The sequence below is a fragment of the Schistocerca cancellata genome, chromosome 7, assembly GCF_023864275.1.
Source record: "Schistocerca cancellata isolate TAMUIC-IGC-003103 chromosome 7, iqSchCanc2.1, whole genome shotgun sequence".
NCBI classification, from domain to species: Eukaryota; Metazoa; Arthropoda; class Insecta; order Orthoptera; family Acrididae; genus Schistocerca; species Schistocerca cancellata.
Window position 1 is genome coordinate 411,541,299 of NC_064632.1, and position 288,358 is coordinate 411,829,656.

Below are 288,358 nucleotides of genomic sequence, written 5' to 3' on the forward strand. Positions count from 1 at the left end.
ACATTAGCTTATAAATTTCAAGAACTACTCTCTGAAGTAGAAAAAGCACACATCATAAATATACTATAAAATCTTAAATAGTGTCCTTAAGGTAACTACAATACATCACTGTCAACACAGTCTTCTTTTTTTATATTAACCAATGCCCATTCTTTCAAATACAATTTTTAACATATTACCGAACTTTTTCTTGTGATTCGAATAGCTTCTAATTTTCTGGAACTCACACAGCATGTGTATCTTGAACTCTATGATGCTATCGGATCCTAATTTGTTATGGACGTAGTTAACAAAATTTCCCAGCAACCAGTACACAGCATTATTTTTTGCGTCTGGGAAATAGCGTGCTTCAGGCCTGTGTATCAATGACAGCGATATATACTCAGGGAATGTTCTTGTAATCAGAGCTATTTGTTCCCGGATCCACTTCCAACTATTCATGTGATCACTGCAAGTATATCTATGAATGACTGTGTCAACTAGATGGCATTGTTGACATAAATTTGTTTCACAGAGTCCGACTGCGTGCAGTCTTTCATTGGTGCTAACTATGTTGTTAACTATCTTGTACCATGACGTTTTTATATTAGACGTGAGCACATTAGAACTAATGTTTTTCCAAATCTCAGTCCACTCAATGTTTGGAAACTGTCGCTCTATTTTGTTTCTTCCTTCGCTTTTCTTTCGTTCCCGCATTATGGCTCTCGATGCTAAGTGTCGGGACTGCCTGAGTTCGACACTGACATAACTAAACTCAACATAGAAAATCCTCACGTGCTGTAAGCGACTGTTGATATTCTGCACGTCAATCGGGGGAAGCAGGCTTGGAGGTTTAATGATCTCAAAAAGTTGACTGGTTATGCTTTCTCGCGAGTCTCTTATTAAATTAACTTGCCTTTTGATAAAAAGAGCAGAGGCTTTATCCGTTATATCAGTTAATCCTAGTCCACCATTTTTAGGATCTAAAGTGGCTACTTTAGCAGGTACTCTGAACACTTCACCTCTCCACAAAAAGTTGGTGATTTTGGACATTATTCTCCTCGCTATCATTCTCGGTATTGGAAACAGCTGGGCAGTATAATAAGCCTTAGCAAGGATGCATGAGTTGATATACTACGTTCTTTGAACTTGGTTCATATATCGAGTTAAATTCTCTACAATGGCTCCTTGCACTTTATCTGCTGCAACTTTCCAATGTAAAGCCGTCATTTTCATAGGACATGCTGTCGGGGTGATCCCAAGTGTTTTATGTTGTCGGACTAATTTCGCCCACTCGACGTTGATATTATCAAAACCTCTGAGATTTAATATCTTACTTTTTTCCGTTTGCATTGGCTCCAGATGCTCTACAGTACGAATCAATCACTGTTGCTAGCGTGGTTACCTCGTCATTATTCCTTATAATGACCCCTATATCATCCGCATAGGCTCTTATAACTGTTTTATTTCCTGATAATGTTAAACCTTTTAATCTAGCATGGACATGTCGGAGGAAAGGTTCCAGCGAAATGGCGAAGAGCGACATGGACAGAGGACTTCCTTGAGGAGCACCTCGTTGTATTTCCATCGGCCTGGATTGTTGACAATTCACCGCTATTTTAGCGTTTATTCCAGTTGCTATGTTCTTAATCAACTGTATGACCCTATCGTTGAAACCTATTTTCTTCAATGTCTGTAGAAGATATTCATGATTTACTACATCGAACGCTTTATAAAATCTAAAAACAATAAAGCACACATTATGTTTGTTACAGAAGTTATTGCAATGATATCCCTGAATTCCGCTAGTTTTTGAAAAATGGTTCTGCCTTGAGCACAGTTCTGATGTTGACTAATAATTTTATCTGTAAGACATGAAATTCTCTTGTTTATTATTCTAGCTATTAATTTATAATCAGAATTCAGCAGTGAAATACGACGAAAATTATTTAAATCTTTGTTTCCATTATTTTTTGGCACCAGAACAATTTTACTCTCCTTAAACTCAGCCGGAATCATTTTACCCTGAATAACCTCATTTACAATGTCCGTGATTTTCGCACCTACTATTGGCCAGTAACGGATGTAAAACTCTGCTGGCAGACCATCCGGTCCTGGGGATTTTTTTTGGTGGTGAGGCGCACAGAGTCTCATACACGTCTTCCTCACTGACAACCTCGAGAGAATTTTCGTTGTCATCTTCTGTCAGCTGTGGGGCTAGGATGTCCATCCGAGTTTTGTGACCGCTTCCATAGTTTTTTGACTGACATGTGGCCGTGGATTGTCGGGCAACAGCAAAACATCCTGCTTTTGCCAATGTGGTCGAACACTACTCAGTCGAGCTTGAAGTTTCTTCAGTGTCATCACATATGCATCAGAATTTATGGTGGTTCCACTTGGCTTGATGTCCACAAGCAAGAGTCCTTCGGAATCGACAAAAACCGTAGCCATAACTTTTCCAGCAGAAGGTGAGGTATTGATTTTTTTTTTTTTTTTTTCTTGGGTGAATTTGCATGATACCACTCCATTGATTGCCTCTTCGTCTCTGGTGAAAAATGATGGAGCCATGTTTCATCACCTCTCACCATTCTCCCAAGAAATTCATCTCCACCATTCTCGCACTGTTCCAAAAGTTCGCTGCATACCGTTTTTCTTGTTTCTTTGTGAGCCACTGTCAGCATCCTGGGAACCCACCTGGCACAAACTTTTCTTAACGCCAACACTTTCAGTATTCTGCAAACATTTCCTTCCCCTATCCCAACGTAACGTGACAGTTCGTTCACTGTGATGCGTCTGTCAGCAGTCACCAATTCGTTAACTCTCTGCACATTGTCTGGAGTGTGTGCAGTACGAGGCCTGCCGCTGCGAGGACAATCCTCAATATTGCCGTGCCCGCTTTCATCACGTAACCTGCTTGCCCACCGACTAACTGTACTGCGATCGACAGCAGCATCTCCATACACCTTTTTTCAACCTCTTGTGATTGTTTCCCACTGTCTCGTTTTCACAGCACAGGAATTCTATGACAGCACGTTGCTTCTGACGAACGTCAAGTGTAGCAGCCATCTTGAAGACAAGCTGTGACATCGCCACTGACGGGAACAGGTTGAACTAAGTTTGAAAACAAGCGGGAACGACGTATCTACACACTGTAAAACTTTCACACATGCAGAATGAAAACTGTATTTTTACAAAAATAGTGTGCATTTCTTTTGGAGTGACCCTCGTAATTCCGTCCGGACGAGACTAGCAGAAGCGGCACTTATATTCTATTCGGCTAGAGGGCGTTCCTGTCGTGGTGTGGTCCTTGTCGGCGGGTTACTGGCTGACGTCTCACCGCCTTCTTTGCTCTTGCGATCTTCTTCTTCGTGCCGGCGCTTTTCGATACGCCGGAACCCTCGCCACACTCTTGACTCTGTGGATCGCGGAACGTTCAATTCCCTAACGCTTTCCGAAATGCAATGTCACATGCGTCTAGTTCAAACTACCATTCCATGTTCAAAGTCTGTGAACTCCCGTCGTTCGGCCATAATCAGGTCGGAAACTTCTCCTCATGACTCACCTGAATAAATGACGACTCCGCCAATGCACTGCACTTTTATACCTTGTCTACGCGGTACTAGCGCCTTCAGTATGCGTGCAAATCGCTATAAAAAATGGTTCAAATGGCTCTTAGCACTATGGGACTTCTATGGCCATCAGTCCCCTAGAACTTAGAACTACTTAAACCTAACTAACCTAAGGACATCACACACATCCATGCCCGAGGCAGGATTCGAACCTGCGACCGTAGCAGTCGCGCGGCTCCGGACTGAGCGCCTAGAACCGCTAGACCACGCGGCCGGCTTAAATCGCTGTCCCATGGCCTCTTGTCACCCCACTTTATTGCTGTATTTTGAACAATTACGTTGAGGAATGCACTCGAAGTGTAAATAGTTGCAAAAACATACTTGACCTCTTAGCAACAAACAGCCCTGAGGAAACACCGAGCATCGTGACGGATACAGGAATTAGTTACCACAAGGTCGTTGTGACGGACTGAATATTGTAACATCCAAATCCACCAAAATTAAACGCAAAATATATCTACTTAAGAAAAAAGCAGATAAAAATTCGTTTGACGCCTTCCTCAGGAACAGCCTCCATTATTTCCGAACTATGTAAGCATCGACCAGATGTGACTTAAATTCAAAGAAATAGTAGTAACAGCAATTGAGAAACGAAACAGACCCTCTATAGTAAACAAAAGAGGTCAAGCCACTGTTGCAGAAGCAACGAAAAAAGCGTGCCAGATATACAGAAACCAAAATCTCCAGGATTGTAAATGTTTACACAAATCGAAATTTAGCGGGGAATTCAGTGTCAGATGGATCTAATAATTCTCACAATGAGGCTCCGCCTCGAAATCTTGCAGAAAATCCAAAACGAATCTGGTCGTATGTAAAGTATACCAGCGGCAAAACGCAATCAATACCTTGACTGTGAGATAGCAGAGATAATGTTACCGATGACAAAGCCACTAAAGCTGAATTACTAAACACGGTTTCCCGAAATTCCTTCATCAAAGAAGACACAATAAACATTCCACAATTCGAATCAAGAACTGCTGTCAACAAGACTAATTTACGTTAGAAGTAGATATCCTCAGCATAGTGATACAACTACCAGCTCTTAATAACATTAGGTTCCTTTAGGAATATGCAGATGTAACAGCCCCGTATTAAGCAATCATATACAACCGTTCGCTCAACTGAAGACCCAAACCCAACGGCCCGTGTTCTAATATTATGAATGTTTAGAGGTTTGATTTTCTTTTCCTTTCGCTACCGCATATTGTCCACCAAAGTTAGTTCCCACTACTGATTACGATACACTCTATATATTATTTCACTAGGCGAACTGCATTACACAGATTCATTCACCCACAAATGCACAACGTATTGTATGAACTACACTGGTGTCGAAAATTAAAGCTACTACCGAAAATTTTGCAAGGTTCCGTTTATCGTGCCACGAAACAGCGTAAAGGTGATAGTAGAAACAATGTAAAGAATACAGAACGTAATCAACTGCAACATGCATAACAGTAGACAACAATTTTTTTCGGTTTTGTCCGCAGCTCGTAGTCGTGCGGTAGCGTTCTCGCTTCCCACGCACAGGTTCCCGGGTTCGATTCCCGGCGGGGTCAGGGATTTTCTCTGCCTCGTGATGACTGGGTGTTGTGTGCTGACCTTAGGTTAGTTAGGTTTAAGTAGTTCTAAGTTCTAGGGCACTGATGACCATTGATGGTAAGTCCCATAGGGCACAGAGCCATTTTTTTCGGTTTTTTTCCCAACTTAATTGATTTGCACACACATTCTGACAACTGTTAAATGTGCTCAGTATGGGGTGTGACCACCTCTGGCACCAATACAGGAAGGACAACGACGGTACATGCTGTGAATGATGTCATCAATCTCCCGTTGAGACAATAACGCCCAGTTTTCCTGCAGTGCTGCTCGGAAGTGGTTGGTGAATGCTGCCGTGATGCAGCCTAATGCATCCACAGATGCTCTATGGATTCAAATCGGGAGAGCGATCAGGCCACGCCATGCGTGCAATATCTTACGTTTCCACAGCATCTCGCAACAACTGCACATGAGATCCCAAAGAGATCCTCAGTGTACCTGACAGCAATTAAATCTTGCTGATTTATCCGTACAATTTCACGATGACGTGTTCCAGTAGTTAGCATAATCCCTGGCCACGCCATTAGGGATCCTCTTTTCACAATGTTTTGGGTCTCTAAATCGTATTCCACGTGCCCTCCAGATGTGAATCCATCGAGAACGACTCTCCAGACCAAATCGGGACTCATCTGTGAAAAAAACAGTGGCACACCGTTCGACCGTCCAGGTGGCATGTTGACGGCTCCTCTCTTGAAGTTCTCTTCTTTGAAGAGCCGCCAGAGGTAAGCAGACAACAGGTCTCCAACAATACTGGCCACTCTGCTGAAGCCTTCTGTACACCGTTTGCCTGGATACAACACGACCAGGTGATGCTGCGAGGTCAGATGCCAGATACAGTGCAGTACAAAGGCGGTACCGTCGTGCCGTTACGTCCAAATAACGGTCTACGCTTTCTGATGTCACACTTGGTCGGCCTTGTCCTTGTCTCCGGTATACAGTTTCGGTCTCTATAAACCGTCTCCGTAATCGAGAAACGACATAACCATTCACATTACGGGAGGTAGAACGTGAAACGGGCCGACTTGGAGCAGGAGAGGCACCACAGGACATTTTAATTTACACTGTCTATACTTTTACAAATAAATTCATAAAACTTTGTTAGCATGACCAGGAAGGATTCAGGATTCACACTCATAGCAGAGGAAGTTCAAAAACATAACAAAACAACTTTTTTTTTACATGTGAAATTTCATCATTTTTTCACTTGGTATTAGCTGCATTTGTTGCTGTAGGTGCACTTTTGTTCATAAGTAAGAGAGATTCTTCGATGAATTTTGCACAGCATACAAACCATACATAAGGTGTATTAAACTCTAGAATTTCCCAAATCTGTTAAAAACTGTGCTAAAAATTGAGATAATTAACTATAAAATTCGAGTTTTCTCTAAACACGAAGTTTAAAACGTAAAGGCCCATTCATTTTTCCATAGTTTAAATAAATTCTAGAGTTCCATACACCTGTAAGTATGGTTTGTAAGCTGTGCAAAATTAATCGAAGAATCTCTGTTACTTATAAAGAAAAGTGTACCTGCAGTAACAAATGCAGCCAACAGTAAATGAAAAAAAAATCATGAAATTTTACATTTAAAAAATATTATTTTTTCGTGTGTAAGAACTTCCACTGCTATGAGTGTGAATCCTGAATTCCTCCTGGTCATGCTGACAAAGTTTTATGAATTTATTTCTAAAAGTATAGAAAGTGGAAATTAAAATGTCCGTGGTGCCTCTCCTCCTCGAAGTCGGCCCGTTTGACGTCCTACTTCCCTTAAGCCATCGGGCCACATCAGTTAGTGACTCTCCTGGTTCCACTCTACCGATGGCCCTCCAAAGCAGAGAGTCTGTAGGCGTCTTCTCTGTGCCATACTGCACCGTCTGTAATTGAGTACACAGCTATTGTGGATGTGGGACTACCCTGCAAAGACCACCCCGGGTGATAGGTGCCCTACGGTGGTTGTCCTTTGGTCGGAATGCCATCTTCCGTAGTAACGACATCTGTTGGCAGTTTGTATGATTATATCGTGAATTACACACAGGACGAGGGAACAACAGCTGTTGTTTTAATTCTGGACACCAGTGAACATTTCGGTTCAAAATGGCTCTGAGCACTATGGGACTTAACATCTGAGGTCATCAGTCCCCTAGAACTTAGAACTACTTAAACCTAACTAACCTAAGGACATCACACACATCCATGCCCGAGGCAGGATTCGAACCTGCGACCGTAGCGGTCGCGCGGTTGCAGACTGAAGCGCCTAGAACCGCTCGGCGAACATTTCGGAACAAAGCTTGAGCGTATATGTGGAGGTATCAGTATATAAGAGGGCGTACGGAAAAGTAATGCATGTAAATTGTTTATTCCGAATATCGGTTGAGATACTACATGTGGTATTACTCGGTCGACTTCCCCGCTTCGCAAGCCTCTGCCACCAGAGGACACCGAATTGTGGCGTGTAATATAGCGGTGTGTGAGTAATTATGTCATATCGTAAGAAACAGCTGGCTGAAATTGAGTTTCGTAGTGTTCGTTCACACGTTGAGCACCGCCAGACCACTCACGGACACTGCAACTTCTGCAACAATCCGACGCCTTGGTATTCATTGTCATCGTTCACCCTCCATACAGTCCCGACTTGGCCCCACTGTAATTTCATCTGTTTCCAAAACTTAAAGAACACTTCGAGGACTGCCGGCCGGTGTGGCCGAGCGGTTCTAGGCGCTTCAGTCTGGAATCGCGCGACCGGTACGGTCGCAGGTTCGAATCCTGCCTCGAGCATGGATATGTGTGATGTCCTTAGATTAGTTAGGTTTAAGTAGTTCTAGGGGACTGATGACCTCATATGTTACGTCCCATATTGCTCAGAGCCATTTGGACCATTTTTTGAACTTCGAGGACTTCACTTTGATAGTGATGAAGCATTGTAAACAGAATGAGGCTCTGCCTCCGTCAATAAACATTCTGTAGTGATAATATCAACAAACTGGTCTCTAGTTGGGATTATTTTGAGAAATAAATATGTAGACACGAAGAATAGAGACGTAGAATGTTAATAACTATTTTTTTATTTAAAAAGGTTAAGGAATTTTCACAGAAGAAAAATTCAGAGGCATTACTTTTCGCGGCGAGTGTGCGCGCACACAGACATTACGGTAGTTTACGGCAGGCTTCAAAAGGAATCAAGGCGCAACGGGGCGAGGAGTCAAGAAGTGGAAAAGAAGACAAAAATCTGTGCGCGAGATGTGTTATTTTGGTGGAGCGGTTCGTTAAGACTCGCAGGTCGCGAGTTTTGAATTCCCCCCCTCACCCCGGGGCGCAGCCAGGCATTAATGGGGAAGTCTGCAATCACTGCGCCCCCTGAGTCCCAGGTTTCTCGCGGTGCACCTACTGAGGTCCCGGCGGGTCCCGATTTAACAAAGGCGGCTATGATCAAAGGGGCCGCGCCGTGCCGCTGCAGCGACAATAAGATGCTGCCTGCAGATAGCAGCCTGGCGATGGCCGAGATACGCGCCGGTGGCCCTGAAGGGCTGACTCAGCCCAAGGACACGCCGGTAGTCAGGAGGTTGAAGAAGCATCTGAGTTTTGAGAAGGGAACTGTGGACCCAATGTGGGGAGAGGTGGGCGACGGGGGAGGGGGGGGGGAGGAGTGCGGAGGATGTATTGTAGTTCCTGGCACCCCCTCCCAAGAAAAAGAAAAGAAGCAGAAGCGGTCATATTCTCGTACTCCTATCAAATTCCAAATATCACAGCTGACATTCGGCAAATATACACTGGCGGAAAAAAATTCTCAGCACTAAGGAGGAGTAATGCGACATAAACGAAAGTTGGTAGACGTGTTTCTACATCTGAAAGACGATGTCTATTCAACTAGTCGCGTATGAGTGGCGCTAGTAGCTTCATTATGAGGATGCAAATCAGGTTTGCTTTAAATACATGCAGTAATGGGCGTGAGCGGTAGTTACCTTCGATATTGGGCCTCGTAAATTGATGTTAGTCACGAATACACTACTGGCCATTAAAATTACTACACCACGAAGATGACGTGCTACAGACTTGAATTTTAACCTACAGGAAGATGACGCTATGATATGCGAATGATTAGCTTTTCAGAGCACTCACACAAGGTTGGCGCCGGTGACGACATCTACAATGTGCTGACATGAGGAAAGTTTCCAAACGATTTCTCATACACAAACAGCAGTTGAACGGCGTTGCCTGGTGAAACGTTGTTGTGATGCCTAGTATAAGGAGGACAAATGCGTACCATCACGTTTTCGAATTTGATAAAGGTCGCATTGTAGTCTATCGCGATTGCGGTTTACGAATCGCGACATTGCTGCTCGCGTTGCCCGATATCCAATGACTGTTAGCAGAATATGGAATCGGTGGGTTCAGAAGGGTAATACAGAACGCCGTGCTGGATCCCAACGGCCTCGTATCACTAGCAGTCGAGATGACAGGCATCTTATCCGCATGGCTGTAATGGATCGTACGGCCACGTCTCGATCCCTGGGTCAAGACATGGGGACGTTTGCAAGACAACAACCATCTGCACGAACAGTTCGACGACGTTTGCAGCAGCATGGACTATCAGCTCGGAGACCATGGCTGCGGTTACCCTTGACGATGCATCACAGACAGGAGTGGCTTCGATGATGTACTCAACGACGAACCTGGGTGCACGAATGACAAAACGTCATTTTTTTCGGATGAATCCAGGTTCTGTATACAGCATCATGATGGTCGCATCCGTGTTTGGCGACATTGCGGTGAACGCACATTGGAAGCGTGTATTCCTCATCGCCATACTGGCGTCTCACCCGGCGTGGTGGTATGGGGTGTCATTGGTTACACGTCTCGGTCACCTCTTTTTCGCACTGACGGAACTTTGAACAATGGACGTTACATTTCAGATGTGTTACGACCCGTGGCTCTACCCTTCATTCGATCCCTGCGAAACCCTACAAAAATGGTTCAAATGTCTCTGAGCACTATGCGACTTAACTTCTGAGGTCATCAGTCGCCTAGAACTTAGAACTAATTAAACCTAACTAACCGAAGGACATCACACACATCCATGCCCGAGGCAGGATTCGAACCTGCGACCGTAGCGGTCCCTCGGTTCCAGACTGTAGCGCCTAGAACCGCACGGCCACTCTGGCCGGCTGAAACCCTACATTTCAGCAGGATAGTGCACGACCGCAACTTGGAGGTCTTGTATGGGCCTTCCTGGATACAGAAAATGTTCGACTGCTGCCCTGGCCAGCACATTCTCCTGATCTCTCACCAACTGAAAACGTCTGGTCAATGGTGGCCGAGCAACTGGTTCGTCACAATACGCAAGTCACTACTCTTGATGAACTGCAGTATCGTGTTGAAGCTGCATGGGCAGCTGTACCTGTACACGCCATCCAAGCTCTGTTTGACTCAATGCCCAGGCGTATCAAGGCCGCTATTACGGCCAGAGGTGGTTGTTCTGGGTACTGATTTCTTAGGATCTATGCACCCAAATTGCGTGAAAATGTAATCACATGTCAGTTCTAGTATAATGTATTTGTCCAATAAATACCCGTTTATCATCTGCATTTCTACTTGGTGGAGCAATTTTAATGGCCAGAAGTATACCTTTAAGGCTACAAACATGCCATTATCAGCACCTCACTGAGTTTGAACGAAGGAGTGTAACAGGGCTACAAGCAGCTCGATGTTCGTTGTGCGATATTGCGGGAAGACTTGCCAGGAATGTAGTCACTGTACATGACTGCCGGCAGCAGTGGCCACGAGAACGCACGATCTGAAGAAGGTGGGGCTCCGGACGGCTACGTGGCACTGCTGAGAGGGAGGACCATCGTGTTCGGAGTATGCTGTGGCGCATCTTCCTGCATCTGCAGCAGCAATCTGAGCAGCAGTTGGCACCACTGTCACAAAACGAATTGTTACGAACGGGTTAATTCAAGAACAGCTCCGAGCCACCCTGTGGCGTGCATTTCAATGACCCCAAACACTGCCATTTGCAACTTCGAAGGTGTCAATCGAAATCTCATTGGAGGGCAGGACGGGGGAGGGGGGGGGGGTGGAGATGTGTTTTCATATGAAAGCTGGTTCTGCTTCGGAGCCAGGGATTGCCCTGTCTTATTTATACGAAGGCTAGTTGAGGGCCTGCAACCAACCCGTCTGCGTACTACAAATAATGGACATACATCTGGAGTTATGGTACGGAGTGCGGTTTTGCATGACAGCAGGAGCACACTCGTGATTGTCCCACGCACATTGACTGCAAATCTGTTCATCACTATGGTGATTCGAGCAGCATTCCAAGTGGTGTTTTCCAACAGGATAACGCTCTTCTACATACCGCTGTTGTAACTCACCATTCTCTTCAGGTTGTCGACGTCTTACCTTGACGTGCTCAATCACCAGATCTACCTTCAATCGAGCACATATGGGACGTCATCGGAAAACTCCAGGGTCATCCAAAAACACCATTAACAGTTCCTGTGTTGACCGATCAAATGTAACAGACATGCAGCTCCATCCCACAAAGTGGAGTGCAACAGGCATGGAACTCCATCCCACAAACTGACATCCGCCACCTTTTTAACACAACGCACGCACGTTTGCATGTTTGCATTCAACATTCTGGCGGTGACACAGTTATTAATGTACCAGCTTTTTACATATGCAATGGCTTATCTCGCGCTTACATCAACACGTGAACCTGCAATGTTTATCACTTAAATATGTTATCTAGACAAATGCATTACCGAAATTTCTATACACTGCATTTTTTAATGTGTTTTTCCCCTCAGTGTAGAAGCATGAAAACTAGGAGTCACGGAAATGGCAAGGAACAAGGAATTGTAGAAATTACAAGTCACTTTTTACACAGGATACTTTTCAACTACTAGTGTGATGGTCTGCTCTGCTATTGTCCTGACCGGTACATTTCAGCCAGGTGAAGGCGCATATTCACACAGTAAAAGTACCTGCTGTCAACAATCTACCTCCTGACGTATGACTTCCTGGCCGCCTACAGAAACTAAGCAGTCTGGGCTAACATTTTTTCTCTCTATTTTCATCGTTCCATTAATTTTAAGCTCCGATTTTAGTTTTTGCCGCTCGTGGATTACTTTTTCTAAGGCACAGTTCAAAAGTAGAGAGACTCTACAATCTTATCTCACTTCTGTTTTAATATCAAAATACTAACGAATTTCTCCCTCTGAATGTTACCTTAGATTTTGTACCATTTAGTGTAACAGCTGCGATGCTTTTGAGATCCAGCCCTCGTTCACCAGCCGTCAGACAACCTAAAATTCACTACCTGACAAAAAAAGAAAAGCGCCCAGAAGACATGGTCGGTTATTAATATAACTTAGTATACGTACGCAACATTGGCTGGTATGTAGATGATTAGAATTGCAATTCTCTGTGACATGTTCAACGGCCACCAAAGTGCATTAGTGTTGTTAGTGTCTAGTGTTGTCGCCAGGCCTGGTAGATTATACAAGTGGCGAGAACAGCGTCATCGCCCTATATATAAGAAAGGTGATAAATCGCCCTCTTGGAAGTCTGTTATAAGACCTTTTCCAACAGTATACTGGACAGAATACGGCCACTTGGAGAAGAAGCGATTGGTGAATATCAGGGGTGCTTCAGAAAGGGCCATTCGGCTGTGGACATCTAAGAGTGCATGCTGCGACAGCTAACTAAGAAGACGTAGGAATACGGCAAATAGGTGTTCTCCATAGATTTTAAAAAGGTATATGACTGCATCCACTGGAAGAGGCTGATGAATGGCCTAATCGAGTTTGGAATTCCCAAGAAACTCGTCAGTCTAGTACGAGTTTAACTCACTGTTCAAAAGGCAAAGTGAGTTTCGGGAAGCAGGTTACAGACAGCTTTTACATAAACATAAGGTTGAGACAAGGAGATGGCGTGTCATCGATATTCTTCAACCTGACGAAACAATAATGAGGGAAGCTTTCCATAAGAACTTCGGCAGGATCGAGGTAGAGAGAAGGAAAAATCAATCTCGTATTTTCCGATATGGTCCTATTGCCTAGATTTAAGGAAAATCTGATGCAGAAGAGCGAAAGCTTGGAAGCGGCAGCGAAAAGGATCTGCCTCCTTATAAATGAATCGCAGACCAAATATCATGTGATGAGCAGAACTGATGCCTGTCATTGGAGAATGGAGGATCTCGCCTAAGTGTGAGCTGCATGAAGTCTACTACAGACCAAACACTGTAGGCCTGACCACAACCAAATAGCCTGTATGGGCAGGATGTGTCGCTCGGATGAATAAATATTAGTGGCTGTTGAAATCAATGAATTTTATGCTTGCGAAATAAGGCCTCTAGGAAGACCAAAGAAAAGGTAAAGAGATGGAAACCAAGAGGACTTGCTACAGATTGGCGAAGACAGCGATTGGCGACGAAGGTATGAAACAGAATCCAGTTGAAGAGCAGCCTTGTAGCTCTGCATGTCCTCTGCGCCTGATCGCGTAAAGGTAAAGGAACAGCGTCAGGTGTTGAGTGACCGCTGTCCCACGTGACAAAGTTTCCGAAGGGGGTCTTTGGTCGGCTAGTCGAATTGTGCAACCTGACTTGTGGGGCATTTGCATGTGACATTGTCCAGATGGCATGGGAACGCGAGGGCAGGTGCATTCATTGTCAAAATAAGAAGGAAGAATAAGGTTTAACGTTCCATCGACAATGAGGTCATGAGATACGGAGATCAAGATCGGAACCTGTGAAGGATGGGGAAGGAAATCCCCCGTGCCCTTTCAAAGAAAACTTCTCGGCATTTGCATGGAGCGATTTAGGAAAATCGTGGAAAACCAGATGGTGAGAGGCGGATTTGAGCCCTCCCAAATGCAAGTCCAGTCTACTGACCCATGCACCACCTCGCTCAGTACCTGTCATCAATGTCCCAGTCGACCACCACAAGGGAGGATCGCCGTATTGTGCACCGAGCATATCGAACCCCTTCACATTTGCGCTTACCACCAGAAAACAAGTAATGGATCCCCTACACTATTCTTTGTCATCCGGCACCATTGGCCAGAGACTAGCAGCAGTCGAACTGGCGAATTATCGTAATAAAACGAAACAACCGTAGCCGTAGTTTTGATGTCAGTTTAATAAATTGCAATCAGTTTCTGTGACTAAGTACAGCGAATATGGTTGCAATACAATAAAATAACGTCAAAAACGACAGATGCAGGTGTTTCTTTTTATTACGCAAGTGAACGACCGACGTCCCGCAGACCATCAATCACGAGGATGAACATAGAAAAACTAGAGAATTGTCGTCCCATAGGTTGCCTCTTGACCCGACACAAAAGGCTGCGTTTGGAGTGGTGTTGTGATGGGGAAGCATGTGCTGCTGACGAATGACGTCGCACTGTATTTGGCGATGAATCGCTGTGCTGCACTCCCATGGACGACCATCGTCCGCCAGTGTGGGGCCGACCTCGGGGATCCCATTCTTGCAATGTTTCCGGAGGCTAAACGACGTTACTCCCAACATCACTGTGTGGGGAACCAACGGGTATGACTTTAAGTCGCAGCTGGTAGTGATTGAGGGAACTAAGATTGTGCAAGCGCATGCCACTGACGTGCGACATCCTCATATGCCAAGTCTCATGCGGCAGTATCGTGATGCTATATTTGGACAGGACAATGCTCGCCCCCACACGGCACGTCTCTCTAAGAACTGTCTGCATGATGTTGAGGTATTCCCATGTCCAGAAAGATATCAAGATCTGTTCTCGATAGAACAGAAGTGGGACCAGATTGGACTTCAACTCCATCGCAGTGCCAGTATCCTGGATATCAGAGATCAGTCACAACAGTTGTGGGTCAGCTTGCATGAGGGGAGGCTACAAGGACTTTACGATACACTTACGAACAAAACGAATGCATGCACGCAGCCAGTCCAGGGGTGGGTGGGTGGGGGGGGGGGGGAAGGTCGGGTTGCAACGTCACACTGATCAGTGGGCTCATAATAGCTCTTTGTATATCTGACTTGATATTGTAACCACACAAATAACGTCACGTTATCCCTCGACCCATAAGGTTTCATTTCCTTTCCTCAGTCCTTCTTGGAGCTCCACTTTTTTTCCAGGCTTTGTTCTTTCCATTGTCTTTCCATGGAGTTTACCCTAGTACACGTTCGCGGCCGATTTTTCGTCTATACGTTGACTTGCCCTATATGTTTGGGTAACTCATTCACTTGGAGCTAAAGGTAGATAAATTCGAACTCACTTAAAGCTGATAGTAAAAGAAAATAATTTTCGATTTGTTCTGTAGCGATTCACTTCTCAGTTTTTACTCTGTGATACATACGACATAAATTCAATTCGTCAAGAAACTGATGAAAAATATCAGATGCGCTATGACCATGCTGCCCCCGCTGTTATCGGCCGACCTCTGGCGATGGCGTCTGGCGACCGTTGTGGGTGCCCTCGTGACTAGAAGTCTGCCTGTACTGCGTTCGGATCTCGTCATTTTTTTCCCTGTAATAGTCCACTATACATTTGTACCACTGCAAAAAATCATGTTTCTTCGCAAAGGGACATTCTTCGCAGGGTACAATCGAAGTATAACGAAACTTGATTACAAGAACGTCTGTTTATGGATACAGTCACCAGACTATTTTCCGCCCCCGGTAGCTGAGTGGTCAGCGCGACAAAATGTCCAGGTTCGATTCCCGGCTACGTCGGAGATTTTCTCCCCTCAGGGACTGGGTGTTGTGTTGTCCTAATCATCATCATTTCTTCCCATCGACGCGCAAGTCGCCGAAGTGGCGTCAAATCGAAAGACTTGCACACGGCGAACGGTCTACCCTACGGGAGGCCCTAGTCACACGACGTTTATGGAACCGACATAATCCTTCGTCGTTACCGGGTTGGCCGACAGCATTTCGCGTGTCTACCATAAATTATTTTTAATACTGATAACATTTAAATAGTTTGCCCATTAAGAAATCTCTTTTGCCACAAGCCGTGCGTCTTTCCACATACCTACGAATACCGAAGCTGTTAAGTGATGCGGTACCAAGGAGTGAAGAATAACATCATCTATCCCAGATGATATACTTTCCTCCCTTTCCTATATTCTAGAAGCATTTTGCAGTCGTTTCTAGATATTTTTGATATGGCGACAAAACTATACATCGCAAGGCTAAACAAAAAAGTGAGCATTTCCATGGAATGATAAACGCACATGTTGTTTCGAAAGATTTCATAGTGGATTTATCTTCACATGAATCGAAAATGAGAAGAAATTGTTTTAAACATTTTTGGAACGTTACTACACTACTGGCCATTAAAATTGCTACACCACGAAGATGACGTGCTACAGACGCGAAATTTAATCGACAGGAAGAAGATGCTGTCATATGGAAATGATTAGCTTTTCAGAGCATTCACACAAGGTAGGCGCCGGTGGCGAAACCTACAACGTGCTGACATGAGGAAAGTTTCCAACAGATTCCCCATACACAAACAGCAGTTGACCAGCGTTGCCTGGTGAAACGTTGTTGTGATGCATAGTGTAAGGAGGAGAAGTGCATACCATAATGTTTCCGACTTTGATAAAGGTCGGGTTGTAGCCTATCGCGACTGCGGTTTATCGTATCGCGACATTGCTGCTCGCGTTGGTCGAGATCCAATGACTGTTAGCAGAATATGGAATTGGTGGGTTCAGGAGGGTAATACGGACGCCGTGTTGGATCCCAACGGCCTTGTATCACTAGCAGTCGGGATGACAGGCATCTTATCCGCATGGCTGTAACGGATCGTGCAGCCACGTCTCGATCCCTGAGTCAACAGATGGGCACGTTTGCAAGACAACAACCATCTGCACGAACAGTTCGACGACGTTTGCAGCAGCATGGACTATCAGCTCAGAGACCATGGCAGCGGTTACCCTTGACGCTGCATCACAGCGCCTGCGATGGTGTAGTAAACGACGAACCTGGGTGCACGAATGGCAAAACGTCATTTTCTGGGATTAATCCAGGTTCTGTTTACAGCATCATGATGGTCGCATCCGTGTTTGGCGACATCGCGGTGAACGCACATTGGAAGTGTGTATTCGTCATCGCCATAGTGGCGTATCACCCGGCGTGATGGTATGGGGTGCCATTGGTTACACGTCTCGGTCACCTCTTGTTCGCATTGACGGCACTTTGAACAGTGGACGTTACATTTCAGATGTGTTACGACCCGTGGCTCTACCCTTCACTCGATCCCTGCGAAACCCTACATTTCAGCAGGATAATGCGCGACCGCATGTTGCAGGTCTTGTACGAGCCTTTAGGGATACAGAAAATGTTCGACTGCTGCCCTGGCCAGTACATTCTCCAGATCTCTCACCAATTGAAAACGTCTGGCCGATGGTGGCCGAGCAACTGGCTCGTCACAATACGCCAGTCACTACTCTTGATGAACTGTGGTATCGTGTTGAAGCTGCATGGGCAGCTGTACCTCTACACGCCATCCAAGCTCTGTTTGACTCAATGCCCAGCGCTTATCAAGACCGTTATTATGGCCAGAGGTGGTTGTTCTGGGTACTGATTTCTCAGAATCTATGCATCCAAATTGCGTGAAAATGTAATCACATGTCAGTTTTAGTAGAATATATTTGTCCAATGAATACCCGTTTATCATCTGCATTTCTTCTTGGTGAAGCAATTTTAATGGGCAGTGGTGTATTATCAGCCGCCAAGTAATGTGTAAGATGCATGTTTGCTCTACAAAAAAAAAATCCAAATATTCATTACTATGCTTGCCTTTAAAAGTCTTGTGTGTTATACTGCAATTCAAGGCATGCTCTACATACGAGACGTGGCTATTATTTAAGTAATGACAGATATAATGCTGTTGCTTAAACTGTTTTAACGATAATCCGTGAAGATGGTCTGGGACGGAAACCGGTCGATTTTCGGGTTTTAAATAAAAAAGCAGCTGATGGTCACACATGCACTTTATACAGGAATTTGTTGTTCACAGTGTATGGCATCAAGGGAGACTGCAGAAATACGGAATAAATCTGTTGCTAGCTTACCAGATTTTGAGCAGGTGCCGGAAACGTTCTTGTATTCACTGACCCTCTGCTAATAAACATGATTCGTTGTAGTGATTCAAGTGTTCTGTGGAATACCACAGAAAAATGCGGTGCGGGCAGAAATCGTCAGACGCCTTAGCCTGTGCCGGCCGCTGGTGGCCGAGCGGTTCTAGGCGCTTCAGTCTGGAACCGCGCTACCGCTACGGTCGCAGGTTCGAATCCTGCCTCGGGCATGGATGTGTGTGATGTCCTTAGATTAGTTAGGTTTAAGTAGTTCTAAGTTCTAGGGGACTGATGACCTCAGATGTTAAGTCCCAAAGTGCTCAGAGCCATTTGAACCATCGCCTTAGCCTGTTGCGCTAATGCCGCAGCTCGACGGATTTCGCTTTTATCCAGTATTCACCAGACTCTTTAATCACTGAACTTCGATTTCTAGAAAAATTTTGAGAAGTGCGTTATATTAGAACAACATTTGTTACATCTACACTCCTGGAAATTGAAATAAGAACACCGTGAATTCATTGTCCCAGGAAGGGGAAACTTTATTGACACTTTCCTGGGGTCAGATACATCACATGATCACACTGACAGAACCACAGGCACATAGACACAGGCAACAGAGCATGCACAATGTCGGCACTAGTACAGTGTATATCCACCTTTCGCAGCAATGCAGGCTGCTATTCTCCCATGGAGACGATCGTAGAGATGCTGGATGTAGTCATGTGGAACGGCTTGCCATGCCATTTACACCTGGCGCCTCAGTTGGACCAGCGTTCGTGCTGGACGTGCAGACCGCGTGAGACGACGCTTCATCCAGTCCCAAACATGCTCAATGGAGGACAGATCCGGAGATCTTGTTGGCCAGGGTAGTTGACTTACACCTTCTAGAGCACCTTGGGTGGCACGGGATACATGTGGACGTGCATTGTCCTGTTGGAACAGCAAGTTCCCTTGCCGGTCTAGGAATGGTAGAACGATGGGTTCGATGACGGTTTGGATGTACCGTGCACTATTCAGTGTCCCCTCGACGATCACCAGTGGTGTACGGCCAGTGTAGGAGATCGCTCCCCACACCATGATGCCGGGTGTTGGCCCTGTGTGCCTCGGTCGTATGCAGTCCTGATTGTGGCGCTCACCTGCACGACGCCAAACACGCATACGACCATCATTGGCACCAAGGCAGAAGCGACTCTCATCGCTGAAGACGACACGTCTCCATTCGTCCCTCCATTCACGCCTGTCGCGACACCACTGGAGGCGGGCTGCACGATGTTGGGGCGTGAGCGGAAGACGGCCTAACGGTGTGCGGGACCGTAGCCCAGCTTCATGGAGACGGTTGCGAATGGTCCTCGCCGATACCCCAGGAGCAACAGTGTCCCTAATTTGCTGGGAAGTGGCGGTGCGGTCCCCTACGGCACTGCGTAGGATCCTACGGTCTTGGCGTGCATCCGTGCGTCGCTGCGGTCCGCTCCCAGGTCGACGGGCACGTGCACCTTCCGCCGACCACTGGCGACAACATCGATGTACTGTGGAGACCTCACGCCCCACGTGTTGAGCAATTCGGCGGTACGTCCACCCGGCCTCCCGCATGCCCACTATACGCCCTCGCTCAAAGTCCGTCAACTGCACATACGGTTCACGTCCACGCTGTCGCGGCATGCTACCAGTGTTAAAGACTGCGATGGAGCTCCGTATGCCACGGCAAACTGGCTGACACTGACGGCGGCGGTGCACAAATGCTGCGCAGCTAGCGCCATTCGACGGCCAACACCGCGGTTCCTGGTGTGTCCGCTGTGCCGTGCGTGTGATCATTGCTTGTACAGCCCTCTCGCAGTGTCCGGAGCAAGTATGGTGAGTCTGACACACCGGTGTCAATGTGTTCTTTTTTCCATTTCCAGGAGTGTATGTATACACCACACTCACGCCAAAGATGTGCAAAAATCGGTGAGTGTCTAGATGTGTGTTTGACGCGTCAGTGAAATGAAATTACGCACATGCCACACTCTCACACTCACGAGTTAAGTGCCTGAACTGGATCAAACTTCGTCGAACCCAATAAACCGTCCAACTATGTCTATTCCTACCGCCCCATCAGCCTTGCCTCAGTCTTCAACTACAGGGGACAGGCAAAATATTGTGAATAACTGTACGTACTTGGGAATGCTTTATTACTAAGGGGCTGGAGCCCCATTTGCCCGTAATACAGCTGCGATTCTTCTTGGTAGACCAGCATATAATGATTGTAGTCTCCAGGGGAATTTTATGCCACTCTTCGATCAGAACCTCTTCTAGCCCGCATCTCGTGGTCGTGCGGTAGCGTTCTCGCTTCCCACGCCCGGGTTCCCGGGTTCGATTCCCGGCGGGGTCAGGGATTTTCTCTGCCTCGTGATGGCTGGGTGTTGTGTGCTGTCCTTAGGTTAGTTAGGTTTAAGTAGTTCTAAGTTCTAGGGGACTGATGACCTCAGCAGTTAAGTCCCATAGTGCTCAGAGCCATTTCAACCATTTTTGTTTCCCATAATACCTTCTGAATGCACGTTGCACTGGTGGTAAGGTCTTATGGTACCAAACTGCAGAGGTCATCGGTCCCTAAGCCTACACACTACTTAATCTAACTTAAACTAACTTAAGCTATGGACAACACATACACCATTTCCCGGGGGAGGACGCGAACCCCCGATGAGGGGTGCCACACGGACCGTGAGAAGGCGCCTCAGACCGCGCGGCTACCCCGCGCGGTGCACGTTGCACTGTTGAAAAAGATAGACATCCCACATAATCCAACACACAATAATTCCTTTCTTATTTTGTCGCCATTTTGTCAAGGCACTGCACTCGTAACGCCAACTGCTGGGCACAAGGCAGAGTCTGTGAGTTTACGGTTATATTCGTGCATCCATGACATGTGTACACGTAATACTTTGGAAAATTAGAAATCTAAGAACAAATGAATATTTTATAGCGGCCCCGTATTACAACTAGAAAGAGGCTGAGAAAGCGAGGGGATGTGGGAGGCGGAAAATTTAATTTACTCATCATTAAAAAGTGCCCTCATACAGTCTCCGAGAGACGGGCACTTCCGACAGTCCAGGTGGCTGGTGTGCGCAGACAGCGGTCTCGCGTTTAGCACGGCGACACGGTCCGGACGGTTTCACTCTCGACAACTCCACACGTGCGCCGGCGCAGCTGCGCCCACACTGAATTTGTCAGTCGGTCGTTTTAGATCCGCCGCAGCGCCGCCCTCGTGTGCTGAGATAGCGTTAATCTATTTTAGGCCCCAGCGCACACACGCAGCCCAAACAAACTCCCCGCAGCGGTGCTTTTCTTTTTTTCTTTTTTTTTTTTTTATCACACGACAGCGCGCCTCCCTTCTCATTGAAATACTGTTGTTGGGCTCGATGACAATAGCTGCGCCCTACCTGGCCGGCCACACTACCCATCACCTCCAACCCCATTCTTTTTCCCTGCGCCCAGCGCGCGTGCTTCTTTTTTCTCTTCTTTTTTTTTTCGCTCGTGCCCGCCGCGGCAGCAGATATCTAATAACGCCACAAAATGTGGCCCGCTAAGCACAATACACCGCGGTCTCCGAATGGGTGGGAGGGGTTAGCGCGTGTGACGAGCCACTGAGGACCTACCGTAGAATGCTCGCTGCACTGAAGCACTTGGTTCAGTTCTTTTTAATGTAGAGGATTTCGCGCGATGCTGGAAATAACAAATCGTGAAAGAGTACCTCTGTCGTAAACTAAATATCGTGATTGCTGGACTAAACAATTTATAAGACTTATACAAAAAATTTGTAGGTTCACTTGCCGCGTCAAATTCGGAAATTCGAGACATTTTTATGCACGGACTCCGGCGCGAGAAACTACGTAGCCAAACTTATAAGACTTTTTTGTATTTCCTCTTTTTCTCCTTCTCCTGCAGTTACGAGAGGCTCTTAGGCTTCGCCTTTTACGCTGGGTACAAGACTAAATCCATCCATCTGTTTTTGTGTCTTTCTTCGCTTCTTCATCCTGTTGATTTATATTTCTATATAACGCAAAAAACGACGCATCACATACACTATGTGATCAAAAGTATCTGGACACCCCCAAAAACATATGTCTCTCAAATTAGGTGCATTTTGCTGCCACCTACTGCCAGGTACTCCATATCGCCGACCTAGGTAGTTATTAGACAATGGGAGAGAGCAGAATGGGGCGCTCCGCGAATCTCACGGACTTCGAACGTGGTCAGCTGATTGGGTGTCACTTGCTCCACAAGTCTGTACGCGAGTTTTCCACACTCCTAAACATACCTAGGTCTACTGTTTCAGATGTGATAGTGACGTGGAAACGTGAAGGGACACGTACAGCACAAAAGCATACAGCACAAAAAACATACAACTCTTCTGTTGACTGACACAGACCGCCGAGAGTTGAAGAGGGTCTTAATGTGTAATAGGCAGACAGCTATCCAGTCAATCACACAGGAATTCCAAACTGCATCAGGATCCACTGCAAGTACTATGGCAGTTAGGCGGGAGGTAAGAAAACTTGGATTTCATATTCGAGCGGCTGCTCATAAGCCACACATCACGCAGGTAAATGTCAAACGACGCCTCGCTTGATGTAAGGAGCGTAAACATTGGACGATTGAACAGTAGAAAAACGTTGTGTGTAGTGACGAATCACGGTACACAGCGTGGCGATTCGATGGCAGGCTGTGGATATGGCGAATCCCCGGTGAACATCATCTGCCAGCGTGTGTAGTGCCAACAGTAAAATTTGGAGGCAGTGGTGTTATGGTGTGGTCGTGTTTTTCAAGGAGGTGGCTTGCACCCCTTGTTGTTTTGCGTGGCACTATCACAGCAGGCGTACACTGATGTTTGAAGCACCGTCTTGCTTCCCACTGTTGAAGACAAATTCGGGGATGGCGATTGCATCTTTCAAAACGATCGGGGACCTGTTCATAACGCACGGCCTGAGGCGGAGTGGTTACATGACAACAACATCTCTGTCATGGACTGGCCTGCACAAAGCCCTGACCTGAATCCTACAGAACACCTTTGGGATATTTTGGAACGCAGACTTCGTGCCAGGCCTCACCGACCGACATCGATACCTCTCCTCACTGCAGCACTCCGTGAAGAATGGGCTGCCATTCCCCAAGAAACCTTCCAGCACCTGATTGAACGTATGCCTGCGAGAGTGGAATCTCTCATCATGGCTAAGGGTGGGCCAACGCCATACTGAATTCCAGCATTACCGATGGAGGGCGCCACGAACTTGAAAGTCATTTTCAGTTAGGTGTCCGGATACTTTTGATCACGTAATGTAGCAACTACCCAAACTGGCCGGAAATCAGTAGATGTGGTGTACATACACACAAAAACTAATTACAATTTCATAAATACTGGATGAATTATCCAAGAGAAAGAGCTTCACTAACTGAGCAAGTCAATAACGCGTTGGTCCACCTTTAGCTCCTGTGCAATCAGTTATTCGAGTTGGCATTGATTAACGGAGTTACTGGATGTTCTCTTGAGGGATATCGTGCCAAACTCAGTACAGTCAGTGCGCCAGATCGTCGAAGTACGGAGACAGATGCAGGGTCCTGCTCATACAGCTCCACACGTTCTCAATTGAGAAGAGACCCGTCGACCTAGAAGGCCAAGGTAGGGTTTGACAAGCACGAAGGAAAGCGGTAGAAACTCTCACAAGAGTGCAGGCGGGCATTATCTTGCTGAAATTTAGGCCCAGGATGGCTCGCCATGAAGGGCAGCAAAACGGGGCGTGGAACATCGCAGACGCTCCGCTGTGCTTTAGGAGTGGCGCCGATGACAACCAAAGGTGTCCTGATATGAGAAGAAAAGGTACCTCAAATTTAAATTTAATTTAATTAATTTATATCGTACTGTTACTAACATTGTTTATTTAATACATGAAATCGAATTTTGACCTTTGTGAGCACTATGGAAGGTCGTGTAACATCTGTAGAATTGGAGATAAATCCACGTACCCCCTAGTACCGAATGCTAATTTAAGAATTTTTAGCATATTGCAGCCCCGTCAGCAACTGTGATTAATATTTTGAAGAATCAGCCTCAGTTGCACGAATTTTCTGGTCTTTACCAGGTTTCAGCTAAATTAATCTAGCCTTCTTCAGAAGCATAAAATTACTATAACAACATGCCTGAGTAAGGCACAGTCAACATTAAAATTAAAACCTATAGTACCGTGGTACCATGTCGAGTGAAAACTACATAACTGAAGTCCAGCCCCGGCATTTCTTCACCACGCGGTCGGTTGGCAGTGGCAAGGCCAGAAAATTTGTGCAACTGAGGCTGATTCTTCAAAATATTAATACTGGAATGCTAATTGATTTGATTTGTTTTAGGACAAGAATTAATTTACGTATACAGCACACGAAATGTATTCGCACTTGCGAATATGGACAACCATCAGCAGTATAATGGAATGACATCAATGCAAATTTGTTCCGGACCAGGGCACGAACCCAGATTTCCCGCTCACCGCGAGCGGTTGCCTTATCATTAGGCTATCCAAGCACGTCTCATGGCCACATACAAACTTCCATATGACGTCAATCTAGTGTTTCCATCCTGTACTTATGGTATGGCAGCGAAACTCTGTAGGTATGCCAAAAGCCAGCCGATTCACGCTGGATAGCAAATTAGCTCCACTTCTGTACATCCGTTGTGTATATTGCCGTACAGGGGGGACATTTTACTTGAAAGTCGCTTGCATCGTAAATTAGAATAACACAATGAAACTTCCTGGCAGATTAAAACTGGGTACCGGACCGAGACTCGAACTCGGGACCTTTGCCTTTCGCGAAAAGTGCCCGCTTAAGGCAAAGGACCCGAGTTCGAGTCTCGGTCCGGCACACAGTTTTAATCTGCCAGGAAGTTTCATATCAGCGCACACTCCGCTGTAGAGTGAAAATTTCATTCTAGAATAACAGTCAGTGCAATATCATTTTATCCGCCGACACCGAGTAAGCGATTTTCAAGTAAAATGTCCCTGCTGGACGGGAATATACTTAATGCATGTGCGAGTGGAGGTTGTGGATACATGGTTGACGATATATGGAAGATTGGGTGTAGCCGTGAGTCGTGCTCAGATGGCTTAATGGCAAGGCGACCTTTCGCGATAAGCGAGAAACCCGGGTTCGAGTCCCGATCCGGCAAAAATATTCATCCATATCCGAAGGAACGTTGCATCGTAATTTACAATAACAGAGGCAGGGAAGTATCGTAGCTACTTAGTAAGTATCCAATACATCAGTATGTTTCCCATCATCCTATAAGCACATTTCCTCATGCTTCCATGTTCTTCTTGACATGTTTTGAGCATGTCGGTGTTATAGTGTGAAATCCTTCCTCAACTGCATTGAGCAGTTCTTCGTTGGTAGCATAACGGCTTGCAGATACATGCGCCTTAATGACTCTCTATAACGGGTTGGTATGTGTGGTGAGGTCAGCACTTCTCGGTGACCATTTCAAAGAAACTGTTGTTGCTGATGACTCACGACCTATTTACCGTCCTGGAAAATGTTCATTTAGAATCTCGCGCACTTCAAGAGCACGCTGAGGAGGCGCTCCGTCCTAATCTTATGCGTTCAGTGAGGCTATCTCCCCCCCCCCCCCCCACCACAAGCTGAGGATAACATGTGTAAATAATTTGACCCACTCACAGTCCATTCAAAAAAAGTACAGTCAAAGCGGCTGTTGTGATGTCATCGCTGCCCATATCATCATGTGAGGCACTTTCCTTTCTAACTCGATTGTGCCGTGAGGATTTCCTGAAACGATCGCTGTGGCCGAGCGGTTCTAGGCTTCAGTCCGGAACTGCGCTGCTCGGCATGGATGTGTGTGATGTCCTTAGGTTACTTAGGTTTATGTAGTTCAAAGTCTAGAGGACTGATGACCTCAGATGTTAAGTCCCATAGAGATTAGAGCCACTTGCACCTTTTTGAGGATTTTCTCTGCCCCAAACGACAATTTTTCTAGCGCCAGAGTTCAAAAATGGTTCAAATGGCTCTGAGCACTATGGGACTCAACATCTTAGGTCATAAGTCCCCTAGAACTTAAAACTACTTAAACCTAACTAACCTAAGGACAGCACACACACCCATGCCCGAGGCAGGATTCGAACCTGCGACCGTAGCAGTCCCGCGGTTCCGGACTGCAGCACCAGAACCGCTAGACCACCGCGACCGGCTAGCGCCAGAGTTCCAGTAAATAACATATTCATCTGAAGACATTATCTTGATACTGTTCACTGCATTTGGAAACTGAGATAATAAAGCGAGGCATGCTAAAACGCGGTCATTACGTTTACACTGTCGGTTGGAAAGGTCTGGCGTTTTTTTTCATAAAATCGCGTTGTTGTTGTTGGTGGTGGTGGTACACTGAGATCGGAAGCACGTTTACATGTTGACGTCATAGAAGACTGTTCAATCGAAACACAGACTCCTGGATATGTTTCTTCTCGTGTCTTCTTCCTTCCACTTCGTGGCCTGTCTTCAACACTAGCAAAAGCAGAAGCGCGTCTTTCCCAACCCAGAAGTACTGCCTTACGCTCTGGAGCCTTATTAAATCTTTCCTGGAATGCTCCCATAATCTGTCTCATTGTCTGCCCTGTGTGTTGTCCTTCGGCTACGCAGACACTACTAAGCGCTCCTCAATAGTGTAACCGAGAGAGATACCGCAGTCGTGAGGCCACTGCACTCTGGAGGACGACGGTTCAAACCCGCATCCGGCCACCCAGAGTTGCGTTTTCCGTCATTTCCCTAAATCGCTTCAGGCAAACGCCGGGATCCTTTTTCTGAAATGGCATGGCCAATTCCCGTCCACAGCCTTGCCTAATCCGAGTTTGTGATCCATCTCTAATGACCTCGATGTCGGCGGAACGTATCTTCTTCTTCTTCTTCTTCTTCTTCTCCTCCTCCTCCTCCTCCTCCTCCTCCTCTCAACAGTGAAACTATGAGCGCTCACAACACGGCTACAAATTAAAAATCGACTCGGTCTGCAAAACATGTAAATATGAATTCTAACAATTGATACATTGATACTGTACAGGCGTTAGAGGGGTATGGGAGCTTCCTACCCACCCTTCATTATTATTACCGAATTTTTAACTGATTGCATACGTATTCTGCTAAACAAAATAAAGATATTATCCAGCTATGGTAGTGTTTATTATGGTATTATGTTGATATATTAGTACAGTACATATGCCTAAATTAAAAATACACTGTAAGATAAACCTATGTTAATACGTTAAATACTCTGATCAGCTACATATCTTATTGATATTAAAAAAAAATTATTCACCATTTATTTACCAGCATTATCATACCACATTTTTATGTTTATGGTTCAAATGGCTCTGAGCACTATGGGACTTAACATCTGAGGTCATCAGTCCCCTAGAACTTAGAACTACTTAAACCTAACTAACCTAAGGACATCACACACATCCATGCCCGAGGCAGGATTCGAACCTACGACCGTAGCAGTCCCGCGGTTCTGCACTGAGCGCCTAGAACCGCTAGACCACCGCGGCCGGCTTTTATGTTTATGTCGTAATGCTACATTCACTCGAGAGGCCTAGAGAAGTATACATATGTTACTACACCTCTTTCTCAGTTTAAGACCTTAGCGTAGAGACGTGGTCTCAGCCTCTATCCATTGAGGCCAGTACACTTTGTGAGTTGCACTGAACCGTGAAGCGATCAGATGACAACTTGTACATCTGGCACAGAATCACGAATCTCCAACCACACCGTCTGTCACGCAACGTTCCGCTTCATTACTGTTAGTACCTTAAACATAAAGTAAAAGAGACAAAACAGATGAAAACATGATATTTAAGAGGACTGTTCAAAAAGTATCTAACCTGATTTTTTACTGTTGAAACCAACAACGGTATCTGGGTTCGGGCGCCCTCTCTATTTTTGTAGGCATACGCAATGTGCATGCCCGATTTTTTTTTTCCACGTAAGTTTGGCGAGTAGTAGCCAGAGTAGCGTTCTGGCAATCGGCAATTAAATTTGGCTGCTAAGAGAATTATTTAGCGACTTAATGGCTATTTTCTTTTACTTGAACGCAAATGAAACGAATGTAAAGCAGTCCTTCTTGTGATATAGGATATCATTTTTTATGATACCGGCTAAACATATGATAACTGTCCTGTTGCTCATGGCTGATGTTGCATTACCTCATGGCGCAACAAAACCTGACAATGCTACACCCTTCTTACTTGCACCAAAAGTGCATTTTCATGGTACACAAAGAAAACTGATTTGTGTTAAGGACACTAAATCAGATTTTGCAACATGACATCAACTATGTATATTTAACAGTTTTGAAACGCATTCTTACTGAGACAAATGAAACCAATCTAACTTTTCAGCATACAAATGTCGAAATTAGGCTTATCTATGATGATGTCAAAATGCTGATCATGTTGCTAGCAACATTAGAATGGTTTTCAAACATGTGCGAAATGGTTTGTAAGGAATAACAGCTTCTTTCCACAACGATCTAGGATACCTAGATAATAATGATATTGACCTAAGGTCAGTACGTTATCGTGTGTTGTCAAACATTACGCTCCACAAGTAAGTTGCTTCATCTGCAAATCAGAGCTAAGCGATATGTTACGATATTTATTTACCAACTTCTACAAAGATTGTCCACAATCTCGAATCATTTTAAGAAACTCCAGTATTTCAGTCATAAGAAAGGCCTGTGACAAGCCTCAAAGGCGAATTTTAAAGATTTACCATTCATATATATTCACGTAACATATGGATTCGGGAAATCTTTCTTTGAAGAAGGACGTTTCTCGACATGTGCAGTCCGGCATATGTGAATGCGAACGTGCTGGAACAACCAGCCAGCTCACTGAACGTGTTTCAGAACTGTCGCTGTCGAGTTATAGGAAAATTTGATCTATAACCAGCAAAATTAGTTAACTGATTTAAAATAGCGATATTTATTGATAGAAATATGGCGATATTTTGGCTATTTTTTGTTCAGAAACTTGCTACATAGAAATGGAAAAATATAGCAACCCTGGACTGCAGAAACAACCAGTTGCTGACTGGAAGTTGACAAGTGAACACGTGTAAGTGGTAGTTGTCGGATTTTGTGTTATGTGTGAAATGGCAGAAAAAGTAGAAGAACGTTATTGGATCAAATTTTGTTTTAAGCTTGGTGCTTCTCAAGCTGAAACACTCTGCAAGACTAAACTAGTGTTTAGGGACGAATCAATGGGTATTAGGCAGATAAGAGAATGGTACACCACTTTCAAGATGCCTGCTCATTAGTGAGGACTGAAGTACGTTGAGATTGGCCCTCAACATCAGCAAATGAAGTTGTTGTTGATCACTTAACGATCCTGGTGTCGCAGGATCACGAAAATGGTTCAAATGGCTCTGAGCACTATGGGACTTAACATCTGAGATCAGTCCCCTAGACTTAGAAATACTTAAACCTAACTATCGTAAGGACATCACACACATACATGCCTGAGGCAGGATTCGAACTCGCGACCGTTGCAGCAGCGCGGTTCCGGACTGAAGCGCCTAGAACCGTTCGGCAACAACAGCTGGCGACTAATCACGACCAGAGAACTTGCAGACTGGGTTAAAATTAGAATTGGATCCACTCATTCTATTTTAGCGGAATATTTGGAGCCCATGTGGGTCTTGGCAAAATTTGTACTCAGTTGATAACAACTGAGAAGAGGCAACTTCGTTTGGAAATGGCACAGGACAAGCTGGTTACTGTGAATAGAAATCCCAGCTTGTTTAACACAGTGATCACTGGTGATGAGTCCTGGGTTCAATTGCAGGCCCAGAAACAAAGTTACAGTCACTGCAATGGAAGCTTCCATCATCCCCAAAACGCAAACAAGTGAGGCAGGTCTGCAGGACTGTGAAAATCATGTTGACCGTCGTTTTTATTCCAAAAGCGTGGTCCACCACGAATACGCTACACAAGATATTAATGTAAATGAGGAGTACTACCAAGAATGTTCTGCGTCGCCTTGATGAAGCAGTGAGACGCTAACAGCCGGACTTGTGATAAGCGAGCAGTTGGCATCTTCACCACGATAACGCACCCGCTTATCGTTCTCAATTAATTCAGAAAAATGGCTCTGAGCGCTATGGGACTCAACTGCTGTGGTCATATGTCCCCTAGAACTTAGAACTACTTAAACCTAACTAACCTAAGGACAGCACACAACACCCAGCCATCACGAGGCAGAGAAAATCCCTGACCCCGCCGGGAATCGAACCCGGGAACTCGGGCGTGGGAAGCGAGAACGCTACCGCACGACCACGAGATGCGGGCAATTAATTCAGAAGATTTTGTCAAACACAACACGGCTATGGTTTGTCAGCCTCCCAATTCCCAGGGGCTACCTCCGAGTAACTTCTCGCTTCTCCCTAAACTGAAAACCAGTCTGAAAGGGACCAGATATCAAACAGGGAAGAAGTTATGCAAAATTCGACGGAGCAGCTGCGGACCATACCAAAAGTGGCAGCAGCACTGGGAGAGATGTGTAGAACCGTTAATGGCCACTAGACGCACAGGTCACAAGGAATGCTGCGTTGTCAAGTCGGCTGAAAGTGCATAGACAGCAACTACGTAACTTTCCTGCACCTTGGCGATATCGCAGGCCGATTTGCCTGAATCTGCCTGTTTGAAGAAAGAGAGAACTTTAAAAATAAGGTCCTTTGACTGTTTGTGAAACACTTGGCACATTCTAGGTGTAGAAAGCTCACAGAATCCACAGAAATAAGTTCACGCAGCGCAGAACGCGGTAACAGACTGAGCGCTGACTGGCTAGCTCCGCAGCTCTCCACTGCGCATCCCCGGCCCAGACGCCATACACGCCGTCGGGACTAAAATGTCAAACAATTCAGTGTGAATATTGATTGACTTTATAAATAAATGTCGGGTGCTTTTTGAACAGCCCTCGTACACAGCGGTACGGCGGCCAGGCGCACTGGCGCCAGTGTACCCCGCGGCGGGGCGCTGACGCCGCCGCGGCGCCGGACGGAGGCTGCGGGGGCGAGCGACGCGACGCTCGCTTCCGGCGACGCCGGCGCCGCCGCCGCCACCGTCAGTGGCGCTGACGCAATTACTGGCCAGTAATTGGCTGGCATCAGGGCCGGCCGGGAACGTGTCCGCGCCACCGCCGAGCCCCGAGCGCGCTGCTGGCGCCAGCGGAATTAGGCCGCCCCCCCACCGGCGTCTCGCTATTATGACGAGTGCCAGCGGTGGTGTCAGGTGCTGACGGGTCTCCACGTGCACTTGGCTTGGCTTCCTCCACTACGTCGACAACCGCGTTATAACTACGACACCATATGGTAGTGCGTGATGAAGGGAACATCGTGAACCAGACACGGATGACATGCAAATTTCTCACCAATAAATACAGATACGTGGGAAGGAGGAAAGAGGCGAATAAATAAATATTTATCCCATTCAAAGTGTAACAAAATGATTGTATACGCGGCAATCGAATGAAAACGAGACAGATGGGGAAAAAATTGGCTAGATATGAGTAGGACCCTGCACTCAGGGTTCGTACAATCTTAATTATGTGTATAAACAGTATATTCATTCCCGGAATCGAAATGTCGATCATTTTTCCCTGTTATCGCCATTGATACTGGCAAGATATCCGTCCCAGGGATTCCAGGACTTTCGAGAACGTTTTAATTTCAAATCTGACGTTGGATAATAAATGACATAAGAAATAAACACAAAGTCAAATAGGGGTAATGCCGGAGTAGCTTTAATAATGAATAGGAAAATAGGAATGCGGGTAAGCTACTACAAACAGCATAAAGTAGATTAAAACTGAAGAAACTGCAAAAAGGTGGGAATTTAAGGAGATGGGATCTGGATAAACTGAAAGAACCAGAGGTCGTACAGTTTCAGGGAGAGCATAAGGGAACAATTGACAGGAATGGGGGAAAGAAATACAGTAGAAGAAGAATGGGTAGCTCTGAGGGATGAAGTAGTGAAGGCAGCAGAGGATCAAGTAGGTAAAAAGACGAGGGCTAGTAGAAATCCTTGGGTAACAGAAGAAATATTGAATTTAATTGATGAAAGGAGAAAATATAAAAATGCAGTAAATGAAGCAGGCAAAAAGGAATACAAACGTCTCAAAAATGACATCGACAGGAAGTGCAAAATGGCTAAGCAGGGATGGCTAGAGGACAAATGTAAGGATGTAGGGGCGTATCTCACTAGGGGTAAGATAGATACTGCCTACAGGAAAATTAAAGAGACCTTTGGAGATAAGAGAACCACTTGTATGAACATCAAGAGCTCAGATGGAAACCCAGTTCTAAGCAAAGAAGGGAAAGCAGAAAGGTGGAAGGAGTATATAGAGGGTCTATACAAGGGCGATGTACTTGAGGACAATATTCCCAAAGAAAGCAGGTGTTGACAGATGTGAAAATTACCGAACAGTCAGTTTAGTAAGCCACAGCTGCAAAATACTAACACGAATTCTTTGCAGACGAATGGAAATACTAGTAGAAGCCGACCTCGGGGAAGATCAGTTTGGATTCAGTAGAAATACTGGAACACGTGAGGCAATACTGACCTTACGACTTATCTTAGAATAAAGATTAAGGAAAGGCAAACCTACGTCTCTAGCATTTGTAGACTTAGAGAAAGCTTTTGACAATGTTGACTGGAATACTCTCTTTCAAATTCTAAAGCTGGCAGGGGTAAAACACAGGAAGCGAAAGGCTATTTACAATTTGTACAGAAACCAGATGGCAGTTATAAGAGTCGAGGGACATGAAACGGAAGCAGTGGTTGGGAAGGGAGTAAGACAGGGTTGTAGCCTCTCCCCGATGTTATTCAATCTGTATATTGAGCAAGCAGTAAAGGAAACAAAAGAAAAATTCGGAGTAGGTATTAAAATCCATGAAGAAGAAATAAAAACTTTGAGGTTCGCTGATGACATTGTAATTCTGTCAGAGACAGCAAAGGACTTGGAAGAGCAGTTGAACGGAATGGATGGTGTCTTGAAGGGAGGATATAAGATGAACATCAACAAAAGCAAAACGAGGATAATGGAATGTAGTCGAATTAAGTCGGGTGATGTTGAGGGTATTAGCACATAACTAATGAGGAAGTATTGAATAGGATTGGGGAGAAGAGAAGTTTGTGGCACAACTTGACCAGAAGAAGGGATCGGTTGATTGGACATGTTCTGAGGCATCAAGGGATCACCAATTTAGTATTGGAGGGCAGCGTGGAGGGTAAAAATCGTAGGGGGAGACCAAGAGATGAATACACTAAGCAGATTCAGAAGGATGTAGGTTGCATTAGGTACTGGGAGATGAAGAAGCTTGCACAGGATAGAGTAGCATGGAGAGCTGCATCAAACCAGTCTCAGGACTGAAGACCACAACAACAAAAGCTACAAATTCGCAGTTTTCCGAGTTTTTCCCTTTACTTGTATTGCAAAACCCTGCTTATCGCAAAATTTCGTAATTCTAGACCAACGGAAAGTACCCTACAAGTTTTAATGAGTGAGTTTGCAAACATCCAAATATGTGTCTTTCGACTGCAATCGCTTCAAAGCTAACTTTTAGTGTACTGCGAAGAGACCATAGTCGTAGTATGTGACATGAATTTAAGCTTGATACGCAAACCCATTCCTGAGAAAAAGGGGTCTCTACAGACGGACGAACACACAATCAATCGGATAACAAATGACAAAAACATTTTTGTCCTGTGATATAGTAACAAATTTACAGTTTTCGTATTTTATCCTTTGGTAGTACTGTGAAACTTTTCCACTTGCAAAATTTCGTGATTTTATGTCAACGGGCTCCTCCCTAAAAATATTTCGTGTGATACAATTGCAAATTTAACAATTTCTGTTTTTTTTCCATTATTTGTACTCTGAAACCATGGTTCTTGCCAAATTTCATGATTCCAGGTCATCGGGAAAACCAAAGGTCCCCAGTTCGAGTCTCGGTCTGGCACACAGTTTTAATTTGCCAGGAAGTTTCATATCAGCGCACACTCCGCTGCAGAGTGAAAATCTCATTCTGGAAACATCCCCCAGGCTGTGGCTAAGCCATGTCTCCGCAATATCCTTTCTTTCAGGAGTGCTAGTTCTGTAGTTCTGCAAGGTTCGCAGGAGAGCTTCTGTAAAGTTTGGAAGGTAGGAGACGAGGTACTGACAGAAGTAAAGCTGCGAGGAGGGGGCGTGAGTCGTGCTTGGGTAGCTCAGGTGGTAGAGCAACTTGCCCGCGAAATGCAAAGGTCCCGAGTTCGAGTCTCGGTCCGGCACACAGTTTTAATTTGCCAGGAAGTTTCATATCAGCGCACAATGCGCTGCAGAGTGAATATCTCATTCTGGAAACATCCCCCAGGCTGTGGCTAAGCCATGTCTCCGCAATATCCTTTCTTTCAGGAGTGCTAGTTCTGCAAGGTGCGCAGGAGAGCTTCTGTAAAGTTTGGAAGGTAGAAGACGAGGTACTGGCAGAAGTAAAGCTGTGAGGAAGGGGCGTGAGTCGTGCTTGGGTAGCTCAGGTGGTAGAGCACTTGCCCGCGAAAGGCAAAGGTCCCGAGTTCGAGTCTCGGTCCGGCACACAGTTTTAATTTGCCAGGAAGTTTCAAAGGGAATATATATTTGGAGAAGTGAAAATATGAAACTTTACTCTTTTTGTGGACTTATGAACATAAATTATTTAGTTCAAATGGTTCAAATGGCTCTGAGCACTATGGGACTCAACATCTTAGGTCATAAGTCCCCTAGAACTTAGAACTACTTAAACCTAACTAACCTAAGGACATCACACACACCCATGCCCGAGGCAGGATTCGAACCTGCGACCGTAGCAGTCCCGCGGTTCCGGACTGCAACGCCAGAACCGCTAGACCACCGCGGCCGGCAATTATTTAGTTATTTTACAGTGTGTTAAAACAAGAAGCTATAACTTTTTAAATTGAATATTATTTTCTCCTATCATGTAGACGACGTATTTAAACAAGCTGTGCACAATTTGTCTCTATGTCCAGACTGTTTAATGCCGTCGTTGTTGGTAGATATTGCTGCTCTGTGTACTAAATTTTGCACGCTGTATCTGTATAAATTAGCAACAAACGTAATGAGTCATTCTTCTTACTATACTGTACACAGTAATTCTAATGGACAGCAGTTTACTAATAACATATTTTATTTTCTCCGTTACGACGCTACACAAAGACTTTAAGTTTGCGTAGTGTTGAGTGCTCCAGCGGAGAACAATCAACAAGCAGCGACACACAGCCCCTGCTGTGTACAGGGCTGCCGAGTGGAGGCACGCGAACATGCAAATGTATGTTGATACCACGCGCACGTACGAGCTCCAGGGATCCTTTGGATATTTATGAGACACCCGTTGGATAACTGCTTCAAGTACATCATCTTCCGCACTTCTTGCACGGGGAGAGAGGATAAAAAGAAAGGCGAAGAGCCATAAAAAGAAAAGCAAAATGAGAGGTGGAGGGGAGCGGAGGTAGCCGGGTAAGGCGGGCACGCACTTGCATATTTATGCTTCGCGACTCGTTGGAAAGCGAGCGGTGACTGAGAGCCGCGCTGTGTTTGGAATAGCTCTGCCAAGTACCTCTCACCCAGTCAGCCGCCCCTTTAGCCCGTGATTCACTGTGCGGAATGGCTCGTAATAGCGACACGTTCCCCGCAGAATATCTGAAACCTTCACCGCTTACTCGGGGGAGCTTTTCTCGAAAGGTGCCCGTCGATTGTAAAGAGTATTCCCGCAAATACATCAGGCCGCCAAATGCCATATCGTGAAGTAATCCGAAAATCATATTGCAGCTTCAAAAAATGGTTCAAATGGTTCTGAGCACTATGGAACTCAACTTCTGAGGTCATTAGTCCCCTAGAACTCAGAACTAGTTAAACCTAACTAACCTAAGTACATCACAAACATCCATGCCCGAGGCAGGATTCGAACCTGCGACCGTAGCGGTCTTGCGGTTCCAGACTGCAGCGCCTTTAACCACACGGCCACTTCGGCCGGCATAATGCAGCTTCCTGTGCTGTTCTCGAACAACCAATCCGCTGCACACTGGACAAAGCTGCCCGACCCCCTCTCATTCACGATTGCTGATTGCTCTAACATCCCCGTCAGTCAAGAGCTAGAGGTCTGCGTGTGTGCGGCATATCCGCAGAACGCTGTGTGCAAGAGCTACTATGACGAGGATAACAAGGGACAAGTGCCGTATTTTGATTTTGCAGAAACTTGGCTCAGTGTCTCGGTTTACCCGTAGATACACGACCGTTTCTGAGAAAACGACGGTCAAAATTTTCGAGCTAATTTGTGTGCCTTTTAGCGAGCAAATGATTCAACCAAGGCTGTGGCACAGTGGCTTGGGTCGCGGTTTCAGACTCTCGTGCCCACTGTTCGAAACCCGATTATTACTTTTATGTTTTCCCATTAGTCTACTATGTCCGTGGAAGATCACGACACGAATATTTTCCAACGAATATTCAAATAATTCTCTCTTTATTCGTTAACTAACTATATACCTCGTGAATGAATTTAAAAAAAGAGAAAAAGCAAAAAAAGACCACAAATGAACGGAAAAATTACTTGAAATTGTTTACGGTGAAATTCCTATAGTGTAACTTGACTCACAATCAACTGGAAGCGCCATTTTTCGCGAAAGTGATCTGTTACGCATGATTTGCCGTGAAAGTATTGCCAACGCGTGAAACCCACAGCAGTTTTAGCGAGGTTTATTTCCCGAGCGACATTCATACGAAGAAGCGTCGCTGAGGCAAAACTGCCTCCGCGTGATGCTCTTAGTGTTCGGAATTTGTATGTTTCCTACGTGTCTATGATTGTATCATCCAAGGGAATGAACCCTGTCTCCATGAAGAATAATCATAAATATAAAATATAAAAATTAAGAACTGATCTAACAATAAAATATAAGGATATGAGAATTTAAAAAATGTAACTCCTAAAAATACTACAACACATATATTTTAAATAAATGTGTGATACTTATTGCGAAACACAATTGTAAATATACAATTTATATAACGCCCTTGTATCCCCTAACTTGATAAGAAACATTCTTGTACTAACATTCTACAGACATGGGTAGAAAATTGAAAAAAATTATTGAAATAAAATAGATAAGAACAATAATCAGGTTTCGAACGCGGGACGCAAAAGTAAGCGGCGGTCTATACTACCAACTCAACTCAGAAAGTTTGGTGCTGGGATGCCATTTTGCACGCGCGCGCGCGCTCCGTGTGTGTGTGTGTGTGTGTGTGTGTGTGTGTAAAGGGATACTTTAACACTGTGTGAGTGGATATTCTGTATAATAAATTACACTGTATAGTGTGTATAGTGTTTACACAGCATGTGTGTGTGTAGCGTAGTTCATTCCTTATTGCTGACCTTGCAAAATCAGGATTATTTATTTTATTTACATTATGCCTCGCAGGCGAATTGTAAATATTCAGTTTCTTATGTTGAACATAGAAAACTGTAGTTCTGGAGAATTCCGAAGTGTAGAACTTGTTGAAAATATGTAACTGCTCTTGGAAATATTAAATGCGTCAATCTATGAGACCTATTTTGTATATATTCTCTGTACTCAGGTAAATTGTTCTGTAAATATTGTACACAGCTTCTGCAACTTCTTTTTCTGTCAAAACATATTGACTGAAGTAATTCAACTTGTGGGCGATATATTCTTGTAATAAAATGTATTATTAGCTGAACTGTTAAAATGTGAAATTTGTTTTAAACACGATAAAACAAATAAATCTATTTCGTTTATCTCTAGTCATTCGTTTCTTTCTTTTTACCTCAACCTTGTCAAATAATCGTTTACAACATGAGTGTGCTACAGCATACAATACGCAGTTACATCTGCGTTACTCATTTCTTTTCAACAAGAAGGCATGTACTTATTCTCCATTAACAGTGATCAATTTTACTGCGTGCAAAGGGCAGGTACACCTACAATGCATGCATCTCTCTACAAGAATATATGCACTCATACGACAGTTTGCGATCATCTGGTGTAACATAAATAGCAGGGGCAGTATGTCAGATGGTGCCGTCTTTCGGATGTACACCATCACCGCATGCGTCCCAGTAGATGCGACGACCTAGTCTGCTCAGATCAGTGCCTCTCTCCGGCATGCAAGGTACACGAGCGCCAAATATCTAATGTGGCATGGCACAGAGACCACTGAAGCCAGATCTATGTTTTAATAAAGACACCAGTGTTCCTATCCTATCTTAGCAGCAATGTTGGCTGATTCAACAGTACACAGTTTTAAATTTAGGGCAATTCAGCTTTTGGGGTCTAAACTCAGATGGCAAATGTTTAAACAGCACAAACGAGCAAGCTTTGGGAACAGAGGGGTGGGGGAAATTGTTTATTAAACATGAAAGGTATGTGAGATTCCCACCACTGCATATTAAGGACAGATTCTAAACTTAGAACACATACGAGGTCTCACAACCATACAGGTTGGTCCTGTATCCCCAGGTTCGCCATTTGGGATTCCATACTTAGCACACGTGACTTGGTAAACATGCTCCCTGGGCCGCATCCCTGTACCCGTCATTTTGGGTTCTATAATCAAACCAAGCGACCTACATCTGCCATCTTGGATTTCCCATCAATATGACAATAGTTTATCTAGGACCTTTTTTTTTACTTCCTACCAATTTACACATAGGACAACTTGAATCCGAAATGTGATGTCATAGGGGTTGGGGAAGACCCTCTATCACAATTGGACGATTTTGAAATTCCCACCAACTTTCGATTTTCCCACAACTTTACATAGACAGTAATTGGTCTATAACAGCAGAGGGGTGGGAGAGGGGGTAGATCTGACAACAATGCATGGTGACACCATCGATGACATCAGAAATTTGGCAACAACGCACTATGGGCTCAGACCAGCCTCGCCCATTACTTTTAATATCTGCAGATACAGACAAAAGATTTGTTGTGTGTGAATAAGGCACTTTGGTGTACTGCTCATTTCTCCACATACCTGTATCAAGAAAACATCCTATGTCATGTCAGTAATTTTACTTTACAATGACTGATATGTTGATAGAAATGTTCTTCTTTGTGCACGCCATTTGTCTAAATTTTTCGCTTAAATATAGCAGCTTCAAGGTACATCAACATCGGTTTCACCACCAGCTGTCTCTCTACGACGAACACATACCAATGTCTTATTATGACTGCACATTACACCTCACTACACGTAACTCTACATAGCTCTTAACTATCCATGTGTAAACACGAAAATGACATCTAAGTTGTTTTTCCGATTCGTAAACTAACTGCGTGACATCCTGACCGCAATTAGGCAAAATACGAAACGACAGCGTCTCTACTGTTCACGTGTTGGATTTCAGGAGAATCTGAAGCCCGTATTACACGACCTACAAATTAGTATAATGTATATCAAATGTGATTAAGACACATGGCTTTCAAATTGAGCGAATGTCATGGAGAGTCTTAGAAGGCATCTGTACACCTGCTACCTTAATGCTCCGATGTGGTCTCTACTACGGTTCAGTCGCCCGTTCGTCGCGCAACTTGGCCTGATGACAAACTCAAGTGAAGCAGCTTAAGCAGAGGCTTAACAAAGCCGTTACCGGTGAGCAAGTGTCCTGGAAACGCCACAGCCTCTCAGACGGGACACTTTACTCTCAAGTTTATTTTACGGCTCTCTACCCTGGCTGTAAAGGAGAAAGCACACACGCTATGGCGTTCGCAGGATGCTCGGTGTTTGGGATAATGGTTTACAGGCCATGCTCCATGTCCCCTTCCTCGCCTCTCTCTCTCTCTCTCTCTCTCTCTCTCTCTCTCTCTCTCTCTCTCTCCCTCCCCCTCTCCCTCTCTCTCTCTCCACACACACACACACACACACACACACATACATACATACATACAGAGAGAGAGAGGTGATTTCATTTTGAATACAACTTTACACGCCCTTTCCAATCACTCATGGCCTGTTACAATGTCCATCCACATTAACGCGACCACATATCAAAAGCATCACTGCGAGACGTGTAGCAAGAGAGTCAATGCGGTTCTGCACGATTACTGACAGGGATGTGGAGCTATGCCGACTCCAGTGCCGTGGAAAGCTGTGCAAGGTTTCTCAGTTGACGATGCGTTGCGCTAAATGCCCGATCGAGGTGATAGTACAGATTCTCGATTTGGTGGCGTCCAGGGAGTTTGATGGCCAGGGGAGTGCAGTAAACTCACCGTGGAGCTCTGCTGGAAATGTCAACTTGCCAAGGAAAAACAACTCCATGTAGCGGTAGACGTGGTCCCCAAGTGTAGACGCACACGTGTTGAATCATTGTTACTTCCAGAATGACGAGATCACCCAGGGAATATGATGAAAACATCACCAGATCATAGGGCATCCTCCTCCAGCCTAGATCCTTCCGACAATTGTTGCAGTGTGTTAGGATTCAGACGTGTCACGCCATGGAGCATAAAACGTGATTCTGGTGAGGAGACCACCTGCCGCCACTCAAAGTACGTCCATTTGCATTCGTCGCTGATGAACAGCAGTCAGTGTGGGTGCCTGTTGTGGTGGTTTATACGCACCAACTTTCGCTGAACTGTCGTTGAGGAGACACTGTTGGTAGCCCCTTGGTTCGTATGGACGATCAGTTGCTCAACAGTTGCGCGTCTATTCTCCCATACACATCACCACAACCATCGTTCATCCCTGAAAGCTACAGCAAGTGATGCATCACAGGTGACTTGGAGCCGGATTCGCATAGCACGCGAACATTTACAAACTGAGCTGTTTCGGAAATGCTTCCATCCTTGGCCCGAAAGCCAATGAATGATCATGCCTTATTTTCTACATCCCTCCGACATTCTTTAATAACCTCCACTGCTAGAGCTGCCACGTGACGTCTGTGAGTGGTTCTTGCACATCGATGTCCAACACAGGCTTTGGTCACATTAATGTGACTGGATCGTTAAAACATTCAGCAGCGGTAGAACTGGAACTACTGGAACTGCAACAGGACGAATGACTGAATAGACGGAGACGAAGTGGTTGTTCAATGATTGCGCTTTGGAAGAAAGTTCGCTATTATAGCTCATGTGGCACGAGCAATCTTGCAATCATTAAGCTACATCTCATACAGAGTACACTATATTTCTAGTAACCTTTCTAATTGCAATGTCTTGCAGTAATTACAGTTAATTTAGAGAATTTATTCTTATTTTCAATAGACTCTGCTTAGCTGGGTGGTAAGGTGCTCGCCTCCCATGCAAGCGGGCCCGGGTTCGATTCCCGGCCGGGTTGGAGATTTTCTCCGCTCTGGGACTGGGTGCTGTGTTGCCCTCCTCATCATTTCATCTCCATCACTGGCGAGCAAGTCGCCCAATGTGGCGTCGACTGAAATAAGACTTGCACTTGGTGGCCAAACTTAGCCTCACGGCTAACGATGCCATACGCTCATTTCATTTAATTTTCATTTGACATCGATCACGATCTTTCGCATCCTCAAGTTTCTTCTTTGTTGTTGGCAAAATGTTTCTCACACTGACCGCCTGTGACTGAAATGTCAAACCTCGGTCACTTAAAAATTATGTTAAATTAAGGCACCTCCCTAGCCAAGTTCGCTAACGCACGCCAGTGATTTGGTGATCGACTCGAAGGTAAGCCAGTTCGAATGCTGGTGGGGGATGAAATTGGTCGTACTGGTTATATTTAGCCGACAAGGGGAGGAGAGGTGGTGGCATATCCTAATCATCAGTCTTTGCACCAATACCGTGGATTAAATTCCTAACCTCCCCTCAGCGTTACGTGAACTGAGCCCATGTGACGCTGTTGATGGCGATCCGTCTGTGGGACGGGGACATTAAGCTTCGCGGTCCCGTTGGTGCCACGCGAAATGAGTGCGCTATGTACTGCATTGGATTTCACCGTTTCCCTTTCTCAGTCTTCATCTTCATACACTGAGGTGTCAAAAGTCATGGGATACCTCCTAAACCGTGCGGATTTCCTTTTGCCCGGCATCGTGACAATTCGACGTGCCGTAGACTAAACGAATCGTTGGAAGTTCCCCGTAGAAACACTCAGGCATGCTGCCTCTACAGCCGTTCGTAATTGCAAAAATTTTGCCGGTGCAAGATTTTGTGCACGGACTGATGTCCCGATTAAGTCCCATAAATGTTCTATGCGACTCATGTCGGGCAGTCTGGGTGACCACACCATTCGCTTTAATTGTCCAGAATGTTCTTCAAATCAACAAATTAATCTCAAAGAACTGTGGCCCTGTGACATGCCGCATTGTTGTTGGGGGACATTAAGTCCATGAATGGCTCAAACTGGTCTCCAGCTAGCCGAACATAAACATTGCCAATCAATGATCGCTACAGTCGCAGGTTCGAATCCTGCCTCGGGCATGGATGTGTGTGATGTCCTTAGGTTAGTTAGGTTTAAGTAGTTCTAAGTCTAGGGGACTGATGACCTCAGATGTTAAGTCCCATAGCGCTCAGAGCCATTTGAACCATTTAGTTCTGACTGATGACCTCAGATGTTAAGTCCCATAGTGCTCAGAGCCATTTGAACTGTTTGAATGAATGATCGGTTTAGTTGGACCAGAGGACCTAGTCCATTCCATGTAAACACAGAGCACACCATTATGAAGCCACCAACAGCTTGCACAGTGCCTTGTTGACAACTTGGGCCCATGGCTGCGCCACACTCGAACCAACTGAAACAGAACTCTTCTGACCAGGCGACGATTTCCAGTCGTCTAGAGTCCGCCCGATATCGTCATGAGCTTAGGAGAGACGCTGCAGGCGATGTCGTGCTGTTAACAAAGGCGCTCGCACCAGTCGTTTGCTGACACAGACTAATTAACGCCAAATTTCGCCGCACTGTCCTAATGGATACATTCAGCAGACGTGCTACATTGATTTCTGTTGTTATTTCCCACAGTGTTGCTTTTCTGTTAGCACTGACAACTGTACGCAAACGCCGCTGCTCTCGATCGTTAAGTGAAGGCCGCCGGTCACTGCGTAGTCCGCGGTGAGAGGTATTCTCGGCACACTCTTGACACTGTGGATTTCGCAATTATGAATTCCTTAACGATTTCCAAAATGGAACGTCCCATTTGTCCAGCTCCAATTACCATTCCGCGTTCGAAGTCTTTTAATTCCCATTGTGCGATCATATGAACGTCGGAAAACATCTCACATGGATCACCTGAATACAAATGACCGCTCCGCCAATGCAATGACCTCTTATACCTTGTGTACGCGATACTATCACCATATGTGCATATCGCTATCCCATTACTTTTGTCAGCTCAGTGGACTACGAGCGTAACAGCACTCTCTATACACATCAGTACACTCACCTACACCCTACAAATACACAGTGGACATATATCTCACTTAGCAGCAAGGAACAAGACCGCCGGAAGGAGAAAATCCTTTACAAGCAGACGGCTGAACCTATCCCTTAGGGTGCCACAGCCACAATGCCATAAGATTTTAGTTACACTCCTGGAAATGGAAAAAAGAACACATTGACACCGGTGTGTCAGACCCACCATACTTGCTCCGGACACTGCGAGAGGGCTGTACAAGCAATGATCACACGCACGGCACAGCGGACACACCAGGAACCGCGGTGTTGGCCGTCGAATGGCGCTAGCTGCGTAGCATTTGTGCACCGCCGCCGTCAGTGTCAGCCAGTTTGCCGTGGCATACGGAGCTCCATCGCAGTCTTTAACACTGGTAGCATGCCGCGACAGCGTGGACGTGAACCGTATGTGCAGTTGACGGACTTTGAGCGAGGGCGTATAGTGGGCATGCGGGAGGCCGGGTGGACGTACCGCCGAATTGCTCAACACGTGGGGCGTGAGGTCTCCACAGTACATCGATGTTGTCGCCAGTGGTCGGCGGAAGGTGCACGTGCCCGTCGACCTGGGACCGGACCGCAGCGACGCACGGATGCACGCCAAGACCGTAGGATCCTACGCAGTGCCGTAGGGGACCGCACCGCCACTTCCCAGCAAATTAGGGACACTGTTGCTCCTGGGGTATCGGCGAGGACCATTCGCAACCGTCTCCATGAAGCTGGGCTACGGTCCCGCACACCGTTAGGCCGTCTTCCGCTCACACCCCAACATCGTGCAGCCCGCCTCCAGTGGTGTCGCTACAGGCGTGAATGGAGGGACGAATGGAGACGTGTCGTCTTCAGCGATGAGAGTCGCTTCTGCCTTGGTGCCAATGATGGTCGTATGCGTGTTTGGCGCCGTGCAGGTGAGCGCCACAATCAGGACTGCATACGACCGAGGCACACAGGGCCAACACCCGGCATCATGGTGTGGGGAGCGATCTCCTACACTGGCCGTACACCACTGGTGATCGTCGAGGGGACACTGAATAGTGCACGGTACATCCAAACCGTCATCGAACCCATCGTTCTACCATTGCTAGACCGGCAAGGGAACTTGCTGTTCCAACAGGACAATGCACGTCCGCATGTATCCCGTGCCACCCAACGTGCTCTAGAAGGTGTAAGTCAACTACCCTGGCCAGCAAGATCTCCGGGTCTGTCCCCCATTGAGCATGTTTGGGACTGGATGAAGCGTCGTCTCACGCGGTCTGCACGTCTAGCACGAACGCTGGTCCAACTGAGGCGCCAGGTGTAAATGGCATGGCAAGCCGTTCCACAGGACTACATCCAGCATATCTACGATCGTCTCCATGGGAGAATAGCAGCCTGCATTGCTGCGAAAGGTGGATATACACTGTACTAGTGCCGACATTGTGCATGCTCTGTTGCCTGTGTCTATGTGCCTGTGGTTCTGTCAGTGTGATCATGTGATGTATCTGACCCCAGGAATGTGTCAATAAAGTTTCCCCTTCCTGGGACAATGAATTCCCGGTGTTCTTATTTCAATTTCCAGGAGTGTATATTAAATTTTCAAAACGCTTCGTGTTTATACCCCAATCAGAAACAAACTACACTGAGTGATGGTTGTTTACAATAGAGCTACCACAGCAAAAATCGACCAGGGAACGTGCTCGGCCGCGCCTTGTGTATCGTTCGCCTTTGCCTTATCGCTCTGCGGACGACACTTACGTCGCTAACGTCACTACTGCCATTCGTTTTCGTCTTGTCCTTTCTTTCTTATGCTGGTTCTGTTTTACTGTTTTGCTGTTTACGCCTAAGAATGTACGTAGCTACTAATGAATGCGAGCAGCAGGGTGATAAGGCAATTACGATCCCGCAACGCGAACTGCAGATTAATGGAAAACGTACGACACAGTACGGAACTAACTGCTGTTTCTAATGCAGCCACATTGGGCGTGTGTGTAACAGTTAACCGACAGAAACGACATTTTCCGTGTCTGACTATGAATCACTTCGTTATTCTGATCCAGCCATGGAGTACTACATCAGTAATACAAAAAGACTCGCACCAAAAACTGATCATACGACTTGACTTTATTTCATACTAAAAAACCCGGCAATAGTTCACAATAGCTAAGTATGTATGGCAACTGGATATGCGTCTTAATCTGGGGTATACATGGGAATTACGTCAGGACGCAAATTGCGGCTCCTCGTTGAGAGTTTGCAAATGAGAAAGGTCTCGAAAAGTTCTTGACGTTCATTTCAGTTTTTAACGTGATTCGGACGGACATAAGCTATACCAGAATCAAAAATGCTCCTCTCGTAGCACAAAAAAGGCGAATATGCCCTGGGAAGGTTTAGGGATGTAAAAGCAGAGAACTAGCTTTTCGTCTAATGTGGCGGCTTCAGAGACATTAAAATCAAAACAATTTGACATATTCGCGGTTTTTTGCTTATTAGTATTAGACTCATGCCATTTAATATAAAACATCGTCTCGTGTAAATCAACATGATACATGATGTAATATAGAACATGACATTATGTCAACCAACATGGCATTTGTCTGTCGTGCAGAATGAAAGGAGCTGTCATTAAAGTTTAGGATGCAGCATCCCCACTCTACAATACTTCCGATTACAAATGCATCCACACTCTCGGATACTTCCTATTGCAGATGCATCCCACTCTCCGGAAGCACATAAATTTGTATCTATTTATTATTACACCCCTCACCATAGATGTAACAATACGTTGGAAGGGTAGAACTGACCCTTAAGAAACCGGGAATACGTCAAAATGTTTTGATTTAAATGTCTTTGAAGCTGCCACATAAGTCGAAAAGCTTCTTTCACATCCCCAACTCTGCCTACGGCATATTCGCCCTTTTCTGTGTTACGAAGACCACTTTTCGCTTTTAGGTTCCCAACTTTTATTCTATCATAATTTTTACATTAGACCGCCATAGCTTGGTGATCGATGTAAATTCTTGATGGCTCGGGCAACGCCTGATCCGGTATAGATATTTTTATTGTCTTTTGAAACATGTTATTATATCGTGGCAACGGATACAGCTTTCACAAGAAGACATGATCACCACTAATTACATGGATTTGTCTACCTTCTTACAAAATTTGAACCTATTCGCACAAGTTTAAAACATAGAAGTGGCGTGCATAAAACAACTCACACAAAACGTGTTTTTTGCACTTAAAGACCGAATGAAGCCGGATTTTTAAAGCGAGTTCTCAATTTTATCGTAAGAATGCATTTTTTATTTATCTGATTCACTGTAAACCGTTTCCATACGTTCAATTCATGTAAGAACGAATTTTATGTGCTGCGTTTGCCTCGATTTTAAATTATCGTGTCTCGACAGGGGGTAAATATTACTGGATAAAAGAATTTCGTTTTGACTTTATCCATTTATCTACCTTCGAGGAACGATTTGTACAAGTTCAAAGTAAAAATCTGGCGCGCTTCAAAAACATCACAGAAAACGTGTTTTTTGCATGTAAAACCCAAACGACGCAAGATTTTTTCAAACAGCTAAAAATGATCTTAGACTAATATCCGATACACTGGTGGACCAATTTTAAACCATCCATCTCGCTCCAGTCCGGACATATTGAAGGGTGGCTGTTTTTGCGTGTAAAATTCGAAGTGTACACATACAAATTGTACATTCGGTGAGCGCTGATTTCAGCTCAGTTAAGATCTTCTGCAAAAGGAATTAATCGATTCATACAATCTGCCTGGGCGTCAGCTCCGGTTCGCCGCTCAAACCTTCCTCATATTCTGTAACATAACTACGGTACGACAGATGTTCAAGTGGCTAAGCAAATGGGGCCGGCCGGAGTGGCCGTGCGGTTCTAGACGCTACAGTCTGGAACCGAGCGACCGCTACGGTCGCAGGTTCGAATCCTGCCTCTGGCATGGATGTGTGTGATGTCCTTAGGTTAGTTAGGTTTAATTAGTTCTAAGTTCTAGGCGACTGATGACCTCAGTAGTTAAGTCGCATAGTGCTCAGAGCCATTTGAGCCATTTAAGCAAATGGCCACTGGTGCGGGCTACACCAAAAACTTTTTACCCCATACCTCTAGCTGAAATAGGAACCGAGTACAAAGGATTTCCCCCCCCCTCCACCACCACCACCACCACCACCCCAAAAAACTCCGATCCTGCGCGCGGCCTTTTCAGACATATCTGTTACAGCGCGAATAAGCAACAATGTACAGGTTTTCTTTTAAAATCGACTGCTGTGAAAATTGGCGGTCTCGGTTTTCTTTCTCGCGCTCAGTTATAACTACGATAGAAGAGTATTTAAACTTTTAGACAAATTGTTACTCCCATATAAACTGTTCTACGTATACATAACTTTAAACGAAAATTGTATTCACAACAGCCTCATCGGCAAATGATCAGAATACTACTACATTTGCAAAACTTCTTCCACAAAATTGCTCTACGCTTAATTTTTACTTATTGCGCATGGTTTCCTTCGAAATACTCTCCTCCATTATTGACACACTGCTCTCAGTGCCGATTCCACTCGCGGAAACAGTCTCGTTACGCCGCCTGCTGGATCGCGCCAAGCGCCGACTCCGAATTTTCCCTTATCTCGTCTACCGTTGCAAATCGTGCATTCAACTTCTCAACATCATAACCGTAGATCCACGTCTCATCAACATTTACGATTCTCTTAAGGAACATCTCGTTCTCGTTTGCGCGATCCAAAAGCTCTTCACAGATTTCGAGGCGTAGGTCTTTCTGGTCTTGACTCATCATGATCCGTGGGACGAACTTGGTGGCAACACGATGCATTCCAAGATGCTGTGTCAGGATTTCATGACATGATGGAACTGAAATGCTGCATTCTTCTGCAATATCTCGGGCAGTTTTCGATTGGCACGCACAATTTCGTTGACGTTCCTGACATGGGTGTCGTCGGTATACGTCGAAGGTCGTTCTGAACGATGGTCGTCTTTAACTTCCGTCCGGCCATTTTTAAACTGTGTGAACCATTCGTAACACCGAATGCGGCTTAAGCACTCATCACCGTAGGCTTTCTGCATGATTTGGTGTGTGTCTGTAAAGATTTTCTTGAGTTGTACGTAAAATTTAATGCAGACGCGTTTCTCCTCTAACTGTGCCACCTCGAAATTCGCAAACTGCGCAACACAAGATTCTACTCTATCCGGCACTGAACAATAACTAACAGACATACAAAAATGAAACTTCCGGCACTTACACATTACACACAGATGTGTGCAGGGATGCCAGCAGCATTTTGTTCCATTGGCACGAAATTACGAATGTTCCGGAATTTTTTGAACAGACCACGTACAATATTTTGTTTTTAATTTTTGGACACAACCTTGATATATTATTCCGAGAATCGTCACAAACTGTTTCGGGATTATTGGAAAAACCTTTCCCCTCGTTTTCCGTCTGTATATTAGTATTTCTTTATAAGGAGATTCGAGTGAACATCTTTCGAGATTCATCCATACGCTCTGTAAGTCTCTGAAAAGTTTCCTAGTTACAGTACTCTCAGGTACTATTTTCTTTAGTTCTGTTCCATTAAAAATACCAAGAGCTTCTATAATAGAAAATGTTTTCTTTGTTTTAGAAACCTTCTTCATAAGGTTAAAAAATGATCTTGAAAATACTACTAAACATCAGATACAATTAGCTCTCTCATATTAACAGTAGTTCCAGGAGTGCTGGTTCTGCAAGGTTAGCTGGACAGCTCCTGTGAAGTTTGGAAGTTAGGTGACGAGGTACTGGTAGAATTAAAGCTGTGAGGACGGGACGTGATTCGTGCTTGGGTAGCTCAGACGGTATTGCACTTGCCCGCGAAAGGCAAAGGTCTCGAGTTCGAGTCTCGGTGCGGCATACAGTTTTAATCTGCCAGGAAGTTTAATAGTAGTTCCAGTAGACCAAAACTGTCACACTCCCCTGACGAAATTTTGTAGCATTGCGTGTACGGTTAGGTGACGTCGCAACGTGGAGTCGCTTATCAGGTATAACAAATTCAAATGCCTCTTAACGTCTGAGGTCATCAGTCGCCTAGACTTAGAACTACTTAAACCTAACTAACGAAAGGAAGATCAGTTTGCATTCCGTAGAAACACTGGAACACGTGAGGCAATACTGACCTTACGACTTATCTTAGAAGAAAGATTAAGGGAAGGCAAACCTACGTTTCTAGCATTTGTAGACTTGGAGAAAGCTTTTGACAATGTTGACTGGAATACTCTCTTTCAAATTCTAAAGGTGGCAGGGGTAAAATACAGGGAGCGAAAGGCTATTTACAATTTGTACAGAAACCAGATGGTAGTTATAAGAGTCGAGGGACATGAAAGGGAAGCAGTGGTTGGGAAGGGAGTAAGACAGGGTTCTAGCCTCTCCCCGATTTTATTCAATCTGTATTTGAACAAGAAGTAAAGGAAACAAAAGAAAAATTCGGAGTAGGTATTAAAATCCATGGAGAAGAAATAAAAACTTTGAGGTTCGCCGATGACATTGTAATTCTGTCAGAGACAACAAAGGACTTGGGAGAGCAGTTGAACGGAATGGATGGTGTCTTGAAGGAAGGATATAAGATGAACATCAACAAAAGCAAAACGGGGATAATGGAATGTAGTCGAATTAAGTCGGGGGATGTTGAGGGTATTAGATTAGGAAATGAGACACTTAAAGTAGTAAAGGAGTTTTGCTATTTGGGAAGCAAAATAACTGATGATGGTCGAAGTAGAGAGGATATAAAATGTAGACTGGCAATGGCAAAGAAAGCGTTTCTGAAGAAGAGAAATTTGTTAACATTGAGTATAGATTTAAGTGTCAGGAAGTCATTTCTGAAAGTATTTGTATGGAGTGTAGCCATGTATGGAAGTGAAACATGGACGGTAAATAGTTTGGACAAGAAGAGAATAGAAGCTTTCGAAATGTGGTGCTACAGAAGAATGCTGAAGATTAGATGGGTAGATCACATAACTAATGAGGAAGTATTGAATAGGATTGGGGAGAAGAGAAGTTTGTGGCACAACTTGACCATAAGAAGGGATCGGTTTGTAGGACATATTCTGAGGCATCAAGGGATCACCAATTTAGTATTGGAGGGCAGCGTGGAGGGTAAAAATCGTAGGGGGAGATGAATACACTAAGCAGATTCAGAAGGATGTAGGTTGCAGTAGGTACTGGGAGATGAAGAAGCTTGCACAGGATAGAGTAGCATGGAGAGCTGCATCAAACCAGTCTCAGGACTGAAGACCACAACAACAACGTAAGGACATCACAAACATCCATTACCGAGGCAGGATTCGAACGTGCGACCGTAGCAGCAGCGCGGTTTCGGACTGAAGCGCCTAGAACCGCTCAGTCACAGCGGCTGGCAGGTATAAAAAGACATCGATTTAAGGAGTGAAACCAAAGGAGCATTTCTAGCTTGCTATTCGGTATGTGGCTAAAGCAAATACTATTGCTTCGTGGCTATACATAGAATGTGTAGTTATACTGGTCTGGTGTGAAGTAGCGTATACCTCGTAAGAACTCCAAGAACAGCAAAATATTAACCATTTATAACAGTTTTACTTACCTTTTTGACGCAATGGGAACAGACTATAAAATGTTGTCTTTTGTTTTGTTTCAAAGATTCCGAAGCCATAACAGTTTTTCCTGCTGGGCTATTTGTGGCCTCTAAGCTTTGAATATTTGTGTGTGTGTGTGTGTGTGTGTGTGTGTGTGTGTGTGTGCCGGGAAGAGAACTACATACAGTACATCAAAACATTTTTGACGTTAGCCGGGTGGCTCCTTGCGGCGCATGCGAGCTGCGGCGTGGCCGTGCTGAAGCGATATCGCTGGCGAGGTGTCCAGTGATGCAGTTGGCTGTCTCTGTACCTGTCGCCAGTCCTGGCTGACACGGCAATTATCTCGCAAATGCCGGCCCTCAAATTAGTGGCGCGCTTAATGGCCGCAGCCCGGCATACCGTGGCAGGGGCGGAGAGAGGCGCCAAGCCAGGGCGGCCGGTCTACCGCTGTCACGACACACGGTGTCATTATTCACTTGTGTCCACTTTGTTCACTCAACTGCCGTACCTGCCCAGTCCAAAAGAGTTACAAAAACCGGGAAAATTAATCAGTCCACCCGTACTGCATGCAATACTAACCGGTTTTCACATAAATTCACAGAAGATATACACGATATCTTCTAATAACAACAGTCTACATGATATGACATGATTGAAAATAAATATGTGTTCCTAAACGGCTTTTGTAAGCTGCTTTCAAAACTGTTCTTAAATTTTTTATTGTGTACAATTTCTTGGTAATGGAATAAAGACTATCTTTATTTTTGGTTACAGGAATTTTATCAGGAAAGCAAGCCGGCCGCGGTGGTCTAGCGGTTCCGGCGCTGCAGTCCGGAACCACGGGACTGCTACGGTCGCAGGTTCGAATCCTGCCTCGGGCATGGGTGTGTGTGATGTCCTTAGGTTAGTTAGGTTTAAGTAGTTCTAAGTTCTAGGGGACTTATGACCTAAGATGTTGAGTCCCATAGTGCTCAGAGCCATTTTATCAGGAAAGCAAGATCGGTACACTAAAATCTCTGTTCTGTATGAGTGGGTAGCGGCGATAAAGCGAAGTATTGCAGTGTAAATGTTTGGCCAAATCGCAGAGTAAATAAACACCGTCTGGACCATAACTTATTATATACTATCGACCGGTTTCAACCTGCGTTGCAAATCATCTTCAGGTCATGCGCCACGAAGTGCAGCACTAACAATCGAAGGCGGCATGTAACAAGTCCCAAATCGGCATGAAGAGTACTACATAATCTCTTTAAAAAAAAATAAAAAATAAAAAAGATGTCCCATGATGAAATTATCGGACTGGGACAGAAATTGGTAGATGTGACGTACATGTACAGACAAACAAAGGCTACAAATTTTAGACAAATTCGATAATTATTCAAGATAAAGAGCTTCAGAAATTGAGCAAGTCATTAAAAGCTGGTCCATGTCTGGCTCTTAGCACTGGCTTGGCACTGACCGATAAAGAGTTGGTGGATGTCCTCCTGAGGGGTACTGTACCAAATGATGTCCAATTGGCGCGTTAGATCGTCAAAATCTCGAGTTGGCTGGAGGGCTCTGCCATAATGGGCAACGGCCTTGCCGTAGTGGAATACACCGGTTCCCATCACATCACTGAAGTTCAGCGCTGTCGGGCGTGGCCAGGACTTGGATAGGTCGCCATGTGCTGTTGCCGTTTTTCGGGGTGCACTCAGCCTCGTGGTGCCAACTGAGGAGCTACTCGACCGAATAGTAGCGGTTCCGGTCAAAGGAAACCATCGTAACGACCGGGAGGGCGGTGTGCTGACTATACGCCCCTCCTATCCTCATCCTTAACTGAGGATGACACGGCGGTCGGATGGTCACGATGGGCCACTCGTGGTTTGATGACGGAGTGTTCTGCCAATAATGCTCCAAAAGTTCTCGATTTGAGGGAGATCCAGCGAACTTGGTAGCTAAGGAAGGTAGATTTTGACAAGCACGAATACAAGCAGAAGAAACTCTGCTGGTGGGCTTGCTACAATGTATGCCCAATATGGCTTGTCATGAAGGGAACAAAACGGGACGTAGAATACCGTAGTCATACCGCTGCGGCGTAAGGGTGTCGCTACAGACAGCCAAAGGGTCCCAGACCATCACTCCTGGTTGTCGAGCCGTATGGCAGGCGACAGTCAGGCTGGTATCCCACCACTGTCCAGGGCGTCTCCAGACATGTCTTCGCTGGTCATCAGGGCGTATTTCGAAGCGGGAATTTTCACTGAAGACGATTCTACTCCAGTCAATGAGATTCCAGGTTGAAGACATATCTGGAGACGACCCGGACAGTGGTTGGACGGCCCGACTTGCAGGACTGAAGGTCTGGGTTGCCATTTCTTTTCATAGCAGGACCCTTCTGGTTGTCATCCGCGGCATCTATAGAACACAGCGGTACGTCGACGATATTCTACGCTCCATTTTGTTGCCCTTCATGGCAAGCCGCGCTCGGCTTACATTTCTGCAGGATAATTCCCGCACTTACACGGCGAGAGTTTCGTCCTTACTAAACCCTGTCGCCGGATCTCTCTCCAATTGAGAACGTCTGAATCATTTGCGCAGGGCCCTCCAGTCAGCTCGGGATTTTGGCGATGTAACGAACGCGTTACTGAGTTGCTCAATTAGTGAATCTCTTTCCCTTGAATAAATCACCTAATTTCTCTGAAATCTTAATCATTTGTTTCTCTCTACATGTACATCACCTCTATCGATTGTCGTCCCATTCGGATAATTCCTTCGTGATGCGTCTTTCTTTCTTTTTTTCTTTCTTGAGTGGACTTTCATATGGAAAAGAGAAGTATTTCTGCGCAACAGAAGGTAGGGGTAAAGCCATCTACATTTTGCATAAACGGAAAAACTACGCGGTGAATTTTGATGTAGAAATCTCATTTGAATGTTGGTTGTTTGTGATAAGATCGAAGGAGGAGAAATGTCTATCGACACCTGGCGGAATTCGCAGCACGGTCGTTGCGTATCAAGACGGCCTCACACGTTTATCAAATGGTTGAAATGGCTCTGAGCACTATGGGACTGAACATCTATGGTCATCAGTCCCCTAGAACTTAGAACTACTTAAACCTAACTAACCTAAGGACAGCACACAACACCCAGTCACCACGAGGCAGAGAAACACGTTTATCGATCGTGACGAACGACAAGACTTTGTTTGTTCGGCAGTGCATGATGGTACAGCCACGACACGCACCTGGAGTCACGAAATGAGCTTGGCTGCAGCAAGACAGGTATCCACAGAGACAGAGCGACGACGCCTGGGGCATCACAGAGTGTCTGCACGGCTACCATTGAAGCGTCAGTACACAGAGGCACGCCTACAGTGACGCAATCAGATAACATGTATCTATAACTGCATAAGCTTCTGCAATACCACTCGAAGGCTACTATCTGCGTACAATATAGCTTCGCAATGATGTGGAGATTCCAATGTGGCATCTGGATGACGTGGCCTGGCATCGCCCACGTCAGGAACTTGCGATTGGCTGACCTACGCCCCAAAATGCACGGTGTCCCATAAATAAGGATTGAGAACTGCATCGCAAATAATGGCCGCAAACGTCGTCGTACGAAGCTAGGTGATGTTGCTGCACACGAGAGTACTTGAGGGGTCCGCAGCTCGTGGTCGTGCGGTAGCGTTCTCGCTTCCCGCGCCCGGGTTCGATTCCCGGCGGGGTCAGGGATTTTCTCTGCCTCGTGATGACTGGGTGTTGTGTGCTGTCCTTAGTTTAGTTAGGTTTAAGTAGTTCTAAGTTCTAGGGGACTGATGACCATAGATGTTAAGTCCCATAGTGCTCAGAGCCATTTGAACCATTTTTGAGTACTTGAGGGGAAAGTGAGGATTTCCTCATTCGAGCGTTAGCCAGCATACGAGGAGCATGGTACGGTATACGAACACTGCGGACAGGCGATTAATGTATGGAATAGCTGAGTGCAATGCACAAGTCGTTGGATGTATTTATCGAGAACGCTTCCCGGACAGATATAAATCGCGCCACAGTTTGTTTTCACGCTTGTATCGAAAGTTGTGCGAGTATGTGTCGTTAAGAAGAAGCACGTCTAGTGTGTGCAGGCCACGTGCGGTCGTTAGGAAAGAAAGGGAATTAGATGTCATGCAAACAAATCCAAACACCACCGTGTGTGCCGTTGCCCTAGACTTAAGAATGTCTCGTAGCAGTATCCAGCATGTTTTGACCGGCGAGTCCTTACACGCCATTCATTTCCAAAGGTTGCAGTTACTGTACCCCGATGACCATCCTGCACGAGTGCGTTTCGACCATTGGTTTCTGCAATAAACTGGCCGAGAGATGAATTTCCTAGTTTGTGTGTTGTTCAATGATAAGGCCACGTTTACTACGGATGGCGTATTCAACTGCTACAATGAGGCCACGGTGTGAGGCACCACGCGGCACACTACGGTCGCAGGTTCGAATCCTGCCTCGGGCATGGATGTGTGTGCTGTCCTTAAGTTAGTTAGGTTTAAGTAGTTCTAAGTTCTAGGGGACTGATGACCTTAGAAGTTAAGTCCCATAGTGCTCAGAGCCATTTGAACCACGCGGCACAACAGCGCTTCACAGTTAGTTGGGCGGGCTCTGTCGGTGACTGCTTTGTCGGGCAATACCTTGATCACTGCGAATTATCAGACCTTTCTGTAACAGGTTCTCCGTGGCTTGCTGGAAGATGTTCCAGCAGATGTGAGGCGGAGCATGTTGTTGCTTTGTGATGGAACGCCTATTCATTTAGGACTGGTTGTTCGCATGCATTTGAATGGGTCATTCCCGCATCGATGGACAGGGCATAGAGGACCGGTTTCCTGTGCCCCACATTCACCGGATTTATCGAGGCTTGATTTCTTTCTGTGAGGAGAAATGAAATATCTGACGAATCACGATGGTGTGGAGTCTGAAACGGATCTTGTAGCAAGAAGCGTCTGCACAGCTGCTAGAGCCAAAGAAACTACCAGTGTGTTCGAGCGTATCCGGCAGCCAAAGCTCTGAGGGTGTCGGGGACGTGTCGCATCTGATGTTGAAGACTTCGAGAACCGTTGTATCATTACAGCTGTGATCACATCGTGCACCACGTGTACTCATTACCTATAGGTCCAATAAATGTCTCCAATGAATCACACTCTTGTTTCCATTCCTATCTTCGATCTCTGTTACCACTTACCCACGGCGCTTGCAGCCACGGGTTGCTATGCAATTCTCAATCCTTATTATGTGCCCCACCTCCCCTACGAGTTCGTTGCAACATTTGTGGGACATGCTCTATCTCGTAAAACGGAAGTTCAGTGGTCGGCATTGGCTGAAACGAGTGACACAGAGACTCCCTTGTTTCAGCAAGCCTGAAGGTTGTGCTGGTAGTAGCAGACTGAGAGCGGGGCCTTAGTAAACGGTGGCTCTCACCAACTGTTAAACCCTTAAAAATAATGTTCATAATTGCACAGTCGCGGAGCGATCAGTAGTGCGGTCACATAAAGAGTGTCGGAGGCGCTTCAAGTGTAATCTGGCTACAACTGCAAACTGGAAGTGTACCGTAAACCGTGATGCGAAAAGCCACACGAATCATTAAATGCTATCCCTTAATAAGTCAAATTTCGTACTGTTTATTAAAATGCAAGTAGTTAATGCTTTCCTCCAAGTATCACCTATGCAGCACTATATCGGCCACTTCTGTTCGAGTGCACGATCAGCGTTTACACTGCAGCGGAGGAATATCTCTGAAGACACAAGGTTAGTGACTTTCAGAAAAACTGCGAAACGTGACGGACTTGCACATCTGCAACGACAGCCAGGCATGAGCGGTCACTCTATTACAACTATAGGCCGGGGCACGTCTTGCCTACACAAGAAAAGAGATGAGCCAGTTCGGCGTACAGAATCACAGTGGCCTCTCTGTGTATGCAGACTTAGAGCAGAGATATATGAATACATGGTGTCTGTCCTTTCGTGTCCTTTTTTTGTGTCATTAACAACACTCTAGCACAATAGCCAGCGTTGTCTGGTATATATTTATTCCAGTCTTCTATTAGTCCACCACCTCCTTCCCCCCTCCCCCCCTCTCTCTCTACCCATCTCCTCCACCCCCTCTCTCTGTCCGCCCCCCCCCCACTCTCTGTCCCTCATTCGCTTTCCTTCATCTACCCATCTCCTCCTCATCCCTTTCTCTGTCCGTCTCCTCTTTTCTCCTCTAGCCGTTAATTTCCCCCTCCGCTCTCTCTCTGTCCATCTGCTCCTCCCCCTCCCTATCTGTGCCCATATCCTCTTCCTCCTCTCTGATTGTCCACCTTCTCCTTCCCTTTCCCTCCACCCTAACCAAATAGCAGGCTGGTATTTCTTATCCCCACAGTATTTCTTTCCAGATTGTAACTTATGTGTACATCAAATTTGTTTAAAATCGTTCCAGAGGTGTAGTATGAACTTTTTACCCGTGGCTTTGCCTGCGGACGCACATGACAAATATATTTCACAGATATTTAACATATTTTACACGTATTTATACACATTTTTCACCTGTATATATAGCGAACTTAACCGTGCTACTTCATTACTAGTTTAATATTTATGACGTATCTCCAGAACTACGTGTCGTCTAACTACATAATATTGCAGGTACGTCCAGTGTTGTACGTGAGCACTGTCTGCGAAATGTTTTATGAACAAAGTTAGTAGTAAAGAAGGAATAAATTAAAACGTCATAGATGATGCGATAGTTTTCACGCATCTCAGTATTTATGAAGTCGTATCTTCTGAACTATGTGTCGTACATTGGTATAGTTTTGGTAGTAAATTCAGCGAAACGTTTGAATACTGTCTGTACAATACGTCGCGAATACAGTAAGTCCGAAAGCAGTAATAAATTAAATTTGATGCTTCACACGGCCATTTCTTCTGCATGAACAGCAAGAATTTAGTACGCTATAAACTTCTTCCCTTCGGTCCTTTAGTTGGGGTTGTCGACGATAAAAGATTTCGTTAGGGTTTGAAATTATGTATAAATTACGTTGCAAGCCGCTAAGTGGCTTCATTCTCAAATAACGGCCAAATAAATTAAGAGTATTCACAGGTCGTGGGCTACGTTGCTTTTTAACCCCACACCGCCCCTTTCACAAGGGGCTGGTTATTATCCCCACAGCGATTCTCCCCAGACAGTAAATGACACGTGTACCAAGTTCGGTTGAAATACACTCCTGGAAATGGAAAAAAGAACACATTGACACCGGTGTGTCAGATCCACCATACTTGCTCCGGACACTGCGAGAGGGCTGTACAAGCAATGATCACACGCACTGCACAGCGGACACACCAGGAACCGCGGTGTTGGCCGTCGAATGGCGCTAGCTGCGCAACATTTGTGCACCGCCGCCGTCAGTGTCAGCCAGTTTGCCGTGGCATACGGAGCTCCATCGCAGTCTTTAACACTGGTAGCATGCCGCGACAGCGTGGACGTGAACCGTATGTGCAGTTGACGGACTTTGAGCGAGGGCGTATAGTGGGCATGCGGGAGGCCGGGTGGACGTACCGCCGAATTGCTCAACACGTGGGGCGTGAGGTCTCCACAGTACATCGATGTTGTCGCCAGTGGTCGGCGGAAGGTGCACGTGCCCGTCGATCTGGAACCGGACCGCAGCGACGCACGGATGCACGCCAAGACCGTAGGATCCTACGCAGTGCCGTAGGGGACCGCACCGCCACTTCCCAGCAAATTAGGGACACTGTTGCTCCTGGGGTATCGGCGAGGACCATTCGCAACCGTCTCCATGAAGCTGGGCTACGGTCCCGCACACCGTTAGGCCGTCTTCCGCTCACGCCCCAACATCGTGCAGCCCGCCTCCAGTGGTGTCGCGACAGGCTTGAATGGAGGGACGAATGGAGACGTGTCGTCTTCAGCGATGAGAGTCGCTTCTGCCTTGGTGCCAATGATGGTCGTATGCGTGTTTGGCGCCGTGCAGGTGAGCGCCACAATCAGGGCTGCATACGATCGAGGCACACAGGGCCAACACCCGGCATCATGGTGCGGGGAGCGATCTCCTACACAGGCCGTACACCACTGGTGATCGTCGAGGGGACACTGAATAGTGCACGGTACATCCAAACCGTCATCGAACCCATCGTTCTACCATTCCTAGACCGGCAAGGGAACTTGCTGTTCCAACAGGACAATGCACGTCCGCATGTATCCCGTGCCACCCAACGTGCTCTAGAAGGCGTAAGTCAACTACCCTGGCCAGCAAGATCTCCGGATCTGTCCCCCATTGAGCATGTTTGGGACTGGATGAAGCGTCGTCTCACGCGGTCTGCACGTCCAGCACGAACGCTGGTCCAACTGAGGCGCCAGGTGGAAATGGCATGGCAAGCCGTTCCACAGGACTACATCCAGCATCTCTACGATCGTCTCCATGGGAGGTTAGCAGCCTGCATTGCTGCGAAAGGTGGATATACACTGTACTAGTGCCGACATTGTGCATGCTCTGTTGCCTGTGTCTATGTGCCTGTGGTTCTGTCAGTGTGATCATGTGATGTATCTGACCCCAGGAATGTGTCAAGAAAGTTTCCCCTTCCTGGGACAATGAATTCACGGTGTTCTTATTTCAATTTCCAGGAGTGTATGTCTTCTGGTTTAGGAGGAGACGTGGAACATACATATTATAAAAATGGATGTACATACATACACATATACAGTGTGAAAATTATTGCGCTATATGAAAAAAAGTAAATTAGTTACAAACTACGGCGTGCACACACTTTATTCAACACGTAAATGACACTACAGATATTCGGATTTAGGTTATGACAAGTTCGATATGCCTGTCATCATCGGCGATGATGTGGTGCACGCGATTAGCGAAATTATGTATGAACCGCTGAAGTGCCGGAACATCGAGGCTGTCGATCACCTTCCGCATGGCTGTTTTCAGATCAGCAATGGCTGTTGTACTCCTTTTCTTTAATATAGCCCCACAAAAATGAGTCGTATGTGTTTAGATACGGAGAATATGGCCGCCAATTGAAGCCCAAGCCTCTTTTGCTTCGATGGGGTCGAGCCCCGTCTTGCATGAACCACATATTGTCTAAATCAGTGTCACTTGGGAAAATGGGGATGAAATCATCTTCCAAAATCTTTACTTGCCGTTAGGTAGTCATTGTGCCCTGAAAGAATATCGCACCGATTATTCCGTGACGCGACATTACACACCACAGTCACCCGTTTAGGGTGAAGAGACTCCTCGATCGCGAAATGCGGATTCTCAGTCCTTCAAATTCTCCAATTTTGCTTGTTGACGAACCCACCCAAATGAAAGTGGGCTTCGTCGCTAAACAAAACCATACTAATTCCCATCGTACCCCGCGCCAAGTGTGCAGTTTGAATTTCCTAACGCAAACCGTTCAGAAGTTATGACGGTTTTATTTCATATAGTTCAATTAGTGTCGTCCGATATGTACACACATTTTTTATGTATGGGTGTATGGATATGGATTTGGCTGATTACTCGATATGAATTGGAACATCTGAATACAATACAAAGCCATTTACTGCAAGGGCCGTTTCAGCTTGTTCAAAAGTTGTTGAAAGAAAATATCCTAAATTTGCAAGCCGCCTGCGAAAAATCCTGCGCCAGCAAACGACACCTTACGCGAGCACGGACGTCAGCACATGCGGTCAGTACTGCACCAACGGCTGGCTCTGTTGCCCACGATGCCTGCCGCTGCTAGTCCTCGTAGTGGAAATTTTCCTGTTGCCCGCTGGTAGCTCAGTTATCGCCATATCTGGCATGCCACTGCCTGGCGCCGATATTAAAAGTCCTTTCCACGCAATTAGATTCTTCTAATAAAGGGCGGTGGCTCCACTTTCCTCTTAAACAGAACATTGCCTGCTTAGTGACTGCCCCACAACTCCCATGCGTTAGAATATCGAGTTCATTCAATTGTCCACAGGAGACTCATTCCCTTCAAAAGTAAATTTTATATAACTGATTACACATAATTTAGATTTCGTATACATCATTACCGAAGCTGCAATGAATAAATACTACAAACACTGTATCCGGCTTGTATTGATCTTGATACTAAGCACATCAGAAAAAAATTATTCGTCCCCAACAGACATCATGCAAATACCCTAAACACCGCCTCGACCCTTGATATCAGCGAGAAGAAAAGTCCACGAATCACTTCGCATATGCTATTTTCAATTGTTGCCTCTCATTGACGATTAGATCACAAATTGCTACGGTGTTGGTTGAACGCAAGGGTGTTGGTTGGTACGTTTCATCCGCAGTCCAAATAACCTCGTAGAAGAACAACTGGCCAAGAGCGAGTAGCACTCGCGCACTTAGGGTTCCGTGCAAACTTAATTATGTGTATATACACTACTCATCCATCCTGAAATACGAGAATCTCAACGATTTTTACAGGTTTTCCGTATAGATCCTAGTAAGATATCATGCTTACTGGAACATCACTACAACTAACATTTTTATGTTTGCGTGCAGTAATATTCTTCATTATGCTTTTGATGTTCTCAAGACAAATAAGCATGTGTTTGGTGGGTGGGTTTGAGAGTTTCAAGTTTCAAAATATGTGACATAAATGGCCCAATATTTTGAATGAGCTGACATAGGAGCTTAAATGATTTACACCGCCAAGTGATCAAAGACTTTAGTACGTGACCTAAATCAGAACTTGATACGGCAACAAGTTCAGCACAAAAAGGGCTCTTAACAGATGGACACAAAGACAGATGGATAAAAACAAAAAAATTATTCTTTCGTATGACATAATTACACATTAACAATTTTCGGATTTTTTCCTTTACTTGTAGTGTGAAACTATGTGTCTTTGCAAATTGCATGATCTGGGTCAGCGGGAAACACTATAGCTCTGATGATTGATCTTACAGATCTTATAATTAAATTTTTCTCGAGAGATTTGAGTCTCACCTTTAGCTACGATAATGATGATATGATCTCATTTTGTTCTATATTGTTCGTTGAATTTGTTCGTGGCGGACGTCCGGTGACACCCGTTCAGGTTGTTCGTTGATCCGTTCACTCAGTAATATATATATATATATATATATATATATATATATATATATATATATATATATTTGCAGAGGGTACCTAACCCTCTGACCGAACACGCTGAGCTACCGTGCCGGCGGCTATTAGACCACTGCAGCACCATGGCTAACATTGCTGCTCGGACTACTTAAGTCCAATGCCCTCCTCAACCCATATTTTCAGCTTATATTCCCCCTCTTAGTTTTTCACTATTACCGAGGCTTTACGGCATTGGAATACCACCTCAGCATTGGACGTAATGTGGAAATCCTCTACCTCGGTGCAGGTCATCTTGTAATAAAATTTTCCTCAAGACGAGTCTCACCAGGTTCAAGTCCCAGCCGTGACACAAATTTTAATTCATTTCTTCAGCTTCCATCATTATTTGGTGAGCGAGTATCAAAATATGCGACATAAATCGCCGTATCTTTTGACTGAATTGACTTAGAAGCTTAAAATTTTTTCACTGCCAAGCGACCACAGACTTCCATGTTTGACATAAATTTGAGCTTGATCCTTCCACTTGTTGCTGAAAAATGATTCAAATGGCTCTGATCACTATGGGACTTAACATCTGAGGTCATCAGTCCCCTAGACTTAGAACTACTTAAACCTAACTAACCTAAGGACACCACACACATCCATGCCCGAGGCAGGATTCGAACCTGCGACCGTAGCGGTCACGCAGTTCCAGACTGTAGCGCCTAGAACCGCTCGGCCACCCCGGCCGGCTATTGTCAGTCTGCGCATGCTTAGTATCCATATTCTCGATGCTGCATTGCCTAACTCGTGTTTGCTGTCTGACATGGACTGGCAGTTGCGTTGTGATTTCTGGCTTATGGGGAAACATTTCAGTCGCTGGTCTTAGCAACAAGAATTGCACCAATACATTATTTATAATAAATATCATCGACTACTGCAGGTAATACTTTTGTTAAACTAATAAAAAAAGAGCCACAAGCTTGTAGAAAACAAAAAGTGAAGAGAATTTTTTTGATGGAGTTGAATGAACCTGTTACCTCTCGCTACACAACTCCGATACTATCAACTTAGCTACAACTTCTACATTGAATTTGGGCCTGCGTATATGACAAATATTGTGTGAAGACTGTACCTACAAATGTCATTATTCCATATTTAACTATGATAAATTGTATCAAAACGACGCTCTTTTGATAGATGATCATTGTGCCGTAGCACTGAAACGGTATACTTACATAGCACGCGTCGAATACATGAATCCGATATGTAGTTTCCTGTCATTTTATTGTAACAAATTGTAACTAACATGAAGCGATTTCGAGAGATCCTCAATTTTCCGATGCTTTGAAGCAGCTTATTTTCATACCACGTACTCTATGATAAAGAAAACCCACTACATACATAATTTAACTCAATACAATATGGAGGCTCGGAAACCTGCTTGCAAGTTTACGACGTCGCATCTCATTGACCAAGATACTCCCCGCAAGGCAAAAATCTGACTTCCCAAAATTCATCATTTCACGCTCCGCAATGTAGTGGAATGTGTCATTCCACGCTATGACGTAACCAAGTCTTCGTCCAAGTACGTTTTCATATAACGTGAAAGGACGACTTTAATGTGTTTAATCCATACGACAGACAGGCGCATATACAGCACGTCCTGCGGTGACTTACGTCACAGTGGAGGGTCAAATGAACGACTGGTATGCTCCAAAACGACCTGTGTGCTCTTCTAAAGGCTGTCTAATGTTTTGTCTGGTGTTTGTATGTACAATTTTAAATATTCGTGGCATGTGATGCTCAACCAGGACACGTCATTAAATTTTTAGAACTTCATAGCTGGGGGGGGGGGGGGGGGGGGACAAAAGGGCACTGCTGTAATTGATTGTAAACAAACAGGTCACAAACCAAACACGAACTGCTGCACAATTGACAACCCTTCAATTGAAATATAGATACAGTGGACACAGTCAAGAGCATTCCATCGATCGCTGAATCGTGAAGTAGTTAGCCATTTACATGCAACGGAAAGAGACAGTGGAATACAGCACCGCCTGGCTGTACTGTTTCTATCGTAGCAGTATTGTGACGAAACTAATAGCTGCATCTCAGGTACTTCATAAAAATACCGTCCTCCCAAACTGGCAGTGTATCCCGACATCTCGTCGCTATCTCTCTGCAGGCACTGGTGTACGTAACATACTTAATTTGAGAACAGCACGTTAGCTCATTTCAATATAGAGGGATAGTGGACGGTTCTAAAAATCAATCTGGAATTTATCTGAAGTAAATTATGGAAACGAAGTAAAGGAAAAATATGCATGTCTAACAAAGGTCTGACCCATCTCTCCTACCGAATAGGAGTCCAGTGTCTTAGACGCTAAGTCACCTAGCTGTTGTAAACGTCGAAGTGGTGTGGGTTCTCTAAGGAAATTACTGGCCATTTGTATGACGCCACTAGCTGAAGAGGACCCGCTCCGCTTGGTCTTTTCCTTTTCATCTGTTTTCTGAATTATAAACAAATATTAAATTAAACATCTCATTTTATGGCATCTAACGAATTCAAAACCCACGAACCAGTCACATTAATGAAACCACCGCTTTGTTCAACGTCAACGTGCAACAACCACTCACAGACGGCAGATGGCAGCACTAGCAGTGCAGGGTATATATAACGCATGTCTGGCGGACGCGGAAAACGGGGCATGATCATTGGCTTTCAGGCCAAGGGTGAAAGCACTTCCGAAACGACTAAAATTTTTAACAGTTTGCGTGCCGCCGTGGTTAAAGGGTACTGTGTATGGCAAAATGGTGCCATCCAAAACCGGCGCCGAGTACACTGCGGTGCATCACGGTCCTTAGATGATGGGGGTGAATACATGTTAAAAGAACAAACTGACTTCAACTGTAACTCCCCCCTTCGTTTTTCCTCTCCTTCCCCCCCGCCCCTTCTTTCCCGTCATCTGTCCAGGTTTCCCCCCGTCCGCCGTCTGCCCTAGGCTATGGGGCTATGGTATGTCATATTTGTGCCAACCTTTTCGTGCAGTGTTCAAGTGAATGTTCAGTGTTGTTCGTCTTTCCAAAGCGTTGCGAACAGAAATCATGCTGTCGCTGGGTGTGAATTTTATATCTCTTGCGAACGGAAACCAGACTGTCGCCCTGTTTTTTAATTGTCTGTCTATTACTTTACCTGTCTGCTTCATATGTATATTATTAGCATCATCAACCCTTTTTTCTATGTTTTAAGTTCCACGATTTTCCGCCATGTTACCATTTAAGCCTCCGATTTTATCGCCTGTTTTTATTAGTTACTATCTTAATCTTTTACAAACAACTTCTGTAGGCTCAAGAGCGGCACACTAAGCTGCTGCCAGCCCGCCCCCTTCGAAGGGAATAGAAACTCAATAAAGAAAAAAATCAACTGTCACAATTTTCTTCAGAAAATGCAAAACTTATTTTTCTTAAAGGAACCGGAATTAAACATTTACAACCATTTTACAACCTACAGTTACATCTGGTATGTACACAGAAACAAATCGTTTTGCGAATAACATCGATATATTGATAAAACAATTACATATTAGCATTATCTTAGACATAATAACGTCTGTGTACAGATACAAATGTAACAGCTTTCTTTCATACAATGTTAGACTTGTTTAGATTTTGTGAAAATGAGCTGTTAATATAAAAGTGTTTGCATGAATGTAAATACGTTTACACATTCTGTACCTGAGGACTATGGAAATAATACTTGAAACTGCAAGCAGTTCTCATTTTTATCTTAGGTTTGTAAGAAATTAGAGCTCCATTACAGGACACTAGGTCACCTTGTAGCATGCCCAATTAAACGCAACAGGACCAGTTGTAAGCTCTTTCAACCAATGATGTAAAACTGATGGGAAACACCCTAACATGAACTCTCCCTGGGCTCGAAATGCACCGTGAACTGCAATAAGACAACGATTAGTGGCTGAAGTAGTTTGTGTTGTTAGCATTTTTACCGAAGTAATGCGTCCATGAAAACAATACTTTCTCAAAGATGAAAAAATTAAAAAAACAGTGAAAACATTTTAAAGGCGAATACTTAGAGAATGACAACATTTTTTTCATTCATTGGCGTTAAAAATTTTAAAGATGGTCACGGTACACGATAAAGCGGTGGCACACCCACAATAACTTTACTGCAGCCTACCAGTTACGCGAAAGCATACGCACGTACGAGAGTAGTCCGGTTTGGCAGACTGTGGGCTGCGACCCTCAGGACACGAAAGCAGGGAGGGGCCCGGAAGATGCACGCTAAGGGTGTGTGTACGGAGTCCGCTTCGTTACTCGTGTATTTCTGAGCGCGCATTTCAGTGGGAAGCAGAGAAGGGTGTGTGTGTGTGGGGGGGGGGGAGGGGGGGAGGGCACGCCTGTAGACAGAAGGGGGAATACCCCGCCATCTCTTTCTGCCTTGCCAAAGCCGATACTACGTCCGCGCGCATCTTCGCTAACGACGTCACCGGACGTCCCTTTTCCACACGTCGAGAAGAAGAATTTCGAGGAAGCATCGATCGGCAACGGGGAGAGTCGGGACTGGAGTGTCCTACAGTCGGGCAAAGCATTTTGAATCAAAGAAGACGACAAATACGCCGACTACACTAGCTAACACAGAGTCGGACAAGATACCAAGGCATAACATATCAACAACAGAAGCATTTCAAATATGCCGCTACAGATGGATGCTGAAGGTCAGATGGGTAGATCGAACAAGTAATAAGGTGGCAGTGGATCTAACTGAAGAAAAAAATTAAATGAATGGCTCCACTTGATTAAGAGAAGGGATCGGTTGATAGAACACATCCTGAGACAACCTCCAATCATCACATTGTTAATGCGGCTTTCGAATTGCTCCGTGACCGGAGAACGGATATCTGTCTTCAGGAAACAATTGGCAGATGGTTGCAACAGTCCTTTACAGAGACTTTGTGACAATGCTGAAAAATATTGTTACGTACCTGTGTCACTTTGACGTGTAGTGCAGCATCCAATAAAGGTTAATTTTCCTACTACACTAAAATATAACTGGTATTTGTAACGATGCAGTTAGTATCATGGATGCACGTAGCGGTCTTAGGAATTCCTTGTTTGCTACAGGTGAGGCGGCGCTTTGTATCTTGCGTTTAAAACATAAGAGGCGATCAAAATTTCCGTTCGAAGGCCATGCAGTCCATAATCGGTGTGCCAGTCACTCAAAATTGCAGTGAGCATTGAGGCAATCATACCATCAGATCAATGACATCTCACTGTATTTATATTGCTTGTAATTAGCCCGTAAGTCTATTTATACCATACACACTGAGCTACAATTAAACCCGTTCAATAGTAATAATAATCTCAACGCACAAAAAGTTAATCAGCTCTAAAGAAATCATTACACGCATCATATAATACCATGTAATTTCACACTTGGATTGGACGACCGCCTAGAGTCGGTTATCAAAAATGTTCAAATGTGTGTGAAGTCTTATGGGACTTAACAGCTAAGGTCATCAGTCCCTAAGCTTACACACTACTAAACCTAAATTATCCTAAGGACAAACACACACACTCATGCCCGAGGGAGGACTCGAACCTCCGCCGATACCAGCCGCATAGCCCATGACTGCAGCGCCGTAGACCGCTCGGCTAATCCCTCACGGCTAGATTCGGTTAGAAAATAAGTCCACGCGCATGAGCAGGTACATCGCATCTAGGTTATGCCATTCGCAGAGGGTCTGATGCCGAAATTCCACCAAATTGCGAGGTTGTTGATGTCGACATTTTACCTGTTATTTCAACATGTCGCACAGATATGCTACAGGGTTCAAGTCAGATAATTCTGCAGGCCAGTCGAGATGTAATAGGGTGCGGAAGTGTTAAGAATACCAGTTACATATTCTTCGAGCCGGATCAACTTTGCTGTAGTCGTTTAGAAAAACAGGGGTATCAACAGCATACTCATTTCGCAGATGATGACTGTAAGGCATCAGATGATCATTCAGAACGTTTGAATAAACATTCTGGTTAATGTTAGTGCTCATCTCAGCGAACGAGTCCCATTCATAAATAAGAAAAACACCCCCAAAACACAACAGACCCACCTCCTGCTTGACCTGACCTTGTACACATTCATGTGCTTCATTTGGCCTTTGGTGTATTCGAGGACGTGTGCCATCTGAATACAGACAACATCAAACTCCGCCAGTCAGTTACTGTCCACGTTAGATAGTTTCTAGCGCACTGAAGACGCGCAACGTTACGTGCCTATGCGAGCAATGGCCTCTTGCGAGGTGGACCACTACAAACGTTCACTGCATGCAGTTTCCGTCGGAAAGGAATGGAACGGCTCTTTGCCCACCGCTTGCAGCAATTCCTGTCATTCCTGTTTAGAAGTGATTCTGATCCACATGACGCGCGACCTGTCTTCGGTCCTTCTCCGTCAGGATTTTTTTTCGACCACAGTGTTTCGTGGCCACGTGTGTGACACCACTACCCGTGGACACGTTGAACATTCCGCCGCAAAACACCAACAAATCCAGCAACTTCACTCACCATAGGGCCATGGACATGACGACTCCATCACGTCCCTACATTTACCCACGTTTACATACAATGTCCGCTTGAAACATAAATGTCTCGCGACCGCTGTTGCCTTATGCTCAGGGTGAAGCAGTGCACGCATTTGAGCATGTCACTCGATTGCTGGCGCCATCTGTAAAGGTTGCGTGTGCGCACAGGGGTGACTAATTATTTTGATAAAGAGGAAACAACGTAGATACAGCACCGTTTCACTCCAGACCATAAAAAAATGAAAAACATGCATTTACGTACATTTAAAACACTACTGCCGTTTACAACCTATCATTTTGCTAATAATGCAGTATTTCGCTTAGCTAACTTATGAAAGTGCAGTAATGCAATTACCACTATTATCACAACTGTTGAAGTATTTACTGGCTGTCAAGAGTATTACACTGAAGGACTCTCAGTTCAATTAAGGTCTAGGCAAGGAACCTCACACAGGCAATATCACGCATGTTAAGAACAGATTTGCACAATTCCAGTTCATTGGTATACTGACGTAATTTACGATTCACTGGTCCTGTGCTTTTACAAAACTAAAGGACTTCACAGTACTGTTAGTTGCGATGAAGTGCACCAGGTGGTCGTAAGCTTTCTCCACCGCTGATATATGGTTGCTGCATTTAGCATTCTTTCACACATAGATACAGTTGGCGATGAGATAGAAGTTTTACACTGCCAATATTCCTGCAACTAGAGCGCATCTATGGACTAATATATTGAGTTATTCTATTTCAGTTCCATTATTAATATTTGGACTCGCACGGCTACGATATACACGTTCGATCGGTTAAAGTGCCACCGTCCGACTCTTGACTTTTTCATTCTACTTGTTTACCGCGTCTTGTCAACTTCCCTGAGGTACGTATTTACCCCGAGCTCTGTTCCATCTCTCAGACATTACTACGGAACACCTGAACAAGGCACCATTGACGTCACATTCATAATCAAGTTTGTCAAAGTACAGAATAACCAATAACACGAATGAGCCAAAATGCTGTACTATGACCACTGATCACCGTGATACTGAATGCCGCCCAGTTAAATTGCGGGAACGTGACGCGGCGCGGAAAGTATGTAAGTGGAACAGAAACAGTTGACAAATCACTTGCGCTGATACAGGCCAGGCCGCCTGTAGAGAAATCCAGTGACATATGCGGCTTTGTGAAAGGGAAAGCTGTTGTGATGTGGAAGATGTGAATGAGCATATTAAAAACGGTGAAGCCGGTTGCTATTCTCATACTACTGTTATGAACGTAGATAACAGTAAGAAAGTGAATCATTTATGCTTCAGTTGTGTACTGTATGCGCCCTGCACTTTTCATTTTCAGCCGGCCTGTGTGGCCGTGCGGTTCTAGGCGCCTCAGTCTGGAACCGTGTGACCGCTACGGTCGCAGGTTCGAATCATGCCTCGGGCATGGATGTGTGTGATGTCCTTAGGTTAGTTAGGTTTAAGTAGTTCTAAATTCTAAGGGACTGATGACCACAGATGCTTAGTCCCGTAGTGCTCAGAGCCACTTGAACCATTTTTTTTTTTTCATTTTCAATTCAACAAGTATTTTCATAGCTATTAAAATTCACAAACACAAATTTTCAAAACTATCGTAGGGTTTGGGATCTATATGGGGCATGGAGAAATTATTTTATAGTTTTTAGCCTATTTAAAAATGTGTTACATTAAAAAGATTTTTATTTAAATATTTATTTTCTGCAGTTTAGTCTTGTATGTTTCAAGTTTTTCAATCGATTTCAAACATTTTGAGGGCATTAAAATAGAGACAAGTGGTAAATTTCAGGATTAATTCAGTTTCTCTTTACCTGAGTCAACTAACATGTGCTTTCACCCCATGTATATCTCGCGAAAAGAGAGTGAAGGTAAAAATCAGAGAGACTTACCATCTACCGTTTTCACCGCGAAATATTCGCGACATAAACAGGAAAAGGGGGAAACAGTAGTGGTATACAAAGCTATGTATCAGGTAAGAAAGCAGTTAATATTGGATTGCCGTCCACCTCTGAGCTACGTTGAAAGTTTTCATATCATCAGGAAATAGTGTTAAAGAAAGTACCCTCCGCCACTCACTAGACACTAAAGAGGGGTAATATTGCACTGTCATCCAGTTCTGAGCCATGTCGAAAGTTTCAAGTCTCGAGAAATTAGTTTAAAATCAACTACAAAATTTGTACCGAACAAACAGACAAGAAAGCGACTGCATAAAAAAGCGTTAAAAATGAAATAATTACTTTCAGTGTAACAAGTGTTTAGGGTTTGGCTTTTTGTGTAACCAAAGCATTTCGTCGGCTTCGAAGCAGTGTTACCAGTAAATCAACTATTCACTTTCTCAACTGTAGGCCTGCAAAGTCGAGGGGGATACGCCGAATTCTCGGCCAGCCTGTATCTGCAAGGCCAAAAAAAAAAAAAAAACACCACGCCACGAAAGTACTCGCTTTCGCTAGGACAGTTTTTGAGGGTGGTTACGTCCCGGTGACAGAAACATTTGTCATTTATTTCGTCACGAATATTCACGTGCGAGACACCAGTACCCCTACGACTAGGCAACTTCTATCATAAAGCGTCGCGCGAGGTCCCAGAAAATAAACTGCGCCTTCCGGAGCCGTCGGCTGCAAACGCGTTAATGGTGACGACTGAAAGGAAAGCGACAAACGGCGGCAGAAAGGGTGCGGCTCGGCCGTATGAATAATTCAGCAGCGCTGCGGCGCCACCCCGCCCCGTCACAGATTCCGCGGCTCTTCATCCCGCCCGCCTCGACTCCGAAAAGACCCTTCCAGGGATGTCTCCAGGAGCGCTTACTAGCTGTGCAGGTAAACACGTCACGTCGCCAAATCATAGCTGCAGACAAATACCACCAAGGTCCGTCTGTTGCTGGATTCCAGAGCACGGGAGATGGGAGTTCCTTCAAAGAATGAGGATGTGGTAAGGAAACACTACACGGGTAAGAAGCACCTAGCTCTATCCACACACAAAAGATGCAGGCTAACAAGTGAAAATAACACATGAAGTAATTGTTATGGAAAAGAGATTCATATTAAAAATTGTAATTTTTTTATCTGTTATAGACGTAAAGCAGAGTAAATGTGTGTATATCTGGGATCTATTCCCAAATCCCTGCAGTGATTTAAACCTCATTTGGCACAGAAAAAGCATGCCTCATGAGTCTCAGCACGTGGGATTTACTAACTCCTCGCTCCAATAGTTGGCATACAGGCAAGATGGTGTTTTTTCTAGCCCCTGGCGAATAAGCTGCCCAGCATGACAGCATGTTGTGTGAGTACAATATTGGCCTGCCGCGTCAACCTGCTTAATGGGATAGCCTACTTGTCAGGAAAAAAAAAAGTTTTCCAAGCCCCGAAATAAAGGCTTCCCTGCACAAAAGGTGCGTTTTGTTGTAGTACAGCCTGCTTTATCGACCTGCCCTGTATGATTTTCATGCACCTGACGGGTATCCTGTCCTGCATGACATGCTTGTTGTGGAAGTAGTATTGGCCTGTTTCACTGAACTGTATTGCAGGAGTACACATCCTTATGAGCATGGCTGGGACAGATTGTTGGAGGATGGGGTAGACAGAGTGAGGGGAGAAGCGGTAGGTGCATGAGGCAAGTGGAAGATGTAGAGGGGCAGTGAGCAGATGGGAACGGAAGAGTGCGAGGCAGAGATAAAAGAGAGATAGGGAGGAGGATATGGTCAGAGGGAGAGGGAGGAAGGTATAGGCATAGAGAGGGGGGGAAGAAATGGACAAAGACAAGGGAGGAGGAGTAGAGGAGAGAGAGATGAAGAGAGTGGGGTGGCAAGGAGAGAGAGTTGGGACGATGAGGAGGACAGCCAGAGGGAAGAAGATGCGGACACAGATAGGGGCACGAGGAGGTGTTCAATATACATGTCGAACACATACGCAGGCGAAGCCGTTGGGAAAAGGCTAATTGATTCCTAAAGTACACAGTATAGTGTTATGTAATGAATAGCATATATGGTAAATGGCCTTCACGACATTGCTACATACTCTTCTCCTGAAAGTTTTCACGACTGTTTTGCATAAATGTGGCAGAATTTCGTTTATACCGCAATCAGTTTCCTCCTAGGTGTGGGTGGTCGTGGAATTCCTTGCATAAAACTTAGACTTCAAGAAAAACATAAGAAAGATGTCCAACAGTGTTAATACATGTGAACTGGGCGGCCACTTCTGATTACCATACCGGGAAATTCGACAGCCAGGGAATGACTCATGCAGTAATTGATATGTTTCTCCAGTTGCACGACATGTGGCGCCATCTTGTTGAAATCACATGTCCTCCATATCCATGTTTTGCAATTTAGGTACAAAATACTGAATTCTCATGTCGCAATAGCCAGCACCATTAATTCTTATAGCCTGACCAGCGGCATTTTCGTAGAAGAATGGTCCGATGACGTCTCCTGCCAAAAATCCGTGCCCAACAGTGACATGTCGTGGACGAATTTCTTTCTTAACTATCACTTGTGGATTTTGTGAACTCTACAAACGACAATTTTATCAATTAACCAAGCCATCCGGATGAAAATGAGCCTCATCCCTAATGATAAGTTTGTTTGGAAAATTAGCATCCACTTGTTGTTGCTCCACAATGGATTCAACGAACTCTGTTCACTGTGCGTGGTCAGTAAGATTTGGTCCTTCAGACGACTGAAATTCGTAAGTATGATAATGCAAATCTTTCGTGAGAATACTCTGTACAGAGTTTCTTGAAATGTCCAATTCTTGGTCGTATTGTCGAATTTATGTTCCCGGACACTCAGAAACACACGAATTGTTTCGACTGTTTGCGTTGAAGATTTGTTGAAGTACGGCCAGAGTGATGCAGATCACAAACTGATCCGATGTCCCTAAATTTTTTAATTAATCTATTCACACTTGATGAAGTTAAACCACTATTCTGGCAATATTTTCTAAGAAAATTGCGAACTGTTGTTGCCAAATCTTCATTATGTTTAAAATGTTCCTCAACAGTTCTTGAGCGTTGTTTTTTCAAATGGCTCTGAGCACTATGGGACCCAACAGCTATGGCCATCAGTCTCCTAGAACTTAGAACTACTTAAACCTAACTAACCTAAGGACAGCACACAACACCCAGCCATCGTTGTTTTTTCGTGTAGCGCTGTCTTTTAGCTTTTTCTTTGGCCCAAGTTTAGAACACGAAAGGTGTAAAATTCGAATCTTGTGTGAATTTTGGGACAGCCTTTACATTTCCGATGCTGTTCTACACTGTGTCACATTAAAGCTCTCCGTCTTCAGGCCACGAGTGGCCTACCGGGACCATCCGACCGCCGTGTCATCCTCAGTTGGGGATGCAGATAGGAGGGGCGTGGGGTTAGCACACCGCTCTCGCGGTCGGTACAATGGTATTCTGGACCGAAGCCGCTACTATTCGGTCGAGTAGCTCCTCAGTTGGCATCACGAGGATGAGTGCACCCCAAAAAATGGCAACAGCGCATGGCGCCCTGGATGGTCACCCATCCAAGTGCCAACCACGCCCGACAGCGCTTAACTTCGGTGATCTCACGGGAACGGTGTATCCAATGCGGCAAGGCCGTTGCCCACACTGTGTCACATTGGTGACTGAAAACCAAGGTACGTTGTCCTTGTTTTCTCCAGTCCGAACTGTCTCTAATGACCTCGATGACGATGGGACGTTAAAACCTAATCTTCCTTTCTTGGATCCTTCTAAAAGTCCGGACACTGGTTTGATGCTACTCTCCACGCTAGGCTATATTTTACTGTCCTCTTCCACTCTGCGTAACTAGTGTAATCCTCCACTTCAAATCACTTACTGCATTCGAGGGTTGGTCTGCCTTTACAATTTTTACACACTATACTTCGCTACTTTACCGAATTAACAATTCCTTGAAGCCTTAGAATGTCTCCTACTAACCGATCCTTTCCTTAGTCAAGCTACATCATGAATTTTCTTTTGACATTAGTTCAGTCCCGTATCTCCCTTTACTATTTACGCCACTTAGCCATCTACTCTTCAGTATCGTTCTGTGACAAAATATTTCGACGGCTTCTATTCTCTTACTGTCTGAGCTATACAAGCACGACTCACCCCCAACCCGTGCATTGTGTTGCTGCAGGCACAATGTGCTTGTGGGGACTTTTGGTGAACGAACTGATGCGCACTATTTCACAGTAGATTGCCATTGCACCAGCCGGCCGTGGTGGTCGAGCGGTTCTAGGTGCTACAGTCTGGAACCGCGCCACCCCTACGGTCGGAGGTTCGAATCCTGCCTCGGGCATGGATGTGTGTGATGTTCTTAGGTTAGTTAGGTTTAAGTAGTTCTAAGTTCTAGGGGACTAATGACCTCAGATGTTAAGTCCCATAGCGCTCAGAGCCATTTGAACCATTTTGAACCCATTGCGCCACCAAGTCTCCTGCAGAACCCGGTCCTCCAAATCTGGTGTACGCACAGTCCACCACGTCCCTGGATGTTCGTCTGTCTGGATGTGATTTGTGTCTGTAAGGGTACTTGTTCTGGTAGAGCCGTGCTGCCTCTCGGCCGTTTCCATCTGCTTGGCCATCCATAAACACTATCTCGGCTTGTTCGCGACATGAATACCAGATTCATTCTGCCGCTTACAGTACGCTGCGTCAATCACATTGCCTGCAACACACAAGCCACACATGGCAAGCTGTCAGAGGAACTTTCCTTCGTCAGCTCCAACTACCGCGGTGTCGATGCATTTCCGGACGCATGTTCATAGGTCCTTTTTTCCTCAGTTTCCAATCAGAAATCAGTCCCTATAGTTATCGGTTTTACTGATTTTCGCCCTGTACAGATAGTTCATCCATCGAGGGAATCGAAAACTTCGATGATTTTTGTGTGTTATCGATATAGAAACCAGCAAGACATAACAATACGTGACATAAATGGCAGTAACTCTTGATTGCATTGATGCAGAAGATTAAATTTTTTACATCGCCAAAGGGAGATGATACGTAGTGTTATAGTTGGCGCACGGCCGATGGGACGGACACAGCACCTCCCAGGTAGCGATGATGTGGGGATTTTCTCGTACGACTATTTCACGACTGTACCGTGAATATCAGGAATCCGGTAAAACATCAAATCTCGGACATCGCTGCGGCCGGCAAAAGATCCTGTAAGAACGGGACCAACGACGACTGAAGAGAATCGTTCAGTGTGAGTGAAGTGCAACCCTTCCGCAAATTGCTGCAGATTTCAATGCTGGGCCATCAGCAAGTATCAGGGTGCGAAACATTCAACGAAACGTCATCGGTATGGGCTTTCGGAGCCGAAGGCCCACACGTGTATCCTTGATGACTGCACGACACAATGATTTACAATTCACCTGGGCCCGTCAACACGTTGCCTGGTCTCGTTTAAAATTGTATCGAGAGGATGGATGTGTATGGATATGGAAACAACCTGCATGAAAGCAGCGGACTGTTTAAGCTGGTGGAGGCTCTGTATTGGCGTGGGGCGTATGCAGTTGAAGTATACGTCTGTATACGACTGACGGGTAACACGTAAGTAAGCATCCTGTCTGATCACCTGCATCCATTCATATCCATTGTGCATTCCGACGGACTTGGGCAATTCCACAGAACAATGCGCCACCCCACACATCTAGAATTGCTACACAGTGGCTTCAGGAACACTCTTCTCATTCTAAACACTTTCGCTGGCCGTCAAACCCCCCAGACATGAAAATTATTGAGCACGTCTGTGATGCCTTGCAATGTGCTGTTCAGAAGAGATATTCAACCCCTCGTACTCTTACGGATATATGATCTGTCCTGCAGGAGTCATGGTGTCAGTTCCCTCCAGCACTACTTCAGACACTAGACGAGTCCATGCCACGTCGTGCTGCGGCACTTCTGCGTGCTCGCGGGGGCCCTACACAATGTTAGGCACGTGTGCCAGTTTCTTTGGCCTTTGTTTGGTACATAGAAGATGTGGGATTGTGGTTCGTAACTGTGGCTTCAGTACATGCACATTAAACGTAGAGAACCAATCCGGCAACCACCACCTGCGCTTGAGTTCAACCCACCTAGCTGCTATGTCTCTGCCCGGTTGACCAATATAAAACTTATCACAACCAGGACAAGCAATTTTGCATACTCTGTTGTTCACTGGTAATTGAGTATTATCTCTTCCGTTGAGAATACACTGGATTGCAGTGTTGCTCACACTGTAGGAAATAATATAGCTGCAGAATTTCCGCGTTTAGGCCTCATTCGGTGATACCTCTCCTAAAATGTGATGTCCACCCTTCCTGCAAACAATAGAAGGAATAGCATAGTGAGCATATTTGTACAATAACTCAACTTATATCAACAGCTAGACCAATCAGCTGGTCACCCAGTCTCAGAAGCACATCGCCTATCTAACGTAAATGAAAACAAAACAATTGATTTTCAGTTTTTCATCTAATTCCTGATCGAATATAAAATGCTGTCAAAATCTGGACATTTAGAGGACTAGTCTTAAGTTAAATGTTTACTTTAGTAAGACTAGCATTAAAGTTAGAAGACCAAGTTTGAAAATGAGGGCATTTAGCGACTCGCAACGAACTTAGACATAATTTAAAAATATTTCGAAACATTTTCTCGCTGAACGATCGCCACCGACACACACACACACACACACACACACACACACACACACACACAGGTATGAAAAGGAAACCGTTTATCGCGCATTGCATTTATGCTACTCAAGTTGTAAAACTTCAGCTTTGTTACTAAAAACTTAATTCGCAACACTTTTTGAAGATAGTGTCCACATTTACCACTCAATCCACCTGAAAAATTATACAGGATGAGTCAGGAGCAAGGATACATGCTTTGCGGGGGTGATAGTACTGGTGAATGTGAACAAAAAACTTCATATGAAATATGCCTTTTTCTTAACAGTATCCGACATATAGCTGTTCGAAAACCACGGAGGACATCCGTATGTCCTTCCTCACCACCACTAACGTACGAAAACAACCAAAGCGAATGTCTGCCTCGGTAGCTGTGCGGTCAGGACTGCTAGCTGAAGGGGCCCGGGTTCGATTTTCGGTCCGGTCGGAGATTTTTGCGCTCGGGGACTTGGTGTTTTGTTGTTCACACGTCCGTATCGTCATAATTGACATTCCACTACCAAGATGGCTGTATGGGCACGTCCCAGAGAGAGAGAGAGAGAATGTTTGAGTGTGTGTGTGTGGGGGGGGGGGGGGGGGCTGTGTGTGCAGAAAAATTTCTTGCAGCCACAATAGTTCTCGTGTGCAAACCATAGTTGATATAGAGTTTGTCCGGGGCTCATTGATACGTCTCTTAGAAAAATTTAAGATATTTCTCATTATTATAGCCCAGTTATTAGGAATTAAATTTTGGATTTGGTATCTTTTGTCACAAAAATTATTTTACACTTGTACCAATTATACTTCATGAACAACAAACACTCTAAACTGATATATTTTGTGGCATTTGTTGCAAATGACTTTAAAGGACATATTAAGCAATCCAAAATTTAGTACATAACTTATCTTGGTCTTATTAAAGTATAACTTACTTATCAATTTTTAATTTTCTACTGTATTTTCTAGATTCAAATTGGTTCAAAACTTACAGAATTAAACTGCTTTAGTTGGTAAGAGGTGTTATATTAATAATGATTAAGCACATAGGAACTAATTTTTCCTCGTGTTACTGATATCTGATTCAAAATATCAGTCATCATAATGAACATCGCTGTTATCATAGTCTTCATTCTCATTAACTGATCGTACATCATTATCCTCTACCAGACTTCTGTAGAAAGGGATTTTGTTAAATTCATAGCCCACAGCAGAAGTAGTGATACCAAGTGATTTTGCTTTGCCTGTTGTGCATGACTACTGTTTAGCAAATATTTTACTTGAGGCAAAATACGATCATACGTTACCCCACTTTTGATCATTTTGTGTTTGCACCCTGATCACTGCATTTATGCAGCATGGAGACCAACCAGTGATGATGTCTAATGAACAGTGTGACGTTTAGCTTCACTAATTTTGAAGCTTTTTTCATTTTGGAATTGATATTTGACTGAGTTATTTGCAACTGATGCAGGAAAAATCAGAATTCTCGGAGTGAAGTGTTCCTAACGTCTCAAAAACACTTTCATATTCGTCTGGGAGCACTACAGTTTCACGTTTTCAGAGTTTCTTTCCTACAATATCAGAAGCCCTATCTCTGGGCATGTACAAATGACCATGCACAGTACAGGGAAGTATCACCGAATTTGAAATCCATATTGTCATACAGTCACAGAGAACAGAAACAAAATATAATAATTTTTGTTTATAGACGCACAGCTGTCACAAAACAACCGAATACACTTAGTATTATTTACATCACATTATGGTTTAAAAACTGGCTAAAAAATGTCACAGACATTACCTAACTTTCTTTGGACCCCCGAGCCTGTTTACTCTCAAGCTCCCTATAAAGATGTGTTTGATGAAATAATTCTGCTCACCTCACGAATAACTATTCTCAACACATGATACCGTAACTGACGTGAATAACACGCTCTATTAATTTGAGTCTTTGGTAAAGAGTGATCCTGCAAGACAGAGTGGACACAAAGGAGGAACTTCTCGCTTGTACTTTATACACATGTGCTCAAATAAAGGACAATACGAATGAGCTCAGATCAGTAACACAGCAGCTGTCTACAAGAGCTGCAAAATGCATTGCAGTGGTAGTAGACTTTTTGAACATCTTTTGTGAGAAAATGCACACAATTAATCAAAATATTAGGGCACAATTTTTCATTTACTAACACCTGCACTAGTCCTGTTTCTACTGTTCTCATTAGTTTGCTCGGAAACTGCTAAGAATAGGGCATATATAACTCGGCTGGCTTCCGCGACTAGAGTCAGCTGACATAAAAGTTTTCTGAGTATCGTACCGCTTCATAATGTAAAAAAAAAACTATGCTGGGGAATTAAACTTTTCGGCAGTGGCTACTGTGGCCTTCTTGTGGCTGACTCAACACCCAGGACAAGGTCACTGCAACCACGGCTCAAGCGTTGGTTTTTCCAGTACAGTTATTTACGTTAAGATGCGGTGCGATACTCAGAAAGCTTTTATGTCAACAGGACAAATGTTCACATGAGGTTTTTTGTTCAGAATCACTAATACTATCACTCCTCAAAGCACGTTCCTTCGTCCTGTCCCACTATGTATCATTGTACCTGACCCAACCTGTATCACTGCACGAGAAATAGTTCAGGTGATATGACACTGAGATACGTGAAAAACTAGCTGTTTTGTATCGTGCAACTTGGCTTCTCGAAAGAATCTGACTGGTTCAAATGGCTCTGAGCACTATGGGGCCTAACATCTGAGGTCATCAGTCCCCTAGACTTAGAACTAATTAAACCTAACTAACCTAAAGACATCACACACATCCATGCCCGAGGCAGGATTCGAACCTGCGACCGTAGCGGTCGCGCGGTTCCACACTGTAGCGCCTAGAACAGCATGGCCACTCCGACCGGCTGAAAGAATCTGAGTGTGTGGTGGTGGCGTGAGGGGTAGGTTTCTGGTCATGTAGAGAACACATCCTGCGTATCTGAGACGTCTCAAAACAGTTCCCACTTCCTTCAGATGTGCAGCCCTTCTTTGTTTTTTTTCCTGTACATTTCCGAATGCAAGCAGCAGACTGAAACGTCCGCTCGGCGCATTCCAGTTGCGTAGCGGCAAAAGGCGGCGACACGTGGTGTGTTAAACCGGCGTTACGGACACGGGCGCGGCCGTGGGTGAATGGCAGAAAGGACCCTTTTCTGCGACGAGCACAAAGAGGAGAACCCTCCAGGGATAACGCGCCTTTCACTGCACTCGACTCCCCCTGTCGCGCGCTGTCCCGTCCCGCTGCGCCAGGTGCCAGCCCGGGCCTAAGTACAGCGTGCCGCCCTATTTGCACACCTCCCCCGGAGCTGCGCCTACAAAGGGAATCCGCGGCCGCCGCTCGCGCCTTTTAATATTTCACCGGCGGCGAACGAGGCCGGCCACTCCCAGGGAGCGTGCTCCGCGTCGCTCACTCCGAGAAACGGCAAGTGCCTGTCCCCTTCTGAGGATAGCGATAAATGGCCGAATCTGCGCTTTCAAAAACGGAAGAACAGCGGCCCGGTCCCAGTTGTGAGAGCTTAAGGCGCGACGACATTTTATCGTCTTTGCTCTTTCGAAGCCAGGGTTGAGTTGTTGTCCTCTATGGCTCACAGACGGGGGCAGCAGCGGAGTCAGAACTGAAGAGGGCTACAGGCTGTTGAAGCACTTACAGCAACTATTTAAAACCACTCACTCGAAGAAAGATCCGTAGTTGAAGACTGAAAAGTTGCTCAGGACATACCAGTACACAATAAAAACGCTGAATTATACTAGGTGGAACTACACTGTCCACCACATTAATGTAACCATCTGTTGAAAGCCTGCATAACCACCTTTTGCAGCGCGCCCCACTGCGAGGCATGCAAGAAGTGTGTCAATGAGGTTCTGGTAGGTACCGACAGGGATGTGAAGCCATACCGTGGCCAGCTGCGCCAAGTTTCTCGGCTGAGGATCTATGGCACGAACAGTGCAATGGATATGGTTAGACAGATTCTCTATTGGGTTTAAAACCAGGCAGTACGGTGGCCGGGGGGGGGGGGGGGGTAAAGTGATCCCATCCAGATGCTCTTCAGATTATGCATGTACACTGTGTGCTCTGTGAAACGTTGCAAAATGTTCAAATGTGTATGAAATCTTATGTCACTTAACTGCTAAGGTCATCAGTCCCTAAGCTTACACACTGATTAACCTAAATTATCCTAAGGACAAACACACATTCCCATGCTCGAGGGAGGACTCGAACCTCCGCCGGGACCAGCCGCACAGTGCATGACTGCAGCGCCTTAGACAGCTCGGCTAATCCCGCGCGGCGATACGTTGCATGACCTGCTGCAGTCATGGACTGTGCGGCTGGTCCCGGCAGAGGTTCGAGTCCCTCCTCGGGCATGGGTGTGTGTGTTTGTCCTTAGGATGATTTAGGTTAAGTAGTGTGTAAGCTTGGGGACTGATGACCTTAGCAGTTAAGTCCCATAAGATTTCACACACATTTGAACACACATATACCTGCCTTGAATTGTTGTCCCTTCCGGGACCCTGAGGTCTGGACCCTTCCGACGATTGTTGCGGAGGATTTGCTTTCAGACGTTTCACGCTGTAGTCACCGACGACTACCTGTCCGATGGAGCATAATACGTGATTCATCTGAAAAGGCCACCTGTCACCAACCAGTGGACGTACAGGTGCGGTACTGGCGTGTAAATTCCAAACTTCGTCACCATTGAACAGCAGTCAGCATGGGTGCATGAACCAGTCGCCTACTGCGAAGTTCTATACGCAGAAACGTTCACTGAACGGTCATTGAGGACATACCCTTGGTAGCCTCTGGGTTCACATGGGCAGTCAGTTGCTCAACAGTTGCACGTCCATTGACTCGTACATATCTTCGCAGTCGTCATTAACCCCTGTCTTCTGCGGCCGGTGGTGCACCACAGTTGCCTCAGTACCCGTTTAGAATAGCGCCAGTAACTACAGTGACACACGAACTTAGCCGTTTAGAAAATGCTTCCACCCTTTCCCCGAAAGCAATGACCATGCCTTTTCGGACACCAGATAAATCAGAATGAAAATAGAATTATATTAATACCTTCAGCTGCTGACGGGCGTTGATACAAGTTACAAATATTTACTATTAAAAACAGTCTTGATCACATTTTATTTAGTACGGTGACCGGTTTCGACCACTACTGTGGTCATCTTCGAACCAATGAGTAAGAACGTCACTGAACCGAATCACGGACCAAGTTTCTCGACCTCCATAGAGTGCTGTGGCTTCGCAAATACACTCCTGGAAATTGAAATAAGAACACCGTGAATTCATTGTCCCAGGAAGGGGAAACTTTATTGACACATTACTGGGGTCAGATACATCACATGATCACACTGACAGAACCACAGGCACATAGACACAGGCAACAGAGCATGCACAATGTCGGCACTAGTACAGTGTGTATCCACCTTTCGCAGCAATGCAGGCTGCTATTCTCCCATGGAGACGATCGTAGAGATGCTGGATGTAGTCCTGTGGAACGGCTTGCCATGCCATTTCCACCTGGCGTCTCAGTTGGACCAGCGTTCGTGCTGGACATGCAGACCGCGTGAGACGACGCTTCATCCAGTCCCAAACATGCTCAATGGGGGACAGATCCGGAGATCTTGCTGGCCAGGGTAGTTGACTTACACCTTCTAGAGCACGTTGGGTGGCACGGGATACATGCGGACGTGCATTGTCCTGTTGGAACAGCAAGTTCCCTTGCCGGTCTACGAATGGTAGAACGATGGGTTCGATGACGGTTTGGATGTACCGTGCACTATTCAGTGTCCCCTCGACGATCACCAGTGGTGTACGGCCAGTGTAGGAGATCGCTCCCCACACCATGATGCCGGGTGTTGGCCCTGTGTGCCTCGGTCGTATGCAGTCCTGATTGTGGCGCTCACCTGCACGGCGCCAAACACGCATACGACCATCATTGGCACCAAGGCAGAAGCGACTCTCATCGCTGAAGACGACACGTCTCCATTCGTCCCTCCATTCACGCCTGTCGCGACACCACTGGAGGCGGGCTGCACGATGTTGGGGCGTGAGCGGAAGACGGCCTAACGGTGTGCGGGACCGTAGCCCAGCATCATGGAGACGGTTGCGAATGGTCCTCGCCGATACCCCAGGAGCAACAGTGTCCCTAATTTGCTGGGAAGTGGCGGTGCGGTCCCCTACGGCACTGCGTAGGATCCTACGGTCTTGGCGTGCATCCGTGCGTCGCTGCGGTCCGGTCCCAGGTCGACGGGCACGTGCACCTTCCGCCGACCACTGGTGACAACTTCGATGTACTGTGGAGACCTCACGCCCCACGTGTTGAGCAATTCGGTGGTACGTCCACCCGGCCTCCCGCATGCCCCCTATACGCCCTCGCTCAAAGTCCGTCAACTGCACATACGGTTCACGTCCACGCTGTCGCGGCATGCTACCAGTGTTAAAGACTGCGATGGAGCTCCGTATGCCACGGCAAACTGGCTGACACTGACGGCGGCGGTGCACAAATGCTGCGCAGCTAGCGCCATTCGACGGCCAACACCGCGGTTCCTGGTGTGTCCGCTGTGCCGTGCGTGTGATCATTGCTCGTACAGCCCTCTCGCAGTGTCCGGAGCAAGTATGGTGGGTCTGACACACCGGTGTCAATGTGTTCTTTTTTCCATTTCCAGGAGTGTACATTCCGAATTAATGAAAGCCCACGCCAGTTGCTGATATTCTAAGCCAGCAATTAGTTACGGTCTTCGGAACTTTTTCCAATAAAATGGTTGAAATGGCTCTAAGCACTATGGGACTTAACATCTGAGGTCATCAGTCCCCTGCGACCGTAGCAGCAAAGCGGATACGGACTGTAGCGCCTTTTTCCAATAAATCTGGAAACTACGATGAGGTGAAGCAACGTCAAATGACCAAGGCTTAACTACAACAAGCAAGTTCCAGTGGCTGTAGGTTGCAGTTGTTATGCAGAGCTGAACGTCTGGAGATAGAATACGGTTTGTTACTCTCATCGCACGCATCCCCTGCCCCTGCTTCAGCCACTCATATATAAAACACACAAATAAAAAGGAGACAGAAGGAAAAACATTACGGAAGTGTTTTCTATTTCAAAAGCAATCGTCATAACTGTCAATACACTTACACCGCAGTGAGACACGATGGTCAATGTCTCGGTGGAAAAATGTTTGCAGTTGTCTACTGAACTATGGTTGTATCCAGGAAGGCAGCTCTTCGCCTAAAGATCGTCGAAGGCCGCGAATGTGGTACCCCACCGCTGTCTGGGACGACTGCAAACACGTCTTCGCCGGTCATTGGGGCACAATTCGAAGCGGGAATCATCACTGAAGACAATTCTACTCCTGTCAATGAGATTCCAGGCTGATGCTGTGTCTGCGGACGCCCCAAACAGCGGTTGGATACCGACCTGACTATTGCCCGCCATATGGCCCGACAACCAAGACTTACGGGTTGGGGTCCCAATTCATTTCATGCCAGGACCCCATTGGTTGTCATCCGCGGGACCCTTACAGCGCAGCGAGACGTAGACGATGTTCTATATCCCGTTTTGTTGCCCTTCATTGCAAGCAACATAATGCCCGCCACCAACCAGAGAGTGTTTCTACTGCTTGTCTTCGTGCTCGCGAAACCCTGCTTTGGTCAGCAAAGTGACTGGACCTCTCTCCAAATGAGAATGTTTCGAGCATTATGGTCAGAGTCCTCCAACCAGCTCGGGATTGTAACGGCCTAACGCGCCAATTGGACAGAATGTGGCACGACATCCCTCAGGAAGAGATCCAACAACTCTATCAATCACAGCAAAGCTGAATAACTGCTTGCTTACGGGCCACAGGTGGACCAAGGCATTATTAACTTGTCCACTTTGTGGAGCACTTTCTCTTTAATAAATCACACAATTTTCCTGAAAATGTAATCGTCTGTTAGTCTCTCCAAGTGCATCACAACTACCGATTTGCGTCTTATTCGGATAATTCCTTCGTGGTCCGTTGTCTATCTTTTTTCCTTAGAGTTTATGTACGAGGGTGAGTCAAATGAAAACCTTAAATTTGAAATAACAAATCGAAATTTCGCACCGTTATCCTGTTAAGTTGGTAAGCGTGCTACAAACAGAGTGCAGAATGGCCTGTAGGTGGCAGCATACTGCAGATGCACACACACCGTCGCAGTATCAGTATAAAGATGGCCGCCCCACTTGCGACTTGCACCAGGGAAGGACTGAGTTCTGTTACTGGGTTTTTGCGGTGAAACATATTGAAATTAATCGACGAATGAAGGTTCAGTACGGTGATGCATGTTTGTGAAGGAAAACAGCCGAGTGACACTGAATGACATTTCAGCATGTTTACTAAAACCAAAGAAGTTTCGAACAGATGAGCAGGGAAGGTCATGCTGTCACTCTTTTGGGACGAAAAAGGTATCATTTTGGAGCATTACATGCCAAGAGGGACCACTGTCACCAGTGCATCATACACAGATTTAAAAAATAATCTCGGCCTGCAATCAAATCAAATCGACGTGGATTGCTGTTAGCCGGTGTCCTTTTACAACATGACAATTCGAGGCCCCACACTGTACGTACAAGAGCTGTAACAATCACAGATCTGCATTTTGAGTGTCTTCCTCATCCACCATACTCACCAGACCTTGCCCCATGTGCCAGCCGGGGTGGCCAAGCGGTTCTAGGCGCTACAGTCTGGAACCAGGCGACCGCTACGGTCGCAGGTTCGAATCCTGCCTCGGGCATGGATGTGTGTGATGTCCTTAGGTTAGTTAGGTTTAAGTAGTTCTAAGTTCTAGGGGACTGATGACCTCAGACTTTAAGTCCCATAGTGCTCAGAGCCATTTGAACCAATCTTCATCCTCCCCCCCATGCGATTTCCATATGTTCGGACCACTCAAAGACGCAATGGGAGGAAAGCAGTTCCGTTCTGATGAAGAGGTACGCCACGCGGTGCATGAGTGGTTGCGCGGACTATCAAAAGAATTTTTTTCTAAAGAAATTTATGCAGTTTGTAAGCGATGGGGGAGTTGCATTGAGCGTGGGGGAGATTTTGTTGAAAACTGATAAGGCTTTGTATCACTTCTGCCCAATAAATAATATTTAAAAAAATATTTAACGTTTTCATTTGACTCACCCTCGTAGAAACGTCGAGGCCTTTACTAAAATTGGATCCGCGTGTGGCAGAACGCACAGGAAAGACTAGCGTTCAGAGCTTTTATCAACGCAGCTTTAGTACTGAAAACGACACAACAACAAAAAGCACGACTGTCACATCAGAATGGTCACTGTACTGAGGTGGGAAGGCTCCGAAATATCGGAGAGTGGCACAGGCGTGATGTGTACCATAGGTAGGGGTCCGCTGTACCGGCAAGTGGCCACGTGCCAATATAGCTGGAGGTGTGGGTCAGCACCGAGGACGCCGGAAGTCCGACGGCGGCAGCGGCGGCGGCGGGTTGAGTCGGCAGCCGACAAAGGGCCGACAGGGCCGGCTGCAGATCAATACGCCAGCGCCGGCCGCTCCACGCACCACCGACTACACCGGCCGCGCGCCTCTGCCTGCGTCTGTCTACCTACCTTCCGCGCCTGCTGGTGCGCCGCCGGCGTCCGCGCGGCCGCAGAATGGGACGCAGCGGCCGGGGCACAGCCCAGGCGTCCCCTCGCCACTTACTAGAGGGCCACACACGAGCCGATTTCGGCGACGGACCGCGGATATTTCCGTCGGGTTTTAGAAAATACGCAGACCCCGAATGTGTGTAGGCTGAGACACCCTTTCAGGTCGCTACCGCAGTTCTCGGAACCAGCGATCACTTGTCCCAAACTGTACACACACGGGCTGATATCCGCGACTGTTTTATTTTTACTTCGCGATATCTCTGTCTATATTTTTTATGCCATTTTTCAATTATCTTGGTTGGTTGGTTTGGGGAAGGAGACCAGACAGCGTGGTCATCGGTCTCATCGGATTAGGGAAGGATGGGGAAGGAAGTCGGCCGTGCCCTTTCAGAGGAACCATCCCGGCATTTGCCTGGAGTGATTTAGGGAAATCACGGAAAACCTAAATCAGGATGGCCGGACGCGGGATTGAACCGTCGTCCTCCCGAATGCGAGTCCAGTGTTCAATTATCTCTATGCTTTCGTGCCCTCTTTTGTATCCTTTTTAATAATTAATGGGTCTGAAGACGACATAAAAGGGTCGAAACCGGTGATCCAGTAATATAAAGAAGTGACCTACAAAGCGTTTGTCTTTCTGTTCATTGAAAATGGTCAAGGTGTCCTGTCGACATATGTCTTATGGCGTACAGTGTGCTGATCCCATTCTCTACTTGCTGCCTCTGGATCACGGGGTCCCGGGTTCGATTCTCGGCCGGGTTGGGGAATTTTCTCTGCCCGGGGACTGGTGTTTGTGTCCTCATCATTTCATCATCGACATCATTCGTGATAGTGATTAGACTGAACAGTGTACAAAAATTGGACTGTGTAAAAATTGGGACTTTGTACGAGCGCTCGACACACAGTTACAAACCAATCAGATTTATAAGGTAAAAACTGTATATACTAATAGCGCTATATGACTGCGGATCTCTTGAAAATGTCAATGCAGTCGAAATATGATTGTAGCCTAATTGTACAAAACTTGAAAGAAACCTCATACAACTGCAGCATCCTGATATAATAAATGACCGTAGAGACCAATGAACGTATGCTGTCTGTCACCATTTTATAAAGTTTCTCATCACCAGATGCCGAGCCAATGGCTAGATTACATTCGAAACCTCTCTGCAGTGCCTCATGAAGTTAGGGCATGTGACACTTGGTTGGTTTCGATCCGTCCTTCCGATAGGGACGTTAAGCCTGCAACTTCCTCGGAGCTGTTGGAGGAGGCGGATATTAATCTTGCAATCCAGAAGGGGTCAGGAAAGACGCCTAGCCAGATTCTGCAACTTGCCCTTCACGCAGCAGATCGAGTACTTACATCTGGACAGGCGATTCGTCTGCGCTTTGGAGAATGACGAATGCATGCAAGGGATTTCTTTCTCGTTACTTTGTTTGGATCACGTCACCTTAACATTTACATATTTGTGAGTAGCTTGACAAGTGTACAAACAGATTCCAACATTCGGCTAAATAATGTTGGCTCTAGTTCCGTACCAAAAGTTGACAAGCCCAAAGAAAGATAAGCATTCACCCAGAACAAAGTCGTGCAATGCAAAAAGGTGAAATGGGCAAATTGAACACCTGCAAGTTTTCTACGAAGCTTAAATATTATCTTCAACTTAAAAGAGCTTCCGAATAAAAATACTTGCGACTGAAGCTTATTATTATTTTTTCTTTGAACACTTTTATCGTCATCCTCCTTTCTGTTAGAGTATTTATTACCTTTTATCAAATTTTGTAATACATATGTTAAAATACTACACAGCTTAACGTAGCAACACTTCTACAATGCCGGCCGGTGTGGCTGAGCGGTTCTAGGCGCTTCAGTCTGGAACCGCTCGACCGCAACGGTCGTAGGTTCGAATCCTGCCTCGGGCATGGATGGTGTGATATCCTTAGGTTAGTTAGGTTTAAGTAGTTCTGAGTTCTATGGGACTGATGACCTCAGATGTTGAGTACCATAGTGCTCAGAGCCATTTGAACCATTTGAACTTCTACAATATCGCTTACTGACGCGTTGCGGGGAGCGAAAACAAAAATACTCGGGTTTCCTCCTAGTTGCGGAAGTTCGGTATGGCGGTAACTGCAGTTCGAGCAAGTTGCGGACTTCGGGTGTTGAGCAGACAAAAATTGCTGAGTTCATGTGAGCCGGTTCGAGAGGTGTAAGCTACGGATATATGAAAACTGCATCCAGTGAAATTTGCGCCCATACAGAAATCTTTGAAATTTGCGTCCAGTATTCCTGGAAAACTACCTGCTCACTAGCTTACGGCCTGCCTACACCCTGGGAGTCCTCGTATAATTATACCGGAAATGCTCGCACGCCTGCAGTGAGGTGCTGTGCGGACCCGTCCGAACCGCGTCGACGCCGCCATGCAAATGAGGAGCAACGTAAACATCTTGATGCCGGGAATAGGGCGCCATCAAACGTCGACAAAGTGTTCTAAGGTATGCCCTCTTACGTAAGGATATTGTACTACTTCTAAGTTTAAAACTTGCTTTTTTCCCCTCTTTTGCGGTGTATAATTTTTTTCCTAATACGAAAAATTTGTATGCATTATCACCTTAAGAATTTGTTACTTTATGATAGCTACTCTGCCCTTTCCAAGTATGTCTTACCTAACACACAATTTTATAATACTTTTCATCTTTTGTAGTCACATGCAAACGACGCGCACAGCGCTAGAAGTGGGAGGAAAAGATATGTACAGTTTATGTCATCTATATACGTGCATAATCCTGGCTTTTAAGTTAGTATGACAACGTACTTATGTGAAATCCATAATTATGCTAATCCATGGCTACGGATCATATTTTATTTTAAATTATGCTCTGCATTTTCCATTTTAGTTTCTGAAGATCTAATAGTAAGAAAAAAGTTTGTGATTGAGGTCGATCGAAAATATAAACTACGATCACTTGCGACGTATAAATTTTGGCATTCAGTTCTCATTTGAGCATCTCCTGTCGTCGTTCTATCTGCAGGAGCAAGTTCCGGAGTTCGGACACGAGGATTAGTACACCTTCTTCGACCTTTTATGGGCGCGAATTTAACTGGGCATAACCGCACGCAATATGCCGCCACCGGACGTCATCTACCCCCTTCTCCCAGCATCCTCTACACAAAAATGACACCACACAATACGCCCACCTACTATTACAGCAATCTACACTCAACAGATGTACTTACGACACAACTCTCTTAAATCGCGTGCGAAGGGGCCATTGCGTGCGGAGGAAGAAAACCCTTTCCAATTACGCGGCTCACCAAATCCTGCGGACCTCACAGTCACAATGCTACGCCGACTCTTTCTTTTCTTTGTTGCATCATATACACTGGACTCGCAACTGGGAGGATACTGCGGTATATTCCCCTGCCCATCCAGGTGTGTGTTGTACCATCATTAATAGCTAAAGCTTTGCGACATAATTGTGAATGTTTGGTTACGAGAGGCCACCGATTCCTGTATGAAATATTGACCTAGTTAGTAAAAATGTACTTGAAATGTGCACTTTTCAATCAACACCGCTTCAAATTTGGCTGAAACTTCACCTACTTTAACAAGAAACACACGGTCCAGTCACATTAATGTGACTACAGCCTATGTTCCCCGTCAACGTGCAATAACAACTTACAGACGACAGATGGCGTGTAGGGGGGAGGGGGGGGGGGAGATACTCTCGGAAAAACGTTGCAGTCGTTGTCGTATTGCGGAAACGGAGCGATTCATCTGATGCTTAAGAGGGCGTGATTATTTGCTTTCGGGAGAAGGGTGTAAGCATTTCTGAAACTGCTACGTGGCTTTCGGGTCAAGGGTGTAAGCATTTCTGAAATTGCTACGTTTGTAAACTATTTGCACGCCGCCTTAGTTAAGTACATCACGCATGGTGAAAAGACGCTATCCAAATCGGCATCGACAACTCGTCGCCAAGATGAATCAAGAAGATACCAACAGTGTCTTCTCAACGACCGTTCAGCGAACACTGCTGTGTAAGGGTCTCATCAGCTGGCACCTGGTTCATCCCCTCTTGCTGACTGCTGTTCACTAGGGTCGAACGCTGAAATCTGCACCTCAGGTGGACGTCCAGTGAGAAGCGAAAGGTGGCCTTTTCAGACGAATCATGTTTTATGCTCCATCGGACAGATGGCCGTTGTCGTGCACGGCGTGTCACGTCTGAAATCCAATACCCTGCAACAATCGTCGGAAGCATTCAGGCCAGAGGGCATTCCTTGGGTGATCTCCTCACTGTGGAAGGCATAATTCATCAGGAAAAGTATGCACCTATGTTCATTCTTCCTTGCAGTGCGTTTTTCCTCTGCATGATAGCATCTACCAGCAGGACAATGCAACGTGCCACACAGCTCGTAGTGTACGTGCGCGGTTCGAAGACCACCAGGATGAGTTTATTGTAGTCCCATTGCCACCAAACTCCCCAGATTTAAACCCAATGGAAAATCTGGAACCAACTTGGTCGGGCTGTATGTGCCATCGATCCTCAACCGAAAAACGGAACGCAGTTGCCTACGGCACATGTGTCGTTATGGCTCGACATACACGTTGGTACCTTCCAGCGCTTTAATAACCCTCTTCCTGCTCGTCCCGCAACAGTCTGCACTGTTAAATGTGGTTTTGAGGCTTCTGATAGGAGGCCACTTTCATGTGACTAGGCAGTGTACAACTGCATGCGGAGCACGTACGACGGCATGCTGAAATGTAATGCCTCGAAATGTTTTATGTGAAAACTCTTAAAGGTTTTCAAATAAAACAAATGTTACTGACAGCCCATGTCTACATATTTATTTCTCAACATATTCACCCTGGCGACGACACACTTCTCCAATGAGAGAACAGTTCGTTGATACCATCCCTGTAGAATGTTTGACCTTGTTGACAAAATGACAATCTCGCCTATGCTTGCAACACTTCATCACTATCAAAGTAAAGTTCAAATGGTTCAAATGGCTCTGAGCACTATGGGACTTAACTTCTGCGGTCATCAGTCCCCTAGAACTTAGAACTACTTAAACCTAACTAACCTAATGACATCACACACATCCATGCCCGAGGCAGGATTCGAACCCGCGACCGTAGCAGTCCCGCCGTTCCGGACTGAAGCGCCTAGAACCGCACGGCCACGCGGTCGGCATCAAAGTAAAGTTCTCGAAGTTGTTATTTAAGGCTTGAAAAAAGATGAAAATCGGATGAAGCCAAGTTAGGACTGTATGGAGAATGATCGACAGAAGAGTAATCAAGGCGTCGGATTGTTGCAGATGTCGTACTTGGTCTGGTACTGACATGCTTAAGGAGAGAGTGCTCCATGTGTCGACGAACTCTTCGCATTCAGAACTCGATTACAGCACTCTGTCTCTCACACACCGACAAATAACGTTACACATGACCTTGTTACACGTTAAAATTCGAAGAGGGCTGTAACTGTGTCAGCGAAGCGTGAAAATCGACCGACTGATAGGCATGACATATAACACCTCAGAATAAAAAAAAAAAAACAGGAAAAAAATTCGGGGGCATAATTTTTCAGCTTGCACTCATAAAACTAAATGCGCATCGATGGTGTTTGAGACGTAAGAGTATTATGTGACATCCGAACAGAACTGCTGACAAGAAACGATGAAGAAACTGATAGAAGAACGAAAGCGAAAAGAAAAAAAGTTATTGTCGCTGTCTTCGCTACCTACCTCAGGACTTTCCTCACCACTGAGTATGAAATCGTACACAACAAATCCGTTACGGGTGTTTAAGTTTGAAATACATTGGTACTAACAAGGACAACATTTCGTATTGAAGTCAGTGGCAGCTCGTAACCAAACACTCACAGTTCTCTCGCATACGACCCATTTGTGGACCCATGTAGACAAACTGTTTTGTTCCTATTGCCGTACACATTCACCCGTGCCAGCATCCGCAATCAATTACGATATGTCATCCATCGACTCCATTTCTCCAGCGCTGCTATTGAAACATAGCTCATGGTGATCCTCTGGAAGTAGTGTTCAGAATGTTTCAGTCTGGCCTACTCAGATAAGAAGACTTCTCGCGATAAACAGGAAATCCAAAATCGAGTTCCAGTTTTGGTACAGCTTTTCAACTGTCACTACACATTCATATACATGTAACACTATGTTTCTGAACTAACTATCGATCTTAGTTAATCATAATGAAAGCTAATTATAAGAGGGTGAATCAAATACAAACCGGAATTTTTGTTTTACGTTCCTTTTTGCAAACAGAAAGCGGAGCGATCTCTGCTCCTTGTTGCCTTCGTTTGCAGCGATTGTTCTCCGCAGCGAGAACGTACCGTTTCTATAATCAGAACCGCAATGTCAGAGCAACGGGTAACGTCACCTCCTGCGTAACGCCTCAGAATCAAGTTTCTCACAACAGTGGGCGTAAAACAATCCGAAATTCTGAAAAGACTGGCGGCACAATGGCGTGACAACAGCTTGAGAAACACTCAAGTGAACGCATGGCACACGTAGTTTTTACGTGGGCGAGAAACATTGAGAATGCAGCTCACCGAGTTCAGCCAGGGGCCAGCGGGAATGAGGAGAATATTCGCATTTTTATCCAGTTTGTGTGTGCATTTTGTATTGAACTGGGGACATAGAAATGACGGAGATGCTTCGTCCGCCGCAGCCCACAGTGGTCCACAACCCCACAACAGGCCACAGCAGTCCATCCACCTCCCGCCGCCCCACACCGAACCCAGGGTTATTGTACGGTGGTAGAGTAATGATGGTGTACCCGTACGTGGAGAACTTGTTTGCGTAGCAGTCACCGACATAATGTGAGGCTGAATAAGGACAACCAGCCCGCATTCGCTGAGGCAGATGGAAAACCGCCTTAAAAACCATCCACAGGCTGACCGTCACATCGGACCTCGACACAAATATGCCTGGCGGATTCGTGCCGGGAACCGCTCGGGAAGCAACGCATTAGACCGCGCGGCTAGCCAAGCGGGCTTTTATCCAGTGTACTGAAGACTGTTGCCGAATGAAGTTGCTGAAATTGTTAGTGAGATTGGCAGAAGATACGCTAGTGCTCAGACGATCATTACTTGGATTTCGGAAAGTTTTCGGAAGGTGGGTGTCACGCAGAACACAAATTTCGTCGTCTCGAGACGTGCAAATCTAACAAAAAATTCATGAATTTTCTGGTCCATACAACATCTCTCCCACTGTCCAGGCTTATCGCCCTCCGATTTTCATTAGCCTGTACGGCTAATGGAAGCTGTCGAAGGACACCGACTTGACGCCGATGGGGCTGCCGAAGTGTTCATGCACAACTGGCTGCTGTCACAGCAACGTTCACTTTACCAAAACGGGATCAAAAAACAGTTCATCCGCTGGGAAAAATGTGTTTCCCGTTACGAGACTATATCTAACAATAAGTTCGTGTGTATGAATTCTTTTGAAACTTAAATAAACTTATAAAAAAATCCGATTTCTATTTGATTCAACCTCGTACATGGAGCAAATGCTGGCAACGACGAATGAGTCCGAAAATAAAACTGGCAGAACCAATGACAAAGTAGAGTGCCCATGTTGCCATAACGAATCGAAAATTGTAAACGAGAAAAACATATTAAACTGCTACTTTACATATCAATCGGTTTCCCAGTATACACCTGATATTTTACTTCTTTAGGAAAATCGTTCTCTTTTTACCACGTACGCATTGTATTTATATGCAGATAAATCACGTATTGTAGCCGTCTGCATGTAGTCATTTGTGCAGCGCTACTAAGTAATTAGAATCTTTAGGAAAGTATCACAGTTGATGATCTCAGTACAGTACACACAACCAGATATGCCGCTTCCCTCACTGGTGAGCACACGATTGTTGTGTACACGCCACAAGAAAATTACGAAAATGCAGCTGCTCGTGCTGTTGTTCCGAAAAAGTACTTCCTGCCTTTAACAGTCAGTACCGACAACCCACAATGCATGAAGGCGTTGCAGGTTGCCGGCAAGCAGACGTGCACGGCGCCAGCTAAACACTTCGAAAATAGCATTGGTTGCTACCACTCTGTCGTTCATTGTCTGCCACAGCGTACGACACATACTCTGCAATTTACGTTTTCGACGTTCTAGTCTAAACTATGCAAGTGCAAGTGCAAGTGCAACCTTCTAGGTACATATTTCTTATTGTTATTGCTGTGTAGATCGTATATCACAACGTAAGTGTAACCTTTATGCTTTGAGTTTTTATTTGTGTAATGTTACAGTGTAACACTCTAATTACGTAATACTTCATCATAGTATACGGAATGTATAATGGAAGGTTGTAATTGTGACTGATGTGTAGTCTAACATGAATATTATATGGCGGTGTGACTTTATGGACATGAAATCGTGTCCATGCAACACTACGAATTTAGAGTGGAGCGGAATTGTCTGAAAGGAGTATACTGATTTGAAAAGGAAGTTTGATCAATCATCTGTGACTAACAAGTTTTCAACAGTCAATATTTTGACACTGACTGACATACAGAACAACCAAATGCAGTTACTGATAATAATTTGAATCGATATAGACATGTGTAACTTATTGTTCACTGTTCTCTGAATATTCCTAAAGATGTTTTTCCTCGATCCTGAAGTTCTTACTTGCGCAACATAGATAGCAAATGGTTCAAATGGCTCTGAGCACTATGGAACTTAACTGCTGAGGTCATCAGTCCCCTTAACTTAGAACTACTTAAACCCAACTAACCTAAGGACATCGCATACATCCATGCCCAAGGCAGGATTCGAACTTGCGACCGTAGTGGTCACGCGGTTCCAAACTGTAGCGCCTAGAATCGCTCGGACACTCCAGCCGGTACCAAGATAACACACCGCAGCTTTTGTTCCCCGATCTGTAACAACACACTTTACTGTAGGCTAAACTGAAATAAAACTTGCGGCGTTTGCTTTAAGTGCTGTTAAGCAATCGTTATTAAATAAAGCATGCTGCAATACGTGTTAGCATGTTTGAAATTACGGAACTGTGCAATGCATGTGAGCATGCTAGTACTCCATAGTTTCTCAACCATCAAACAAAAATAAGTTCATGTACACTGAAAAGCCAAAGAAAGTGGTACACCTGTCATGGATTCACGATGTTTCGTGAATGGTTTGCATGCTGACACGGTTGATGGTCCAGCATTCAAATCTGCAGCAATTTGCGGAAGAGCTGCACTTCCGTCACGTAGAACGATTCACTTCAGCCGTCGTTGGTCCCGTTCTTGCAGTATCTTTTCTCCGGCCGCAACGACGCCGGAGGCTTCATTTTTTACCGGATTCCCGAGATTCACGGTACACTCGTGAAATGGTCGTACGGGAAAATCCCCACTTCATCGCTAACTCGGAAATGCTGTGTCCCATCGCTCGTGCGCCGACTATAATACCACGTTCAAACTCACTTAAATCTTGATAACCTGCCATTGTAGCAGCAGTAGCCGATCTAACAACTGGTCCAGCAGACACCGACCGCAGCGCCGTATTCTGCCTGTTTGTATATATCTGTATTTGAATAGGCATGCCTATAGCAGTTTCTTTGGCGCTTCAATTTATTTTAACCAAGAAAGGTTGGGTGGCTAAAAGTCTTAGAAAGTATGGAAATGTCTTTGTTGCACTCGGTTGATCTACCCATCACTTGCGCACAAACAAGTGAAATAAAACTGTGTTAGCAAATTGCACAATTTTAAATAGATACCGGGATAGTTTTTCCATTAAGCGCATTTAAAAGGGTAACGAGTGATGTCATGTTTTCCTGAGTACACACATGATGATCATGAAACAGTGCCCAGACAGTGCGGTAGTTTGAGACGGAGCACACGATCGAATTACGAAAGGACGAGGAAGGAAATCGGCCGTGCCCTTTTCGAGAGAACCATCGTGGCGTTTGCATGGAGCTATTTTGGGAAATCACGGAAAACCTAAATTTGAATGGCCGGACTGGGATTTGAAGCGTAAAGAGAGCAATAAAAGAAGCGTTCATTGAATCTGAAAGTAAAACTTTGTCAACCGATCTGAGAAAAAACCTCAAGGTGTTATGGCCTTATGTAAAGTAAGCGGTTCGAAATGCTCTTCACTCACTCTGTGACCAAACTGGCACCGAAACGGAAGAAAACAGAAGAGAAGGCTGAAATACTGAATTCGATCGTCCGAAATTGTTTCTACGTGGAAGATCGTGCCACAGTCCCTCCTTTCAATGTCGAAACAGCAAGTATTGAGATAACCGATCACGGAATAGAAAAGCAGCTACAATTTCTTATTAGTGGAAAGACTTCAAGACCAGATGAAATGCCTATAACATTCTACAAAGATAATGAGAAAGAACTCGCTCCCCTACTAACAGCAGTTTATTGTAAATCGCTGGAGAAACGAAAGGTACCTACAGACTGAAAGAAAGCTCAGGACACGCAATTACAGATCTGTGTGGTTGACGACAATCTGTTGTAGAATTATGGGACATGTTTTGGAGAACGAAAATCTCCTCTGTAAAAATCAACATGGATTCTGAAAGCAGAGAACTTGCGAAACTCAGCTCGTTCTATTCTTCCATGAGATCCATAGCGGTATCGACAACGGCGCTCAGGTTGATGCCGTGTTCCTTGACTTAAGGATGTCATTTGATACCATCCCGTATTGTCGGTTAGTGAAAAAAGCAGAGCTCGGCGAGTATCGAAACAGATTTGCGACTGGATTCAAGACTTTACTGCAAGTAGAACTAAACACGACGCCCTTAATGGACAAAATCGGCGGGTGTAAAGGTAGTTTCCGGAGTACCCCTAGGAAGTGTGATAGGACCGTTGCTGTTTACAATCTACCTAGTAGAAAACGACGGAATCTCTTTAAGACTGTCCGCGGATGAAGCAGTTGTCTATAAAAAAAGTACCAACGCCATAAGACAGTATCGACTTGGGGAATCACCTGCAGAGGATTGATGAATGGTGCAAGCTCTGGCAATTAACCCTGAAGGCGAATACTTGTAACGAATTGCGCGAACATAGGAAAACAAATGCACAACTCTAGAACAACACTATTGACGACAGACTGCTGGCAACAATTATCACCGTAAAATTTCTAGGAATACGAGATAAAAATACAGTCTTGGTTGCGAATGTTTTTATGCTTTTTTTTTCAAATTTCAATGACTCTTTTCAGATTATTTACAATAGAAAAAATTATAAAACTTCGTATAAGAATACGTCGTGATCTCACCTTGTGCAATGACGTATTCTGCGGGAAAAGTTTTTATGAAAATTTACAGAAACTGGGCACGGCGCACGCCGTCCATAAAAATGATTACACGATGCGAATAAATCGACAAAATGCGATTATGATAGGAAAGAGTTGAAAACCCACAGTGTCTGTCAAGTGGACTCCTGAAAAGAGTAACTTTTTTCCATTGCAGATAATCTGAAAATGCCTACCACTGGCGAGACACGACACTGAAATTTGAAAACAGGAACCTTCGCAACCAAGACTGTATTTTTATCTCAAATCTTACACTGGTTGCTGTATTAGCAGGAACAATGGAACGGAAGAAATTTTATCTAGGAATATCTATCCGCACCGAAGAAACTGACTCTAGGAATATCTACCCGGACCGAATATTTATCTGGATTTGTGATCACATAAAGCAAATAGCAAGAAAAGCAGGTGCCAGGCTCAGATTCATATGAGAGATCTTAAGGAAACGTAACTCATCCATGAAAGGCGCTTGTTCGACCGATTCTTGAATATTGTTCATCAGTGTGAGTCCCTTACCACGTAGGATTGATAGAAGAGATAGAGAAGATCAAACGAAAAGCAGCGTTGTTTGTCACGAGATCGTTTAGTCGGTGCGACATCATTACAGACATGCTCAACAAACTCCTGTAACAAGAGAGGCGTTGTCCATCACAGAAACGTTTACTATTGAAACTTCGAGAAAGTGCTTTACGTGAAGTGTTGGACAGCATATTACTTCCTGCCACACACATTTTGCGAAATGACCACGAGTAGAAAATTAGAGAAATTAGAGCTAATACAAAGACGTATTGATAATCATTCTTCCCGAACCTTCGCAAGTGTAATGAGGTACGGTGCGCCAGTCAATGGTACCATCCCGTTACGTGGCTTGCAGAATATCGCGCGGATGTAGATATACAGGGTGGTCCATTGATTGTGACCGGGCCAAATATCTGACGAAATAAGCGTCAAACGAAAAACCTACAAAGAACGAAACTTGTCTAGATTGAAGGGAAAGACCAGATGGCGCTGTGGTTGGCTCGCTAGATAGCGCTCCCATATGTCAAACGGATATCAACTGCGTTTTTTAAATAGGAACCCCCATTTTTATTACATATTCGTGTAGTACGTAAAGAAATATGAATGTTTTAGTTGGACCACTTTTTTCGCTTTGTGATAGATGGCGCTGTAATAGTCACAAACGTATAAGTACGTGGTATCACTAACATTCCGCCAGTGCGGACGGTATTTGCTTCGTAATACATTACCCGTGTTAAAATTGATCGTTTACCAATTGCGGAAAAGGTCGATATCGTGTTGATGTATGGCTATTGTGATCAAGATGCCAAATGGGCGTGTGCTATGTATGCTGCTCGGTATCCTGGACGACATCATCCAAGTATCCGGACCGTTCGCCGGATAGTTACGTTATTTAAGGAAACAGGAAGTGTTCAGCCACATGTGAAACGTCAACAACGACCTGCAACAAATGATGATGCCCAAGTAGGTGTTTTAGCTGTTGTCGCGACTAATACGCACATCAGTAACAGACAAATTGCGTGAGAAATGGGAATCTCAAAAATGTCGGTGTTGAGAGTGGAGAGTGCTACATCAACATCGATTGCACCCGTACCATATTTCTATGCACCAGGAATTGCATGGCGATGACTTTGAACGTCGTGTACAGTACTGCCACTGGGCACAACTGAAATTACGGGACGATGACAGATTTTTTGCACGCGTTCTATTTAGCGACGAAGCGTCATTCACCAACAGCGGTAACGTAAACCGGCATAATATGCACTACTGGCAACGGAAAATCCACGATGGCTGCGACAAATGGAACATCACCTACCTTGGCGGGTTAATGTATGGTGCGTCATTATGGGAGGAAGGATAATTGGCCCCCATTTTATCGATGGCAATCTAAATGGTGCAATGTATGCTGACTTCCTACATAATGTTCTACCGATGTTACTACGAAGATGTTTCACTGCGTGACAGAATGGCCATGTACTTCCAACATGATGGATGTCCGGCACATAGCTTGCTTGCGGTAGAAACGGTATTGAATAGCATATTTCATGACAGGTGGATTGGTCGTCGAAGCACCATACTATGGCCCGCACGTTCATCGGATCTGACGTTCCCAGATTTCTTTCTGTGGGAAAGCTGAAGGATATTTGCTATCGTGATGCACCGACAATGCATGACAACATGCGTCAGCGCATTGTCAATGCTTGTGCGAACATTATGGAAGGCGAACTACTCGCTGTTGAGAGGAATGTCGTTACACGTATTGCCAAATGCACTGAGATTGACGGACATCATTTTGAGCATTTGTTGCATTAATGTGGTGTTTACAGGTAACCACGATGTAACAACATGCCTTCTCAGAAATGATAGGTTCACAAAGGTACATGTATCACATTGGAACAACCGAAATAAAATGTTCAAACGCACCTACGTTCGGTATTTTAATTTAAAAAACGTACCTGTTACCAACTGTTTGTCTAAAATTGTGAGCCATATGTTTGTGACTATTACAGCGCCATCTACCACAAAGCGAAAAAAGTAGTCCAACTAAAACATTCATATTTCTTTACGTACTACACGAATATGTAATAAAAATGGGGGTTCCTATTTTTAAAAAAACGCAGTTGATATCCTTTTGACCTATGGCAGCGCCATCTAGCGGGCCAACCACAGCGCCATCTGGTTTCCCCTTCAAGCTAGACAAGTTCCGTTCTTTGTAGTTTTTTCGTTTGACGCATATTTCGTCAGATATTTGGCCCGGTCATGATCAATGGACCACCCTGTATATGTATTATAGATGAAGCGTCGTCGTCCCGAAAACAAATCCAGTGTAGTAAACACTGCGCCACATCGCTCGGTCTATTCAGAAGAGCCTTACATGAGGTACTATTACGTAAAAAAGTTAAATATCTACGGAAAATCATTTTCTATGGCCGCGGGGAGTGCTTGACTGCTGATAGTGCTTCTCGCAACAACATCGTAACTTTGTAGCTCAACTCATCAGGTACCAAGGAAGTCACACTGCTGAGAGGAGCGGAGAGTTGTGTATTTGGGAAGCGCTGTGTAACGCTCCGCATAGCTCATCGCGGGTTTCCGCGTGGATAAATCGGCGGCCCGCTGCGCCACGTCACAGTCGGCGGCGCGGCGAGCGTCGCTGCGGCAGTGGCTAGTGGCCGGCGCGTCACAGTTCATTAGCGCCCGCCAGAGAGCACTGCGCGCAGCGTAACGTGTGCGGCCGAGCGCGACCCGCGGCTGCCCGCACCGCTTCCCCCCGGGTCCCGCCAGCGCTGGCTGGTCCGGCGCGCCGGAGCACCACGTTATTGCGTCGCTTTTCCGGCACGCGTACAGCCGCCTTTCGTACGTGCTGTTGACGTGCATGACATGTAATAAGAGGATGGGCTTCATACACTGCTGGCCATTGAAACTGCACCAACATGAAGGCGGCACGCACCAAACATACACTACTGGCCATTAAAATAGCTACACTACGAAGAAATGCAGAAAATAAACAGATATTCATTTGACAAATATATTATGCTAGACCTGACATGTGATTACATTTTCACGCAGTTTGGGTGCATAGATCCTGAGAAATCAGCACCCAGAACAACCACCTCTGGCCGAAATAACGGCATTGATACGCCTGGGCATTGAGTCAAACAGAGCTTGGATGGCGTGTACAGCTACAGCTGCCCATGCACCTTCAACACGATACCACAGTTCATCAAGAGTAGTGACTGGCGTATTGTGACAAGCCAGTTGCTCGGCCACCATTGACCAGACGTTTTCAATTGGTGAGAGATCTGGAGAATGTGTGGCCAGGGAAGCAGTCGAACATTTACTGTATCCAGACCAAGGCCCGTACAGGGCCTGCAACATGCGGTCGTCCATTATCCTGCTGAAATGTAGGGTTTCGCAGGGATCGAATGAAGGGTAGAGCCACGGGTCGTAACACATCTGAAATGTAACGTCCACTGTTCAAATGGCCGTCAATGCGAACAAGAGGTGACCGAGACGTGTAACAAATGGCACCCCATACCATCACGCCGGGTGATACGCCAGTATGGCAATGACGAATACACGCTTCCTACTGCGTTCACCGCGATGTCGACAAACACGGATGCGACCATCATGATGCTGTAAACAGAACCTGGATTCATCCGAAAAAATGACGTTGTGCCATTCGTGCACCCAGGTTCGTCGTTGAGTACACCATCGCAGGCGCTCCTGTATGTGATGCAGCGTCAAGGGTAACTTCAGCCACGGTCTCCGAGCTGGTAGTCCATGCTGCTGTTCGTGCAGATGGTTGTTGTCTTGCAAACGTCCCCATCTGTTGACTCAGGGATCGAGACGTGGCTGCACGATCCGTTATATCCATTCGGATAAGGTGCCTGTCATCTCGACTGCTAGTGATACGAGGCCGTTGGGATCCAGCACGGCGTTCCGTATTACCCTCCTGAACCCACCATTCCATATTCTGCTAACAGTCGTTGGATCTCGACCAACGTGAGCAGCAATGTCGCGATACGATAAACCGCAATCGCGATAGGCTACAATCCGACCTTTATCAAAGTCGGAAACGTCATGGTACGCATTTATCCTCCTTACTCGAGGCATCACTACAACGTTTCACCAGGCAACGCAGGTCAACTGCTGTTTATGTATGAGAAATCGGTTGGAAACTTTCCTCATGTCAGCACGTTGTAGGTGTCGCCACCGGCGCCAACCTTGTGAGAATGCTCTGAAAAGCTAATCAGTTGCATATCACAGCATCTTCTTCTTGTCGGTTAAATTCGCGTCTGTAGCGCGTCATCTTCGTGGTGTAGCAATTTTAATGGCCAGCAGTGTAGAATGGGGAAGAAATGTAGTTACATGCTAGGATATGCAAATAAGCAATTCAATGCAACCGCACAACCAGACAATACTAATTCCATCTATATGTATGCACATTACAAACTATAGCCCCCACTGCATTTTTCTGTCTACATGGGAAGGCTATTCTCAGGAGCTACTGTAGGTAATCCGGTACAGTTTTTACTAAAACAGTGCGCGGTAGACCATTTTTTGAAAACCCCGTAATTGTCTCCCATTGTGGCACATACGTTTGCATTCTGGGTGAAAGTTGCATTCAACCTTCCTGTGTAATACATGAAATGTACTAGCAGTTGCCAATATGGACAAACATCAGATGTATAATGGAATATCGACTATGAAAATTTGTGCTAGACCGGGATTCGAACCCAGATTTCCCGGTTATCGCGAGAGATCGCCTTACCATTAGTGCTATCCGAGTACACTCCACGGCCAGATCCAAATTTCCAAATGTCGTCAACCACTTGCTTACAACCTGAATTCGTAAATCCACGATGTATAGTACCTGGGAGGCTTTTACTTGAAAGTCACTTGCTCGGTGTTGGCGAATAAATACGCTATCCCAGTGCCTGTGTTGTTCAGATATACGATACAATGTTCCTTCGGACATGCATGCATGTGCGAAGAAAAAGGTACTGCAATATTGTATACGCGAATTCCATGTATTTCCTAACGACTGTCGTCGCCGCAGTGGCTGTTGCTTCGGTTATGTATGCAAGGAACATTGCATCGTACTTCTGAACAACAAAGGCGTTGCAATATCTTATTCCTTGGTAATAGTGACAAAGCGTGGCGCCCTGTGACTTCACCTTAGGGCTCGCCGACGCTTCAAATAAAGTGTCGATACATGCGACAAAAAAGGCCAGGGATCAGAATCTCATGCGAGCTGTATGGTAGGTTAATAATGTCACATTGGCATCAAATCTGACCACAGTTCCGTCCAACACCATCTTAGAGGTATCACGTGAACATCTGAGGTGTGGCCTTTTTTTCCACGTGTCGACACTTCGCCGGCCGGTGTGGCCGAGCGGTTCTAGTTGCTTCAGTCTGGAACCGTGCGACCGCTACGGTCGCAGGTTCAAATCCTGCCTCGGGCATGGGTGTGTGAGATGTCCTTAGGTTAGTTAGGTTTGAGTAGTTCTAAGTTCTAGGGGACTGATGACCACAGCAGTTGAGTCCCATAGTGCTCAGAGCCATTTTTTTTGTCGACACTTCATTGTTTGAAGCCTCGCCGCCTAGCCAGACGGTGAAGGCTGCCACGCTTTTGCACCAACAAGATTTTAGGCACCTCTGGGCCAAATTTCGAACTTATGCATTGCAATGGAGACAGTTACGGATTTCGAGAAAATGATCACTCAAATTTGTTGCGCAGTGTACGAGTAGATGCAGGTGATTTTCACAGCATAGAGTAGCGTGGAACGCTGGACCAAATCGGACGCAAGTCGATAACAAGAACACTCAATTAACTGGCGGTGGGGTGCAGAACTACATGGAAAATGCTGTACGTGAGCCAGGTCGTGAAATGTAGCGCCACGACGGTAGGCAACCCGCACAGCGCTCATGGGACGCGGGTAGCTTGCCGCAGGCGGGTCGCCTTCAGGGTCGCTCCAATGCTCTACTCCAGGAACGCCGCCAAATGTCAAGGCGCGCTGATGCTGTCACCCTTCCCGGAAAACGCTACGTTTTCTATTCATGACGGGTCTCCATCGATACAGCTCCTCCTGTACAGCTCCTCCTGACACTGAGAACATGCAAAGGATGCACCAAGACCTATCCATAGAGCGAGGATTACACTCACTTTTATTTTATAATTCACATACGAGGGGTAGTGTCACCCCAAAAGAATAAAGCTGCGTAATTAATTCTTTGTTTGTTTGCAGATACTTGTCAGCAGTCCTGGTACAAACCAAAATCCGGGAAAGGAGGTGTTAATGAAGAAATTTTCGCCATCGTCTCAGTGCACGGACGGCAGTCACAGCACACGCTTCGATAACACACAGGACGCTCGTAGCTTATGTTGTTAGCTGCTGTGTTGGAGGCAAAAACGCATGAGCTTGTCGGTATCTGTCGTTACAGGGCCCAGCACTTCCCTGAATATTATCTACATAGGCCAACAACAGCATATTTCAATCAGAAATTGTATCGTCCCCAACTTAACACAGGCATGACGTTTATCACTGGCGATGGTCTTTTCATCGATTGACGATGGGTTTTTCTCAGTTGAGGAGGGCTACAACGTAACCTAGCCACGTCCATTCTTATTCTGCTGTATTCCGTAACCTATGACAGCATTTATATTTGCAGCTGAAGATGCAACTTAAAAGTTGCGGAACCGGTTGTGTGGGTTTATACGAAGTCTGTTCAAAAAAACTCCGGAACATTCGTAATTTCGCGCCAATAGTGTGTTGGAGCGAAATGGGGATGGCATCCCTGCACACACCTCTGCTTAATGTGTAACTGCCGAAAGATTCATAGCTGTTTTGTTAGTTATTACTGTTCAGTACTGTAGATGGCGCAGGCTGCTCGTAGCTCCATGAGATGGCAGAGTTACAGGCAAAACGCGTTTGCATTAAATTATGCGTGAAACTCAAGAAAACCTTTGCAGAGAAACACCAAATGATGCAGGAAGCCTACACTGATGAATGCTTAAGCCGTACTCCGTGTTATGAATGGCTCATATGGTTTATAAACGGCCAGACGGAAGTCAAAGATGACCCTCGTTGAGGACGCTCTCAACGAAACTGTAACGTGCCAATCGAAGACTGACTGTCCGAGAGACCGCAGAAGAACGTGACATTTTAGTTGTGTCAGGTTATGGAATCCTCACAAAGCATGTTGGAATGCATCGTGTTGCCGCCAAGAGCGTCCCACGGCTCATGAGTCAAGACCAGAAAGACCTTCGCCTCACAACCTGTGAAGAGCTTTTGGATCACGCAAATGAGAACGAAAATTTCCTTAAGAGAATCATAACCGGTGATGAGATGTGGGTCTACCGTTACGATGTTCAGACCAAGGCTCAATGTTTACAATGGGACAATGGGTCGGGAGAGGTTCTCCAAGACCAACAAAAGCTCGTCAGGTCAGGTCAAATGTCAAAGCCATGTTGATAGTTTTCTTTGCCCTTGAAGGATTAGTTCATCAGTAATTCGTGTCACAAGGACAAATTGAAGGGCTTATTTCAACAGGGGTACAAGTCCATTACCTCCACTTTTCTGCCTATAATGCTTCTGAAATTAATGAGCCAAACAAACAGAAAAAAATGTTCATCTCTAGCAAGAAGCCATATGCTTGAATATTTCTGGTATCTCAACTGCAGATTTTCCAGCGCTCATTTAACTTTAGGACTCTATATCTCAAGATGAACAAAATTGGACTTGTACCACTGTTGAAATAATTACTACTCGATGGTGCTGTCGCGACGTGTTGCGACGCCTTCGAGAAATTATGAGAAGGGGATGGCCTGAAACGTGGCGAGACAATTCATGGCTCTTGCATCACAATAACTCACCCACACATTTATCCATGTTGATGCGTGACTGTTGCACAATAAACGAAATCACTGTGCTTTCCTCCATACTCTCCACACACTTCTCTCCAAAGTTGAAAACCCCGTTGAAAGGACGAAGATTTGCTACGACAGACGAATAAAAGAAAATTCGCAGAGGGTGCTCCGCGTGATCCAACAAGAGGAGCACCAAGACCGCTTTCGGAAGTGGAAGCGGGAGCGGTGTGTCAATTGAGGAGGAGCGCATATCGAAGGAGACCATGCACAATAAGTAAGATAAGCGTAGAAAATATTTTCTGGACAAAGTTTCGGAATTTTATGAACAGACCTCGTAAGTGACGAACAAATACAGCAACAGCGGACCACTGGACATTTTATTCAGTTCCATTTTAATACTTTTAAAACGTGTTTTTTTTAATGTTCTCTCTATAAATTGTCAAGCAGTCATGCATAACGATTTAAATGTAGTTTCAAAAATGGTTCAAATGGCTCTGAGCACTATGGGACTCAACTGCTGTGGTCATAAGTCCCCTAGAACTTAGAACTACTTAAACCTAACTAACCTAAGGACTGGACACACATCCATGCCCGAGGCACGATTCGAACCTGCGACCGTAGCGGTCGTGCGGTTCCAGACTGTAGCGCCTTTAACCGCTCGGCCACTCCGGCAGGCAAATGTAGTTTCTCCAGTTTTAAAATTACGTCTTGTTGGGTCTGAGAAAACCAAACTAAGCACACGTTTGGCGACACCGTCTCTGACGGGCCGCTTGAATTTGTACGCGCAACAGCCTGACTGGCTAACTTCAGTGCTGATTAACTCTTAAATGGTATAACGCATCGTACAGATAATTATATGAAATAATTAAAACAAGGTTCATTTCAAAGGACAGTGATTTCAAATAATTTCAATTGTATGTAAGTATTTTTTTTTAACTAAGGAAGAATGTGTATGTCCTCTGATAGTTTAAAGCCGATCAGAATTTAACAAAATGTTCGAGAAATAAAAATTTATTACAGAAATCTTTCTAAAAGAAAATGTCTTGATGACACTATAATTAGTCTTACACAGGAAGAAGATGGAATAAGGTTCGAGAACATATATATTAGTCTCTTACTCAAATTCCACTTTATATTGTGATTAGAACAATAAGTAATAAAAATGAAAATGAAAAGGAAAAGGTCGTAAAGCAACAGAAAAGAAGTAAATTACAAGAACACTCCAATGAAATAAATGAGAGGCAGTGAAATGCAGCGGTTGCCGCTAGATGATGCAGGACGCAGGCTGCCCGTGCTTCCATCTTATTTTACCTTGACTACAGTTCGTTTTGTGCTATTCGAGATAGCAGACGCTCTTGTAGGGAGCAACGCACTGACCCGTGTGCTGTGTGCACACAAAGATCTGCAGAAGGCGGCTGCCCCGTCGACCTCTGCAAACATTCGACAGCGCACGGTAACACTCCATACCAAGAACTCAAGCGTCAGAAAATAAGCTCTTCAAAGATTTCGAAATAAAAGTTTTGACTGAAATCACTTTGCTAGTTACGAACCCTACTAAGAGGCTGTATTTTACTGCCACAAATTTCAAGTTCCTCCAAAATGGTAAGGCATTTACTTTGGGAAAGAAGTAACTGGTAGCTAGTAATGTATTTTCTTTTAAATCTATTGTAGAATATGAAGATGGCTACTGATTAGCCGAAACCAGTAATACTGTTCAAAAAAACATTGGGATCAAGACAGTTGAATAAAAATTTATGTACATCGTATGATCGCTTTCCACATAGTCAAAATGGCTCTGAGCACTATGGGACTCAACTGCTGTGGTCATAAGTCCCCTAGAACTTAGAACTACTTAAACCTAACCAACCTAAGGACAGCACACAACACCCAGCCATCACGAGGCAGAGAAAATCCCTGACCCCACCGGGAATCAAGCCCGGGAACCCGGGCGTGGGAAGCGAGAACGCTACCGCACGACCACGAGATACGGGCGACTTTCCACATAGTCATTTTATGTCAAATTTTTTATCTATTCAAAGAAATATCAACTTTCGTAAAGTAGGCAGAAATGACTAAAACAAACAGCTTTACCCTTCACAGTCAAGCTCTGCAGATCTGTGTTCATAATCGTACTGCTAAGTGAAATACCGGTTATAGTGAAATATCGTTTACATTTTGATGTTATCGTAATTATGAAAGTTTGTTGCTATTACGGTTTCTAAATCGATTGCGTGTACTTGTCAAATTTTTGCGAATACTTTTCAGAGGGAGATTAGTGTTTCACCCCCCGTCGAAATCGAAGTCATCAGAGATGGAGCACAAGCTCAGATGAAAGAAGAATGGGGAAGGAATCTGTCCGCGCCAAGGAACCATCCCAGCATTGGCCTTAAGTGATTTAGGGAAACTACAGGGAACTTAAATCTGAATGGCCGGACGGGGATATGAACCGTCGTCCTCCCGAATAATGCTTTTCAAATCCTATTGATATATTTTTCTTACTTTTCCTGGAGTTATCACGTATATGCACGGGGTCGGCAATTTAATCTGGGTTCAGCAATTTTAATGGTAGAGGGTGGCCAGGTGCCCTTCCTATCGCTATGTCCCCCTCCCTTTGAACGGAACTAGTGTACGCAAGCGAAAGTGTGAGAGCGTTTACGAAATGTGTGCAAATTGTGTAACCAAGGTGGCACATGGGTACCAGTGCGTTATCACCGTGTGGAATGTGCGTAACCAACTAAAAACCACATTCAAGGTGGCCGGATGGATTGCATCCGGGGTCGGTGCATCTCCCCCTGTCCCGGAAGCTGCGCCCTAACGCGCGTGCCTATCCTGGCGAGTAGTCTTCAAATGCTGTATCTTTGTGAATTGGGATTTCTTTAAATTCATCGAAAAATTATGTACTAACTGATGTAACCAAATTATTGCTAGCTATATTAAAATACTTTATATGTTTTGTTATTACTGCAGTCTGTGGGATTTTAAAAATGGTCGTGACGGCAAGAGAGGATAAGGGTGTGTGTGTGTGTGTGAGGGGGGGGGGTTAGGAAGATAGACTAAGAAACCACGACCTCCCTCGACTTCTCCCCTCCCAAGAACCAAACCCTGCATCTGTGCCAATAAGCAGAGTAACAGAGAACCCAAAACAAATTGGCGCATCCTGCCTCTACTTTATCCCTCGGCTGGGGCATTTGGTTCGAATGGCTCTGAGCACTATGGGACTTAACATCTGAGGTCATCAGTCCCTTAGAACTTAGAACTACTTAAACCTAACTAACCTAAGGACATCACACACATCCATGCCCGAGGCGGGATTCGAACCTGCGTCCGTAGCGGTCGCGCGGTTCCAGACTGAAGCGCCTATAATCGCTCGGCCACATCAGCCGGCTGGGGCATTTGGTTCCGGCTCGTCTGACACCCTGCTATGACGTGTAATTTAGCATGTGTACCACGACTGCAGATATATACCTGCAAAACAACAAATAATTAGTTACGTAACAGCTTTTTAACGGTGATAATTACTCGCATATCGGGACCTCTCCCACTTGACCGCATTGTGGTGAAACTGCACGATCTCTCCAAGGCCTTCAGCTTTGCCAACACACGAACAGAGCCCGCAGTACAGGAACAGAGCTTCCTACCTCATGCTCTCGTTGCTAGAAGGTTCAGAGCTACCAGAAGTAACAGAAGTCAGCCTAGAGAAGAAAGTCACCGTCTACACGATTTCGAGGGTGTGGTGCATGGCTGTGAACATATAATCTACAGAGGCTTAAGTCACTGAGAAGCAGGACGGTCAGCATAATACCGGACACTGCCCGATACACACTAAGCCGGCCAGGATGGTCGAGCGGTTCTCGGCGCTACTGTCTGGAACCGCGTGACCGCTACGGTCCCAGGTTCGAATCCTGCTTCTGGCATGGATGTGTGTGATGTCCTTAGGTTGGATACGTTTAAGTAGTTCTAAGTTCTATGGGACTGATGACCTCAGAAGTTAAGTCCTATAGTGCTCTCAGAGCCATTTTTCGATACACACTAAACATTGGCATTACGGATCTTTTAAGCGAACCTTACTATTTTTTCCTCTCCTGTGTATACATACCACTTCATCTCAGGGCAGAACTTACCCAATGCGCTCAATTATTTGTTCGACATGTTCCAATCCCTGTTTTAACCTACACTACGCACCCATTACAGTAGTTATTCCTTGACGTCTGAACACATGTCCTGTCATTCTACCCCTTCTTCTTGTCAGTGTTTTCCAAATGCTTCTCTTCTCACCGATTTTACGGAGAATCTTCTTTATAATCCACCACATCTTTCATATCTTTCAAGAACATCACATCTTAAACGCTTTGTTTTTTTTTTGTTTTTTTTTGTTTTTTTTTTTCGTCCGGTTTTCTCAGAGCTCATCATTCATTCAGTTCCATGCAATTCTGTGCTCCATATGTACATTCTCAGAAATTTCTTTCTGAAATCAGGAGCGACTTGTATACTTCTTTTGACCAGAAATGCTCTCTTTGCCTGTGCTAGTCTGCTTTTCATGTCCTCCTCACTTCTTCCATTACGTGTTATTTTGCTTTATTTTGCTTTCAAAGTAGCAGCACTTATTTACTTCGTCTACTTCGTGGTCCAAAATGTTGAAGTTAAGTTTATTCCCGATCCCATTCCTGCTATTCCTAATTAGTTTCGTTTCTCTTCGGTTTACTGTCAATATATAGTGTGTGTACGTTACAATGTTCATTCAGTTCAACATGTAGTGCAATTCTCATCCACTTTTTACTGAGGATATCAATGTCATCAGCGAATATTTTCACTGACATCCCATCACCCTGATTGATGATTCCTCTTGTAATCTTACCCTCCCACACATCACCATTAAATTTCTCTTAGTCTCTTCATTATTTTCAAAATTTTCAAGAGGCGTAAGATATACAAAAGAAAAACTTTTCACTTATCTTGATTTTCTCTTGTTATTGGCTCCAAGTCTTACGTCTAGGGGTACATTCTTGCGGCTGAAATTTTGGTTTAACGTTGAGGGTTCCTGATGACTAAATAACTGATGAAGATTTGCCTGTATATTTCTTGAATTTTATTCTTTGCCACATTATTAAATATCACACCGATTTCACACTTTTCACATAACATTCCAAATTACATTGTTAGTGTCGATCATATAAATACGTCGAACCCCATCAGAGGCCTGCCCCTACTACTTACATTCTGCCGTACTCTCAATATTCCACAGAGTTTACAGAGCATAAGAATTTACACACTTTTTTGACAAAAGAAGAGTCATCACGAAGTTACAACATTATTTTATAAATGAATCCAGAAATAAATTTAATAATTAGCGTTAGACTGTGCAACTAATAATACGAATTTTAAGTACGCCAGGTATTTCTACGAGAAAAATAATTTTAACCGTACATACAGAGTGTAACAAATTAATTTCTTTCTATATATTTTACTCTGAAATTTAGTGCATCGTATACAAAATCAAATGAAATTCTTTCAGTGAAACAGCAGAGAATGTTAACCTATAACAGATTCAGAATTAATCCTGGTATCGGCTACTTCTACAAAAGAAAAGGTTATGTTATAAAAGGATGCCCATTACACACTCCTGAACATTTATTTCCGTCACTGCTTTTTCGTTGTACAGCTGGAACAGTAGGGCCGAAATGCCTTATACCTTTTCTAGTCCGAGCACTCGATAGTCTGTTCCTATTTCCACCTATTGGTTCTTGTAAATATTGCACATTACCCATCTTTCCCTACACTGTCCGTCCACAGGTCCAGGAGCGCCCATCGGTTCCCACTGCCCGCAGTGTCATCCTCCGACAATGGTGTGACTGAATGCAGTATGGAGGGGCACGGGGTAAGTGCACCGCGATCCCTGCCGCTGTCAGTTTTCGTTACGAGGAGCCAGTACTAATCGGTCAACTAGCTCGTCATTGGCATCACGAGGCTCAGTGTGGTACCAGTCTTCCCACCAAGGATAAACCCCTGGCAATTTCGTGAATCAAACCACATGGCAGTCAGCCGCGTTGACCACTCAGCTACGGAGGTGGACTATCTTACCACATATTTTCTTCAGAATGTCCATAATCAAGTACCGCTATACACTGACGAACGCTTGTCTTTAAAAAAAAACTGCCGGCCGGTGTGGCCGTGCGGTCCTAGGCGCTTCAGTCTGAAACCGCATGACCGCTACGGTCGCAGGTTCGAATCCAGCCTCGGGCATGGATGTGTGTGATGTCTTTAGGTTAGTTAGGTTTAAGTAGTTCTAAGTTCTAGGGGACTGATGACCACAGATGTTAAGTTCCATAGTGCTCAGAGCCATTTGAACCATTTTTATTTTAAAAAACTTAAAGGCGCAAGTTGGGGAGCAAGCCCACATGTACTTCGGCTCTAGCCTTGTGCTAGTCGGCAGGAGAACATGGTACCAATTCTGCCACACGAAACAGGCTGATAATGCTCCTCATCAAACTTGCCCCCAGGTGAGACGATGCCTGACACCAACCCCAGTCCAGAGGATCCAGTCGAAAAGCTCCAGGTTCTGGCTGGAATAGCTCCACCCGATATCAAGCGGATAGTAAGAGCGAAATCCGAAAGGAGCAAAACCAACACTGATGACAAACGACCACATCATGCTCGATGTCTTCACAGCAGGAAAAGCTTCATCTCACGCATCTCGCCCTTACTGAAGGCGGAAGAAGGTTTCAACGCTGGCAGGAAAGAGCTAAAAGTGACTGGATACCACCAAAAGAGAAGCTACCCACAGGAAACAGCCGTCATGAAGATCACTTCATAATCGCATCGGGTGCACATTGGCCGGAACAAAACTACCACGTTAAAATGGGAATATACGACAACCGAGATGTACGCGTGGTGTTGAGCAGACGACGATCCACTGTCCATACCATCTCCTCACGCATCGTGACGCAAAACGACCTGTAGTGAGTAAATCCAAAAGCAGTGCACCTTGCTGAGGCGCTACACTTCATTTAAATGGCTGTCATCGACACGTTACGAAGAAAAAAAACGGCGACAAGTCCCTTTCAACGGAGCAAATAGATAATTTCTGGAGTACTCGAAGGGAGAGAATTGTAGGCCTGTCACTGTTTACAATTTGTATTAATGGCTTAGTGGATGACGCTGGCGTTCCGTGAGGCTGTGGACGATTCCATTGTCTACAGCAAGGTTGCAACTCCAGAGGACTGTTGTGAAATGCAAGAAGGCCTGTAGCAAATCGATGAATATCAGTTGAGCCTAAACGTACAGAAATTCAGCGCATTGTGCGTAAACAGACGAAGAGATTCACTACTGCTCCAGCACACTAGTGGCAACAAATCACTGGAATACTAACAACAGTAAAATACCTAGGAGTAACTATCCGAAGAGACTTTAAGTGGAATGCCCACGTAAAACCAGTCACAGGAAAAACAGACGCCAAGGTGAGATTCATTGCGAGTAACTGAAGGAAATGTAACTTATCTATGAAAGAAGTGGCTTAAAAAACACTTGGTCAACCGACTCTTTTGAGTTCTGCACATTAGTGTGGTCGGATTAATAGGGGGGATGCTATAAGAGAGGTGTGCTGAATCATGGAGAAGTTTACTATTGAGTTGTTGGATGGGGTCCGCCTCGAGCAAAACACAATTCCGTCTCTTCCATTACCTAGGCATGTTTCGCTGAAGTTTCAGAATTATCAGTGGAGTTTTATAATCTCTCTATTGCAGAAAAACGCTACCTACTACTTGTATACATATAAATTTGAGTTTTTAAGAAAGAATTTACGATAACAGACAGAGTTTTGTATGTATACCTTATTACCACATCCATGTTTTGCTCTACACTTGTGTTCCAGTCACAGCTTGTCACAACAACTTAATGTAGAAAAAGTTATTTACAACGATATTTTACGACCGGGAATGTTGTATGCGTAGCGCAGTTTTTCACAGTGAAAATAATGAGGAAACCAGAAAAAGGAAGTGAAATAAGCTGCAAATATACACCTACGCACAAACACACACACACACACACACATAATTAATTAGTGTTAAGCATAACCATGACATTTTCGGTCGTAAAATTTCGAAGTAAATAACATTTCTACATTAATTTCTATATAGTCGCAAATGAAAAATTATAGAAGGAAAAAAAGTGTGACTCAAAACATTAAAAAAATGGGGGAAACCACAGCATGTATAAACGAGTTATACTCGTATATACAAAATATTGTTTTTCAGATCTATAAATACTCCCTTAAAAACACAAATTTATAAATGTATAAGTAATTAAAAATGTTTTTCCCGTTTAACAGAAAGAAAATAAAAACTTACTGATGATGCTGAAACTCCAGCGTACCATGTCTGGGTAACAGAAGAAAAGAAAAAGAACTGTGTTTTGCTGAAGACGGACAGAAGAGTTTCAAATTTAAAGATGTTTACTGTTGAGATTTCAAGCGTATTCGTTGTAAGAAGACTCGATCAATATATTACTTCCTCCCACATCTCGTGAAATGATGACGAAGAGAAAATCAGATAGTGTAAATAATAGATTTCAGCTATCAGCCGTCCTTTTGAATTTTTTTTTTCAATGAACTGTGGATGCAGCCCGACCAACATGCATTACATGCATTGATCAAAAATGATAATGCATTGAGAATGGCTAGTTTCTAGTTGAAATCTAGATCTGCCAATAAAATTTCAAAAGGACGACTGATAGCTGAAATCTATTATTTAAGAGTCAATATAACAGTCGCTACGTGCAACAGCATTCTGAATGGAAGTTAACCTGATGAAAATCAGATATGTAGCTGTCATATGGAGCTTTACCAACAGCCAGCATTCCCTAGCGACACTCGTGACTATGACAGGTGGATTAGACAGAGAGGAAATGGCTCTGAGCACTATGGGACTTAACATCTGTGGTCATCAGTCCCCTAGAACTTAGAACTACTTAAACCTAACTAACCTAAGGACATCACACACATCCATGCCCGAGGCAGGATTCTAACCTAGCGGTCACGCGTTTCCAGACTGAAGCGCCCAGAACCGCACGGCCACACCGGCCGGCAGGACGGAGAGCCTAGAAAAATGCTGTATTCAGCAACAGGTATCAAACGGTTGGCGATAATGGCGATGATGATTTAATAAATGTTACTCTAACAAAAAAGTGATACAGAGATTTTTTTCAAATTCAGACTCACAACTAAATCATAAATCATAACCTCAGAAAAGAACAGTACAAGATGCATCACCTTCAACCATGACGGTTACAGGAAGCATCTGCATCGAGCTGGTCTGATTGCACCCCCACTGAGCAGAAGTGGATATCAACCATTTTTTTTCTGCTGCCCGAAGAGATACGAAGCTCTAAGTCACCTACTACAACATCTGGCCATCATCGATTGCTGTTAGCCGTCATGCGCTACCGCACTGGTATGCTTGAAACATCTGAGAATATGTCTCCTTTAATATGAATTTCAGTATGATTCTACTGTGATTTTGAGATGACGTACGATGCATTAAGTCCTATGTGTACGTTGGTCTACCGTGCATTAAACCTTTACTGTGTATTAAATCATTTACGTATGACTTGTAAGGTCTTACGTAGAAATTCTACCTGAAGTATCAAGTACTTAATGCTTAGCGATCGGACCTCTAACAGAGACAACTCACAGCACACCACGTCCGACAGAGAAAATAAACTGTGTACCCACTTACGCGCGACGTGTCTGTTAACTGTCACACAAAATCATCATCACCACCATCTTCTCCATCCAAGGGTTAGGTGTTGTAATCACAAGTTCCGGTCTCTATCATATATCTCTTACGAGGTCTACCTAGTTTTCTCTTTCTAGTCAGGCGATAATTCATTACCTTTTTTTAACAGTGTACTTTCTGTCGTTCTAGTAACATGATCCTATCATCTCATTCTATTCTCTTCTACCTTATCATTAACTGAGTAGATTTTAAAAGCACTCCTACCTCAGGCCACAAGTGGCCCATCGGGACCATCCGACCGTCGTGTCATCCTCAGATGAGGATGCGGTCAGGAGGGTCGTGTGGTCAGCACACCGCTCTCCCGGTCGTTATGTTGGTTTTCTTTAACCGGAGCCGCTATTATTCGGTCGAGTAGCTCCTCAATTGACATCACGCGGCTGAGTGCACACCGAAAAATGGCAACAGCGCATGGTGGCCCGGAAGGCCACCCATCCAAATGCAGGCCACGCCCGACAGCGCTTAACTTCGGTGATCTGACGGGAATCGGTGTATCCACTGTGACAAGGCCGTTGCTCGAAAAAAATTTTAAACCTGGTCTTATTGTTTCACTCCTTATTTTATCCATTTTATTACTGCCTCTCATATAACTCATGATCATCATCTCTGCTGCTTGGACCTTTTTTTTTTTTTTTTGTCACTGTCCATGATTCGGAACCATATACAAGAGTAGGTAAAACCATAACTTTGTATTATTTCATTTGTGCTTTTTTCCTTGTTTTTCTTCCCTAAAGTTCTTGCAACTGATTCTCAGACTGCTTGATATTTATTAACGTTCTTCTCAATGTCTCTGTCATAACTAATATCACATCCTGGATAACTGAAACGAGATACCTGTTCTACATTTTTTTTAACCTGATTGGATTCTTTCTTTTGAAAGGCTTTATCTTTGTCTTATCTGCAGATATAGTTAAGTTGCAATATATTTTGTTTTGCCTCAATCTATATACTGCTCTTTGCAAATTATTTTCTGTTTCCTATATAACTATCTGGTCATCAGTATATAACAGAGTATTTAACGGTTTAAAGGTATTCTAGATGCAGTTTTAATACCCATGTGTATTTCATCTTTCCACTTCATAACTAGGTAGCCAAATTTCCTGAATCATGTGTCGTACAATGGTACAATTTTGAACGTTTCAGTGCTATGTGGACACTGCCTGCAAAAGTATTGGCGAATATATTTAGTAGTAAAGAAGAAATAAATTAAAACATTTTGCCTGGTGCGGCAGTTTTACTTCATGAACAGCGGAAACGTAGAAACGTTTCATTCGTTTCATTATCCTGTGTGTGTGTGTGTGTGTGTGTGTGTGTGTGTGTGTGTGTGTGTGTGTGTGCGTATGGGGGGGGGGCAGGGAAATTATGCGTGAAGGTTGTTGGAAGTTGTCAAGTACTGGATGAAGATAGTCTAGGTATTTGTTCGCAGTGTCTTACGCTGTCTCAAAAGAAATACATAGTTTGCAAGTGTAATGCTTGCCTCAGTATGTTGAACCTTTCTCAAACGATTATATCTCTTAATGAGTAGATTATCAGCATTATAAATTTTTAAATTCTATCACTATTTACATGAAATATTGAAAATCAAAATTTTGATGCCCCTGGGCGTCGTTATATAGGCAGCCTGCACCTGGGTTCCGGTTCCGTGCTCCGGGGATTAGCTTCATAACATACTGTAGACATCAATTACACATACCCCTCAGTACAACTGCTAAATACTTCTTATTTTAACATCTTGTGTTAATTTCCCGTGACGCTTTCCGCAGATGTTCACCCAGTCGACTTGAAACCACTACTGAATCTGTGCCACCGTTTCCAGATTAAGTTTTCGTATTTCTCCCGTAACAGACATAAAAATTCGTTAATTTCGGCAACGTTTCGCCAGATATCTTAACTTACATACTCCTCTAAACTATTATGTACGGGAAGCTTATGCATAACGTTGAAAACTTGAAGAGGTGAAATTGTGTGTTCGCGGTCGTAAAATTATCGTATATATCACAAAATTATAGCAAATGAACTAAAAATTTTAATCTGTAGACAAAAACAGTAGCCTGTCCATAAAAATGAAAAATCTACTCTAGGAGCGCTTCATTTATTTTCTTCATGCTATTGTCATTTGGTGGTCGTAAGTACCTATGGGACCAAACTGCTGAAATCACTTAATCTAACTGAAATAATTTACGTTAAGGACAACACACACAAACACACACACACACACACACATGCGCGCACGCGCGCGCGCGCGTTGGAGGACTCCAACCTCCAACGCTGGGAGGTGCGCGAATCGGCAAGGCGCTTTAGACCACGCGTCTTATTGCAATTGTTATATTGATTAACCTTTAGCGCATCACCTATATTTCACTTCGCAACTCGATACATCTGTCCGCTACGGCTAGAAAATGATCAAATATGTGTGAATTCTTAAGGGACGAAAGTGCTGAGGTCATGGTCCCTAGACTTACAGCCGGCCGGGGTGGCCGAGCGATTCTAGGCGCTTCAGTCTGGAACCGCGCGACCGCTACGGTCGCAGGTTCGAATCCTGCCTCGGGCATGGATGTGTGTGACGTCCTTAGGTTAGTTAGGTTTAAGTAGTTCTAAGTTCTAGGGGACTGATGACCTCAGAAGTTAAGTCCCATAGTGCTCAGAGCCATTTTTTTTGTCCGCTACGCTACTACACACAAAATCCGTGCCTTTGTTTTTTGCTCACATCTCCTAATGTTTATATTGAATTTATTTACAGTATATATCATACCGATACCGACGCGTTTCGAGAGATTCCCCAGTAGCTGAAATAGCATATATTCATATGACACGAATCGGGGAAAGAAACAGAGTAGAAGAAGAATGGGTATCTTTGAGTGATGAAATAGTGAAGGCAACAGAGGGCTATACAAGGGCGACGTTCTTGAGGACAATATTATGGAAATGGATGAGGATGAAGATGAAATGGGAGATATGATACTGCGTGAACACTTTGACAGAGCACTGAGAGACCTGAGTGGAAACAAGGCCCCGGGAGTAGACAACATTCCGTTAGAAGTACTGATAGCCTTGGGAGAGCCAGCGCTGACAAAATTCTACCTTCTGGTGAGCAAGATGTATGAGACAGGCAAAATACCCTCAGACTTCAAGAAGAATATAATAATTCCAATCCCAAAGAAAGCAGGTGTTGACAGATGTGAAAATTACCGAACTATCAGTTTAATAAGCCATGGCTGCAAAATACTAACACGAATTCTTTACAGACGAATGGAAAAACTGGTAGAAGCCGACCTCGGGGAAGATCAGTTTGGATTCCGTAGAAATGTAGGAACTCGTGAGGTAATACTGACCCTACGACTTAATTTAGAAAATAGATTAAGGAAAGGCAAACCTACGTTTCTAGCATTTGTAGATTTAGCGAAAGCTTTTGACAATGTTGACTGGAATACTCTCTTTCAAAGTCTGAAGGTGGCAGGGGTAAAATACAGGGAGCAAAAGGCTATTTACAATTTGTGGTGTTCAGTCCAGAGACTGGTTTGATGCAGCTCTCCATGCTACTCTACCCTGTGCAAGCTTCTTCATCTCCCAGTACTTACTGCAACCTACATCGTTCTGAATCTGCTTAGTGTATTCATCTCTTGGTCTCCCTCTACGATTTTTACTCTCCACGCTGCCCTCCAATGGTAAATTTGTGATCCCTTGATGCCTCAGAACATTCCCTACCAACCGGTCATTTCTTCTTGTCAAGTTGTGCCACAAACTCGTCTTCTCCCCAATTCTATTCAATACCTCCTCATTAGTTACGTGATCTACCCATCTAATCTTCAGCATTCTTCTGTAGCACCACATTTCGAAAGCTTCTATTCTCTTCTTGTCCAAACTGTTTATCGTCCATGTTTCACCTCCATACATGACGCCAAACAAAAGCTAAAAATAACTCTCAGAAGATTAAGTTATATCAGTGGTTTATCATCCACAGGTTGGAAGCCATTGGTTTAGAAAGTGGAAGTCCGTAAAGTGACATCAGTGATGGTAGGTTTGTTTCGTGAGTAGGCCGCGTACATTTGAGACGTACAGTTTTCGGTGTTTAGCTGTTAAGTAGAGCTCCTTCCGCAATGGAGCATAAGCTGACAGACAGACAGGCGATTAGGTGCGTTCGCACGAAATGCGCAGCAGTTGGGAAAGCGTTACACGAACAGTGCGTTTGCGAGATGGGCAGGAACAAGCGCGGGTGGGCTTAGCTTATCGGCGCAGTGCGGACTCACGGGAGGCGGGGTTCGCTCTGCGTTGCGCCGCGCAGCCGCCACTGCCGCCAGCTCTGCCAATCCGCTTACCTGCAACAGACAAACAAACAATTTACTGGCGCGGCGCGGTGCCGGCGGTAGCAAAACGATGGCGTTCGTCCGCCGTGAAAGCGGATGAATAAACGATGCGCGCGCGCGAGTAAATATCCCGCTAAGAGGCGGGCGAACGCTTTAGAGGGCGGGAGGAAGGGAGCCGGGCGAGGGGCCCGCGCCAAGAAGGCTGTCCTGGATAAGGGGCAGGGGCAGGAGAGGCGCAGAGGAAGAGGAGCACAACAGCTGCAGTAAGAAACGGCGCTACGTCTCTCTTTGTTTGCACAACTGGCCGCTGCCGCTGCCGCTCGGGGCGAAGGGGCTTGCGAAATTAAAGCTACGCCACCGGGGCAAGTTGAGGGGGAAGGAGGAAATTAGGAATTCATAGGCGGAGGCGGCGAAGGCCGGAGAAGAGTGAGTAAGGAGGGAGGCTCTTCCAGCGCCTAGGGTATTGTTTCGCCGCTGTGCCCCGAGGGCAGTCGGCAGTTTGGCTGCGAGCCATCAAAAGGACGGAACAAATACCGGGCATGCTCGTCAAAGGCGTTCTTTCAAAAGCGTCATGGCTCTGTGACACGCGACTGTGAAACAGAATCAAGCGACCAATTCGTAGTCCCAGCACCTCGAGTGATACGGCAGAACGGGCATTCTGTCGCAAGTTTGACGTCCGCTGACGTAGCTATTAGTTCTGAGCAAGCCTGCTATGCCAAGAGGCAGTAGAGCGAATTAACGAAGTGTGGCATGACACATTAATGCGCTACTGCAACATGCCGCTACTTAGCACCAAGGATGTGAATCAATCATCTGTATTCGTTATTGTCTTTTATATAATAGCCGATGTTTGGTACTTACATAATGTTGTACACAAGATGTTCGGAAATTGCCGTTACAAACTTCACGGACTTGTAGAGGGCAGTGAGTATAGAATATCTTCAGTAGGAGCCCACATCCGGAAACGTACCGTTTCCCTTCTACGACGGTTTCAATTGAGATATATAACTCATACACTTCTGCTTGATGAACTGAATTAGGACCGAGCAAGGTGGCGCAGTGGTTAGCACACTGGACTCGCATTCGGGAGGACGACGGTTCAATCCCGCGTCCGGCCATGCTGATTTAGGTTTTCCGTGATTTCCCTAAATCGCTCCAGGTAAATGCCGGGATGGTTCCTTTGAAAAGGGCACCGCCGACTTCCTTCCCCGTCCTTCCCTAATCCGGTGAGACCGATGACCTCGCAGTCTGGTCTCTTCCCCCAAACAACCCAACTGATTTAGGGGTGATGCAGTACAGTTACTAGACAACAATTCGAAAGGAAACATCCATTTATGACTCAAGTACATTTGTTTGTATCAACACTTAAACGTTACGTATTTACACTTGTGGTATCGATAGCAACGATGCCACGCCTCAGGTGCCAGTCAAGTTGGCACTACGACACCGACACCGACGACAGCGCCATCTAGCCGGCGCTGGAGAGCTCTACGAGCATCGCTCCAGGGTCAGTCCAATTCATCAGGTGCAGCCAGCCAGGATACTTCGCTTCAGTATCACACCTACGTACAAAGTTATGTAATCGTTTATCACCTTGTTTTTGCACCAGTAAACCATTTTCTTGCAGTACCGACTTGTCTTACCTTTTCCCGTTCCTACCCTCGCGCCGCGTCCCAGGCGGGTTACAAAAACATTATTCCAAAACAAAAAAACAACCCAGCATACTATACGTTCAGAACAGAGCTGATGCTTTACGACAGCGGTTCGATATTGCGACCACGACGTTGTTACAGACACTGTATTTACGAAGCATGTTCTGCTACACACTCAACATCAAACACGGTATCTTCAGTTTAGTGCAGCAGCCAGAACTCTTGCCTGCAGATCTTCCTCGGTCTGTACAGGAGTGGAGTCTCGCAAATCAAACTTAGCATACATTAAGTGAAATCACGTGACCGTTTGACGTAGTACACGTCGTCCTGCATATCAGGACGAGCGACTTTTCTCTTTCCCTTGGCAGACATAGATACGTTACACATCTGAACTGAAACCGTCTTAAAACGTATATGGGGTTCCTATTCAAAATATTACGTACTCAGTCCCCTCTACAAGGCCTAGAAATTAACGGGAATTTCTGAACGCCGTATACAAAACACACAATAAAATGTTTAAGTCAAAATCTTTATGTAATTAACGAGATAGGAATGACGATAAACAAAGATCAATTACATCAGGTTACCTTCCATTCGGAAAGCGGGTGCACTCGGAGACTTATGTGGCTTATAAATTATAGAGTACAGCAATCAGTCGTCCATTTTTAGATTTTATTACGCAAATCCAGATTTCGGCTAGTGGCTAGCCATTCTCAATGGGATGGCACAGTCCCACTGCTTCAGCTTTTATCAAATAACACACACCCCGCCATGAAACTTATACTCAACTAGGGGATTTACTGCTGGACAAAGAAAGGAATATTATCCCTCCTTTTTACTAATCTTTCTTTAGGGATAGTTATATAACTATCTTGGTGAAAAGTTGCTCATCTCAGCATTTCGAGATCACACAGGCTAAGCCTCGGTAAACCGTATAAAAATGCTAATTACAGAATCGACATTTACGCAGTGGTGAAAACTAATTAAAGATAACTGCTTTAGCTCTGGCGTAACAATAAAGCGGTCAGTCCAGGACGAATACAATCCAACGACTGACTGATCAAATTGTTTCTTCAGAGACAACGGCAGGTTGTGGACGCTGCGCCTCTGACACCATTGTTCCTAGTGTTCACCGCATTCCACGATACTACACTCCCTGGATGCAAAGCGGGGTGAAGGCTTAGAAGTTCTTTGCCGATATTTTACAAAATTATCAGTGCAATTATTTCAGCTGTTGTTCTTATTCCGTCACTCAACAAAAGTTTCGAAAATTCGTCTGCAGGGAGGTCATAATTAAACTTTCGGTACCTGAGAGGGCCCCCAAGACAAACGAGTGATCGCAGGACAATGAAAGTTTGGAAACATTTGTTAAGAAATGTGGAAGACAAATGCGGAAGTGAAACGACGGATAAATAATTGAAAGAACCAATTTTAATTTCCACGTGAGAGGTTAATACTTGTTAATAGCGTACCATATCTACGTTCCAGGTTACAAACATTACTCAGTGTAACGACCAACTGCATCCACGATACCTGGAACCGGTCAGGTTACAAACATTACTCAGTGTGACGACCAACTGCATCCACGATAGCTGGAACCGGTCTAGAGATTTCTCTACTTCTGACCGAAACATGTCAGGTGGTACGTTGGGTACCGTCCTCACTACATTCATCTTCAATCTCCAACGTGTCCTAGTGTCTCGTTGATAAACCATCAGGTAACCGCAAAGCCAAAAATCACACGGGTTCAAATCTGGTGATCTTGGTGGCCACGCAGTTTGGAACGATCGCACAATGATTCGGTTTTCTCCTAAAGTGTTGCCGAGTATCCGACTTAAGAGCAATGTGGGACGGAGCTCCGTTGTGCAGCGAAACACTTGAGTCCAAAGCAGCTGTTTCCAATTGAGCAGCAATCACCTGTTGGCGAAGCAGATTACAGTAATGTGTGCCGTCCTCGCTGTATGTCCTTGATTCTTGGGGTCCGAGTTCCTCAAGGAAAAATAGATCAACTGTGCTGTGAAGTCACATTACATAGTGACGCGTTCATTACGCAGGGGAACGTTCGTCGGCAGTGACGCTCCCAAATTCTGAGTGTTCGCTGCCCCAGTGGGCTTCATCACTCCACAAAATGTTCCAGTGCCACATGTAGTCAACTTCAACCCTTGCAAGAAACGTAAGAGCGAAATCTACTCGAATGCTTGTGTCATGTGGCTAAAGTAGGTGAGTACTGTGACGTTTGTGCCAACGGCCTTGCCGCAGTGGTAACACCTGTTACCGTCAGATCACCGACGTTAAGCACTGTCGGGCTGGGCTAGCACTTGGATGGGTGACCATCCGGTCTGCCGAGCGCTGTTTCCAAGCGGGGTGCACTCAGCCCTTGTGAGGCAAACTAAGGAGCTTCTTGATTGAGAAGTAGCGGCTCCGGTCACGGAAACTGACATACGGCCGGGAGAGTGGTGTGCTGAGCACGTGCCCCTCCAAATCCGCATCCACTGACAGCATGTGGGCTGAGGATGACACGGCGGCCGGTCGGCGCCGTTGAGCCTCCTAAGGCCTGTTCGGAGTTTAGGTTTAGGTTTTAGAGTTTAATGTGAACTTTGTACAGATACCATTTCACAGTCGTTCGCGTCACTTTTCGAACGGTAGACAACGCACTATTTAGCTGTCGTTACACAGCTCGTGCACTGCGTGAATATCGCACATTGCGCCCATCATAGTCAGTAATGACAACAGTAACTTCTCCAATAATTTTTGGTCTTTCCCAGGAGCAATTCCCATCATTGTCAGTAATGACAACAGTAACTTCTCCAATAATTTTTGGTCTTTCCCAGGAGCAATTCCCAAATCGCCAGTTAATTCGAACTTCCGAATCACGTTCTTCAACCCCAAAGCGAAAAGCGGTTTTCTCCGTATTAGTTTAATGCGTCGATACTCGCGAAGAGCACCAGCACTATTGCTGTTGTTTTGATGAAACGACTTTACGAGTAAAGCCCAGCTTACTTTGTCCAGACAAATGTTGACTGTCTGCAACTGTAATGCACGCTGATGCTTGTGTTTCAGTCCTACGTCGCCGTACGCGGAGACATACTTGCGAGAAACTTAAACACCAGTTCAGCCCGGCGGCTGTTCTAGCGTTTAAAGGTAGGCAAACCGCCGTAAGATTGCGAAGGGTTTGGTTAATTTTTACGCGTTAAAGCAGCAGCTACATGGAATCGGTGTCAAAGTTTCTGACAGGCACGTCTCCAACGTGCTCAGTAAAGTTGCGTTGGTGGCACGGAGGGTGTTCTCTAAATCCACATGTACGCGATTACTCTGCTACTCACAATAAAGTGCCTGGCAGAGGGTTCAATGAACCACCTTCAAGCTGTCTCTCTACCGTTCCACTCTCGAACGGCACGCGCGAAAAACGAGCACTTTAATTTTTCTGTGCGAGCCCTGATTTCTCTTCTTTTACCGTGATGATCGTTTCTTCTTATGTAGGTGGGTACCAACAGAATGTTTTCGCAATCAGAGGAGAAAACTCGTGATTGAAATTTCATGAGAAGATCCCGTCTCAAAGAAAAACGTCTTTGTTTTAATGACTGCCACTCCAATTCACGTATCATGTCTGTGACAAGATCTCCCCTATTTCGCGATAATACAAAACTAGCTGCCCTTCTTTGCACTTTTGCGATGTCAACCGTCAGTCCCACCAGATGCGAATCCCACACCGCACAGCAATACTCCAGAATAGGGCGGGCAAGCGTAGTGTTAGCAGTCTCTTTAGTAGAACTGTTGCACCTTCTAAGTGTTCTGCCAATGAATCGCAGTCTTTGGTTTGCTCTACCCACAATATTATCTATGTGATCGTTCCAATTTAGGTTATTTGTAATTGTAATCCCTAAGTATTTAGCTGAATTTACAGCCTTCAGATTTGTGTTACTTATCGTGTAACCGAAATTTAGTCGATTTCTTTTAGTACCGTCCGCAGCCAGTGGTCGTGTGGTAGCGTTCTCGCTTCCCGCGCCCGGGTTCCCGGGTTCGATTCCCGGCGGGGTCAGGGGTTTTCTCTGCCTAGTGATGACTGAGTGTTGTGTGATGTCCTTAAGTTAGTTAGGTTTAAGTAGTTCTAAGTTCTAGGGGACTGATGACCATAGATGTTAAGTGCTCAGAGCCATTTGAACCATTTTTTCTTTTAGTACTCATGTGAATAACTTCACACTTTTCTTTACTCAGGGTAATTGCCACATTTCGCACCATACAGATATCTTATCTAAATCATTTTCCAAGTCGTTTTGTTCATCTGATGACTTTACAAGACGGTAAATGACAGCATCATCTGCAAACAATCTAAGACGGCCACTCAGATTGTCTCCTATGTCGTAAATATAGATCAGGAACAATAGAGGGCCTATGATACTTCCTTGGGGAACGTCGGATATTGCTTCTGTTTTACTCGATGACATTCAGTCTATTACTGCGAACTGTGACCTTTCTGACTGGAAATCACGAATCCAGTCGCACAACTGGGGCGATACTCCATGAGCATGCAGTTTGATTAGAAGACGCTTGTGAGGAACGGTGTCGAAAGCCTTCCGGAACTCTAAAAATATGGAATCAATTTGACATCCCCTGTCGATAACACTTACTACTTCATGAGTATGAAGAGCTAGTTGTGTTTCACAAGAACGATATTTTCTGAATCCGTGCTGAGTATGTGTCAATAAATCGTTTTCTTCGAGGTACTTCATAATGTTCGAATACAGTATATGTTCCAAAACCCTACTGCAAATCGACGTTAGTGATATAGGCCTGTAATTCAGTGGATTACTCCTACTTCCCTTTTTGGGTATTGGTGTTACTAGAGCAATTTTCCAGTTTTTAGGTACGGATCTGTCTGTGAGTGAGTGGTTGTATATAATTGCTAGATATGGAGCTATTTTATCCGCATACTCTGAGAGGAACCTGACTGGTGTACAATCTGGACCGGAGACCTTGCCTTTATTAAGTGATTTAAGCTGCTTTGTTACACCGAGGATATCCACTTCTATGTTTCTCATCTCGGCAGTTGTCCTTGATTTGAATTCAGGAATATTTACTTCGTTTTCTTTGCAGAAGTGAGGGAGGTCTTACAAGGGAACCTCCTCATCGCACTCCCCTCAGATTTAATTATAAGTTGGCACAGTGGATAGGCCTAGAAAAACTGAACACAGAACAATCGAGAAAACAGGAAGAAGTTGGTGGAACTATAACAAAAATAAGCAAAATATACAAACTGAGTAGTTCATACGGAAGATAGGCAACATCAAGGATAGTGTGAGCTCAGGAGTGTCATGGTCCCGTGGTTAGCGTGAGCAGCTGCGGAACGTGAGGTCCTTGGTTCAAGTCTTCCCTCGAGTGAAGAGTTTACTTTTTTTATTTTCGCGAAGTTGTGATCTGACCGTTCGTTCATTGACATCTCCGTTCACTGTAATAAGTTTAGTGTCTGTGTTTTGCGATCGCACCGCAAAACCGTGCGATTAGTAGACGAAAGGACGTGCCTCTCCAATGGGAACCGAAAGCATTTGATCGTAAGGTCATAGGGTCAACCGATTCCTCCACAGAAAAACGCGTCTGATATATTCTATACGACACTGATGACGGCATGTGCGTCACATGACAGGGATATGTTGTAGACCCACCTAACTTGTACACTTGGCGAATGGGTAAATAGGTTCTTCTGCCTTGCCCGATTTAGGTTTTCTTGTGGATGTGATAATCACTCCCAAAAAGTGATAAAAACGTAAGAGTTTGTCACATAAACTGCAACAAATGAATGCAACAGTTTCACAGTCACACAGTTTTCCCTGTGCTCTGTCAAAACATATGTTTTTAACGTTTTCAAATTTTTCCGTTTAGGTGTAGCGTCCCCATACTACGGCGCGCTTACCTCGTATCGGACGGACAGATAATAATTGTCTGAAAAGAGGGAAGATTTGAACCAAGGACCTCTCGTTCCGCAGCTGCTCACGCAAACCACGGAACCACGGCGCTCCTGAGCTCACATTACCCTTGATGTTGCCTATCTTGCGCGTGGACTATTCATTTTGTATATTTTGCTTATTTTTTTCATAGTTCCAAACAACTTCTTCCTGATTTCTCGATTGATCTGTGTTCATTTTTTCAAGGCCTATCCACTGTGCCAACTTATAACTAAATCTGAGGGGGGTGCGATGGGGAGGTTCCCTTGTTAGAAGGACCCTTTGCCGTTTTATTCAAGCGCATGTTAGCGTTGCACTCATAAGTGATCACGCCACAGACGGATGGAAAAAGCAGGATTGAAAAAGTTTAAATACTATTTATTGCTTCGGATCATATTCAAATTTCGTCTCGAATAATTTTGAACGGTCACTAGTGATTCCAGCCTGTACTGGAGAGCAAAAATTGCAGTCGCGCTGCACTCCATAAGAGTGCGACCACAGTCCATGGGGATTCAGCCTCACAATATCCTTAGAGAAGAGTTGAAAGGCACGAGAGTGTCAGCACAGTCAAAGGATGTCAAGAAACATTCCTGTTGCTCATCGCACTGCGAACTGTCGTTATCGACCGCGATTTGTGAGGGGATCAACGCCCCAGGGAAAGGGTCGTTTCATTGACGCCGTTTATGCCACCCAGTGAAGCCTTTTTGTTGTCGATTCTGAGCAGCGGTGTGTCTGAAATGTTTCCCTCGGCCACGCATAAGAAAACCGCGTGATTTCAGCGGTGAGTGTCACAGTTCTAACACCCATCGCAGAGCCGTCAAAAGAAGGGTCAACCGTGGGTAGCATCGTGTGACTTGTCCACGCTGGCGTTGAGCGCAATTGTGGTGAAATTTGGTGCCAAAGTGACGTCATTAACCCTTCTTACAGCTCACACGAACTTCTCAGCTCTGGTCTTTTTTTTTCGTACGTGTCGACACTTTGCTGTTAGCAGTGTCGTCGATCGCGAGGGTGAAGTCGCAGGGTGCCAAGCTTTTGTACCAATACAGAAGATGGTGGTCGGCTCCTTTGAGCAAAATTGCGACGCAATGGAAGGCAATTGTGGGATTTCGAAACAGTGATCCTGTAAATGAGACTACCTGGGAGATTAAAACTGTGTGCCGGACCGAGACTGGAACTCGGGACCTTTACCTTTCGCGGGCAAGTGCTCTACCAACTGAGCTACCCAAGCACGACTCAGGCCCCGTCCTCACAGCTTTACCTCCGCCAATATCCTTTCATTCAGGAGTGCTAGTTCTGCAAGGTTTGCAGGAGGGCTTCTGTAAAGTTTGGAAGGTAGGAGGCGAGGTACCGGCAGAAGTAAAGCTGTGAGGACGGGGCGTGAGCGCGAAAGGCAAATGTCCCAAGTTCGAGTCTCGGTCCGGCACACAGTTTTAATCTGCCAGGAAGTTTCATATCAGCGCAGGAGTGATCCTGTAATTATGTTGTGCACTCCTGATGATATCCTTGTCCCTGATGAACGCTCGCCATTGAGGGCAACGTAAGAGGTTCTATTACTTAAGAAGTCTTCGAGGCACTCACATATCTGCAAACCTACTCCGTAACTCGTATCGTCGTTAAGAGTCTGAAATGGTGCAGGAATTAATATTTTGTCAGGGAATAAAAATAACGTCTGTAGCTGGACCTTTATAAATTTAGAAATTCGAAGCTCTTAGTCGGTTCGTCTAAACAAGCGGCTGCCTTAGATCACTTTACCGCAACTAAGTGAGTTTCACCTGACACAAAGCTTGCTGGCAATGCCAGAAGATTTTTCGATTCAGAAATGCGTGGAAATGGTTCAAAAACAGACTGCACAAATGAAAACGATTGAACGTACGGTAAACATAATAACGAAAATGTATGGTACTTTTCATAACAGGACGAGCATCAAATCTAGCAAGAATAACATCGGCTCAACGAAAACGAATGAAAACATCCGTATGAATCTGTCTGTTATTTCAGAAAACATTCGGGATGCAACCGTCTAGTCGGAGTCATTCGTTTTGTCCATCACTGCTCGTTAATGGTCTGGAGATATTATCTTTGAATCGTTAAAATTAACTGAACAGAATTACCTACGGGCAGCTCGATAGCACGAACGCCCGTAATGACTGCAACATCAAACTTCCAGGATTAGCACGTTAAAGCAGATGAAGGCAGTAACGGGTCCTATCAAGTGCATTCCCTAACTACAGCTGAGATTTCAGCTCCTCCTTGTTGCTAACTTTGTCGGATTAAAATCGGAAGCTGGGAAAACGTGCGCTGAGAAGGAAATGAAGAGTGGGACAATCGTTTGAAACACTTTCGAAGAGGACAAATCGGAACCACTATCGTTCCGGGACTACAAAATATGAAATGCTTTAGACATCAAATAAACATTTACCGTGGGACACTCATGCATGAGCGGTTGGTAGGACACTACTTATTTTCCCTATTTGAAGCGATGAGATAGTTAACAGTAAAAGACAATGAAAATAACATTCTTTAATAAGCTTCTTGCAAGGTCCTACCACTTTACTAAACCTGCTGCAGTGCCTCAATTTAGTTAGTGCGCCCGTAGAAGATTGTATAAGAGGGGTACAGTATGACTGGCCGTACTTTTCCATCCAAGATATACGGAGATTAAGACAACCCATCCTTGGATTATCTTAGTGAGTCGCCGTGTAGGATTTCTTCCTACCCGTTTTGCCGGAAAGCTCTCGTAATTGATGGTCGTCGCAGAAGCAGCATCAGCGCCATTAGATTCTCTGGAAAGTGCAACGTTGTATCCCGCACTTCTAAGTGAGGATGCGGGAGGCTACATTCCTTGAAATTATGTTTGTGATTGCCCTTATCACATTCCATTTACGACAACACTGTAATCTGATAACAATGAAGCAATATATCATTTATTAACTCAAAATTAGCTATTTCTTGCGAGCATGTTCTTACGACAGAACTATTCAGGAATACATCCTACCGGCTACTAGTGACTAGGACGCGCATTCTAGATCTCGCAGTTACAATCGCAAAACATCATAGCTATTCGTAAAACTTCGCTATCTTAAAAACTATTCGGTTGTTTATTGAAACGATCGCTTTCTCGTCTGGTAATACTGTTGTAAGAACGTTCTTTTCCTAATATCTGCTGTATAAAAAGTGACTTTTATTAGTAAACATTTATTGCTCAAAATCACTTGCTTCGCGCCAGAACGGCTGTGATTTCCCTGCGTACCTTGCGCTGATGTACACTACTTCAGACAGCGTGGGAACTGAAATATTACTCCCTGCTTCGCGTTCTGCAGTACTGTCTCATCTCGTTGAATGGTATCTGCAGACGCGAATAAAATGTAAATCTGGAAAAATAAGGAAATAAAATAAGATCTTACAATCTATATCTCCCCTTCTTTGCAATATCTCCTAGTAGTCGTATTTGGTATGGGTCCAACACAATTGAGCACTATTCTAGGATCCCATGAGTATTTTATACATAGTCTCAACTGTAGACTGATTGCATCTTCCCAGCTTCGAACCAATGAAGTAAAGTCTGTCAATCGCTTTATCAAAGAGGAGCCTATGTAATCAATCCATTTTATATCTCTATACATTTTTACACCGAGGTGTTTGCATCAGTTGACTGTTTCCAACTGTGATTCGCTGTTATTGTATTCATGCAATACAACGTTTATGCAAAAAAATGGTTCAAATGGCTCTGAGCACTATGGGACTCAACATCTTAGGTCATAAGTCCCCTAGAACTTAGAACTACTTAAACCTAAATAACCTAAGGACATCACACACACCCATGCCCGAGGCAGGATTCGAACCTGCGACCGTAGCAGTCCCGTGGTTCCGGACTGCAGCGCCAGAACCGCTAGACCACCGCGGCCGGCTAACGTTTATGCAATTTGTGAAGTGTAATGACTTACTTTTCTGAACATTGAAAGAAAGTTGCCAATCTTCGCACCTATTTGAAAGCTCACGTACAATGATAGGCAAAAGATTGCCCGGGACGAGTAATTTACAGCACTGCGCCCCCCCCCCCCCCCCCCAAGTTCATGAGTGCCAGTGTTCACAACGCTAGCGGTCTGTGGAGCTCCATCTTGGTGTTACATCACCAAACAGAAGCAGTTAGGATACAGTATACGTCCAGACTCATTGCAATTCAACTCATCGTGTCATTTCTTTTGAAAAGTCCATACGCGCGGTTTACACGAGCGAGCGGATGTGCCTTCGAGTGCCTGTTTTCTTCAGTTTAATATTCGTTCTTCAATAACAGTAGACCTATTAGACCGTAAAATAAAGATTTAGAGTATGTATAGCTTCAGTATTTTGTACATATGCCAATAGCATCAAGAAATGCTTGGATCCTTCGAGACATAGAATTTACAAGACTATGGAAAAAAAAAGTCCTCGTGCGTCGCAATTCTCTACCCTGAAGGATGAACCAAATCCCATAGGTCATGCACAGTTCCCGGAAGAAGGTCTGGCCAACTTCTTGAGTCCATACGTGCTCTATGGGATTGAGATCAGGTGACCTTGGACGCCACGGAAGGCAATGAGTAATATTCTCCCTACTTTGAAACCAGCTACGAATCCTAATGCTAGCGTGTGATGCCACGAAGCGCGCGTCATACCGTTGCCCATCTGTGCGCTTAACAAGAGCAGGATCTCCGCTCCTGGGCTCAGGTGCGCACTCGTCGGAGAAGTCCGGCAAATGTGAAGCTCTCCTTCGTTCCCGGATGATTGACAAAGGAGGATTCAGGGCCGCCCTGACCAATTCTTCATCTTGTCTCCGGGTAGAGACTCGTGTTCTTACAGGTGTTGGACGTCTCGCTATCTCACCATTATCTCTAAACCATCTAACCCATCTTTTCGCTGTGGAAGCATCAACGCCATAAGGACGTCCCGCCTCAGATGCATAAATACCGCCTCCAAAGCAGTTATTCGCTCGTGAACATTCCCATGATCCATTTTGTAGCAGTACTACGACGTATACCAATCAGCTGGTGCGTTTCTCTTGGTTGAAAATTATAGAGATACAGCGACTGTCAAAATAAGTACAAGTACATACATCCACTTTCAATATTTTTACTATGACCATTTGTTTGTTTGTTTGAAGATTAGACTATAATAAAATGGAATCTTTTGAAAGAATGTAGAACGTAGAACAGCCAACAACTGCACAATTTGTAGCGAAATAAGGTTTAAAGTACTATCTGCAACGGTCTGTATAATAAAAAAATGACAACTGACTCCAGGTACATTCGAATGCTCGTCCTTTGCGTTTGTAAACCATCAGCTAATCCACTCAGCTACTGAAACAGATGTGAAACGCTCGACGTTGTAGTAATTCTACCGAACTGGAGTTCTTATATTTCAACCATTTCTACGTGCACAAATAATGATTTTCAAAAGAAGTGACACGATGAGTTAAATTGCAATGAAACTTGACATATACTGCTATCCCAACTATTATATTGCTTCTACTTGACGATGTAAACACAAAGCTGCGGCTCCACACAACGCTAGAATCGTGAACACTGGCACTTATGAACTTGGGCACGTGCAGCGCTCTGTTCATGCACTGTAAATTATTCGGGCCGGACAATTTTGTTGGCTTTCATTGTTCATATATCTGAATACTTCCTTAAGCGCATTATCTGCAAAAAAAGTCGTAACTTCTTACTATTTTTGTCTGTTAGGTCATTAAATTATACATGAACAACAAGCGTTCAGTGACTCTACCCTGGGGCGTGCCTGGACTTACCTCTACATATGTCGACGACTATCCATCCAAGACAAAGTGCTGTACCCTCCTACCAAGAGCCGGCCGAGGTGGCCGAGTGGTTCTAGGCGCTTCAGTCTGGAACCGCGCGACTGCTACGGTCGCAGGTTCGAATCCTGCCTCGAGCATGGATGTGTGTGATATCCTTAGGTTAGTTAGGTTTAAGTAGTTCTACGTTCTAGGGGACTGATGACCTCAGAAGTTGAGTCCCATAGTGCTCAGAGCCATTTGAACCATTTGAACCTACCAAGATATAGACAATCATGTCTATTTCGCTTTATTGCTACGTTCGCTATAGCACCGCTCTTCGTTCTACTGAAGAAAATATACTGAATAACATTTATATTTTCTTGAAAAGGCGCATTTTATGAGAGCGCTCGGGACACCCGGGTGCCTGTGTTGAATGAATTTCTATTCACCTCTTAGAAACGACGCCTCTCAAAACAGGCGGGTCACTAGCGTTAGGCGGCCGTGGTGGTCTCGCGGTTCTAGGCGCGCAGTCCGGAACCGCGTGACTGCTACGGTCGCAGGTTCGAATCATGCCTCGGGCATGGATGTGTGTGATGTCCTTAGGTTAGTTAGGATTAAGAAGTTCTAAGTGCTAGGGGACTGATGACCACAGCTGTTAAGTCCCATAGTGCTCAGAGCCATTTGAACCAACCACTAGCTTTAAGAGTGTGGAGAAAAATTCTTGAACCTTTATATTTTTTTCCGTCAAAAACTTTTCGGCAACTTTTCCTTTATATCAACAACACTACTGGCCACTAAAATTGCTACACCACGAAGATGACGTGCTACAGCCACGAAATTTAACCGACAGGAAGAAGATGATGTGATATGCAAATGATTAGCTTTTCAGAGCATTCACACAAGGTTGACGCCGGTGGCGACACCTACAACGTGCTGACATGAGCAAAGTTTCCAACCGATTTCTCATACACAAACAGCAGTTGACCGGCGGTGCCTGGTGAAACGTTGTTGTGGTGCCTCGTGTAAGGAGGAAAAATGCGTACCATCCCGTTTCCGACTTTGATAAAGGTCGGATTGTAGCCCATTGCGATTGCGGTTTATCGTATCGCGACATTGCCGCTCGCGTTGGTCGAGATCCAACGACTGTTAGCAGAATACTGACTCGGTGGGTTCAGGAGAGTAATACGGAAAGCCGTGCTGGATCCCAACGGCCTCGTATCACTAGCAGTCGAGATGACAGGCATCTTATCCGCATGGCTGTAACGGATCGTGCAGCCACGTCTCGATCCCTGAGTCAACAGATGGGGACGTTTGCAAGACAACGACCATCTGCACGAACAGTTCGACGACGTTTGCAGCAACATGGACTATCAGCTCGGAGACCATGGCTGCGGTTACCCTTGACGCTGCATCACAGACAGGAGCGCCTGCTCAACTACGAACCTGGGTGCACGAATGGTAAAACGTCATTTTTTCGGATGAATCCAGGTTCTGTTTACAACGTCATGATGGTCGCATCCGTGTTTGGCGATATCGCGATGAACGCACATTGGAAGTGTGTATTCGTGATCGCCATACTGGTGTATCACCCGGCGTGATGGTATGGGGTGCCATTGGTTACACGTCTGGGTCACCTCTTGTTCGCATTGACGGCACTTTGAACAGTGGACGTTACATTTCAGATGTGTTACGACACGTGGCTCTACCCTTCATTCGATCCCTGCGAAACCCTACATTTCAGCAGGATAATGCACGACCGCATGTTGCAGGTCCTGTACGGGCCTTTCTAGATACAGAAATTTTCGACTGCTGCCCTTGCCAGCACATTCTCCAGATCTGTCACCAATTGAGAACGTCTGGTTAATGGTGGCCGCGCAACTCGTCACAACACGCCAGTCACTACTCTTGATGAATTGTGGTATCGTGTTGAAGCTGCATGGGCACCTGTACCTGAACATGCCATCCAAGCTGTGTTTGACTCAATGCCCAGGCGTATCAAGGTCGTTATTACGGTCAGAGGTGGTTGTTCTGGGTACTAATTTCTCAGGATCTATGCATCCAAATTGCGTGAAAATGTAATCACATGTCAGTTCTAGTATATTTGTCCAATGAATACCCGTTTATCATCTGCATTTCATCTTGGTGTAGCAATTTTAATGGCCAGTAGTGTATTCACCCAGAGTCTCTCCTGTTATTAACTCCTCAAAAGTGTGATTATTCAAGGTCTGAAAAATAATGAAATTTGGATGTCATAACCCTTTCATTAGCTGGTGGCGTAACGATCCTCAACGTCAGAGTTACTTCAAATGTTGGCATAAGACACTATTGAAGTTGATTAGGGATAATCGGCAAAAAAGCCAGGCTACTTGTCAACGCTATAAACAAATTTCTCAACATCTCTCAGAGATACACAAGTGCAACCCATTTGCAAGTTATCAAACGTCTAACACGGGGTGAAAGCAATATTTATGCAAAAACTAACGGAGGATCATTGGCTTTTGTTGTAGCTACTTGAGGGCTAATTCCTTTCATTGCTTATTCACTTCATGCTTTCATGGTCTCAAGTAGTATGGACAACACGCTGATACATTAGAAAAACAGAGAAGCTAGATTTGCTTTATGAAGTCAACATTATAAAATAACACAGGAAAGAAATATATATCAAACTCGTTTGGAAAGAGACCTACTATCACAGCGCAGTTATTATCTGAAAGACCGCCTTCTAGATCTTAAGCAAGAAGTATTCAGTCCCATCATGAGTGCTACCTATCCAAAGTTACAGAAAACTGCAGTTAAATATTTGAGCTTCATAGCCACATCATGAGGTAGCGAAAGGCTGGTCTCAAAAGCAGGTTGTGGTCTCTGTCAACAACGCAAAAGGCTGGAAGGGAAAAGTTTCGCAAAAATATTATTTTTACAATCTATGGGCAGAACATTGATTGTGGGATGTGACATAATAATTATTGCTGTATTTATCGATTAATAAAAAAGATATTCGATGCATTTGTATGTTGCTTTTTATGCCGTAATACAAAATCCTCATTTAAGAACGTCGAACGTTGACACAGGAAACTAAACACCAACGATAAAAATATCAATGTTTTACAAATCGATGATGAAATTTAGACTACAGCGATGAGTTAATAATGTCTACATTTGTATTGGTGATACGCTCGTCGAATAGGGTTACATTCACATTCACGTAACGTTACACTTACGGGAGAACAGACTATGCAAAGGAAGTCAACTTGGTAAACCACATGGAGTGTATGTGAAATCAGATTCTTCGTTGTAAAAGTGCTAGTGTGACCAAGCTTTACTTTTGTGCGACAAATTTCTCGCGCATTTCTGTTACACATTTTAAATTTTACACACCCTGGCACGCGTAGTGTGTGCTAGCAGTTAAATACTCGGAAAAAAAGTTCAATACGTGCCATTCAACGTTTTATGGCTGCACGAAAGTTTAATTTTTACAAAAAGGGACTCAGATTCACATACCTAAAAAAAACTTTAGTTTCAAACATGCAAAAGCGATAAAGAGATTAAAAAATTGTAAACAACCACTTGTATAAAAGAAATTTAATTTCTTTAACGATTTCTGGCACTTACTGTCCTTCTTCAGAAGGTTATACCTATCGCTTTAACTGTGAGTGTCAACAATAAGATGCCATGGCCATGAGATTATGCACGCTGTGTGTAATACACAAGTACAGTAAAATATGTCGGCTAAGCATTATGTGAGAGGTAAACTCAGACTACACCAGCATGTAACGAACGTTTTATAAGTGTTTCTTTTTTGCGTATGGCCACGTACTTTTAATCACTACTTCGATTTCCGTTTATGTTCTTGTTTGCAGCTGTGGAACACCTCAGATTTACACCAGCAAATCAATCCATAAAATCAGACTGAAAAAATAAATAATAAAATAAAATCCTGAAAGTGTAAAAAATTTGTTCTTACTTTCGGTCAGCATTCACGAAATAGGAGATCCACATCACATCGAACTTTCTCGCAGTTGATGCTTCACGTAAATTTCACTGTGTTCTCTGTTGTGATGCGACCAAGCCATCACCAACTTTAGTTTCGACCACGTCCTCTCTCAATGCTTTCGTTTTCAAATGTTGCAAGTCTAATGAAACATGGTTCAGGGATCACTTACACAGCAAGTAGTTCGTACACCGACAGTGGAGCTGTCTAAACGCTACATGTTTAATACAAAGATTAAGATAAAATAACGTTTCCACGAGCGCAGTTCCAAGCCCTGCTATGATGCACGCCAAACACGATGCAAAAAAGGCAAAAACAATTAGGAACGCACAAAAGAACGAATATGATTTTTATCTGTAAGCGAGAGACGGCGATAATCTTTTTTAGCGATAAATCGATAGTGCTGGAATAGAAGCAGGCTACTGCAATTAATGTTTGGTGCCCATTGTGGAACGAATACCAGCAGAAACAAACGACCTCTCCGCCCCTGACGCGAAGTGTAAATAACGTTTCCCTGCAAATGACGACCCGTTTCATAAAAATTCATTCGGCTCCAGATATTAAAGCGCTTCCAGTCGCTGCTAGAGTTATTACAATGCCGTTCGCAAATAATCCATCATATGAAAATGCCTTACATAAGCCAACATGACTCTGCTGTGCTTGTACTGCGAATCACTGAAAGCAATGGAAACTATAGCCGTTATTCCTCCATAGTTCTATAGTTAGATGCGAATATTGCCGAACCATTAGTTTGCTAAATTATAGTTTCCATATACTGATATGGGTTACATGACGGAAAAAATAGCAACACCAAAGAATAATTAATGTAGAGTAATGGAATTCCGGGATTACATTTGTGTAGATAACATATTTAAGTGATTACCTATGCAGGATCACAGTTTACTGTAAGCGCGAGATATGCCATTGCAAATGGGAAATGCTGTTACATTAATAACCGGTGTAACCGCCATAGTGTTGAACGCAAGAAAGCAAACGTGCACGCATTGTCTCGTACAGGTGCCGGCTAATGCTGTTTGTGGATGACGCTTGAGTTGTCGTCCGATGGCATCCCACATGTGCTCGATTGGAGACAGATGTGGTGATCTAGCACACCAACGCAACATGTCGACACTCTGTCGATTATGATGGCTTACAACAACGGTATTTGGGCGAGTGTTATGTTGGAAAACACTCCCTGGAATGTTGTTCGTAAGTAGCAGCAAACATGCCGAATCACCAGACTGACGCACAACTTTACAGTCGGGGTGCGTGGGATAAACACGAGAATGCCCCTGCTGGCATACGAAATCGCATTCAGACCATAAGTCTAGGTGTAGATCCAGTTTGTCTAGCATGCAGACATGTTGGTTGCAAGCCCTCAACTGGCCCCCTTCTAATCAACACACAGAAATCACTGCCGCCGAGGCAGAACTATCTTTCACTGGAAAACACAACAGACCTCCACCCTGCCCTACAATTAGGTCTCGTTTGACACCACTGGAGTCACTAAGGGCGGTGGTTTGGGGTCAGCGAAATGCACGCTACAGGGTGTCTGAATCGGAGCTGTTCTTTGAAGAAGCCGTTTCGTAACCGTTCGTTGTGCCACTGTGACACCAATTGCAGCTCAAATTGCTACTGTAGATGCAGTTCGATGTGCCAAAGCAATAAGCCATTAGTGCCACTTGGTCGTCCCGAGCCCAGCCTTCTTGCGACCGTACATTCTCCACCGTCGCCACCCATCATGTACCGTGGCGACATTCTTGCCTAGTCTTTCAGCACCGTCGCAGAGGGTAAAAGCAGCTTCTCGTAGTCCTGCTACACGACCTCGTTCAAACTCAGTGAGGTATTGATAATGGCGTCTTTGTTACCGTTGAGTGTCGCGAAAAAGGATTAGACATCATCTTTCAGATATAGGAACACGCCGGCCGCGGTGGTCTAGCGGTTTTAGGCGCTCAGTCCGGAAACGCGCGACTGCTACGGACGCAGGTTCGAATCCTGCCTCGGGCATGGATGTGTGTGATGTCCTTAGGTTAGTTAGGTTTAAGTAGTTCTAAGTTATAGGGGACTGATGACCTCAGCAGTTAAGTCCCATAGTGCTCAGAGCCATTATAGGAAAACATTTACCAACTTTCATTACGTGCTTGCGTGGGCGAAAGAGGAAAACACGCGTGCTCGGCCAGCAGCGGGACGGTGGTCTTCCCCGTCCCATAGTGCTCAGAGCCATTATAGGAAAACATTTACCAACTTTCATTTATGTGTTTTGATTTATTTTTTTCCGTCAGTATTGTACTGTATGGAACTGGGGACCTAGAAATGACGGAGAGGCTTCGTCCTCACCTTAGCCCTCAGTGTTTCACAACCCGAAAACGGGCAACAGCAGTTCACTCACCCCCCGCCGCCCCACATCGGTCCACTCACCCCACCGCCGCCCCACACCGAACCCAGGGGAACTGTGCGGTTCGGCCCCAAGTCTTCCACATCGCTGACAACAGATTCTGCACAATGCTGGTGATTACTTTGACGGTCAGTAAAACTTTGAAATACGTATCTATTTTGTACGTGCTGTAAATAAATAGTTGCCACTATTAGAGTTCCAACAGTGGTATACATTTTTCTCGAATAACGAAGATAGACGTGCTCCTTTGGACAAGTCTAAAATTTCCAATGTTTCCATAGGGTGAGGTTCAACAACTGTGAATTATTTTATAAAATGCGCTGTTTATTTGTCCCATTAGTCATCTAACGGTTTCGGCTACTAACCATCATCCAGGACGTAGGGTACAACAGATTATTTAAAGGTATCCCATATTCCTTTGGAATATGATGTCTGTCTATTTGACAAGAGATATGAGATATGACTGTCAGTATTCTATGGCAAATTACGTCTGGTGTTTGTACAATCTCACTGAATAATTTCGATATTATTCATATTCAAAGAAACTAACTGTAACTAATCTGTTATATCTAATCTGTTAGTAACTAATCTGTTATATCCTACATCCTGGAGGGTGAGTAATAACTTACTGGAACCGGTAGATAACTCATGGGACAAGCAGCTGATGATCAAAACGCACTTTATAAAAAAAGAGTCTAATAATTATTCTAGTACCAGTTGTTACGGGATATACATGTGATTTTAAAACGAAAGATTCTGCATATTACATAGTTATGTTTCACGCATTTTCTTTAACTTGAAATGGAAATGAAGTCCCATGCTTCTTTACAGACCGTAGGGGAACGATGCGGGAGACCCGCACCGCCTTACTAGGCAAGGTCCTAATGGAGGTGGTTTGCCGTTGCCTTCCTCCGACCGTAATGGGGATGAATGATGATGATGAAGACGACACAACAACACCCAGTCATCTCGAGGCAGGAAAAATCCCTGACACAGCCGGGAATCGAAACCGGGACCCCGTGCTCGGGAAGCGAGAACGCTACCGCGAGACCAAGAGGGCGGACTTTCTTTACCTTCCTCGATCTTTTATCTTTCCTGTACTGCATTCGACGTTTTTGTAAGTCGTGAGAATGTGTGCAGGCTGCTTGGGTAGTACGAATCTGCATCACATTCAATGCCCGCTGTGGTATCGATAGCTACGATGCCACGGCGTAGGTGCAAGTTCTTATGTTGGCACTACACCGACACCGACGACAGCGCCCTCTAGCGGGCGCTGTGGAGCTCTACGTGCTCAGCTCCAGGGTCAGCCCGTTTGATCAAGAGCAGACGGCCGAGACACTTCGCTTCATATAGAGACTTTGCGCTGCTTACGACGGGTCTAAGACTTCGCACCTACGTGCTCATCATTGCAAAGTTATGTAACCATTTATTAACTAGGTTTTTGCCTATGGTAAACATCTACAGGGTGTTACAAAAAGGGACGGCCAAATTTTCAGGAAACATTCCTCACACACAAATAAAGAAAAGATGTTATGTAGACATGTGTCCGGAAACGCTTAATTTCCATGTTAGAGCTCATTTTAGTTTCGCCAGTATGTACTGTACTTCCTCGATTCACCGCCAGTTGGCCCAATTGAAGGAAGGTAATGTTGACTTCGGTGCTTGTGTTGACATGCGACTCATTGCTCTACAGTACTAGCATCAAGCACATCAGTACGTAGCATCAACAGGTTAGTGTTCATCACGAAAGTGGTTTTGCAGTCAGTGCAATGTTTACAAATGCGGAGTTGGCAGGGGCCCATTTGATGTATGGATTAGCACGGGGCAATAGCCGTGGCGCGGTACGTTTGTATCGAGACAGATTTCCAGAACGAATGTGTCCCGACAGGAAGACGTTCGAAGCAACTGATCGGCGTCTTAGGGAGCACGGAACATTCCAGCCTATGACTCGCGACTGGGGAAGACCTAGAACGGCGTGTGCAGGCACTATCAGCAGCTGATTGGCCTCCACGGGTACACTTCTGCGAATGGTTCATCCAACAATGTGTCACTCCTCATTTCAGTGCAAATGTTCTCTTTACGAATGAGGCTTCATTCCAACGTGATCAAATTGTAAATTTTCACAATGAACATGTGTGGGCTGACGAGAACCCGCACGCAATTGTGCAATCACGTTATCAACATAGATTTTCTGTGAACGTTTGGGCAGGCATTGTTGGTGATGTCTTGACTGGGCCCCATGTTCTTCCACCTACGCTCAGTGGAGCACGTTATCATGATTTCATAAGGGATACTCTACCTGTGCTGCTAGAACATGTGCCTTTACAAGTACGACACAACATGTGGTTCATGTACGATGGAGCTCCTGCACATTTCAGTCGAAGTGTTCATACGCTTCTCAACAACAGATTCGGTGACCGATGGATTGGTAGAGGCGGACCAATTCCATGGCACCCACGCTCTCCTGACCTCAACCCTCTTGACTTTCATTTATGGGGGCATTTGAAAGCTCTTGTCTACGCAACACCGGTACCAAATGTAGAGACTCTTTGTGCTCGTATTGTGGACGGCTGTGATACAATACGCCATTCTCCAGGGCTGCATCAGCGCATCAGGGATTCCATGCGACGGAGGGTGGATGCATGTATCCTCGCTAACGGAGGACATTTTCAACATTTCCTGTAACAAAATGTTTGAAGTCACGCTGGTACGTTCTTTTTCTGTGTGTTTCCATTCCATGATTAATGTGATTTGAAGTAATAAAATGAGCTCTAACATGGAAAGTACGCGTTTCCGGACACATGTCCACATAACATATTTTCTTTCTTTGTGTATGAGGAATGTTTCCGTACCTTTTTGTAACACCCTGTATAATTTTACAAGCAATACCAAAGTGTTTTATCCTGCTCCTACTTGCTTTCGTCATTCGGCCAACCTTTCAGTTTTCAGGAGCAGACCCACGCACCGCCTTCCAGGCTGGATACAATACCCGCTTGGGTACATATTTCTTCAACCTTAATTCACATACTAAGTACAAGTCTACGACAGCTACCCTCTCAGCCACCACGCAGTGAGTAATTCTAGCGCACAGGTGGACTGCCCTCCGCTAATGATGACGAGAGATCATAAGTTACTTGAAAGTGCTCATAATGAAGCACAGCTAGTATGGTATTTCAGATTCAATGCAGAACAACTACACTGAAGTGACATACGCTTAAATGTTGATAACTTCTCAGAGTCATTGCTAATAACATTATTTCATTGCCAAAATAAAGACTAAAAGTAGACTGAGGCCAGCGAATCTTAGCATCTTAGGTGTGCAAGAAAATTAATAATAATTATGAATGCAATTTAGAGAGGAAAGTGACACGAAAAGTGGTCCTCTCTCAATGGGAACAAGCTCAGGTGGATTAAACCTCCCTACAGATTGGGGGGAGGGGGGAATTCCCCTCGCCCACTTCATATTTCATCGCGAGGAGATAATTTGTAGTTGATTAGGTATCGATTACTGCTGTGAAGGTTTGGGGAGTGCGGGTATGTAGCACGATCATCTCCGACTCGGGTAGCTAATAATTTGGACAGCAGTCGTTACATTTGTGACGCATTAAGGCTGGTGACTGTGCCGTATCTTCGACGCGTAAGTGGCGTTATCTCTCAACCACGTCATCTTTCAACAAAATAAAGCAAAACCGCAAGTTGCCCGTACTGTTCTGACCTACCTCGACACAGAGGGCGCTCAACTGTTTCCTTGGCCAGCACGTTGAAATTCTCTGGTCATAGGTTTCCCAGACGCTGGAATGCCACCACTCACTGGTCATTGCAATTGATGAATTGTGTCATTGAGTTGAAGCAGCACGGAATTGCCTCGGTGCCCATCCAGGTTGAGTCGTCGTTGCTGCCAGAGGTGCAAATATGTGTATTAAATTTCGTACTCTACTGGCATGTAAACAGTGTACAAGAATAGTGATTTGGTGGTATTCACATAAGAGATGTTAACACTTTGCCGTCCGCACGTCTCGTACAAATTTATTCGTTTGGCGCCGGCAGTGCTAATTCGGATTACTTGGCTTGTCTCCGGCTGCTTTTCACTTTCCGTTGATGACAAGCTTAAAACACATTGACTTTTGCGGCCTGTAATTTTTCCGGAAATCCTCTATGTTGCCGTATCGTTCCACAAACTCGAATTTTCTTTTCAAGTAACTTCTCAGCAAGTTCTACACTGTTATAATAATTATCCATGTAGGGGTGATGCCACTTTCCATAAGAAGGTGTCAATAGTTCCATCACTGTTTTTGCTAAAGGTTGTCCAGCGCCAGAATATATCTTGAATGAGGAAATGTACCCCGTACTCAAATCACACAGCACCCGAATGAGTATGCCATATTTCGTACTTTTCGACGGATTGTAAACTTTAAAATTTTACTGTCCAATCCACGGTATCATTCCTTCATCAACTGAGATGTTTTGACTTAGATTAAACGTTTCTTTAAACTTCTGGAAAAATAATCAATTACGAACTGCACTTTGCAAAGCCGGTCGGCATTATCCGGTTTATTGTTGTTGTTGGAAAAAGGTAAAAATGATAATATTTGTCTGAATCGGTTGCAGAACATCGTTTGCGAAATATCGGATTCGTTGACCAGTAATCATCAATCCTTGCTTTTTTTACAATTCCCATAAGGATAGCAAACCCAAATCATTTTCTATGTTCGGTTCTCGTAACGTCGACAAATATGGCTTTTTTATCCAGTTTCTTTCTACTGCGATTTTGACTGTAATATTTGTTGGTTTCGTTGCAAATATATTCAAATAGATTGTTCATCATCATCATCATCATCATCATCATCATCATCATCATCATCATCATTTAAGACTGATTATGCCTTTCAGCGTTCAGTCTGGAGCATAGCCCCCCTTATACAGTTCCTCCATGATCCCCTATTCAGTGCTAACATTGGTGCCTCTTCTGATGTTAAACCTATTACTTCAAAATTATTCTTAACCGAATCCAGGTACCTTCTCCTCGGTCTGCCCCGACTCCTCCTACCCTCTACTGCTGAATCCATGAGTCTCTTGGGTAACCTTGCTTCTCCCATGCGTGTAACATGACCCCACCATTTAAGCCTGTTCGCCCTGACTGCTACATCTATAGAGTTCATTCCCAGTTTTTCTTTGATTTCCTCATTGTGGACACCCTCCTGCCATTGTTCCCATCTACTAGTACCTGCAATCATCCTAGCTACTTTCATATCCGTAACCTCAACCTTGTTGATAAGGTAACCTGAATCCACCCAGCTTTCGCTCCCATACAACAAAGTTGGTCGAAAGATTGAACGGTGCACAGATAACTTAGTCTTGGTATTGACTTCCTTCTTGCAGAAGAGAGTAGATCGTAGCTGAGCGCTCACTGCATTAGCTTTGCTACACCTCGCTTCCAGTTCTTTCACTATGTTGCCATCCTGTGAGAATATGCATCCTAAGTACTTGAAACCGTCCACCTGTTCTAACTTTGTTCCTCTTATTTGGCACTCAATCCGTTTATATTTCTTTCCCACTGACATTACTTTCGTTTTGGAGATGCTAATATTCATACCAAAGTCCTTACATTTCTGATCTAGCTCTGAAATATTACTTTGCAAACTTTCAATCGAATCTGCCATCACAACTAAGTCATCCGCATATGCAAGACTGCTTATTTTGTGTTCACATATCTTAATCTCACCCAGCCAGTCTATTGTTTTCAACATATGATCCATAAATAATATGAACAACAGTGGAGACAGGTTGCAGCCTTGTCTTACCCCTGAAACTACTCTGAACCATGAACTCAATTTACCGTCAACTCTAACTGCTGCCTGACTATCTTTGTAAAGACCTTTAATTGCTTGCAAAAGTTTGCCTCCTATTCCATAATCTCGTAGAACAGACAGTAACTTCCTCCTAGGAACCCGGTCATATGCCTTTTCTAGATCTATAAAGCTAGATTGTTCCCAATATATAATTCGACGATATCCACGACGCCCTGCGTATCTGTGGGAAATATGTGTGGACCAGGAGATCCTTCAAATTTATTATTGATCCTCAGTAAATGATACTCTTGTCTTCTTCGGCCGACTCATCCGAAGCAGTTGGCAACCGTAGAGTTCGCCGATTTCTTCTTGGACGTATTTCACTATCTTCAGACAATTCTGCTTTACTTTCATTTTTTGTTTGATATCCATCGTCTTCTTCCAAAAAAAAAAGCTCTGAGCACTATGGGACTTAACATCTGACGTCATCAGTCCCCTAGAACTTAGAACTACTTAAACCTAACTAACCTAAGGACATCACATCACACACATCCATGCCCGAGGCAGGATTCGAACTTGCGACCGTAGCGGTCGCGCTGTTCCAGACTGAAGCGCCTAGAACCGCATGGCCACAAAGGCTGGCTCTTCTTCCCAATCGACCAAGTTGTCCGGGACGTCAGACAAGACGTCAGGGCATGAAAGGGCACAAGTACTTATAAAAACAAAAAAAAACTTGTTGACGTGTGTAACTTATTGTTATCCAAACAAAACACCTACAGAATGAAAAAGATACTCAAGTGCTGTCACCGGCCACTGCGCGATACTAGCACACGACACCACTGTGGTGTCGCCGAACGGCAAAGTGTTAACATTGCTAAGAGTATATGTGAATTGTGTCATTTTCGCGAGTTATGTAGCGTCGACTCGTTTAATGTTGATGTACTTTATAACTCAATATTGACACACGCGCTCACAGCGTCTCTTAACGTAGCGCTGAGTACCAGACTCTGTGACGTGAGAGCGCCTGGCGCGCGAGTGAGAGAAGTAAACGGCTAGAGCATGCGCTGGACAGGGAGAGTGCTGTTACGGACCAGAACGCCAATGGAGAGACGCCACGTGTGCACGTGACGTAAGCGGGCGGTATGGGGCAATGTGTGAAGAGCGGCTTGCTGTTGGACGGGCGGAGAAGGCGTGGTAGACGAACACAAGAGGAGTGTAGCTAATGGTGGTGTGTTTGGGTGCGATAGAGCAAGTGTGTGTGTGCGCCTGTTGCTCACGTACGGGTGTGCCTGCAGATATAAACTATAGTTCCGGGAACGGTGAGCATCATTGTTAAAATGAGCTCCGAATTTCTTGGCAATGTGGTAACTTTTATGAACAGTGTATAGACTGAAGCGGCGAGTGAAAATCTGTACCAAGGCCGGGAATCTTTTAGTAAACACATGCGTTAGCCATAAGCCACATCGGCACAGCGGTTCACACAACTGCTCGAATTATCGTGGCACTAATTCTGCCCACCGCCACAGTCTACTTTAAAATTCCCCCTGGCAGTAACTAGTTATCAATGATGTGTGGTTGTGAGCCGTTCTGATAAGTGACGTTGCCGTCGTTCCATCCTTGTCGTTGTTAAAACTGTGCTAAGAAGGGGTTAAACCGGTATTACACTATCATATTTTCTTTCATAAAGATCATTGACGTCATAGTTCCTTCGGAATGACCGACGAAGACTTATTACTTACGAGGGGGCCTTCTGGGAGGTGCATCGAGTTATGAGCTCCCACTTCGCCTGCTTATAGTGTGGGTAGGTACCTATCACACTCTAAAATTGTAGGTGCCAATGTGGTCACGTTTTTGAAATATTGCCTGTTAAAGTTTGGGCAGCTCTTTATACACAGAAAAGTTTCACTATTGTGGCAACTGAGCGAGTAGCCGGATCTTGAACTCCCTATAGATGCGTTTAGAAGGCTGGAACTGACAAAAATAACAAGGCAGTGAAATATTTTGCGATGTCGCTGCTCCGGACTTCTCTTCTGTCCATGTATTTTACCCTGGAAGGAACACACATCAAGGATTTACTGAATGATTAATTTGGGTCTGGGAAATGATGATGAGGAACCGGCTGCAGAAGAAGAAAATGTGCATGCTGAACTGCCACCAGTTGAAGGTGACAGTGAAGGTGCTAAATTGTGCTACTGCTAAAGACTCATTTTTTGAATGCTGAAATTTATGACTGCAATTATCTGTCACCTTATTTATGTCATTTCATTATAGCCATTTTTGTTACTGTTTTTGGTGAATTAAAAAAAAAAGTGGCAAGCGAGTGAGACTCCCGTCCAGGCGACCCTGGTTCGAGACCCACCTATGCTACTTTTGTTTCCTTTTTTTTCAAATGCCTGTTTTAATTTATAATTAATCAAGAACATTCCGCAATGAAATGACTAAAAAGAATTACAAGCCTCTATAAATCAAAATTACAAATTGAATGTCACATTTTGTTTCAATCTTTTGCGTTTTTTATTTTAACAAGAAATTAACCGTAATGTAATTTCTTGAAATATTTTATTATTGTTCAATTTGTTTTCGTTGTATTTTCAAACCTTGTTCCGTTGAGGTAGGGAATATTAAAAAAACGAAAGAGGGATTAAAAATATGTTTCATTTAATGGAAAGTTAATCGATATTTCCTATATTTTGACGAATACATTCCGACGGATGATACTTGTTGTAAAAACAACCTAAACATTTGTACTTTCGACACCACGAACAATTTACGAATGCACATTCATTTTCGTCGCAATTGCATATGTATTTTCTCAAGTCCGGAGGAAACGCCACTGCATTGACGTTATGGAATAATGACTTGTTTTTGCGATGGATCCAGCGTCGCGAAAACAAAAGTAGCATAGACGGGTCTCGAACCAAGGTCGCCTGGACGGGAGTCTCGCTCGCTTGCCACTTTTTTTTTAATTTCATTTTTTGTTTGTTTTCGTTCATTGTATCAGCTCGGGGCGGACGACGCAAGACACCCATTTCAGTTCGTCGTTGATCCAGTAACTCTTTTTTTATTATTATTATTACTACAGAGGGCAGCTAACCCTCTGACCGAACACGCTAAGTTACCGTGCCGGCGCCACTCGGCTACTCGCTCACTTGCCACAATAGTGAAACTTTTCTGTATATAAAGAGCTGCCCAAACTTTAACAGGCAATATTTCAAAACGTGGCCGCATTGGCACCTACAATTTTAGAGTGCGATAGGTACCTACCCACACTGTAAGCATGCGAAGTGGGAGCTCATAACGCGATGCACCTCCCAGAAGGTCCCCTCGTTAGCTCTGCAGCTGCGTGTACAACAGCGTTGTACACTCCTGGAAATTGAAATAAGAACACCGTGAATTCATTGTCCCAGGAAGGGGAAACTTTATTGACACATTCCTGGGGTCAGATACATCACATGATCACACTGACAGAACCACAGGCACATCGACACAGGCAACAGAGCATGCACAATGTCGGCACTAGTACAGTGTATATCCACCTTTCGCAGCAATTCAGGCTGCTATTCTCCCATGGAGACGATCCTAGAGATGCTGGATGTAGTCCTGTGGAACGGCTTGCCATGCCATTTCCACCTGGCGCCTCAGTTGGACCAGCGTTCGTGCTGGACGTGCAGACCGCGTGAGACGACGCTTCATCCAGTCCCAAACATGCTCAATGGGGGACAGATCCGGAGATCTTGCTGGCCAGGGTAGTTGACTTACACCTTCTAGAGCACGTTGGGTGGCACGGGATACATGCGGACGTGCATTGTCCTGTTGGAACAGCAAGTTCCCTTGCCGGTCTAGGAATGGTAGAACGATGGGTTCGATGACGGTTTGGATGTACCGTGCACTATTCAGTGTCCTCTCGACGATCACCAGTGGTGTACGGCCAGTGTAGGAGATCGCTCCCCACACCATGATGCCGGGTGTTGGCCCTGTGTGCCTCGGTCGTATGCAGTCCTGATTGTGGCGCTCACCTGCACGGCGCCAAACACGCATACGACCATCATTGGCACCAAGGCAGAAGCGACTCTCATCGCTGAAGACGACACGTCTCCATTCGTCCCTCCATTCACGCCTGTCGCGACACCACTGGAGGCGGGCTGCACGATGTTGGGGCGTGAGCGGAAGACGGCCTAACGGTGTGCGGGACCGTAGCCCAGCTTCATGGAGACGGTTGCGAATGGTCCTCGCCGATACCCCAGGAGCAACAGTGTCCCTAATTTGCTGGGAAGTGGCGGTGCGGTCCCCTACGGCACTGCGTAGGATCCTACGGTCTTGGCGTGCATCCGTGCGTCGCTGCAGTCCGGTCCCAGGTCGACGGGCACGTGCACCTTCCGCCGACCACTGGCGACAACATCGATGTACTGTGGAGACCTCACGCCCCACGTGTTGAGCAATTCGGCGGTACGTCCACCCGGCCTCCCGCATGCCCACTATACGCCCTCGCTCAAAGTCCGTCAACTGCACATACGGTTCACGTCCACGCTGTCGCGGCATGCTACCAGTGTTAAAGACTGCGATGGAGCTCCGTATGCCACGGCAAACTGGCTGACACTGACGGCGGCGGTGCACAAATGCTGCGCAGCTAGCGCCATTCGACGGCCAACACCGCGGTTCCTGGTGTGTCCGCTGTGCCGTGCGTGTGATCATTGCTTGTACAGCCCTCTCGCAGTGTCCGGAGCAAGTATGGTGGGTCTGACACACCGGTGTCAATGTGTGCTTTTTTCCATTTCCAGGAGTGTATTTACCTTTAAAGAGGAGTAGAAGAAAAGGAGGAGGAAAGTATTTGGGTGAAACCATGTGTATCACGGTGAGATGCTAAAGGTATCCAATAAAATATCTTATGGAAACTGCAAGTCGAAGACGTAACGTCGTACGAATATTAGTTGCCAATGGACGACAGTACATTTCAGTATGTGCTCAAGACGGTGGAACCTCGTATTACGACGTAGAACCTCAGAAACGCCATATCCGCAAAAGACAGTCTTACTGTATCATTGTCATTTCTTGCAGTAGATGATAGATACTCAAATTTACAGTACAGCATTCGAATGTCGCAGTGCAAGTTGACGAAAATAACACCAGAAATGTGTGAAGCTACTTATAAAGCACTGAAGGAGAAATATCTGAAGGTAAATAACTGTTTCGTACGTACTATAGCCATGAGGAAATATTTTCATTTCTATATAAGTAATAGATTTTCTCCATTATATCCTCGGGGTACATCCTGGCCGTACTTCACGGCTAATGGCTTCCGCATCATATAAATTTCAAAGCCATGTTGGTAAAAATAAGATGTCAGACAGCCGCAGCGATGCTAGCGCTCCACGTGGTTACATTTCTCCACGCAGCAAACGGAAGACGAAAGCTTTCTTTGACCAAATATATGGTAAGGACTAGATTTCATCAAAGAAAATTTGACCAAGGCTTAAGGTTGGTTGCTCCGGGGGGAGGGAACCAACCAGCTAGGTCATCGGCCCCACTTGATTAGTAAAGGATGGGGAAAGAAATCGGCCGTGCCCTTTCAAGGGAACTCAAAAATGGCCAAATGTGTGTGAAATCTTAAGGGACTTAACTGCTAAGTTCATCAGTCCCTAAGCTTACACAGTACTTAATCTAAATTATCCTAAGGACAAACCCATGCCCGAGGGAGGACTGGAAACTCCGCCGGGACCATTCAAAGGAACTATCCCGACATTTTCCTGAAGCGATTTAGGGAAATCACGGAAAACCTAAATCAGAATGGCCGGACGCGGGTGCCGGCCGGTGTGGCCAAGCGGTTAAAGGCGCTACAGTCTGGAACCGCGTGACCGCTACGGTCGCAGGTTCGAATCCTGCCTCGGGCATGGATGTGTGTGATGTCCTTAGGTTAGTTAGGTTTAAGTAATTCTAAGTTCTAGGGGACTGATGACCACAGATGTTAAGTCCCATAGTGCTCAGAGCCATTATAGGAACACATTTACCAACTTTCATTTATGTGTTTTGATTTTTTTTTTCCGTCAGTATTGTCCTATGCGCTAACAACTGCGCCTCCTCGCTCGATGACCAAGGCCTAACTTTGACAAAGTTCCGTAGTACACTATTAAATTTTATTTGACAGTGGAACTTTGTCAAAGAAAATTTGATAGTGTAATATCGGCCTTAGGAACTATTTCGGTTTATTAATGCTTAGGACACCTAAAGACGGTTCTTTCACGACGTCCGTTCACTGGAGTTGTTCCTTAAGTTTTCAAAGATGCAACGCTTCTCATCGGGTCTGAATACTCTGTTGATTTTCTCAAACAACGTTAATGGCAGATATAAGGCAAGCTGTTTGCCGGTAAACAATTAAATTATGTGGTACCTTTTGTGAAGTGATATTTTCTAAAGACAAGAGGTTCGCCGTTTGCAAAATTCACTGTGCACCATTTCTCTTCGTGCACTCAATAGTTGAACTCTTGTAAGTTATGTTCTGGTGCAAGGCAAAAGTAAAGCGACGGCCGTAAGTAATCACTGTGCAGTAATTATCACCGTGCACTAGAGGACTATGTTAACTATAGTCGTTGGTAAAAAGGCAATGTTGTGACGGTAATATGTATGTGTTTTAGCCTCGTTCCTTTTAAGTGTGTTATCAAGCTTGAAACTGCAAGGTGATTGTCTGTTTTAAAAAGTGCAATTTCTTCTTTTTACGCGTCCGTTCTTTGGGGGCGACGGTCAGTGGAGGCGTAAGCTGGACCACTTGGGTTCCAGTGATGCGTGCCTTTGGTTGGGCCGGCGCATATCTGATGCTATTGCATGTTTTTTTAAAAATTGTTTAATTGATTCACCTTCATTATCCATGAGATATCAACTGGTCTACCCACGGTGTTTTTGTATGGGTAACCTTTTTTATGAATGTTTGCGATCTTTGGATTTTAAGCTTAAAGATTAAGCTTTGGATGTTGAACATACAGCAGTTGTGTACAGATTTAACTAAACAATTTTGTCTTAATTTTATCCATTGCTGTCAGTGTTTCTCTTGTGACTGTATTACTTTGGAAAAGAACAACCGCCTTTAGTCACAATCGTGATTTCATTTCAATGCATGATGCATTTGGAGCGCTGGGGGTTCATCTTCAGCTGCTTTGACAATCTACATCGATAATTTTCCAGATATAAGCTATTTCTGGTCCTGGAACGATCACACTGTAAATAGAAGTTTACAAAACTCAGACAAATTGAAAAACAGCTTACTGTTTCGAGCGGTGAACATTGTTATGAACCACAGTATGAGTAAACATGTTTATGTACTAGACAACCACGACATTACTTTTAAAAAATGGTTCAAATGGCTCTGAGCACTATGCGACCTCTGAGGTCATCAGTCGCCTAGAACTTAGAACTAATTAAACCTAACTAACCTAAGGACATCACACACATCCATGCCCGAGGCAGGATTCGAACCTGCGACCGTAGCGGTCGCTCGGTTCCAGACTGTAGCATCTAGAACCGTACGGCCACTCTGGCTGGCGACATTACTTCGCTTGGCTTCTAGTGGCCGTTGTCGGAAACACTCGGTGACAAATAACATTGGTGACTAAGGAAAACTCAACGCACTGTGTATTATTTCAATACAGTTGCGCATATACTATCAAATGATTCAGGTTGTCACCGTGAAATACCACAACAGAAACTCACGACAAGTCGACCGAATGCCCTCACTTCCAGGTGCAATAATAACGATGTTGACTAATACTTTATACAGTTTTCACACCACAGCACATTTTATAATTCTGAAATTCTTTGATCTGTTTTGTGTTTACAAATGTGCTGTAGGATGAAAAGTACATAAACATATACGTAAACATATTTACCCACACTGTGCTTCAAAACAATATATCGGCTAGTGGAAACAATAAGTTATTTTCCCATTTGCCTCAGCGTTGTTAACTTATATTAACAATGTGTCACTTTGTATTATACCACTGTAATCTTACCAGATTCTGAAGGTGCCAGGGGTAAAATACAGGGAGCGAAAGGTTATTTACAATTTGCACAGAAACCAGATGGCAGTCAGTCATAAGAGTCGAGGGGGAAGAAAGGGAAGCAGTGATTGAGAAGCGAGTGAGAGAGGGTTTTAGCCTGTACTCTATGTTATTGAATCTGTATGTTGAGCAAGCATTAAAGGAAAATAAAGAAAATTTGGAGCAGCAATTCAAGTCCATGGAGAAGAAATAAAAGCTTTGAGGTTTGCCGACGACATTGTAATTCTGTCAGACACAGCAAAGGACCTGGAAGAGCAGCTGAACGGGATGGATAGTGTCTTGAAAGGAGGATATAAGATGAACATCAACAAAAGCAAAGCGTCTATAAGGGAATGTAGTCTAATTAAATCAGGTGATGATGAGTGTAATAGATTGGGAAATGAGACACTTAAAGCAGAAAATGAGTTTTGTAATTTGGGGAGCTAAATAACTGATGATGGTCGGAGTAGAGAGGATATAAAATGTAGACTGGCTATGGCAAAGAAAGCGTTTCAGACGAAGAAAAATTTTGTTAACATCGAGAATAGATTTAACTGGCAGGACGTCTTTTGTGAAAGTATTTGTATGGAGTGTAGCCATGCATGGAAGTGAAACATGGACAATAAACAGTTTAGACAAGAAGAGAATAGAAGCTTTTGAAATGTGGTGCTACAGAAGAATACTGAAGATTAGATGGGTAGATCACGTACCTAATGAGGGGGTATGGAATAGAATTGAGGAGAAGAGAAATTTGTGGCATAGCTTGGCAAGAAGAAGGGATCGGATGTTAGGACACGTTCTGAGGCATCAAGGGATCAACAATTTAGTACTAGAGAGAATCGTGGAGGGTAAAAATCGCAGAGGGTGACCAAGTGATGGATACGCTAAGCAGCTTCAGAAGGATGTCAGTTGTAGTAGTTATTCGAAAATGAAGAGTGCACAGGATAGAGCAGCATGGAGAGCTGAATCAAACCAGACTCTGGACTGAAGACCAGAACAACAACAATCTTACCAGGACCAGAATAAATCTAAACCTGAAAAATAATCGATGTAAATTGTCAAAGAACGTCAAGATGAATCCCCAGGCTCGAAATGCATCGTGCACTGAAATAAAATCACGATTGTGACTGAAAGCGGTTGGTCTTTATTTCACGTAATCAGTTTTGGTATTGGACCCATAAAATAATTTATACTTATGGGGTTCATTTATCAGTTAACTGTTTGTTATGTGTAATGGCGCCGTGGTACCATTTGCGATTTCACTGACGATGAGTCATAATGACTCGGATATAAATCCACTGAAGGTAGCTAAACAGTAGCTGAAATCCATCTCCACTAAACAGATTAAAATTTTACAACCGATGCTGACTTTCCTCCCGTATTCGATCTCATTAACGCGGTCGTGGAGCAAGCAGTTCCCCATAGAAATAAATCTCAATAACGTATCTGTGTTTATACCTGGATGTAAAGTTTTAAAGCTGATTATGACTTCTCTTTCTCTAAGTCTATAAATGCTAGAAACCTACGTTTCTAGCATTTGTAGACTTAGAGAAAGCTTTTGACAATGTTGACTGGAATACTCTCTTTCAAATTCTGAAGGTGGCAGGGGAGCGAAAGGCTATTTACAATTTGTACAGAAACCAGATGGCAGTTATAAGAGTCGAGGGACATGAAAGGGAGGCAGTGGTTGGGAAGGGACTAAGACAGGGTTGTAGCCTCTCCCCAATGTTATTCAATCTGTATATTGAGCAAGCAGTAAAGGAAACAAAAGAAAAATTCGGAGTAGGTATTAAAATTCATGGAGAAGAAGTAAAAACTTTGAGGTTCGCCGATGACATTGTAATTCTGTCAGAGACAGCAAAGGACTTGGAAGAGCAGTTGAACGGAATGGACAGTGTCTTGAAAGGAGGATATAAGATGAACATCAACAAAAGCAAAACGAGGATAATGGAATGTAGTCAAATTAAGTCGGGTGATGCTGAGGGAATTAGATTAGGAAATGAGACACTTAAAGTAGTAAAGGAGTTTTGCTATTTAGGGAGTAAAATAACCGATGATGGTCGAAGTAGAGAGGATATAAAATATAGACTGGCAATAGCAAGGAAAGCGTTTCTCAAGAAGAGAAATTTGTTTACATCGAATATAAATTTAGGTGTCAGGAAGTCGTTTCTGAAAGTATTTGTATGGAGTGTAGCCATGTATGGAAGTGAGACATGGACGATAACTAGTTTGGACAAGAAGAGAATAGAAGCTTTCGAAATGTGGTGCTACAGAAGAATGCTGAAGATAAGGTGGCTAGATCACGTAACTAATGAGGAGGTATTGAATAGGATTGGGGAGAAGAGAAGTTTGTGGCACAACTTGACTAGAAGAAGGGATTGGTTGGTAGGGCATGTTCTGAGGCATCGAGGGATCACAAATTTAGCATTGGAGGGCAGCGTGGAGGGTAAAAATCGTAGAGGGAGGCCAAGAGATCAATACGCTAAGCAGAGTCAGAAGGATGTAGGTTGCAGTAGGTACTGGGAGATGAAGAAGCTTGCACAGGATAGAGTAGCATGGAGAGCTGCATCAAACCAGTCTCAGGACTGAAGACCACAACAACAACAACATGACTTCTTGTTTTCTCTGAAATACACGGGGTTTCAGTTTTTCATGATCAAGAGTATTTCGTGCCAGAGTGTACACATTAATTGTTGTGAGAAATAAATTTTGTTATTGCATTTGCTTCTATGGGCCCACTCCCGGAGCCCCCATGTCGTGTTATCGCATTTCAGTATTCTTACACTGTGAAGACTCAACGTACAGATACCATAGTCACATGTACACATGTCAGAAGATTTTTAGATTCTGACATCTGCTAAAGGACAGCTTTTTGCAGCATATTAGTCGGTAATGGCCTTCAGAACGAAATTTCAACGATGAAAATAAATAATTTCTACAGTCAATGGCAACTGTGATGTGTCTAAAAAAAACCTAAGAATTTAAATTTTGGAAATTTGTGGTAAGGTCTTATGGGACCAAACTGTAGAGGTCATCCGTCCCTAAGCCTACACACTACTTAATCTAACTTAAACTAACTTACGCTATGGACAACACACACACCCATGCCCGAGGGAGGACTCGAACCTCCGACGGGGGGAGCCGCGCGAACCATGGCAAGACGCCCTTGAGCGCGCGGCTATCCCGCGCGGTCCCAAGAATTTAATTATATGTTTAAACTATCACAGTGTGTCCGCACGGTAAAAAAATTTCCTTATTTGCTAACTTGTTGATGCTGCAGTTTTAATGCCCTGTAGCTACGAAGGTTATCCATAAAGTAACAGACGTTTTGTGCTACAGCGGCGGTAGGCGGAGCTACAGGTCTATCTTCATTCCAGAACGTTCCTACAGTAAGCATCCAGCGTCTCCGCTACTTTGCTTTCTGTGGCGTCTTAAAATGTGAGCTGCAATAGAAAATCCCACAATTTGTGAGGTGCGTTGTGTGATTAGGCTTTTTCGGCAAACAACTGTGAACCAGTTGAAATTTATCGCGTTCCTTGTGATTTGTAAGGAAAATTTAATAATGAGCGAAAGGCGAGAGGCACCGATTTTAAAAATGGCAGTACCAATGATCGCGATGAGGACTGCAGTGGTAAGCCTAGCCTCGTCACCAACGAACTGGTGATGAAAATCAACGACAAAATTCGTGAAAATGGTCGTTTCACGATTACAGAACTTTCGAAACATTTTCCACAAATTTTACGTAGTCTGTTGCATGCTATTGTGACAGAGAAGCTTGGTTACCACGAATTCTGTGTTAGGCGTGTTCCCAAAATCCGAAGGGAGGACCACAAAAAAACAGACTGGCTGCAGCACTGACTTTCGTCGAAGATTACGAGAAAAATGGTAAAAAAGTTATCGATCCTATCGTAACTGATTACGAAACTGGGTGAAGTAAGTCAACTGCGAAACAAAAAGGCAGTTACGGGAATGGGGACCCACAAATTCGCTTTAGAAACCAAAGGCGTGTTTGCAAACGCTGTCACCAAGAAAGATCCTGGCTGCTGTGGTTTGGGACTCTAAGGGAGAGATTCTAGTTGATTTCATTTGAACGTGGCACAACAATTAACTCAGAGATATTGTCAAATACTTGACAAAGTCAAGGCGGGCGACGCAAATAAGCATTAGGGAAAATTTAACGCAAAAGTTTCGTTTTTTCGCGACAATTCACGTCCATACACGGCTAAACGTATCGGAGAGCTACTGCGGGGTTTTGGATGGGAAATATTAGATCATCCACCGTACAACCCGGATTTAGCTCTACACAACGCTCTGATACCGACGCCGAAGTGTTTGCTGGTATAAACCGGCCGTTGCAATGGTAGGCGGTAGATTTCTGCAGCGAGGATACTGAAAAGTGTGTGCCAGGTAATATACAGTGAAGCGCCAAAGGAATTGGTACAGGCATGCATATTCAAATACAGAGATATGTAAACAGGCAGAATACGGTGCTGCGGTCAGCAACGAGTATATAAGAAAAGTGTCTGGCGCAGTTGTTAGACCGGCTACTGCTGCTAGAAAGGCAGGTTATCACGATTTAAGTGAGTTTGAACACAGTGTTACAGTCGACGCACGAGCAAAGGGACACAGCATCTCCAAGGTAGCGATGAAGTGGAGGTTTTCCCGTACGTCCATTTCACAAATGTACCGTAAACATCTGAAATCCGGTAAAACATCAAATCTCCGACATCGCTTCGGCCGGAAACACATCCTGCATGAACAGGACCAATGACGACTAAAGAGAACCGTTCCACGTGACAGAAGCGCAATCCTTGCGCAAATTGTTGCAGATTTCAATGCTGGGGCATCAACAAGTGTTAGCGTGCGAATCATTCAACGAAACATGATCGGTATAGGCTTTCGGAGCCGAAGGGGCCCACTCGTGTACCCTTGATGACTGCACGACACAAAGATTTACGCCTCGCCTGGGCGCGTTTATACCGACATTGGACTGTTGATGATTGGAAACATGTTGCTCGTCGGACGACTCTCGTTTCAAATTGTACTGAGCGGATGGACGTGTACTGGTATGGACACAACCTCACGAATCCACGGATCCTGCGTGTCAGCAGGGAACTGTTCAAGCTGGTGGAGACTCTGGCGTGTGTAGTTGGAGTGATATGGTACCCCTGATACGTCAAGATACGACTCTGACAGGTGACACGTACGTAAGCATCCTGTCGGATGGTCTGCATCCATCCATGTACAAAAAATGGCTCCGAGCACTATGGGACCTAACATCTATGGTCATCAGTCCCCTGGAACTTAGAACTACTTAAACCTAACTAACCTAAGGACATCACACAACACCCAGTCATCACGAGGCAGAGACCATCCATGTACATTGTGCATTCCAACGGAATTGGGCAATTCCAGCAGGACAATGCGACACCCCACACGTCCAGAACTGGTTCAGAGTGCGTCCAGGAACATTCTCCTGAGTTTAAACACTTCCGCTGTCCCCCAAACTCCCCAGACTTGAACATTATGGAGCATATCTGGGGCGCCTTGAACGTGCTGTTCAGAAGAGATCTCCATTCCCTTCGACTCTTACGGATTTATGGACAGGCCTGCAGGATTCATGGTGTCAATTCCCTACAGCACTACTTCAGACATTAGTCGAGTCCATGACACGTTGCGTTGCGGCACTTCTGCAAGCTCGCGTGGGCCCTTCACGATATTATGCAGGTGTACCATTTTCTTTCGCGCTTCAGTGCAAATGCCGCAAACTGAATGGAGATTATGTAGAAAATAGATTAACAGTGTACCTTTAAAATGAAGTCCGGTATAATAAAATTTATTTAGTTCATATTGATAATATTTATTTCAAACCGTGTGTTACTTGCTGGATGTTGTTGTTGTGGTCTTCAGTCCAGAGACTGGTTTGATGCAGCTCTCCATGCTACTCTATCCTGTGCACGCGTCTTCATCTCCCAGTACCTACTGCAACCTACATATTTCTGAATTTCCTTAGTGTATCCATCTCTTGCTCTCCCTCTACGATTTTTACCCTCCACGCTGCCCTCCAATACTAAATTGGTAATCCCTTGATGCTTCAGAATATGCCCTATTAACCGACCCTTCTCCCAGTCAGGTTGTGCCACAAATTTCTCTTCTCTCCAATTCTATTCAATACCTCCTCATTAGTTATGTGATCTACCCATCTAATCTTCAGCATTCTTCGGTAGCACCACATTTCGAAAGCTTCTATTCTCTTCTTCTCTAAACTATTTATCGTCCACGTTTCACTTGAATACATGGCTACACTCCATACAAATAATTTCAGAAACGACTTCCTGACACTTAAATCTATACTCAATGTCAACAAACTTTTCTCCTTCAGAAACGCTTTCCTTGTCATTGCCAGTCTACATTTTATATCCTCTTCACTTCGACCATCATCAGTTATTTTGCTCCCCAAATAGCAAAACTCATTTATTATTTAAGCCTCTCATTTCCTAATCTAATTCCCGCAGCATCAGCCGATTTAATTCCACTACATTCCATTATCTTCGTTTGCTTCTGTTGGATGTTGATCTTATATCCTCCTTTCAAGACACTGTCCATTCCGTTCAGCTGCTCTTCCAGGTCTTTTGCTGTCTCTGACAGTATTACAATGTCATCGGCGAACCTCAAAGTTTTTATTTCTTCTCCATGGATTTTAATTCCTACTCCGAATTGTTGTTTTGTTTCCTTTACTGTTCGCTCAATATACAGATTGAATAACATCGGGGATAGGCTACAACCTTGTCTCACTCACTGCCCAACCACTGCTTCCCTTTCAACCCCCTCGGCTCTGGATAGCCCTCTTGAAACGATTTAGGCATCGGACGCGTGTGCTGTCGATCGTTAGCGCGTCGAATAAATGTGGTAGCGGCCGCAGGAGAGCCCGCCACTTGTGGAGGGTTTGCCCGGCAGTAAAGTTTGTGCCCGGCACCGGCCGGAGCTGGTTTCACAGGCGGGCGCGCGCTGGCAGGTGAACGGCCCTCAACTTACGGCAACTCCCAGCAACAGCTGCCGACGACTAAAAGCTGCCGCAAGGGCCGCCTCCCGCCGGCTCGCCCACCGCTGTGTTCTCCAACAAAGGCCGCTGCAAGGCGCTAGCCGGGCCCTAATTGCCTCCGAATGGACCGCAAGCGAAGCGTGTTGAAACTATACTGCCAATAAAACGTCTATGTTAGATGTAGCTCCTTGCTTTGGAGGCGTTTAAAACGAGTCTAGCGAATCGATCTCAGTACTCGCAGTACCGTGTTGCTGTTTATTAGAATAGAATCATCTGAAACTGTTGCTCCAGTCGCTCTGATAGTAACACGCCTAAATCATTGAACAGTCTCTACAACTTCCCACAACGATCCAGTCAGCCGACACGGCTTCATTTATTATAGCTCTCGATGTCATTCTTACGGCGTAAAACAAGCTGTATGGAAGAGTTTCGGTGACATTGATAACTGTACAGCTGATCGTTTGATTCATTTCACGGAAGGCGCTTTTTCCATTTTCAGTGTTATTCAGTGGTTCAAATTTGTATTCGGTGGCTGCACAATAGCCGGTTGTTTTTTAATGCAAACCTTGTTCATAATTTTTTGACTGAACCGCCCTGGGCGGTGGTAAAAATTGCTATTTTGAAGAGCGTGGTGCAGCGCATAGTGTGAAGCAGTCGCCCTCCGTTTCTGGCGGTGGCGCCGCTGACGCAATCGCAGCTTTGGTGTCTCCCTCTGGTGGGAGAGGGGAAAGGTTGCCAGTTCACGTGCATTTAAGGGGTGCATATTAGTTCTCATAATATGCAAAGATCAGCACATTCCTCAAACTGGGGAACTATCAAGAATGGGGTTCCACAAGGGTCAGTCTTGGGTCCTTTGTTGTTCTTAATATATATTAATGACTTGCCATTCTATATTCATGAAGAGGCAAAGTTAGTTCTCTTTGCTGATGATACAAGTATAGTAATCACACCTGACAAACAAGAACTAACTGATGAAATTGTCAATACTGTCTTTCAGAAAATTACTAAGTGGTTCCTTGTAAACGGACTCTCACTGAATTTTGATAAGACACAGTACATACAGTTCCGTACAGTGAATGGTATGACGCCATTAATAAATATAGACCTTAATCAGAAGCATATAGCTAAGGTAGAATATTCCAAATTTTTAGGTGTGTCCATTGATGAGAGATTAAATTGGAAGAAACACATTGATGATCTGCTGAAACGTTTGAGTTCAGCTACTTATGCAATAAGGGTCATTGCAAATTTTGGTGATAAACATCTTAGTAATTTAGCTTACTACGCCTATTTTCACTCGTTGCTTTCATATGGCATCATATTTTGGGGTAATTCATCACTGAGGAATAAAGTATTTATTGCACAAAAGCGTGTAATCAGAATAATAGCTGGAGTCCACCAAAGATCATCCTGCAGACATTTATTTAAGGATCTAGGGATATTCACAGTAGCTTCTCAGTATATATACTCTCTTATGAAATTTGTTATTAACAACCAAACCCAATTCAAAAGTAATAGCAGTGTGCATAACTACAATACTAGGAGAAAGGATGATCTTCACTATTCAAGATTAAATCTAACTTTGGCCCAGAAAGGGGTGAATTATACTGGCACTAAAGTCTTTGGTCACTTACCAAATACACTCCTGGAAATGGAAAAAAGAACACATTGACACCGGTGTGTCAGACCCACCATACTTGCTCCGGACACTGCGAGAGGGCTGTACAAGCAATGATCACACGCACGGCACAGCGGACACACCAGGAACCGCGGTGTTGGTCGTCGAATGGCGCTAGCTGCGCAGCATTTGTGCACCGCCGCCGTCAGTGTCAGCCAGTTTGCCGTGGCATACGGAATTCCATCGCAGTCTTTAACACTGGTAGCATGTCGCGACAGCGTGGACGTGAACCGTATGTGCAGTTGACGGACTTTGAGCGAGGGCGTATAGTGGGCATGCGGGAGGCCGGGTGGACGTACCGCCGAATTGCTCAACACGTGGGGCGTGAGGTCTCCACAGTACATCGATGGTGTCGCCAGTGGTCGGCGGAAGGTGCACGTGCCCGTCGACCTGGGACCGGACCGCAGCGATGCACGGATGCACGCCAAGACCGTAGGATCCTACGCAGTGCCGTAGGGGACCGCACCGCCACTTCCCAGCAAATTAGGGACACTGTTGCTCCTGGGGTATCGGCGAGGACCATTCGCAACCGTCTCCATGAAGCTGGGCTACGGTCCCGCACACCGTTAGGCCGTCTTCCGCTCACGCCCCAACATCGTGCAGCCCGCCTCCAGTGGTGTCGCGACAGGCGTGAATGGAGGGACGAATGGAGACGTGTCGTCTTCAGCGATGAGAGTCGCTTCTGCCTTGGTGCCAGTAATGGTCATATGCGTGTTTGGCGCCGTGCAGGTGAGCGCCACAATCAGGACTGCATACGACCGAGGCACACAGGGCCAACACCCGGCATCATGGTGTGGGGACCGATCTCCTACACTGGCCGTACACCACTGGTGATCGTCGAGGGGACACTGAATAGTGCACGGTACATCCAAACCGTCATCGAACCCATCGTTCTACCATTCCTAGACCGGCAAGGGAACTTGCTGTTCCAACAGGACAATGCACGTCCGCATGTATCCCGTGCCACCCAACGTGCTCTAGAAGGTGTAAGTCAACTACCCTGGCCAGCAAGATCTCCGGATCTGTCCCCCATTGAGCATGTTTGGGACTGGATGAAGCGTCGTCTCACGCGGTCTGCACGTCCAGCACGAACGCTGGTCCAACTGAGGCGCCAGGTGGAAATGGCATGGCAAGCCGTTCCACAGGACTACATCCAGCATCTCTACGATCGTCTCCATGGGAGAATAGCAGCCCGCATTGCTGCGAAAGGTGGATATACACTGTACTAGTGCCGACATTGTGCATGCTCTGTTGCCTGTGTCTATGTGCCTGTGGTTCTGTCAGTGTGATCATGTGATGTATCTGACCCCAGGAATGTGTCAATAAAGTTTCCCCTTCCTGGGACAATGAATTCACGGTGTTCTTATTTCAATTTCCAGGAGTGTAGTATCAAAAGTCTGACAGATAACCAACAAGTATTTAAGAAGAAATTAAAAGAATTTCTGAATGACAACTCCTTCTACTCCATAGAGGAATTTTTAGATATAAATTAAAAAAAAAATATTTAAAAAATAAAAAAAAACACAAAAAATGAAAAAGTTGTTATATTAACTTAAGTATGTTGTTAAATTAACTTAATTATGTCATGTATTGGAAAATTTGACTCGTTCCACATCATTACGAAATATCGTATTCTTGATCTATGGAACTAGTATTAATCTAATCTAATCTAATCTCGCCAGTCGGTCAGTCTGGGTCAGTCTCTCGTCCCCAGCTTGCTAGTCTGTCTCTCGTCCGCATTTGTTAGGCAGTTAGTGTGTGTCTGTCGTTCGGATCAACCTTTAAAGCCGGCAAAATGAGAGTCTTTCCACTCAGCGAGTGGTCGCCAGGTCGGGCGCTTAGTTCCTGCATCTGAATCTGCGCGTTAGGCCGCCAGTCTGCTCGAGTTTGCTCAGGCAATAGTCATTCGCGGTTGGATCGATCGGTTGGTCGGTCGCGCACTGAGACACAAGATGATTTGTCCGTCTTGAGCATCGGCGCATGTGAGGTCGCCACGTGAGTCCAGTGGACCGCGGCGTATAGCGAGGGGTAGTGACTTCGCGGTCGACACGAGAGCAACGAGTCAACCCACGGCATCACCAGTCTGGCCGGTGCGAGCTGCGACGCCGTGAGACGGGAGATCGGCGCGCCTTCCTGCGTCCGTTGAAGCGGCTGGCAGCGGACGGTTCGGGAGAGCATTGGGAGTGCTGCGCCAGGTCTTCACGAAAAATCGCAGTTTATTAGAAGTTAAGTGATTGCAGATATGTTGTATTATTTACTAGTTAAATTCTACTTGTTTTCTTGGTGAGGTCACCAGCCGCTTTGTTTTGGGGTCGTCCCACCATTCTTCTCCGTTTGCCCACCCGCGGGAAGGTGGCTATGAATTGGGTGGTCCGTTTTTCCCTTGTGGAGTAGGGGCGGGTTAGAGCAACCTGCCGTTCGGGTTGTTCGGTAATCTCCCTATCAATCTACCGTACGTTAGTAGCTGCCTCTGTCATGTTTGGCGGATTTGGTGTGTTAACGAATTTATTGCTTGGAGTGTAACGGCCTAATTCCTGAAACATATTTTGATCTTGCCTATCATCTTGAGAGGCGGTATCTGTGTACTGTAGAGCATGTTAACTTGTTTGGCCAACCTTGTAGAATTTTATATAAGATTCCATTATTTCATGGGCTTTTATTTAAATGGTGATTTTAGTATATAAAGTTGCTACCCTTTCACCGTAAGACTTTTCTTAGAAGTTAAAATCAAGTTGCACCTCCGGTGGCAAGGTTAATATTTTAAGTGTTAGTGTTTTGTACCATTTCCATCCCTCCTACGGGGGAGGGGGGGGGGTGCATAGTTTGTGCGCTTGTGTAAATTTTTAAAACTCTTAGTTTAAAGTTATCTGGTGTGTTGCAGATTTGCACCAGTGTAGTCTTTCAGAGGCTGTTGTGAGCGGTCGTAACTACGGCCGTGTAAAAAGGGAGCGGCAAGGTTCTCTGCCCAAAAGCTCATACAGTCAAAACTTGTTTCTTTCTGCTTCTGAATAAATTGTAACTTTGATATGTAGATGATGGTTTCTGGTTATAATTTTAAATCTGTTTCTTTTAAAGAAATGCTTTTAGGCACTATTAAAGTGAATAAAACTCCCATTTGTTAAAAGGAATTTGGTTATGATTTCATCAGTTACTTCCATGCTTACATAGTGTGATTAAATGTGTTAATGTTCTTGATGAAACGCTAGTAAATAAAATAAATTCTGAAGAATATTCTTTGAAAATAAATCACGGTTCACGCGTTAAAATATTAAAAAACTCGAACATAGCTAAAAGTAAAAATCAAAGTTAACCTTCTGTAGTTCATACACACGGGGTGTCCCAGAAAGGGGTTTACATTGTTTGTGTGCTGTCGTCCAAAGAGTGAGATGCCTACGTTCGTACCTCGCGACGGAACCACAGTCACTGCTAGGAGCAACGCCGAACGACAGACGGTGACACAGACACGACCGGAAGAATTTTCATCTGCCACCGCATCAGCTCGCTCACTTACGTGTCAGCGCAGTTCCCCTCTAGACCAGTCAGCAATCATCACAGAAGACGACGACGTCGGCTCTCTACCGAGCCGGCAGTACAACAATACTATTGAAAAGAACGCTGCATATGAGTTTATCATCAGCTGTGCTCTGTGAAAGAGATCATTGTCTTGTTCTATGTCAAGTGATAAATTAATGCTCAGCGACAGAAATACACTGAATAGCCAAAGAAACTGGTACACTTGCCTAATATCGTGCAGAGCCCCCGTGAGCACGCAGAAGTGCCGCAACACAACGTGACATGGACTCGACTAATGTCTGAAGTAGTGCTGGAGGGAACTAACACCATAAATCCTACAGGACTGTCAATAATTCCGTAAGAACACGAAGAGGCGGAGGTCCCTTCAGAGCAGAGCGTTGCAAGGCGTCCCAGATATGGTCCATAATGTTCATGTCTGGGAAGTTTGGTGGCCAGCGGAAGAGTTTAAACTCAGGAGAGTGTTCCTGGAGCCATTCTGTAGCGATTCTGGACGTGTGGGGGGTCGCACTGTCCTGCTGGAATTGCCCAATTCCGTCGGAATGCACAATCGACATGGATGCAGGTGATCAGACAGAATCACCTGTCAGAGTCGTATCTAGACGTATCAGAGGTCGCATATCATTCCAACTGCAGACGCCCCACACCATTACAGAGCCTCCACCAGCTTGAACAGTCACCTGGTGACATGCAGAGTCCACGGATTCATGAGGTTGTCTCAATACCCGTAGACGTCCATCCGATCGATACAATTTGAAACGAGATTCGTCCAACGAGGCAAAATTTTTCACGAGTGGGCCTTCGGCTCCGAAAGCCCATATCGATGATGTTTCGTTCAATGGTTCGTACGCTGACGCTTGTTGATGGCCCAGCATTGAAATCTGTAGCAATTTGAGGAAGGGTTGCACTTCTGTCACGCTGAAAGATTGTCTTCAATAGTCGTTCGTCCCGTTCTTGATGCATATTTTTCCGGCCGCAGCGATCTCGAATATTAGGTGTTTCACCGGAGTCCTGATATTCACGGAACACTCGTAAAAATGGTCGTACAGGAAAATTCCCACTTCATCGCTATCTCGGAGTTGCTGTATCCCATCGCTCGTGCGCCGATCATGATCCGTAAAGTTACTGTCGACAGCCTGCGCGTGTTGCACTAACGAGGTGAACACGACAAGTGCCATAATCCGATTCCCAAGTAACGCCGCTCAGTGGAAGAGGGGTCAAAATAAGCGAACACGTGGATCGGCTGAGGCTTAGATACTATACCGTTTCTGAGAAAACGACGGTCGAAGTTTTCGAGGTACTTTATGTGCCTTTTAGCGAGCAAATGATTCGACGGAAGCGATGGCACAGTGGCTGGCGTCGCGGCTTCACACTTCTGCGCCCCGTGTTCGAAACCCGATTTTTGTTTTGATCTTTGTTTTTCGTTTATCTACCCATGTTCGTAGAAGATTACTAGACGAATGTTTTCCATTGTATTTTGAAATAACGTTGTCTTTATTTGTCTAATAGTACTAGGTCCGGTGAATGAACTTAAAAAAATTATTTGAAACTGTTTTCGACGCAATTCCTGAAGTGTATCTTCATTCATAATCAACTGCTACCGCCAGGTTTCGGAAAAATGGTCGGTTATGCGTTGTCTGCTATAAAAGTACTGACAATGCGTGAATTTTTCAGCAGTATTGAGGTGTTTCTTTCCCAAGTGAAATTCTTATGAAGAAAAGCCGCTGTGGTAAACGTGCGTTCACGCGATGCTCATGTTGTTCGGAATTTCTATGTTTCTAATGTTTCTACAACCGGTATCATCCAAGTGAATGCACCAAATCTTTCTGAAGAATAAAAATAAGAAAATAATGTAAGAATTAATATAGGAATTTAAATAAGAAAAATATATGAGTATTAGAATTTAAAAGATCGTTACCCTTGAAAATACCATGCACACATCTATCACATAAATGTGCGACACTTATTGTGAAACCCAATTGCAATTTTACAGTAAATATAAAGTTCTTGCATCCTCTAACTTGGTAAGGAAAACTCGTGTAGTAATGTTCTACGGACATGAGTAGATAAGTGAAGGAAATAAAATAAGATGAATTAAGAAGAGACAATAATCGGGTTTCGAACACGGGACCAAAAATGTGAGCTATCACTATAACACATCTAAATTACGTCGAAAACTTTGGTGTTTCGTAAAGGTTTGAAATTATGTGTATACTTTGTTGGAAGTAGCTAAGTGCTGTCATTCTCAAATTCTGGATGAATATACTCTACGTAATTTGCAGGCCGTGAGTTATACTGCTTCAAAACATATATATAGTTTCTAACTGTAATACTTGTATTGCTGCGTTAAGTCTTTAACATAAGTTTTTACCTCTAAATGACAGCATTTTTAATTCTTAATTTCTATCATTAATTACATGAAATATTTAAAATCATTTTTTTTGGCTCTGGAATCCGTTAGATGGGCAATCTGCAATTTGGACTGTGCACCGTGCACTGGGTTATCCGTTCATTAATGTTCGAGCAGATATGAAACGTTATGGCGCCCGCCACCTCTCCCCACTACTGATGAAGACCGAAGAGGGAGACACCTGCTTGCGCACATTTTGTTGTTATTCTTAGATGCGCAATAAAATACTGACCGCATACGCACGTGACATCAGTGCAAAAAATTGGAAATTTTGGTAAATTCCTATGGGACCAAACTGCCGAGGCCATCGGTTCCCAGGCTTACAGACTACTTAATGTGACTTAAACTAACTTACGCTAAGGACAACACACGCACCCATTCCCGAGGGAGGACTCGAACGTCCGACAGGGGAGCCGGGCGAACTATGGCAAAAACGCCTGAGAGCGCGCGGCTACCCCGTCCAGCTACATCAGTGCTATTTGCTACCATCTTAAAACCCCTAAATCACAAATACAGCTAGGTGTCATCCTGAAGTGCCATACATGACTATGATTTTAATAAAAATTATATTAAAACATACACAACTTTCAACATAATAATAATTACTTGTTTAACTACAGCAAAATTCTTTAATATAACAATAATAACAGTAATAGTAACAATAATTTGTGGTTGTCAGTATTCGGTGCTTCTCGTTACCATTACACCCAATAAATTGCAGTTCAGAAACATATAGCATCTAAAAAGCCTATGTGTGAAAATTTAAGTAGTCATATAATTGAAACTTCCTGGCAGATCATTCTGGAGTCATATAATTAATTTCTAAGTATAATAGAAACAACCTGACACATCTAACGAGGATCGGTCCCGGGGATTCACTTTTTCAAACCATCTATAAGGAGATGTACGTTAAGGACAAAGGTACGAGTATCACACCCTGCAGCCATTCATACTGGTGAGCTTTCGTTTGTGAGAAATTTTTAAAGCACGGAATTTCGCGTGATTCTCTAGAGGTTTAAAAATGAGAGCAATAATACGCAGAGCGGTTTTTTGGGGTAAAGTAAGTTGCTTAAGTACCGGATGTTATGGATTCAAACCTTTTCAAGTGATTTAATTTTTTTTCATTTTCGAATCTTTATCGAAATGATTGGGATCATTATTTTTATTCAGTTAATAGGTGTAAATGTCGTTTTTAAAATTTCTAATATTTTGTAATGTCATTTTAATCGTCACATTAACTATGTCACTTTTATTTTGTTTTCCAATCATTCTTTTTTTAATTTGGAATCTTATTAGTTATTTTACTAATTTTTAAGTGTTAATTTTGATTTAATTTCCCATGTTTTATCATTTTATATTTTCGTCCACATTATTGTATTCATTTTTTCTTTTCCTGATGTTGCTTGAATTTCTTTTTATTTATAATCCCCTCCTTCGTTTAATACCGAGCGAGGTGGCGCAGAGGTTAGCAGACTGGAGTCACATTCGGGAGGACGACGGTTCAATCCAAAGTCCGGCCACCCTAAATTACGCTTTCCGTGATTTCTCTAAATCGCTCCAGGTAAATGCCAGGATGGTTCCTGTAAAAGGGCACGGCCGACTTCCTTCCCTGTCCTTCCCTAATCCGATGAGACCAATGACCTCACTGTTTGGTCTCCTCCCCCAAACAATCCAATCTTTGGTTTAAATTTTCCTACAATGCAACAACAATTTATGGTTTCGATGTTTGTATAACGTATAACGCTTGTATGACCATTACCATCAAAAAAGGTACTCCTTGTAACGAAAAATACTTTTCTGGCACCACTGGACAGTCAACATAGATTTCCTCTATGTTTTCTAATCGATTCATTCGTGTTTTCACATGTTTAGGTATTATGATAGATAAATAAAAATAATTAAAATCAAATACATAAAGATCAAAATCCTTTTTCTGAGACAAAAGAAGAGCAAATGGTTCAAATGGCTCTGAGCACTATGGGACTTAAGTTCTGAGGTCATCAGTCCCCTAGAACTTGGAACTACTAACTAACCTAAGAACATCACACACTCCCATGCCTGAGGCAGGATTCTAACCTGCGACCGTAGCGGTCGCTCGGTTCCAGAATGTAGCGCCTAGAACCGCTCGGCCACTTCGGCCGGCGAAGAGCAAATGAAATAGTTAAGGCGCTGATTAAAATGATATTAGAAATTAAAAAACTTACAACTAAGCCGATTAACTGAATGAAAGTAATGATCGTAGCCACTTCGGTAATGATTTGAAAAAAAATATTAGGCACGTATTGAGATTTGGACCCACAAACTTCTGTATATCATAACCATTACACCACAACACTGCTGTAGCTAATATTATCAGTTTAAGGCTCTAGAATACCAAACGAATTTCAGAATTTTTTCGTCGATTACTCTCAAACATGGGCCCACCAGGATGAATGGCTGCAGAATGGGATACCTGGGACTTAAGCCTACATCATCTTAAGGTGGTTTTAAAAATTCCGTCCCACTCGTGGGGCCATCTCGTTGGCAGATAATGCCGTAAAGTACACGATTTAAAACTCAAGTGTGGTTTCACGGTTATACATATTTTGTTAATTATTATAACAGTAGTTACAGGTCTGCAGATTATGTCTATGTTGTAAAATTTAAACTTTCATGGCCGAAAATGTCACAATTAATAAAATATTCCGGACTGCTATGCCGTGGGCGAATGGATTTTACCTTACGACTCAACGTTTCGTCTCCATCTGCGGACGACATTTTCAAGGGGGAGCGTAGCTACTTTGAATGTTCAATTAACAGAGTGGCTCGCTACTGAATAATGCAAAATTCCGCTTCCGCGCAGTGGTGTGACGTCACATTTTTGAATCGCGAGCGCAATGGGGTGTGTGACCAACACTTAGAGAGTGTCTGGGTGGTGACGGCCGTGATCGACTGCCGTCGCCTGCTGTTGCTATCACCCCATGATGGAAGAATGGTACACATTTTCTTCAGCACCGGAATCCGGATGTTATTTAACTTCACGCCCTCCTCCTTCCTGCTGAAATTCCTAGGATGTTTTACAAACTTCATGGCCTCTCTGTATAATCTTTCTTCTAATGGATGTTTGACCGTTCTTTTTTTAGCACTCGCGCACATCTCCCAACAACTACAAGGAATCCTATGAATTCCTACTTTTTCCAGCGACTGGCGAGCATCCCTGGGCGATTTTAAGTGATCTTGTATCTTCCAGGTGGGTTTGTATATCATCGCCATGTTCCACTACTCCAAGATTTTTTCTATGCGGCCAGTTACGTCATTACTGAAAGGCAAAAAATTAAGATTTCACCGGCGCTTGAGCATTGCTATGATTACTACGCGGTGGTTTTAACGCTTTTTTCACCTCAGCAAACAAATAGCCATTCTTGAGCAATGCATTGGTCAAGCAGCTCTGGTTCGCAGATTTTCCTTGTTCCATCCGCCAACGTTTTTATGATGCCTTTCTTTTGTTGTGGGTGGTGGTTGGAATCCCGGTACACGAAACGGTCTGTGTGCGTTGGTTTTCGGTAAACCGTGTGGCCCAAGCTACCATATTCTTTCTTTTCAATGCTTTGCAGCCAGGAGACAACCATATTCATTTTTATAGGACTCAAGTACTGGCAGCCATAAGCGGATACCATGAAGGTTGTACAGAAACCATAGAGATTGTAAAACAGCCTAGGAATTTCAGCACGGCCGGCCGCGGTGGTCGTGCGGTTCTAGGCGCTACAGTCCGGAACCGCGGGACTGCTACGGTCGCAGGTTCGAATCCTGCCTCGGGCATGGATGTGTGTGATGTCCTTAGGTTAGTTAGGTTTAAGTAGTTCTAAGTTCTAGGGGGCTGATGACCTAAGATGTTAAGTCCCATAGTGCTCAGAGCCATTTGAACCATTTTAATTTCAGCACGAAGGAGGATGGCGTGAAATTGAATGACATCTAGATTCCGGTGCTGAAGAAGATATTTACCAGTCTTCCATCTTGGGGTGATAGCATCAGCGGACGACGGTAGTCGACAACGGCCAGTTGCGCTGGCGCATTCAAAACATAAGATGCCACGCCACTGCGCGGAAGCGAAATTTTGCTGTAGTCAGTAGCGAGCCACTGTGTGAATCACACGTTCAAAGTAGCTACGATCCTCCTTGAAAATGTTCTCCGCAGATGGGGACGAAACGTAGGGGTTTAGGCTGAAATCCATTCGACCACGTCATAATAGCCCAGAACATTTTATTAGTTGTGATTACGGTTATGTGAGAGTGTAAATTTGAGGAACGCTGTTTTTTTCAGTAGTTTCCACCTACGTTCGGGAAGTCATTTTTTCCTCTATTTTTTCCTTTCTGTTTTGCCCTGGTTTGCTGATCCTGCATGCGAACCGACGAACCGTTTTGGATTTGCTGTTGATAGCAGTTACGGTTAGCCTGTGAAAGGGCGCCTTTTCCTGAACGGAATGTTCCCTGCAGTCTGTCAGGCAGGCCCATTTACAGCGACAGGCCCTCAGGCAAGCGACTGAAAAGCACCCACGGTTAAATGTAGCTTTTTAGAAAGCCTTGCCATTCTTAAGACTCTTAGTTTTAATGCTAGTTTAAATTTTGAAAGTTAGCTTGAAAATCGGGAATTGGTATACACTATTACTCATACCTATATCTGTGATATCAGAAGACAGACGGCCGCGGTGGCCGAGCGGTTCTATGCGCTTCAGTTTGGAACCGCGCGATTGCTACGGTCGCAGGTTCGAACCCTGCCTCGGGCATGGATGTGTGTTATGTCCTTAGGTTAGTTAAGTTTAAGTAGCTCTAAGTTCTAGGGGACTGATGACCTCAAATGTTAAGTCCCATAGTGCTCAGAGAAATTTTTTTTTATGAGAAAACAACTCGCGTAACCTACAATACAAACGGAATACAGGTGCTCAACATGCGTATCCTTTGTTATGCGGTGAACGTCGGTACATGCATGTAATAGCCGGCAGGTGTGGCCGAGCGGTTCTAGGCGCCTCAATCTGGAACCGCGAGACCGCTGCGGTCGCAGGTTCTAATCCTGCCTCGGGCATGGATGTGCGTGATGTCCTTTGGTTAGTTAGGTTTAAGTAGTTCTAAGTCTAGGGGACTGATGACCTCAGATGTTAAGTCCCATAGTACTTAGAGCCATTTTTTTCTACTAGAATGCGCTATGTTTGGGAGGGCCTGGGGGAGGAGCGTTCATGAGTCTCACGTCATCCCCTCCCACACCTCATGACCTGCAGGGGACGCCAGTACTGACTCTCGGCCCATGCATTATGCACACCCATACAGACGCGTTGGGACACATGGGAGACTCGGCAGGCGGCACACTCGGGGCAGCCCGCAGGCTGTGCTGACAACGTGCGTGATGAAGCGTGCGTAGCCGGCCGCGCCACGCGGCCAGGGGCGCACGCAAAACGGGACATGCGCACAGCGACTAGTTCGTGAGGTGTTCTGCTACGGTCGTGAGCCCCAAACAGACTGCGACAGTTTCAGCTCATCAAATATTTTAAAAAATGTTCGAATGTGTGTGAAATCTTATGGGTTCAAATGGCTCTGAGCACTATGGGACTTAACAGCTACGGTCATCAGTCCCCTAGAACTTAGAACTACTTAAACCTAACTAACCTAAGGACAGCACACAACACCCAGCCATCACGAGGCAGAGAAAATCCCTGACCCCGCCGGGAATCGAACCCGGGAACCCGGGCGTGGGAAGCGAGAACGCTACCGCACGACCACGAGATGCGGGCGAAATCTTATGGGGCTTAACTGCTAAGGTCATCAGTTCCTAAGCTTACAAACCTGAATTATCCTAAGGACAAACACGGACACCTATGCCCGAGGAAGGACTCGAACCTCCGCCGAGACCAGCCGCACAGTCCGTGACTGCAGCGGCCCAGACCGCTCGGCTAATCCCGCGCGGCATCAAATATTTCATTTCCTACCTATGTGTTGTACACTTATAACATTCGAGATAACAGTCTACATATTTACAAAAATCATAGTATTTCTGTTTCTACGTTCCACACTTCCTCCTCAATCTCTGGATCGATTTCAACCAAGCTTACTATTTGGAAAGAAAATCTGTGTCCTCCCACGGTCGTCACTTTATTCTATCCCTCTCAAAATGAATTAAATTAAAGGAAAGGACGCTAACTTGAAATAACTTCGTACTGGTTGATTTAAACATCATGAAAAGTATTAAATTCCAGACGGAAAACCTTACTGCAAGTTTTTTGCACAAAGATTCACCTCTATTTAGAGACGTAAACAATTGCGGAAAATTCTAAGTGCTTCTAATTACTGTAGTATACTGAATTAGAGTAGTATATACAGTAATTAGTAGTATTAGTAGTATTAGTAGTATATACTTTGAATAAGACAGTGGTTATGCAGCTTGCTGAACAATCTAGTCGGCCGCTAGTCGGCAAGTCTGCAACTTCACGGCGAAACCTGAAACTTCAGGTCAAGTCATTACTCTCCCGCTGTAGAGCGACCAGAATCCGTCGATGCGCTATTACAGGGTAATAAATGAAAACTGGATGACAGATTCTCGAGTAGAATTAATTCATTCAGAAAAGAGCAAGGTTCTTCTTCCAAATACGAGGGTCACTCCAAAAGAAATGCACACTTTTTTGTAAAAATACAGTTTTCATTCTACATGTGTGAAAGTTTTACAGTGTGTAGATACATCCTTCCCGCTTGTTTTCAAACTTAGTTCAACCTGTTCCCTTGAGTGGCGCCGTCACAGTATGTCTTCAAGATGGCCGCTACGCTTGACGTTCGTCAGAAGCAACTTGCTGTCATAGAATTCCTGTGCTGTAAAAACGAGACAGTGGGAAACATCCACAAGAGGTTGAAAAAGGTGTATGGACGTGCTGCTGTCGATCGCAGTACAGTTAGTAGGTGGGCACGCAGGTTACGTGATGAAAGTGGGCACGGCAATATTGAGGATTGTCCTCGCAGCGGCAGGCCTCGTACTGCACACACTCCAGACAATGTGCAGTGTTAACGAATTGATGACTGCTGACAGACGCACACAGTAAACGAATTGTCACGCTACTTTGGGATACGGGAAGGAAGTGTTTACATAATACTGAAAGTGTTGGCATTAAAAAAGGATTGTGCCAGGTGGGTTCCCAGGATGTTGACAGTGGCTCACAAAGAAACAAGAAAAACGGTATGCAGCGAACTTTTGGAACAGTACGAGAATGGTGGAGATGAATTTCTTGGAAGAATTGTGACAGGTGATGAAACATGGCTCCATAGTTTTTCACCAGAGACGAAGAGGCAATCAGTGGAGTGGCATCATGCAAATTCACCCAAGAAAAAAAAAATTCAAAACCACACCTTCTGCTGGAAAAGTTATGGCTACGGTGTTTTTCGATTTCGAAGGACTGTTGTTTGTGGACATCACGCCAAGTGGAACCACCATAAATTCTGACGCATATGTGACGACACTCAAGCAACTTCAAGCCCGACTGAGTCGTGTTCGACCACATCGGGAAAAGCAGGATGTTTTGCTGTTGCACGGCAATGCACGGCCACATGTCAGTCAAAAAACCATGGAAGCGATCACAAAACTCGGATGGACAACACTGAAACACCCACCTTACAGTCCTGACCTGGCTCCATGTGACTATTATCTCTTTGGGAAACTGAAAGACTCTCTTCGTGGAAGATGATGACTACCTTGGCACGATGCCGAACAGTGGCTCCAACAGGTTGGTCCAGAATTTTACCGTGCGGGTATACAGGCGCTGGTTCCTTGATGGCGTAAGGCAGTTGAGAGGGATGGATATTATGTGGAGAAATAAAAATATCCTAAAGGATGTATCTAAACACTGTAAAACTTTCAAACATGTAGAATAAACGATGGATTTAAAAAAAAATAGTGTGTATTTCTTTTGGAGTGACGCTCGTAAAACTCACTGTGTCTGCAGGTTCATACTACTACTCCAGTTTGCATTAAACTGGACGATCTATGGGATGGCGTAGCTCTTCGTGATAAGGATTTCACATGTCGATACAAATAATCACCAACACGCACCTTTCTGCATATAAGTCAGCTTGCATTCTTCAGACAAAACTCTCCCTACATAAATTCGAACATTGCTGCGAGTCTAATGCCGAGCGTATTCGCAGGTATTTCTCTCTGACTGTCTCCCGCATCTCGTGGTCGTGCGGTAGCGTTCTCGCTTCCCACGCCCGGGTTCCCGGGTTCGATTCCCGGCGGGGTCAGGGATTTTCTCTGCCTCGTGATGGCTGGGTGTTGTGTGATGTCCTTAGGTTAGTTAGGTTTAAGTAGTTCTAAGTTCTAGGGGACTGATGACCACAGATGTTAAGTCCCATAGTGCTCAGAGCCATTCTCTGATTGTCAGCTATGTGTAATCTCGCAAATTATGTCCACCAGCCCCAGAGGGTGTATTCCAGGTATCCGCCACGTCAGTGGACAGCCACTGCACAGCGCTCACCGGACATACCGCTGCCTGCAGAGCTGTGATCCCGCTTCCCTGGGAGTAGTTCGTGACCTGTGGCGCATTCCGGTACGAGATGGAGCTTTCCTAATATTAGAAGTTGTTCACAATATTTCTCGAGTAAAATGAGGAAAAACACATCCTACTACACTTTTGCCAAGTTGGGGCATAGAACTGAAGGCGCTCTCCGCTATCGGTTTTCGAAAGACTCAGAACTCCAACCTGAATGGTTCTCTCACTGTAAAGGTGGCAACAAGAGCAATACTAAAAATACAGGGATACGTTCTGAACATTTCCGACCACAGGATTAAAAACGGGACAGATTAAAAACGGGACATGCAAAATGTGTTGCTGGGCTTATCTACAAGAAAGTTGCTGAAGTCAGATGCAGTTCCAGCCCAGAAAATACCTAACTGGCATGGAATTAAACCTGGTGCTGCAGGTTCTGCCCACAAAGAAAACAACGCAACACAGAGAGAACGTCGTCGTAACGTCTGAGCAATGCGGAATAGGGCTCCCAAAACAATGGAAGTTTTGTCTCCCAGAAAACAAAACTTGACAAGTCAATTAACACAGAAATTTCCTCTGATGTAAAGAGCAGAAACCCATTACTGGAGCAAAAAATTGCAACTACGAAGAAGGCTAAGAAACGACGTGTGCCTTTCAAAACATCTGTTCCTGCTAGGAAGAATATGGGAGAAGTAAGTTAGGATGTTAAGACTATACAGGGTTTCACCCAAGAATAAATTTGGTGCTTTATGACGAAAAACACCGTGGAAAGTGGTGTTCGGAGGACATTACAAATGCCCTTACTTTGAGAGCTTGCTTACTTAAGAACAATCCTTTATCCTATCGATCAACACTCCAAAAATGGACCAAACAGCTTAAGTGTCAAGCAAACATCGTAAAGGAAGTACTGGATTTAATTACGTCTATGTCAGCGATGTTCACACCATTTGAGGCCACGGCTACACTAATCTTTAATGAAATTAACATTAACAGTCGTGTGAGCTACAATTCATCTGACGATGTCGTACTTGGACGACGCAAGAACGTTCAAGTAGCCATGATCGGCGGTTTATTTTCAAAGTGTAAGCAGCCAATATATTACGGCTTTGATGTGACACTGGCAAGTAATTTGTTGCAGACAATCATTACAGAGCTTGAACGAGTTGTGATTCGTGTCGTTGCGGTTACATGCGATACGGGTGCGAAGAATTAAAAACTATGGAAACAACGCGATGAACCCACAACTACGACGTGGTTTTCGAACCCTGTGGGCAATACAAGGAAAATATGGGCTTTCTACGACGTACCGCATTAACTAAGATTATTAAGAAATCACTTGGTTCACGGAAGAATCACCTTTCCTGAAGGTACAGTATTTACAAAGACTGTAATTGAAGATCTTTTGCAGCACCAGACAAGTTATCTTTCGATCACCTATCACATATCGGAAGTTTATATGAATGTGAAAAATATTCTGGAAATTCGTGGTAAGGTGTTATGGGACCAAACTGCTGAGGTCATTGGTCCCCAACCTTACACACTGCTTAATTTAACTTAAACTAACTTACGCTAAGGACGACACACACACCTATGCCCGAGGGAGGACTCGAACCTCCGACGGGGTAGCCGCGCGGACTGTGACAAGAAGTCTCAGACCGTGCGACTATCCCGCAAACAGCGTTTTCGATGTGTTGAACTCGAGATACACCCAATGTCACAAAGTACCTCTTAGAAGTGGTTATGGCTGCAACCTCTAAATTCAAAAAAAATCACTGAGTGGATTTTTGGAAATTTGCTCGAATATGCGAGCAGGGAAAAGAAACAATCTGCTCTCATTTAAAAAAGGATTTGTTACTTCAATAAATTCGCTTTTTTGGATTTTCAGATGTGAAAAATGCCGGGGCAATCTATATCCTGACTGCCTGACTGAATCAAGACTGGCCGGCCGGAGTGACCGTGCGGTTCTAGGCACTACAGTCTGGAACCGAGCGACCGCTACGGTTGCAGGTTCGAATCCTGCCTCGGGCATGGATATGTGTGATGTCGTTAGGTTAGTTAGGTTTAATTAGTTCTACGTTCTAGGCGACTGATGACCTCAGAAGTTAAGTCGCATAGTGCCCAGAGGCATTTGAACCATTTTGAATCAAGATTGTCTCGAAAATTTCTTTATTAGTATTTGGGGTCTTGGTGCATTTTATAATAATCCTACGCTCTTTGAGGTGAAAAATAGAACGCCTCCACTAATACTGATTGGCAATGCAACAAACATACCTTTGTCCCTTGGTGCTTCCATTGTGGAGGACAAAGACGAAAATTCTGCAGAAGAAATAGTGGGCGAATTTGAGAATTTTATTTCTAGTTAGTTGTGCAATAAAGCAACTGCCACGTCAAATAACGATATTTCAGAAGAAGTTTTACTTGGAGGGTGCAACCTTAGTGATACAGCGATCTCCAGTGAACACGTTACTCACGATACGTTAAAATACGAGGTGCATTCAAGTTTTAAGGCCTCCGATTTTTTTTTCTAACTAACTACTCACCCGAAATCGATGAAACTGGCGTTACTTCTCGACGTAATCGCCCTGCAGACATACACATTTTTCACAACGCTGACGCCATGATTCCATGGCAGCGGCGAAGGCTTCTTTAGGAGTCTGTTTTGACCACTGGAAAATCGCTGAGGCAATAACAGCACGGCTGGTGAATGTGTGGCCACGGAGAGTGTCTTTCACTGTTGGAAAAAGCCAAAAGTCACTATACTCCATTCACCGAAACAAGAGACGTACTGTAAACACGGCAAGGCGCATGACCACAGCGCTGCCGTCGAGGGGTGTACAAGGCTGGGGCGTCAGAAACTAAAAAATAAAAGTCGTGTTTCTTATAATTTGGCACCTGAACATGATAAAGTGATCCGAGAACTACCTTCCGACACCTTTATTTACATCACATTAAAATTTATTGTCACTCAAAAAGAGAAATATTTAAGCTTTCAGGAAAAGTTGGTTTTTCGCGTTACTCTATATTTATCACGCCATATCTCCTAAACTGTGTGTCGCACAGCAAAATAATTTTATAATTGCCTTCAGTGCTATATGTTGATGACGTCTGCAAATTTTCTGCCCAATAGAGTCAGTAATAGTGAAGCGATGAATTAAAATCTCACGTCTGATATTGAACTTTTACCAAATCATCATCCGAAATATAGTAAGCGACAAACTTTTTCCCTTTAAATTCTTTTGTGGGGGTGTAAGCGACAAAAGTTTCAGAAAGGTATGAATTTAATTTTGTAGTTTGTTCGAATGTGATGGGTGCAACCGTTTGTCCTTTATGAGCGATGCATTGTGCGGTCCGCAGACGCAGCGCTCAGTCAGTGTGGCCGCCTCAGTTGCATGTGTGAGCTCGTTAGTGGGTGTTGTACAGCGACGATTTCAGCATATCTTATGTTCATCTGTAAAGACGCTTGAAAGACTAGTTGTTGATTATTAGAGTAAGTATATGTGTTTGTAGTCACGCTGAGCATTCACTGTTTATGTGCGCATCCAATCGCATCACATGGTTTCTTATTTTATATATTCACTTCTTTCATTAGCATCACATTTATGTTTCGTCCCAGCTCTCGGTGAATAGACTTTTTTTATAGGAGCCAGGTCAGGTGAGGAGGGAGCATGAGGAATCGCTTCAAAGTTGTTATCACGAAGAAACTGTTGCGTAACGTTAGCTCGATGTGCGGGTGCGTTGTCTTGGTGAAACAGCACACGCGCAGCCCTTCCCGGACATTTTTGTTGCAGTGCAGGAAGGAATTTGTTCTGCAAAACATTTTCGTAGGATGCACCTGTTACCGTAGTGCCCTTTGGAACGCAATGGGTAAGGATTACGCCCTTGCTGTCCCAGAACATGGACACCATCATTTTTTCAGCACTGGCGGTTACCCGAAATTTTTTTGATGGCGGTGAATCTGTGTGCTTCCACTGAGGTGACTGGCGCTTTGTTTCTGGATTTAAAAATAACATTCACGTCTCATCCATTGTCACAACCGACAAAAAGAAAGTCCCATTCATGCTGTCGTTGTGCGTCAATATTGCTTGGCAACATGCCACACGGGCAGCCATGTGGTCGTCCGTCAGTATTCGTGGCATCCACCTGGATGACACTTTTAGCATTTTCAGGTCGTCATGCAGGATTGTGTGCACAGAACCCATAGAAATGCCAACTCTGGAGGCGATCTGTTCAACAGTCATTCGGCGATCCCCCGAAACAATTCTCTCCATTTTCTCGATCATGTCATCAGACCGGCTTGCGCGAGCCCGAGGTTGTTTCGGTTTGTTGTCACACGATGTTCTCCCTTCATTAAACTGTCGCACCCACGAACGCACTTTCGACACATCCATAACTCCATCACCACATGTCTCCTTCAACTGTTGATGAATTTCAATTGGTTTCACACCACACAAATTCAGAAAACGAATGATTGCACGCTGTTCAAGTAAGGAAAACGGCGCCATTTTAAGTATTTAAAACAGTTCTCATTCTCGCCGCTGGCGGTAAAATTCCATCCGCCGTACGGTGCTACCATCTCTGGGACGTATTGACAATAAACGCGGCCTCATTTTAAAACAATGCGCATGTTTCTATCTCTTTCCAGTCTGGAGAAAAAAAATCGGAGGCCTTAGAACTTGAATGCACCTCGTACATGGCAGGATACATCGCATTCAAGCGCAAAAACATCGGCACTTTATTAGGAATTACAACAGCAAAATGCCGTATCGATGAAAAATTAACAACGAAACTTTCTCCATCACTTTAGTGAGGCTGTCCTGGATGCAGATAGTCATCACACCGAACAACATTTGTAGCCTGCAACGGAAACGTGGCACGCAATTGAAGGTGGACCTCTCATGTTAATATGAAAATGTGTTTCTTTCAAAGGTTTATTTGTTATTTCGCTTTCAATCGTCCTTGCAAATGCTTCCACAAGTTTCACTGTCCTACAGTAACTCGTTTTTCATGGGGACCCTCTCAAGCAGCAAAAGTTTAAAAACGTCTCATGAAAGTTACAGTACGATGGAAGCGGTGCACATATGAATGTGACTATAGCCCTTTACACATTAATTCCTTTGAGTACATGCAAGCTGTTACTTCTTTACATTTACTTTTCTGTCACCGCGCATTTAGTGCAACTTTTCGAACCTGCGACCGTAGCGGTCTCGCGGTTCCAGACTGACGCGCCTAGAACCGCACGGCCACACCGGCCGGCAGCAGTTTGGTCCCATAGAACCCTACCACTAATTTCTAAAAAAGAATTTTCTATGTGGTCTGGATCTGTTCGCAGCGTAAACGCCGATTGTAGTTGTAACATGAATGAGTACACTACCGACAGCTTTTATAGATGGCCGATGAAATTTATATTACGATATGATAACAGGTAACTCTGTGCAAATGTGAACCATTTATGTTTTTTTGATATGTGGTTTTCGTAATGAGTGAGATTATTGTGTTACGGTATACATTTATTTTCGGTGTGTAATTCATGGTTTTATTATCTGTCGATAATTATTTTATATTCGCTTAATGTGATGCTGGGAATAATTTTATTTGAGTACGTGACTTTTATTACGTGTGTGGTGTTGTTTACATTTACACCAGTTAGCAGATTCGTGACAGTTTAAGCCTTTAATGCTACTTATGTATTATTTCGAATACATGAACCCGATGCCGGTCATACAAGTGAAAATGGTTGTGTAAATAAACACTTTTACTAGCAGATCAAGGCGGCAATGGGACGTGTGAAGAAATTTAATAATTTTTTTCTTACTGATAAATGCAAAGATAATTATTCGACTCTCATTCCAAAGATTCATTTGAAGAGTATTTAACAATGACGGACAAAAGAAGCTTTACGCTCTTCGTTTATTAGTTTTAGTAACAGTTATCTTTCGTTGTTCTCATGTCCTGGCGATAAGATGTACAAACGAAGTGTTCGGTAGTTTCAAATGAAATTGTGCTAAATAATGAAAGCAACTTCTGAAACAATACGATTTTCTCATTTACGATACCATGTATCCCTGTAACTCTGGAAGATTATTACTATTTTAATTTTGTGTGGAGAATTTAGATGGAGGGGACGATCTTCACGACGGCGCTGCTCAACAACAGAGGTACGTGAATGTGTTCATCTCTTTCCCTTCGTGGCCGCCAATATCAGTTTCAATATTTAGGTCTTATTTGCTGCGACATTCACAACCTGCAATCTTTATTTTCATTTAATTACGAAGTCACATTGTTTTATTTCTTAGATGAATAAATGCATTTTTTCCACAATTCTTTTTTATCCCGGCCACGGTGAATGATAGTACTTACAACGTACGTGGCTCTATCCTAACTGTACATTCGCATACAACTGAGTGTGTACCGACGTAACTATACTTACGACCTATTTTCCTTACAGTATTAATTCTTATTTCGAACCACTCACTCGCGAATGTACGTGCGCTCTTATTCTGTGTAGCCAGTCAGATGTATTCCTTAATAACGTTACTTTTAATATTCAGTGGCGTAGTTTCCACACTTGACCTCTGCCTGTGTCGCAACGGCGTTGTACGCGAAATATTTGTTACACGACATTCATACTAACTTCAAATGCTTCAAATGGCTCTTAGCACAATTGGACTTAACATCTAAGGTCACCAGTCCCCTAGACTTAGAACTACTTAAACCTAACTAACCTAAGGACATCACGCACATCCATGTCCGAGGTAGGATTCTAACCTGTGACCGTAGCAGTCGCGCAGTTCCGGACTGAAGCGCCTAGAACCGCTCGGCATACTAACTCCCATTTTAAAATTACGACACCAGCTGACTAAGTTTCTAACAATGTAACAGGGCGGTTACAGACTTTTTCAAATATACGAGGGCTGTGGAGTACCATATCCCGATAATGTATTTCATTATAATAAGAAAAAAATGGTTCTAATGGCTCTGAACACTATGGGACTTAACATGTTAGGTCATCAGTCCCCTAGAACTTAGAACTACTTAAACCTAACTAACCTAAGGACATCACACACATCGATGCCAGAGGCAGGATTCGAACCTTCGACCGCAGTGGTCTCGCGGTTCCGGACTGATGCGCCTAGAACCGCTCGGTCTCACCGGCCGGCCCATTATAATCACCCTCTAACTTCATTCTGTATATACAGGGTGTTTCAAAAATGACCGGTATATTTGAAATGGCAATAAAAACTGAACGAGCAGCGATAGAAATACACCGTTTGTTGCAATATGCTTGGGACAACAGTACATTTTCAGGCAGACAAACTTTCGAAATTACAGTAGTTACAATTTTCAACAACAGATGGCGCTGCGGTCTGGGAAACTCTATAGTACGATATTTTCCACATATCCACCATGCGTAGCAACAATATGGCGTAGTCTCTGAATGAAATTACCCGAAACCTTTGACAACGAGTCTGGCGGAATGGCTTCACATGCAGATGAGATGTACTGCTTCAGCTGTTCAATTGTTTCTGGATTCTGGCGGTACATCTGGTCTTTCAAGTGTCCCCACAGAAAGAAGTCATAGGGGTTCATATCTGGCGAATAGGGAGGCCAATCCACGCCGCCTCCTGTATGTTTCGGATAGCCCAAAGCAATCACACGATCATCGAAATATTCATTCAGGAAATTAAAGACGTCGGCCGTGCGATGTGGCCGGGCACCATCTTGCATAAACCACGAGGTGTTCACAGTGTCGTCTAAGGCAGTTTGTACCGCCACAAATTCACGAAGAATGTCCAGATTGCGTGATGCAGTAATCGTTTCGGATCTGAAAAATGGGCCAATGATTCCTTTGGAAGAAATGGCGGCCCAGACCAGTACTTTTTGAGGATGCAGGGACGATAGGACTGCAACATGGGGCTTTTCGGTTCCCCATATGCGCCAGTTCTGTTTATTGACGAAGCCGTCCAGGTAAAAATAAGCTTCGTCAGTAAACCAAATGCTGCCCACATGCATATCGCCGTCATCAATCCTGTGCACTATATCGTTAGCGAATGTCTCTCGTGCAGCAATGGTAGCGGCGCTGAGGGGTTGCCGCGTTTGAATTTTGTATGGATAGAGGTGTAAACTCTGGCGCATGAGACGATACGTGGACGTTGGCGTCATTTGGACCGCAGCTGCAACATGGCGAACGGAAACCCGAGGCCGCTGTTGGATCACCTGCTGCACTAGCTGCGCGTTGCCCTCTGTGGTTGCCGTACACGGTCGCCCTACCTTTCCAGCACGTTCATCCGTCACGTTCCCAGTCCGTTGAAATTTTTCAAACAGATCCTTTATTGTATCGCTTTTCGGTCCTTTGGTTACATTAAACCTCCGTTGAAAACTTCGTCTTGTTGCAATAACACTGTGTTCTAGGCGGTGGAATTCCAACACCAGAAAAATCCTCTGTTCTAAGGAATAAACCATGTTGTCTACAGCACACTTGCACGTTGTGAACAGCACACGCTTACAGCAGAAAGACGACGTACAGAATGGCGCACCTACAGACTGCGTTGTCTTCTATATCTTTCACATCACTTGCAGCGTCATCTGTTGTTGAAAATTGTAACTACTGTAATTTCGAAAGTTTGTCCGCCTGAAAATGTACTGTTGTCCCAAGCATATTGCAACAAACGTTGTATTTCTATCGCTGCTCGTTTAGTTTTTATTGCCGTTTCAAATATACGGGTCAATTTTGAAACACCCTGTATCTGGGATGGCCTGTCTTATTTGCGTCAACCTGTATATTGTGAAAAGTAATGGCGCAATAGCACACTCTTGGGCCACGCCCGAAGTTACCCCAGTTTTGATATGCGGTACGCTCGTGTTTTGTTCATTAGCATCAGGCGGCAGTGCGAAACCGTAATAGCGCTTTCCGAAAAACAAGGAACGCGCTCTCTACTTCTGCCTGTGCGTCCTGGACGAACGGGCTTGACAATTACATAATGAAATGGTTCGACGTCGGCCGGAACGCCCTCCGACAGACATTCGGGAATGTGCGCGAATGGGACCGGCGCCAAAGGCAGCCTCCGGTTGCAAACGACGCGATCGCGCGGATCATGAATTGCAAAGCAGGCCATCCCGTAAGTCGCGGCTCGCTGCATATTGCGTTTTCCAGACGTAACGCCGCGCACCCTTGCCGAGTGCAGCGGGACACGGGCGGCGCGTCCCCGCGGTTCATACATCACGCTGCCGACCACCGGCTTGAATATCACATTGCGATCGATTTCAATTAGGAGCGGCAGCTCTCCGACAGAGCCTGTGTAAAGAGCGGCCGGACACGCAGTAACAGATTAGCACTTTGTGAGCGCGGCTTTGTGCTGGCCACCACTGCACCAGCGTCAACAGCGAACACCGCGGCACGCCACGCACTGGCGCGCAGATACGGTTTTAGTGGGAAGAGAAGGCACGCGAAGGGTACACAGTAGTAATCGGGCTGCGTGTCCACAGCAGGGACTAGCATATATCAAACCCGTCACCGACCCCACTGAAGTGGGGTGCACTTTTAAGAACACGATTGTGATCTGCTAGCAGTAAGTAATGTGAGCTATCGTTCGCTGGAACTATACACTGAGGTCACAAAAATCATAGGATATCGATTTGCAGATGGTTGTAGTATCGCGTACACCAGATATAAAAAGGAAGTGCATTAGCGGGGCTGGCATTTGTACTCAAGTGATTAAAGTGAAAATGTTTCCGAAGCGGCTGTGGCCGCACGACGGGAATTAACGGACTGAACGCGGAGTGGCACATGGAGCTGGAAGTATGGGACAGTCCAATCGTTAGCCAATTCAATATTCCGCGATGCACAGTGTCAAGAGCGTGCCGAGAGTACCAAGTTTCAGGCATTACCTCTCACCACGCACAACGCAATGGCTGACTGCCTTCACTTGACGGCAGAGAACAGCAGCATTTGCGTAGAGTTGTCAGTGCTAACAGAAAGGTAACAATGTGGGAAGTAACGCAGAAAGCAATGTGGGACGTACGATGAACGTATCCATTAGGACAGCGTGGCTTTGGCACTCATCTGACCAGGCCATGGTTTTGCAGTCACCTAGGATCCAACCGATATGGTCTCGAACCCAGGACAGGCGCTGCAGGCGGTGTCGTGCCGTTAGCAAAGGCACTCGCGTCGGTCGTCAGCTGTCACAGCCCATTAACATCAAATTTAGCAGCACTGCCCTAACGGGTACGTTCGTCGTACATACTGCATTGATTTCTGTGGTTATTTCACGCAGTGCTATTTTTCTGTTAGCACTGACAGCTCTACGCAAACGCCGCTGTTCTCGGTCGTCAAGTGAAGGCCGTCACCACAGCGTTGTTCGTGGCGGAAAATAATGCCTGAAATTTGGTATTCTCGGCACACTCTTGACATTATGAATGTCGGATTAATGAAATCCCTAAAGATTTCCAAAATGGAATGTCCCGAGCGTGTAGCAGCAACTACCACTCCGCGTTTAAAGTCTGTTAACCCATCGTGCGGTCATAATCACGTCGCAACCCGTTTCACACCTATCACCTGGGTACAAATGACAGCTCTGCCAATGCACTGCCCTTTTAAACCTTGTGTACGCGATACTATCGCCATCCGTATATCTGCATATCGCTGTCCCATTACTCTGTCTGTACATCCGCCACGCGGTTGTATCCCCAATACGGGGTATGATTTATATACAGGCTGCTAGGGGTGTAGGCGCACATTTAAAAATTGCTACCTTAATATGCAGGTAGGTTAGAAAATTTAAAAAGGGAAATGGATAGGTTAAAGTTAGATATAGTGGGTATTAGTGAAGTTCGGTGGCAGGAGGAACAAGACTTCTGATCAGGTGAATACAGGGTTATAAATACAAAATCAAATACGGGTAACGCAGGAGTAGGTTTAATAATGAATAGGAAAATAGGAATGCGGGTAAGCTACTACAAACAGCGTAGTGAACGCATTATTGTGGCCAAGATAGATACGAAGCCCACGCATACCACAGTAGTACAAGTTTATATGCCAACTAGCTCTGCAGACGACGAAGAGATTGATGAAATATATGATGAGATAAAAGAAATTATTCAGATAGTGAAGGGAGGCGAAAATTCAATTGTCATGGGTGACTGGAACTCGATAGTATGAAAAGGAAGAGAAGGAAACGTAGCAGGTGAATATGGAATGGGAGTAAAGAATCTAACAGGAAGCCGCCTGGTAGAATTTTGCACAGAGCATAACTTAATCATAGCTAACACTTGGTTCAAGAACCATAAAAGAAGGTGGTATACAAGGAAGAATCCTGGAGATACTAGAAGGTATCAGATAGCCTATATAATGGTAACACAGAGATTTAGGGACCAGGTTTTAAATTGTAAGACATTTCCAGACGCAGATGTGGACTCTGACCACAATCTATTGGTTATGAAATGTAGATTAAAACTGAAGAAACTGCAAAAAGGCGGGAATTTGAGGATATGGGACCTGAATAAACTGAATGAACCAGAGATTGACACGAATGGAGGAAAGAAATACAATAGAAGAAGAATCGGTAGCTTTGAGAGATGAAATAGTGAAGGTTGCAGAGAATCAAGTAGGTAAAAAGACGAGGGCTAATACAAATCCTTGGGTAACTGAAGAGATATTGAATTTAATTGATGAAAGGAGAAAATATAAAAATGCAGTAAATGAAGCAGGCAAAAAAAGAATACAAATGTCTCAAAAATGAGATCGACAGGAAGTGCAAAATGGCTAAGCAGGAATGGCTAGAATACAAATGTAAGGATGTAGAGGCTTATCTCACTAGAGGTAAGATAGATACTGCCTACAGGAATATTAGAGAGACCTTTGGAGAAAAGAGAACCACTTGCATGAAACAAGAGCTCAGATGGAAACCCAGTTCTAAGCAAAGACGGGAAAGCAGAAAGGTGGAAGAAGTATATAGAGGGTGTTCTTGAGGACAATATTATAGAAATGGAAGAGAATGTAGATGAAGATGAAATAGGAGATATGATACTGCGTGAAGAGTTTGACAGAGCACTGAAAGACCTAAGTCGAAACAAGGTTCCGGGAGTAGACAACATTCCATTAGAAATACTAACAGCCTTGGGAGAGCCACGCCTAACAAAACTCTACCATCTAGTGAGCAAGATGTATGAGACAGGCGAAATACCGCCAGACTTCAAGAAGAATATAATAATTCTTGAGGACAATATTATAGAAATGGAAGAGAATGTAGATGAAGATGAAATAGGAGATATGATACTGCGTGAAGAGTTTGACAGAGCACTGAAAGACCTAAGTCGAAACAAGGCTCCGGGAGTAGACAACATTCCATTAGAAATACTAACAGCCTTGGGAGAGCCACGCCTAACAAAACTCTTCCATCTAGTGAGCAAGATGTATGAGACAGGCGAAATACCGCCAGACTTCAAGAAGAATATAATAATTCTTGAGGACAATATTATAGAAATGGAAGAGAATGTAGATGAAGATGAAATAGGAGATATGATACTGCGTGAAGAGTTTGACAGAGCACTGAAAGACCTAAGTCGAAACAAGGCTCCGGGAGTAGACAACATTCCATTAGAAATACTAACAGCCTTGGGAGAGCCACGCCTAACAAAACTCTACCATCTAGTGAGCAAGATGTATGAGACAGGCGAAATACCGCCAGACTTCAAGAAGAATATAATAATTCCAATCCCAAAGATAGCAGGTATTGACAGATGTGAAAATTACCGAACTATCAGTTTAATAAGCCACGGCTACAAAATACTAGGCAAGGAAAGCGTTTCTGAAGAAGAGAAATTTTGTTAACATCGAGTATAGATTTAAGTGCCAGGAAGTCGTTTCTGAAAGTATCTGTATGGAGTGTAGCCATGTATGGAATTGAAACGTGGACGATAAATAGTTTAGACAAGAAGAGAATAGAACCTTTCCAAATGTGGTGCTACAGAAGAATGCAGAAGATTAGATGGGTAGATCACATAACTAATGAGGAGGTACTGAATAGAATTGGAGAGGAGTTTGTGGCACAATTTGACTAGAAGAAGGGATCGGTTGGTAGGACATGTCCTGAGGCATCAAGGGATCACCAATTTAGTATTGGAGGGCAGCGTGGAGGGGAAAAATCGTAGAGGGAGAACACCCACAAGAGTATTGAATTCCAGATCTATATTAAGTGTGAAATACATAAAATTATAAAGTACTTAGATCACAAAAAGAAGTAAGGAAACACGCTTAAAATTGTTTTTGAAAGGATGGGCGTAAAATAACAACAGCAACCATCAAAAAAATAATATAAGAAATAAGAAAATATTGTCTGACACGTTCTGTGACATTTTAAAATAAAATCTCTTCCTTAATTTAGTTCAAGCAACATAGCAACATACCACAGAACATGTTATGCTAGAAGAAGTTAAAATCAGTTCTTGCTGCGGATCTTAATACTGACCGATTTACCCCTTAATTTCGTGTTTACTTATTTTGTTTTACAGGTCACTTCTTTCATTAATGTAACAATCTGAAGAATTTTTTGACAGTGACTGTATCAACTTTCGTATAACATAGTGATTCACTGTGTTTAAGTACAATAAAAGATTTCTGAAAAGAAAAAGAAGGTTGACTGGCCAGTGCAGCAGAATGCCACGCGAGTCGCCTGGGTCGATTTCCGGCTGAGTCAGGGATTTTCTCTGTTTGGAGACTGGAGGCGTATTGTCTTCATCGTCATTATCCTTCATCGATACGCACGTCGTCGAGTTAAAAAGACTTGTATCTGGCGACCCGACGGGAGAGGAGTGTGTTGGATGCTCTTTCTTTCTGCGTCGAGTCTTTTACTACCTGATGTTTTCTGCACGGTCATAAGCGCGCCACTTTAATTCCACTGTCCTCCCCACTATCTGACCTGCTGCACATAGAAAAGTAAACATTAATGGCGGCACTTGCAACCTACGCCCTCAATTATTCGCTGGATGTATTCCAGTCTCTGTCTTTCTATACAGTTTCTACCCTCTACAGCTCTCTTTAGTACCTTGGAAGTTATTCCCTGGTGTATTTACACATGTCCTACCATCCCGTCCCATCTTCTTGTGAGTGTTTTACACATATTCTTCTCCTTGTTGATTCTGCGGAGACGCTCCTCATTCAGTCCACCTAATTTGCAACATTCTTCTGCAACACCACATCTCAAATTGATTCTGTTCTGTCGCGGTTTTCTCACAGTCCATGTTTCACTGCCATACAATGCTGTGTTCCAAACGTACATTCTCAGAAATTTCTTCCTCAAATTAAGATCTATGTTTGATACTTGTAGACTTCTCTTGGCCAAGAATGCGCTTTGTGCCAATGCTCCTCTACTTTTTATTTCCTCCTTGCTCCGTCCATCATGGCTTGTTCTGCTGCCTAGATAGCGGAATTCCTGGACTTCACGTACTTTATGGCCACCAACCCTGATCCCAATCCATATTCTTTTCTCATTAAACTGTTCATTCAGTTCAACAGATCCTGTAACGCTTCTTTACTTTCACTGAAGATAGCAATGTCGTCAGAAAATCTTATCATTGACATCTTTTAACCCTGAATTTTAATTTCATTGTTGAATCTTTCTTTTATTTCCGTCTTTGCTTCTTCAATGCATCTATTGAACAGCAGGGGCGAAGGACTACATCCCTGTCGTACTCCCTCTTTAATCTGAGCACTTAGTTCTTCGTCGTCCACTTTCCTTATTCCCTCTTGGCTACATCCCTGTCGTACTCCCTCTTTAATCTGAGCACTTAGTTCTTCGTCGTCCACTTTCCTTATTCCCTCTTGGCTCTTGTACATATTGCATATTATCCGTCTCTCCCTGCAGCTTACCCGTATGTTTCTCAGAATTTCGAACATCTTGTACTATTTAACATTGTCAAACGCTTTTTCTACGTCGACGAATCCTCTGAATGTGTCTTGATTTTTCTTTAGTCTCGCTTCCATCATCAACCGCATCGTCAGAGCTACCTCTCTGGTGCCTTTATCTGTCCTAAAGCCAAACTGTATTTATTTAACATATCTTTGGTAATAACAAACCTAAAAACATACTACTCGTAATACCTGTTGCTCTGTAAATGCAGTATAGACTGATGTAGTGTTGTACACACAAAAAAAAAAAAAGGTTCAAATGGCTCTGAGCACTAAGCGACTTAACTTCTGAGGTCATCAGTCACCTAGAACTTAGAACTAATTAAACCTAACTAACCTAAGGACATCACACACATCCATGCCCGAGGCAGGATTCGAACCTGCGACCGTAGCGGTCGCTCGGCTCCAGACTGTAGCGCCTAGAACCGCACGGCCACTCCGGCCGGCTGTTGTACACACACACACACACACACACACACACACACACACACACACACACACACACACACACTTTTAAGAAACGATACCGACAGCCTTCGGAGGGTTCTAAAGGATGTCTTGAAGAATAAACTGAGGATAGGACTCCGTGTCCGGAAACGTCATCCAGCTGCGCTACAGAGCGTAAAATTACAGGCACTGGCGCCTGCCGCTACGCTTTCTGCAACAAACATCACTTGTACGCTGACGGACAGTAGGCGGAACGTCTCACTATGTTGTGTTTGTTATGCAAAGGTTGCGACTCATTGCCACGATTGGCTGTGGAAAAGCCGCATTCGACCCGTATCAATTATTAGTGCAGCCTGCGGTTCTCAGTCGTATGTTATAATAATATGCATCTTGTACGGACAAAAGTACTTTTATTAATAGTAACAGTTTGAGATGTACCTAATTTTAATTGACGCTGATGAATTTGGCCGTGAGCTATGTAAAGCTGGTCGTTTACCTCACGGGCAGAAGAGTTAGACATGTGACACGGGGAATGGATTATTATTTTTTCTTGCAGTACTGACAACCGACGGGCATACGCGACTCGTACTGATCCACTGCTACGGGAGAAATTTTGAGACAGAACTGACATGGATTCTTCAAAAATGTTCAAAAGTGTGGGAAATATTATGAGACTTAACTGCTAACTTCATCAGTCACTAAGCTTATACACTACTTAACCTAAATTATCCTAAGGACAAACACACACACTCATGGCTGAGGGAGGACTCGAACCTCCGCCGGGACCAGCTACACAGTCCATGACTGCAGAGCCCAGACCGCTCGGCTAATCCTGCACGCATGGATCCTTCAATGCGCATTGTAGACACAGTGATATTAAAATGCGGTACACATTTTTAGCGAGGAATACGAAATTAAATTAAGGCTGCTGTAATATAAAACAATGGACAGAAGAAAAAGACATTCAAAGTACTTAGTAAACATAATTTGCGATCGTGTCTCGCATTCAGTAGTACATTTAAATATAGAGTTACTGTTATTAACCAGTTAATTATTCGCTCAAACTGGAAACACAATAACACTTCGTCAGGCAATTACAATGCTTCGGGGTAGCTCAGAGTCGCTGGAATCTGAAACAGATGAGTACACACGACGTGTTCCGAATGGTGCCGACTTTCAACGATCAGTGCTTTGGGGCCGGCAGCCAACTTATCGTGCCCTTACTATAGATAGACTCATAGCATACCAATTTGTGTAGGTTAACAATTAATAATAAGATCGGTACACACGCAGCACGAGGCGATAAACCACAATGTTCGTTCTGTTGGCGACCACTGCACTAAACTCTCCAGTGTTTTTCGGTATACAGGAGGATGACAAATTGTGGTTATAGAAAGACTAGAGTAAAAGACGAGATCGTTTGGTAGGAGTCACCCTACGCCGTCAAAGAATCGTAAGTTTGTTAAGGGAGCAGGCTACGGACAAGAAAGCAGGTTCAAATGGATGTAGGTAAAGAATATGAGGAGACTTGGATCGAGAGCCGCCATGAAACCGGTCTTCCGCGTGAAGATGACAGCAACTGTGAAATAAAATAAAGCACAGAGTGGAGACAGTTGACCGGCCGCTGTGACCGAGCGGTTCTAGGCGCTTCAGTTTGGAACCGCGCGACCGCTACGTTCGCAGGTTCGAATCCTGCCTCGGGCATGGATGTGTGTGATGTCCTTAGGTTAGTTAGGTTTAAGTAGTTCTGAGTTCTATGGGACTGATGACCTCAGAAGTTAAGTCCCATAGTGCTCAGAGCCAGCTGAACCATTTTTTTTGGAGACAGTTACGTAACGTACAGAGAGCTTTAATGCGGCGAGGCCGAGGCGTCCGCGACTCGCGCTGCCCCTCCAGCCCTTCAGGAGCTGGGGGTGCGCCCTTTGTGCGCGGCCGCCCGCCTCCCACCTACCGACCCAGCCATCTATCCCCTTTAGGGCGGTGACCCAGTTGCGGGCAGAAGGATGGGATGTTATTTCTCGTGCCGCTTATCCCTATTATCACATTGATCCCTCGCGGACCCCGCCGCGCCAAGTCGGGCCACAATTACGTCCACTCATTCCTCCTCCCTGCCACTGCAGCCTCACCGGATCTCCTCATTTGTGAGCAGACCGGCTTCCAGCGTCCGACGTAACAAGACCCAAGCTCCGAAACCATTAGAAACGACTGTACTCATTTATAAACGGTGTTACAATGAGAATGCGCAATTTTTCAGACAAACACATTACTTACTTGAAATTTTGAAATATTTTTATTTTAAGATCGAAACCTCTAGCGCTATTGACAGCGTCTGTGGCGCGCCACTGCAGTCTGAACTATGAAGACACAAGACTAATCCCGAGATTTTGAATCAAACCAACAGTGCGTATCGGAATAACATGTTCTCTGTTGCTAGTGAGTTTTTCGGTGCAACAACTTAACTTCTCAATGCCCAGCTTTGTTCGTAAGTAACTAGTATAACATTTTATTGTTTCTTTAGGTACAACCTGAGTTGTGCCCTGCCAAATCTACGATTCGATAGTTTTGATACAGTACATAAATGACGTAGTAAATGGTAGGTTTACGGGTAGTATTGCTAGCATTGGTAGGGAAAGAAACAGAAATGAATGCATGGGAAAGGAACTAAGAGCCGACACCTACTCTTTTTTTTGTTTATTTTACACATAATTAGAACCGCACATCATACAGTGTCAGTCCACTGTACATTTTATATCGTTAGAAAATATGGTTCAAATGGCTCTAAGCACTATGGGACTTAACATCGGAGCTCATCAGTCCCCTAGACTTAGAACTACTTAAACCTAACTAACCTAAGGACATCACATACATCCATGCCCGAGGCAGGATTCGAACCTGCGACCGTAGCAGCAGCGTGGCTCCGGACTCAAGAGCCTAGAACCGCTCGTCCACAGCGGCCGGCATTAGGAAATATAAATTGAATTTTATAAGAAACAAAAATTAGCTGCTCCCGTGAGTTTTGCGCTTTTACTTAACCAAAACAATTTCTTTTCATGCAAGTGCAGTTTACACGCACAAACACACAAAATCCACAATCATTGTTATTTTGTACTCAGCAGAACGTTCATCATGATCAAAGGCAAGATTTTCCTGTTATTACTTATAAGCGCGGCAGTTTATAGCAATAACAGAAACATGTTTTATATACGCCCGACTAAGTACTGAAGCCATGTTTGATATGTTTTTGTCTTACTTTTCTTTTTAATTTTACCTTTTTTTTTTTTGAAAACAGCGTTTTCTAGTGCTATATGACAAATTTGTATTGTTATTTTTTTATTTTTACAACCACCCTCTGTTTCATGTTACAGATCAAACATTTTCGAATGGAATCTGAATGACACGTAGACAAGTTCAACTTTGGTATAAACTGAGGCATGCGTGTCACGTGTTCGTGTCATCTCTCACTCTTTACATTCTGTTTCACTATACTGCCACCTCAATTGTGAATTCAATTACTGGTGTTACTGAGTTGCTGCCTTGCCTACCAGTGAGCGGCAGCAGCAGCAGCAGCAGCGCTTATCGATATATGCCCCGCCGCATTATCTTTGCTTGATTGCTACGACTTCCCGGTTGTCGTGTGTTGGGCGGCAGTTCGTATCAGGCAGTGAGTTGCGACGCGCCAGGAGTGGAGTTCGGACCTGGCAGTCGGACGGTTGGGACGCAGCAGTAGTCGGTCGGGCTGGAGCGGCAGTGAGGTTCGGTTAGCCATGACTCGCCCGACCGTTCCCGGCACGCATGGTTTCAATGGGGACGCTCTTGGTTGATCGTTGGTTGGTCGACTTACTGGACGACGCGATTGCTCGCCGATCGTTTATGGGTTGGCGACGTGTATGCCTCAGCTCGTGGTTCGTCTTCGTCACTGCATAGTTACTGTTTTTACCATTGGTCGCGTTCTTCGTCCAAGTGTTTGTCATATTGTGTGTAGGCTTGTGATGTCGACTGCCTAGTTATTTTAGTGGTTTCCGTGCTGGTGTGTACCAGTTGGGCGGTTGACGCAGTCGCGATGGAGCACCAGTGGGGCATGCAGCGTCAGGAAGGTGCGGATAGCCACAACTAGCCCGACTTCCGACACACGTTTCAGTCGGGACGACTTTGGTTGACCGTCGGTCGGTCGTCTTGCTAGACGACGTGTATTTGGCCGGCGGTTGCTGATGGGTTGGCTATGTGCGCCGACTCGTGGTTCGTCCTAGTTATCGCACAGTCACTGCCGTGAGCATCGTCTAGTCCTCGCGCAGATGTTCGGGGGGGGGGGGGGGGCTGTGTGTAGTTATGTGATTTTCACTGACAAGTTATTTTAAGTGTTGTCGGCGTACTGCCCCTGAGTTAGTCGGTCGTTTGATTAAACGACGTGGGTTTTCGGGGCGTCCAACCCTTATGGGTTGTCTGGGATCCGTTCTTGTTTGGTTCCACAGTCTCTGCTGTCAGCATCTTTGGAATTTTGGTGCAAGTGCGGAGCGGAACTCGCCGTGAGCATTGGTCTGTTGACGGTCTGTCGGTTGGGTTGCCGTCGGATTGAGGATGGTTGGACCGACCGCCTGTCTCACCTAAGTGAATGTTAGTATTTCAAGTGCTGGCCGACCCTCGAACATCTGAGCGCTTTTGTGTGCACTGCCTTATTTTTTTAATTTGTTCGTGCTGTTGGTACTTGTATGGCTCCTGGCCGGTTTTGTGTTTTAAATTGAGTTGTTTGACTCTTATGGCCTTCAGCCTAGTTTAAAATAATGTTTCACGTAAGCCCTTTGGCATTTTAAAAAAATGAATTTTTAAGTCTTCGGCCTATAGCCGATTTGAATTTGACTTGTTTACTTCAGCCTAACTAAAGAACTGTTTTAAGATAAGGCTTTCCTTTTAAATTTCTGATAATGCTTGCGTTTTAAGTAATTGGCCTTCAGCCGTTTTTTAAATTAAAGTGGCTTTCAGCCGGTAATTATGTCCCAAATATTAAAGCAGTGTGTTCAAAAAAATTTTTTTGGGCTCTTGTAATGTTTTGATCAAATAATAAAGTTGTATGTTCGAGTGTAACTGACAGCCCCTTATTTTGGCCCCTTCCACAATTTATTCTATCTGTCCTGTCCTGCGGGTTTAGCAGGGCGTTTCATAAATACTGTTTATTTTTAAGTAACAGACAGGAGGATGAATGTGTAGAACAAAAATGTTCAGTTAGTTACGTGGGCCTTTATAGTGTGTCTTTGAGTTTCTAGACAGTTCACCACTTCCGATTTCTAGAGGAATCTACTAAATCATTGATCGCACACGCAAACAAACCGATCGAAAATAGATGACGGTCGATATTTATGCAACTCATCTAACATATAGGTACTGCGGTTGCGATCTTAACTAAAGCTACTAGGTAATTACCATAGTCTACGCTTAGTTACGATAGTCCACAGTAGTCTCCTGTAACTTTACAACTGAAATTATTCTCTGTGTTTAGGCTGTGACAATATCTAACCCAAGTAAAAGCAATGGGACTGTATCTCCACGTTACAGTTGTATCGCACAGAACATTTTCAGGTTGTGCCGCACAAAATACAAAGCGTTATATCTTAAATTTTTACAGGTTTAATTTTTAAGGGGCAAGACGGGGAAGTCAGGACATAAATGGGCCGAAAATAACAGCCGAAAACGGCAGAAACACTAAGACTTGTTAAAATGACAAAGCTACAATAAATACATTATGTGACAGCCATAAGCATTTACGGGAAAAAAAGATGAAAATTCAAATGGCTCTGAGCACTATGGGACTCAACTGCTGAGGTCATTAGTCCCCTAGAACTTAGAACTAGTTAAACCTAACTAACCTAAGGACATCACAAACATCCATGCCCGAGGCAGGATTCGAACCTGCGACCGTAGCGGTCTTGCGGTTCCAGACTGCAGCGCCTTTAACCGCACGGCCACTTCGGCCGGCGAAAAAAAGATGACCATCAAACCTGGTTTAGGAAATTATACATCCTTTCCGAGAACTTTCAGTGACGAACAGGAAACAATATTGTACGATCAGTGCAAAACTTCAGATAGCCAGCTTACGTCTTTGAGTAAAAACTTCTTAAACCTAGTATATAAACATGTACAGTATCTGAAAATAAAGCATTGGTTCAATTAGAAAAAAGTTAAAGTAAAATGTTTTTACTAAGATTTTATGAACAGACATGAGGACTTCGGGCTGAGGACAGATGAATTCACGTGCTTCCACCGAGTAGCAAGTTTCAGCAACGGACAAGTTGACAGATTCTTTAGCAAACTAGGTAAGCTATTGGACAAGTTCTATTTGTAATCAGGTACGATCCAATACAAACTTTTTTGCAACAGAAATGACTTGTTTACACGTAACTATTTCATGTCAGATGTAGTCTTCCAAAAATTTAACCGACCAAAATGTAAAAGCTAGACAAAATACGAAAAAACCAACGAATTTTTATTCTTATGAAATCGAGCTTTATAATTCTGCCAAGTGACATATCATATACAGTATTGTTCAGTGCGAAGAATGTACCAGTACCAACTTCAGAAAATATTACAATTTAAAAAAAGCTTGCGTGCTCGTTACTACCCAACCTTCATCTGTAAAATGCTGTGACGTATGGGAAAACAGTGTCGGCCAAATGTCTGCCAAAATACTGTTGACAAATGTTTTTCAACGAAAATTTTAATGACATTCTCCCAAATTTTTGGATATATTCACGCAAAGACACGCTCAATTTTGTCTTTTCATTCAGGAATAGTTCTCGCTTTGATAGTGTAAACACTTGACGCATCACATAACGTCACAGGAACATCTCTCTCCCCCCCCCCCCCCTCTCTCTCTCTCTCTCTCTCTCTCTCTCTCTCTCTCTCTCTCTCTCTCTCTCTCTCTCTCTCCTCTCTCACTCTCTGTGTGTGTGTGTGTGTGTGTGTGTGTGTGTGTGTGTGTGTGTTTTACAACGTAACTATGGAACGCCGGGAGAGTTTCAAACAAACTACAGTTAGTTACTGAGTATGTAGCGTTTGTGGTGGTTGGGAGAATAGCTGCAGCTATGGCTGGGGTCTCTGTCATCTCTCCTCTTAAGAGTCTGAATTAATTTTAACACTATCATTGTTCCCAAGCAGATCATTCACCTGCATATCTTCTGTCCCAGACGTCTGTCTTCGTTTTCTATAGACTGTGTTTCGACGCCTAGTAATTAATTAAAGGGACTGCAGAGACTTTACGGACCAATCAGAGTCAGTATCGTCTGGCAAAGCATCTGTTCAGAAATGGACACATAAATGAAACGTAGACTTGTCACAAGTTCCTAAAGTATCACTCACAATAAAGCAGCCGTTAGTCAAGCAATGAAGTAGCTGTAGGACACGCCAAAAGAAGAACCGTTCTGACAAACAATTACATTCTTCGTACAAAGACCAACCTCTAGAGAGAAAGCGCAAAATGAATTAATCACTACAAGAAAGAAGCCAGCCGTCACAATAACAAGGGCCAGGCTACACAACTTACCACGTTACTTGTCGATATTCAGCGCGGTACCTCGCGGTGCAGATATAATTACAGCACAGACGCATCCATCGCAGTTGCAGCGTGCTTCGTAATTGTAAATATCTCCAGCAACCAGCGGCTGGTTAACGCGAGGCTGCTCCCAAGATAAAGGAGGGCGACACTTGTCACAAAATTGTGATAACTGCTGCACGTCACCTTCAGTAACTGCAGCGGAAAGGAGAGGAGAAATGCTCTATTCAAAGAATCGGTCGGCGAACTATAATGCTCCTCAGGTGTATGAAAAGGTCCTTGTACCCAGCCCAACAGAAGATAGATTCCGGCTGTTGTGGCCGACTGGAGCGGGCGAATTCTTGTCTTCACGTTGGGTGGCCTGAACTGGGGCAGATTTCCAGAACGGGGAAAACATTGTATGTCTCCTCTACCACGTATCTTCGCCGACATCCGAAATAACGGGTAAGGAACCAAGCTAGATTTCACCATCTTGAGTGTTTTCTGCATTAAATAAATAGGAAATGCCAAAGTTATCCCTCCCACTCCAACCGATGATAATCTTTGAAGACAATACCTGCGGTCCTGCGAAAATTACTAGTATTAATTGAGTTATTCAAGATTGACGTGCGTTATATACTTTACAAAGTCAACATGTTACAACTAGAAATAATTACCACGGCCGGTAATAGCATATTAGAATTCCCTATAGAGCGTACGTGGGTCACTCATACAAAACTAAGATAAACCTATTGGTGTTGCTGCATAATACGTGAATGGAGAAGACGAGAGACCTATCTGAGTGTGACCAAGGGCACACTGTGATGCCCAGAGGTTCGACACGAGCAGTTCGGAGACTGCACAACTTGCCTGGTGTTCGAGGAGTGCTCTAGTGAGCGTCTTCAACACGTGGCGAAACCAAGGTGAAACCACGTCCAGAGGTCGTAGAGTTGGGCAGTCATCCCTCACTCCAGATGTCGGACGTCGAAGGCTGGGCATACTGGTAGGGCGCGAATCCGTCGTCTTCCAGGAGAACATTTCCTTGACACCTGTACTGCGGGACGGAGACAAGCTGGCTCTGGGGAAGATTCACGTGGGCATCCATGGGTCCAGTGGAGCTCGTGCAAGGCAACATGACGGCGAAGGCGTTCGTACACTGGTTGCAGAGCACATACCCCTGCATGACGATCATGTTTCCTGTCGGCAGTGGCGTTTTTCAACAAGATAGTGCGCCATGTCACAAGGCCAGGAGCGTGATGGAATGGTTCGAGGAACACAGTGGCGAGTTACAATTTATGTGCTGGCCCCCCCGACTCGCCATATCTGAACCCGATCGAATACATCTTGGATGTGATTGAACGTGGCGTCACAGCCCATCGGCCCCTCCCCGAAGTTTACTGGAATTAGGTGACGTGTGTGTGTAAATGAGGTGACAACTCCCTTCGGCGACCTACCAATGCTTCGTTGCTTCTATGCCACGACGCATCGCCGCTGTTATCCGTGCCACAGGGTGACCTACCGGCTATTAGGGAGGTGGTCATAATGTTCTGGCTGATCACTATATGTATGCCATTATGGCAGTAATGTTATTTTAATCGTTGGCGAGTATGTAACGTTGTTCTCGTTCGAATCTACTACAACACAAGTTATATATTTAAATGACTATGCAAAAATTTACTGGGACAAGAGTAATGCTCCGCCGTTATGGTCACATACGTCAAAATCGTGAAGGACTGATCGTCGAGCTATTTTATGCCAATGGTGCCATTTGTATGCGGTATGAAGGGACCAGGGTCAGCAAACTACTCTCCCAACCTTGTCTGCTTTGCAGACCTTGGAACCGCCACTTCTCATTCAGATAGCTACTCAACTGACATCAGTTCCAGGCCGCTCATCGATGAAAAATCGCTGGCAGCACCGGGAATCGAAACAAGGTCCTTGGTGTGCCAGTCAGCTACTAGAGTACTAGACGGATGATGATAAGAGTAAGTACTCGAAAACTGCAAATCGCAAAAATCAGCTGATCGTGTGAAGTAAATGTCGAGGATCGTAATACAGGCAAGATGGAAAATGGAATGGTTTTTAATAACTTTGTGACTGCGGCATCCGATGCGAAAAAACTTCTTACATATTAAATTCTGAATGTTGCAGGAATGAAATACAAAGAGAGAAGGCTATCTGAAACTTGTACAGAAACCAGATTGGAGTTATAAGAGTCAAAGGTTACGAAACGGAGGCAGCAAAATGGTTCAAATGGCTCTGAGCACTATGGGACTTAACTTCTGAGGTCATCAGTCCCCTAGAACCACTTAAAACTAACCAACCGAAGGACATCACACACATCCATGCCCGAGGCAGGATTCGAACCTGCGACCGTTGCAGTCGCGCGGTTCCAGACTGTAGCGCCTAGAACCGCTCGGTCACCCCGGCCGGCTGGAGGCAGCAACTGAGAAGAGGGCGAGACCGCATTATTGCCTATCCTCGATGTTATTCAAACTGTAGCACGCAGTAAAGAAAACCAAGAAGAAATTTAGAAAATGAATTAGAGTTTAAGTAGAACAAACAAAAACAGTAAGGTTGGCGGATGACATTGTAATCTTATCAGCAACGGCAAAAAGAACATCCAAGAGCAGTTGAACGGGATGGATAGCGTCTTCGGAAGAAATTATAAGATGAAAAGAGGGAGAGAAAGAATGAAAGAAAAAGTGTAATGAAATGCAGTCAAATTAAATCAGGCGATGCAGGGAGAATTAGATAAGAAAATGAGAGCTACCATTACTGGGGGACGTTTGTTACTAGGGCAGTAAAATAAGTCACGATGGGGCGAGACAGAGAGAATACGAAGTACAGACTGGCAACAGGAAGAAAAGCGTTGCTGAAAGAGAGAAATTTGCTAACGTCGAGTACAAAATTATGTTTTTGAAAGTCTTTTCTTAAAGTATTTATCTTTAGTGTAACCTTATATGGAAATGAAACGTGGACGATAACCAGTTCAAAGAAAAAGAAAACGTAAGCTTTTTTCTTAATTTAGAGTTACAGTTAAATGAAGTTGATCAAAAAAAATGGTTCAAATGGCTCTGAGCACTATGGGACTCGACATCTTAGGTCATAAGTCCCCTAGAACTTAGAACTACTTAAACCTAACTAACCTAAGGACATCACACACACCCATGCCCGAGGCAGGATTCGAACCTGCGACCGTAGCAGTCCCGCGGTTCCGGACTGCAGCGCCAGAACCGCACGGCCACCGCGGCCGGCTGAAGTTGATCGAGTAATTAAAAAGACGTACCGCAATGAACTGGAGGGGTAAGAATTTCATGGACCAATTTTCTATTTTATGAATTATGGGTATATCCAGACTGAAAATTTGTATCAAGACCGAGATTCAAACCTGTGTCTCCTGCTCAAAAGGCAGATGATCTAACCACTACGCTACCGTGGTACAGCTGTTTTGTACAACTCTGCGGACTACCATAACACGTTTCCCTCCTCAATCCAAATTCCCATTCTCTCAGCCCACTTGTTACTACCCTTAAACTCAAACAGCATTGTAGAGGCTCTCCAACCGCACTGGAATAGCACCTCGGCTGCATATGAAACGGGGGTCCTGCCTGAAATGCACGCATACCCACTTTAATCAAACCAAACTGTATGATTCCAGAGATCTTTTGCAAGTCTCTAACATCTGTGATGTATATGATGTTTAATCTGTAGATAATAGTGAATATTATCAGTTGTTTATATTTGAATGTTTACCTTCGTTTTCAACCAAACATGTTTCCACATAACAGCGTGTCACAATTAGCAAGCAAGCTTATGTCCAATAGTGACAATGACCAATTGCGACATATAGTTTAGTGGAACTTAAGTTGTATTCATCTAGGTTCTACACAAGAGCCAATGGGTACACTTATTCATGTACCCATTGGCTCTTGCGTAGAACCTAGGAGGCATAAGAAATGCTGACGATGCCTCATACGAATATGTGAAACCTGTTGGGCTGGAAAATAAATAAACATTATACACTTATTGGATGTGAGGTCCGCCAGTTATGCAAAACACCGTTTTCCTCAGTACCCAAACATGTTTCGGCACCACTGTGCCATTATCAGCGGGTTTCCGTTTTTATTTATTCTGCAATCTGAACATTTTTGTTGAATGATTATAAAATTATGTGCATTTTTTTAGTTTAAACGACCGATCATTGCTTTTTTTAAATACCTTTACATTTGGTGTGCATGAATATTATGGATCACTTTTGTGTTAATTACTACAGGTAGCTTGTCATCTGTAACCAAACGATGTTGATGAGAAAGTTTTTTGGTGGGAGTTAACCTATCTCCTAGAATGTAATTTAGTTTTTCGCGCCTATTTTCGTTTTTACTTACGTTTTCGTGTGGCAAGCACTTTCATTCTCCTCATCATGCTGACGTGTTGTGATGCACACGTAACTATAACAAGTATTTTCCACAAATAACGCAGTAAAAGACTATTCACTTCAGCAGAACACAGTGTGATTGTGGTTTGTTATGTGTCCCAGCCCAGTCAGTGTTCATTTGTTCACCAGAATTCGGCGCCAAATTTGAATTATGTTTGCATTTTATATTTTATCTCTGTGTGTGTGTGTGTGTGTGTTTTCTGTGTGCTTCTTAGCTGTGTATGTTGTCTTTTATATAATATTCCTTTTGTGTGTAAATGGTGCGTCTTTGCTGATTTTAGTGTATCTATTTTTCGTGTGTGTGTGTGTGTGTGTGTGTGTGTGTGTGTGTGTGTGTGTGTGTGTGTGTGTGTGTGTGCTTTATTTGTTTGTGCTGTTTTTATTTGTAAAGTTCCTTTAATGTGTTAAATAGTGTGCCCTTGCAGAGTGTAGTGTGTTCGTTTAAGACCTGTTTTCCTTCTGCTATTGCCTTCTGTATATGGCAGTTTTTCTCAATGGTCAGTTTGCTGTATAGGCTGTGGCTGGGTTTTAGTATTCTCAAGTCTGTTTCTATTGTGGTTGGGTGGTGAGTGTTGGCTACAAGGTTGTCAGCAAATGTGCTATGGGAGCTATTGCTTTTTAAAGCTCTGAGATGTTCTGAATATCTTGTTTTGAAGTTTCTGCATGTTTTTCCTATATACACTGACAAGTGTTGCATGTGAGTTCATAAATTCCTGATCAGTTAAATTTATCAATGGGTGTTTGTTGTGTTCTGATCTTTTTCTGTGTTGTGTTCTCCGTCCTGTATCCTATTTGTAGTCCCTGTTTCTTTAATATGTAGCTTATTCAGTGAACAGTCTTGTTATTGTAGCTGGGTATGTGCCATTTCGTTTTGCGTGTGTGTTGTTGCTCTGGTGGGAAAGAGCATAACGAAACATTGTGAATGTGGAGAAAAGAACTGTGTGGTGGTCACGAGCTGTGTGGCCTGTCGTTCGCGTGCTCCATGTTTCACAGGGCAAGGAGCTGAGTTACGGAAGTTGGCCCACTATCTGCTGGATGCATGTCGGCCTACGGAGATTTACGGGACATCGATCTGAAAGTGTAGCGCGTTGCGAGTACGCAAAGTGACAGCGTTCACCCGGGTGTGAATAACACCAGTGGACACGAATGGATGTGTTGCAATAGCATATGGAACAAAAAGTAAGAAGGAAAGAGAGGCACACAGCAGTCAGTCGCAAGACCATTAGTTTTTATTATTCTTGCAAATCTAGATTTCGCCTATAAATAGCCATCTTCAGTGCCTTTTCGTTACAATTCAACAGACTCGCGGCAGTTCATGTCACCATTTGTTCTTTAAGGTGTATTGGCTCCATATACACCTTTTTGAAAGACATCATCGTCCCTTTTGATTGTTACAACTATTTATTTGAAGAATTCATTACTGTTATTTCACACATGCAGTTACTTTCAAGTGTAGTACAGTAATTTTTCTTCAGCACATCTCAAAATTTTAAATATCTTCTAAGCACACTACTCGCCATTAAAACTGCTACACCAAGAAGAAACGCAGATGATAAACGCGTATTCATTGGAAACATATATAATACTAGAACTGACATGTGATTACATTTTCACGCAATTTGGTGGCATAGATTATGAGAAATCAGTACCCAGAACAACAACCTCTGGCCGTTGTAATGGCCTCGATACGCATGGGCATTGAGTCAAACAGAGCTTAGATGGCGTGTACAGGTACAGCGGCCCATGCATCTTCAACACGATACCACAGTTCATCAAGAGCAGTGACTGGCGTGTTGTGACGAGCCAGTTGCTCGTCCACCACTGACCAGATGTTTTCAATTGGTGAGAGATCTGGAGAATGTGCTGGCCAGGGCAGCAGTCGAACATTTTCTGTATCCAGAAAGGCCCGCACAGGACCTGCAACATGCGGTCGTGCATTATCCTGCTGAAATGTAGGGTTTCGCAGGCGTCGAATGAAGGGTAGAGCCACGGGTCGTAACACATCTTAAATATAACGTCCACTGTTCAATGTGCGTTCACCGCGATGTCGCCAAACACGAATGCGACCATCATGACGCTGTAAACAGAACCTGACTTCATCCGAAAAAACCTTTTGCCATTCATGCACCCAGGTTGTAAGTTTGTTACTTTAATTTTCTATGATGTAAGCGGTACTGATGGACAATAAAAGCGGGTTAAAAGCTGTGAGCTGTCTGGGGAAGTTAACCTTGCATTACTGCGCAACTGTTTCACCAGGTATCCAGTCTAGCTTACCAAATTCCCAACGAGACTAACATTAATTATAATCTTTTAATAGTCATACGACAACCGGTGATATATATATATATATAAAAGTGAATTTAAATAAAAAGAAATAAATCAGTTTATATTTGGAAATTTATTTTAACATTGATCATTGAAATTTCAGCATATTAAACGTGAGTTATAACTGAGCTGGTGCCTTATTTAGGACTGTGAAAATGTGAGTTTGCAATCTTACGGAACACATCAAATATGGAGGCAAGATCGGGAGACTGCATACAACACTGCATTCATAAAACAACACACAAAGAACGTTGAAACGTTTGCAAGAGAAAGTTAACCACTACCAACAGATTCAAATTTTCACCCAAAGAAGATACGTTCGTAGCACAATCCTGTCCGTCATGTAATTACCACACACTGATATACTAAATTCATATTAACTCTGTGAAATCTTCGCGAAAAGAATAGCTGAGGGCTACTTTGATGATTACACCACTTGCTTCACGTGGTCAACTTGGTTTACACAAAGAGTGTAACTCCATAATAATTTTGATAATTAAAATAAATTAGATCGAAAAGCAATTTACAAAAGAAAAACCTCGAACTGGTTACTAACGTCTTACTGTTAACCTGACGGGTCAAACAGTTATATAAGCACGTGGTACTGGTCTCGCACAGTACATCCCACGTGGGTTGAACATAAAGAAAAGTTGCTATATTGAAAAATATTGTCAAGACGAGACGTTATAATCACACAAACATTCGCATTTAAGATTGATCTTAGTTAGAGTTACTGATCAACACGTGGTTCCACTTTACTCACAAAGTAGTGACAAAGCAACTACCGGAAAATAATCTGAACTTCACACGAGAATTACATTGCGCTGCAATTTAAGATAACATTAGATATTTTAGAGCTAAACCTGAAATAAAGGTGATTAAATTTTCAGTTAGGCTGAACTTAAGAAATCCATTGTCCTACGGACTTAGCAGACACGCGCTTAGCCAGAGATCTTACCACTTCAGACGCTCGCCACGGACCGACTGACCAGCGCTCCTACCGAGCGTGCTTCCCAAATACAAACGGAAGTGACCAGAGGGGCAGCTTCCTATACCAACATGACAACGGACGGACAGGACTATACTAAGGATAGAAACCTCTTTGCTTTTAGAAAGCGTAGCTACCTGTTCCGACGTTGGTCCTACTGTTCTCTAGCAGACAGGCTTGTCTGCTACCCTCAAGCATGCAACTAAAAATACATTTGCTCATTCATCCTCTCACACAGAAGGGAAGGGGGATGACAGTATCTTATCATACACAGTGTATAAAAGAAAGCGGATGTAGGTTCCGTATGAGACTGTGTGACATGAATTACATATAAACTGTGTTTTAAAGTGTAGTAGTGTGACAGATCGTTCTTGTTTATGTGTAAAAGTAACACGTTCCACTACTCAGTCTCCTCCCAGATAGTCAGAAACGCCACAGTAAATTTAGAAGAGGAATTTATGCCGTAAATGACAACAGATTTAAGAAATCAACATGAAAGGAATCCAACAGAGACCTTTCAAGGTTCGTCGTTGAGTACACCATCGCAGGCGCTCCTGTCTGTGATGCAGCGGCAAGGGTAACCGCAGCCATGGTCTCCGAGCTGATAGTCCATGCTGCTACAAACGTCGTCGAACTGTTCATGCAGATGGTTGTTGTCTTGCAAACGTCCCCATCTGTTGACTCAGGGATCGAGACGTGGCTGCGCGATCCGTTACAGCCATGCGGATAAGATGCCTGTCAACTCGACTGTTAGTGATACGAGGCCTTTGGGATCCAACACGACGTTCAGTATTACCGTCCTGAAACCACCGATTCCATATTCTGCTAACAGTCATTGGATCTCGACCAACGCGTGCAGCAATGTCGCGATACGATAAACCGCAATCGCGATAGGCTACAATCCGACCTTTATCCAAGTCGGAAACGTGATGGTACGCCTTTCTCCTCCTTACACGAGGCAACGCCGGTCAACTGCTGTTTGTGTATGAGAAATCGGTTGGAAACTTTGCTCATGTCAGCACGTTATAGGTGTCGCCACCGGCGCCAACCTTGTGTGAATGTTCTGAAAAGCTAATCATTTGCATATCACAGCATCTTCTTCCTGTCGTTTAAATTTCGCGTCTGTAGCACGTCATCTTCGTGGTGTAGCAATTTTAATGGCCAGCAGTGTACATGACTGTGCAGACTATACATGCCTGTGTGCAGACACACATTCACAAATGCTTCCCTGTAAATGTGTACTTGTATTGTGGCCTAACAGACAATCAGGTGATTAGTCCTGCTGTGTTACCGCACGATATTACAACGTCCTGTTATCTAAACGTTCTTGAAAAACAGGCTTCCAGCGTTACTGCAACAAATTTCCTTGGCTACAACGATGGGTATATTCTTCCAATATGAATGCGCGCTTGCAGATTCTAGTCGTCAGGTGCCACATCATCTAACAAAGGTTGCAAACTTAACGTTCTCTGCAACATGGTTCCGCAGAAATGGTCATATTTCTTGGCCACCAAGGCCCTCGGCCATTACTGCTTTGAATTTTCGCATACAGTGACGGTGGAAAGGCGAAGTCTAAAAAGAAAAAAATAAGCACAATAGACGAACTGAGTGTTCGGATTATCAATAGCGCTGCTCACAAAAAAGAACGCCAAGACGATCTCAGAAGAGCTGCACGTGGTATCGTCAAGAGATTTCGAAATCACGCTGCAGCCGGAAGTGGAATCTACAGAAGGCGATTCTGAACCTAATCAATTACCTTTGCTTGTCGTTTTCTATATTTGCTTATTTTTCTGTAGCCAGAAAATATTGGACGTATGTTGTATGGAATGTTTTATTCCTGTGAAAACTCCCTATATAAGGCAACAGTTCACTTGAAAGCGGACAAATTAGCAGCAATGGAGTTTATGAATGAATACTGTATAAATTAAAAAACGATGATTATCTCTTTCCAAAAGATTGTATTACTGTGAAATCCAGCCCTGAAAGATATTAATTTCAGAGAAAATATTGAGAATCATTTTATCATTACAGAATATTTATCACTGTGTCGCCAGTCCAGACGAGTCGCGCGATCTTTCACAAATGAATTAGTACTGATAGGTGATAGTGACATCCGTTAACTGTCTGGTTAACTAACCACTGCTGCTATCCCTCACATAATTTGTGCCACCAAGAGCTCGTAGATCCCTCCCGCCGACGCCCGTCTGGCTTTACGAGATCCCACGCCAGTATGGTGGACGATACAGAAGAAATTTTCAGTACCGCTAACACGGCCGGAGAACTTCCGAAATACAAAATTAAGGTCGATGAAGAGGTTTTACGCTATCACGGCATATCGACCTGCCACTGAAATTATCCTTGGAACTCATGAAATAACCATGCGGCTTTGTGCTATCTGATGAAAAGAGGCTGCTACTATTCTTTCAACACTATACCGTTAATTGCTACTATATCTTTGTTAACCATCACCTCTCGATGCAGTAAAGGCGCATTTCGAAAGGAGCACTTCGAGCAGGGTGACAGAAGCAACTCTCCGCATGGCAGCAACATGTCCGGCCAGTCGACAAGAAAGAACGTGTTGCACTTTGTTAGCAGCCATCCGTCAGTCGGTGTATCCGTACGCCTTCTGACTTGCAATATGCGGTGAACGATTGAGAAAAAGATTTCACTTATTAAAGATTGTAAAATTCAAGTGTATTTGAGACTTTAAAAGAAGTGACTACAAATATCACAGGTTACAGAACGATAAGCTTGCCTTAAAATATGATTACAGTGTTTGCAATCAAAGAAGAAAATCAAGAATTTAAAGACAACATTCCAATGCGTTTTGAATGGACACATATTATAGTCCTGCATATTTGTGGGCCAATCGTTGACGTACTTGGTTCACAGATCCGTAACATGTACATCAATGAGAGGTGACTGTAGCTAAATATTCCAAAGTCACTACCAACCTGATAAAGCCTGTACTGCTATTTGGTGACTGATCGTCTTATCATACGCATGTGGTTATCCAGGTGATACCTAAAATTGTCTAAACTCGTTCGTGTAATTTTGTAACAAAGCTTCATAGACATTTTCTAAAAAAGATCATTACGATCTTCTTGACCCTTAACAAATAATTCTTTTCTCCGACATCTTGGCTTTCTTGTTTTTCGTTGTCTTTCGTTCTTAAAGGGTACGCCAAGAACATAGCTCCTGCTACAATTTGAATGGACATGGTGCAATTTTCTGATGCTTCAGTGGAACTGAGTGAGGAGCATTCTACAAACAAGGACAACTTGCAGCCTGAGACACATTTTTCTGGACAATTTAGAAGCACAGTTTCATTTCGCACACCAAAACACGACAACGCTAGATAATATGTAGCATGCGACTTGTGGCAACGTGTCGCCGGGTGTTGTCTCTGTGGGATTCCGCCTCAAAAATAGTGGAAATTAATGGCGAAAGAGCTAGTGTTTAAACAGGGCTCTGTCACAAAATACTCGAGGAAATATTCGTTCGCGTGACTAGTAAAGTGCTAAAAGTACATTAACAGGACTTTTTTCGCTACTCCTCACGACTTTTCATTTTCAGTATCCATACAAGCAATTCTTACGTCAAAGTGTGACAATCACATTGTATTCATTCATCTCGCTCGTCAAGATTCGTCATAACTCTTCCTTTAGGTTGTGGAGGTTCCGTTTCTTAAAAGAAGCACTAGTGTATTTAAAAATTATTAGACAGACTCCAATACGGAAGGCTGCGGCTCAGCCTAGATATATGTTCGTTTTAGAATCTGGTTCAGGTGAACCACCGCAATAAGTAATCTAAATAAAAATTACTTAAAAATTAAGTTACCAGTACAAAAATCATAAATAGGGTCATAGATTTAGCATCTGACTACAATAAAATACTCCTCTGCTACAGATACCATTAACAAATCAATTGAATAAAAACTTTAATCCATGGAAGAAATTACGTTAGCTCAGCGCAAGACTTAAAACTGAAAATCAAGCAAACTTATTTGGAAATAAATAGAGTACTCTTTCGGACCAGTTCATTTTCTAAAGGAAAGATTGGCTATTGGTTTAAAAACATTTTGTATTCCGCAACGGAATTACAGGCACTGCGTCTCGTAGTATTTAACTTCATAAATGCTTTTTAAAATATCAACGATAGGTGCCATAACCCTGGCCAGGTGCAACTAGGAGGACTGGGACTTTAATAGTGACAACTATCTATTTTTTAAAAAAATTACTCTCCTTCAAAGTAGTCATCAGCACTGTGTATAACCCAGTGCCGGTTGTCGTAGGATACCCTTAGCAGTGCCAGTTGTGTTGATAGTTCGAGTAGAGCGGCCAATGTTCCGACGAATCTCTTTAACAGCGCTGAAGCGAATGCCTTGAAGTTCTTCCTTCAATTTGGGAAGTTACAACTTTCGTCATTAATGCCCGAGCGTTGTCCGGGAAAATGGTGGGTGGGTGTTGCAGATAGTGTTGTCGCTTTTCTCCCTACGCTGGCCTCAGGCTGTGGTCCAAAACTGAACAGCTTAGAGAAAGAAGCGCCGACACTTTCCCCGGGACACTCCCATCATTTTTCACGACAATACTCGGGCGCAAATGGCGCAAGTTGTGGCTGATTTGATAGATCGACGGAGATAAGAAATGCTGTACTACCCACCACACTCCCCAGGCTTAAGCACCGCGCTACAGTACACCAGTGAGAAAATACTGACAGCGGGACTGCTACGGTCGCAGGTTCGAATCCTGCCTCGGGCATGGATGTGTGTGATGTCCTTAGGTTAGTTAGGTTTAAGTAGTTCTAAGTTCTAGGGGACTGATGACCACAGATGTTAAGTCCCATAGTGCTCAGAACCATTTGAACCCAGGCTTAAGCTCTTGTGAAATCAGTTTCATTCCTAAGCCGAAGGAAGCACTTCGTGACATTCGCTTCAGAATTATTACAGAGATTAGTCGGGCAACAGGCCGCTGCACTCTATCAACACAACTAATGCTGCTAAGGTTATACTACGACTTCCCTAACGCTGCAAATGGGGTGTACACAGTACTGGTGACTACGCTGAATTACAGTAAAAATTTGAAACATTTATCTATTTTGTATAAGTTGTAAATAAACAGAGGCCACTTTTAAGGCTAAAATCCTCATATAAACACATCAGTCCAGAATAAATAATAATGGAGCGACAGACTGTTTTCTAATCAAATTTTAATTTGCTTCTGATTCAGAAAACATCCGCTGGTGCGTTATGTAGTGCCTCTTGCTCCGTGGCGAGTGTTCCGAGCATCCACATTAGTTTCCGGGAAACTCCATTTCCCGAAACTGCTCGGCGGCTCGGTAGTTCTCTGTGGCAGACATGCAACAGGTTTCAACAAAACTATTAATAAAAAGATGTTTTCCCACTTCTACAACTACGTTCATACTCCACAAGCCACTGTACGATGCTTGCCGGAGGATACCTTGTACCCACTGCTAGCCGTTTCCGAATCCTATTCCACTCGCAAAAAGAACAAGGAGAAAACGACTATCTATATATCTCCGGACGAGCCCTATTTTCTCTTACATCTGTGCTTCTTAGAAATATACTTTGGCGGCAATAGAATCGTTCTGCAATCAGCTTCAAATGCCGGTTAGATAAATTTTCTCGATAGTGTTCCTCGGAAAGAACATAGCCTTCCCTCCACGGATTCCCATCTGAATTCACAAACATCTGCGTAATCTCGCGTGTTGTTCGAACCTAACGGTAAAGAATCTATCAGCCCGTTTCTGAACTGCTTCGATGTCTTCCTTTAACCCGAAGTGGTGTGCATCCCAAACACTCGAGCAGTGCTCAAGAATAGGTTGTACTAGCCTCGAACATGCGGTCTCCTTTACAACTGAACTACACTTCCCTAAAATTCTCCCAATAAACTGGAGTCGACCATTTGCCTTCCTTACTACAATCCTTACTAGCTCATTCCATTCCAAATCGCTTTCCAGCGTTACACCCATATTAATCGAAATCACTCTGTCAAGCAGAACACTACTAATGCCATATTTCAACATTACGGGTCTGTTGTTCCTATTCATATGGATTAGTTTAAATTTTCCTAAATTTACTGCTAGCTGCCACCAGTTTTGTCTATCTTCTATACTCCTACGGTTATTGAACGACAACGCATTCCCGTAATCGCAGCATAGTAAGTAAACAGCCGCAGACTGCTTCTCTCCATGTCCGCCAGACCATTAATGTATATAGAAAATAACAGCAGTCCTATCACACTGCCTCACGGCACCCTTGTCTTTGATGAACACTCGCCGTCAAGGACAACGTACTCGGTTCTGTTACTCAAGAAGTCTTCGAGCTACTCACACATCTGTGAACTTATTCCGTACGCCGTACCTTCGTTAAATGTCTACAGCAGTGCACGGTGTTAAATGCTTTTCGTAAATCTAGGAATATGGAATCTGCCTTGTCGCTCTTCTCCCATCACTCAGCAACAGTTTAAATTTCATTACCTTCATTCATGAAGATTAACAGGCGGGAAAACGCTGCTGTCGTAGCACAAAACATGCAAATATTTTAATGTTTACTTAAAAGAGACTGACTGATAGTACCAGCTGCCTCATTCTACTTTATCAACACCTTAAAAAATATTCCGACAAATTTTGGTGGCGAATGTATTCGCGCTTTTCCACAACTTCCCCTAACTTTAACTCACTCACACCCGCTAGTCCCTCGCTTAAGTCACTCATACCCTTCCAACTCCAAGTTCCCCTTCCTCACTCACTCATACAGCCCAACTCATTACTTCCTTGTGCCTCTCTGTCATTGCCCTCTGTGTCCCAGCAACAGTCTTCCCTCTCCTGTCCTACGCCTACAGTTTCCTTTCTCTCACTGCCACTGTGTCCCTCTCTTATCTCTCACACCGTCATTGCAGTACTTCATTCTTTCTATACCACAATCACTATCTACTATCTTCCGGTATTTATTACTTTTCCGTCTCTTTGTCACTGCCATTGCGCTCTTCTCTCAAAGCATAAAAAAACGCGAATATGCTCGCGTACCAATTTTTTTAGAAAATGTTTGGTGCTGAGGAAGGCAGAATGAGGCAGTTAATGTCCCAGTTTCCTGTCAGAGTCTTTTAAATAAACAGGAACGTATTTGCATTTTTTGTGCTCCGGTAGGAGCATTTCTCCGCTGATTCACTCCTTTCCATGCTACAGCAGAGCATTTAACTCATGTGAAACGCAACGTATTGTTCGGTAAAATTCAGATAGTTTAGTTACTTTACAAGTCACGTTTTCGCCTCACACAGCTTTTTGCGTGCATATTCTGCGTGTACAAGTAGGGCAACTATAAAACTTTGCATCTTAGAAAGATATCTAAAAATCTTCAGGATTTTTCGAGATCAGGATCTTAGGATTATATCGTAAAAGTTTCAGTCATCTGCTATGCATAGTTGTCTAGAAATCCTCGGTTGGGTTTTGGTCCGCCGGTGACGGTTTTTGTGGGTTTTCCAGAGAAACCGCCTATGAACTAATGGTTCCTTCGTAAGTCCCATCAAGCCCATCGCAAACCATATCAAGTGGCCGGCCGGTGTGGCCGAGCAGTTCTAGACGCTTCAGTCTGGATCCGCTAAAGGTCGCAGGTTCGAATCCTGCCCCGGGCATGGATGTGTGTGATGTCCTTACGTTAGTTAGGTTTAAGTAGTTCTAAGTTCTAGGGGACTGATGGTCTCAGATGTTAAGTCCCATAATGCTCAGAGCCATTTGAACCACATCAAGTGCAAAAAGAACCAATCTATTTATTCCATTTGCCTAAGCAGGAGGAAGTGTGTAATACTCATACTTTGACGCTGTACTGTAGGATACTGACACTAAGACGATCCTTCTGTTTTGTATACAAATGGTCCCTGACCCAAGGGCTATCTAAGGCATCTGACTCCACCATTTTACCATGAACAGAACCCGAGGTACGAGCGCGGTGTTTTGAAACGTATTAAGTAGGTATGCTGTTGCGTGGATACCCATTTAATACTGTAATTTAACAATGTAACAGGGTTTATAACGTAAATAAAGTTACAGCATTGCAAAAGTAGAAGCAAAGCAGGAATGTTCGGAAGACAGACGTACGAAAGCTTGTACAACACAGGAATCACCGACCGATTGAGCTGAAGGACGGGAAGCAAGATTAGAAGGAAGGAAAAAACGAAGGATGGAAAGAAGGAAGAAGGTTAACATCAAGTCGACGGCGACGGCTAAACGGATGAACAGATATGTTCTGAGGAGTTGTTCGCCACGCGTGCAGTGCAACGTTCCAGACGGCGACGCAGGCAGCTAAAGAGGGAAATCTCATTCTCAGATGCACCATTAAAGAACAACTACAAATGAAACCGGAGCGGAGCAGCGACTGGCATAGAGCGCGTCGCAGACAACAGCCACGCTACGTTGCCCCGTCCCAGCCAGTCCCGATATCTGCACAGTGGCGTCTCACGTGGGCGGCGGGTTGCCTAACACTGCAGGGGCGCTCAATGGGCGCGTTAGCCCGCGGAGAGGCGCTGCTGCACTTTGCGGAATTACGTATTCTCGCTCCGACGTCGGCGCCGTGTTACGGCGTCCCGGAATATGCGGGCTAGCACCGCGCAGCTCGCCAGATGCGCTAGCCGAATTAGTTACCGGCAGCGGCATTATCGCTGATGTATAAAACATGGTGGAGAGGCGCGTCGCGCAGGAGGTCGCCGACTACGCAGTTTGACCCACCCCTCCTCATCGATCCGGCTGGCCTCGGGTACGTGTGCGTGTGCGAGAGATAAATGTCGTGTCAATCTAATTTAATGTAAGGACATTATCCCTACCAGTTATACAGAACGTATCATAATTAATAATGAAAATGGCATGCGGATGAAAGTACACGGTAATACCAGCAGAAGCTAAAACGTGCCAGTAAACACGGAGCCGAAAACGACCGTTTGAGAGATAAATGCTAACCTGAACAGTGTAGCACTAGCTATTATTCACATTATGAAAACATTTCTTTGCAAGAATGTGTACGTAGAGCTGCATTGTACATTAGGTATAAAACGCCTTAGGTTGCGCTGTTTTAAAGAGATTTTACATGCTTACCGTACTTACTTAAGGCAACTGCTAGACCGGTTCCTACTACGAGGGCTTTTTAAGTGAATCCTGTCAAGAACGAAGTTCTGTTCAGAGGTTCCACCTGATTTCATGCAACCCACATAACGTAATCGTCATGCATTTCCTTTTTCATGACAATTCTCGGCCGCACACTACAGGTGCAACGAAGATGTCCCTACATCGTTTTCTGTGGTAAGTGTTTGATCAGCCAACCTACGGCCCGGACTTCGCTGTCTTTGAATTTCATCTCTTCGCTAACACGATCCGCTGGCTATGAGGATAGCAATTTGATACAAACAACGAGGTGCAGACCGACGTAGGTAACTGTAGAAAATGACAAGGGTATTGGAAATTTGGAACCACTCTACGACAAATATCGAATATGTAGAGAAGTAGCTGGAAAATTTAGCCAATTGTTGCAAATAAATAATTTCTGATTTTGACTGTGATTTCCATTCCACGACAGACCGGAGATCGAAAAATAAAGTAGCCCCCGTATAACGGCATATCCCGTCCTTGACAAACTACACCTGTAAGTAAATGCGTGTAACAGGTTGTAGCATAATAATTAACCAAAACTGACACGAGTCAAAGAATACAGAATAGGTTCAAACACCTTGCACTAAACATGGATCCACCAATGAGCCGTTTTTGAGATGACTCTGAACGTATTTTCGATCTGCCACTAACTTCAGTTAGTACAAATGTATCTGAAATTTGCACTCCTTGAGTAAGTCCCATCGAACTCGGACGCAATTTAACCCACGAACCATGGTTTGGGAATGTGGTACATGCATGACTGGACATAGCCACAATTTATTTCTGATGTTAAGACGACATCCCTCTTAAGCCGCCTGCGTCGCCGTCTGGAACGTTGCCCTACGCGCGTGGCGAACTACTCTTCAGAACACATACGCTCAACTGTTACCGACATTAATGCCATCGCCGTCGACTGGACGTTTAACTCTAATCTTCTCTCTTTCCATCCTTCCTTCCTGTCTTGCTTCTTCTCCTTCATCTGATCCGTTCACTTAATTCTTGTATCGTGCAAGCTTTCCTACGTCTGCTTTGCTTCTGCTCTTGCGATGATGTAGCATTCTTCTCGTTGTATCTGACTCGAACCCTTAACGGTCCAGTTACATACATTTTATTATTCCCCTCTTCGTGAACGAAGACAATGAATCTTAAACTGATGTTGAGTGATGGGAGGAGGGTGACAAGGCAGAGTCCATATTACTAGATTTCAGAAAAGTATTTGAAGCTGTGCTCCATTGCAGACTGTTAACAAACGTACGACATACGGAAGAGGTTGCCAGTTACGGGAGTGGCTTGAAGACTTCTTCAGTAACAGAACCCAGTAAGTTGTCCTTGATGGCGAGCGTGCCCCAGGGAAGTGTGACAGGAGCGCTGTTACTTCCTATGCACATAAATGATCCGGCGGACAGGATAAGATGGGCACGTAGAACAGCGCTTGAACCTTGGTGTCCAAGATCCCCTTACCTCAGTCCTCTGAATTTTTCTCCCTAGTGTCATCTCAAAAATTAAGAACAAAGCATTCAAGTTGAAGGACTGAAGCAGAGAATTTGTACAGTCATCTTAAACATTACAAGATGACATGGAGATCTGCGAAAGAATTCGTAACTCAGTATAGAGATGAGTACAATAGTGCACCAAAATGCGAAGACCACAAGTGGAACACTTCTCCTTTAACAGCTACGAGCGCGCGCTAAATTTTAGCGTATAACGCGCTAAAGGTTACAGTAGTTATTGTGAAACAACTTCTTTTCAATGTGACGAGATATTTAAAACTGCATCTCTTTGATGGCTTAAACTGTAATTTGTTTTCCTGTTATTGTTTACTGTGATATCACTGTTGCTGTGGTGGACGTCGGACCGAAGACTATTTTCATATAGCTCCCCATGCTTTACAAGGTTCTACGTCTCTGCCTAGCTACTGCAACCTACAACTATTTCAATGTGCTTCGTGTATCCATTCCTTGGTCTCCCTCTACAATTTTCGGTATCTGCTCCCCCCTCACCCCCCCCCCCCACAATAGCCAAATTCTCTTCGTTTTTCTCCAATTCGATTCAGTGCCTCCACGGTAGGCACTCGATCTACCCACTAATCTTCCGTATTCTTCTGTAACAATATATTTCAAAATCTTCTGTTCCCTTCTTGTCTGAAATGCTTATCGTGTACGTTTTACTTCCGCAAAAAGCAATAATCCACACAAATGCCTTCAGAAAAAGGTTCTTAATACTTAAAGATGTGGCTTCGATGATAACAAATTTCTCTTTTTTTGAAATGCTTCTTTTTTGTGTTGCCAGTCTGTATTTTACCTCCTCTCTATCTCAGATTATTATCAGTTATTATGCTGCTCACATAGCAAAAATCATCTACTGCTTTTAGCATCTCCTTTCCTAATCTGTTTCCTTCAGCATCGCCCGCTTTAAATTAGAATACATTCCACTACCACTGTTTTGTTTTTCTTGGAGTTCATTTTACAACCTCTTTTCAAGACGCCCCCCCAAATTCTGTTAACTGCTCTTCCGTATCCTTCGTCGTCTCTCACAGAATTATAATGTCATCGGCAAACCTGAATGTTTTTATTTCTTCTTCCTGAACATTAATTACCTTTCCCAATTTATCCTTGGTGTCCTTCAATGACTGCTAAATGTCGAGATTGAATAACATCGTTGGTAAGCTACAGCCCTGCTCTCTCCGTTCTCAACTATCGCTTCCTTTTCATGTTCTCCGACTCTTGCAACTACAGTCTGGATTCTGTACAAGTTACAGATAACCTTTGACGTTGTGCGTTTCACTCTTGTTATCTTCAAAACTTCAAAGAGTGTAGTCCTGACATTCCGAAAACTTTCCTCAAATTCACAAAATGCTACAAGCGTAGATATGCTTTTCTTTAAACTATCCTCTAAGATAAGCCATAGGAACAAAGACTAACGGTCCTCGAGTTCGGCCTTACTAGTTTGAGGGTTGCGAACCTCATTCGGTAAAAACGGAACACTTATATAACCACTCTGTTGTCCGTCCGTCTGTCGGAGTGTCCCCAGGAACGTGTGGACGTATCAAGTTAACATTTATGTCAGACGTTTAGGAAGGTTTATCGTTCCTTGGGGGAGTAAAAAATGTAAGTTTCTAAGGCAATGCAACTAAAAGATACGGCCTTTTACATCATGTATCTATTCTGACACTCGCGAACTCACTCGTGAGAATCTGTAGGATACTTCCCGCTAACCTAGGATCATAAAATTCGGCAAAAAGCAATACTTAACAGTACAAGAAAAGAAAAAAATGCGGGAAGTGTTAATTTGTAATTATATAACAGGGAAAAAATATATTTTTGGTCATTTGCCATCCGACCTTGAACTTACTTAACTCTTTTAATACCAGACAGAAATCCAATCTGCAAGTGGAATGCACTTCCTTGACTCTTGTTCAGAAAGGAGTGCAGTATTCTGCTGCATTCATTTTCAATAAGCTACCACAAGGACTCAAAAATCTTAGCAGTAGCCCAAACTCTTTTAAGTCTAAACTGAAGAGTTTCGTCATGGCTCACTCCTTCTATTCTGTCGAGGAGCTCCTGGAAGAGCTAAAAAATTAAGCAAATTCCAGTGCTACATTGTTGATTTTCTTTATTTAAACTTACGACTTGTCACCTGAATATGTTTTTTTTATATTTCATTTTATCTGTTTCTAATATCGTGTTATAATTTCATGTATTGACTCGTTCCGTGACCAAGGAGACTTCTCCTTAATTTGGTCCCACGGAACAATAAATAAATAAAAAATTTAAAAAAATAAAAAAAAATTAAAACATTTTCGAAAGACGTGGAATTCCCGGTACCGGTATTTTGCCGTCGATAACAGGCAAAAATCGTAGAAATTGTCGATTCCGGGGATGAATGAATTGTCTTTATACATAATTAAGTTTGTGCGGAACCCTCAGAGAGCGGATCCTACTCACACCTGACCTCTTTCTTTCTATTCTTCTGAAACTAATTAGCATGAATATTCTACAACCAAGACATGATAAACCAAAAGTTCGGTAATATTCACGCCTGTCAGAAGCAGTCACTTTTTGAAACTGGAATAATCATATTTTTTTAAAAAAATCTGAGGATATTTCACCTGTCTCACATATCTCGCACACGAAGTGGAAAACTTTTGTCACAGGTGGCTCTCCAAGAGATCTCAACAATTCCGAGGGAATGTCGTCTATTCCATTTTTTCCACTTAGGTCTTTCTGTATTCTGTGAAATTCTGCTCGCAGTACAGTGTTTCCCATCTCATCTTCAGCTACTTCCTCTTCTCTCTCTATAATACGGTCTTCAAGTTTACTTCCCTTATATAGACCTTTCAGCTTTACCCGTCTTTGCTTGATACTGGCTTGCCATCTGAGCTCTTGATACTCATATACCTGCTTCTCTTTACTCCAAAAGTTCCTTCAATTTTCCCACATGCGGTACTTATTTTTCACGTGCTCCTACGGTCCTGCGTTTGACCTCCAGCCATGTTCTGCCATTCTGCACCACCATTATATTACATTATTTCAATTACTATTTAAATTCATCTAGGTTTTAATAAAGTGCTCTATCACTGTATGTTATACTTCTAATGATAACCAGACTGCTATTTTAGAAAATGTATCCGTAATTCGGATTTGAATATTTCGGACAAGGGCTCGCCCAAATCGGCCCCAATTAACGGGGATAACATAATGCAGCAGAGAGGAAGAGAGACAAACCTGCTACCTATAACAGGTCGTTCATTGTGACTATTCAACAGCCACCGAGCGACAAGTTGGAACAGGGGCAGAGGCCATGTTAACAAAGCATGCATTTCGAGTCTTTTTAGCTCGCGGACGTAGGCAGCTCGTGAGTCAGGACACAGCGGTGGAAATAAAATTGGAGGGGTGGCGCCGTCCTGGTTGTAAATGTCACGCGCGGGATCTATAAGCGCGCATGTCCGCCACTTCTGTGGTAGGTGTGTTTGCAACGATCGTGTGAAGCCCAGCGCACTCTGTTGGTCCACGAGACGCAGAAGGCAGCAGATACTGGTGCCCAAGTCGATGCCGTGTTCTTTGACTTCTGGAAGACATACCATACATATCCGCGCTGTCGCTTAATGATTTCACCAGCTTCATGATATGACTGATATAATAATAGTAAAAAGAACACAGTACGTCATTTTTAACAGAAAGAAATCCTCAGACGTAAACGTCGCTTCAGCTTTACCGCAAAGTAACGTTGCAAGAATGATTCCTTTATGATGTTACAAACTTTCAGGGATGATGGAGAAGGTCAACTGCATCAACTTGAAGTAAGGGGCCATGGCCCGGAAATTAAGGAGTCGGAAGTTATAAACTAGAATCGTTTTGGTACCTCTGACAGCGAAATACTGTTGTTGCTAAGACTGAAAGTTAGGCAACTTTCAGAGGTCGTAGTAAGAACCAAGCCAAGGAAAAAATGTCCAGTAAAAATGGGATCTAAAATACATACCTTATGACTTACAAGCTTTTCATCTTCGACTGTGAAATAAATCTCCTCCACTTCAAGTTTCCATATTTTTGGACAAGGTAGTATGGACCAAACAAAAACAGGCCGGTTTATATGAGCTCTAAAATGCAAACCTTAAGAGCTATGAGCACATGTTGGCCTTCGATACTATGACGTACATGTCTTCTCCTGAAGGAGTGTTAACAGGTCTTGAGGCACGCATTTTAGAGCCCACGCTTACTGGGCATTTTTTTCTTGTTTTCTTCCGTACGAAATCTCAACAGTGGAATACCTTTTTTTAAAATTCTGCATACATGGTCTACAGAGCGTGGACAAAAATATATAACCACAACGAACACAATAGATTACCATGCCTAATACGGTGTCGGAAAACCCGGACAAAAGTTGGAAACAATGTGAAGTAAGTTTGTCCGACTAAATGGTGGCCATTGCTCCATAATCTAGGTCTTATGGCTTCGACACCAAGTTTTCTTGGTAAGAGAATTTGCATTACTGATGATTGGTTTTGAAATTTCGTCTCACTCTGCAGTACCCTGCTTCCGGAGCTCCCTTCGTGATATTTTGGTGCTGCCAGGGTTCGCGAGTGCGACCTTCAGTTCAGCAGTGACTTCTATAGCTAGTGTCCTCTAATTTTTCCTCATAATCTTCTTCAACTATTATCGCCATCTCTCTACATACACTATCGTCCACGTTGTGACTTATACACACATCAAAAAAAGTTTTGCATCACCTCGGTTCCGAGAATTCCGCAACCTGTAAGGAACACTGGAATAGAGATCAATATAAACATCATTTCCGACCTTTTCATTACTCATAAAAACCACACATTCCATGTTGCATCACCATACAGCGAGACTTTCAGAGGTGATGGTCCAGATTGCTGTACACATCGCTACCTCTAATATCCAGCAGCAGGTCCCCTTACATTGATGCACGCCTGTATTCGTCGTAGCATACTATCCACAAACTCATCAAGGCACTGTTGGTCCAGGCTGTCCGCTCCTCAACGGAAATTCGGCGTAGATCCCTCAGAGTGGTTGGTGGGTCACGTCGTCCAAAACAGCACTTTTCAATCTATCCCAGGCACGTTCGATAGTGTTCATGTCTGAAGAACATGCTGTCTACTCTAGTCGAGCTACGTCGTTATCCTGAAGGAAGTCATTAACAAGATGTGCACGATGGGGCAGAGAATTGTCGTCCATGAAGACGAATGCCTCGCCAGTATGCTGCCGATATGGTTGCACTATCGGTCGGAGGATGGCATTCACGTATCGTACAGCCGTTACGGCGCCTTCCATAACCACCATCGGCGCACGTCGGCCCCACATAAGGCCACACCAAAACAGCAGGGAACCTCCACATTGCTGCACTCGCTGGAAAGTGTGTCTAAGGCGTTCGGCCTGACCGGGTTGCCTCCAAATACGTCTCCGACGAATGTCTGGTTGAAGGCATATACGAGACTCAACGGTGAAGAGAGCGTGATGCCAATCCTGAGCGGTCCATTCGGCATGTTGTTGGGATCATCTGTACCGCGCTGCATGGTGTCTTGGTTGCAAAGATGGCCCTCGCCATGAACATCGTGAGTGAAGTTGCGCATCATGTAGCCAGTTTGAGTCGTAACACGACGTCCTGTGGCTGCACGAAAAGCATTATTCAACATGGTGGCGTTGCTTCAGGGTTCCTCCGAGCCATAATCCGTGCGTAGCGGTCATCCACCCTGCAGTAGTAGTCCTTGGGCAGCCTGAGCGAGGCATGTCATCGACAGTTCCTGTCTCTCGGTATGTCCTCCATGTCCGAACAACATCGTTTTGGTTCACTCCGAGACACCTGGACACTTACGTTGTTGAGAGCCCTTCCTGGCACAAAGTAACAATGCGGACGTGATCGAACCGCGGTATTGGCCGTCTAGGCATGGTCCAACTACAGACAACACCTCCTCCCTGGTGGAATGACTGAAACTGATCGGCTGTCGGACCCCCTCCGTCTAATAGGCGCTGTTCATGCATGGTTATTTACATCTTTGGGCGGGTTTAGTGACATCTCTGAGCAGTCAAAGGGACTGTGTCTGAGATATAAATCCACAGTCAACGTCCATCTTCAGAAGTTCTGGGAACCGGGGTGATACAAAACTTTTTTGATATGTTTAGAATGATAATTCTACGCTTTCCCTGTATGCGGTATAAATCTTCGATACGTTGCCTCTTGCAACACCAAACACTTCGGCTACCCTGGTTACTGTAGCATTCACCGTAAGTGTACCATCAATTTACCTAAGTTCGAATTCACTTAGCTCCGACATAACTACAATGAGCACTGTTCTGATCACGACCGACAAGCGCACTGAGGACATAGCACACGTGTCGTTCGAGCTCAAGCACAAAGCGCAGCCTGCAGGCTTGGATATCATCTGAATTTATGTTGAAGCTAGCAGATCTTGCGGTGTTTCAATATATTTGTCCAGCCCCTATCTAGGATAACGTCGGATATTCCATGAGGCTGTTCTTGGACGTATACAGAGATGTACAAGCGTGCACCTATTACCTTATTTATTTTTCGTTCAGTCGCAAAGCGCAGAAACTGGCAGAACATCGCAATGATCCGCGTACAGTCTGGCCAAAGTCTTACCATGAACTGCCACTGCCAATGACTGTCGATTTTTGAACTTGTGGCTGGCGAAGATAATAGATAATAAGATAATAGATGCACGTATATATGACAGACGCTGCAGCTATGTATTTGAAGCCAAGGAACCTTAATTATTCTTGATGTGGTGCTAATCTGTGACTTGAGGGCGGTCGATTGACCAAAAATGGTTATCTGCGAATAAATGAATAAATATAATTACAACAGCTCTTGAGGGTTCTATGACGCCGTTCTTTTAACGTTCGTTTTGTGGTCTGTGAACGCTAGTAATGTGAGATCCACATATTAAGAAATATTCCGTAAATCACTGGATATGATTACAGAGACAAACCTCTATTCCATTTGCATAGTAAACGTCTACACTGGATTAGCAAAGATGGTCTCTGTCCACAATATTACAGTGAGCTACGTTTGCAGAGGTAACTGTCTGCAAACCGCGCCTAGAGCCAATATGATGTTAGCTAATGTAGTAGGGATGCGTATTAGGACACTGACACTAGTCCATAGCACAGAGAGCTAGCAAAAGCTGGCTGACAATAGGTAGTCATTCAGGTTTTTGATCTATGGATACATTAATGTGACTGGACAGCGTATAACGGGCATTAAACGATTAAACTATCATTCCATTAGGAACTGATGTCTATCAAGTGTTCAAATGTGTGTGAATTCCTATGGGACCAAACTGCTGAGGTCATCGGTCCCTAGACTTACATACTACTTAAACTAACTCATGCTAAGATCAACACACACACCCATGCCCGAGGGAGGACTCGAACCTCCGGCGGGAGGGGCCGCGCAATCGATGACTACCATTATCATCAATTTAGCATTGTGAACATACACCGAATGCATTTTGTGGATTTTCTTACCATCCCTGAAACGCATCCTGTGTCAGTTCACGTTGCTTGCTTGAGGCTGGCATGAGAGTATATTTTCCGTCCCATCCCAAACGTGCTCAAAACGTCGGAGGTGTGCAGTGTAGTAAGGTGTCTTGCAGTATCCTAGTGGAATGCGCCACTTCGTATCCTGGTCATGACGGACGTGACAACAAGGCATATCATTCTTTTCAGATACTGGCAAACGTTCAGTCTCCTTTCAACACTTACCAAATCAGTCGTGTTCTCATATCCAGTACCTCCCCATACCATGATTCCAGAATTTTGGAGCTATGGATCTCGAGAATAACTGCTTACTATGACCTTTCACCAGGTCGTCCATGGACCACATTGCATCGTCCTGATTGTCACAAACAGTCCGCCCCGATAGCCGAATGGTCAGCGTGACGGACTACAGTCCTAAGGGGCCCGGGTTCGATTCCCGCCAGGATCGGGGTTTTCTCCGCTCAGAGATTGAGTGTCGTGTTGTCTTCATCATCATTTCATCCCCATCTGGCGCGCAGGCCGACCAATGTGGCGTCGAATGCAATAAGACCTGTACCAAGGCGGCCGGACTTGCCCCGTAAGGGGCTTCCCGGCCAATGACGCTAAATGCTAATTTCTATTGTCACAAACAGAAGCGGAAAAAATGGCTGAACACCACAGACTGCCACTAAATGTCCCAGCCAGCTCTTTCTCTACACCATGCAAGTGTGTTTTCTGTGGTACAGTGTCAGAGGTAAACGACGTACGACAACTCGTGGATTCAACCTTGCTTTCAGTAATCTGTTCCCAATGGTTGGCAGTGACACTCTGTAACCTCTGCCCGGATATCGGCTGTTGTCAACCGTCTGTTTGTCAGGGCGAGTTCGAACAATTCTACAATCCTCTTATGTGGTGTAGTTCTTCTTGCCATATTTGTCCTGAGACTATTTCATCGTCACTCCTTCTGCTGTCAGTTATCTGTGCGATCAGTCGGTATGATATTCTCATGTCCCACATACCAATGATTCGACCTTTCTCAGATTCAGAAAGATAAGAGATTCACGTGCTTGTGCTACAGGTATGCTGTGAAGGGATCTCCACCTGAAGGGTTCCAGCAACATTAGTCACATCCAATAGCCATCATGCACTCACACCTTTCTTCGTCTGCTAGAATAGCATTTTCTGTATTGAAAATAAGCTAGCATAAGGACGAAATTTTAATCAACAGACACTATAGGCGTTGAAATACTGGAGTACCTGTTTGGTAAAGTTCTGTCGAGGTGTACATAGTGTAACACTTTTCACATCTGTCAGCGTAATTAATACTACTCAGTAAGACATGGAACGTTTCCCCTAGTTTAAAGCCCGCATCTCGTGGTCGTGCGGTAGCGTTCTCGCTTCCCACGCCCGGGTTCCCGGGTTCGATTCCCGGCGGGGTCAGGGATTTTCTCTGCCTCGTGATGGCTGGGTGTTGTGTGCTGTCCTTAGGTTAGTTAGGTTTAAGTAGTTCTAAGTTCTAGGGGACTTATGACCACAGCAGTTGAGTCCCATAGTGCTGAGAGCCATTTGAACCATTTGAACCCTAGTTTAAAACTGTAGCACAGTTTTGCAGTAGAAAAGGGGGAAACATGTTGACATTCGCATGATTATCTTTTCCTTTAACTTCTCATTTACTGCTTAGTTGCGTATTTGGTTTTATACTCAATTTTGTTCATAAAAACATAGCCTTGTGTTCTTGTGTTCGTTTGTGTTAAAAGAAAGTTTAAACATACATAAAAATACCAGTCATTTCCTATCGGCAAAGCTGCTCATATGGCTTAAAGCGCAACGCGCTAACTTGCGACACAGGGAGGTGCCGGAATCGTCCCTTGATGTGTTTACCGACAGTTGGCCTGGTACACTGGTCTTCCTGATTCTGAATATGGTTTTTAGAGGGTTGTATGGTACCAAATACAAACCTCAGAAAATACGACGCAAAAACAGAACATTAAAACACACAAAACGCCGTTTATACGGCTCACAGACAGACGGCATACACGACTTCCTATCCTTAAGCGATCAAAAATAAAAACAAAACAAATTTTCCAAATCATAAACACATTACAATGGGATAAACTCTAGTAAAGAAAGACTTTTAGTATCGATACTTCTGTTCCGGGAGGGGGGGGGGGTTGGGTTGCTTGGGAGAGGAGACCAGACAGCGAGGTCATCGGTCTCATCGGATTAGGGAAGGATAGGAAAGGATGGGGAAAAATGTCGGCCGTGCCCTTTCAAAGGAACCATCCCGGCATTTGCCTGGAGCGATTTAGGGAAAACCTAAAGCAGGATGGCCGGACGCGGGATTCTGTTCCGGTTTGATTGAGGTTCCGATATAATTTTGGAAAAGGTACATATACCAAATGTCAGGAGGCTGTTGTCATCAGGAAGTCTACTGAAAAGAGGTTACAAAGTGAGCATCACAAAAAGTAAAACAAGAGTAATGGAATGAAAATATAATAGGCGATGCTTACTAGGAACCCCTTGAGTGCGAGGTCGCAAAACGTCAATAATGTTTACGGCATTCGACGGCCCACATACTGTCTACCATGCAACCACATTGTTGGTTGCTAATGTAAACAGGCGGAGGGACTGAAGGTATCCAATGGTGAGCAGAGCATGAGGCTAAGCAGCGTCGCTGAACTGCTTAGTTGATGAGTAATTCACAGCAGTGCTGCAGTGCTAATGCTGCTGATACAAAGCACAGCAATGGCAACGACAAACAAAGCAAACACTGTATTATATCTACAACAACAGATTCCGAAGTTGACATTTTATCAGGAAGGAACACAAGGAATTTCGCAGAGTTAGAAACAAGTAGCAGATGAAATACTGGGGTTTCTGCAATATGTGTCAGTGGAATGTGTGGTTCGAATACACACTTTTCATCATTTCGAATCAATTGCAACTTTTTGCGCCATAGAGATATCTTGTATAAATCATTTTGCAATTGGTTTTGATCATTTGTTACTTGTCTTCTGACTGGTTCGAGGTAGCCCGCCAAGAATTTCTCTCCTGTGCCAACCTCTTTTGTCGGAGCAGCGCATGCAACCTACGCCTTCAATTATTTATTGGATGTATTCCAATCTATGTCTTCATCTACAGTTTTTACCATCTACAGCTCCCTCTAGTACCATGGAAGTCATTCCTTCATGTCGTAACAGATGTCCTACCCTCCTGTCCCTCCTTCTTCTCATGTTTTACACACATTTCTTTCCTCGTCGATTCTCCGGAGAATCTCCTTATCCTTACCTTGTCAGTCTACACAATTTTCAACATTCTTCTGTTTCATTGAATCTCAGATGCTTCGGTTCTCTTTTTTCCTGTTTACCTACAGCCCCTGTTTCATTACCATACAATGCTGTGCTCCAGACGTACATTATCAGAAATTTTAAGGCCCATATATGATACTAGTAGACCTCTCTTGGCCAGGAGCGTCCCTTTTGCCAGTGCTAGTCTGCCTTTTATGTCCTCCTTGCTCCGTCCGTCGTGCGTTATGTTGCTACCACAAGGTAGCAGTATTCCTTAACTTAATTTACTTCGTGGTCACTAATTATGATGTTAAGTTTATAGCTAATCTGATTCCTGCTGCACCTTATTACTTCCGTCTTTCTTCGATTTATTCTCAATCCATATATTGGTCTCATTAGACTGTTCATTCGCCGGCCGCGGTGGTGTTGCGGTTCTAGGCGCTGCAGTCCGGAACCGCAGGACTGCTACGGTCGCAGGTTCGAATCCTGCCTCGGGCATGGATGTGTGTGATGTCCTTAGGTTAGTTAGGTTTAAGTAGTTCTAAGTTCTGGGGGACTGATGACCACAGAAGTTAAGTCCCATAGTGCTCAGAGCCATTTGAACCATTTTTAGACTCTTCATTCCATTCAGCAAATCCTGTAATTCTTCGTCACTTTCACTGAGGATAGCGATGTTGTCAGGGTATCTTGTCACTGATATCCTTTCATCTCTAATTTTGATTCCACTCTTGAAACTTTTTTTTAATTTCTATAATTGCTTCTTCGATGTGCAGAATGAACACTAGGGGGCGAAAGAATAACTCCCCGTCTTACACGCTTTTTAATCTGAAACTTTACAAGTAGGGAAATGACAGCACCGTCTGCAAACAATCTAATAGCGCCGCTCAGATTTTCTCCTATGTCGTTTATGTGGATCAGGAGCACCAGAAGGTCTATAACACGACCTTTGGTAACATCAAATATTTCTTCCCTTTTACTTGATGCCTTTCCGGGGGAGGGGGGGTGGCGTTCAATACATATTGCAACACTCTTTTTTCCCTGAAAGCATGTTGGTTTTATTTAGGTTTCCAATACACCATATTATTCCCCATTCTTTTGGCTAGCAAACCCTATTTTTCAAAATAATCTCCGTTCAATGTGAAGGTCTTACGCCGCTTTACTGGGAGGGCCTGTATGTATGCTACCACTCTACTGGTCGAACGTCGGAGCGAACGTCTTGTTGCGTCAGTAATCTCCTCATCGTCCATGTACTTCAAAAAATGATTCAAATGGCTCTGAGCACTATGGGACTTAACTTCTGAGGTCATCAGTCCCCTAGAACTTAGAATTACTTAAACCTAACTAACCTAAGGACATCACAAACATCCATGCCTAAGGCAAGATTCAAACCTGCGACCGTAGCGGTCGTGCGGTTCCATACTGTAGCGCCTAGAACTGCTCGGCTACCCCGGCCGACCTATGTACTTCATGGGGCCAAACAGATGGAACGTGCAAGAGCCGGGCTGTAGGGTTAATGAGGAAGAACAGTCAAATGAAGTGTTGTTAGCCCCTCTCGGATACGCAGACTTGGGTGAGGCCCTGCTTTGGCATGGAAAAGGAGAAGTATGCATGCAGTTTTGTGGCGACGAACATGCTGAAATCGTTTCTTCAATTTCCTGAGGATAACAGAATACGTTTCAAAGTTGATAATTACACCATGAAGGAAGCCATGAAACAGAATAAGCCCTTCAGAGTCCCATCGGAGCCTCGCCGTGATTTTTTCGGTTGTGTGTGCGGCTTTGAATCTTTTCTTCAGAGGAGAGGTGGTGTGGTGGAGTGCCGTTTTGTTTCCGGTTCGCAGTGATGAAGTCATGTTCAATCGCTTTTGACGATATTCGACAAATAATGTTCTCTATCAGCCTCGTAACGCACAACCAACTCCGCAGAGATCCGTCGTTGTCCTTTACGGTGTCCTGTTAGGCGGCGAGGAATCCAGCGGACCTTTTGAGTACCCCAAGCGGTACTGCCAACTGAAACGTCCAGTTGAGGTATTTGATTGTGATCCATCGATCTCCTCTAATGAGAGTGTCCGCATATTACACGCGTCACAGCTGTGTGCGGGCAGCGGGAGATCGGACAGCTTTGCGCGACATTGTTGCTATGAAGACAGGCGCCAAACCCAATTACTCAGCCTAGTTTTGTTCGCTGCCAGATATGGGTAGACACTCTGCAAGTGCCTATGAATATCTGTGATGCTCAGGTTTTCAGCCAAAAGAAACTCAATGACAGCTCTCCGCTTGGAACGCACCACCGTTACAAACGTTATCTTGAAGGCAACTATGCGAACTTCATGAAAATATACGGGCTCAAGCGAGAATATTCCACGATGTCCCAGAACAAAATCCGGATTTTTTTCAAACTGGCGAAGAAAAAAAAATGTGTGGCATTACTTATTGAACGTCCCTCGACTAAAAACTGTGACCTTTCTGACAGGAACCCATGAATCCAATCGCACAACTGAGGCGACATTTCACAGGCACGCAATTTGATTAGAAGTCGCTTGTGAAAAGCGCTGTCAAAATCCTTCTGGAAATCTAGAAATAGGTAATCAATCTAAGATCCTCCCCGTCGATAGCACCTATTACTTCGTGGGAATAAAGAGCTAGGTGTATTTCACAAGAAAGATATTCTGTGACTCCGTGTTGGCTAATTATCAATAAATCGGTTTTTTTTTTCGAGGTAATTCACAATATTCGAACATAACGGAAAGGTTCCTTTCCGGCCTGGAATACATTAAGTCTTAAATCTGCGAACGGGAGGAACGAAGACGAGACAAGAGTGGAAGCCTACATCAAGCACTGACCTTCAGAGCGACATAAACGTCTGAATAATTCTGGCAAATATGACTAAACAATAAAGAGGGGCTCAAAACGTCTTGCAAAGCATACATTATTTTTATCAGCAATTCGGCAGCTGTGTCGCTACGCGGAAAGATTTAAGAGAAACGGCATCGCCGACGTAGCGTCCGCCGAGGAGGTGGCAGGCGACGGGGCTCTAACATTGGCATTCCTTGTCGTCGGGAACCTGCAGACGCCGTGCCTGAGTGGTTTTTAATCGGACGGAGAGACGCAGTGGAAGAGCTATGGACGGAATGACGGTGCGTAATGCGTTTCTGATTGCCCCTGCCGCGAGGCAGATGCTATCTGTCCGCCGTTACTTCCCACCCTGTCTCGCGAAAGGTGAGCGGAAAGAGATCCCGAGCCCCTGCTACATCGACAGAGGACCAACACCCAGGCGTCGAGGCGGATTTAAGCACAGAACAGAGTGGCAAGCAACTACTCGAAGAGAGGGTGACCCTGCTTTGTTTCACTACTACACGGTGTTCAGTGCCACCCGCCACCCGTCTCGCTATCACGCAGAAGCTGGTCTGACTTTTAAAGTGAAGAACGTCTCACTTTAAAGTGAAGAACGTCTCACATTAAAGCGCTGTCCCCAACATGGTTCATCTAACATAGCATCAAATTCTCACCCCTCCTCACCCACACTGAATACTTCCGCATATTCTACGCCATTGGTGGACAGCCAGCGGCCCGCGGGCCGGACTTGCCCTGCGACTGCTTTCAGTCCGGACTGTGGAAGGGACCCCTGGGACACAGAGAGCGCCGGCCGAGGTGACCGAGCGGTTCTAGGCGCTACAGTCTGGAACCGCGCGACCGCTACGGTCGCAGGTTCGAATCCTGCTTTGGACATGGATGATTGTGATGTCCTTAGGTTAGTTAGGTTTAAGTAGTTCTAAGTTCTAGGGGACTGATGACCTCTGAAGTTAATTCCCATACTGCTCAGAGCCATTTGAACCATATGACACAGAGAGCGAAGAGCTCACATCGTACTCCACCCGGTACGCATTTTTTAGTTTTTCCCGCTGAAGCTCGGCTCTCCTTGGGTTTGCAGCTGACCAGTGAAATGTTTGCTTACTCCACACACGCGAAACCCCATTTCTCCACCTTCTAAATTTTAATGCGGCTTTCAGTCTGAGCGCGAAGTTATCGTCCTTATGCTCATGTGCGTGTCTCGGGGAGGGAAACAGCTCACTGCCTTGAATATCAGTTGCTAACCCTGGATCAGTGATGACAACACACACACACACACACACACACACACACACACACACGTTATTTACTGCTTACTGCTTACTGCGCACTGATAGATCGCAAACATTTGGGAGTAGGTGACAATAGCCCGAAAATTACCGACTATTCTCGAAATGTGAAGATTTGAATAACGGCAGCAGGGGCCATAACTTGGTGGAAAAACTGCTTATCTGTTGTCAGATCACGTGTAAAGTTCAGCGTAACCTGTCCGTTAACTTCGTGCAAGTGTTCCCCGGCGTCTTTGCTGAGTTTAGTCGCAAAATGTTTGGCGTTAAGGAGAGAAAAGCATATCCCCAACGTAGAGATGATTATTCTTGTTTTGTAAATAAAACTGCCCTTTCCTGTTGCTAGTTACTTTATTTATCACACACGCGTTTCGCCTTCTCCTGTTCTAAGGCATCATCAGTGGGACCTATAACGATACAGTTTTGATAGTTTTAGATTATTAAACACTTCACTTTCCGATTTTTTTTGTAAAAAAGTAATTTCTTACTATTTGCTGATCTGCGTTTCCTCACATCTGGTCTGGAGGTCGCACTACCACTTTTATCACTGCCATATAACCACATCTTTTTGTTCGCGCCTTCCACACACTGTTCACGATGTTCCTCACTCTTTTTGGTGGTGGACTATTGTTCTTTTGTCACTCGATACAACTATTTCGTCGTGCACTGTTTTTCACAATGTAAATATTGCAACTCCATTATGCGTTTTATCTTCTTTGGTATGTTTACCAATTTGTTGCCAATCTAACGAAGTATATGTTCGATACTTACTTCTATTTATGATGTTTACACCGTGTGTGTGAGATAGAGACAGGGATAGAGCCGACGAGGTTTTCTTGTGGGGGGCGAGGGTGTACTAGCTGTTAGCGAGTGGTTGAAAACTTTGGTGACAGCTGATTTGACTTTTCGTTTCAATACTCCGTGGAGACTCAGGACGAGGAAATAGTGATTTGCTGCTTTAATTTTGGACACCAGTGTATTTGTGTCTGGGACGCTCTTTACCCCATCGCCTACTTGCGTGGTATTTAGCTGCAGAGTCCCTAAATCTACTCGTACGTAACACAACTCACACCACAAGTACACGCACACGCGCACACACACACACACACACACACACACACACACAAGCCTGAAAATACATAGTTACTGCAAACGGTCAATCTGTGTTTACAATAATGACATATATTATGTACATTTCTGGACGTACCTTGGGATCAAGCTTTTATGAAGAAAATACTGACATCTGCTAAACCAATACTAAGCTTCTGAAAATGACAAACGGGTAAAGCGTAATAAAATATATTCGCAAAACTTAATTCTGAAAAATATATATACAATGCTTACAGAAAATTACAGCCATAAATAAAATAACAAAATATTATTATAAAACGTGAAGTTGTTATCTGTATATTACAAATGGAACAGTAACTGCACATATTTTATTTCTTGTCTTAACAGCGTTCGCTTGGTGTGGGATACCCTGCAGAGCGCTAATGTTACACGGTGCAGGAACGTAAGTACACTAGCATCTGATGTAATAAAGCCAACTTAAAAAAAATCTCCAGCTTCTGTGTGCATAAGAAGAAGGAACGACAACGAGGTCATTAGAGACGGAGCACAAGATCGGAATAGGAAAGGACGGGGAAGGAAACCGGGCGTGCCCTTTCAAAGCAACTATCCCGGCGTTTGACTTGAGTGATTTAGGGAAATCACGGGAAACCTAAATCTACATGGCGAGTTGGGGATTTGAACCGTCGTCCTCCCGAATGCGAGTCCAGTGTGCTAACTGCTGCGGCGCCTTACTCTGAGTGTGCGTTATAAAAAATAGTAACAATTCCATATTAAAAGAATATCAAGTACCAACAATAAATCTGAGAAGAAAGAAACGTTCTATTGAAGAACAGTGGCTTCTGCAGACGAGATGCCGAATCTTTGCAGATATTAACATAAGAAATTCATGAAAAATTTTTACAGACAGACGTTGCTGAAACAGATAAGATCAAAAAGTTGAAGTATATGCGATAGAAAATTGATAAAAATATATTAGAAAAATGCACTATAAACGAATGGATTCAAAAAGTAGAAAGAGATGTGGATTAAATAATATCTTCTATAAAGAGTGCAAATCAAGACATGCTAAATAATGCATTACAATATGGCAGCGAAACCAGAGTGCCTCAACACTAACGAGTGTGCTACCACTGAATTATAAGTTAGGAAAACTAGTGTGAGACTCATGGTCTGATAACAAGGTCAGAAGCTTGAAAATTTCGAAGCAATGGTGAAATATACAACAATAAAGAAAAATAACAGAAACAATCAGGAAAAGACGACAGATGTTTGTTGTTGCTGTGGTCTTCAGTCCAGAGACTGGTTTGATGCAGCTCTCCATGCTACTCTATCGTGTGCAAGCTTCTTCATCTCCCACTACCTACTGCAACTTACATCCTTCTGAATCTGCTTGGTGTATTCATCTCTTGGTCTCCCTCTACGATTTTTACCCTCCACGCTGCCCTCCAATACTAAATTGGTGATCCCTTGATGCCTCAGAATACGTCCTACCAACCGATCCCTTATTCTAGTCAAGTTGTGCCACAAATTTATCTTCTCCCCAATTCTGTTCAATGCCTCCTCATTAGTTAAATAATCTACCCATCTAATCTTCAGTATTCTTCTGTAGCATCACATTTCGAAAGCTTCTATTCTCTTCTTGTCTAAACTATTTATCGTCCACGTTTCACTTCCATACATGGCTACACTCCATACAAATATTTTCAGAAACGACTTCTTGATATTTAACTCAATACTCGATGTTAACAAATTTTTCTTCTTCAGAAACGCTTTCCTTGCCATTGCCAGTCTACATTTTATATCTTCTCTACTTCGACCATCATCAGTTATTTTGCTCCCCAAATAACAAAACTTTTTTACTACTTTAAGTGTCTCATTCCCTACTCTAACTTCCACAGCATCACCCGATTTACTTCAACTACATTCCATTACCCTCGTTTTGCTTTTGTTGATGTTCATCTTATATCCTCCTTTCAAGACACTGTGCATTCCGTTCAGCTGCTCTTCCAGGTCCTTTGCTGTCTCTGACAGAATTACAATGTCATCGGCGAACCTCATAGTTTTTATTTCTTCTCCATGGATTTTGATTCCCACTCCGAATTTTTCTTTTGTTTCCTTTACTGCTTGCTCAATGTACAGATTGAATAACATCGGGGATATTTATTCGACATTTATTCATGATGCATGAGAATAGGCTGACAGAACTGCAGGTCTCTCTGAGAGAAGACTTTAACAACAAGCTTGGTCGAAAATGGTGGAAATATTTAACAATACACGAGGTAAGAGCCTAAGCAGCAGCAGAAGGAAATATTTTCAGAAGGAAATTCAGATGTATTCCAAAACAGAAGCAGCAAGAGAACACGCGTGAAGTGGTATGAAGAAAGACGAAGAGGAATAGGGAAATGATGAAAGACTTGGAAGAAAAGAAAAGAGGAAGGAGAAGGAACATAAATTGTCACCTGGGCCCTGGTTGGCCGTAAAGAAATCGGAATACATAACTAAATAAATAAACATGTCTAGCATCATAATCTATACTCATAGCTGATTCCAATTAAATTTAAAAACACTCATCAAACGAGAAGAGGCTACAAGTCCCTCTGTGATACCGCACCAGCAAGCTCGCTTTTCATCGGATGAAATTGGCTCGCTCAAAAGCTTTGTGTCTCAAGAGGGGGGGGAAGCGGCTCCACGGAGACGCACCGCTGAGTTCCATATTTCAAAACGACGGCTCGCGCGGGATCCGAGCGCAGCCAGGCAGAGGTTTCCCTTTTTCATTCCAAGTGGAGTGGCAACCCTGATGCATTCCGCCCTGAATCAATAGCACTCGCCCCGCGAGACATTAAAGTTCCCGCGACTCGCTGAGCCGACGTACCGGCAATTTCTAGCGCCCGAGGGAACGCTACCGCACCAACACGGGACCTACGTCACGTCGGCAGTCGGCAACCGCCCCCAATCGCCACGAGTTTAGCCTTCCGGGGAGGGCTGTGTGGCTCTGGAGCACGACGAGAGGCGAAGTAGAAGTCAAACTGTAATTGCAGTCGAAATGACATTCCCCTTTGAGAAGGCACACGTAAAATCTCGACATGTGGGGTTATATATTATTTAAGCTGTAAAAACGAAGGAAAAAAGAAAAAGAGAGAGAACGAAATGAGAGGGAGATAAATACGCATACAGGACGACGAGAGATTCTATACATAACGAGGGCACGTTATATGCACGGTCCAATCACATTAATGTCACCACCGCCTATGTTCGATAGCAACACGCATTAACCACTCACAGACAGTTAGTGGCAGCACTAGCAGTGGCGGGTATATACGAGGTGCGACAATACAGTAATGAGACTGATGTGAAAAAAAATGTTGCTTACCGTTTTAGTCAAGTTTAGTGTTGTCTCCTTCAAAGTAGTTCCCTTCTGATTGCACACACTTTTTCCAGCGCTTCTGCCATTGATGGTAACATTTCTGGAACTCATCTTCTGTAATATCCTCCAAGATCCTCGTCACATTTTCTTGGACATCTTGTGTTGTTTAAAAATGGTGTCCCTTGACCGCCGTTTTGACTCTTGGAAATAGAAAAAAGTCGCACGGAGCGATATCTGGTGAATAAGGTGGCTGTGGTAGTACTGAAATTTGTTTCGAGATTAAAAATTGCTGTACTGACAGAGCGATAAGGAGTGGCGCATTTGGGGACCATTTTTGCACAAATCTTTCTCATACCAAGATCTTCAGTTATTATCAGACGAACCGTTTCTCGATCAATGTTCAGTTCTTCTGCAATCATTCTCACGGATAATCTTCGATCAGATCGTACGAGTTCACGCACCCTGGCCAAGTTGACATCCGTCCGTGAGGTTGATGGTCGTCCACTGCGGTCTTCATCTTCAACATTCGTTCTGTCTTCACTAAACATGTTATGCCAACGAAAAACTTGAGCTCTTGACATAACCTCCTCTAGGTTCTAGGCGCTTCAGTCTGGAACCGCGCGACCGCTCCGGTCGCAGGTTCGAATGTGTGTGATGTCCTTAGGTTAGTTAGGTTTAAGTAGCTCTAAGTTCTAGGGGACTGATGACCTCAGATGTTAAGTCCCATAGTGCTCAGAGCATATAGACCAAGGTCAAACATATTATGCCTACGCAAACCTGCAGGGTTGCCACATCTCGAAAACAAAATCAGTCTCATTACTTTATTGTCGCACCTCGTATAACGTGTCTGGCGGACGCGTAAAACGTGCAGTCGTTGTCTTAATGCGGAAACGGAGCAATTTATCCGACGTCCAAAAGGGTATAATCATTGGCCACCAAACTCCCCGGATATAAACCCAGGCGAGAATCTGTAGGACCACTTCGTCGTTCGGCCTGTCCGCTCCATGTATCCTCAACCGAGAAACCTATGAAAGGTGGCTACACTGAGCCACAGCGCCAAAGATCGCGCCAGAGAGTATTGTTCCGCCGCCTCCACTGGCAGTGATTATTGAGACGCAGCGACAAGCAGTTCTCGCCGAGAAGTTGTGGTGGACATTGCTTGTCGTGAAGTCAGAGCGAGATGTGGTAGTGGAGAGTGTTGTTCCATATTTTATGCAGTGGTTTGATGGGAGAGATAGCAGATGTTGTTCTAATGGAGATATTGTAATGGTCAGAGTGCATTTCGTCAATATATATGGAGGTATTTTCTTTTATTCTTTCAGTGACCTGAATAATGTGTCATTACAGGTTCAGTCAACAAAGCATCTGGCGTGTGTTCTTGTATTAGAGTGTAATTGTGGTTTTCTTGCGCAATTATAGTATTTCTAATTTTCTTTTATCACGTCAGTATAATTGGTATTTAAAAATTCTTGTCTTGTTGAAGAAGAACCGTGCCAGATGTGCGTTGAGTCATACTACCACATACAGAACAGCTACACTTGTGCTTTGTTGGTTTCGTAGGTTTTATAGTTGCTGGGGACTTAATTAAATAATTGTGCTAACAGAAATTTTCTTACATTCTTTGTTGTCATTCTAAGCAGTCAGATTGCGTACTAAAACTAGTCAGGGCCAGCCGTTTACGAGACTTGCGTAATCGGACTAACAGCTACTAAAAAAAAAAATATTTTCATTAATATTTAATAAAGCCCCCATGCACGTGGCGACCGCTGCTTCGGATCGTCCCTTGAATCTTCTTACTGTAAAAAAAGTAGACAGTAGTATTGTAGTAGTAATTTGTAGTTTAGTAATTGTAGTCTATTTTGCATGTGTAGATTTGGTAATTGGCATTCTTCTAATGGTATTTTTCAAAATTTAATTTTTATTGCCTTGTATACGCGTTTGACGATTTGATGCAATTATTTCAATTGTTCGATTAATCGTGTTTGAGGGAAATATTTCGTGTGAATGGTATTGTTGAAGATGAGGAGTCATTGTGTGTAATTTTCGTACAGTGACGAATTTTTTATGTTTTGTAAATGGTTACGCGATCGATGAAAAAGGCAAAAATGATGGATAGTGAGAATGGCGAAATTGTTAACATGGCGAACTCGCCAACAGAGGAAAACAGTGTGATGAATAATGGAGTTGAAAACAATTTAATAAGTCGGGAAGACAGTCCGGAACCAGTTCAAGGTTTTTCTCAATCAGAAAATTCACAGAATACGAGAGTAACGATAGAAGATTCTGGAATAGTATCGAACACAGATAGCTTTACAGCCATGACGAAGGAAGCTGGTTTTGTGGGAAATGTTAGGGGCGAAAGGAATCTCGAACAAGTTAATATGGAGCAGTTGATGAGTGCAATATTAAATTTTCGATCTGAATTTAAAACTGAGATGGGAGCAATGGAAACACGGTTTAGATCTGAATTAAAAACACAGATGCGAACAATGGAAACACGGTTAGACTCACTTGGATCAGAGATGGGAACAATGGAAACACGGTTTGGATCTGAATTAAAAACAGAGATGGGAACTTTGGAAACACGGTTAGATTCACGAATAGGGACATGTTTCAAAAATATGAAAGATGAATTAAAGAAAGAAATCAGAGAAGAAGTACAACCGATTTTGAATTCTCACAATAATAGATTAATTGCAGTAGAGATTAGACAAAGGGAACAGGATAGAGAACAGGAGGAAAGAGATCGCGTGATAGTACAGAAATTTTCAGAATTAAATTTACAATGTGCACACGATAAGGAAGAAATACTTGAAAGAATCGAGGAATCCGTACCAAATGACAGTATAAATAACCTAACACAACAGTGTGAACAGTTAACTACTAAATGTGACCATACCGAAACCCGAGTCGCGACTCTTACGGAAGACGTAAATAAACAGAAAGAACAAATAGGTGACTTATCGGAAAGAGTGGAGGAGATTTCAGATAAATTGACAAATCTTAGTTTAAATGGGGACAGAGATTCAGATGATACAGCACCATTGCCATTTGCAGAAACCGAAGAGTACCAGAACATAAATAAGCATGTTGAAAATCAGGGAAAAATTAATGAACGCGTTAAAAGGGAAGTTGAGGCATTACGAAAGCAAGTCAAGCAAATTGAAGGCGAAATCGTAGGAAAAGATAGCAGAAGAAATTTAGAATCACAGGTAGCAGAGGGGTTTGAAGAAAGTAATTTGTTTCGTGTACGGGATGCAACAAGAGAGCGCCAGGCGCGCGAACTTGACAATAATCGACATTCGGACTGGGACAGACGCGGTAGGTCTTTGTCGCCACGAGGCGAAAACTTTGACTATAAACACTTTTTGACTGTTCGGAAATTTAAGATCTTCCGCAATTCTAAGAATGACATACATCCATGTGCATGGTTAGATCAATTTATGTACGCACTTCCGCTAAATTTGCCACTAAGTCACAAACTAGAAATTATGTGCAGCTATTAATCTCCTCAGGGGATTCACTACTCTTAAGTGAATATGTGCCGTAGCGAGCATAGGGCCCCGAGCTGTAGTGGTGCTATTTCCCTTTTAGTTTTCTGTACCGCTGCCTACTCTTTCACTATTCTTTGCATCTATCGAAACAACTCTTCAACTATCAATCTATCTAGAGAGCGTGTAAAAAATAACCGGATATGACTATTTTACCCAAAAGTGACTTTGGAATTTACCGTTTGGACTTACTATATTTTCTGCAGCATTCATTCGTAGCTTAAATGAAATTTTACCTGTTTATCTTCGTGACAATATTACTTCATATGTTGACGATATTCTTATTGCTAAACGTTCCTGGAGTGAGCACAACAAAATTTTGGATTCATTATTACGTGTTTTTGCAAGAGTTGGCATTACAGTGAAATTAGAAAAATCTGAATTTGGTCGTTCTCAGGTGAGATTTCTCGGTCACATTATTTCTACAGAAGGTATTCTTCCTGATCCAGAAAAATTAGACGCTATTCGTAACTATGCTGTTCCTACCACAAAACGTGATGTTCGTAGTTTTCTTGGTGTCTGTAAATTTCTTAGACGCTTTGTTAGATTGGACAATTTTGTCACACCTCGTTTTTGCGAACTATCTGGAAAATTCTTTTTAAACGAAAATCGGTCGACAACTCTGTTTGGTTAGTTTGTATTCCTGATGAGTGGGTTAATAAGCTGATTTGGTATACGCATTTCAGTTATGCACACTTTGGTCCCAGAAAATGCTTTCATAAATTGCGAGAAAATTGCTACTTCAGTAATATGGAAAAACGTATTCGATCTGTTCTGGCCAAATGCAAATTATGTCAAAAGGCTAAGCCGCCAACAATTTCTCATAGAGCACCGTTGTTCCCTATCGTTCCAGCGAAATTAAAGGACATGGCTGCAGTTGATTTGTTCGGTCCAGTGGTTCGTTCTACTAACGGTTTTGCGTACATTTCGTAGCAGTGGAGTTCACATCAAAATATGTGTGTTTTACACCGTTACGCAAAGCAACAGCTCGTTCAGTATCTAACGCTTTCATCAAACATTTTCTTAAAGAAGTGGGTCATGTTGATAAGGTTATATCAGATAATGGATCACAGTTTCGTTCTAAAATTTGCCTTCGTACTCTACGGCGTCGTAGTTTCGTTCTAAAATTTGCCTTCGTACTCTACGGCGTCGTAAAATTAAACCAATCTTCATTTCACTTTTTCACCCTCAATCTAACGCTTCAGAGAGATGGATGAAGGAAATCAATAAATTGTGTCGTCTTTATTGTCATCAGAATCACAGAACGTGGGATCAGTATCTTCATATTTTTCAAAACATTCTGAATGAACTTCCTAATGACTCAACTTCTTTACCGCCTATACAGATATTAAAAAACAAAGCACCGACAAATCGCATTTCTGAAATCGTTCCTTTTCCGCCTTCACGGAAACTGCGGCATTCTGAAGTTGTCAACCTGGCTCTACAAAATATTGCATCTGCGGCTGCTAGAAGAGAGAAATCAGCTAAGCGTCCTGGTCGTTTAAAAATCTTGTCAGTTGGTCAAAAAGTGTTAATTAAGTCTCATCGATTGTCTCACAAAGGAAAAGGCTTGTGTCGCAAATTTTTTCTGCTTTATAACGGTCCATATAGAATTCGCAAAATTATTCATGATAACACTGTTGAAGTAGAAACTCTTAAATCTCGACGCTCTAAGGGAATACATCATATATCAAACGTGAAAATTTTTGTGGAATGACATACTTTTGAGAAACTGACAGCTAGATGTAAACATGCGGAGAGTACAAAGGATACCGCGCTGTGTTTTGGCGGCGGCATATACTCAAAGCAACAGTCAAGTCTGCGCGCCGCACAAGGCAGTCGTTGACCGCAAACAATCACTTCCTACGTCACGCGCCTACAGCTGATCGAGCGCTCAGTGCGAATGCACTGACAGCCGTAAACAAATACACAGTCTTTCTCCGAATAAAAACAGTATAAAGCTATAATGACTTGATGAATTATGTTATTAACATTCAGTATTTTTCAGGATACGGTTCTATAAAATATTTAAGAACTTCAGGTAAAATCTGTGCGTGTCCGACGTTAAGACGACTTGCTATCGAGAAAATTTCAGGAAAAATGTCATTTCGAAGAAGAAAGTAATAAACTAAAAAGGTAATTATTAATTGAGTTTATTTTTCAGGTAACATATTTCCACTGAGGTACGTACTTTAGACGTAATTTACTGCTCGCGATTACGTGATTCATACTTTGTGCTAATTACATGTTCTATGAAATTACTTGTGAAGCGACGTGCTTGCGTACGTTAACTGATTTTGACAATGATTATTAATGAACTGAGTTGTAATTTGTGTATATTATGCATCGCTTGGCTGCTATGCTTTTTCACTGATGTCGTATTTTTTAATTATGTGCCTGCTGTGCCTATTTATTTAAATTATAATTGTCACCTGATTAATTGTGCTGATGTGGTTAGGTATGTAAGTTATACTTTGTGATTTATCTGCTTGCGTCTTCATGTTTACTTATTAAGATTACATATGAACATTTATTTATACATCTCTGTTTGTCGTCACAACTACTCTTTAATTTGGTATATAGCAATGCTGATGTACAGTGTATGAACATAGAGTTTAGGTCACACTATTGTATTAATTACAGATTGTTCGCTTGGCAGAGCCTCGTTGTAAGAATTGTGCTGCATCCACTTGTTGACATTCTGTTCACTACTGGTATATTTACTCGCTGTTGCTTGTTTTGCTTACGCTCAGTGCTTTATATTTTAACATAAGAAAATGAACTGCAGTAATTCGACGAGCGACTTTAGTACAAGAAACGTCATAGAAGTCACATGAGCTGGAGGTTTTATGGAAGCTGTATAAATTTATGCTAATAGGAAGGAAGCTAACGATATGACATACCAAAACTAGGTTTAGACCATTGACAGTTATTACACTGCATTTTTCGTGAGCAACTGAAATAGGAAATGACACTTGACACAAGAAATACTCCACATGTTTGCTTCTGTTTGCCATAATTCTTGAAGTGGTGTCCACACTGTGAAAAATTAGGATCATTCACACTCCGTAATCGTACTTAATTACTGAGAGTTGTTCGAACTAAGTCTGTTAGAGGTCATGTATGCATTCTTTGTTTATAATTCATAATGAGTAGAAGATTTTGGTCAGATGGATTACACAGAGGTTGTGTGTTGACAGTGTGTCTTCGGATTGTATGGGATGATGAGGTTTGCATTAGGATTTTATCTGTACTTATTCGAGGAGACTGACTAGAGGAAAGAGTTGTTATGAAAGTGAAATGATACTGGCAATAAGGTTTATATGTATCGACGTATTGAAGAGGTATTATTGAGGTATTGAGATTATATGAAGTTGATTGGAGTTTTGGTGTATAAGAGGTAAAGTAAGTGAGGTGCATATTTTTTTTTGTTGGTCTATATGGAACAAGGAGGATGAAGATAGCAGACTAGAACACTAAAGTGGAAGGAAGATTGTCTACACACACTTTGTTAAATCACTAAGCAGTATGTACTTTTTTTTTGGAGAGAGGAAGCATTGCATATCTTGGCACACTGACAGTTGTTCAGCAACCGTACATTTTGATCTGGCTTGGCAAACATTGGTCTTGACATGATGACTATGACGTTGACTTAACTATTATTGACTGTTATACATTGCTGCCACTACCACTTGATACACATGATGAACATCAAATTTTGACAGAATTGCAATTACACAGTAACACTATTCAATTACACAGTAGTACTTAATGTGGATGAAAGATGAGTGAGTGTGTTTTGTGTGTTTTCCTTTCCTAATCCTACCCACCTATTTCCTAAATGTTATTTTATTTGTTTGTAGTGGCTTGCACTGACACCCATAAATATTATAGGTTTACTGATGTTTGTGTATTTGTAATAGTAATATGACAATTATCTGATATCATTTGTGTGTTTATTAGAATTTGTATGTTTAGTGTAAAAGCATTTGTATGTGTATTCAAACTATTGTTCATGCTTGAACTGTCTGAGTAGTGATGGTGAATATTATGAACTGTTACCTGCACTTTTCAACATGATGTGTGACACTTAGAAATGTTTAATTTCTGCTGATGAACTGTGTGATCAGTGATAGTAAATATTATGGACTGTTACTTGTACTTTTTCTACATGATTGGTGCCACTAGGACATGTTTAATTTCTGCTGAGGAACAGTGTGATCAGTGATAGTGAATATTATGGACTGCTTTCTGCACCTACTCCACATTGCTGGGTGCCACTGATGGACTGCTTCTACTGAAATGATGTCACCTGTTGGAGTCTGCACCTACTCCACATTGCTGGGTGCCACTGATGGACTGCTTCTACTGAAATGATGTCACCTGATGGTGTCTGCACCTACTCGACATTGCTGGGTGCCATTGATGGACTGCTTCTACTGAAATGATGTCACCTGATGGTGTCTGCACCTACTCAACATTGCTGGGTGATACTGATGGACTGCTTCTACTGAAATGATGTCACCTGATGGAGTCTGCACCTGTTCCACAATGCTGGGTGCCGCTGATGAACTGCTTCCACTGAAATGATGTCACCTGATGGTGTCTGCACCTACTCAACATTGCTGGGTGCCACTGATGGACTGCTTCTACTGAAATGATGTCACCTGATGGAGTCTGCATCTGTTCCACAATGCTGGGCGCCACTGATGGACTGCTTCTACTGAAATGATGTCACCTGTTGGAGTCTGCACCTGTTCCACAATGCTGGGTGCCACTGATGGACTGCTTCTACTGAAATGATGTCACCTGTTGGAGTCTGCACCTGTTCCACAATGCTGGGTGCCACTGATGGACTGCTTCTACTGAAATGATGTCACCTGTTGGAGTCTGCGCCTATTCCACAATACTGGGTGCCACTGATGGACTGCTTCTACTGAAATGATGTCACCTGATGGTGTCTGCACCTACTCAACATTTCTGGGTGCTACTGCTGGAACTGTCAACCACTTGTTGTGAAAACATTTTATGTGAATATTTGTATAAACTGATTTTTTGTGTATTACTGTTTGTGAAAAGTTATGAGACTCTAACCTGTACATATTCGTCATTGCTGACGCTATTGATTGAACTGTTTAACCACATAATACTTGTGTAAACTATTATGTAAAGTCACATGTATGAAAGAATTTGTATTGCTTAGTGTATTTTATATATTAGGCTATTGAAAGGTCAGTGCAAAGCCAAAATTTTATCTAGTTATATGATATTTATGTATTAATATTATCTTTTATTTTTGTCTGTATTTTTTTTTGATGAATTTGGTGGTATTTTCACCACCAATGCTGGCAAAAATACCATCAAATTCTAGCCCGTGGAGGAAGGGCATATGAAAGGTGGCTACACTGAGCCACAGCGCCAAAGATCGCGCCAGAGAGTATTGTTCCGCCGCCTCCACTGGCAGTGATTATTGAGACGCAGCGACAAGCAGTTCTCGCCGAGAAGTTGTGGTGGACATTGCTTGTCGTGAAGTCAGAGCGAGATGTGGTAGTGGAGAGTGTTGTTCCATGTTTTATGCAGTGGTTTGATGGGAGAGATAGCAGATGTTGTTCTAATGGAGATATTGTAATGGTCAGAGTGCATTTCGTCAATATATATGGAGGTATTTTCTTTTATTCTTTCAGTGACCTGAATAATGTGTCATTACAGGTTCAGTCAACAAAGCATCTGGCGTGTGTTCTTGTATTAGAGTGTAATTGTGGTTTTCTTGCGCAATTATAGTATTTCTAATTTTCTTTTATCACGTCAGTATAATTGGTATTTAAAAATTCTTGTCTTGTTGAAGAAGAACCGTGCCAGATGTGCGTTGAGTCATACTACCACATACAGAACAGCTACACTTGTGCTTTGTTGGTTTCGTAGGTTTTATAGTTGCTGGGGACTTAATTAATTAATTGTGCTAACAGAAATTTTCTTACATTCTTTGTTGTCATTCTAAGCAGTCAGATTGCGTACTAAAACTAGTCAGGGCCAGCCGTTTACGAGACTTGCGTAATCGGACTAACAGCTACTAAAAAAAAAATATTTTCAGTAATATTTAATTAGGCCCCCATGCACCTAGCGCAGCTGGCCACAGCACTTGAGTCGACATTGCTCCACATTCTTGTCGGTGTCTGGCAGCATACCACGTTGCAGAAGGTGTTTATTCAACTTTTTGACAAATGGTCACATAAATATATCGGGTGTTTCACTGTCCTTACACCAACCGCCTGGGATGACAGGTCACGTCACGGGGAGACAAAATGTTGTCTTACGCTTTCCAACGACGCTAGGCTCTCACCCAGGGACGAGAAGATGTCGTCTCAGTGGCAGTGTCTACTGATCACGCATACAACCCACCCCAGTAAACTGATTGATCTTCAATGAGGATGAGGTCTCCAACGAGAAGTGTCGAAAAATATTTTAGAAACTATATTTTTTCTGGACTTATGTAATTTCACACGAGGCAGATGACTGAATTAGAGGCAACACAAAGTTCATATGCAAACCATTCCATCTTTCAGGGCTGTACCCAATATAAAAAGACGCATAACGTCGCTTGCAAGCTCTGTGAACATTCTCACTAGAACAAAAGTCCCCATGCCGTCACCTATCACTCCTAGACGTTTGACGCAAAGACCTTGAAATTAGATGTACGGGGTGGACAAAAATATGAAAACACCACAAAAACAAGTGATAATTAAATCAAGACCTTAAGCTGCCGACAGGCATTGATATACATCAACGGGGACGGTTCAAAATGTGTGCCCCGACCGGGACTCGAACCCGGGATCTCCAGTTTACACGGCAGATGCTCTATCCATCTGAGCCAGCGAGGGCAGCAGGAGATCCCGGGTCCGAGTCCCGGTCGGGGCACACATTTTCAACCGTCCCCGTTGATGTATATCAACGCCTGTCGGCAGCTTAAGGTCTTGATTTATCATTTCGTTCTAGAGAGCTGCATGGTCACCGATGGTATCTGTTCTTTCGGACACGTCCGAAAGAACACATACCATCTTCATATATTTACGACTAACCGGCCAATGACCTTCTTCTTCTATTCGGATGCACACGCATTGCCCGAACTCCCAGGTCTCGGTAAGATTGTCTGCAGCGAGTAATGAGTTTAATGGGCTGGGGCCCTACGAATGTAGTGTGTGGACACTAAGCTGGAAACGTGGGTCTCACGGGGAGCGTGCAAGGGATAAATCCCTGCAGTCGCACTATCCTCTCTGACCTCCGTGGCTCAGATGGATAGAGCGTCTGCCATGTAAGCAGGAGATACCGGGTTCGAGTCCCGGTCGGCGTACACATTTTCAACCGTCCCCGTTGACGTATATCAACGCCTGTCGGCAGCTTAAGGTCTTGATATATTATCATTTCATTCTAGAGAGCTGCATGGTCACCGATGGTATCTGTTCTTTCGGACATGTCCGAAAGAACGGATACCATCTTCATATACCACAAAAATAAAATTACCATGTAGGAAAAACGGTGACATTTAAAACAGCTTCCAGTCGTCTCAGAATGGATGTATGAATGTCCTGTATGGTTTTCAATGCATTTTACACCATGTTTCCTGAAAAATAGTGGCAACGGAGGTGGAAAACCATAACGCACTGTACTACCCAAAAGCACCACGAAGGCTCAATAGCACTGAAATCTGGTGACTGCGGAGGCTAGCGACATGGGACAATTCATCCTCGCGCTCGCAAAACCAGTCCTGGAGACGGAGAGAGCTGTGTGTCAGGGGTCTTGTCGTCTTGGAACACAGCATCACCATTGGGAAACAAACACTGTACCATGGGATGAACCTGTTCAGCTAAAATGGTCACATAACCCTGGCAGTAACGCGAAGTTGCAGAATAACAGCGGGGGCCATAATATCACGATATGCCCGACCAAATCATGTCCGAACCCCGCAATGTTTCACTATCGGGACGTAAGCTCCTCCAGAAACAGGAAACAGAGTGAAACAAGACTCATCCTACCAAATGACATCTTCCACTGCTCCTTAGTCCAGATTTTATGGCTCCGACATAACGTTTTACCGTTACTGGCATTTCCGTCATTGATGAGTGGTTTTCAATTCCAGCTCGCCTTGCAGTTCCTTAGTTATGGAGCCCACGGTACCTCCTAAAACATCAACCGCTTCGGCTAACGTAGTTACGGAAGCACCCACCACACTAGCAGCAACAATTTGCCCACGTTCGAATGCACCGAGTTCCGACATAATGCACTCACAACGCTGAGGACATTGCACAGGTGTTGTTCGTGGTCAACTACAACAGCGCAACCTGCATGCTTGGCAAGCATCTAAATTTATATGTATGTATTTCTGAGAGACACATGTGAAACGCGAAGATGACAAGAGCACAGGGAGAAAGAAACAGAAGAAGAATGAAAGAAAAATAATTACCACAGAGAGACAGAGAGAGAATGTGGGAGGAGGAGCGAAAAAGGAATCGAAGAGACACGATAGGAACAGAAACGTGAGCTGGAAGTATAGAGGCCAGAGGGAGAAAGAAAGTGTGGAGAATGGTTGAAGAGTGAGGGAGCAGAAATGAAACACTGGAAAGAGGTATATCTCTCATTAGCCCAAAGGCTAGTTTCGTAGGCATGGTGCTACCGAGGTGGTACAGTGTAGCCTTCTTCGGACCTTCGAACTGATTTATCCAGGCAGTTGCAGGGGCATCTACAGTTGAGCATGGGCTGCGAACCACGGTGCACCTCAGCATGTCTTACATTAAGCAGCACTGACATGTGATTAGTGACAGATAACCGAGGATTGAACGGGAGTGGAACCCCAGACCTTTGAATAAGTAGACTGGCTCTTCAGCCACTGAGTAACCGAGCCAAGGCACGTAAGAAATTAATAGACATAATTGCAAATGCTTTAACACGGCGTCTCAAAATTTTTTGTCGGAATTATACTGATAGCAAAAAGTCCTAAACTGAATACTGTGAAATAAGAGGAAAAGAACATTTAGGTTTTCATTGCCATCAACAACCTTTGCCTCACCCCTTTGTAACGGCGACATCTTCGCATATATGAGCAACCAACTCCAGCTGTAGTTGCTGCACCACTGGGTGGTATACGGTTAAAATTCCGCGAGCGTACGTTCCTACAAGAGTCAACAAATACACTCCTGGAAATGGAAAAAAGAACACACTGACACCGGTGTGTCAGACCCACCATACTTGCTCCGGACACTGCGAGAGGGCTGTACAAGCAATGATCACACGCACGGCACAGCGGACACACCAGGAACCGCGGTGTTGGCCGTCGAATGGCGCTAGCTGCGCAGCATTTGTGCACCGCCGCCGTCAGTGTCAGCCAGTTTGCCGTGGCATACGGAGCTCCATCGCAGTCTTTAACACTGGTAGCATGCCGCGACAGCGTGGACGTGAACCGTATGTGCAGTTGACGGACTTTGAGCGAGGGCGTATAGTGGGCATGCGGGAGGCCGGGTGGACGTACCGCCGAATTGCTCAACACGTGGGGCGTGAGGTCTCCACAGTACATCGATGTTGTCGCCAGTGGTCGGCGGAAGGTGCACGTGCCCGTCGACCTGGGACCGGACCGCAGCGACGCACGGATGCACGCCAAGACCGTAGGATCCTACGCAGTGCCGTAGGGGACCGCACCGCCACTTCCCAGCAAATTAGGGACACTGTTGCTCCTGGGGTATCGGCGAGGACCATTCGCAACCGTCTCCATGAAGCTGGGCTACGGTCCCGCACACCGTTAGGCCGTCTTCCGCTCACGCCCCAACATCGTGCAGCCCGCCTCCAGTGGTGTCGCGACAGGCGTGAATGGAGGGACGAATGGAGACGTGTCGTCTTCAGCGATGAGAGTCGCTTCTGCCTTGGTGCCAATGATGGTCGTATGCGTGTTTGGCGCCGTGCAGGTGAGCGCCACAATCAGGACTGCATACGACCGACGCACACAGGGCCAACACCCGGCATCATGGTGTGGGGAGAGATCTCCTACACTGGCCGTACACCACTGGTGATCGTCGAGGGGACACTGAATAGTGGACGGTACATCCAAACCGTCATCGAACCCATCGTTCTACCATTCCTAGACCGACAAGGGAACTTGCTGTTCCAACAGGACAATGCACGTCCGCATGTATCCCGTGCCACCCAACGTGCTCTAGAAGGTGTAAGTCAACTACCCTGGCCAGAAAGATCTCCGGATCTGTCCCCCATTGAGCATGTTTGGGACTGGATGAAGCGTCGTCTCACGCGGTCTGCACGTCCAGCACGAACGCTGGTCCAACTGAGGCGCCAGGTGGAAATGGCATGGCAAGCCGTTCCACAGGACTACATCCAGCATCTCTACGATCGTCTCCATGGGAGAATAGCAGCCTGCATTGCTGCGAAAGGTGGATATACACTGTACTAGTGCCGACATTGTGCATGCTCTGTTGCCTGTGTCTATGTGCCTGTGGTTCTGTCAGTGTGATCATGTGATGTATCTGACCCCAGGAATGTGTCAATAAAGTTTCCCCTTCCTGGGACAATGAATTCACGGTGTTCTTATTTCAATTTCCAGGAGTGTATATTGCCTCCTTCTAAGGATATCTCACGAAAGGGCCATGAAGGTAAAATGAGATTCGAGCGCCCCTGGAGGCTTACTAGCAATCGTTCTCCTCGAACTACTGGCGAGTGTAACAGGAAAGGGAGGAATGGACAGTGGTACACGAGCTACCCTCCGCTACATAACGTAAATTCGCTTGCGGAATGTAGATATACATGTATGACAATACCTGAAAATCGTAGCGAGTCTAAAGTGAGGACCATCATTATAACTATAACAGCACACAAAATGTTGCTGCCCTCTCTAAAATGTTCATCTTGTCTGTCATAAAAAGAGACCCACCATAGGATCCCGCCAAACCGCTTCTCTTCAGTTTCTTCTAGGGTCCTGTACTCCAACTACTTCAAGTATCCACGATCCAAAATATTTCTAGTAATCATAAAGTTTCGTGTGGCTCAGTAGCCTGGTACCATTCTTTCTTCTACACGTCACTTTGGCGACTTGCTTATCCCTAAAGTACCCCAGTTATCCAACCGGGGAAAGGGGACCTACAACCTGACGTGGAATCAGAACTACGTGTCGTTCCTGGCAACTGCTCGTATCGTTGAGCCTTGACGATAGTTTAATGGGAGACTCAACATCTCCCTGGACCAGTTAGGGTTCGATCCTACGACCTCTCGGTTTCGAGGCACGCACTTTACTACTAGACCACCAGGTTCGATTCCTTAGAAGTGAGATCCGAAGATCATACTGGTCACGGGATAGAACTTCCCCTTCCAATAAAACGATGAGGGTACCTACTGTTAAGGTGCTTATGGACATTAATAGCGGAGTGGGACGGTACACCATCCCGTTGAAGCCACGTCATCTCGAGGTCAACAAGAGCTAGTCTCCAGCAACTGCTGCAGCTCGAAACGTGCTATTTAGTTCTTCGTACACAGGTCCAGATTCGCAGCTCCTGAAGTACTAATTTCCTATGATTGGTTGTTTATCACGAAATATTTACGATTGTCTGCTATCAGCATTTTTGGTCCTAAATATTTACGACGCCACGAACGTAATAACCGCCGCGTACCAACTGATTCATCGTAAAATAGCAAGACTGCAAATAATGGTAATTTTCACTTTAAGGAATTAGAAGTAACACCTATTTAGTGATCGCGGCTCAGCTTCATCCATGCCAACTCTTCCAGGGTCTTCGAATTTCTTACCATGTCGTACAAGTTTCATGAATCTTAGTGGTAATCGCCGGTCTTTCCACATGCTCCTTCAGTTTAACTCCATTTTCATCTACTACATGTCATATTGGTTCATTTTTATCTCTTTCCTAGTAGTATCCACGTTTATTAGTTTCTAGACTTCACTGCCTTACAAATGTACAAATATTGCCACAGTTTTTTAAAATTAATTTTAGTTTCTATCATTCGTGATCTTCTAAATAAATTATTTGATTTCCAAGACAATTACATCTTTTCACTTTTTTACTATCTAGACACAGATAATAATTTCTTATTTTCTATCTTCGACTCCTCTAAATACCGCTGCCTGCAACAGGCATCTACGCCACACTTTGACTGTTTTTATGTTAAGTTTATAGCTGCTGTGTGTTTGGTGAAAAACAGATTCAGATGGACGTCTGTCGAATTACATCTGGAAGAAGTAACAGTGTCCCTTAAAAAACAGTAAGTAAAAACTTGATCCAACTAGCTAAAGAATAACAAAGAATAACAAAACTAGCTCAGCCAGTTGACGCAATAAATTAACGTGTAACTCGAACTTAAAAAAAGTCTTAGTTAAGTACAGCGTGTACTAATTTGGCACTGTTCACTTTTGAATCAAAATAATGCGTGCTCGACGAAGCAAGGCGGATATTACATGTACACTAGAACAGGCAAAGAGATTATTCCTCGATAAAAGAATTCTACTATTACGTAACACAGGACTTAATTTGACACAGAAATTCCTGACACTGTCTCGAGCAAAGAAATGGATTGTGAACTACAGGGAAAAAAGAATGAAAGAGAGAGAGAGAGAGAGAGAGAGAGAGAGAGAGAGAGAGAGAGAACTGAGGCAATCCGATATGCGGTGTTAAAGAACAAAGTTGAAAATTAATAATATAAGAAATTAGGACGTTCTATGGAGAAATGGCGAGGAAAGGGATATATGGGAAATACTGACTAGAGGAAAGGACAGGATAACAGGACACGTGGTGACTGTGGAGCAGGAGAGAAAAAAACTGCAGGAAAGGATACAGAATTGAGTACACAGCGCAAATAATTAAGGAGACTGGGTGCACGTGCTACTCTGAGGTAAAGAGTTTGATACTGGGGTGAAGGTGATATCGTGATAGGCCTCTTCAGCCCATTCAGAAGCCTGACGAAGAAAAGTAGCCAATTATACACGTAATCGATGTAAACTAGGAATTACAATTTCAAGTTTTTAACATCTAAACACCTGTGTTTCGGAAGAACAGAATTATGATTGAGCGTGAAATTAAAGTCATCAGGTAGCAGGTAGGTTCCAGTAGGTAGCAACAATAACTGAGCTCCTTTATCGTATCTGTGCTTCAGTTCCAACCTGTGGACAGACGCCGGTGGCTCTTAATTACTGATGCCAGTGCAGATGAAGTCTGCGAGAAAACGCTCATAAAAGGAATCGCGCAGAACCACTTTGCCGATCCAGCCTTCCGGTCCCGTCCTGGCCGCAAGAGAGAGAGAGAGAGAGAGAGAGAGAGAGAGAGAGAGAGAACGCTGACGCGAACAGGTTGGTTTACGCGGCGAGTGAGAAGAGGTGGAGAAGGAGAATCGGGTAGAGGGAAAAGGAGCAAACACGGATCCTCTGGTAGGGAGGAGGAGGCGCGGGAGAGCGACAGAGGCGGGGGAGAGGGGGGGACGAAGAGCGAGGGAGGGGGAGTATCCTGTGGGTGGAACGGTGGTCCTGCAATCTGCATCATCCCCGGCCTGGCACGGCCGGTGGCTGAAAAATTAACCCGCCGGTCCGCCAGCTCAGCTTATTACGGCCCGATACCGCAGGGGCAGCCACTGCGAAGACGTCGCGTGCGTATCGAATCCGCAACGAATTTATTCGCGAGCGAAAAATCTCAGCTATGGAAATACGTGGTATTCCGAAATTTACTTCACGATTTAACAACGTCTTTTCGAGAGGACAAGAGCTCAAATCCTTGGTGGCCATCCAGATAATTTTTATATTTTTTATTATTCCTAAATTATCTGAGGCGGACGTCGATATGCTTTTGAAACACGACGTGCACGACTGACTTCCTTCCCCCCACGTTTCTTCTTCAATGACTTCGACGCCAAGAGGACTTTTCTTAAGAGAGAATTATTTTACTCTTCTCCGGAGTAAGCGCTTCCTGGTGAAGAAAAAAAGTCCCCTACAATTTTAACCCTCTAGTACAATGGAGATAGTGGGCTGATGTCATACCCTATCATCCATTCCAACCAACATCCTTCTATAGCATCACTTCTCAAACGCTTCGATTCTAATCTTTTCCGTTTTCCCCCACAGTCGTGGTTCACAAAAATGGTTCAAATGGCTCTGAGCACTATGGGACTCAACTGCTGAGGTCATTAGTCCCCTAGAACTTAGAACTAGTTAAACCTGACTAACCTAAGGACATCACAAACATCCATGCCCGAGGCAGGATTCGAACCTGCGACCGTTGCGGTCTTGCGGTTCCAGACTGCAGCGCCTTTAACCGCACGGCCACTTCGGCCGGCCGTGGTTCACATACAGAGCTGTGTTCCAAAGTACATTCTAAGAAACGTCTTCTTCAAATTAAGACCAGTGTTGCACACTAGTAGATTTCTTTTGGCCAGGAACGCCCTGTTTGTGCTAGTCTGCTTTGTACGTCCTCCTTACTTTGTCCGTCATAAGTTATTTGGGATCACCCAGTCTACTTCGTGGTCTTCAATTTTAATGTTAAGTTTATCGCCAAACCCGTTTCCGCTACACGTTATTACCTTCGTCTTTCTCCGGATTACTCTCAATCCATCGTGGGAGTTCATTAGACTGTTCTTTCTTTCCAACAAGTGCTGCAATTCTTCTTCACTCTCACTGAGGGTAACAATATAATCAGTGAATCTTATCGTTGATACCCTTTCAATCTGAATTTAAATTCCTCTCTCGAACCTTTCTTTTATTTCCGTCATTGCTTCTTGGATGTATAATCGCTCGGATAGCCGTGCGTGTTAAAGCGCTACCTCCGGGCCTGGAGGAGATGCGCCGGACCCTGATCGAATCCGCCGGGCGGATTAACGAAGAGGGAGCGATCTGTCGGCCAGCCTGGAAGTGGTTTTTAGATGGTTTCCCACATCCAATTAAGTGAAGTCCCGCCGGTTCTATCCAGGTGTCCGCGTACGATTCTTCCGATCTAAATAGCGGATTCGCCCAAGGACGTAAGACCATCTGATTCGTACACGGGACTTCTGGAGTGGTTACTCGGCGAGGCGGAGGCCTAAAATTAACCATGCCAAATCCAGTAGTAATCATGTTGATTACCCGCAGATGCGGGACGCAGGAAAAGGAAAAAAGATTGCTTCTTTGTATAGATTGAACAGTATAAGTGCGAGACACTGCATATCTGCCTTACAAACTTTTTAATTCGAGCATTTCTTATTTTTCGGTTTTGGTTCTTATACATATTGTGTATTAGCCGCCTTTTCCAAGCGCCGGGCGGGTTTAATGCCCACGCGACACGAGCAGCAGTTGGGACACGAAGCTGAGAAGAGTCAAAGGGGACCAAGAGCAAAATTTGTACACAGGGTGCGTCATAAATTTGAGCCCACTTAAATGGAGACTCAGAGGAAAACATTATCTATTTGTACTAGCTAGCAGCGTGGAGGGTAAAAATTGTAGAGGGAGACCAAGAGATGAATGCACTAAGCAGATTCAGAAGGATGTAGGTTGCAGTAGGTACTGGGAGATGAAGAAGCTTGCACAGGATAGAGTAGCATGGAGCGCTGCATCAAACCAGTCTCTGGACTGAAGACCATAAAAACAACAACAACAAAAAAGTAGCACTAAGTCGGTACCGGCTCGTAGCCACGCCCCTCGCCCCCCCCCCCCCCCCACACACACACACAAACATATACAAACACACGGGTGCGCGCGCAAACGAATCGTTTCGAACCACTGTTTATTGGTGTGTTTTTGCATCTGTTATTGTACACTTTCACACGTCAGTCTTCTCTATTAATTGTGATCCACTGTGTATGTATCATAACAAACTTTTTATTTTAATGTCTGCAGATAAAAAAATAATAAATCTCCTGTGGCTAAAAGCTTGCTACAATTATTTTCATCTGACACCATTTACTGACGCGCATGTCAGTTGAAATTGGTATTGTCACGTCCGCCGCGTGAAAAGCGTAAACGACACCAATCAGCTACGGAATGGGTTATTATATTTAGTATATGAGTAAAACGCTTCTGAATGGACATATTAAACCTCGGGGCATTTAGACTATTAAATTGTAACTGCTCTTCACAGTCAAATACCCAGCGCTTCGCCAATGATCACAATCGTTGATGGCGAATAAACTGTTCACAGACACAGAATCATGTGCCCTAGCCGGCTTTGGGGGTCCCCTCCTCGCTTTCCCGACTACATAGCCTACACAACAGTGTAGTAGTCTTGTTTGTCACTTTTCTTTCCCGTCCCAAACTTTTATGTCTTCTGTATACGTCTACGAACTAATTCTGTGGTGAATTTTGTAGCGTATAAGGCTGAGTACACACTTGCGCTCACCAGGAAGAGGAAAAATCACCCCCAAGGGCAACGAGCTCCTGCTAGTTGTTAATTCATTGCTCAGCAATATAAAAAGAAGTGTTTCTCGGTTCCTCTGCCTCGGTCGAGGAGCGTGACGAATAACCCCTTCAATACTCCTTCTCCGGTGACGAACCCTACGTATTCAACAGCGCTCAAGCCGCATGGAGAACTGTGGAATAGCCTGCGGTTAAGTAGCCTGTAAACTGTGAATCTCGTTTGTCAGTACAGCTGTTATCTGTTCAAGGGTACGACAAACAATGCACAAGTTTACAATCTTAGTTTCTCAAACCTGATCACAGCTAGTATACAGATCTCTTCGTTCTGTTCCATTGTTTATCCCGTCCCGAAATGTTTAATTTTTACGAGTGAAAATATGTGTTAATGCAGACAGTTCATTTCTTGCATTAACTCGAGCACTGTTTATTATGGTTGCTTGGGTGTTTGGTTTGGGGAAGGAGACAAAAACGCAAGGTCATCGGTCCCATTGGATTAGGGAAGGATGGGGAAGGAAGTAGGCCGTGCCCTTTCAAAGTAACCACCCCGGCATTTGCCTGAAGCGATTTACGGAAATCATGGAAATCCTAAATAAGGATGGCCGGATGCGGGTTTGAACCGTCGTCCTCCCGAATACGAGTCCAATGTGCTAACCACTGCGCCACTTCGCTCTGTCTGTGTATTATGAGTAATACAAGAATACGTTGGTCCAGCATCAAAGAATGAAAGTTTAAGACATTACTACACCTTTGAAAAAATGCAAAAGGAAATATTACGCACAGATCCTTACAATTACTGACATATTAATTTTCTGTGAATGGAGAAACAAATTTTCAATGAGTTGCTCCAATTACTTCGTACTGTGAAAAGACGTGAAGAAAGAACCAAATAAATCAAGTAACTAAAATCACATTAATGTGACCACCGCCCGCTTTCGACGACAACGTACAATAATCACTTTCATACATTAGATGGCAAGACTAGCAGTGGAGGGTGTAACACTTCCGTTTATTATCCCGACCTGATCTGATCGAATAGCAGCCCAATATTTATTAGTAACATGACCGTGAACCTAATTGGGTTGGTAATCGGAATTGACTGCTACGGAAGTTGTTACTTTCCAGTTCGTCCTGTTCAATACTGTAATACTGAATGTCTGGTAATAAGGAACACCAGCACAATTTTACTAATTACGAACTTATATTCTTCTCAAAACACAAAAAAGGAGACAGCCACTGCCTTCGTCATACATATCTAATTACGGCTAATCTCAGCACAGGCTTTCTTCATTTTCCATTATCGTCACACGCTAATCCATCACTGCATCCGACACTGCAATCCAAGGTTAGGCCGGCGCGGTAGACGCGAAACCAAATATCGGCACTAGTAACGTCACTGATCACTTTCATAATGATACTTCATCACTTCCCGTTACTAATTTATTATTTAGGGGTCTAACCACGGCAATGGTGACACCCTTCTCGATTAAAGACCCTGTGTTTCAACAATGGCCTTCCCACACACACCATTCCCGCCAACCACACTGGCGCAACTCCACTCGATCTCGCAACACGTCACAATTGATTGTTCGCCCTATCGACCTGTGCCGAGTGCAAAGTTATAGTAAGGGCCTACAGACATATAAAGAGTGTGGTGAGGACACGGTAAACAGTGGAGTTGTTATGCGGAAACGGAACGATTCACCTGACGCCTAAAAGGCCGTGGTCATGGCTGTAATGGTACTTGTACGTAATCATTAGGGCACCTCAACTCAACCTCTCGATACCAGCTATATTCTACTGTATTTCTGTAAAGTAGTTGACATATTTCTGAGACAACACTCAGATTTGATTTCATTAATGTAGAGGTACTTTGATACATCGATATGTTTGTATTGCAATGATATTATTCTTATGTGTGTTCTTTCTTTTGTCGCTATGATCTTTGTCGTACTTGTAACTCTTGATTTTTGGGCGCGTAAGCGGTTATTATTTAGAGAGTCGGACCTTGAAAAAGTCAAGTCTTGGACGTCATGTTGGAAAGACGCATATTGTAGTTAGCTTATAAAATGTGAGGAAGATGTTTTCAAGTATGTTTTGTATTGTGAAGTGATGTTTTATGTGTTACGTGATACTGCAACAAAAGCAATAAAAAAGAAGTGTAACTTAAATTCGGAGTGCTGATTATTTTTTTACATCACCATTGTGCTAAATTTGAAAGGTTTAAGAGTGGTTTGTGAAGCGCATCTATAAAACTTTTGAATATAGCAGAATAAAACCTAGGCCTCTTTGCATCCGAGCTTGGAATCATCACCACCTAGATCTTCGACGATTGAGCCATGATTTTACAACGAGACCAGCGTGGGAAACACAAAAAGATGAGTGCCTAGTTTATTCATTATTACATGAAATGACTTTATTAACTGTGCTCTAATGACACCTGCCACATAATAACTTTGTTGTTTCCCGAAAATGCAGTATTTAGCAGCGTGAGCAACACCACAATCATTATTAAAGTTTGACCTTTGTTGTGGTAGGGCTGTTAGAAAGCATTCTTACACGGCTAAGTTTGTAAACCGTTCGCATGCCGTTGTGGTTAAAGTATAGCGTGCATGGCAAAATGGCGCTAACCAAAACCGACGCAGAGGCGTGGTGTACCACAGGGTATAGACCAAGGAGTGAACGCCAGCTTGCGAGATGTGTACGGCTCAATATATGTGGGACTTTTGACCAACTGACCGACCAAGTGAACCACGGGGCTACCAACAGTGTCGCATACAACAATCGTTGATCGGAAGTTGCTGCGTGTGAGCATCCGCAAAAGGTGCGTGGTTCATGCACCCATGCTGACTGCTGTTCATCGGCGACGACGGCTGAAATTACTGAAGCGCCACAGAAACTGGTATAGGCAATCTTTCTCAAATAAAGAGATACGTAAAAAGGCTAAATCCGGCGCTGCGGTCTGCAATGCCTATGTAAGACAACAAGTGTCTGGCGCAGTTATTAAGTCGGTTACTGCTGGTACAACTGCAGGTTATCAAGGTTTGAGTGAGTTTGCATTTGGTATTATAGTCGGCATCTGAACGACGAGACACAGAATCTCAAAGGTAGCGATGAATTGGGGATTTTCCCGTACGACCATTTCACAAGAGTACCATGATTATCAAGAATCCCGTAAAACATCGAATCTCCGACATCGCTGCGGCCAGAGAAAGATCCTGCAAGAACGGGGCCAAGGACGACTGACGAGAATCGTTCAACGTGGCATTCCGTAAATTGCTGCAGATTTCACTGCTGGGTCATCAACAATTGTCAGCGTGTGAACTACTCAACGAAACATCATCGATATAGGCTTTCGGAGCCGAAGGCCCATTTGTGTATCCTTGACGACCGCACGACACAAAGCTTTACGCCTGCCTAGGCCCGTCAACTCTGACATTGGACAGTTGATGACTGCAAATATGTTGCCTCGCCGGACGAGTCTCGTTTCAAATTGAACCGAGCGGATGGACGTGTACGGGTACGGACACAACCACATGAATCCATGGATCCTGCATGTCGTCAGGGGACTGTTCAAGCTGGTGGAGGCTCTGTAATGGTCTGGGGCGTGTGCAGTTGGAGTGATACGGGACCCCTGATACGTCTAGATACAACTCCGACAGGTGACACGTACATAAGCATCCTGTCTGATCACCTGCATCCATTCATGTCCATTGTGCATTCGACGGACTTCGGCAATTCCAGAAGGACAACGCGACGCCACACACGTGCAGAATTGCTACAGAGTGCCACCAGGAACACTCTTCTGAGTTTACACACATCCGCTCGCCACCAAACACCCCAGACATGAACTTTATTGAGCATACCTGAGATGCCTTGCGACGTGCTGTTGAGAACAAATCTCCACCCACTTGTACTCTTATGGATTTATGCACAGCCCTGCAGGATTTATGGTGTCAATTCCCTCCAGGACTACATCAGACATTAGTCCATGCCACATCGTGTTGCTGGACTTCCACGTGCTGACGGGGGCCCTACACGATATTAGGTAGGTGTACTAGTGTCCTTGGCTCTTCAGTGAATAACGCCAGTACCTCAATTGGACAGTCACTGAATGGCGACAGATGGCCTTTTCTGATGAATCACGTTTTATGCTCCATCGGTCAGGTGGCTGTTGGCGGGTACGGCGTGAAATGTCTGAAAGCAAACACCTTGGAACGAACGTGTGAAGGGTCCCGGTGGGACGAGGGAGTTTTATGATGTGGGGAATGTTTTCGTGGCATTCCCTGAGTCATTGTGGAAGGCGCAGGTATGCGTTTATCCTTGAGGACAATGTTCACCCATATATGCAGTTTCTTTTTCCTCCATAGGAATGCAACTACCAGCAGGATAGTACAACGTGTTACATAGCTCACACTGTACGTGCATGGTTCAAAGAACACCAGCATTAGTTTAGCGAGCTCCCCTGACCACTAAACCCCCCCACCCCAATTTAAGCCCAATTGATAATCTGTGGAATCACGTCGATCGGGCTCTTCGCGCCAAGAAACCACACTCCAGAAACATAGGGCAGCTGACACAGTACTGAACAACCGTCGATATTCGTTCAAAAAAATGGTTCAAATGGCTCTGAGCACTATGGGACTTAACATCTATGGTCATCAGTCCCCTAGAACTTAGAACTACTTAAACCTAACTAACCTAAGGACATCACACAACACCCAATCATCACGAGGCAGAGAAAATCCCTGACCCCGCCGGGAATCGAACCCGGGAACCCGGGCGTGGGAAGCGAGAACGCTACCGCACGACCACGAGCTGCGGACCGTCGATATTCGTCGTTAGATTTCTGGTTCACCCTGTACACCGCCTTTTCAGTGGGAGTACAAATGTGTCCACTTACCAAAAGTGTGTTACTGACATATAATATAAAACTGAATTTTTATTATATGAGTCGACATCAGTATATCAAAAAGAAAGATGTTACACGAGTTTTTATCCAGTAAGGACATACTGACATTCTGGAATACATTATGAGAAATTCTGTGAATCATTTGAGAAATTTATTTGCCTATCTTATTATTATTCCTTACTGATTGCCTTATTATCCTTCCTATTGCTACCAAATTCTATAGGGGAAAAGTACAAACAATAAAATTGTAGAATGCATCTGAGAATCGAAACACAGGTTCTCTGCTCTCCAGCTACGGCAGCAGTTTTTTCATTCGACAGCGTTTACACTGTGGGTACTGAAATGGCAGAAATAAAAATTTATTTCCTCAATTTCTAGGAAAAGACTGCATATACGATGACGAAAACTGCTCAGTTTTCAAGTATCTATCGAACCTATCAGTTTTAAGTTGATTCTGCACCATGCAGTTTAGTGGTTGTTTCCTGAAAACCGGAGATTGTTGACCCAGAACATCCTAGGCTCTTTCATTTTAGGTTGTATACAAACGACGAGCCAAATGTGAGCCAAATCGGTTGGCCATGCTTTGGGCCTTCCCTTGTGAGGCGGAGACCGACAGAGAAATAGTGCCCCAAATACACGCATCTGACATTGGTTTGCAGGTACTTGAAAAAATGCATTACTAACCATCAGCTGTTTATTATAAAACTACATGTCTACCGGTTTGGGTAATAGACCATCATCACAGGATGAAAGGTGAAAAGACATCATCTGAAAGCGTATTTCATGTTCCTTTTAGGCTCACACAACATCAAAGTTGACATAATGAAAGTCCATAACCAACAGCCGAAACAGCACTTGCAGTAGTAACACAGTATCACAGTAATTAATAAAGTGTGCAGGTAGTTTCGATGCAATACATTAATAAAAGCGGAGTAACGAAGTAGCGAACCACTTGAGGTTTTAGTAACATATCCAGTCCTCAATTATTGCTAAATTGTGTATGGCAGACGCTCAGAGCCGTTTTCCCCTAATTCTTTTGAGTAGTGTATTAAAAACAAGGAATCACAAATTTTCAGAGCTATCTGTATGGTGTTAGAAATTTGTATCGGGCTAGGAGAATTTTAGTCCGATTTAAAAAGTGATCTATTAAAAATTCATTTTTATTTAAACTAATAGCTACTGTTGCGTGCCCTAGTTTGATTCTACTCGATCGCTCAGAAATGAGACGACTCATACTTGCTTCACCGCTTTATCTCCGTTTAAGTGTACTCTGGAGACTTCTTGGAGAACCAACAGGGTTTTACGGCAGCGGGACTGCTGAAAGCGCAAGGCGCAGCGCCCGTGAGCAAACAGCGGCGGCGGCCGAACGCGGAGCCAATCTGTAGAAGTGGATTGCAGAATATACGGCGCTTCGCTTCCGGCGCTGCGTTGACAGCGCGGCGGCAAAGTTTCGCCGGCGACCGTTGGCAGCCCCCTGGTTTATGTCTCTCCTCAGCGGCGCGGCGCTACAGTTTGATGCGAAGCGCCCGCACAGCGCGTAATATAAAAACGATCAAAATTTGTGGTGCGCGGAGAAGCAAATGGCGCTGTTACGATTTCCGACCGCCAGCGAGTCGTGCCGCTGACGCAGCACATGCAGCTTAAATGTCGAAACTTTACCGTCCAGATGTGACGGTACACCACTGATCTCTGTGCTGTTCGGACGGAGAACTCTGTTCTTGGAGCACAGATTCTTTCGCGTCCCTGCAGAATCATGTCCAACTTAACAGCAAGGATGTTCAGACTGTGCGCTGCAGGATTTGCGTTGTTAGTAGTATTACTGTATGGCTTGCCGTTGGGTGGGTTGAGACACAAGCTTCAGTGTGCATTACAATTGCAGGCAGTCAACATAGGTCTGGACAAAATGAGCACGGCTTTACCCGTAAAACTGTTTTATCAAAACAACAGCAATAGTGCCGCTGCTCTTCACGAAGATCGACGCATTAAAGGAATATGGAGAGGTATTCTTTCATGCACTGGGGTTGAAGAACATGATTCGGAAGTTAGAATTAACTGGCTAATTGAGAATTTCTCCCGGGAAGGCTGAGGGCCAACTGCGCCACAAATTAAGAAGTTACTGTCGCCTGGGCAGGAATACAACAATGGGTCGATTGCGTGCATAACCAATGAACTGGTAAACCTGACAGATAAATTTCCCCCCTAAAAGTAACTTAGACCGCGATTCCAAACCGACCGAAGCGTTGCCAAGGATGACCACGGGATAGGAAGATACGGATAATTTCGAAATTGCTGGAAACCACTTGATTACAATACTCACAAAATGGCGTGACTGTTGAAAATGAAGAAAGGAGACACTTTTTTCCCGAATATAATAATTGGTACCAGTCTGGCCTAGCTAACATAAGAGACTTAAGTCCCCAGCCCCCCCCCCCCCCAATCCCCCGTCCTCCCACCTGCTCCCTAACCACATCATATGCTGCCTTTCAGCAATAAAACAGTAAGGGACATTAGGTCCGCCCGTTTGGCCGTGCGGTCTAAGGCACGGCTTTCCGGGCGGGAAGGAACGCCTGGTCCCCGGCATGAATCCGCCCGGCGGATTTGTGTCGAGGTCCGGTGAACCGGCCAGTCTGTGGATGGTTTTTAGCCGGTTTTCCATCCGCCACAGTTACACTATGTCGGCGATTGCTGCGCAAACAAGTTCTCCACATACGCGTACACCACCATTACTCTACCACGCAAACATAGGGGTTACACTCGTCTGGTGTGAGACGTTCCCTGGGGGGGTCCACCGTGGGCCGAACCGCACAATAACCCTGGGTTCGGTGTTGGGCGGCGGAGGGGTGAAGTGGACTGCCGTAGTCGTCGTGGGGTTGTGGACCACTGCGGCTGCGGTGGGGACGGAGTGTCTCCGTCGTTTCTAGGCCCCCGGTTAACATATAATACAAGGGACGTTAGCCCTGCCTCCCCTGTACCACCCGCCACACACCGTCAGGTGGCTTGCGGAGTATGTATGTAGATGTAGATGCTGGACGCGAAGTGTGATCTTCAAGCAGTGCGAGAGCTGTGTCACGAGAGCTGAACATTCTATGTTCCAGCAGTGGAGCAATCTGTAGTGCGGTTCCAGACTGTCTTGGATGCATATGATCGTGGCATTGAGCAACGTATGTAACCTGAGGCGCAATCTGGTACGCAATTAACAAACGTTACTCTGTCATGAGGAAATTAAAATGGGTTCCTTTCAATGATTTATTGATTATTTCTCTTCCGCACATCCTTACAAACGTTTCCACAGAGATTCATTGTCTTACGATCGCACGTCTGTCATCGGAGCCTTCTCAAGTACCGAAAGCTTAATCATTAGCACCCTGCATGTAAACTGAAGTCCCCCACGGTGTTTTTCTGTCTGAATGTATGGTTAATCTCCGGACTTGACTTAAAAATGGCTCTGAGCACTATGGGACTTAACATCTGTGGTCATCAGTCCGGCAGAACTTAGAACTACTTAAACCTAACTAACCTAAGGACATCACATACATCCATGCCCGAGGCAGGATTCGAACCTGCGACCGTAGCAGTCGCGCGGTTCCGGACTGAGCGCCTAGAACCGCGAGACAACCGCGGCCGGCCGGACTTGACTTCCGTAGGGATTCTGATCCGGTTTCCAATAATATCATCATCATCATCATCATTTAAGACTGATTATGCCTTTCAGCGTTCAGTCTGGAGCATAGCCCCCCTTATACAATTCCTCCATGATCCCCTATTCAGTGCTAACATTGGTGCCTCTTCTGATGTTAAACCTATTACTTCAAAATCATTCTTAACCGAATCCAGGTACCTTCTCCTCGGTCTGCCGCGACTCCTCCTATCCTCTACTGCTGAATCCATGAGTCTCTTGGGTAACCTTACTTCTCCCATGCGTGTAACATGACCCCACCATCTAAGCCTGTTCGCCCTGACTGCTACATCTATAGAGTTCATTCCCAGTTTTTCTTTGATTTCCTCATTGTGGACACCCTCCTGCCATTGTTCCCATCTACTAGTACCTGCAATCATCCTAGCTACTTTCATATCCGTAACCTCAACCTTGCTGATAAGGTAACCTGAATCCACCCAGCTTTCGCTCCCATACAACAAAGTTGGTCGAAAGATTGAACGGTGCACAGATAACTTAGTCTTGGTACTGACTTCCTTCTTGCAGAAGAGAGTAGATCGTAGCTGAGCGCTCACTGTATTAGCTTTGCTACACCTCGCTTCCAGTTCTTTCACTATGTTGCCATCCTGTGAGAATATGCATCCTAAGTACTTGAAACCATCCACCTGTTCTAACTTTGTTCCTCCTATTTGGCACTCAATCCGTTTATATTTCTTTCCCACTGACATTACTTTCGTTTGGGGGTGCTAATCTTCATACCATAGTCCTTACATTTCTGATCTAGCTCTGAAATATTACTTTGCAAACTTTCAATCGAATCTGCCATCACAACTAAGTCATTCGCGTATGCAAGACTGCTTATTTTGTGTTCACATATCTTAATCTCACCCAGCCAGTCTATTGTTTTCAACATATGATCCATAAATAATATGAACAACGGTGGAGACAGGTTGCAGCCTTGTCTTACCCCTGAAACTACTCTGAACCATGAACTCAACTTACCGTCAACTCTAACTGCTGCCTGACTATCCATATAAAGAACTTTAATTGCTTGCAAAAGTTTGCCTCCTATTCCATAATCTCGTAGAACAGACAATAACTTCCTCCTAGGAACCCGGTCATATGCCTTTTCTAGATCTATAAAGCATAGATACAATTCCCTGTTCCACTCATAACACTTCTCCATTATTTGCCGTAAGCTAAAGATCTGGTCCTGACAACCTCTAAGAGGCCTAAACCCACACTGATTTTCATCCAATTGGTCCTCAACTAATACTCGCACTTTCCTTCCAATAATAAACAGACTAATTTACGAGAAAGTTTTGGTATGTAATTCATTGTTGTAGCAATAATGAATATGTAATATATGTATTGTTATCTAGCGTTTGGTGCGACATTTCGGGGCAAAGCTACGAGCTGGTCAGCTACTGAGCAGATGGTATCTGGCGGGAAAACAAGAAAGTTGTGCCGCCAACTATGTTTCGATAGGTGGATAATTTATTTCTGTGAATACTGCGTGATTCGCACAGGCCAAGCAGTACAGAAAAGGACACTCTTGTGGCGCCTTGTATTGGGAGAATCTTGACCACAATCTAAACATGTCATAATTTTAAGTTCCCAGCCACGTTTTCCTATTTGCACGTAAAGACTAATCGCACGAACTACGGTAGCTATTTTGATACAATTCTCATTAACAGACATACTGAGTCATGAGGAAGGTTTGTGTAAATAATTTATTACTACTAGGGCAAACAAGTCGTCTGGCCATTTATACTTCGTGTTAGTCGTGCGAAGCCGAAGTGGATCACTAGTCGTGTATAATTAATCTAATCAATTTATTACAATATTATTTTTGTTTAATGCAAACTACAAAATCTTTTGCTTCTTTTCACTTGTTATGCGGGTGTCGTGGAGATCTGGAGAGCGCTGACGGCTGTGCTTCATGCTGCGACGGGCCAGTATAGTTCGCTCACATGTACTATATCTATTTACTTATTTTTTTCCTTACGATTCCTTGTGGTAACAAGCTATCCTTCCCAACATAAAATGTTTCAAACAATTTAGTTGTAATTTTATGTTTCACTTACTTTTGTCATTTGTAAGAACTCAGTGAGACTATGTTTCGATATGTGGATAATTTATTTCTGTGAATACTGCGTGATTCGCACAGGCCAAGTGGTACAGAAAAGGACACTCTTGTGGCGCCTTGTATTGGGAGAAATGGGAATTTTAATTGAACAAGAGAGGGCAGTGTCGTGTCAGAGACTGACAGGTGAGAGCAATGAAAATTAACGAAATAAACATTAGGCTTCAACTGAAAAGAACTGAGACACAAAGAATAATATGTTTACTGGGCATCAATCTGTGCAGTTAAAGAAAATGAAAAATTATATATAGTATGATTTTGTAGAAGTTGGACTTTTATGACATAATATTAAAAAGAACGTATGAGTAACACATTTTCAGTATAACTATCTATAGCAACTGAACAGAAAAATATTGTACATTTTTTGTGTGATAAAAAGCGAATGATGGCTCTTAATGCTGTCTGTGATAGCTTCACAAAGTTAAATTGTATCTAATGTTTGAACTGGACACACACAGGCAGAGCTGAGGCAACTTTCGTTGTGTTGAAGAAAATATAAAACAAAATAATTGAATTGTTATGTTGAAATAAAACCTACTTCCTCCTTATATCATCTGTTATATTACTGCAGTGAACAGTGCAGGAAGTTGTGTAGAGATATAAAGAGAACTGTTATCATTTCTCCATTTAAAGAAAAATATTTTATGTTCAATAATTTATGTTTAATAATTTTGTTTTTAATTTTAATTAACGTCAATTTTTCTAAAAGTGACCATAGAAAAGATTTTCCTTTCTTTACCACATCCTACCTCAAATGAGACGAACCTGCAAGAATTCACGAGTTCAACGACATATGGCAAAACTGTATCAATTATCGGTCTATCAGACAAAGCTGTGCGGTGACGCAACAGTACACGGTCGAACAAAACATTTCATATTCAAAAAGGACTCGCTTCATCTCAACCTCTACGCGATTCAGAATTATTTATATTAATAGAGTACATACGTAAAACAACACTTCAGTTACTGACAGGTAATGCTTACTTCCACTGGAGGTATGGAATTCAGTTGTCTGTCATGTAAGGACTGATAGTGGATTCTGCGTTTCCTAACAGCAGCTGAAGAGATGTTTTACACATATCTTAAAGTACTGACGTCTGTGGTACACAATGGGGAAAGAATTAAATTATTAATTACATATTTTTGGTTATAAACATTGCATCTCTGTCTCTGTGACAGTGTCCGAAGCAGGGAACTATCAGTAGCATCTTCCCACTCTAAGGCTCACAATTTTTATCGCTATTGTGATCCATCTAGCACGTCTGCTGCACGAGATTTTGACTTACGTGTTTATGATATCTACCGTCATCCCACAAGCTTTCCAAAGTGTGCTCGAATGGTACGCATAAATTTACATCACAACGCACGCATTTACTTTTTAACTGCTGGAGACTACGTTATAGCATGTTGCAGCTTTATGTTACTGAGTAGACTACAACATCCCACGTAATTAGCTTTGAAATTCTCACTTTTCAACATTTGTCAATTTTGTAATTGATTGCTTACAATAAACAAGTGTCAAAACTGCAATCGCAATAAATAGTGGTATATCTTAACTGCCTAAAGCGAATCACGTCATTAAAGGAGAATGTACTCTTAAGTTCATCCCAAAGATTTTTTATGGGGTTCAGGTTGTCGGCTTCAGCAAGCAAATACAAATGTTTTCCTTTTTCCTTGCGGCCACGATCATTGATCACCGAAATTAATACAGGACTGTTATCATTCTCATAGAAAAAGTCTGAGTAAAACTTTTTTTTACTTTTCATGGAACTCATTTCATTTTCAGTTATTACTAACGCACTCAAGTAAAATCATTTATTTGACTATCAAGTACTTAGCATACTGATACTTCCTGGCAGATTAAAAATGTGTAACTGTCCGAGACTCGAAATCGCGATCTTTGCCTTCCGCGGTCAAGTGCCTTGCCGTCTCAGCTACCCAAGCACGACTCACGACCCGTTTTCACAGCTTTAATTCGGCCAGTACCTCGACCCCTGTCTTCCAAACTTCAGAGAAACTGTCCTGCGAACCTTGCAGAACTAGCACTCGTGGAAGAAAGGATATTTCGGAGACATGGCTTAGCCACAGGCGGGGGGATGTTTCGAGAATGAAATTTTCGCTTTACAGTGGAGTGCGCTGATATGAAACTTCCTGGCAGATTAAAACTGTGTGCGGACCGAGATCACTTGACAGCGAAATGCAAAGGTCCCGAGTTCGAGTCTCGGTCCGGTATACAGTTTCAATCTGCCAGGAACTTTCATATCAAGCGCCCACTCCACTGCAGAGGGAAAATATCATTCAATTAATGTATTATTTGAATGCCCCAGACCATTCAAGAGGCACAGGTCCGACCATTAGAATCTCTAACCATAAATTACATGCTGCCTCGTTATGGGTTTCCAAATGTAGTATGTTACTTACAACAGTAGTTCTTTTAACTTCTTCAGGCGACGAGTTCAGTGTACTCACCTGAAACAAGAAAACCATAAATTAAACAGCAACTTAAATGGTAGCGCACATCAGATATGTGTAATACACGTATTAAATCAATATAATGTTCTAGAGCTACTATGCCTGGTTCGAATATGAACTACACACTAGGCAAAAACTCTCTACTCGTCTATTCCTTACAGCTAACGTTTATATACGCGCAAAAAACCGTATATGGACTTCGCCTATGTATATTATGTGGCCGAAACTACTAACAAACGAGCCATATTACTAACGGCTTGTGAAATCTCCATTCGCTACCATTATCACGCTTCTCTCTGTTTTGTAATACGCTTCGGCGTTCCATTCTTCCTCAGGTATGGCAAATACATGTTCGATGGGTTTCAGACATGAGCTTAGAGTAATGAGTCCTGCAAATCAATCTGACTTTCTTTCCAAAATTTACTGCAGTCGTTCTTACTCTGACAGCAAAGCATTAACACAGAAAAGGTACGATGCAAAGCAATTTCCACAGCGTAGAAAAATCAGTGATGTCAACAATGTTCTTATATAAAACCTGCGTATATTTAGGCATCTGCAAAGATCATAGGAAACACAGAGGGCAATACCTCAGCCTTTGGATCCGGATGTCCTTAGTTCAACATTACAGAGTTGGTTGGTCGGTTTAAAAGAGGGGGGAAGGGACCGAACTATTATGTCATCGGTCCCTCGTTCCGAATAAAACAAAGCAACAAGGGTGAGAATAAAACAAGCGAGACTGACAACACAAAACGGAGAGAAAAGAAAAACCACAAGGACGACAGAAGGGCAACAAAAACTTAAATGGACAAAAGGGGAGAAGAAAACCACAGAAACGCAAGAAACCGGTAGAAGAGATTAAAACGACAAAACAGATTACCGTGGCTGGCTGACCATGAGAATAAAAAGGAGAAGTCAGCCACTCTGCACAATATTAAAACCTCCATACTAAAAGCGCTAGGGTGGAGAACACAGAGGGCCAAAGGACAGGCGCTAAAACTTAGATCAAACGATAAAACCCAACCTCACGAATAAAACGTAAAACTAAATCACCCGATGGCGCGTTGTCAACTAAAATTAGCGGTAACGAGTCCGGTAACACAATTTTTCGTCGTAGGACAGTCAAAGTGAGACAATGCACCAGAATATGGGCCACCGTCAACCGGGCACCGCATCGACACTGAGGCAGGTCTTCATAGCGCAGGAGGTAGCCATGGGTCACCCAAGCGTGGCCAATGCGGAGCCGGGTGAGAACCACAAGGTCCCTGCGAGAGGCCCGCATGGAGGACTGCCACGCATTCGCAGTCTCCTTAATGGCACGCAGTTTGTTGTGCGTATTGAGACTATGCCATTCCGTCTTCCAAAGCCGAAAAACCTGGCGGCGTAAAAACGAACGCAGGTCAGTTATTGGAATGCCGATCTCCATAATCGATTTCCGTGTAGCCTGTTTGGCAAGCCTGTCAGCAAGTTAGTACCCTGGGATTCCGACGTGTCCTGGGGTCAACACAAACACCACTGAACGACCGGACCGTTCCAGGGCATAGATGGACGCCTAGATGGTCGCTACCAAAGGATGACGAGCTTGTAGGCTGCTCAAGGAGGGCATGAACAGATGTGCTCCAGAGCACGAGATATAGCCACCAGCTCTGCAGTGAAATCACAGCTGCCATCGGGCACGGAATGCTGTTCAATATGTCCCTCATGGACATACGCGAAGCCGACGTGACCATAAGTCATCGAGCCGTCGGTGTAAACCACCTCACAGCCTCGGTACATGTCAAGGGGTTGGATTGTTTTGGGGAAGGAGACCAGACAACGAGGTCATCGGTCTCATCGGATTAGGGAAGGATGGGGAAGGAAGTCGGCCATGCCCTTTTCAAAGGAACCATCCCGGCATTTGCCTGGAGAGATTTAGGGAAATCACGGAAAACCTAAGTCAGGATGGCCGGACGAGGGTTTGAACCGTCGTCCTCCCGAATGCGAGTCTAGTGTCTAACAACTGCCTGTGAAACCCTGTGAAGCAAGAGTATAAGTTGGTACTTACAGTATGAAATCTGCCAGCCTTAAGGAACTATAGCGGTCAAACCACTTTTCAGCTACCATGGATGTTTCGGCTAAATTAATAGATGCATTCAGTTAACACACAACATCGCCATCCACGATAACACACTGCATCCTCCCTACCAATAAATGCACGATTCATTCACAAAATTTCGTTTTATACAGGGTGTTTCAAAAAGGTACGGCCAAACTTTCAGGAAACATTCATCACACACAAATAAGGAAAAGATGTTATGTGGACATGTGTCCGGAAACGCTTAATTTCCATGTTAGAGCTCATTTTAGTTTCGTCAGTATGTACTGTACTTCCTCGATTCACAGCCAGTTGGCACAATTGAAGGAAGGTAATGTTGACTTCGGTGCCTGTGTTGACATGCGACTCATTGCTCTACAGTACTAGCATCAAGCACATCAGTACGTAGCATCAACAGATTAGTGTTCATCAAGAACGTGGTTTTGCAGTCAGTGCAATGTTTACAAATGCGGAGTTGGCAGATGCCCATTTGATGTATGGATTAGCACGGGGCAATAGCCGTGGCGCGGTACGTTTGTATCGAGACAGATTTCCAGAACGAAGGTGTCCCGACAGGAAGACGTTCGAAGCAACTGATCGGCGTCTTAGGGAGAACGGAACATTCCAGCCTATGACTCGCGACTGGGGAAGACCTGCAATGGACGAGGCAATTCTTCGTGCAGTTGACGATACCCCTAATGTCAGCGTCAGAGAAGCTGCTGCTGTACAAGGTAACGTTGACGACGTCACTGTATGGAGAGTGCTACGGGAGAACCAGTTGTTTCCGCACCATGTACAGCGTGTGCAGGTAATATCAGCAGCTGATTGGCCTCCACGGGTACACTTCTGCGAATGGTTCATCCAACAGTGTGTCAATCCTCATTTCAGTGCAAATGTTCTCTTTACGGATGAGGCTTCATTCCAACGTGATCAAATTGTAAATTTTCACAATCAGCATGTGTGGGCTGATGAGAAACCGCACGCAATTGTGCAATCACGTCATCAACACAGATTTTCTGTGAACGTTTGGGCAGGCATTGTTGGTGATGTCTTGATTGGGCCCCATGTTCTTCCACCTACGCTCAATGGAGCACGTTATCATGATTTCATAAGAGATACTCTACCTGTGCTGCTAGAACATGTGCCTTTTCAAGTACGACACAACATGTGGTTCATGCACGATGGAGCTCCTGCACATTTCAGTCGAAGTGTTCGTACGCTTCTCAACAACAGATTCGGTGACCGATGGATTGGTAGAGGCGGACCAATTCCATGGCCTCCACGCCCTCCTGACCTCAACCCTCTTGACTTTCATTTATGGGGGCATTTGAAAGCTCTTGTCTACGCAACCCCGGTACCAAATGTAGAGACTCTACGTGCTCGTATTGAGGACGGCTGTAATACAATACGCCATTCTCCAGGGCTGCATCAGCGCATCAGGGATTTCAAGCGATGGAGGGTGGATGCATGTATCCTTGCTAACGGAGGACATTTTGAACATTTCCTGTAACAAAGTGTTTGAAGTCACGCTGGTACGTTCTGTTGCTGTGTGTTTCCATTCCATGATTAATGTGATTTGAAGATAAGTAATAAAATGAGCTGCAACATGGGAAGTAAGCGTTTCCGGACACATGTCCACATAACCTATTTTCTTTCTTTGTGTGTGAGGAATGTTTACTGAAAGTTTGGCCGTACCTTTTTGTAACACCCTGTATACAATATGGACGTACTTTCAGTAACAACCGTGATTGGAGTACTGGGTCATGTTTTACGGAAGTAAAGAACTGGTGCATCTATCTGACAGCCTTAATCTGTGGTGTGCAGGTTGTCATGTGAGATAAGTGCGCAATGGATTTCGCATGATCAATGTAAACAGAATTCATTCTGCCTGGCATGGGAAATACCATTCTGTTCGAAATACGTTATTATTTTTGAGCTTGAAATATGTTCTAGCATTCTCTAACACATAGATGTCAAGGACATTGAACGGTAAATATGTGGGTCACTTCTGTTACCCTTCTGGCTTGTGCTTTTTTCTCATCACTGAGTACAGGTTTTATTTAAGCGATCTACGGTATATTAACGTTAAAAGAGATGCTAACACAGCGCTAAATTAGGTATAGAACCTGACAGAGATTCCCTAGAGCTTAATACAATTTAAGCGATTTCAACTGTTTCTCGTTGTCACTGACACTAATATCTATTTCACTCAACTTTGTAATGGTGTGACAATTACATTCTGGCATTACTCCCGCGTTTTCGTTTGTAAGGAAATGTTTGGAAACGAAGTTCAGCGTTTCTACTTTTGCTCTGCTACCCTCAATTTCAGTTCCTCTTTCATCAACGAGTGTGTGGACACGAACTTTGATGCCTCTAACCGCCCTTACATATCACCAGAATTACTTTGAGTTCGTCCGAGATCTTTCAATTACCTTCTGCTACAGTATTCGCTGAAGGCTTCGCACCCTCTTAGCCAAACGCGTTTCAACCAGTAGCCGGCCGTTGTCGCCGAGCGGCTCTAGGCGCTTCAGTCTAGAACCGCGCAACCGCTACTGTTGAAGGTTCGAATCCTGCCTCGGGCTTGGATGTGTGTGATGTCCTTAGGCTAGTTAGGTTTAAGTACTTCTAAGTTCTAGGGGACTAATGACCTCAGATGTTAAGTCCCATAGAGCTCAGAGCAATTTTCTTTTTTTTCTTTTCTTTTTTTTTTCAATCAGCATCTCTCCACCTTTCGCCGCGTGCTTTCTTTTACGCCTACAACACAGTAGTCTGTGTTTCCTTAGAAGTTTCTATATCGTGACTGAATACTCATGAGGGCCCCTCCCTTCATGAATATCCTCGTCGGTGGTATCAATAACGAATTTATGAGCAATCGTGGGATTTATCACATCCTTGGTCCACTTTTTCTCTCCGACTCCTCTGCGGGTTACACACAGTTTTTGTAAAATTTAATCTGAGCTTTTGCACAACAGAGTCGTCATTCAGCAGACTGAGAAAAATCATTAATTTATTTTTCTATAATATGCAAACTCATCTTCTGGTTACATTTCTAGCGGTTAATAAAAGAAAGGAATTATGACTTTAACGACCCATCGACAACGAGATCACTTGACACAGAGAAATGGTTCAGGTGGAAGAGGATGGGGAATGAAATCGGTCCTTGTCTTTTAAAGGCTTCCATCCAAGTATTAGCCTGAACAGAACTGCAGACTCCACTGAAAAGCTAAATCTGGGTAGGCGAATGGCGTTTTAAACTGTTGAACGCAATAACAACTGCACTGAAATATTTGGATATTTCACTGAAGAGAAATGTGCAAAGGAAAATAATGTATCCAGATCTAGATCGTTTCACCTGTGTGTCTTGCACACACGTGATAAAGCTTGACTTAATGTTATTTTAGGTCATTTACACGTCTAATGGATCGTAGAGGTATGGTTCCCGCATTGACAAAATTCTAGTCAGTCCTTTCTGTATCTATTACAAAGCGTAATTAAGTCAAATTACGCAGCTGTTATTCCTCTTTAACGCGTTAATGGCTCTTGCAAGAGTCCATTTCACAAATTGGTTTCTGTGATATGGCTCTCTCCCCGAAAGAGTAGCACCAGAAGTTCTCAGTGCTTTTAAATTTGCGACCTACCTATGTTTTTACAAACTTTTATTAACTTCACAAGTTTCAATGTGTCACTTAGTGGTCCACAGATTGAAATTAATGGTTCAAATGGCTCTGAGCACTATGGGTCTTAACTTCTGAGGTCATCAGTCCCCTAGAACTTAGAACTACTTAAACCTATCTAACCTAAGGACATCACACACATCCATGCAGGAGGCAGGATTAGAACCTGCGACCGTAGCGGTCACGCGGTTCTAGAACCGCACGGCCACTTCGGCCGGCTTGAAATTGATATTTATTTCATCTTTCGTTTTACGATTAAAGTGAAACCCTGTGTGCACGCAGGTAATCAGAATACAATATTACATATTTATTTATACATCTAACAGAATGTATACAGTTAAACGAAAGTACCAGTTGTGTTCTTTGGTCGCTGCGTGAAAGCTTATCTCAGGGATTAATGTAGGCATTCTGATACGGTTTTTACTAACAGACAGTCTGATTCACGGGGATTGTTTGTGTACGTATACCGGGTGTTCCACGAGGAATAGTCAGTATTCAGGGATATGACTAGAATGATCAGTCGAAGCAAAAAGGCCTTGTAAACAAAGATTCTAAAAGGCATACCTTAAGAGCTATGAGCACTAAATGATCCAGTGCCCGTAACTTTTATAGTACTTCCTCCGAAAACACGGAAAGCACAGAGCTTGCAGTAGAACAGATATGTTGCTACTATCGAAGATGAAGAGGTGCTCATAGCTCTTAAGGTGTGCATTTTAGAGCCCATGATTACTGCATTTTTTTTGCGTCGAATGATAGTCCGTGTCATATCCCTGCATACTGATTATTTCTTCTGGAACATTATGTGTAATTTATTATCGCTACGGCACCGAAGTTGTCCGGCCGTAGACAGTTTGGTGCTACCCGCGCAAAGCTGGGGCATGTCACTAGGAAATTCTAAATCGATGGACGAATTCTTGATATTTCCTGTCCGACGTAACTTAATATCTGTGTGTGAGTGTTTTCAGAGCAACACATTACTCAGTACGTCGTTGAGGTCGCTACGGAGCTACATAGATCGCCTAGAACCGCAGACAGAAAGCAAACGATTGTAGCCAATTTCCGAATCATTGTGGCTCGGTGGCAAAGTGGCAGACGACGGAACCAAAAGCATCTTGTTCGACTACCGGTCAACTCTACGAGTTTTATATCACTTCTTTCACCTTTGGCAACGTTCATTAATGGTGTGGGTTGCTATTGAGTACAACCACAAATCACAGCTGGTGCGTGTCCAGGGCACTGTATCTAGTGTGGCCTACGTAAATGATATCCTGCGACCCATAGTCATATCCTTTCTGCGCTACACCCCAGACACCATTTTTCAGCAAGACAATGCACAACGACATGTTGCTGCACAAACACAAGCTTTCTTGCAGGATGTCAGCCTTGTGCCCTGGCCTGCCTAATTATCAGCCGTATCGCCAATGGAAAATGCGTGGGATATGGCGAGATAGCAGTTGCAGTGCTGTGACCTAATGCCAGCCACCACAGTTGAACTTTGGAACCAGGTGAATGCTACATGGACGGCAGTATCACAGAACGCCATTTGCGCCTTATTATACTATGATGTCGTCGCGCATGAAACAAGTTATCAAGGTCCATGGCGGACACTGCGCCTTCTAGGCAACAGGACACATGCTGAACCGAGATGACTCAAATGCTAATCATTTCTGCAGAACATATTAATGTACATGTCCTGTGAATATGAACGTCCTATCTGTAGTCGTTCAGGGTGTTCTGTTCTTTTTAAAAAGGAGTGTACATAAACCAAGCTCCGGAATATGCGAAGGAAATTTGAAAAGTACGTTGTATTCAGATGATTAAACTGACTTTGACATTTGACACTTTTGCGGCACCATACAGACAAGAAAATAAATCTCAGTCCTATGACCTGAAAGCCAAAGGCACTGAATAGCAACATACAGCGAGTTCCACGGTGCACGTTCGCACAAAACAACGTGGGTAATCAGTAGAGCACGTATTCCATTAACACAGAGCCGGCATGCCTTGCGCAGCACGCTTCCGTCAGTGTACCGCGGAGTACCGCCCATATACACAAGGTCTATTCAGCGCTTCCAATAGGACGCCGAGTTGCATCGAGATACGAACTGTTAAATGTAGCGAAATAATGCAGAATAAATTTTTCTTATATCACAACCATTTTGTCGGAAAAAAAGGCGAACTGTAATTCTACATTATGCTGACGATTCAACGCTCCCCCCCCCCCCCTTGCCCTTCCTTCCCCTTCTTTCAGTCTGAGAACCTCGGACACAGCTTTACCGACGCATTTCAGTGTCGCCAACGGCGTTTCCCTACAGGATCGTCAGCTCTTTGCCGCACAAAGGATAACGGATGCACCTAGACTGATTTGCGAATACCGCATTATACCCGTTGCCCGCACGGCTTCCGTTGTCCTATTGGAAGCGCTGAATAGACCTTGTGTATATGGGCGCTACTCCGCGGTACACTGACGGAAGCGTGCTGCGCAAGGCAGGCCGGCTCTGTGTTAATGGAATACGTGCTCTACTGATTACCCACGTTGTTTTGTGCGAACGTGCACCGTGAAACTCGCTCTATGTTGCTATTCAGTGACTTTGGCTTTCAGGTCATAGGACCGAGATTTATTTTCTTGTCTGTATGGTGCCGCAAAAGTGTCAAGTGTCAAAGTCAGTTTAATCATCTGAATACAACGTACTTTTCAAATTTCCTTCGCATATTCCGGAGCTTGGTTCATGTACACTCCTTTTTAAAAAGAACAGAACACCCTGAACGACTACAGATAGGACGTTCATATTCACAGGACATGTACATTAATACGTTCTGCAGAAATGATTAGCATTTGAGTCATCTCGGTTCAGCATGTGTCCTGTTGCCTAGAAGGCGCAGTGTCCGCCATGGACCTCGATAACTTGTTTCATGCGCGACGACATCATAGTATAATAAGGCGCGAATGGCGTCCTGTGATACTGCCGTCCATGCAGCATTCACCTGGTTCCAAAGTTCAACTGTGGTGGCTGGCATTAGGTCACAGCACTGCAACTGCCATCTCGCCATATCCCACGCATTTTCCATTGGCGACACGGCTGATGATTAGGCAGGCCAGGGCACAAGGCTGACATCCTGCAAGAAAGCTTGTGTTTGTGCAGCAACATGTCGTTGTGCATTGTCTTGCTGAAAAATGGTGTCTGGGGTGTGGCGCAGAAAGGATATGACTATGGGTCGCAGGATATCATTTACGTAGGCCACACTAGACACAGTGCCCTGGACACGCACCAGCTGTGATTTGTGGTTGTACTCAATAGCAACCCACACCATAGGGCTTTGTACTTGTGCTGTATGCCTTGTGAAAATGCAGTCACTGCGATGGCGCTCCCACTGTCGGCGGCGAACCTAAATGCAACCATCATTTCTAAACAAACAGAACCTGAATTCCACCGGAAACATTTTCTGATGCCATTCCTGTCTTCAGAGACGCCCTTCCATACCCCATTATCGAATAGCATGTTTCTGCACATTGGTCAAGAGTAAGAGGAGAACGGGACGGCGTGCATGTAACCCATGCCGTAATAAACTGCGATGGACTGTCACCACTGATAGTGTGTGATGTTTTACACTGTTCCACTGTTGAGGTAGTGCCGAGTAGGACGCAGATCTCTCCTGCAATGCCATTCGGATAAAACGTCGATCTATCTCCACGGGTGTGATGCAACCTGACCCATCTCATCGTCTTCTACAGCCTTCCGTGAATCATTCGGCACACACGCGATGTACTGCCGAAATACTTGGCCCCAAACGTTCTGCAATTTCGTGGATGGGTGCATCACGTTCAATCATGCCAATAATGCGCCCTCTTTCAAACTCACTGATTTGGCGGTACGTTTCGAACATCCATCTCCAAGGCATCCTGCACGTCTGCTCGAATCATACCGATCCATTACCTTCGATTTATAACAACAACGAGAGCCTCAGGTACAGTTTACCAGTAGATGGTGTTGTGCTGCGATATCGATGTTGACCTTGAACCCGCTCGCCGACATCGTTCAAATGCTAATCACTTCTGCAGGACATACACTACTGGCCTTTAAAATTTCTACACTAAGAAGAAATACAGATGATAAACGGGTATTCATTGGACAAATATATTATACTAGAACTGACATGTGATTACATTTTCACGCAATATGGGTGCATAGATCCTGAGAAATCAACACCTAGAACAACCACCTCTGACCGTAATAACAGGCTTGATACGCCTGGGCATTGAGTCAAACAGAGCTTGGACGGCGCGTACAGGTACAGCTGCCCATGCAGCTTCAACACGATACCACAGCTCATCAAGAGTAGTGACTGGTTTATTGTGACGAGCCAGTGGCTCGGCCACCATTGACCCGACGTTTTCAATTGGTGAGAGATCTGGAGAATGTGCTGGCCAGGGCAGCAGTCGAACATTTCTGTATCCAGAAAGGCCCGTACAGGACCTGCAACATGCGGTCGTGAATTATCCTGCTGAAATGTAGGGTTTCGAAGAGATCGAATGAAGGGTAGAGCCACGGGTCGTAACACATCTGAAATGTAACGTTCACTGTTCAAGGTGCCGTCAATGCGAACAAGAGGTGACCGATACGTGTAACCAAAGGCACCCCATACCATCACGTCAGGTGATATGCCAGTATGGCGATGACGAATACACGCTTCCAATGTGCGTTCACCGCAATGTCGCCAAACACGGATGCGACAGGCATGATGCTGTAAACAGAACCTGGTTGGTTGGTTGGTTTGGGGAAGGAGACCAGACAGCGTGGTCATCGGTCTCATCGGATTAGGGAAGGATTGGGAAGGAAGTCGGCCGTGCCCTTTCAGAGGAACCATCCCGGCATTTGCCTGGAGTGATTTAGGGAAATCACGGAAAACCTAAATCAGGATGGCCGGACGCGGGATTGAACCGTCGTCCTCCCGAATGCGAGTCCAGTGTCTAACCACTGCGCCACCTCGCTCGGTAAACAGAACCTGGATTCATCCGAAAAAATGACGTTTCGCCATTCGTGCACCCAGGTTCGTCGTTGAATACACCATCGCAGGCGCTCCTGTCTGTGATGTAGCGTCGAGGGTAACCGCAGGTGATCTCCGAGCTGATAGTCCATGCTGTTGTAAACGTCGTCGAACTGTTCGTGCAGATGGTTGTTGTCTTGAAAACGTCCGCATCTGTTGACTCAGGGGTCGAAACGTGGCTGCACGATCATGCGGATAAGATGCCTGTCATCTCGACTGCTAGTGATACGAGGCCGTTGGGATCCAGCACGGCGTTCCACATTACCCTCCTGAATCCACAGATTCCATATTCTGCTAACAGTCATTGTATCTCCACCAACGCGAACAGCAATGTCGCGGTACGATAAACTGCAATCGCGATAGGCTACAATCCGACCTTTATCAAAGTCGGAAACGTGATGGCACATTTCTCCTCCTTACACGAGTCATCACAACACCGTTTCACCTGGCAACGCCGTTGAACTGCAGTTTGTGTATGAGAAATCGGTTGAAAACTTTCCTCATGTCAGCACGTTGTAGGTGTCGCCACCGGCGCCAACCCTGTGTGAATGCTGTGAATAGCTAATCATTTGCATATCACAGCATCTTCTTCCTGTCGGTTAAATTTCGCGTCTGTAGCACGTCATCTTCGCGGTGTAGCAATTTTAATGGCCAGTAGTGTACTAATGTCCTGTGAATATGAACGTCCCGTCTCTAGTCGTCCAAAGCGTTCTGTTTTTTCTGAACATGAGGGTACTAACACTCACTCATACACGGATGAGCCAAAACGTTATGATTATTGTAGTGTCTCTCGAAGAACAAGGTAGTGTGGCGATCCGTCTGCTAAGGCTGAGTGTTTTCCTCGCGCGCCGACTTCCGCCACAAGCTATCGACCCTGCCGCGCGACTAGATACGTGGACACTATTGTCGCTGGATATCGGTGCAAAGAGGGTAGCTCGGGGAGTGGCGAAGCTTACGCCAGCCTGTCTTCGCGCACTCTGGATCTTCTCCTCGTCGTGTCAGCACGTTCCGGTCCCGCGTCCGCGCCTCGACAGGCACGCCACGTGGCGACACACGAGACACGAGCCGACTAGTTTGAAGGTTGACCCGCGCCGCGTTGTCTCTGTGGTGTCACCGCCAGACACCACACTTGCTAGGTGGTAGCTTTTAAATCGGCCGCGGTCCGCTAGTACACGACGGACCCGCGTGTCGCCACTGTCAGTGATTGCAGACCGAGCGCCGCCACACGGCAGGTCTAGAGACACTTCCTAGCACTCGCCCCAGTTGTACAGACGACTTTGCTAGCGAAGCTACACTGACAAATACGCTCTCATTTGCCGAGACGATAGTTAGCATAGCCTTCAGCTACGTCAATCGCTACGACCTAGCAAGGCGCCATTATTCTTTTGCTGATTATCATATAAAGGCTGTACCGTCAGACCGATGTTCACCAATTATGGAATAAAGTTAAGTATTACATCAACTACGTACTTTATTTGCTATATTAATTACATTGTAATGTTCCAGACCTCACGCCAGCCTGCGTGAGCTTAAGCGCGTGCATTTTGGCCTCCTCTAGCAACACGGTGTTGGCTCTTCTGCCAACACACCAGTCTCCACACCTGATACGGAGCCCGCTGAGTGACAAACCCGTGCCACAAACATTCCGGCCGGGATCCGTGCCCAAAGACTAGAAACTTGCACAGGTCACACCAATATTCAAGAAAGGTAGTATGAGTAATCCACTAAATTACAGGCCCACATCGTTAACGTCGATATGCAGCTGGATTTTAGAACATATATTGTTTTCGAACATTATGAATTACCTGGAAGAAAACGGTCTACTGACCCACAGTCAACATGGGTTTAGAAAACATCGTTCCCGTGAAACACAGCTTTATTCATACGATTTGTTGAGTGCTATTGACAAGGGATTTCAGATCGATCCCGTATTTCTGGATTTCCGGAAGGCTTTTGACACGGTACCACACAAGCGGCTCGTAGTGTAACTGCGTGCTTATGCAATATCGTCTCAGTTACGTGACTGGATTTGTGATTTCCTGTCAAGGAGGTCACAGTTCGTGGTAATTGATGGAAAGTCATCGAGTAAAACAGAATTTTTTTCTGGCATTCCCCACGGTAGTGTTATAGGCCCTTTGCTGTTCCTTATCTACATAAATGATTTGGGAGACAATCTGAGCAGCCGTCTTCGGTTGTTTGCAGATGACGCTTTCGTTTATCGACCAATAAAGTCATCAGAAGATCAAAACAAACTGCAAAACGATTTAGAAAAGATATCTGAATAGTGCTATAATTTGATATTGACGCTAAATAATGAAAAGCTGAGGTCATTCGCATGAATGCTAAAAGGAACGCGTTAAATTTCGGTTACACGATAAATCAGTCTAATCTAAAAGCCGTAAGTTCAACTAAATATCTAGGTATTACAATTACGAACAACTTAAATTGGAAGGAACACACAGAAAATGTTGTGGGGAAGGCTAACCAATGACTGCGTTTTATTGGTAGGACACTTAGAAAATGTAACAGACCTACTAAGGAGACTGCCTACACTACGCTTGTCCGTCCTCTTTTTTGAATACTGCTCCGCGGTGTGGGATCCTTACCAGGTAGGACTGACGGAGTATATCGAAAAAGTTCAAAGAAAGGCAGCACGTTTTGTATTATCGCAAAATATTGGAGAGAGTGTCACAGAAATGATGCAGGATTTGGGCTGGGCATCATTAAAAGAAAGGCGTTTTTCGTTGCGACGGAATCTTCTCACGAAATTCCAATTACCAACTTTCTCCTCCGAATGCGAAAATATTTTGACACTGACCTACATAGGGAGTATCGACCACCACGACAAAATAATGGAAATCAGAGCTCCTCCACGGATTATGAGACTAAATCAAGTCCCTTGAGTGTAACAATTTTGTTTTCAATAACAGAGTCGTTTTCTAACCATGTGTAAAACAGTTCCTTATACAGCAGCTAGCATGTCACACTCCGCTACACTGCATCTAGTTTAAGTGAATTAAGTAGGCAAAAAATCTCCACAGTACCACGACGAAGTTGGTAACTCACGAAGGAACCCCAAGTAAGCTCTGTCTTGCCAGACGCAGCGACGAATGAGAGGCTCGGCGTAAATACGCCGTCAAGAGTTTACACACGCCGCCGATGCTGCTGCAGTCTGACTCAACGTTATAGCGGAGTGCCGCTCAGCCCCATTATGCAATCATCGCCGAAAGCGACAGCATCGTCTCACTTCAGAGCCAGCAGTGCGGGAGTTTCTAGATAGAACTATGTAGCGAAGTTTATTGTCAATTGTACACTGAGAGAAGAGACTATTATGTTGTACAGGATCAAGTGCTATGTTAGTGTTCAGTGACAATACGAAGTACATGGTGTAAATAAAATGTACGGCGGAAATTACTGGACACATTCTTCATACGTACACCAAGAATTATTCTGTATCAAAATGGGTCTGGAAACATTTTCCTTCCATGTAACAACTCACTTTCTTCAACTCAGTAATCACGACACACACACACGCACACACACACACACACACACACACACACACACGAACAGAAGGCACCAGCATACCATAGGCAACTCTTCTTCACAGATGTTCGATATACCTTCCATGGACACTGACACACGTATCAGCCCGCCGTTGTAGTGAATCTCAGATGCGCAGATGTGTCCTTAGAGTATTGCGTATGGTTTTGCAGTCTTTCATAATATGCGCACGGTGATTCTGAGCACGCTGCACTGTGGTTCCATACACAAGAGCTTTCAAATGCCCCCACAAATAAAAGTCGAGTGGGTTTAGGTCCGGAGGGCCTGCAGGCCAGGCGAACGGTCTATTTCTACCTGTCCATCTGTCATCGAATCTGTTATTTAGGAGCCGTAGGACATTAACACTACAACGAGGAAGTGCTCCATTGTACATGAAGTACATGTTCTGTCGCACAGCCAAAGGAACTTGTGCTAACAGATCACCTAGAACATTCTCTAAGAAATTATGACAGCTTTGTCTCTTGAGCCTGGACGGATGAAAGTGATATCTTACCAAACAATCACCTACAATGCCGGCCCAAACATTGACAGAAAATCTTTGTTGACGACTTGCTTCAACAGTTGCCTGAGGGCTGACGTCTGTCCTTATATGCAGATTGCGAAAATCCACTGTTGAATAAACCATTCGTAGAATAGTACGCGCGCAGGAAAATTAGCTACTGGCAATGCCTGCACACGCTGTAAATGGTATGTATACAGCCGGTCCTCGTGTAACTCTCGCCAGACAGTCATGTGGTCAACGTTCAGTGTTGCAACCACATGTATTTTACTGATACTAGGGTCGTCGTCAACTGCATGAAGAACTGCCGCCTTCCGTTACGGTGTCCTCGTCCTTCTAGGCCTCCCCCGATCGCGATTATCAGTCTTAAATGCCCCTTGTTCCCTAAGTCGATTATCAATGGCTTCACACGTTTCCCTGTCCGTGCACCTACGTCCTGGAAATCTTTCTGTGTACCTAAGTTGAGCGCGAGAGCCACTGTCGTCAGCTAATCCATATATGAAATGGGCATCTGCCATCAATGCCTCTGAGTACACTGCCATCGCACGAGCTAAGTCTGTGATTAACTCTGTGTGCATGCAACAGTCGTCCTGATCGCCGGAACAGTTGACGTTGCCTGTAAACAAGCAATGACGTATGTCGCGTGGCAACAGGGACATGTAAAACAAAACACTGGCTGTGCACAATGTAACCGGGCGTCACCAAGTGCACGTTCTCCATGATTCTAGCCTTTTGTGCGTTTAGAAGGTTGGAGACGAGATACTGGTAGAAGTACAGCTGTGAGGACCGAGCGTGAGTCGTGCTTTGGTAGCTCAGATGGTAAAGCGTTTGCCCGCGAAAGGCAAAGGTCCCGAGTTCGAGTCTCGGTCCGGCACACAGTTTTAATCTGCCAGGAAGTTTCATATCAGCGCACACTCCGTTGCAGAGTGAAAATCTCATTCTGGTGTCCGCACATTTTTAACACCCTGTAGACACAGGCAGCTCTGCGGTCATGGACTGTTTCAAAGTTAAGTATTTTATAATAAAGTGATCTAACATCCTGTGTCTGTTGAAGTATCCAATCGGTCTCCTCCAGTAATAAATGTAAGAACCCATCACAGTGCCGACGAGTGTTTGTTTCATCCGACACAACCACAACAACCACAGCCCACGGCGAGATTGAAGCCGCTTGGTCGCGCTGAGGGCACATGACGCGGTAAAGAAAAGTATTCAGAAGGGGCGGAGAACAATGGGGAATTTTCCTAGCGACGATACGGGCAGCAGAGGAATACACTGACATAAGCGACTTTGACAAAGGACAGACTGATACGGCTCAGCGCCTGCAAGCGACCAACTCTGAAACGGCGAAGCCGGATGGGAATTCGCGTACTACTGTCGTATGCCTCTATGGAAAGCAGTGAAGGCACAAATAGACGGCAACGTGCTGCACTTCCACGCCTCATCAAAGAACGTGGAAGTCGAGGACTTGCTCGCTCTGTGTAGTAGGATAGGCTGCGATCTGTGGCAGATCTGAGGACCGAGTACATTGCTTGTGCAGGCGGAAGTGATACCGAGAACATCGTTCGAAGTATGAGGGTAATCGCAAAAGTAAGGTCTCCTATTTTTTTGTCAGTACAGAACTTTGTTTGTGTGGCAGTTGGTCACACTGTTATGAAGAATGCTTCACGCGCTGTGTGTAAATATGCGCACGCCGCGCTGAGGCGCTCAGTCTTGGCGTGGCAGCCATTGAGAATGGAGCTCCCGTTGGATGTTACCGCCAAGTGCGAATTGCGCAGTTATTCGGTTTTTAAACGCAAAGGGCACTGTGCCGATTGAAATCCATCGCCAATTGACGGAAGTGTATGGTCAGTGGTGCATGGATGTCAAAAATATTCTTAAGTGGTGTACAGAGTTTGCAGCTGGTCGGACCGAAATTCACGACGAACAAAGGAGCGGG